The sequence below is a fragment of the Chiroxiphia lanceolata genome, chromosome 18 (assembly GCF_009829145.1).
Source record: "Chiroxiphia lanceolata isolate bChiLan1 chromosome 18, bChiLan1.pri, whole genome shotgun sequence".
In the NCBI taxonomy this organism is placed as follows: Eukaryota; Metazoa; Chordata; class Aves; order Passeriformes; family Pipridae; genus Chiroxiphia; species Chiroxiphia lanceolata.
The window spans coordinates 4,422,371-4,634,882 of NC_045654.1; the positions used below are offsets into that span (position 1 = coordinate 4,422,371).

At 46.9% G+C, this 212,512-nt stretch overlaps 9 protein-coding genes and 2 long non-coding RNA genes across 30 annotated transcripts; 6 read left to right on the forward strand and 5 right to left on the reverse strand.

Annotated features, from left to right (window-relative positions):
• Window positions 1–3,571: 3,571 nt before the first annotated feature.
• CABP1 (calcium binding protein 1) lies at window positions 3,572–30,346 on the forward strand. Of its 6 annotated transcripts, none has more exons than XM_032706108.1 (8): window positions 4,102–4,402; window positions 16,561–16,809; window positions 21,455–21,631; window positions 25,202–25,232; window positions 25,911–26,054; window positions 27,304–27,413; window positions 27,822–27,969; window positions 29,723–30,346. In XM_032706108.1, exons 2-8 carry the CDS (start codon window positions 16,765–16,767, stop codon window positions 29,746–29,748), a joined length of 681 nt encoding a protein of 226 aa, XP_032561999.1. In that variant the 5' UTR covers window positions 4,102–4,402; window positions 16,561–16,764; the 3' UTR covers window positions 29,749–30,346. The 6 variants fall into 6 exon arrangements, with proteins under 6 accessions (XP_032561998.1, XP_032561997.1, XP_032561999.1 ...); XM_032706111.1 differs by having other exon boundaries at window positions 4,357–4,402; window positions 16,565–16,809; XM_032706110.1 differs by lacking the exon at window positions 4,102–4,402 and adding an exon at window positions 7,333–7,760.
• A 4,921-nt stretch (window positions 30,347–35,267) lies between these two features.
• MLEC (malectin) lies at window positions 35,268–47,735 on the forward strand. Of its 2 annotated transcripts, XM_032705838.1 has the most exons (5): window positions 35,268–35,483; window positions 38,699–38,877; window positions 40,213–40,389; window positions 40,563–40,620; window positions 41,801–47,735. In XM_032705838.1, the coding sequence occupies exons 1-5, from the start codon at window positions 35,285–35,287 to the stop codon at window positions 42,028–42,030; spliced, it is 843 nt and encodes a 280-aa protein (XP_032561729.1). In that variant the 5' UTR covers window positions 35,268–35,284; the 3' UTR covers window positions 42,031–47,735. The 2 variants fall into 2 exon arrangements, with proteins under 2 accessions (XP_032561729.1, XP_032561730.1); XM_032705839.1 differs by lacking the exons at window positions 40,213–40,389; window positions 40,563–40,620 and having other exon boundaries at window positions 35,323–35,483.
• Window positions 36,388–41,974, reverse strand: LOC116795817. Its single transcript, XR_004360167.1, has 2 exons — window positions 41,001–41,974; window positions 36,388–40,854 (listed from the first exon to the last, which is right to left on the reverse strand). It is a non-coding gene; the product is annotated as an uncharacterized LOC116795817 (long non-coding RNA).
• Window positions 47,736–49,046: 1,311 nt separating the features above from the next.
• Window positions 49,047–63,448, forward strand: ACADS (acyl-CoA dehydrogenase short chain). 4 transcript variants are annotated; one of them, XM_032705832.1, is made up of 13 exons: window positions 49,047–49,276; window positions 49,731–49,844; window positions 50,341–50,452; window positions 50,690–50,862; window positions 56,279–56,439; window positions 58,132–58,281; window positions 58,466–58,577; window positions 58,930–59,081; window positions 59,351–59,521; window positions 60,717–60,854; window positions 61,106–61,201; window positions 61,438–61,494; window positions 62,125–63,448. In XM_032705832.1, exons 1-13 carry the CDS (start codon window positions 49,066–49,068, stop codon window positions 62,275–62,277), a joined length of 1,800 nt encoding a protein of 599 aa, XP_032561723.1. In that variant the 5' UTR covers window positions 49,047–49,065; the 3' UTR covers window positions 62,278–63,448. The 4 variants fall into 4 exon arrangements, 3 of the variants coding, with proteins under 3 accessions (XP_032561723.1, XP_032561726.1, XP_032561725.1); XM_032705834.1 differs by lacking the exons at window positions 49,047–49,276; window positions 49,731–49,844; window positions 50,341–50,452; window positions 50,690–50,862 and adding an exon at window positions 55,893–55,985; XR_004360166.1 differs by lacking the exons at window positions 56,279–56,439; window positions 58,132–58,281; window positions 58,466–58,577; ... (4 more) ...; window positions 61,438–61,494; window positions 62,125–63,448 and adding exons at window positions 51,696–52,154; window positions 55,385–55,792.
• Window positions 63,449–68,143: 4,695 nt separating this feature from the next.
• SPPL3 (signal peptide peptidase like 3) lies at window positions 68,144–122,779 on the reverse strand. Of its 2 annotated transcripts, none has more exons than XM_032705836.1 (11): window positions 122,549–122,779; window positions 90,374–90,451; window positions 84,730–84,824; window positions 81,875–81,994; window positions 79,225–79,303; window positions 78,403–78,515; window positions 73,595–73,701; window positions 72,454–72,617; window positions 71,268–71,467; window positions 70,115–70,224; window positions 68,144–69,427 (listed from the first exon to the last, which is right to left on the reverse strand). In XM_032705836.1, exons 1-11 carry the CDS (start codon window positions 122,569–122,571, stop codon window positions 69,356–69,358), a joined length of 1,161 nt encoding a protein of 386 aa, XP_032561727.1. In that variant the 5' UTR covers window positions 122,572–122,779; the 3' UTR covers window positions 68,144–69,355. The 2 variants fall into 2 exon arrangements, with proteins under 2 accessions (XP_032561727.1, XP_032561728.1); XM_032705837.1 differs by having other exon boundaries at window positions 84,736–84,824; window positions 122,549–122,778.
• Window positions 122,780–128,033: 5,254 nt separating this feature from the next.
• C18H12orf43 (chromosome 18 C12orf43 homolog) lies at window positions 128,034–154,440 on the reverse strand. The gene is made up of 11 exons (XM_032706135.1): window positions 153,767–154,440; window positions 152,025–152,284; window positions 151,580–151,628; window positions 151,064–151,162; window positions 150,378–150,451; window positions 149,971–150,061; window positions 148,848–149,585; window positions 142,220–142,376; window positions 135,467–135,643; window positions 129,847–129,976; window positions 128,034–129,237 (listed from the first exon to the last, which is right to left on the reverse strand). Exons 1-7 carry the CDS (start codon window positions 154,438–154,440, stop codon window positions 149,231–149,233), a joined length of 1,602 nt encoding a protein of 533 aa, XP_032562026.1. The 3' UTR covers window positions 128,034–129,237; window positions 129,847–129,976; window positions 135,467–135,643; window positions 142,220–142,376; window positions 148,848–149,230.
• HNF1A (HNF1 homeobox A) lies at window positions 131,258–147,158 on the forward strand. Its single transcript, XM_032705769.1, has 10 exons — window positions 131,258–131,904; window positions 138,770–138,969; window positions 139,836–140,022; window positions 140,320–140,558; window positions 141,333–141,490; window positions 143,216–143,417; window positions 144,659–144,850; window positions 145,127–145,248; window positions 145,537–145,678; window positions 146,242–147,158. The coding sequence occupies exons 1-10, from the start codon at window positions 131,570–131,572 to the stop codon at window positions 146,367–146,369; spliced, it is 1,905 nt and encodes a 634-aa protein (XP_032561660.1). The 5' UTR covers window positions 131,258–131,569; the 3' UTR covers window positions 146,370–147,158.
• On the forward strand, window positions 153,840–167,986 carry RNF185 (ring finger protein 185). 4 transcript variants are annotated; one of them, XM_032705781.1, is made up of 8 exons: window positions 153,840–153,900; window positions 157,748–157,913; window positions 158,979–159,207; window positions 160,808–160,826; window positions 161,434–161,546; window positions 162,084–162,138; window positions 164,071–164,188; window positions 165,401–167,986. In XM_032705781.1, exons 3-8 carry the CDS (start codon window positions 159,029–159,031, stop codon window positions 165,496–165,498), a joined length of 582 nt encoding a protein of 193 aa, XP_032561672.1. In that variant the 5' UTR covers window positions 153,840–153,900; window positions 157,748–157,913; window positions 158,979–159,028; the 3' UTR covers window positions 165,499–167,986. The 4 variants fall into 4 exon arrangements, with proteins under 4 accessions (XP_032561672.1, XP_032561671.1, XP_032561674.1 ...); XM_032705780.1 differs by lacking the exon at window positions 153,840–153,900 and adding an exon at window positions 154,007–154,115; XM_032705782.1 differs by lacking the exon at window positions 153,840–153,900 and adding an exon at window positions 154,521–154,672.
• Window positions 164,040–184,039, reverse strand: LOC116795783. Of its 2 annotated transcripts, XR_004360157.1 has the most exons (5): window positions 182,565–184,039; window positions 182,109–182,317; window positions 176,184–181,179; window positions 175,429–175,520; window positions 164,040–164,217 (listed from the first exon to the last, which is right to left on the reverse strand). It is a non-coding gene; the product is annotated as an uncharacterized LOC116795783 (long non-coding RNA). The 2 variants fall into 2 exon arrangements; XR_004360158.1 differs by lacking the exon at window positions 176,184–181,179.
• On the forward strand, window positions 168,265–199,688 carry LIMK2 (LIM domain kinase 2). Of its 6 annotated transcripts, XM_032705762.1 has the most exons (16): window positions 168,265–168,331; window positions 170,820–170,919; window positions 184,333–184,468; window positions 185,721–185,830; window positions 186,037–186,225; window positions 186,638–186,743; window positions 187,975–188,171; window positions 188,881–189,067; window positions 191,482–191,568; window positions 192,309–192,440; window positions 192,681–192,737; window positions 192,925–192,990; window positions 193,816–193,990; window positions 195,383–195,438; window positions 196,964–197,121; window positions 197,669–199,688. In XM_032705762.1, exons 1-16 carry the CDS (start codon window positions 168,316–168,318, stop codon window positions 197,823–197,825), a joined length of 1,929 nt encoding a protein of 642 aa, XP_032561653.1. In that variant the 5' UTR covers window positions 168,265–168,315; the 3' UTR covers window positions 197,826–199,688. The 6 variants fall into 6 exon arrangements, with proteins under 6 accessions (XP_032561653.1, XP_032561659.1, XP_032561657.1 ...); XM_032705768.1 differs by lacking the exons at window positions 168,265–168,331; window positions 170,820–170,919 and adding an exon at window positions 173,973–173,991; XM_032705766.1 differs by lacking the exons at window positions 168,265–168,331; window positions 170,820–170,919 and adding an exon at window positions 177,641–177,814.
• Window positions 199,689–200,391: 703 nt separating this feature from the next.
• PIK3IP1 (phosphoinositide-3-kinase interacting protein 1) lies at window positions 200,392–206,880 on the reverse strand. Its single transcript, XM_032705784.1, has 6 exons — window positions 206,787–206,880; window positions 206,537–206,644; window positions 206,338–206,454; window positions 204,186–204,371; window positions 203,995–204,073; window positions 200,392–202,015 (listed from the first exon to the last, which is right to left on the reverse strand). The coding sequence occupies exons 1-6, from the start codon at window positions 206,878–206,880 to the stop codon at window positions 201,814–201,816; spliced, it is 786 nt and encodes a 261-aa protein (XP_032561675.1). The 3' UTR covers window positions 200,392–201,813.
• Window positions 206,881–212,512: the final 5,632 nt, after the last annotated feature.

Sequence of the window (212,512 nt, forward strand, 5' to 3'; positions counted from 1 at the left end):
TTCCCATTCCTGCAGGCTTATTACAGGATCACACTGCAGTCTTTCCACCTTCAGTGCTATTTGACCATTGAAAAGAGTGACTTCCAATCCATCTGCCACATCCTGACAAATACAAAGGGAAGTTCTCTGTTTGCAATCAGGATGGAAGTAACCAGGGTGGATTTGAGCACAGGGATTACAGCTGGAACAATAATGCCTTTGTAATACTGTCAGGATTATTCCTCTCCTGTGGAGTAAAACTTGAAGAGCAATACCAAGTCTTCAAATAAACAGAATTTCCAGCTGTCAGTGCTTTTGCTTCCTCTGGAGGAGACACACGCCTGTCCAAATACAATATGCTAGAAGACCAACACTTGGCATCTATATGACTATTGAAACATGATGTGTTTCTGAAACCCTTTAAAAGCAATGGAGAAATAGTACAGGAAAAGACCATAAATGAGGGCTAGGCAGTCCATCTTGTGCTACAGGACAGATTCCTGATTGGTATCCTGATTCTCAGCCCAGTCCAGCTTTGACTTTCATTTGCTTTGGCAAATTGTTTGTATGGTATTATACCTACCCAAGATGATTATGTCCTTGCAAATGCAGGTGAGAGAAATAATAAAGACTAAGAAACTAGTACCAAGAGAACTGCTGCAAAACATCAGAGACACTTTGTGCCTCCCTATCAACAGCTTACTGGAGACTTTTTATTTTATGAGCATTTCACTCTCAAACTCCTTTTCAAGGCCTTTAAACTGAAATGGAAATACAGTCTCCTGAGTTCAGTGCAGGCAATTCAGCCTCTGTTTGTTTGAACAGTGTTCCCATTTTTGTCAAAAATTTCCTCTACACAAGTGAAGCCAAAAAGAATTGACCAAACCCTTCCCCCAAAAACGCTCATGCATTTGCTCATGGGCATGCTTTTTGATAAGCACTCTTACGGAAAGCCACAATTTTACACTTGCAGGCAGTGCCGTGTTTGTCATTGCACGCTGGAATTGGATCTACCTTCCCCCGCCAGCCTCAGGCTACTCACTTGCTCCAGAATCCCCCAGGTTCAGGGAGGGAAATGCAGCTCCCCTCTGGCTTGGCCTCGGACTGAATCACACGGGTAGTTTAACTCAGCTCTGTCTCAGGAAGCAGCGAGCGTGCACGTTACATAATATAATCTTCGCGTCTTGAGGATTCAGGCCTGTCCTCTTTTGTGCTGCCAGATGGAAGAGGAGCCACGTTCTCTCTGGAGAGATGTCCCTGCACATCTCGCTGCTCAGCCGTGCTGGAATTGTGTGCTTCTCTCTGCAGCCGGGCACTGTTGTTCCCTGGCATTTGGCTCCAGAATAGCTCTTTAGTATGCAGTGGATGCCACGCAGCCACTGTGATCCCAAGACTAATTTGTCTAGAAAAAGACATACACGAAGAACTTCCAAAAGGAATTTGTGAGAAGGATATAATCCAGATTCTCTGAACAGCATGAGTTTGTTCCCAGCTGAAACCCAGATACAGGTGTTGTGGACAGCCAGGTTTCTGCTTTGTGCTCTCACTCTGTCCCACTACACAGTTCTTTCAGCTGCTGCTGCTGTTTTGTTGCTCGGTTCTGTAACATGGCCCTGCCTGCCCTGTCATTACCTCTGTTAGTCAAGCCGTTTCGTGCCCTGATCCCTGACGTGCTCTCCAAAGTGATGAATCACACCTGCACTAGTGAGTCCCTTCTCACTAATGAGGCATATGCTCCAAATTCTGCAGCGCTCAGTTGATTGAGGCATGGAGCTACAACCCACCTGTAGACAGCAGTGTCACTACAGTCCTCAGGAATAGCTCAAAAGACCCCAAGGAGGGTGAGGGCAGTGTTAGTCAGACTAGACAAGAATCTTATCTGTGTGGACTTCCTCACAGCAATGCCTCGTCAGCACCAGCTGCAACTCCAAAATCGGCAGCTCCTCTGCAAGCGATGTTACATCCTGATGGAATTAACTTCCCAAGACAGAGAGCTATTGGGAACTGTTCATTTCAGCCTCCTGCTACCTCTGAGCTTCCTGGCAGAAGGACCAATGTAGGAGCCACGGCTCCAGCAAGCAGGTGCAGTAGGGAAAGCCAGGGCTTGTGTTCATCCAGCCATGAGTAGTGATTCTGCATTGCTAATATCAAACAGGAGCAGCCTGTTCTAAAGTAAAAAGCAGCCCACAACAAACCCCCAAAAGGTACCTTGGCTATAATTAGGAGCTGAAATGACACTGCAGGTTTGAATGGAAAATTAGTGCTTGACAAACATCCCTGCCATGAACCCCTTCAACAGCCCATTTAGCCACCATGACAGCTGCTGCCAAGCTCCAAAGCAGGGAAGGGGCAGAGGGGCCAGCCCCTTCTCCTCTCTGCCATCCTGAGGGTGGATGGAGGGCACCTTGTGCAGGAATTGCTGCGCATCTGGTGCTGATAGCACAGGTGAGGGGACAGAGCACATCGAGCCAGGGCCGCAGTATAACTCTCTTTCCATGGCAGCTTTGCCCTGACCGGCACACGTGACTGTAGTGGTGGGGGCACAGCAGCACTGGCTGCAACGGGACCCCAGGCTGAAGAGAAGTTGCACTTGGGTTGTTGCAGAGAAGACTGTCATTGCATAGTAACTGCTGTGCATGTGCCAGCAAGAGCAGAGCGAGCATGAGTAAGCTTATTATGCGATAATCACACCTTCATCTTTCTGGGTAGATAAACTGCTGAGGTATCCAAGTCTGGCAGTGAGGCACAATAACTGTCTGAGGATGAGCAAGAAGCAACCGGGTCCTTTCCTCATTGGAAACATATGTCTGATTTGATGCCATTATCTTTTTCTGGTTTTAAACAGAACATTGTTATTGAACCACCTGGTGCCACTTAATTACCTGTGTTTGATTACAAAGATGTTAAGTAACCAGCTTTTTAGGTACAAGCTTCTTCAATTTTATATCCTTGTATGATATGCCCTAACAAAGCCTCTGTGTCCATTTCAAAGGCTGGATCAAAACTTCCCCTGTCGGCTATGTCAGGCAGGCAGTGGCCGAGTGCCCAACCTCCTCTTCTGAACTTTGGGAAATCTGCATCGAGTTTGAATCCTTTCAGTAATAGTGATAAGACCTACAAGTGCTGACCTATAGGGCCAGTGTCACCGCGGTCCCGTGTCGGTAGGCTGACCACCCAGGTGGAGCAGTCGGGTGGGCCACGACCCCCACAGCGTGCTGGCCACCGGTGCCGGCGCAGAGGAACCACCCGAGGGGCACACCTGGGGCAGGTGGGGCACCCCGCGGGGCAGGTGCTCCCCTCCCGGCTCTGCCCTGGGAGCTGCGGGAGCCTCGGGGGTCAGGCCTCCCCCACCGTCGCCCCCGGGACGCCGCCCCCAACCTCCCCGTCCGCGCCGCCGCCGGGGGCGATGGTCCCGCGGCTCCCGCCCGCCGCCGCTCCCCCTCCCCGCCGTGCCCGGGGCCGCCGGGCCCTGCCCGCCCGCCCGCCGCGCTGCGGGAGCGCCGCCCGCCGCCGCCCGCACCCCTCGGCAGCGCCGCTTCGCCTGCGGCGCGCCCCGGCCCGAGCCGGCCCCGGCGGGGGGAGGCCCCGGCTCACCTGGAGAGGCGGTGGCGGCGCGGGGGGAGCCCCGGCGGAGGGGGGGACGGTGCCCGCCAGCCCCCGCCGGAGCGCCCCTGCCGCGGCCTTTGTCTGCGCTGTCACATGGGCCGCGGTGCGGGATTTAAGCGGGTCTCCGCAGGACATGCCGTGAGCGGCGCGCCGCAGCCGTGCCCGCAGCGGCAGCGCTCCGCCCGGCCGGGGATGCGGCTCTAGCGGCCCCGCGATGAGCGGCTCCTCCATGGCGAAGAGCGAGTCCCGCACTTCGCTGCTGAAGGCGGCGGGGAGCCGGCGGGCGGCGGGCGGCCAACCCCAGCCCCGCGGCAGCCGCGTCCGGGACGGCAAAGGACAAGGCGGGCAGACGGGGAGGGAGCCGAGCCAGGAGCCGCTCCCCGGGGAGCCCAGTGCCCGCAGGCCGCTCTGCCACCCGGGCGCCCGGGAGGACGGAGCGAGGGGCGCGGGGAAGCTGTCACATGGACGGGGGGAGAGCCAGCCCGAGCCGGCGGAAGGAGGTCCAAGGAGAGGCAGTGGCAAGGAACCGGTGCGGACACCCAGGCAGCACCACCACCTCCCGCCGCACACCAGCCACGGTCACCCCCAGGACCAGCATCAGCTCTCAGACAGGGATGGGGAGGAGGCAGAGGAGGACTTTTTCTTCAGTCACAAGCAGAGGTCCAGCAGAGAGTCCCTGAAGCTCTCGGAAGGCGCTTCACCTCTGTCCAAATCCAGCAGCAAGTGCTCCACCAAGTCCAGCGGCAGCGATCGGTCGGAGGAAGCAGATCCCCTCATCCAGCAGCTGCACCCCATGCTCAGCTCGGTCTTTGGCCAGGTAAGGGGCAAAGAGCCCCTCGCCCCCCACTCCTCCCTCTCTCTCCCCCACTGCCTTCCCTCCGCGCCCCCCTCCTCCTGCGGCTCACGGACCTTCGGCTCCTCGCCCCGGAGCCCTGCGCACCCCCGGGCGCAGCCCGCAGCTGTAAATGCACTGCTTCCTGGCCGCCCCTGCCGAACTTGTCCCGGCGCTGCGGCACGGCCGGGGCGCTGCGGGGCCGGCCCCGAGGAGGGCTCCGCGCCGGGGACGGGGCGCGGGTCGGAGCCCCCGGCGCCCGCCCGCCCCGCCGGGCGCTGCGGAGGGCGCTCTCGGTGGTGCTGACGGGGGAAGTGCCGGTGCTTTGCCGGTCGCCGGGGGAAGTTGTGGCTCTGCCTGCCGAGGGTGAGAGTCAGAGAAGCGGATTTTTAAAATCTATTTACTTATTAGATTCCATCTCTCTGGCTCCCCGCCTTGCTTTGCTGTATTTGTTTACATCTCCTTATGGTACATTTCTGTACAATCAGCATATGAATCATTTCTGATGGCAGAAGCTGTCAGGAGAAGGTAGTGGGGAGAACGACAAAAAAAAAAAAAAAATCCTGACCCAATTCTGAAGCCTTCCCAGTCACTATGTTAGGATGGAACAGATGCTTTCGGTGTTTGCAAGCTCTTTTGGTATAAAGCTGTTGCTTTTAGCTGCTTTTGGTAGTGAAATTACCCAACAGGGTTACCCTCTAAAAATGAAAAGGCAGAGGGAGACTGGCTTGAAATTTTCTTTTAGAGACATTTAGGGATGCTACTGGGAGATGTAATCTCCAGGAAGATTAATGTAACTGCAATCTCCCAGAAGCACAATTATGGGCATAAGCCAGTAGCCTGGGCGGGTAAGTTCCAGCCCTGGAAGTGATCAAATAAACCAGAATTATGATTTCTGGGGTCTATTATCGTTGGGCCCTTTTTTTTTTTTCCTAATGTAGGTTTGGGAGGCTTTGCAGGGAGTCCATTCAAACTGAGATTATGGAGAGAACTAGAAAATTTTTTATGTTTGGTTGGAAGGAGATGATACACCCGTATGTTTAATCTGGGAGTGTTGTCTTCTTCTGTTCATCTTGACTTCTCTAGATAAAAATCAAAGCACATCTGTTCTCCTCAACAGTTTTCCATCCTCACTGACAGTCTGCTGTTTATGAATGTTATGTTTGTGTTTAACTCAGAACGAGTATTACCCTCCCTGTGCCAACGGTGCACCAGAAGTCTCGATTAAAATCTTGTAGTAGCAATAAGGAAGAGCCTGCTCAGCAGATTGGTGTTCAACCAGGTTACACAAAGCAGTGTTGCAGCATCAGGCTTTGAAATCGGTGGACTTGGTTCTGACTTGTGCTGTGTCTGTAGTTCTGAGGGAAGTGAAGATGTATCTGAGAACAGATTTTAAGTCTATGGAGCTGTATGTCCTCAAAGTGTTGGACATACAAACAAATCCATGCCAGGGCTTCCACTCACAGAAACCTCTCTGATTCTGGACTCAACCCTTACCTGAACGGTATCTTTATTTTACCTGTTCTGCTGCTTGCATTCCAGTGTCAGAAGACATTTCTGTAAACTTAGCAAAATTTAACTGTGGTGTTGAACAATCCCCTTTACAGAAGTGAGACAGACACAATTCTAGTTTTCATTTTTGTGCTGGGTACCTTGCACCAGTGCTTACACACACCAGCACCTTTCTTTTAGAGTGTAATGTTATTTATTCCCATTTCTCTCTGTATTAATCTCTCACTTGCTTTCTTTGAAGTAACTATGAGTGAATGACCATTTAATGGAGATTTTAGGACTGACTTTTGGGAGTAGGATCTAGTAGATCCCCCTTTACAGAGGACTTGTGGATACAAGCTGGGGAACTATAATTTAGGATGCACAAAGAGCTGGTTACAGGAAGAGGTATGTGAAGCTTTTTTTTTTTTCCTGCAGTGATATCAAAATCCTGGGGTGAATAAAGGCCCAAGGAGATGATGTATGGAAATTCTGTCATGGAGTGGAATTATATAAATTTTGTTTCTGTGAATGAAGAAACAAATGTGTAAAAATATGCATGAAGCTTTGAGACAGGCAAGGGCTTACACCTTCAGGAGCCCAAGCTGCAGCCTGGGCTGAGGCAGGATCACAGGCACAGAAGTGTCCAGGGTTGCAGTCTGAGGCTGCAGGTACTGTAAGACCAGTCTGCTCCACGCTGGAATTAGAAGACAGCAACAGCTCGGCAGATAATTTATTTAATACAAGAACTTCTCTCCAGCCCACACAGCCCACTGTGAAACAGTTAAAACAGCAATTTTGCAGCACATAGGAGAGGAGCACAGTGATGCATATTTGCAGCAGCAGAGCACTGTGGTCCAGCAGCACCAGTATTATCTCGTCCCAGCTCTACAGACGTGGAACATCATCCCCCTGTTCCACAGTGGTGCAGGGATGTGGTCACGGATGCAAACACTACAGTGGTACAGTCAGATACGCGGAAAAGATTGCAGCGATGGCTTCACGGAGATGTCATTGTTGCAGTAACAGCAAAAAGGAGCAGTTTGGGACTACAGGGTTGTGTCTGAGGGAGACAGATTTGTAGCTGTGCAGAAAAAAAGACGGAGTGAAGGCAGAAGCGCCGTGTTTATATAACCAGCACAGCAATATAGTGCACTGTGGGTGTGTACTCCGGGAGAATGCTAAGATACTGCCAGGATACAGGATGCAGAGATATTTTATTAATTAGGCTTATGCTATATTGGTGCAGTGATGCTCTAATGTAATTAAGCAATAATACTCTTTCAGGATATTTTACCATTTTGCAAATGAGTGGTACATGAATTAACCAAAGCAGGGTAGTGTAATGATGTATTAAGTATAAGCCAGGATGTTATCTCACTGTAATGACATGTTTGCACGCTGGCTCGGGCGGCAGTTGCAGGAAAGCACTGTGCTGTGGAGTTTATAACCGGGTTAACATGCAGTGCGTGCAGCTCCCAGTGCCTGAGAACACGGCACCGACGATGCGGTGGTGTGGTAACGCAATCCCGGGGCAGAGCAGAGATGTGATATTGGTGCCGTGCGGTAGGAGTTTGGCAGTGCACGGGTGTGATAACTGTGTAGTGCTGTACCCTGACAGAAGAGTTGAGCAGTCTACTGATGTAGTAATACAATATTGCAGACGGGAGCCATTCTATACAGCAGTGATTGCTTCTGGTGTGATATTAGCAAAGGGCTGCGCGGATCTGACAGCACCATCCCGCTGTACCAGAAGGCAGCGAGTGAGGTGTTACCACTATGCCGCAGTTTTGGAAGCACGGCTGTGACTTAGCACGAGAACAACGCCACGCACCTGGTGACAGAGTGCACTGTGAGTATGGGCTGGCTGTATGTGGGACAGTGGGACAGCAGTGTTTTAAAGTAGCCCTGCAGTGACAGGAGCTCAGTGCAGTGCGAGAGCGGTGCAGTGACTCACGGGTGTAGTTGGCAAGGGATGTGTGTGTGATAATGCAGCAAAGTGGGAAAGTGGTGAGGAAGGGGAGCGTGGGGAGGATGTTTCATATAATTTTGGCCTGACAGCAGGATAGTGTTGGATTGGCCAAGTGATAAAGGAGTGTTGTGGAGCACAAAGGAGCGTGCTATCACCCCTGCAGAGCAGAACATCTTGAGGGTCCTGTAGTGTCTGTAGCATGGCTATGGATCACAGTTTAGCAACAGTGCAGTATCAAGCAGTCGCTGTCCATAAGAGCAGAGGAGCAGTGATCCCTCGCAGCTGGGGTGGCAGTGAGGTGGCAGCCTGGCAGCAGAACAGTTTGTTATTGTACGACCCTAGCAACAGCAGCACAGAGAACGGGACAGCAGGGACCGCAGTGCAAGTTTTGTGGCATTCCCGGGGCAGCAGTGATGTGGCCGCAGCGCCCACGGTGCAGCAGCAGCCTGGCCCCGGGCTCACCACACGGCGCTGTGCGGGGACTGCGGCACAGAGACCCGCCGGTTCTCCTCGCCTCATCCCTCCTGTGCCACACCACTGGCTTAGCTGGCACCTTTAAGAAGAGCTTTCTCCGGGCCTTTGCTATGCAATATTAATTTGTAAGTGATCCTGCTGTGTGAGACCTGAACATTTTCAGAGCCGTTTAACTTTCACACCCTGCCTGACTGTTAAATTTTTCAGTGAAGTGATTCCCCAACAGTTTTCTGTCAATTGCCTCTGTACCATGCCTGGTAGCATGGGGATCAAAGGGGTCAAACAATGGCGTAGAGAATAATGAAATATTTACAGAGTTCTGCTGTTAGCACTATGGCCAAAGGGGCTTTTGTATTTCTATTTGTACAGGGAGTTTAAAGCCTCTCCTGTGTGCACCATCTCCCATTCCTGCTTTAATGTCAGCGTCCACATTACCATTAAAATAGGGGAAGAATCTTTCTGCGTTTCCTGTAAAATTTTCCTTTTCTTGTCCTGCTGCATCTTCCTTTACTCTTGAGCTTTAGTTCTTCCTAACTGGCTGTAACCGGGATGACAGAAGCGTCCCCGTTTTGGGGCAGGAGGTGTCCCCAAGCTGCCTGTGTGGAAAGCAGGTGTCAAGAACATTCTCCTCTAACCAGCCAGGAGCAGGTAGGGGAAAAGTGCCTTGTCCAGCCTCTCACCCTTCTGGTCTCCTCATCTGCAGGATGACCTTGTTCCCTCCCATGGCTTCGGCTTCAGCTGATTCTAACGAGAGTTTTGCCCAAGAGCAGTCACTGCATCAGGACTTCTCTTGGAGCTCCACCCATGGAAAGCCAGGGAGTCCCGGCCAGCTCCGGCAAGGGAGAGTGGCTCCATGGCTCAGTAATGGAAGTTTTCAGCTGCCCCTGTGTATTAGCGAGGGAGGCTGCAGCGTGTTGGGCAGCGCTGGAGCGGTGACACCAGCGATGGAAACTCTCGTGTGGAGATGGCAAGGTGAAGGTGAAAGGTCTGAATTTGCAGGTGCTCGTGTGCTGTTTTATACCTGTAAAGCAGGTGAAGCAGTGGCGTGTCAGGGCTCGTGGCAAACTGAGACAACCTCTAACAGCTGCTCATTTACACTGTTAAATCAGTACAGTAATGTGGGGTGAACAGATTTCTGGCTCAGCATGACCGACCGCCGTAGTGATGCTGGTCCCGTGGCGCAGTCTTGGCTCGCTGGTATGGAGCGTGGGTGCACGGGTTAGGAGGCAAAAAAATCCCGGAGAAATGCCCTATCCTGCCCCGACTTTCCCCCGCGTTTCATGGCACCTCTGAAGGCTTGTACCGGCCGCAAAAGGGTCCCTGAAGGGAGAGGGAAGGGTGTCCCCGGGGCCGCAGGGGACACTCCCGTGTCCGGCTGCTGCCGGTCCCGCCGGTGTCCCCGGTCGCGCCGCTCTCTGCCGCGGGGCTCCGGGGCAGCGGCGGCCCCGGCCCGGGCTCCGGCGGCCCCGGGGCGCCCCCGCGCGGCCCGTCCGGCCCGTCCCGGGCCCGCTCCCCGGGCCGCCCGGTGCGTGTCAGAGCCGGGAGGGTCCCGTGCTTGCCGTGATGTAGGTGCCAGGTGCGTGTCACAGGAGTCCGGGTACCTGCGCGGGGCTCGTGCGGCCTCCGTGCCTCCATCCCTGCATGAGCTGCCACAACCCATGTCCGTGCATGTAGCCTGACATAAAAAGCCTTCGTATACGTGTCTTGTCTATGTACACACAGCCTACTCGTGCAGCCTCTGCTAAATCTCCTGTGTGGCTACACAACCACCTCTGTACACGCTTATGCACCCCTGTGCTTAAAGCATCGACCGGCGTATGCGCACACCCCCGCTGCTGACACCCGCCACACCTTCCAAGGTACGTCTCATGTTTTCTGTATGTAACAAACTCGGACACAGAGAAACATTGTTCCACTCGAGCACATCCACTCGGCTCCTCCCGTTCGCAGTTTGGAGGAAAATTTATCACATTTATTGCTTGTAAAGAGCTTGAGGGATGTGAGCCAGACGTACAGAATCACTGAGGGGCAGTGGATAAGCCTCCTGCCTGCAGCGGGTCTGCCAGCAAACATTAATCTTTGTCAGTGATTTACTTTTTAAACAAATCTGGTTTACAAGGCTATAGAAAGACATCAAAATAAAACCAAGCTAAGAGAACATTCATTAAATATTCCGTTCATGAAATATACAGCAGCATGATCTAATGCACTGAAATACACAAACCTTCTGGTTAGATTCAGCTTGTCTTTGGAGAGGAAAGAAGCTTTCAATGATAAATTAATCATCATGTAAATCAGTTCACTGTCCATTCCATCAACCTTTGTCACTTTGATTTTTGTTTTGTGCAATACTGGGTGTCATCACAGTGTCAGGGAAGTGTAGCTTTAGCTTTAGTGGCTGGGCTGCAGGTTTGAATTGCAGGCTGAATTAGCTGTGGTTCTTTGTAGCATTCCAGCTTCAGTAACTGTTTTCCCCTGATGAGTCCATGAGTGGTATTGATTTCCAATAACAAGCAGCTATATGGTGTGCATCCAGTAAAAGACGCCTAGCTAACTTTGGGCTCCCTTTCAATAATCCTCTGACATTCCTCTGACCTTAGAGAGCAACAGCAGTGCCAGTGAACTTGAGTAATCCTCCAATTTCAATCAAATGCCTTGCTTAAGGATAAAGACAAAAGCCTGTCCTAGCTTGTATGGTCATATTTACTTTTCTAGTACCTTCTGCATCAGTGTAAGGCCATGAACTCAACATTCTCCATGAATGAAATCATTAGCAATATTCTAATATTTCTTCCACCCATTCCTCCCCTAATGTACTTTGCATCTTGCAACCATCTTTGGAAAGAATACACAGCATTGCTTCATCCCACACAGACAAAAGACATTCTCTGTTCTTGGAAGGAAACAGGCAACCGTGTAACATTGTGAAGCATCATGTCACAACAGTTGAAGGTAGGAAGTAGAAAACCTCCAGCAACCCCCTGTGTTCTGCTGAAATAATACACAAAGGGTTTAGGTAGTTTGGGACCAGCTGTGTTGAGATATAACCAGAGACCTTGTCCTGGGATGTGGAGTTTGGTCCCTCTAAAGATGCTGTCAGATCCTTACTCAAACTAGAAGTGAGGTGGATCTCGCTTTCACAGTGGTGTACCTCACGTAATGCTGCAGGGTTGGTTTGGAGTATTGGTTGGTTGGTATTGGTTCCCAGATCTCTGCTCATCTGATGGTCATCCACATTTTCAATAGCACCTCAGTGTGCCAGCCCAACACTGACCCTGTCCCTCTTATCTTGAAAGAGGTGAGAAAGCCAGGTAGAATTACCAACTTTTGCAGTAGTCCCAGATAGACAGAGTGGCACACAGTTCTCATATTCTGGAACAAAGAAAAGGACCATGTAAGGTTTGCTTTAAACAACCTCAGTACTGCATATATGAGACAAATTCTCTCAGCAGCTTCTGAGCTGTCAAGCTTGTCTTTTTGTAGCCCATTGATGATCTTTAGGATCATCAGCAGAAAATATCCACAGCACATCGTGTTCTGGCCAACACATCTCCTGTGTAGGGACTTGGAAGTTGGGCTAATGCAAAATATATGGACCAGATCTGCAGAGAAGGTGTCAGGAGAAGGCACGTTCCCATCTATTTTCATCTAATGTAGAATGAAGCCAGCTATTTACAAACAGAGCTGTTCCAAACAGAAGTTGACAGACAGTCCAGGCTTTGTTACCTTGAAAGGGATGGAAAATATCCTTGGTCTTTTTAATAACCTTTCTGTTGTTTCTGATTGAATATGATCCAATTGCTCTAATGGAGGAGAATATTATGCACAGCATGAGTCAGCAACACTTTCTTCTTGGAACAGCTGACAGCAAAGAAAGTTCCCAAACTCTCTGCAGAACTATTCCTCCCCCTAGATGAGAATCTGGACTGCATCCACCAATACCTGCTGGTGCCTCCCCTTGAGATGGACCTGTACGTGTCTGGCTGGAATATGGAACCATCCGAAGTTCATTCGAGGTCAGAAGACACAACTCGATGTGCAACAAAAGCACTTGGGAGCTGATGCAGAAGAAGAGAGGGCAGTCAGTCACGGAAGTTTGGAGTGCCAGGGCATGTTCCAGTGATCAGGAGCTTTGAAATGAGGTCCTCGACAGCACTGGCAGCGGGAGGATGTTACCTATTCCAAATGCTTAGTCTCATCTGAGGTCAGCCAGTAATCAAGATTGGGTTGTTTCCTGTAAAATACAAATCTACAGCTACAAGCTAAAGGGTGATTGGGAGCAGATTTGAAAGCTACTAATTAGTATATGCATTCTCCACTCTGGGATAGGAAAAAATAGACCAAAAATTCCCCCATTAGAATAAATTAAATAAGGTGGCATATTTTAAAATGCTAAATGTTTGAAGCATGCAACGGGCTCTTAGTAGAGTTATGGACTTCAGTGAAAAGATGCTAGGAATGAGTTTTCCCTGCTCTACTACATACTCCCCACTACCTATCACCCTGTTGCACTGTTTGTGTTGTGCTGAGAACAGCCATCTGAGGTAATGGTCCAGCAAGTGAAGGATTGTGCACTGAAACGGGCCTGGCATCAGAACAGTCTCACTGTACAAATCCATACTTCCACTGGAAATTTTTGCCAAGAAAAGCTATAGTTTGATAAGCAATCCCAAGCTTCATATTGACTTTTATTCTTTCTGTTGTGTCTGTTGGATATTCGCTGCCACTGGATAAAGTTCCTGGCAACTGCCAAGTGATTAGCTATGGTGGGATCCAACATTTTCCTATGAAATGAGCATTTCTGCCAAAGGTGCCAGCCCAAAGCACAGCACTGCTGCTTTTTAAAGAATCCAGACATATTAAACCACCTAAATCATTCCTTGTTCAATGCCAAGTTGCCCAGCCTTCTTCCTCCCCTGTGCTCAGGTCAGTCACTGTGCCAAGTGCTTCTTTCCCGTGAGCCAAGCCCTCACTCTGTGCCAAGCTGCATCCCCTGAGGTCTCTGCTCTCCACCTGGGACCTCAGGGGAGAGGAAGGGGTGCACAAACATCAGCAAGACTCGCATTTCACAAAGTTCCTACCAATTTTTAGAAAGTTTACGACAGAGCCCCAGACCTTAAAAGAACAGTGTGATTGCCACAAAGAACAGTGTGGGAAAACCAGTATACATGCATGTGCAGCCCTCCCACACGCATACTGACTACCCCAGATATAGGCATACCCACAGATCAGCACCTACACACAAATGTTTTTGACACACTTATTCTCAGCATCCTGTTCTCTTACAGCAGCCTCAGTTGGAGGAAGGGAGAAAATATGTTCCTTCCAACCTAATCTTCTAATGACCTTTCTGCCAGCTCCACTTTCCTGCCTATCTCTAAGCTGCCCGTGCTGGTGATGGGAAGAAGATCCCATTGTAGAGAGTGATTTTCCTCCTCGGAGCTCAGCAGGGTCTGTTTGCTAGATTAAGGTGTCCTGACCAATTGCTCTTAAGAGATTCCAGGTAAATAAGGAGATAAGAAAATTGTTTAGGATCCCATCTCTTGGGCCCCCTTGCAGCTCCACTAGAATTCCTGCGGAGTTGAAGAGTTGTGCTGCAAACCTCGTACAAGTGGGCTCCCATTGCCTCTTCCCTTCCTGGATTGCGAAATCCCTGCCAAGCCTGGCAGCACGTCTCAGCCCTCACTCTGCCCTGCAGCTGCCTGTAACTGCAGGGAGGAGAAGCTGGAGAGCAGGCACACGCAGCAGCGTGCCATGGTGGCTGGATCTGAGTGCTCTGGTACAAGCTCATATTTGGAGGGAGACCATCTCAGCTTTTGTTGAGAGGCTTTTAGAGCTCTGTGAGACACACTCCACAGCTGTCTTCCAAAGCTGTCCCACAGCAGCCTGGGGGCTGTGATGGATTCTTCTGGCAGGAGATGTCTGACTCCCTTGCTCCACTCCCTCTCTCTGGGAGAATGGGGGAGATGGGCACTTCTCAATTGCAGGGCGTTCCTGGCCTCCGTGCTGCCTGTCAGGGGGAGATTCATTAGCAGCAGGAAGGCAATTCTCTCTCCTCTGTGCTCTGGAATTGAAGTCGTTTGTCTCGGGAAGGAGCCCAGGCGCCTCACTCGCTGTGTGGCAGCTTCTGCTCAAGGGAGACAAGCACTTCGTCAATAAACAAGGAGCCTGGGGAATGGCTGCAGCTGACAGGGGACATTATTAATGACTGGCACTTCTTAGGAGGGTAGATCAGCCTCCCATTAGCTGCTTTAAGAGGGGAAGGAGAAACAGAGCTAAAGATGGCAGCCTTAGAGGAGCTGGGAGTTTCGGCATCCTGCAAAGTTCCCTGCTGTGAGGCCCCCCGGGCTGGCACAGCCCCCCGAGGAGTGACCGTGTATTTCCCCAGCATTGGGAGTCTTCAAACTGTGACAGCAGGAGACAGGCCCAGCTCAGGAACAGTTTCACTTCCCAGTGTACTATGGGTGGGCTCTGCTATGGAGATCTTCCAGAGCAGAGCTTCCCCATCCTCTTTGTCCCTCTCTCAGTCTGCCCTGGATTGAAGGAGTGTCTTCCAGCATCTCCTGCTGCAGCTTCTTGTTTAGGAGCTTCTTTGTGTAGCTCTTACCCAGGCCATGCAATGGAAAAAGCATTGAAGGGATCTGAGAGGAGGTTGTTCCACTGCCTTCACTCTTGGAAAGTGGTTAGTACAAGGAAGAGCAAGAAACACCATCCCCTATGGCCATGCACTTCTATCTGTGACTGGAACTGGAGAAGCTGTTGACTTTTGTCATAGTTGGACTCCTAATATCATCTCCTTAGGTGGAAGAAGCTTCTAAGCTCTAGAGCAACTGTTGATTCACCTCACAACCGTACTTAATTTGCCACAGCACCATCAGGGTGGAAGGAGAAATTCCTGCTTTGTTGTGACACTGACAGTTCATCCTTCTCTGTCCTACAGCCCCAGAGCTGCCAGGAGAGTGAGTCTTTGGCTCCTACACAAAAGCACATGGTACAAGTACTCAGCCTGTGGCTTAGGTCTTTGTTGAAGCTTTTGTTTGGAACCACAGTCACAAAGAAAGTTGTGAAAGTTCTCAGCTGAACACCTGAGTGTCCAACCAGCCTGCTGCACGACAAGTGTCATCTTGGTCTTCACAGTTCTTGAAAGAGGTAGCTTTTCATGCCACGGCTTCTTATTACTGTGGAGCTGCGTTTGTGGTGGCTCCATAGCTTAGGGTGCATTCACTATCCTGTTCAGAGCCAGTTGCCTGAGTGTGATGATGAGTTTCTGTGCAATTTAAATCTCTTTTCAGACTGGATGCTCTTATGCTCAGCCTGAGAGTAGAGGAAAATGTACTGGGGACTCATCCCTTTTCTTTTGGAGATTATTCTGTTACCACAACAGGCATAAAGTCTAAAGTTTAGACTTGGCTCTAGGTTCAGGTGCTTCTTATTTATTCCAGGACTTGAGTGCTTGGAAATGGAATGGATGGATCTGACGTCCAAATTCTTTGCTTCACATTATCTAACTTGAGGCTGTTCAGATTTAGGTGTGAGCCCATCTTTGGCAGACTTATGCAGGTTAAACTGCCTATTGATTTTTACTTGCAGAAAGCTGGAAAAACTTTACCACGAGACTGGCTCAAGGTCTCTCCCTTGTGGTTAAAAATTACTGTCCTGGGGCTGAGCATTGTAGGGTCCTGGGACTGCTGTCTCCATGCTTGCTTCCACCATGGAGGAAAAAAAATCAGTCACTTCTAGGTCTGCTGGATTTATAAGCTGAAACAGGTCCCACCCAGATAAATGGTCCATTTCTGTTCCGAAACGAGCTCTGGACTCTGCTCCAAGCCCATAAGTGGATTGCCTTCTGGCCAGCCTAGTGCTCTGGTGATTGAAAAGCCAAGAGGAGTTAGGAGGGGGGTGGGTAGGGATGCGATGTTCAGAGGCTGTGTGGACCCAAACTAGCTGGATTCACTGAACTCATCACTGAAATCACTTCTTGCCTTGCCTCTGTTTTAATTCTCTCTGAAACAGCCCTCTCCTATGAGTGAAACAATCTTGCCTGCAGATTGAGGGGGGTGGGAGGGATTTGAACATTAATCTGATGTAGATTATACATCCGCCTCCCTCTCTCTCCCCTTCTCACTCACTCTCTCTCTCCCTCTCTCTCCCTCTCTTTCTGTCTGTTTCTCTCCCCTCCCTCTCTTTCCTGCTTCATCTCTTCAAGAAAGTGAACATAGAGTAAAATACGGAGAGAGAGAGGCAGAGAGAGAAAAAGCTCCCTGAAGAGGGAAAGCCCCAGCAGCCAGTAGCTGTTTGGATTTGCCTGGCGCTGCCTTTCTTGCTTTGCTCCCAAGGAATACCTTTAATGGGATCAATTGCTTCAGTTCCTTTATAACCAAGTCCAACGGAAAGGCAGCCTCAACATATTATGGGCAACTGTGTGAAGTCTCCACTGAGAAACCTCTCTAAAAAGGTATGTTCCCTGAATCAAAGTGCGCTGTGCATTTCCAGCCCTGCTTCTTGGGATGGGTGACATTGTGGGCAGATGGGAATGGGAGGTGGGAGAAACACAGAGATGTGTACAAAGGGTTCAGCTCCATTCACCAGACTTTTTGTGTAAGAGCTGCTCTTGCAAGTGCAGCCATTAGAGCCCAGGACACTGAGAGCCATAACGTGTGTAAATAAAGATGTGTGTGGGCTTGTGTCCTGCTCAGTGTGTGTGCACAGCTGTCCTCTGGGTAGGTGCAAGCATGTGCTTGTTGATGTGCACAGTGTGCCTGGCACACTTCTGTACAGGCATCTTGATGTGTGTGTGCACGTGTGTGAGTTTGTGCTTCAGCTGAGAGGCACCTGCATGAGCAATCACGTGTGTCATGGGCGCAGGGACGTGTATCCATGTACGTGTGAAGGGGCACATGTCTGCACATGTTCTCGTTGGTGTGGAAGAGTGTGCACACCTCTGAGCCCATCTGAAGTGTGTGTCCTCAGCTCTTCACGTCTCCACATACACATCCTGAGGGCCGTGAGCAGACGTGCAGTGTGTGTTGTGAGTGCATAAGGGGGGAATTTGTGTGTATCGCAGTCGTGCCCCTGCTCGTACGGTGCTGTGTGTGTGTGGACACACCTACCTGCTAGTGGGTGTCCTCACAGGAGCCTGTGTGGAGTCATGCATGTGTTTTTCTGTCTATCCATCCTCGTGCATGCACACATCTAGTTTTGTTGGTGTGTGTTTGGGCACAGAAGCATGGTTTTCTCTGTGCTCTCTTGGTCCATGCGTCTGTTTGTCCGTGGATACACTGGCCCTGGCTGCGTGTTCGTGCATCGTGTTGCACGTCAGCGTGGCCCCTGTGTCTCCATGCTTGGGCCCAGCTGGACTTCATCTGTGAGCTGCCACGTGTATCTGTTAGGCTTCAGCCCACAGTCTGCTCTGTGCTGAGGTTTTACAGCGATCCCAGGATGAATTTGATTCAGGAATGATTCTGCTGGTAGGGACAGGGTTGAAATGGGAATGACGTGCCCCAGAAAACTTTCTTGTTTGACTGAGGAAGATCTTACAGCACCGTGTACCTGTCAGTCACATGGTTCTTAGCTGGCATTGCTGCAAATCTAACAGCTCAGCAAAAAGCTACACAGTTCACCCCTCATAAATTAAAAAGTTATGCTGAGCATCCAGAGTACTGCAATGAGGAGCTGCCTCTGTGGAGACCTTGGCGACAGTGAAATCGCACTGCCATCAAGATCCCATCCTGCCACCCAGATCTTGCCACCCGGGAAAGCTCCTCTGGGAGGGAGAGGACCTCCCTAGCAGAGAGTTTCTTCTGACTGTATATTTGCCTCTTCTGTGTAGAAACACAATTTGCTTGTTATCTCAACTTCTGTAAACAAAGCCAGTAATGACACAGTGCTGCTGCGAGGGAGCTGGGATACATGAGGAGGGAATTCATCACCAAGCAGTCCGGCAGTGCTGAGACCAGTCCCTAGGTCAGGGTGACCTTCAAGAGAGGCAAAGGTAGTTTAGGTTCACCTAAATGTTGTGCATGTGAAAAACCAACTTGATTGCTTGTGGGTCACCTCCAACTTGGAATGAAAGGAGTTGGCTGCAGCTATGCTCAGCATGATCAAGGCAATTGCAATTAAAGTCTGACATGTGGCCAGGCTCTTGAATCAAAATGGATTCAAGAACTTATAAGCTCTGTGTCATCAGTCTTTTAGGTAATTTATGCTTTTTTTCCTAAAAGATGCTTCGAATAATGCAGTTTGTGCTTAGTTACAAGACCTGGGATGTCAGGACTGAAGAGAGAAAGTTGCAAACTGAATTAGAGAATTTCTCAGACATTACTCTAGTGAGCCATGATTTAAGGCCTCGGGCACTCATCCTGACAGGTCATGGGACTCTGATGTTCTTTTGATCACGACACACATGATTATAGTGGAGACTTTGCAAATCAGTCTTTAACATTGCACAATTTCACTTGGCTGTTTTATGATCCCAGTCATTTTTCTCAGATTCTTGGGCAAACTCATTTTGCTGAAATGTTAAAGAGGAAGGACTGTAGACAACATGTGGGAAAGCTGCTCTTGGGTGACGGTCTGAACTCCTGAACGCATGATTTCAACCCAAATTTTGGGATTCACTCCCAGGCACCAGCTGGCTTGGTCTGGGCCTGGCTGACACCAGAGTACCTTGCTTGTTCAGGTGGCAATGATCAGGCTTTGACTCCATGTTTCTGGTTGTCAGGTTCAGTTTCCCACTGTCAGTGTCCCTACAGTGATCTCAACAGCCATCCTGGCTGCCTTCCCTCTGAGGAAACTGCAGTTGGGACAGAGGCCTCTCGTGACTTGCTGCTCTGCAACGTACCTCTGACATGCAGGCAGGAAAATGAAGTGAATCCTGTTGTGCTTCTGCTATGCAGAAATTAAAAGCTTTGGCATCCAGGTCCCTTGCTTTGCCACCCTTCTCTACCACTTTGGCCATCTCTAAATCAGCCTGGTCCCTTCCTGCTCCACAATCTGCTTGTCTGACACAGCCAAGGGCCTGACTCAGCCAGGAAGGGTCCTTCACTCAGGGAAGGGACAGAGAAAGCCTGATCTCCCCAGTCTTGTTCTTGCATCCTCCTTGTCATCACACTGCTGTTTCCCCTGTAACGGGCAGATGACATTGTTTTGTCCCATACTCATTCCACAGCTCCCTTCCCCACTCTGCTGGGATGTAGGAGGAACAATGGTGGAGGGAACTTGTGGGATACTTGCAGGAGAACCTGTGAGACTGCTGGCAGAGGGAACATCAGATGCCATAAATACTGCCTGCAGTGGCAGAGCAGGGCAGGGAGCCCTTGTTGGGATCTTGCTGAGCTGTGCATCTCAGTGTCCTGGCACTGTGGCAGGTTGTCTGGTCACGATCCTGAGTGGCTCTTGGCAACTGTTTTGTCAAACTAGCAGTCTCTATCTAGACAGAAAAATAATGGGATGACTATTACGAGGTACCACTCTGTGGCTTGGTAATAACCTCTACTGACTGGAAGGGTCAGCAAACAGGGATTTGGGGCTGTGGAGCTTTGCATCTTTTGCGTGGCTTCACTGGAATTAAACACAGAACTGATGTGGGCTACTTAAGTGATTCATATTATTTGGTATATTAAACTGAGAAATGTGTCAGGAAATAAAGCTGATAATTTTGAAAATACATTGCACTGATATCACAAAGCTGTGCAGTTCCACACAGATGCCTTGACATTTAGCTGAGCTAGTAATATGCCATTTGTGGATGGATGCTCATCTTTCATTTTTTTAAGGACAAGTGTCCTATGTGTCAGGTTTAATCAGAGACATATTCCTTCCTCAACCATGACTGCAACAAAAAATTCTTTTCTGCTTCATCATTTTCTTTCTCCATGGCTTGCTTTTTGAGTTGTTTTTGTTTTGATGCTTGATATTCACATGACATTTTACATGAGCAGATTGGTGTAAGACTGTGTACAAAAAGGCAAACTACAAACCATGCCTGCAATGTAATAGCACATGGCAGACACAGCAAGTAGACAGAATAGTCTCAGACAAGTGTGAATGGGGTGTGTGTGTGTGTGTATCTGGCCTTTTAGCCTAAAAGAGCACCTCAGGCTTTAAAGAAAAGGGTTAATAGAGACAATGACAATCGACAGAGCTTCTCTGATCACCCCTGGGAACACCGGCTGTAAAAGTAGAATCATTCCTGAAGAGGAATCTGGTGTATGATTAATGTTTATTCTGTAAAACTGAGGGTCCTGTGGGTTGTGTTGGCTTTTTATAGCTGCATGGGAATATCAGGATAAGAGGTTTTTTGCAGAGCCAGGGAAATGCATTTCTATAAAAGGAAAGCAGTGCCTCCTTATAAAATCCAGTGCTGGATTCTGTTCTGGAGCCCTAGCTTAGCAGGACGTGTGCACTCAGGAAAATGCGCAAATGCAAACACACAAAACTGTTGTGCCCGTGTCTAATCTCCACCTCGGGAGTGTCAGTGATTAGAAGAGGCCAGGGCAGTAACTGCCTGAGACCCTGAGGATGTAACTAATTAGTAGCAAAGAGAGTGTGAGCCTGCAGTTGGCAGAGCCACCTGACGCTGTAAACGGTCCTCTGATGGTGTGATAAAGCGGGTGATACTGTGTTGCTGAAGTGTAAGGTGGAGCCTCCCGCAGTGGCTTTGTGCGGGCTCTGCCTGGTCTCCTGGGGATGCCCCGGCCGGCAGCTCCGCCCTGGGCACGGGCTGGCACACGTACTGTTGCGCTGGGCTCCGCTCGTCCTTGGCAGCTCATTCGAGGGATCGTTAACTCTGGAGCTGATGCGGGAGCGCGGCGCTTGGGGCTGTGTCTGGGTAAATGTGAGCGGTGCTGAGAGTCTGGTGTCATTTCAAAGAGAAATTCTCCCAGTTGGCTGTACTTCTATCAGCTTTTGAAAGTGAACTCCCGGACTTACTGCTTCTGTTCAAATCCTAATAGCCCGGTGGGGGGGATGCAGTGTGGACCAGAGGAAGGAAATTTAGCAGTAATGTCTCTGCGAGGCGGTTCAGTAAAGCTTCAGAGGAACGAGATGGGGAGGTAACATCCTCTGTTGTGTTGTTTGCTTGCTGCTGGTTGGCTGGGAAGATCCGCCATGACGAGAAGACGAGCTATAAGGCTGTCCAGACGAGCGAAGAGGGGTCGTCGGCTTGCGAGTACCAGGGTCCGCTCATGGTGCTGGCCCAGAACTGCGCCGTCATGCACAACCTGCTGGGGCCAGCATGCATCTTCCTGAGGAAGGGCTTCGCAGAAAACAGGCTGCCTGTACGTAAGTTACACCCAGCCGGGTGAGACACGCACAAAGCCACGTGGACGTGAGCCGGGGATGCGGATCCGTCCCCACGCTCCGTCTGCGTGGAGCTCTGAAACCCCCAGCCCTGGGTCTCGAGCGTCCCGGCTCCAGCTCCAAGTGCAAATACAGTCACAGGCAAATGTCTAACCTGAAGGATGTGCAGATAGACCTGTGCCTAAACACCAGGAAAGGAGGATCTAAAAATGCAGCTATGGAAGATAGATCCAAGCCTGCACTCAAGTAGTAGGAAGAGGACTCAGGAAGAGCCCAGTGCTCAAAGCAAGACATCCACCTCTCACTCCCAGAGGCTCAGATTAGCATTTAAGGCCTAAATAGCCACTTAAATGCAAATCAGGGCATCCATATTGGGAACAAGCTGTCCATATTTGATAGTATCCTATCAGTTTACAGTGAGCACCCTAGTACCAGCAGAAATAAGCAGACATCTTCCTCCTCACAGATACCCAAACACAATCTCTGGTGCACTGTCATATCCAGCCTGACACTGCAGCAATCCCAGCCAATTAACTGAGGAACATCAGGCTGTCCTCATATTTGCAAATAGTGCCAGGCTACCAAATGCTATTACCCTCCCACACACATACACAGATAAATAGCAAAACCACGTCTATCTATTCAGTCACACCTATAGTAACTATGTGTTCATATGCATCTAATGTGTGCATTTATATACAGACAATAAAAATATGTGCTTGTATGTAAATTAAAGTGTATGCACCTGGACATGTGAAAGATACATAAATACACACCCCAGTATTGTGTCTTTAAAAGAACTAAAACATATTTTTGCATCCAAACATTCTACTCCTGCAGTAACATGAATTTAAAGACATACAGAAACATATGATTAACATGTCTTTTATAGATATGTAAGAGTGAATATGTGCATTGTCAGATATTCACAGGGCCTTCCATGTTCCTATACTAAAACAAAGCTCACCCCAATTACCTGAGAACCAGAGTTTTCTTGCCTCTGTAAGAAACCTCTGTCTTACTGTGTGTTGATGTGGTCATTTACAGCTGTAGGAGACACCTAGGTCTTTATTTCTGAAACCTCTTCTTCAACCAAAAACCCAAAAAAGAGTATGTGTCATTATGGATCAAGGGGATTTTGTTCTTCCTAACCTTTACCCACTAAGTGATCACAGAGTCCCTGTGCCAGGTCACTAAAACACAACACATATTCTCACACAGGCAAACTTGCTGGCATGCACAGAGCTACCTGTCACAGGAGATAGATCCTGCTTCCTAGTGGAAGGCTCACAGCTGGACAGGTATCCATCTTCCTTAGGCCATGGAGGCTCATTGTACCCTAAGAAGTCCCCTAAGTAGGATTAGTGATGTCTCTAAGTACCCTGATGTAGAAAAAGTGCATCTGATAAACAGCTTTACTTTTATTGACTCTCTAGATGAACAGGATTTATTGTACATAGAACAGAAATAAATGAGGGTAAGACCATTACGAATAATGAACTCTCTGGGGGTCACCTCTGCTCATATCTAGGATCTAAACTCTTGGAACAGTTTCATTCCTCTTCCCATATGCTCTCCAAAAGCTTTAGAGTGATTCAGCCCATTTCATCCCAAGCAATTTTACTCCTTTATCGTTTTAGGGGATCTTCTTTCACATTTAAAACAGAAAACCTCTTCATGATGTTAGTTATCGCTTGAGTCAGATTTTTGGAGGGACATAAACCCTCCCCCTCCTTCTGCGTTCGCAGTCTGTGGCTCTCTGGTGGCACAGTCTGCATGTGCAAAGATACGCTCAGAGCCCTGCCAACGCAAATGCCTTGGTGTGCAAAATTGGAGCCGGTGCCGAAGCCCCCACTTCTGACATGTGTCAGTCATGTCGGTTGCAACGTGGTCTTCGGTGGGTGAGGAGGAGGATGGTCTTGTGACGACTGTGCTGGAGGAAGGCCTGGGCCCCACCCCAGCCACTCTCACAAGAGAGGCGGCACCGCGGGTGAGTCACGGCACCCTTTGCACCGCGGCGCGGGCGATCACAGCCCTGCACCTGCTGCGTGCCCAGCCACGATCTCCAGGGATTCATGGCTGCCATCTCTGGAATAAAGTGCACAAGGTGTTGGAACAAATAATGGGTGGTTTCCATGTGCTGTTTTATCTAAGGCAGGAGGGCAATTATGCCTCCTGCATCCGGTCCAAGGAGTTTGAATTGTTTTATTACTTGGTGTTGATGAAAGCAGAACAAATGGGATGACATGTTTGAAAATACCAGGTCTGTGAAGGATGAAACAGCAGAGCCAGCGTGCTCCAACAGTTCCATCCAGCACAGAGATGCCTCTGGGAAGGTTATGAGTGGCAATCTGGTCATTCTCTGGCACGGCCCCCTTTGCACAGACGTAAACCAGTGTGTGTCCTAGTTTGCTCTGCATGCTGAGCAGCTGCCATTAGAGTTTCCAGGGGGGCCTGTGGTTAAATAGCAAAGGATCATCCTTCTCAAACTGATCAAAGGCACTGTCTCCAGGGACGTATGGTGAGGCTGGAGGACACCTGGAAGGCAAGGAGAAACTCCCCACGGTTGAGGGGGAAAGCCGAGAGTGAGACGACATAAGAAATTGCGTTTCTGTGTTTCCAAATCCTCAGATGTTTTGGATTTGCCTGGGAGCCATGAGAGGAATTAGAAAGGGCATTTAAACCAGAAAGCAGTGCATTTCCATGCTCATCTTTTCTTCCTGGTGCAGTGTTGGAATTTTCCTATACTCTTTTATATCCTCCCCCTTCTTCCAAGAAAATCAAATTGGATGTTTGAAGTTGCAGTGTTTCCTGAACATGGTGAATCCTTGTCCTGTTTTGTTTGTAGATAACCTTGCCGATGTATATGTTGTGTGTCTGCTTTCATGCCTGGTTTCAAAATGCTTGAATATGGAGTTGAGGCTGGGAGGAAGGGGGGAGTTCCTACCTTTTTGTGGGGACAGACTGTAGGACATGTCGCTGGGACATTGGCTGTGAGAGCTCATGGCTGTCGCTGTCCTGCCAGAAGGACAGAGATCAAGCAGTGATTTGAGCAGATGATGGTATAGACCTGCTGGTCACAGAGACCGCTTCCAGCTGTTTTGATTTGGCTGTGTCAGCAGGAGCTGCAGTAGAAATACAATCAGAGCTCTAGAGGAGATCATAACTGCTGCAGGGACAGTCTCTGCTCCAGAACCTGGTGCTGGGGAACAATGTAGGAGCTTCAAGGAGGTGCCAATAGTACCATCAGATGGGGAGGCCACACATATTGCTGTGTTGGCCCAGGTCTCTTCTGTTTTGAGGGAGCACCTGCCATCCCCCTGTCCAGCAGAAGAGAGGGAGAGGGGCTTCCACAGGTTAACAACCCTCCCATGTGGGAGGAGAACTGGGAAGCCTTCCTAGGTAGATGGTATTAAACATGTCATCACCTTCTTGTTTCTTCTCTCACTTTATGGCTTGTCCTAGAACTGTTTGTACCAACAAACAGCTATTTTGAAACTATGTTTGTGACAAACAAATGGCTTTAACATAATGTTTTCTTTTTGCAGGATAGAGAACTGCGTCCGGAAGAAATTGAAGGTAAAATTTTTTGCTTCTTCTCTGTCCCCTTTCTCCCTGCCCAGTGAAAACCTACTGCCCTTCCAGGTTGGCTCCATGGGGTAAAATAATTTGGGGCAAACCAAGGGAGATGTTTACTGGAACAATTCCTGAAAACCCCAGCAAAAGAAATAATATATAAAACTAGAAGAGTGCTGACTGTAAAGGAATTTGCATCTATTGCAGCTTCTTCAGGGTGGGAGGAAAAGTAAATAATGGGATATTGGCTATCAGGGAACTGCTGTCTCCCCCAGCTCCCACACAAACTGTTGTAGAACATGGCATGACTGTCTGGCTCCAGGGAAGCTGTTTTACTTGCTAATCCCTACAGTGAGAGATTTATAATACAGTACAGGTGTAAAAGTTGGAAAAACTTAAGAATTTCAGTTTCTTTATGAAGAACAGTTTAGCAATGAACCATTTATGACACTTATTGTCCAATCAAGCTTTTCTGTAAGGAATGGGTCAGCAGTGCTGCTGATAGAAGAACTTAACATTGCTCCAGTGATTGCCTCTTTCCAGGGAGATGTGCTGGGAAAATACAGAGTATCTTAGGGAGTCCTGGCCTCATAAAGTGCTGCTGATTCTGGGGAGGTTTCTTGGAAAAGGTATTTCAAGCTGTCTCTGACAATATTGTTCTTTTTGGATCCATTCCCACAGAGTTAAGAGAAGCCTTTAAGGAGTTTGATAAAGACAAGGATGGGTTTATTAACTGCAGGGACCTGGGGAACTGCATGCGGACCATGGGCTACATGCCCACTGAGATGGAGCTAATAGAGCTCTCCCAGCAGATCAACATGAACCGTGAGTAATTCCCACCTGGCTGTACCTGCCTGTTGCTGCTGTGCCCTACATCATTGCCTCAGGCTCTCTCAGTTCCCTGCTGCCTCTTTTCCTTTGGATTTTGCCCCCCCTGTTCTTTTGGTTCTCAGTTTCACTCCCTATCATCTCCCCTGTTTGTTTGTGGTCCCAAGAAGCCGATGCCTTTGTTTTTGCTTATCAAAGGGACTGTGTGGACTGTGCTGTATATGGAAACAGTGAATGGAAGGGTTGTCCTTCATGCTTATGCTGTCAGGTATAAAACTGCCCCTGATGCAGGCAGTCAGACACCGGTGCACAGGTTCTGTGTGCTGTCATATTGAAGCTGTTGTCAGGTGGTGTCAGAATGAAGGAAGAGCATGGGAAGATGGAGATGGTTTGGTCAGATGGGTGGTGGATGGCTGTTCACTCTGCAGCAGTTGTTTGTGGATCTGCTGTGTGCCTGGGGATGGGCTGTGAGTGAGCTGAGCTGGCAGGGTCAGATGGGAGCATCTGCTGCAGTCACGGAAAGATGTGACAAACGCATCCAATTTGCTGTAACTGTGTTTGTGCCCCTTGTCTTTCACCGGCATTTTTGTCACCTCTCATCTGTGGCAGTGCAGGGTCTCACCCTCAGCAAGGTGGGGAAAAGGATATTTAGTGCATGTTATTTCTGACACAGGAGGATGTTAAAAGGACAAGTTACTTGGTCAAGGGAAGGAAAACAGCTGTGACATATGCACCCAGTCACACGCAAACGCATCTGATAACCCTGGCACACAAGTGCTTGGGAATTTGAGAGTGTTACTGACAGCTTTCAGACAGGGCACCGACGAGTAAAAGAACTAATGCAATGATTAAGCAGTTGGACGTGCATTAGCTGCTGTAATGGAGCAGGACTCCACTGCTGCAGGGCACTGCCCGGGCCACGCGGGCACATCGTGCTGTGCCCTTGCCGTGCCCTTTGGCACAGGCGCAGCACAGCGTTGCTGTGAGCGTTGGAATGATCAAGCCTCTAATACGTAGTATGTGATGCCACAAGGATGTGACAGTCCATGGCTGCCTAATATGGGATAGCTGGGGCTCATTCTGCCTAGCCCACAATCCAGAAAATACAGTGCAAAACTACCTCTGCTTTTCCTTCCACTGTCCCACACCCTCTGTGCTTTGCTTCCTGGAGAGCCGAGCGCTCTCTGGGGCACAGAGAAGTGCTGGGCATGGAGTTCTTACACACAATCTTTCATCTTGTCTCAAGTGGGTGGCCATGTGGATTTTGAAGATTTTGTTGAGCTGATGGGACCAAAGCTGCTGGCAGAGACTGCAGACATGATTGGTGTAAAAGAGCTCCGTGATGCCTTCAGAGAGGTGAGTGCTCCCTCCCACCTGCCCCCAGAGAGTGAGCAACAGGAGACAGGAAAGAGAGAACACCCACTGGGGAAAGGAAGAGGAGAAGGAGAGAGCAGCACAGTGGAAAGACAGAGAAAGAGCCAAGCCAGGCATGGAATAATGGAGGAGCGGAGAAAGTCACTAAGATAAGGGAACCCTTGAGGCAAAGAAGAGGAAAGATGGTGCAGACACAACAGTGAGGGGTTTCTGAGGAGAAAAGACAGACTGAATCCAAAAGGCACCCAAAGGAGGAAAAGGAAAAGGGACACAGAAGGAATGAAGAAAACATAGGGCACTCAGGAGTAGGACAATACAAAATCCAAACCAGAGCAAGATCCATTTCCATTAACTGTATTTCCCTCGCTGGTGTTTTTCATGTGCTTGCAGTTTGACACCAATGGTGATGGGGAGATCAGCACCAGTGAGCTGCGAGAAGCCATGAAGAAGCTTCTAGGGCAGCAGGTGGGCCACCGGGATATCGAGGAGATCATCCGAGACGTGGATCTGAATGGAGACGGGCGTGTTGATTTTGAAGGTGAGAAGGGATCAGCGCTCACTGCCCATCTGCTCTGCTGTGAGTCAGAGTTTCAGCTCAGAGGCTGAAGCGGAAGGGAAGATATGCATGCTCGGGGCCCAGGTATCTGAAGTGTGGAGAAAAAAATCAAGCAGGATTTTTTTTTTTTCTGGCCAGCTGAATTGTTCATTTGTGCATCATCTCTTGCTGCATCTTGGTTTCAGTTGGGTCTCCATAATTCTAGGATGTTAAGAGATAGAACTTGTCACAGAGAAGCAGATTCTGGTGCACACAGGCTGTGCCAGCCTTCCTTTTATGGGGCATTTTCCTTTCTGTTAAATCTACTGCAAGAGCTGTGAGGTGGCTGGATTGCTTTGGAGAATGAACTGCACCTTCCTTTTCGTCTGGCTCACCTTGTTATCTTGGTTTATAGAGAATTTGTTTCTGTGCCTTTGTGCCATAAGATGGTCATGTGCCAGGTGTGCTCACTGAGTGCAGATATCTGATCTAGAGGTGTCATGTTAAATTCTAGAGATAATTCATTTCTTCTCACACTTTTCATGCCAGAAAGACTTGGGAAAATAAGAGTGGTTAGGCTACTCTCATAGCCATTAGCTGTGGCAGGAGCAATATTAATAGTGCTCGGGGTTTCTGGCAAGGAAGCAGTTGATATCAGACAGCTAAGAAGATATAAGAGCTGGAAGGTGTGAGAGCATGGCAGGGTGCTTGTTTCCCTGGTGCAAATCCAGATATCCCTTTGCAGTAAGGGTGAAGCACAGGAAATACAGAATTAAAGTGAAATTGATGTAATTTTTTTGGTTCAGAGGCATTCATGGGTCTCCTACATGACAAGGTGTCTCAGTCCTCAAGATTACTGAAGCCTCTGAGGGCTTTGAAAATGCTAAAAAACTGGAAGTGTCTCCCTAGAAAGTGTCTGGTAGCTGCAGTTGTTCTAATGCACTGGCTGATTACATGACAGTAGCTCTCCTTGTTTCCCACAGCTAAATTATGTTAGACAGCTAAAATACATGAAATGCTATCCCAGTATCATTTTCTCTGTGAGTTACTGCTTTAGTTGTCAAAGGAAAGCTCCATCAATGGAAAAGGAGAAGTCAAGGGGGTAATTTCCACTGCCCTCCTCTTTGCAGAGTCATTAGTTCCTCGTCAATTCAAGTGCGGAATGAAAACACATTTATATTTGATGGCATTTACACTCAATTTGAGCAATTGTAATTGACTTCACAAGCTGCAGGGTGGTCAAGAAATAGATCCAGGGCATCCTTACAGTTAACTTGTATCTTTAAAAGAACAAGAAGTCCATCAGAGTAAACTTTCCTCTACAAAAACGCTGGTACTCACCAGAACCCTTGTGCTTTCCCACACTGGTGTCTCTGAAGTGGCAAGCTTATTAAGAATTCATACCCTGTTCCCAAGACTGTAAATCAGGGTTCCCTGAAGCTCCAGTGAAGGGAGACAACGCTTGCCATAGTGTGTCACAAAGAGTCGCTTGTGCAAACAAGACTGTACGTGGCTGGGAAGGAGTCCAAGGCAATGAATTGACCTGATAGAGGGATCTTATCACCATGTCTAGTGCAGGGATTAAAGCACATTTTGTGTGTGAGCTCTCAGGGCCGGTCACGGAGCGCACAGACCTGCTGGAAGCGTGGGGACTCCTGCTTTCACCCTGGCTGCCTGCTGTCTCCGGGGAACGAGAGCTGGGTTGGGGATGGTGGGTGCCTTCTGCTTCAGGGCTGTCTTGTGTTGTTGGTTGCAGAGTTTGTTCGCATGATGTCCCGTTGAAGATTATTCTCAGCCTAAAGAAGAATCAGCACCTTAGAGAGGGCAGAAGAGGACCTAGATGGAGCATCTAGCCCCGATGTTCCTACCTGAAGGTTTATCGGCTGGCTGCAATTAGGACATTGCAAGATGACCTGCTGCTCCTCCCTCATGGTGGTCCCCATGCCCCTCCACCCTTTCACACTGTGAAAGACTTGCAACTTCCTACAACTGGAACTATTCCTTGGAGATGATTGCAGGAAACTGCAGAGCCAGGACTTGCCATGATGCTTTCATGGGATATTTGCAACTTTAGACTCCTCCTCCCCAGCTTTATTCTCCCACCAGCTGCTGCAAAGCAAAACCAGGAGAAATCCTCTTGGCTTGGTGGATGAGGGCAAAGCCATTGGGACCGGTGGCAGCCTCAGGGCGTGCTCTGCACTTCTTGGTTTCCCTTGGTGAACCGTGTCTGTGTTTGCTGTCTCTGTGTGTGTGTCTATCTGTGTGGAGTTATTTATGCTTCCCCAGCTCTTATTTGCATCTCCTATGGTTATGTTTACTAAGAGTAAATTAAATACATGTCTTGCGGGGGGAAAGCGATAAAGATGCACGTTGAAATGATGTGGAGCCTGGATGTCCCTGTGAGAGGTGGTGGCTGGGCTGGGGGAGAAGGGCTTGGGCACGTGCACGTGCTGGTGTCTGCACTGGGGTCTGGAGGCCGGTCCTTCCCACAGGAAGGGGAGTCACTGCCGGCCACTAAGCCTGTCTCAGGACTGTGCCCTCTTTCCTGCTGTCTCCGTGGTCAAGGGGCCTGGAGGTGCTTCACAGTGAGGGCAGTGTGGAGGGCCCCCATCCCTGCGTCCCCTCCACTGGCACGGGGGCAGGTGAGAGCCCCTGTGGTACCGTGGCAAAGGAGCAATGGGAGAGAGGGCTCAGAGGGGAGCTGGGTGGGAGTGGGATAGGCAGCAATAGCCACCCCATTACACTTTCAGACCATTTCAAACACAACTGTGAGCACATGTACAGTGGGGCTGTGCTGCCCGTGTCTGCAGCGGTGACTACAACAGCAGCCTCCAGGCCCTACCAGCTGCTTCCAGACACATCAGGTGCTTATCCTCCTTCCCCTTTCCCCAAGATGCTCCCAACCTACCGCTCCCTTCCCCTACTCCACCAGACTTATAGTTGTTCCCTTTCTCTATGCAGAGGCTCTCTCACGAGTTTCCAGCACTGATTTCTGCTTGGCTTCAAAGGGCATCATCATTGCTCTGTTTTCCTCAGTGTGACTGGGAGCTGTTTTCCTCTCTGTCTCTTTAATCCAACTGGAAGGTTAAGGACCAATATCTTCTGGCTTTCTCCATCTCCAATCTTTCACTTCCCAGGTTCTCTTCCAAATTCTTGGGGTCCACAAATCCATATCCCAAAGGAGGATTTTCTCTTCTGTCTTTCTGTTGCTGTGCCAACCAGCATAGCTGCAGAGATGGCTGATATCCCAGTAATGGCAAAACTGTGTTTCCTCTTATATTTGTGTGTGTGTGTGTGTATACTTGTGTTTGCACAGCTGTGTGCACTGGGAAAAGTTTGTGTGTGTGCAGGTAAAAGCCAGGAGTGCAGATGGGCACCTGGGGGTGCAGCAGCAGAAGAGTTTGTGTGCAAGTGGGTGTATGCAAACTATGTGTGTGTATCTATGGAGCTGGTCCCATCTTAGAAATGTGTGTGTGAGCCAAGAAATTGGAAAATGGATATTTACAGATCTCTACATTTACTGGCACAGCAGCTGTATTGTGATTAGGAGGTGAGGGTGATAAATGGAACAGAGTCCAGAGTCCTGGGTAGTTATAAATGTGCTTAGGGTCACATTTATAGGGGAGAGAGAGACCTGTGCAGGCTGGTGTCTGCCAAAAGGAGTGCTGGTCCGCAGCTGTGCTTCACTTACAGTGGAGCCTGTTGAGGAAGAAGCTGCTTGTCCATGCAGAGCAGGACAGCTGTGCTGCAGAGCTGTGCCTGCCTCTGGGGACCAGTGACAGCTCAGGGCACATGCTTTGTGCCACAGCCAGTGTGCACAAGCAGTGGGCAATCAGAGGCCACAAATGTGGTGGCTGCCTCTGCCTGCTCCTTCCCAGACTCTGTTCTGACCAGACACGTCTTTTGCCCACAGAGTCAGATGGCAGGACACAGTCTTAATTTATTTAAAATGGTAACCCCATTTCTAGAGGCTGCACTCATCCACAGTGCAGCATCACAGTAGGTGAGGATGTTCTCTGCAAACTACAGCCATTTTCACTTAGGCAGGTCCCTGTGTCTGCACCGTGGCAGAGCTGTTCTTGTTTTCCAGACACCAGTACCAGGGGAAGGGTGGCTGCAGGACACCTTTGTGTCATTGCAGAGGCAGTCCTGGAGCCACAGCTACTTCCGAGGAAAGCCGAGTCTGCCAAATCATCTGCAGCTTTGTTCTGCCAGGTCTCACCATGATACAGTGAACAAGTCAGACAGGGCAAGTCTCAAAAGCCTTCATATTTTTTTTCCCCCAGCAGAAGCTCTTGCTGCCAGTCTGATTTTACTTTCACAACAAACCCCAAATAATCCCAGGGAGTTTTACTATTTTCTTGTGCAGACAGGGGCAGAGATTAAAGCTCCAATCTAAGTAATCTAATTCCAGAGATAATCCTTTCACTCTCATCTCCAATTTGGTACCAGAGAGGCTTCCAGAGGGTTCCACATGGCAGGGCACCTGAGCCCTGTAGCCCCATGCTGTTCAGGAGGTGGTCCAAGCAGTGGGGCTGGCTCACGTTGACTTCTTAGATGTCTCATTAGCCATGAGGTCTGCTTCTGACACACACGTCTCTGTTGCTCCTTTTGGACATTCCAAATCCTGGTCCCATTTTACAGCAGGAAATGGCTGATACCCAAAACCTATGCCCCACATCATTTGTGAATGATCAGGGCTGTAGGTAGACCAGGCAGGACTGATCCAAGACTGAGTCATTTTGGCTGCCAGGGGACAGGGAGAGATCAAGGGATTGAGAAGACGACCCTGAGCCTTTCACTTGTAGGTTACTGGTATAAATCCAGCCTGCATCAAGGGACTGACTGATGGCTCAGTGGATTAGTAACAGGATAGAGCCTTTGACATCTGGGGCACAAGCTGGCATCAAGTTGCTGGTGACTGCAAGTATTGATTCAGGGCAGCAATGTAGGACACCATGGGCACAGGCCACACAGCATATCTGCTGTCCTCTGCCAGAGGCTGTGGCCAGCCCATGATCCAAGGCTCCTGCCCCTAGATGAGCATAGACACTGTCCCTCCTCACTGACTGCTGCCCAGTTAATCCCTCTTGCTTCATGATAGGCTGCTGATTCTTGGGAAATGATCACCCCGACAGTTATTAGAAGAAGCTCTTCCCGGAGAGGCAGAGGAGGTATTGCAATGCTCCATGCCTTGCCCTCTAAAAAGGCTGAGTCCTCAGATGGAGGAGAAAGAGAAGGGTTTTCCCCTCTGTTCAAAGCCCTGCTGAACCGGGGGGCAATGTGGCACCTGCCTCAGCCCACCGGGGCCACGCACAGCCCTCACTAGGACCTCTGCTGCCCTGGAGGGTTTCAGGACTGGAAATACAAGGATTCACACCCTTTGCTGTCTGTAACCTCTGCCCCAGCCATCCCTCTGCCTGCTGATGATTTACTCCATCCCTCTTCCCACTTCACTTTCATAGCTCGTGGCAGTCACCTGGTGACACACTAAGTGTGTATGTGCTTTGAAGTTGTGCTCCTGACCTGAGCGCATCGCAGTTTAAGCTGAGAGATTAGAGAGGATCGTCTGTAATCAGTACAAATGAGCTCTAACGAGGCCTCCCTCGGCCTCGCCAACTGGACAGCATTGTCCTGGCCACGGCTGCCTGCACTCCTTTGGTAACGGAACTTGGGGGACACCCAACAGGTCACAAACGCAGCAGGGATATGGCAGATTAGCCTGGATTTTATCAGATGCTGCCAGGGCTGGGGTCTGTAGCGCTGAGATGATTTGCCAGGAACCAGCATGAGGTGGCTGAATCTGGAGAGGTGTTAAGCGTGCGCATTTCACGCTACTCCTCTGGATGCGGTTTCCTAAGGCACCTTGTAGCTTCAGGAAGCCCTTCCTGGCTGCAGTGCTGGCATGGGAGCACAGCAGTGCCATGTTTGCCCTGGTCTAGTTATATCACAAGCCCAAGAGCCGATGTGACAGCAGCAGGAACATGCTCTGGGGCACACTCTGGCATGGGGAGAGCAGGCTGGGGAGCAGGGGGTGGGTGGTAACGCATCCCCCCAAAACAGTTCACTTCTCCAAGGCTGTGGCTGGTTAAGAGGCCCCCAAGTGCATTACAAAAGCAACAAACCCGTTTAATTCTCAATCTGCAGCACCAAAAGTCTTTATTTCTAAAAGTAAACGCTTTGTAGCAGACTCAAATTAATAAAACATCGCTGGGACTCAGGAGCAGCCGCTGCTAATGCAGACGGTGCCTGGAGCACAGCCCCGAGGCCTGACCGGTGTCTGACGCCTCGAGGAGCACCGCGATCAGACAGGAGGGCAAACACAGAGGCGAACATTGAGTTATTTGCTCCCCCCGCCGTGTAGGGACTGAGTTTCGTTCAACCTCCATCTGGGATGTCTCACTCCAGCCCTCCCAAGACCTTGCCAAGGTCCTCCAGAAAAAACCATGATGTTACATTCTCCTATAAAGCGCAGCCCTGGGAGCAGCCCCGCTGGCCGTGTCACGGTCACCTCCCGCCTCCCCCTTCAGTGCCCGCTTTGCTTCTCATGCAGGTTACTGCGCTCCAAGGTGCCTTCACGCCACTGGCCGCCTCGCTCCTTACCGGGCGGGCGGCAGCTGCCTTCCCCCATCCTCCACGGCGGGGCCGAACAGGAGAATCGGCGCGTTCTACCGGGGCCGCGAACCAGGCCCGAGGGCTGCTGTTCAGAGCGTAGCGGGCACGGAGCTGCCGGGACGCGGCGGCGGGGCTCCCGCTGCCCCGCTCCCCTCCCGGCCCCTTCCCCGAGCGCTCCGGGCCCGCTCCTCCGCCGCGCCACTCGTTGCCCCGGCAACCCGCCGGCCGCGCTTCCCGCCGCCGCCCCGCGCTCCGCCGCGCTGGAGCCCCGCGATTGGCGGCGCGGAGGGGCGGGCTCTGCCCAGGCGGCCGGCGCTCGGGGCAGCTCGCCGGGCTGTCCCCGCTGCGGACACCGCTGGGAAGCCCCGTCTGTCTCTCCCGCTCCTTTCTGCAGAGCCGGTTCCCCCTCGTTCCCTTCCCGCACGGGCGGTCCCGGTCCCGGCCCCACGCCCCGGCCCGCAGGGACCCGCTCCAGCCACCGGCTCCGCGCCGCTCAGCCCGCCTGCCCACCGCCACCTCCCATTGGCCCGCCGCCGTATGAATATGCAAATACACATCCGTGGCCACCCAATAGCAGACGGGCAGTTATTTAATATTCGCGGTGCGGCGCGCGGATTGGTCGGTGCGCGCCCCGCCCCGGCAGCAGGGCAGGCCGCCCCCTGTCGGCGGCAGGAAGGGGCGGGCGCGGCGCCGGGAGCGCGACATGGTGGGCGCCGGTGCGCGCGGGGCGCCGCTGCTGCCGCCCGTGCTGCTGCTGCTGCCACCGCTGCTGCTGCTGCGGGGCGCGGCGGGCGGCATCGCCGACAGCGTCGTCTGGGCCGTCAACGCGGGCGGCGATGCCCACGTGGACGTGAACGGCATCCACTTCCGCAAGGACCCGCTCGAGGGCCGCGTGGGCCGAGGTGAGGGCGGGGGGACGCACCGGGGGCGCGGGGGGGTTGTCGGCGGGGCTCCTCGCGGGATCCCGCTCCGCTGGCGCGGTGGGGTCCCGCCGTGCCAGCGGGGTGCGAGATCCGCGTGCTGCCGGCCCGCGGCGGAGCGGGGGGTGTTCCCGCAGCGCGGCGGGGGCTCCGCTCCCGCAACCGCCCGGGGACGGCGGGGCCCGCGGGGAGCGCCCGCACTTGTCACCCGCGGGACCACGGCCACCCCCGTCCTCTCGCCGGGCCCAGCAGGGACCGCATCCCCCGCCCCCGCGGACCCAGGGCCCCGGAGGCGGCGGGGTGAGCCCTGCGGGATGTGCCCTGCGGGATGGTGTCCTCAGGCTCCGGTGTTGTGTAATGCCGGGGGGGAAGTGGCTCCGCGCGGGCTTGGAGCGGGATTTCGGCTGGAAAGGCTGCCAGCCTGGCCGCGTGCGGCCGCCGGGATCCTTCTTTCTCCTGTTTTCCACTGAACAACCCGGCTTCCACAGCAGGACCTGCCGGTTCGCAGCCAGCCCGCAGCACGCACCTTGCAGTCAGAACACGCATTGCCCGCCCTCCGCAGCCAGGTCCGGATCGCTGGCGGTGCGGGCTGGTGGTTGCAGCGTTCTGGTCCTGTTGGGCCCGAACAGAGGGAAAGTGCAGCTGGCTGGTCTGCTCCATGCCCCAGTCCTGGCAGGGTGTTCAAGGGCAGAGACACAAGCAGAAGTAGAGGCAGATGGGATATCATCAGCTGCTCTAGCTACTGATCAGTAAAATCTTCACTCTACTAGTTAGAACAGAATGTAGAACTAATACTGCACTTGGGTTACCTTTTCTTACTTCCTTTGAAACCACTCCAGTTGTATGAATTGTGCATGTTTCTGATAATTAGTGCACCAAAACTTAGTTGATTCACAGTTGTATAAAACGTTAGCTGTGCTGAGCTGCTCTGCAGTCATTTCCAGGTGGAGTGTGGAGAAAGTCTGTTGACTTTTGAGTCTAACCTTTGCTGTTTCCGTGTAGGATGGTAAGGATTTTCCTGTGCTATACAGCTGGAACTGCCATTGCTTACCCTGCATGAGTGCTATCCCAAATGGAGAACCTTTTGGGCACAGTGGATGCAGGGGAGGTTACTTTTAAGTTCTAATATGGTTTGTTTTTTGCACCCATGGAAGCTGGCATCCCAGTTGCCCAAGGTGCCTTGGCTGCTGTAGGTCAGCTTCCCTTCATAGACCTCTCACATGTGTCACTTGAATGTCCTTGTGGACTGGAACAATTTATTTCTGAGTTGAGGAGAAAAAAGGGTCTTTCTCAAGCACATTGTGACATGTTCTTCCTTTGGGGAAAGCCTGTGGTGTCTCCTCTGCACAGCAGGCCATTGCAGTAATTCTGCTTCAGCCAGTGGTGCCAGGCACAGTGGAGACTTTACCCCTTTGAGCTCTCAGCTGCATTTCCCTCAATGGCTTTTTATTGCACCATTGTTCGTTTTCTCTGGGTTCCTCTGTGTTGATAGGCATGTAATGGCTTCAGCAGAAATATATGGCTGACTGGGAGGAAATGACCTAGGGATAGTAATTCTGGGCTGTCCTGCCTCTGGGCAAATTAAAACCTTTTTTTTCAAGCCTCAGTTCAGCCGCTGTACCCTGAAGGACTGAATGTGCTGATGGCAATTACAGAATTAGGCAGGTGCCAGGCATAGTTGAGTTACAGTTTGATGGGCACTGCTTGCTCCCAGTGAGCACCCAGCCTGCTGTAAAACCCAGCTCGCCTCCACAGCTCTGTCAGCAGGGCTCTGACACGCAGGTGACAGGTCTTCCTCTCCAGTTACCTTCTTGGCTATTAAAGGACTTGCTTCCTGTGCAGGCTTTCCTCTAATAGAAACGTACTTCTGTGGAGCCCTTGGTTCGCTGTCACTGTAATCTGTAGCTGGCCAGAAATACCTGTGTGGGAGGACAGGTTAAACTTTTCACCCTCTGTGTTTCTGGTGATTAGAGTGTTCAGTCCTTGCGCCCAGGTTCGGGTGGTAAAGAGAAGCGGACGATCGCCTGAACAGCTCTGTGTGAAACAGGAGACTAAGAACTGGCATTAATTTCCTCTCACTCGTTTGCATTGGCTCTGTCTTTGGCAACGTGCTCTGGGTTAGTAGTTCTTGCTTTGTCTTGGCTGATGCAGTGTCTGTTCCCATGGAAATGGGGTTGGAAGTGGTAAGTGTCAGCAGAGAACTTCGTCTGGATCAACTTCTCCTGCCTCAAGTGCCAGTGGGCAGATGGTGTCCACAGTCTTCCCTCCTGCCCCTACTTCGCTGGGGAGTCACTGGATTTGCAGCTCTGGAGGCATTGCATCAGTTTGCATTTGTACAGTAACCCTGGCACAATAAAATGCCAAGTCGAGTTAAAGTCTTTTGGGGGCTGCTTGAGATGTGGTGAAACAATGAGTGAGAGGAGGCAAATTTTATGATTTCTCTTATTTTGTCAGTTATTGTGCTGTTTAGGAATGTTGTTTGGGCCCTTCTCAGGGGGCTGTTCAGATGGCTCCAGACAGCACCCACTTCAGCTGGGTGGCTGTGAGAACAGCAGCTGATGGAGCTGTTGGTGCTCTTGAAACCCTTGTGTATCTTGCTTCCTTCTTCCTGTCTTCAGGCTGACAGTATTGCAGGGCTGCGATGAGAAGAAAGGGTGTTGTAAGATGCCTAATGCTTTTCACACTTCTACCATCCCCTAGGTTTTCACTTGAGGGGGATGAGTCTCTAAAACCTGATGCCATCAACTGCTACCTTCAAATCTGTTGTATCAACGAGTCAAGTCAGTCCTGTGCCCACTGGTTTTGTTTTCTACTCAGAGTTTGAGATTTGAAAATACCGTAAAAATATTCTAGGTGTTTTTCCTCTTAGGAACAAGAGCCACTGGCCAAGTCTTTCGGCTTTGTGCACTGTTTGTGAAACAAGCTCTTCTTTCTGAAATGGTGCAAGTGAATTTACTTTGTCTGGACTGCAGCAGGTCCAGAGCTATTTTCCTACAGGGCTGGGGTTCCAGGGCTTTGGTTCCCTCTGCTTCTGCTCCAGTAGTGCCGCCACCTGGTCAGAGCAAGGAGGGGAGACGGGTCTGACAAGGATGCAAGTGCCACTTGTGGAGTTAAGCACTATAAGAGTATATAAAGTGTTTCTTGCATGTGCCTCAGAAATTAACCCCTCCTCTCACTCTTTTGTGCTTGAAACCCAGCTTCTGACTACGGGATGAAGCTGCCGATCCTGCGGTCCAACGCAGAAGACCAGATTCTGTACCAGACCGAGCGCTACAATGAGGAAACCTTTGGCTATGAAGTTCCCATCAAAGAGGAGGGTGACTATGTGCTGGTGTTGAAGTTTGCAGAGGTCTATTTTGCACAGTCTCAACAGAAGGTAAGCAACAGCTCCTGTGTGTCTTTGATGTGAGTTCCTGGCTATGACTGTGTGTGCTCAGGTTGCCTCTGCTGCTTTGCATGCTGGAGGAAGGAGTGAAGTAAGGCACTGATGGTTAACTTTGATCCTAGAGCCCTCACGGGCTCTGAAACTTTAGAGCTCTCTCCCACGTTCCAGCTATACAGTCAGACTGGAAAACTGCATTTCAAAGCATTCAAAAACCATGTTCAACTAAACATAACTAGCAATAGAGTTTTATGACCTGTTTAGGCTGTGCTGGTTTTGAAGAGTTTTTTTACGTTTTTCCTGAACAGTTGTTCCTGCCGTGACAGCACAGTTGTGTTGGAGGAAGTATTGCACAGATTGAAGCAGGGAGGTGATCTGGAACCTACTCAAAACAATTTTTACAAATGAAATAAGACTTGATACTGGTTCAGTCTGGTCCTGAAAGCACAGAATTAAATTCGCCCTCTTTATTGCTCTTGTCCACTTTTGAAATACCTTGTGTGCAGAGGTGGAAACAGAAGCACAAAGAACTCAAAGCCCTGTGATAAATCGGGGTAGGAGTGGTTTGTGTAATAGCCTGTCTTTCCCTTGACTCCATCAGCTTCTTTAGAGCTGATCTCCTTAAGCACTGTGCTGCCTTCCTGCCAGAGAGGTATTTCAGGGAACAGAACTGGTGGGGCTGGCTTACAGAACGGATGCAAAAAGCAGCTTCAGATTAAACTGAAGGGCTGAGGCATCTTTGGTTCCTCTTCCTTGATGTGGTTCTGCTGGGATTCCCCAGGTGCTGAGTGAAGTTTGAGTCATTGCAGCCCTGAGGAGGACTTTCACTATGAATTCACAGATGTGGTTAGCAGTTAAACATTTTACCTCCTTCAAACCCTGTGTTCTTCACCAGCTTGTTTCCTCCTCTCTGTTCTGCTGCAGGCTGTTAGTTAGAAATGGCTTCATTCCCTAGGGTGTGGTGTGCCACAGCCACCCCGGGGTGGTAGGAGCAGGTCCTCAGACAGGAGGTGGAAAGAAAGTTGTGGAAAAAAAAGCATGAATAAACCAGAATAAAATTCTTCTGTCCTCAGTTCAGAACAGCAGATGTAGGGGGTATTTTAAAAGGAGGAGGCAGGTTCCAGGGTATTTGAAAGCAAGGTTAATGCTTCAGTATCTCTACCTGGCTGCTTTGGGCTCTGAATCCTTCCCAAGGGAGTGGGGCAGTGCATGTTACAATGCTTTCAGGTCCTGGGTGCATAACAAGCAGAGACCTTTCCTGTTCTGTTCCCATTTCAGCTGTCACGTGCCTGAATCTGTTCTGACTCTGTCATTTCTTTCACCCTGAAGGTATTTGATGTTCGCTTGAATGGCCACGTGGTGGTGAAAGACTTGGACATTTTTGACAGAGTTGGACACAGCACAGCTCACGATGAGATCATTCCCATGAGTATCAAAAAGGGGAAACTGAGTGTCCAGGGGGAGGTTTCCACGTTCACGGGGAAGCTCCACATTGAGTTTGTAAAGGTAATAAGCTTTCCAGGGCAGAGCCCTGATCTTCCCTTTCTCCTTGTTCCCCAGCTGTGCAGTGCAGCTCTGTGCTGAAGGAGAGGGGATGGGACGTGGGGAGACCATTCCTTGCCTCAGAACTGCAGCTGAGGCAAGGAATGTGGACTGACTGCTGCCTTTGCTTTCTCTAGGGCTACTATGACAATCCAAAAATCTGTGCCCTATACATTCTGCAAGGAACAGTGGAAGGTAAGCACAGGTTTTGAGCCAGAAGGCTCTTCCCCCTTGGAGAGCAGCCTGTTGCTTCTCAGACTATGAGATCATAGCTCTTGCTGACCCACATCTGCCAAAATTGTTTCTCTCTCAGTGAGTTCCCACAGAGTGCAGTTGCGGAGTGAAGTAGGTGTGTAATGTCCTCGTTCTCCTCCAAGTCACAAATCCTGTCATTTTGGAACGAGAAAAATCAGTTTGTTTTGGAACTTCCTGTATATGGAGGAGAAAAGGGAACACATCTGGTCAGTCTCAGCTTATAGCTACAGATGCATTCCCTCTGGCCTGGGATGTCAGCAGCAGCCCTGCAGACAAGTAATTTACAGAGTTCTTTTAGCTAGTAGTTAAGTGTTTCTTACCTGGAGCTTTGTTTTGCCTTCTCAGCTTGAGGACAAGGCAGTGTTTTCTTACTGGGTATCAGATCATCTGGGTAGCAGTGGGGAGTGCTAGAAAAGTTCTTGTACTTCCATCACACTCTTTGTAAGTGTGCTGGACTGGAAGCCCCTCTGGCTCCCAAACAGGGGGTGTTTAGGACCCCTCTCACCAAACCATCACTTTGCTTTACTGTTAGTCAGATTTCCAAGTGATGCTGAAGATTTGGTGAGAACCTTGTGGCCAGGTGGCACTTTGCTGTGTGGGGGACCTGCAGTTCAGGCCCCAAGCTCAGAGGGCTGGGTTTGAGTGGGGTAGGACCATGTTGCTCTCTGGTAGCTGTGGGGTTGGGGGGTGCAGTGATGTGGGGTAGGGCTGTTCATGGAAAGGGTTTTCCATTTCCTGTTTGCACCTGTATCTGCTGGTCCTGCAGGCAGCAGGTGCTTGTTCTTGCTTAGATCTCCCTGAGCAGCTGCAGTATCTGACTGTGTGCTCTGTGCATTAACTTCTCTGTGTGACACCTGGATGGGGTGGAAGGATGTAGGTTTTTTTGCAGACTGGATTTTTGGATGCTCTTACCTCATGGAGGAAAGAAACAGTGGTGTGATCCTCTGTGAGGGAGGATGTTCCTGTCTTCTGGGGTGTTCTGGCTGTGGTTTCAGTGTGGTGTCAGGTGCCCTCTTGCCTGTGTTCCTGTTGGATCAGGGAGAGGGGAAGGAAGGGAGTGTCTCCAGTGATCTCCCAATTCACATCCTGCCTCATTGCAACCTTTTATCTTGTCCAACAGATGTCCCAAAGCTGCAACCGCACCCTGGTCTGGAGAAAAAAGAGGAAGATGATGATGAAGATGAGTATGACGATGGCTCCAGTGTCAAAAAACAGGCAAATAAGAACCGGGTTCAGTCAGGCCCACGCACACCAAACCCCTATGCCTCGGACAACAGCAGCCTCATGTTTCCTATACTGGTGGCCTTTGGTGTCTTCATTCCTACCCTCTTCTGTCTCTGCCGGTTGTGAGAGCAAGCCCCACAGTGCATCAGCCCAGGGGCTGGGAGGGAAGGAGTTGGACCAAACACGGTTGCTTTCAATTTCTCCATATTGTTCATAATTTAAGGAAAAAAAAAAAGAAAAAAAAGATGATTCATTTGGAATGAATAGCAATGAATAGCAGGTCCAGGTAAGAGGGAGCTTACCTTCCCCCTGCCAGCAAGCAGCAAGGCCCTCGCCTTCCCCTTTGCACCACGTGCAGGCTCCAATTCTCCCTGGGGCATCCGAGAATGAACTGAGTCCTGGCTGGCTGTGTTCTGGGCTGTTGAAAGCTGATGCTACCAGTCCTGGGCCACTTCCCACACTGAGGGATAGCAATGTGCTGCGAGATCTCTGCCTTCACTGGGTGGAATATGGTTCCTTAATCAGGGAAGCAGCTCTTAAAACAAGGCCTGGGTACACGTCCAGGAGCGTGGAAGCGTTGTGGTGCTGTTGGGTGTCAAATGACTATGGAGGACAGAGCCTGGCTCGGCATCTCCCTGAGTGTGTGCGGCACGATGTATGGTACTCGCCTGCCTGAAGATCCCAAGACTCCAACTCTCCACCCAGCCTTCGTGGAGACAGTCCCCTCCTAGGACTGTGAGCTGCACCGGGAGCAGAGGGATTTATCCGGCCTGATTTGCTGCACCAGTTGGGAGAGACTTTCCTAGTTTGGCAGTTGCAGTGTCTGTTCCATCGCAGAGGGATTCTGCTGTAGCCTGCGAGAGGCTGACGTTGTTGGCGTCTGATCAGATGCACTTGTTTTCTGTATTGATTATTGATTATGGCTTTTGTTTCCTTTAATATCCTTTTATTTTCGAAGGTTTTGTTTCAAGCCCAGTTCCTTGTTTTGCCCTTTCTAGCAAGTGACCTCTCCTTTGGAAGAAGCTGAGAATCAGGTGACCTAGAGAGGAACCTGGTCAAGGACTTGTTCCTTGACCTTCCTAAGAGTTGGCTCCCTTCTCCATGACTCTGAACAACCTGCGCTGTAGGACAGAGCAGAGCAACCTGGTGGATGCTCCCTGTGAGCTCTCATTCCCTGTGTAGGGATCAGGCCTCCCTGCAGCAGTGAGAAGTGGAGCTGGTCAATGTTTACAGTGAGCTCGGCCTTTTGCATATCCAGGCAGCGTAGCAAAGGGGCAGATGTCCAACATTTCAGTCCTGGAGAGCAAGGTGGTTTGTTGCCATCCAGAGATCTGAAAGTGAGCAGAACGCTGGAGAAAAGGTCACCTGCTTTCCCCAGGGATGTTTCTGCAAGAGGCTTTTGTTTCCACATGCAGAACCTGTGCCTGCCTGACAGAGGCTGAACAGAGTGAAAGCTGCTGCTGCTCCTGCTGATCCAGAGCTGCAGGCCCCGAGGAGCTGCCTTTCCATGGTTTTGGCCTCCAACATGTTGAGCATTTCTGGCTGGCGGGAGGGAGATATTCTTAGCTGGAGCAGGATCTATCCCAGGCAGGATTGGGTCCCTGTGGGTCAGCTTCGATGCCGCTGAGCTCTGGGCTCACAGAACGCTTTACCTCAAGCTCTCTTCATTGTCCTCAGAAGTGTTCTGTCTTTCCCCAGAGCAGTGGCACTGAGCAGTGACCTCCGTGCTGCTCTGCCTCTCTGGGCCTGTGTTTTCCCAGCAGTTGTTCCTGGGTTTGATCCCCTGCAGTGGCTCAGCCTTTCTTTGAGCTGAGCAGGGTCAGCAGAATTGTATTGTTTCTGGAGAGGGACCTGGAGGAGCAGCCTTTTCTCTTCTGCTGGGCCCAGGCAGCTGAAGCCTTCGCTCCCTCCTTACCCTCAAGCTGTGATAGGAGCTGTCAGCTCAGGGGCTTCAGGCTGGGAGCTGGGGAGGTGACAAAGTGCTGCTCTCTGCAGCAGTGCCACTGAACCTTTTCTGATCACACACATCACTGCTATAGGCCTGACCCTAATTCTGTCTCTGTGAGCTGAAAAGCAAGCAGGATCCTAATTATCTTCTCTCCAACTGCATAAATGGCAACAGCCAGTTTGGGAGAAGCAAGAGTCCCTGCCCTAGTTAAAGGGGAGGACAGGCTTTAAGGAGAGCAAATTCTAAAGAACAAACCTTAGGATGAAAAGGTGGTAAGCTTGAAGTGTTCTGCTTCATCTTCTAGCTGCTGTTAAAATCCTAATACTTATAAAACTCATAAAATACGAGCTCTGTTTTGTTCGGTGACAGCGCCTGCAGGGATTCTCCAGCGTTTTTGGGATTGCTCTAACTGGAGCACAGAGACATTTAGATCTTTATCTGTTTTGAGAAGCATGAACTGCACTGATTTGTTAAGCAAAGAACCCGGGGTTGAAAACAGGCGTCTCTGTAAGGAGCTGCTCTCCTCCAGGCCTTTTAGGTTGCATTTTATTTGAGCATCCTTGAAGCAAGGAATCACTCGGCTTCTTGTGGCTCACCCAGTAATCTCTGCACCTTGCCTGCAATGGGAAAAGGGGTGTGCATTTAGATGTGCAAAAGTCAGAGACAGGTCTTCTAGGGTAGTTTATCCCAGCCTGTCCTGGCAGCCAGGGCATCCATTTGGTGCCATCAGCTGCCCCAAGGCAGAGCTGTACAGTGTGATGTTGTGTTCCAGTTGCTCAGTTTAAATGAATCTGTCTTATTTGAATAAGAATAGGGAGGAGGAATAGTTCATGGCTTCAATTTAGTTGTTTTGACTCTGGTTTTATGCATCTTTGTCACTACAAAGCTGGTGTCTGGGTGGTTCCTGACCCTTTAAGGTGCTATGAGCAGTTTCCTTGTTGATCCATCCCCTCCTGACAGGTTTGCCTTGAAGGAGCCTTCAAACAGAGCATGTGGGAGCACAGAGGGTGGTAGAGAGTGGCCAGTCAGCACCTTACTGGGAATGGTGTACTCTGGCTCCCCTTGCCATCTCTGTCTAGTATCTGCAAGCCAGATAAATGGGTCCTGAGCAGGGAAAGAAAAAGTTTGGGCTGTCTGTAGCTTTCCAGAATGGGTGTTTGAGGGAATATCCAAGACACTGTTTAAGTGAGGCAGGTTAGAGACAAGCCTGTTTGTGCTGATTCCTCCCACCAGCAGCAGGCACATGGAGCACAGCAGTGTGAGGAGCTGGGTCAGAACAGACCTGGCTTGATTCATGTTATGTAGAGAGGGGCAGATAAGGCAACTTTAATAAAGCTTCCACTTAATAAAGGGCAAATGACACCTTTGATCATGTTTCAGGCCTGGATGCAGTCTCAGCATGATGGTTTCAAAGCCTATTTTAATTGCCCCATCAGCCCCTCCTTTAAGCCAGGCCCTTTTCCTCTTCTGTGTGTGTAACTAAACATCTCTGACCCCTTTGAGTGTCCCAGGTGGCAGTGAGCAGAAACCCAAATGAATTCCCTTCTCTTTTTGGTGCCTTTGTCTCAGGCTTTGAATAAAAGTCTATTTGAAGGAGCTTCTTTTTTTTTTTTAAGGAGCTTCTGAGTTTTTTCTTTTTCCCCAAGGGACAGACATTCCGTTCCCTTGAGATCAGCTGGGGACTGTCTCCCTGTCCCTGGATGCCACCTCTGGAGGTCACAGCTGAAGCAGAGAACTGTGAGCAAATATCTTTGTTTCCAGCCCTTGAGATCAATGGAAGAAAAGCCTAACAGGGGATGGAAGAACTGGAAGAGCTCCTTCAGGTCCCAGAAATCTCCTGAAGGCAGGATGGAGAACTTCCAGACAGTCTGGTGCCTGTGTGTCTGTGCAGTTCAGAGCTGAGTGAGTCATGGCTGGGTCCTGGTGCTTACAGCTTCTGGGTGCAGAGGGGGGCTTGGGGGGCCCTGTGCCCCAAATTTACTTGCTGAGGTCTTGCCCTGTCTGAACAGGGAGCAGGAACCTGTGCATTGTCCCTTGGCCTTCCCTAAGTTGAAATGGGATTGCAACAGCCAGGGAAGTGTCTTGATATGGGAACTCTGGGCTGGACAGGCCTGTTGCTGATGGAAAACAGCAGGAGGAGGGAGAGGACCATCAGAGCAGGTTCAGCCCTTGCTGTGAGACAGATACCGAGCAGCTGCAAAGTACCAAATGTTTCAGACTCTGTTTGGTGCTCAAATGTGGGAGAGATCCGTCTGCTTCTTGCACTTATGGTGAGGAGGGAAATACCCTCGCTGAGAATCCAAGGGAAATGGGAGCTGGGCCAGCACTGAACTAATTTACCTACTGGCACTTCTGCATCTCCCCAACAAATGCCAAAGCCTAATACAATTCAAGGATGCCATTTTACCGTCGGCCTGGTTCCACCAGTCTGTCCTCACCGGCTGGTCCCAAGTAGGCTCACACAAGTGTTCTCAAATGGCACAAACACACCAGGCTGGAGCTGGGAAGGCTCAGAAACGTGATCACACGAGTGGGCCTCCTGTGCTGCACCTCTGCTTCGCGCTGCCCAGCAGGTCTGGGGCACGTGCACTCATCTTGGATCCAAAGGATTTGTCCCAGGAGTATAAGTAGCATTGAAAGGTGCTGGGCTGGATGGGAGAGGCGAAAGCAGGTCCATGTCTTCCGGGACTCTGGCTTGCTCAGAGTTTATTGCTGTATTTTAAATACTATTTTTGAAGATTGAGGGGAAGATGAGGGAGGGGGAGGGATGTGACGATGCTGTCCCCAGTCTGATCAATGGGATGCTACTGCAGGTTATTGATAGGTTTTGATTTTTTTGTTTGTTTGTTTCTCAAAAAGTGCTTTATATAAAAAAAAAAAATTTTCAACAAAACACATGCTTTCCTCCCTCCTAGAAACAGTGCTGGCTGATTAGAACATGTGAATAATCTTTTGCAAACATCAAAGGTCTCTGCTAAAGAGTTTGTGTGATGGAGATTTGAAGGCGAGGGGCAAAGTACAGCTTGAACCAGTTTTTAACTGGGGAGAGTGTGAATCCAGGAAATGCAGGATCTCTGCCCTGGAGTTATTCCCAGTCACAAGTAAGGGGGATATGTTTTTCCTGTGCTACCATGGCTGTTCTGTCACACTGTGGCAGTTCCTGTGCTGGGGTGCTGGAGCAAAACAGTGGCTGGAAACTTTCTGGCAAGTGAGGGCTTGAATATTTTGTGGTTTCCTCTGGGGCTTCGTGTCTTCAGAGCTTTTGGTAAAGCAGCCCTGGAGCCTGTGAGAGCAGAGGCAGCATTTGTGCTCGTGGCAGGAGGCAGTAGCCAGGACTGTGAGAGGTGACAGTGGTGTTTGGGTCCCATCAGTGCAGCACTTTTAGCATTGGCAGATGGTCCCACCACTCCATAGTGCCTGGCTGGGGATGTGTGGAAGTAACCCATACCCTTGGCATTAAGGACACATCACAAACTAGGTAAAGCTGCAGGTCTAAGAGTTACCTGTAAAGACTAAAGCAGATGGGAGAGATCCCCATCTGTGTCTGTCACTAGTACAAAGGGGTTTAAAGGAGGATTTTTTTTATTTTATTGTCCGTTGCTTTGTGTTCTAACAACTTGCAGTGACGTTTTTTTAGTTTGTTTTGCAGTGAGCTTGGCCCCTGGGTGAAAAGCACAGATATCTATTTCTGATTGCATTGGCTTTGCAGGGACTAGTTTGGGGGGAAAGATGGGTGTGGGGGTGGGCTATTTTATTTTTGGTACACGGTAGCAGTTTTATTTTTTAATTTCCCCAGGATGTTTGGTTGAGGGAATGTTCTGAAATCTGTCTGGCAGTTTGACCAGCAGTGTGCTAAAGGAAAATAAACAAAATTATATTGTCACTTGGATGAGATGGTCCCTCTTTTCTGGTGGTAGGGGCAGAGGAGCCCCCTCTGGCTTTTACACCCAGAGCCTCTCCCTGACACTGCCTCCGGCACAGCCCTGGTGTTGGCACAGCCCTGGTGTTCTCTTGCCAGTCATTTTGGGCTATTAAGTGCAAGTTGAATGGTACAACATCCTGTTAAAAGTGCTGATGCAGACCTTGTTGCTTCCTGCTCAGATAAGGAGCGCCAGAGATGTAATCTTGCCTTCTGGGGTTTTGCAAGCTGCCCCCATTTCAGCTTGAAGCTGCATCGGAGGTGGGCAGGCGGGGCTGGAGCTGGAGCAGAGAGAAGGCAGCACCTTTGTGTTCTAGGTGCCTGATCTGGGGGTACAAGGGGCTCTAGCCCCATACAGAGCAGCTGCTCTTCCAGACAGCCTGGCTGTGTCCTTCCCAGGGCACAGGATGGAGGGACCGACCCCATGCAGTGAGGAGGGTTTAGGAGCCTTGGCTGGACAGGCTTTTGTGAAATAGCTTTTGGTTGGCAGTAGGAGGTGTGTTCTGCTCACAAGCAGCAGCAAACATCACTAACCACTGCTCTAAATGTGCTTCTGCTCATGGGGAGCATGTTCGGTGTTGGTTGGAGACCGAAAAGAGGATGCAGATGTTTCTTGTTCTTACCCCAGTTCCCCAAAGGGCTGGAGGTGGGCTGGTGGGCTGCCCCTCTTTGGGAGGAAATGCATCCTTTCCTCCATCTGATGCTCCTGTGAGTCACTCCAGGTGGGACCTCCCCAGTCCCTCCCACCAGGCTCAGGACGCTCGTCCGGGGTCTGCTGCTGTCACCTCCGGTGTGCCCGGGGTGTCCCCAGGCCCGGGCAGCAGGGGGGTGTCGCTCCATGGCATCCCCTTGCTGACACCGTACTGGCTCCCCGAAAAGTGCCCTAAACAGACCGTCCCATGACCACACCGGGGCTCTCGGGGGACACCCGCTCTGTGATCGCCGGCCGTGCTTTCGTCACCGGGGTGATGCCAGCGAGGGGTGATGCCCGGCTCCCCAGGCAGGAACGGGGCGGGGGCTGGCCGCCGGCAGCGGGGCAGCGGGAGGAGGGCTGGTTTTGCCTGTTTCTTGTGTTTTTTTTTTCCCCTCAGGTAATTCCCCTTCCCCCCCGTCCCGTCCCGCTGCGCACCCGGGGGTCCCGATGCCGTGGCTCTGGGGTCACCCATCCGGGCGCGGCCGCGCCGGACCCTGCTGAGCTTCGGGCGCGGCGTTGCCGGGCAACGGCCCCCTTGCCCCGCCCCGCCCCGCGCTCCCATAGCTACCGAGGCGGGCGGCGGCCATCTTGGCGGCGGCCATGAGCGGCTCCAGGGCGCGGGCGGCGGCGGCGGCGGCGGCGGGGCCGGACAAGAAGCCGCCGCCGGGATCCGCGGGGCCGCTGAGCCGCCTGCGGGGCCGACGCGGATCGGCCGACGCGGCGCCGCGGCCGCCCTGGACCGAGTCCGAATTGCTGGCGCTGGAGACCGTCCGGCCCGAGCACGTCCTGGGGCTGTGCCGGGTGACGGAGAGTGAGTGAGGGCCGGGCCCGGCGCGGGCTCCGCGGGGCTCTGCGGGACGGGCCCCCGGGGCGGGAGCGGCGGGTCCCGGGGGAAGCGGCGGGGACGGAGCACTCGGGCGGCGGTGGCCGCAGCAGAGCGGGGTGTGCCCACCGGCAGCTTCCTTACAACTTCCAGAAAGTTTGGGGTGTTCGGTTTTTTTTTTGTGGGGGTTTTTCGTTTTGTCTTTGTTTTCTGCTGGGATGCTGATCTCTGCTTTTCTGCCCCGATCCTTTCCCTTTCTCCCTCCGCTACCTGGCACCTACCGTGCCTTTGTTTCTTCTATCCTTAACTTTGCCCTGCTTTCATGAAGCTTCTGTAAAACAATGAGCCCCTTAACGGGCTGGCGGTAGCAAAAAAGGAAATTAATTTGATAAGTGATCAGGGGTATTTTGAAATGTTACTATGTGTTTTTTCTCTCTTCTAGATTATTTATGCAAACCTGAGGACAACATTTACAACATTGACTTCACCAGGTTTAAGATCCGGGACCTTGAAACTGGAACAGTGCTGTTTGAAATTGCAAAGCCGTCTGCCTCAGGTACATCACACTAACATTGCAGGGACAGTAGAGACTCAGAGAGCTGAGAAGTTGCAATGCAGGACCCACGCAGACCAAACAGAAAGGTCCTTTGATATGTCCTGGTGACTGAATTCCTTGCCTTTAAGCATAGGACTGCATAGGTCTGCTGAGAAACTTGTCATAAAAATGTGATTTTCGTGAGATGGGGGAGTCCTATCAGCTGCAAATCTTTCCTTTTTGGGCTTGTTATGGTACAGAGTTGCTTTCATGTGCTTTCGTGTGATGGGGTGTATCCTGTGAGATCAGCTCTGAAGCCACCAAATACCAACTGTCACTGCAAATCTTTTAGATTTTTACTTAGTGCCAGTATAAGAATCAGACCAATTATTAAATGTATTTACATTCAGTACCTAAGCAATAGCCAACCTGTACTGATGCACTGGTTGGCCAGTATCACCTTACATGGACACACAGTATCAGCAGAGTAACTCTGAGCACGATGTGTGTTTTCCAGAGCACGAGGAGGAGGATGAGGAGGACAGCAGTGAACTGGACGCGAGTGCAGGTCGCTTCGTTCGGTACCAGTTCACCCCAGCGTTCCTCCGGCTTCGGACCGTCGGTGCAACGTGAGTAGGGATTCATGGAATGAGGGGAGAGTCGGGTGTTTACAAAGTGTCACTTGACAGTTTATAACAAAACTGTGTCAAAGACTGGAGAGGGCCCATCTTACACTACAAATATCGATGTCTCTCTCTGGAATGATCTGTTGCACACTTGTGTAGCCTCAGGTCCAAGGCTCTGTTCTTTCCAATAGGAAGAGAGGAATATCATCTTAGCTGCTTTTTCCTACTTTCTGTGTGCAGAGTGGAATTCACAGTGGGAGAAAAGCCGGTGTCAAACTTCCGAATGATTGAGAGGCATTACTTCCGAGATCGTTTGCTGAAGAACTTTGACTTTGATTTTGGCTTCTGCATCCCCAGTAGCAGGAACACATGTGAACACATCTATGAATTCCCTCAGCTCTCAGAAGACCTTAGTAAGTACCTCCTTTGCCACACTGAGTGGTGTTTTGTTTGTGTGCATCTGCTCATTTTCTCCCTATCTCTGCTTGTAAAAGAAGTTGTGACTGGGATGGAGGCGACAGGAACAAACAGATACAGGTTCCTGGTTTGAGCAGTGTGTAATCTTGTCTGAATTACACATTTGTGCTGCAAAGCCTCCTCCTTTGAAAATGAAAGCCTAAGACAACCTGTGCTAAGTCACAGGCTGCGAGAACTGATCAGAGTCAGAGGGCTGACACACCTAATGCCTCCTAGTGTAGCCTAGAAGAAAACAAAATCCTGAAAAGGGGTTCTTTTGGTAGCCACCCATCTGTTTTTAGCGCTTACTTTGTTAGGGCTTGAGCCTCCTGCTTTGGAACAGAACTGAGGGGGTGTGTTTGAGCCTGCCTAGATCTCTGCAAATACACATTGAGTGGGGTATGTTTGACCTCAGGGGGTGGATAGAGCAGGAGCACGTGAGCCCTCCTGGGGCTGCCTGGATGCAGGAGGAGACACAGGGTTTCTACCCTGCCTGTGTACGTGTGGGGAGTGCTCCTGCTTACAGATGTGATCACTGCTCTGCTCCAGTCAGTTGCCAAGGTCCTTTTGAGTAAAATTGCTTGATCCCCCTTTGTTTGCTTTTAACAGCACTTGTCTTGTGAATAGGAAGAAAGGGCAGGCCGGAGCCTTTGAAGTGCGCTCAGCAGCAGTTGGCTTCTCTCCCTTGGGTAGGGCAGAGCATCAGCCTGGTAAATGCAGTGGAGTGGCAGAGCCCTTTTTATCCTGACAGTGGCAGGCTGTTGAATGTAATGAAGCTTTCTCTTTACAGTCCGTCTGATGGTTGAAAACCCGTACGAGACGCGCTCGGACAGCTTTTACTTTGTGGACAACAAGTTGATAATGCACAACAAGGCCGACTATGCTTACAATGGGGGACAGTAGCCATCCTGTCTGCTGGATGCTGTGATGCCATTAACCATTCCAGATGTGCAGGAGCAGACTGGAGTTGCTGTCTCGTGCAACAAGGCTTCTTGCCAAACCTTTTCTCCGTGCATGAGGCTGAGGACATGAAGCAAAGGCGAAGGCTCCTGAAGGAAATCTCCCTGCAACACTTCTCTATCCGACACTCAGCATATCCTGCCTCTCCTTCTGTGTTCCTGGCTACCTTCTGACACCTTGGTTAGGTTGTGGATAAGAGGCACAATTCTTGCTCTTAGTCTTTATAGTTAGGTTGCACTTTTAGTGCTTCTGATGCTTCACCTCTTGGGTGACTGCTCTCTTTGAAGAGGTCAGATTGTTTGTGTTAAGCTTTTTCTTAGCTGGAAAAATCTTACCCCTTCAAGTAACCAGTGATGCCTGAAGAGCAGATCTCTTCTCTGGTTGGATAAATCCTCTCTTTAGTGCACAGTGGTTTAGTTTGTAGCATGGCTGACATTGCTTTTTAGGGTGCATCCCAGTATTCTGCAGCGAGAAAGATAAACTAAGAGACTAATTCCGCTTCTAAACAGTGCAGGAATCTTCCATCTGCCTCTGGGGGCTGGAGCTGCCCCTGAGAATAGTTTAATCTGTGTTTTGCAAGAGATTTCACTAGAGATACGAGATAGGGAAAAAAGGTTTTGTTGCTCTGATAGCATTTCTCTTTGAGCTCTTGTCAGCAAATTGTTGCATGTTAGAGCTCAGGGGTCAACCTTAGAGCTGAAGTTAATCTCACTATGTTTACCATTTCTCCTGCTTCCCTTTGTGTAGGAATTTTGGCTCTTGCTACAGAATGTGTTGCTTTTTAGATGGACAGCACATTGTCAGCCTGGCTGGGGTGTAGGGGAGTGGGGCTTAGAGGAAAAAGGGAGAATGTGGAGAATCACTTGAAAAATGTGTAGGAAGCAGAGTTTCCCAGGCTTCAGTCTATACTTCTAAACTCAAATGATCTGTCAGAGGTGCTATGAGGAGCACCAGCTCATTTGCTTTGTTTCAGTGGAGGTATTTAGTACTAAAAGCTTCCTGGGTCAGTTCGCTCAGTGTTACGGAGTGGGATCCTTGGAAAGTGAGAATGTACATGATTTTCTTTTTAGCTGCTGGGGTTCCCATCGCTGCTTTGCCTACTCAGCTGCTTATTTATGGTTTAGGAAGTTCTGTCAAGGTAGATACCACCAGACCAGAGGGAGTGTTTCACAGCTGTGTTTGGGATCTGGTGATGGGAGATAGCACCATGCAGTGGGAAGAGGGGACCTGTGTGTTGCCAGTAGCCATACTGGGGCCTGGCTCCTGACCATGCAAAATCTCATCTATGAAAACCCTTTTCTGCCAGTTTTGCTGGCTCTTGAGACTGGCACTTTTCCTGTCTCCACACTGGGCTGATCAGCTGTGTCTCTTGTACGTGGGAGTTAGGTTGTGTCTAGACTAGAGACCTTCTCTAACATTAGTTCCATTTGTTCTTGAGACAGATGAAACCTGTCTCCTTGGTGGATATGGCTGGTTACCTGTTGTGTTAAGTAAGACTCAGCGTAGTTTGTTTAAGCAGGATTGAGTGGGGCATCACAAACCAGAGCTTATTAATGTGTAGACAGCAACAGGAAACCACTGCCTTTACCTCCAGATTAATGGAAGTAACTTTGGCATGGAACATCAGCTGGCACCAGGGTGAGCAGGGAAAGTGTGTGGGGTGGCAGCCATGAAAGAATCTCCAGCTCTTGGGAAGATACTTAATTATGATTAACCACAACAAATGACCTGTTCTGGGTGGAGCATTAATCATGAGCAACCACAACAAATGTCTTGGGAATGCGGAGGGGCAAGGTCTGCGTGGTTGAAAGATGAAGAACCATTCTGCTACCATGGATCCCCTCCAGCATCTCCACAGGCACTTAGGCAATCTTGTTTGGTTATTTCAGGATTAGTTAAAGCTGCTGGGAAGGTGGAGCTCGAGAAGCCTCTTGCAGTGAGTGTCTTCAGCAGGCCTCCTGTGGTGCCAGTGAGGTGGGAAGCGTTTGTCTTGCTGTGAGTTACATGCAATAAGGCAGAACTGCCTGGAAGTGTGGTTTTCACCCTGAAGTGCTCAGAAGCAGTGTCTGAAGAGCCTGCTAGTTATTCCCTGGGAAGCTTTAGCATGTTGAGCTGAATTTTGTAAGTAGTATAGATCCAGGTGCCTTCAAATATTACTTTTATCACACTTCCTATTACGAAGCAACCGCTTGCGTTTCTTGTGAAGTGTGGTGATGCCCGTCTGTTTTCTGTGTCAGTGTGTAAAGGTTCCTCAAAGGCAGAAGGGCCCGTGGCCGGCGCGGGCGGGCACCGGCGGGGGCGCGCACGGGGAGCGCGCCCCATCTAGCGGCTGCTGGCGGCGGAGCGCGCTGCCGGTGTGCGGTGCCGGCAGGGAAAGGGAATAACTCCTGCTGTCCTTTGCCTTCGGCAGAGACCAGGAAACAGCACCGGCGCGGTGGCTTTCGCGCTGGTGAATGTATCAGCCATTCAGCAATAAGGAAAAGGAAAACTGGAGGAAAACCGGGAGACTCGCAGGCAGCAGTAGCACCCCGTGGTTTGTAGCTGAATTTGTCTGCTTTACCAAATCAGGTGGTCTTTGCCCAAAGTGCATGCTGCAGGGAAAAAAAAGAGTCCCTACAAGAGGGCAAGCCAGCACTGAAAAAGTTGATTGTAATCCAGAAAGTCAGGGATTTCCAAACTCCTCTCCCTACTTTAGTCGCTTCCCTAGGATTCCTTTTCGCTTATATACTTTTTATAAAGCCTCTTTTCTTTGTGGCAGGGATGATGTCTTTGGTAAATACGGTTTAACAGACCAGTTTCCTTCCAGAGTGTGTGCTCTGATGCTTTAATGATGGGTCAAAGCTACATATGCCAGTGAGTTAAGAAGAAATTCCAATGGGATCACATCCTTGTCATGGTCAGTCCTAGCCAGGTGCTGCAGGCAGGGGAGATGCTCTCAGAGTCAGCTGGAGTTTGAGCAAGGGAAAAGGTATCTGTGCAGACAGCTTCTCTCAGGTTGTATGCTGAATTGGAAAGAAAAAACAGTTGGGATCATACTGAGTTCTGCTCTAACGAAAAAAGGGACCAAACCCATAAACTCATGCTAAGTTTTTCCAGTATTTGCCCTATTAGTGCAAGGACCTCTTTTTCACATCTTTGAGGCAAGTGCTTTGGATCCATGCCAGCAAGCTTTCTGGAGAACTATTTTCATGACCTGAGTGTGGAATACATATTGCACCTTGTGAAAGAAGATTATCTCTTATTGTATGGACTGGATACTGCTGTCCCTGTCCTCTGTTTTTGGTAGGAAGTGTCTTCCTTTATGTGTTTTCCTGAGGATTTTCAATGTTTCTTGCTGCAGAGGAGCAGCAGGCTTCTCTTTGGTGCTTGGGGATGTTTGTTCCACTTATCTGAGGGTTCAGGAAGAATGAAACAGATGTTCAGCAGACAGAAATGAACGAGGAAGGTAGTGGTGAAGCAGTAAGGTCCAAATGTAGCAACTCTACATCTCAGTTCTGTGTTTCATCACCTCCTCTTCAGCTGTTTCCCCGCATTCTGCCCTGCTGTCCCATCCCACGGAGCTCCTTCGCGCTGCCCAGAGCCCGCCTGGCTGTCAGTGAGACCCACGGACTCTCCTGGAGCTTTATGCTGAGGACAAGGCTAAGGGAAGGCAGCCTGATGGAGGCAGCACCTCTTCCTCTGCAGCAACGGGACGATCACCAGCACCCCCCTCTCCTGCCCGGATCCCAGTGCTGTCACAGGACATTTATTTATATCTCTCACAGTGTGGCCTTGGGCTGCTGGCGCGTGGACTCCTCCGTGCTGTCCCCTCCGTGCCCTGGTGCCCGCGGGGGTGCCGGGGTGTCCGTGCGGCCCCCGGTGCCGCTGTATTTGTACAGCCCCTGATTTTGTCACCAGCAAGAGGAATAAAGGACCTTCCTCCTTGTGCGGGGCCGCGCTGAGGGCCGGGGGCGGGGCCGGGGGCGGGGCCGGGAGGGGAGGGGCGGGGCCGGGGGCTGAAGGGAGGGGCTGGTCCTGCGCCGCCAGGGGGCGCTGCTGCGGCGCATGCGCGGAGCGTGCGCTCCGTGAGGCGGTGCGATGGCGATGGCGGCGATCGTGGCCCTCGGCGGAGCCCCCCGGGGTGAGGGGGGGAGGCCGAGAGGAGCCTCGTAGCGCCGCGGCTGCTCAAGGGGGACTGCGGGGCACGCGGGAGGGGCGGGAAGGGGCCGCGGCCTGCGCGGGAGGCGGCGCCCCGGTGCCCTTCAGGCCCTGCCTGAGGCGGGTCCCCTCAGGCGCGCGGGCGGCGCCGCCCTTGAGGGGAGCCACGGCTGTGGTCCCGGGGAGGGGGGCCCGTGGGTCCTTCAGGAAAAGTCCCTTCTCCTCCTCCCACTCGTACCCCAGCGGCACCGGCGCTGAGCCCCGTCCCCGTTGCAGCGCTGTCCCTGCGGTGCCGCCGCCTGCACACCGTGTACCAGAGCGCGGAGCTGCCCGAGACGCACCAGATGCTGCGGGAGACCGTGCGGGACTTCGCTGAAAAGGAGCTGATGCCACTGGCGGCGCAGCTGGACAAGGAGCACCGCTTCCCGGCCGAGCAGGTGGGCATAAGGAGCGGGAATGGCACAGCCGGAGCCCCCCCGGCCGCTGCTCTGGGGCGGGACCGTCCGGGCTGAGGCAAAATGTGCGTCCAGCTCCAGAGCAGCGGAAAACTGAAGTTCAGGCCAACTTGTGGGAGAGTTCTGTGAGTATGGAGGTCTTAAAGCCCACAGGACGTTTTGAGCTCTTCACCTTTACTTGTGTCTCTCTGTATCTGGCTTTAGTACTGCTGAATTTTCAGTTCTCTTACCGACATACCTATGGGCTATAAAACAATTGAGTTATAAAATAAATTTATTATAAAATCAATTTATTTTAAAATCAATTTATTATAAAATAAAATATTATTATAAAATCAGTGTATTATAAAATACTTTTAAAGGTTGCACATTACCATAAAAACAGTTTATAGTGAGGAGGCAGAGATGACCTGAGTGCATTTCAGATGGTGGAAAGAAGTGATTAGGAGATAAGAGATGCCTGTTGGTCATCCTCTGGGACTGTGAACAAATTGAGATGCCAGCCAAACCTGTGATTTCTGTTGTGGAAAAACACAGCAGTGTAGTAGTCTCTGTGTGGCTTCAGAAAAACAGATTCTGTTGTGTTACCCAAGAGGCTCCAAACAAGCACAGTTGGAGGCATGTGAGTTTTGTCACACTCCTCTTTCTATTAAGGAGTAAGGAAGGTAGCCAGGAAAGTCACACTTACTCAAAGGAAGAAAACAACTCTTTTCCTTACTGTTCTCATCTGTGAATTTTACATTTGATTTTGAGTCTTTTCACTTGAATGTGTAGGGAAAAACTGAAAATGTAAACAGCGATTATAAAGCAACATAGAAGGAGTTTCTGTCCTGTTCATCCTCTGGATTGGATGTCAAGGACTGGTGTGTTGGGTATCCTTACAGGAGGGAAATTATTTGTTTAAAAATTCCCCCAGGTTTCTCTTAAAGCAAACGGGCTGGTAACACCTTATTTTTGCAGCACCAGAAACTTGACATGTTAAATATGAAAACAAAGCAAAGCTTGTTTTTTCTCTTCTATGTTGCAAAACATTAACAAGAGACTTATAGTGAGACTGTGAAGAGTTTATGGTTGCAGAGCCAGGGGTCCAGCTGAGGAATTTGGGGTGGAACAGTGTGGAATGTAACCAGCTTAAATTCTGTGGGAAGCAAAATCTGGCTTTAATGGGAATGAAAAAACAATCACCTTCTTGCAATGTGTTCTGTGGGTCATTCATTCTATAAAATTCTTCCCCTGTGCAGTCCTAGGCTGAAGCTCAGCAGACTCAGAGGTAAAGTTCTGATGATTTTTATCAGTTAGATGTCCCATTGAAATCTTCCTACTGACAGGAGACATGCAAGGGGAGAAGCTTTGGTGCGAGGCTGAGGAAGTGCTGGTGAGGTTCTGTCTCCTGATTTCACCTTCTCAAGGCTCCCCCTTTCCTGGTGCTGAAGAGACCTTTTTACACTAGCAAGAGCCTAAGTAACAATGACCAAGTACAGCTCCTGCTGAATTCACCAGGCCCTGGGGACACTGAGCAGTCTGTACAGTCAGATTCCCATTTCGTGGGAGTCGTGGCGTCTTTTCCTCTGGGTGCAACCCTCCCACAACCCTTCCTTATCTCCCTGTGTTTGTGTGTATGTTGTGGGACACTGGTGGTGCAGAGGATCTGACCTCTCCATTCCCTGTGTGCAGGTGAAGAAGATGGGTAGCCTGGGGCTGCTGGCTATGGATGTGCCAGAGAAGTACAAAGGAGCAGGCCTGGACTACCTGGCCTATTCCATTGCCGTGGAGGAGATCAGCAGGGGCTGCGCCTCCACAGGCGTCATCGTCAGCGTCAACAACGTGAGTGTGAGGGACAGGGGTGCAGCCTGGCTGGCACTGGGGGGTTACTGATGGGGAGGGGTACCTGGGAGAAGTGGGTCTGTTCCTGTGGTGGGTTCTGGTGTGTTGGAGAGCACGTAGGCATGAGGGAGTTACTGGATTGGCTGTACCTTTAAGAGGCACTAACAACACTCAATTATTAAAGTCCCTGTATTTAGGGCCAATACTTAAGTTTGGCTCCGAAGAGCAGAAGCACAAGTGGATTGCTCCCTTCACCAGTGGAGAGAAAATTGGATGTTTTGCCCTCAGTGAACCAGGTGATGTGACTGTTACCATCCCTGTTGCTTCTTTCCTTGGTTGGGTTTAGGGTGGGTTTCGGGTCTGTGAAATTTTAACAGTTTGCAGAAAGGTGGTTTGTAGCAGTTCTAAGTGCAGTCCCAGTGCCCAAGGTGTGAACTTGGTCCCAGCTGAAAATGCTCATCCCCTCAGTGAGCGGAGCTCTGGACACATTGGCCTTTCTGCTCCCTGTCTGGGTCCCGTGGGAGGGACAGTGGTGACACTGCCACAGTGGAGGAGGTGCCGTGAGCTGAGGGGGTGTGGGCAGGGGGTGGGTTTGTCCCCCAGGCTGGCACAGGGGGCCTGAGGCTGGTTTGGTGGTGCCTTGCCCAGGGAACGGCAGCGACGCGGGCGCGGCCTCCACGGTGGCGCGGCTGGACGGGGACGAGTGGGTTCTGAACGGCACCAAGGCCTGGATCACCAACGCCTGGGACGCCTCGGCCACTGTGGTGTTTGCCACGACAGACAAATCCCTGAAGCACAAGGTAAGTTCCTTTGGATCAGACAGGAAAAAGGCGGGAGTGAAGGAGTTGTGTGGGAGAAACACTTTGCAAAGGTCTGGATATTCTGCTTTTAGGGTCATGCAGGCATCGAGCAGAGGAGGGGCTGATGTGCACTGGCTTTGTGCTGTCTCAGCTCTCCCCTCCCTTCTCCTGGTTACCTGGACATGTGACTAATATGAAAAAGGAAGCTTGTGGACAGCCAGGTTAGTGGGAAGGTGGCACCATTCTTAGGAGTTTGGGTCTTTTTGCAGGGCATCAGTGCATTCCTGGTTCCCATGCCAACACCTGGGCTGTCACTGGGGAAGAAAGAGGACAAGCTGGGAATCCGAGCCTCTTCCACTGCCAACCTGATATTTGAGGACTGCAGGATACCCAAGGCCAACCTCCTGGGGCAGCCAGGAATGGGCTTCAAAATCGCCATGGTAAGAGAGGGATCAGGACACAGCTGTAACTCCCAAGTTTTACCCTTTTGTAAATCACTTCCCTGAGAATCATTCCCATAAGGTGTTCTATATCATGTTAAGCTGTTGACCCCTCTTGCCACCATGGGAGAAATCATTTCCACAGCTTGATGAATGGTTAATTTACCACAGATCCTTGGCAGCACTTTTATCATGGCAGTTCTCAGCTAAAGCAATGCTGATGCCACTGAGGTGCTGTCAGCAGGAGTGGTGTATTTTAAGTGTTCTCCTTTCCCAGCCCTCTATTTCTCCAGTTTGTACCCACAAATAAAGAAAAAACATGGTATGTTGCTTAAATACTGTGGCAGAGGGAAGTTGTCCTGGAGGCCCAGGAAAACCTCTGGATAGTGTCTCAAGGTGGATGACAGCTGAGTTATGGCATGTGTGTGACTTCTGAGGAGGAGCCAGGCAGCTGGAACAGCGTGTTCCCTGCAGTGAGGCACTGCCCCTTGGAAGTGGTCACTGCTCTCTCTGTAGGGGCAAAACACCCTTTGTTGTTTTTTGAAATGGCCAAGCTCCCTGGAGCACAGCCCATTCCATTATGTCCTAAACTAAAAGAACCTGCCAGTCACCAATCACTTTTGAAGACCCTCAGCCCTGGACTGAGAAGATGAAGCCTTTTCTCCCTGTGCTGCAATTTCTTCCTGTGCACAATGAGGCAGGTCACCACTTAAAAGCCTAATGGGCAGGTGTTTAAGCTAAGTCAGGTTATTGACTGGATTCACTTCTTAGTTTGAAAAATGCTTCAGTGTGTGTCCTAATGATGAAAGTAAAAGAGGAAAATTTATCAGATTTCCAGTATTTTTCAGTTAAAGTAAACTGAGCTGCACAGTGAGCCAGGGGTCTGGCCAAAGGATTCTTTCCAGCTCGTTCCAGAGCAGATGCTTCTTGTTGTGCTGTTTCCCTTATTTTGCACTGGGCTTTTTTTCTTCTCAGCTAATAAGAAGCAACACCTCTCCTTTCTGCTCCCCTTCTCTCCACAGTGCCCAGTACTTGTTATAGCTCTCTATTCCTACATAACTGGGGCTATTCTGAATCAAGGAGGTGTCTGACCAGAGGATTCTGAGGCTACAGAACTTCACAGCAACAGAAATATGAATCTACTATTTTTGATAAAGTATGACTTGACTTAACAGGTATTTTGTGTCTTTCTCAGCAAACTCTGGATGGAGGAAGGATTGGAATTGCCTCACAGGCTCTTGGAATAGCACAGGCAGCTCTGGACTGTGCTGTGGATTATGCTGAGAAGAGAATGGCCTTTGGGTCACCCATCACAAAGCTCCAGGCAGTGCAGGTACGAGCTGGGCACACGGGGCAGCTGGGGCTGGTGGAAAGTCCATGTGTGCTCTGAGGCATGGTGTCAGCAACACAGTGCACTTTGCACTACCTGGGATAAACAGGGTAATAATTTCCATTTCCGAACACTGTTAAAACGGGTTGTTTGGATGGAGGCTCCTCTCCCAGTGGCCCCAGGGGTGGGAGAATTCAGCTGTGTGTCCTTGTGCAGCAGAGGCCCTGGGCCAAAGGCAGTGTTTGTCGTTGCAGTTTAAGCTGGCAGACATGGCTGTGGCCTTGGAGGGCGCCCGCCTGCTGACCTGGAGAGCTGCTATGCTGAAGGACAACGGGAAGCCCTTCACTAAGGTATTGCCAGCCCTGCATTTGTCCAGCGGTGACAGCAGGGCACAGGCTCAGGGAGCCACGCTCTGAGCAGGTCCCTGCGCTCAGCACTGGTTGTAGCCGAGGAGAGAGGGGTGGCTGCTCCCAGCTGGCACCAACGTCAGTCCCATCTCTGCACAGCTGGGCTGTGAGTGTTCAAGCAAGTGAGGGATTCCTTTTTGCCACAGCTGCACCCTCAGTGATGTTTTCCTTCCCCAAAGGAAGCGGCGATGGCCAAACTGGCTGCATCAGAAGCTGCAACGGCCATTGCTCATCAGGTAACTGCTTCCATTGACACCTCTGATATCCAGCACGTGGAGAGGGATGTTTGGTTGTCACACAACACAAGTGCTTTGGGAAGGTGGGATGGAATTTACTAATTTATTTTTTAAACAAACCAGCCAACCAACTACTCAACCCCTGTGGCCAAAGCTGGTTAGCACAGCCTTCTTCTGGGTTGTGGGGGAGCAGGATGGGGGCAGGGATTTATACTGGCCTGTGGTAGCTGTATTACTAAAGTGATCTGTGCCTGCTGCTGTCCAGGGTAGTGGCAGTTTTGAGTAGGATCAGCAGTGTGGGAGACAGCACCACTGCACCTGGAACAGGCCCTGTGTATCTCCATTTAGTGTCCCCTGTCCTTAATAAAAGCATCTTAGCTGAACATGGATCACTAACAGATATCTCTGAAACAATTAATTCTCTGTCTGGGACATCAGTACTGCTCTTACCCAGCTCAAATGCTGTTTATTCTTTTGATTGCAAACAAGCTGCAGTCACCCCCCTGGGTCCCACCCCTCCCAGTTACACCTGCAGTGGGCTCAGTTCCCGTTAAAGTGGCTGTACTTGTGTTGTGTAGACAACAAATTCCTTGACCCTGCTCCCTGTCTAACTTGCTGCTCTTACTTCAGGCCATCCAGATCCTGGGTGGGATGGGCTATGTGACAGAGATGCCGGCGGAGCGGCACTACCGGGACGCCCGGATCACCGAGATCTACGAGGGGACCAGTGAGATCCAGAGACTGGTGATTGCAGGCCAACTGCTCAAGGCCTACCGAGGCTGAGGCAGCCAGGAGAGCCACACACTGCCCAAGTGCCTCGTAATGGTGCTCAACAGTGATCAAGTTTGACCCTCTTGGATGAGGCCAATGATGGAGGTTTTCCTCACCAATGAGTAACTGACCCTCAATGTACAATGTACTGACTCTTCCTTGGACAGTGGCTGGACTGAGGTTTGTAAGCTGTGAGTGCAGGAGGGAGGAGACAACCTGTGCTGGTAGGGCAGTGTGGGGCTTTTCCTGGAGCGCTGGATGGGTTTGGTAGTGCCAAAATGGCTTTGGCTGTTCAGTGAAGTCAGCAGCTCTCTTTGTGCACTTCCCAGCCAGTGCCTGTTTTGGAAAATTTGTCACTACCAGGCACTGGATAAACAGTGCCAGAGTTAGAGGTGCTGAGAGCTGTGACCCCTTCACCCCAATCCAGGCTGCAGGTCACAGTGCCTTGAATTTCAGGTGTGGAATGCAGCTGTGTGGGAGCTCCTAATTGGACACAGGCTGTGTGGAGGTAATCCTGCAGCAGGGCACTTCTTCCCTCTACCAGCAGGAGAGGAGCCAGACAGGACATGCAGGAATTACGTACACACAGAGGGGCTGAGAACAGGCTGTGGTTACTCTCTGTGGACATGTGAAAACATAGATCAGAAAGAATCCCTTGAACTGGCCAGCAAAGCCCAGCACCTCCTCACTCTGCTGCTCTGGGATGCAGGGACAGAAGCAAAGGGCAAAAAAGCTGCAGTGCCTGAGACTTTTTTTGTAAAAAAAAGGCCAAAGAAACCTCTGCTCCCAAATCTGCTTCTACAATATGAATAAGAAAGGAAGTGCATGAAGGGGCAGTAACAGCCTTTAAATCCCTTCTGGGCAACAAGAAGGAAAACAGATGACACACAAACCTTACCAGGAAGCTTTAGCAGTAGCACATGTCCTCAGTCAATGATCTTTGTCAAGACATTGCCTTTTAGAAGATTCAACAGCCATAGGAAAAGCTCTAAACTCAGGAAAAGATGGAGAGGATTAAGACCTGGACTGTCTGGTCCAGCCCCTTGTCCAGAGGAGTACACTAGAGGTAAATGGTTATTTTCCTGTGGTGCCATTTATTTAGACTTGTGTGGAGAGAGGAAGAGCAGGATTCTGCCATACGTGAGAGAGCAGAGAAGACAAATAAAACCAGACTTTGAAGGACCACCAGTCCCTCCCTCTTTTTTTTTAATGCACATGTGAATTAATTTAGATTATTTTCTTCCAGTCACAAGACACAGAAGCAGAAAGCAGCAGGGCCCGTGTGTACCAGTGAGACCAGTTCTCAGTGATGTCACCCATCCATCCCTCTGCAGGGCGCTGGAGGGCAACAGCGTGTTGGGGCAAGGTCCTCAGGTGCTGAGCTTCTGCTGCTGCTCTCCCAGACATAAGGATTGACAGAAACAGAGCCAGGCAATGCATTCAACAGGAATAGTCCTATTGGAAAACCATTCCCATGACTGTGACTGTGATTCTGTTGTACATTATGGAGAGCTTGTAGGAGAGAGACGCTTTTGTAGCTTGATTTCAGCCTATGTCACCATTTTGACTGTTGAAGGCTCACTTCTATGACTCTGTGGGAGGAAGTGTGATATTATTTTGCACTAATTTCTCCTTGCAGCCACGCAGCTAGAACAGGAGCTGCAGGGATGTGAGGACTCTTAAGAATGCAGAGTTCCTGCTCGGTGCTCATCTGCACTGACCTCATGTGCTGAGCTCCAGTGGAATCCCGGTGACCCAGTGCAGTCAGTCACACTCCTGCCACCCGGCTGCCCTGTTCCTCTCTCATCCAGCTGCTTCTCTCAGATCCCCTTTGCTGGCTGTAAGCAGTTGCCTCCCTCATTACCAGCTCTAATTGGCTGCAGCTTCTCTCCAGAGTGGAAGGAAACCGCCCCTGTACACACCCCATGGTGACAGTGACCACCTCGGCTGACAGAGAACACCTGGAGAACCTACAACCCTGAGGGACCAAATCCCTTGTGGGCAGACAATATTGGGTGGGGAGCATCAAGTAATGGCCTGTTGTTGGGAGAGCCCTGCTGCTGTGCCTGTGGGCAGAACCTGCTTTTGGGAATGCCTGGATGCAATATCTTCCCTCCTACCACAGGGTCAGAGAGAGCTCAGTGACCTGTGACACTGCACTGGTCACAGCAGTGCTCTGGGGTAAACAGCACACTTACACAAAAAGGCCCAGAGCTCCCAGAGCAAAGCCATGGTTCTTCTCAGAGCAAGATACTACAAGCTTACTCCTCACTGCTGCTGGCTGAGAGAACTCTGTGCTGCCTGTGCCTCTGCTCCTCAGGGCTGCTGCAAAGGAACTGCTGAAATTGCAAAACACAAACGAGTTCTGCAGCATTAAACGAGGAGCTCTTACCCAGCCACCCCCAGACAGCACCATCCCAGCCAGGTGTGGGCAGGGCCGGGCTCTCCTTGGGAAGAAGGGGCTGTTGCAGGGGAAGCTGTAACTCTTTATCACTTTACAAACTCGGCCAACATGGCAGAGTTGGGGCACCGAGATGGGAAAATCAGGTCATACATAAATTAGAAACAATTAAGGGGAAGGAGCTAAGCCACTTCTCCAGGACAAAAAGCAACACTTCTCAAGGACATTGTGGTTTTTGCCCCCCAGTGCTCTAAGTGTACATGAAACTGGTTACGAGGCAGATTGCTGGGGATGAAATGGGGAGCCCAAACTAGAATCCTTTCTTAGGAAACAGTTACAGTAACAAGGACCTTAAAATTGATAGATGTTTTTATCACACATAAAGCTCACAGATTCTTCATTTGAGTTCCCAGCAGACTAAAGGAAGAGGAGAGCTGTTCTGGGCTGCTACAATTAAATACACACAGGTGAGAAATACTTAACTCCTGGGGAGCACAGACATGAACACATCCTTTCTGTCCCATCCCTCATCAGGAATGACGAGCTGCACCTGGAGTCTGGCTCCCCCTTGGAAGCATTGGCCTCACAGCACAGCAGGACAGGGCTCATCACTCCATTTCACACAATTCCAAAAAAAAACAACCTCAAAGTGCCATTTCAGCCTTCCATGTTTAAGCAAGCAAGTTGTACAGGACTCAGCTGAACCTGCTGCGGTACTGCTTTCACAGCACAACAGTCTGCTCCACCAGTCTCTTCTGACAGTGTTGGCTGTTAGAAAAAAAGGACAAATACATTTTGATTTTAAATTAAAACTTTGTTTTGCCCAAGTTGAGAGCCCTCAACAGAGACCACACATTCAGGTTATGTTGGGAAGTTGGAAAGCAGGGAAAACACCAAATCTGAAAGACATCCTGAGGTAAAAAACCCAACTGCTTGTAAGAATAACAGGAAGAAGACATGGAATAGAGGTAAGAAAATGTGACAGGGCTGTAACTTGAATGAAAAATGGAGTTCATTACCATTTACTTAAAAAATTAATTTCAAATTCTACTCACTCACTACTTGTATAAAAAGAAAAATACTTGGGAGCCTTCCCTCCACTTCCCCCTCCTAAGAGGTCATTCTAAGCAGGGAAGCCACCCAACCCTCAGTATGTGTTTCCTGATTCCCTGAGTGCTTCCCCTTCTCTCACGGATCACACTGTGCTCCCAGGCAGTGCCCTGTGCCCTCACACCAGCTGGGTGAGGCTGTGACGACTGCCCTGGGTGCCCAACAGGCCAATACTGACCCAGGCTGACCTGCTTCCACTTGTCACACTTTCTGCCCACACAGACTGGCCACACACCCCAGGCCATTTTGGCACTCCTCGTGTTTGCAAGGTTAAGTGTGACCTTAGGGAAATTTCACAATACAAACAAATGCCATTTCTAAGCTGACTATTCCCAAAGTCACAGCAGAAAACTGACTCCAGACTGTCAGCAGATTTGTACGGTACAATTCTGGTCCGTATTCTGACAGCTCTGCTATAAATATGCTCCAGTCTATCACTTCTGCCAGCCTCATTTTGCATTCCTGCAAGAAAGCTTAAGTGAGTGAAAAAGTTATTAAGATAATTCTGACAGGTAGGTAGTTTGGCCATTTCACCTGCAGGACTTTGTGTCAAATAGTTTATTAAGGAATTCAACAGACTGTTAAGTGATGGTGACATCAGCAACCATACCAGACCCCACAGGGACAGGAACCCGGGCCCTGCATGGCCTCCCAAAATCCAGGGGACCCAAAGCAGCCTGTATAGTTTGATCCTCGGGCAGAGACTGGGGAGCCAAGGACAGAAGGTCCATCTGTGCAGGGAGGGCCCAGAGCCAGGGAGGATCCACTTGTGATCTCCCTGAATGCTGAGGTGGGTCTGGGTGGGAGAGCTGTGGGACAAAGCTTTGCAGCTGTAACTTACTCAAAGCCCTGGGAAAGTGCTTTTCCTTAGGACAGTTATGCTTCAGTGAACCCCTGCAAAGCACCAAAACCCTCTTCCTGCCAGCTGAGGGGGCAGCAGACACCTTTCAGTCCAGTGTGTGCTCACCTGGGCAGTGCCAGTGGAACCTGTGGGGCAGAGACAGAGGGTTCAGTTACAACACTCTGCTCTCCTGGGGCAGGAGGGCAATACAGCTGAACAAGGGAGGCCAGGGACTTTCTGGAAAGCTGAACTAATTGTCATTAAGCATTTATCAATTAGCATTTATCAATTAGCATTTCTAGAGCTTTTTCCAGAATACTTCTAAGTGTAGAAATTGTTCACAGGGATCCTTTCCAGGCATGGCCTAAAAATGCCACTGCAAGACAAAGGAAGACCTTGTATTTTAATTCCAAAGGCTAGAGGGAACTGCTGTGAAGCTGATGGCACCCGAGCTGTGCATGACTGTCAGGTGGGTGCAAGGGCTGGGCAGATAAAGCAGCAGCAAATTGGATCTGAAGTTGTTATTCCACTGCTTGGAACCTCTGGGCAAAAAAAAGCAACCAAAAACATGCCTTTTTTTTCTTTCTGTGAATACCCTCCTGAATATTTTATTCACCTTTGGTTTGAGGTGTGTAGCTGGAAACTCGCCTTTCTGTTGTCCCTAGCAAGTCTGGGATCTAAGAACTGCTATGGACAGAAAAAAACAGGTTTTTAGTTAAAAACTAATTCCTTTAAAAGTGACAGGTACCTGACAATGCACACTGCAGGCACATGCTGGAGGGAATGGTTTCAGCTAAGAGAGAACTGAGGAGTGGTGGTGGTGTGATAATAAATAACTAAATAACTAAATAAAAAAATAAAGTCACAGCATCTCCCCTGACTCACACCCACACTTGCTAAATCTTAGGGCCTCCCCAGATGGCTGAGCTGTTTCTTACCGTTTCCTGGGATGTTCCAGCTGTCTTGGAGGTGTGTCCCAGCCCACTCAGACACATCAGCCCCGTCAGCTCCTCTGCCATCAGTGCCAGAGCTGCCTGAGAACAGAGGAGGGCGTTAATTAATGACATTAACTAATGACAGTGCACACACATGGCTGGATGAAATTTCCTGCCATGCCCAACATGCTCCTGCTGTACCCCCAGCTGGGCAGAGCATCAGGTGTTTCACCAAACCCTCCTCACCTACCAGAACAAAACCAGACCCAAACTGTGTCCCTGCTCAGTCAGAGTCACTCTTGAACATTCCTCCTTCCCCACCCACCAACAATTCTCAGCTTCTGTCAATGAGCTACCAGCTTTTGGGAAGAGCTCCCCACACCCAGCTTGGCACACTGCTTTAAAGAAAAAAAGTTTAGTTACCTCAGGAAAGCCTTTCAGTCAATAAAATAACAACTGGAACTGCTGGTTTAAAGAAAAAAGAATAAAATCCACATTTTAACAAGCTACAGGTACAAAGCAGTCAACACACAAACTCCAACCAGTCACAACAGTAAAGGACAGTTTTTCTTTTTTCCTTTTTTTTTTTTCTTGTTTTCTTTAAGGGGCAGGGGCATGGAAAAATACAGCACACTAATGAAACAAAATGCAAAAAATACAAAAAAATAGAAAATAGAAAAAATGTATTTACAAGTGATACATTACTATGATCAGAAAGCACAAAGACAATTGCTGCTATAATACATGCACTGGGTCAAGAAGGAACTACTAAAAACCTGCAAGGGAGCTGTTTGTAAAAAAAGAAAATAAAAAAAGGGAGGAAAAAAAAAAGAAAAAAGACACCCCCACCTCCTCCCCCCTCAGACACACAGGGCTGGGTTTGAACTTTTTTCTTCCCTAGTTTGCTACATTGATCAAACCAAATATCCCCTAAAGTCCATGGTACAACCAGTACAAATACTACACTGGGTTTTAAACTGCAGGTTCAGTTGTAGGAGGGGGAAAAAAAACAGCAGCTCATTGTAGATCCATATACATAAAGCCAGAGTAACTGTGCTACATGCTAAAAATTACAGCAAGCCCCTGTCTGCTACACAGCATGATCTTAGCAGGTTTTCCTTTTTATTTATTCATATATATATCTATATGTGTGTATATATATATGTATAAAAATCGTGCCCTTTTTCACTGCAACATGACATCTGGGTGGAAATGTAACTTGTTACAACAAATTTTTATATGTATACTGCAAGAAGTCACTCAATGTCTGTGGATTTAATAAGTAACCTCACACCACAGGAAATATTTAATAAATCAAAAAAACCCAATATTGTGACAGAAGACCTTCTGTCTCAGTTCTTTTCAAAACCGAAGTCCCGCAGGAGACTGGTCCCAATGTCCACGAGGGTTCTCTGAAGAAGCTTCAGTTTCTTAACTGTTTTTGCATTTAGTGTTCACGAGTTTTTGAACGACTTCAAGCCGTTTTCAGTTTCAAGTCTGTCTCTTCCTCTCTCACAAAGGTAATAGTCTGGTACTAATCCATCCGAGTGAGGAAAAGAGGAAAGTGGCTGCAGTTGCACAAAGGGTCCCCAATTCCACATCTGCAGGAGATCCGGAGTCACGCGGAGCTCCGGGATCTTCGCTTTTGTTCCTTTCCCTCCTTTAATACAAAGTCCTTTCATACAAGTCCCGTCATTGGTACCTTCCCAAGTACCAGCCAGTCCAGCTTTAGGAGACAACAAAGCCACAAGTTAAAGTGAAAAGGACCAAGGCAGAAGTTCAGGTCACTTCCTGTCCGTTCCATCATACTTCCAGGAAACGGGAGCTGCTGGACTTGGAGTGGAAAGGCTCAGACCACATGCGACGTAGATCGCCCTGGGCAGGGAAACAGCACAAGGACCGTGTCCTCAGAAACTCTGAACTCTGCTTAGAATCAGATTTTAAATGCACACAGAATTGCAAGTGTGTCTTAGAGCAAACCTATTCTTCACCTGTTTTGCAAGTTACAACAAAGACAAAAAAGAAAAAACCTTTCCCTATCAGTCCAGAACGACTTATTTTGGCAGCAGATCTACCCAAAAGGGGTTTCTGATGGGAAGGAAATAATGATGCAGGTGGAAAATCCTGCCCTTTCCTATGTTCTGCTCTGCACAGTGCCAGATGTGTGCTTCAACAGGAACTGTACACTCTAAAATTTCTGTTCAGAACAGGTGACTGGGAACAGGCAAACAAGGCTCTGCCTCTCTGATTGCTGCTCAGCCTTTGTCCATGTGGTATTTCATGACAAGCTGGACAAGGACAAACTCACTTATTTAATTAAAACAGCATTTAACACTTTATAATTTAGTTAGTTTGTAATTACTGGTACTTTATGTACCTAAATTATCTTCTATTTCAGGAACTCCTCTCAGTAAGAAATGATGAGCAGTGGTCTCTCAGCTCTGGGCCAGAGCTCTCAGGGACACTCATCATCCTCCTGAGAGCTGCTGCCACTGCAAGGACACTGACTCTGCTGCCAGCTGGCCCAGGGCTTCCTGCTGCCCACGTGCCATCCCCTCTTACCTTTAAATAGGCCATGGTGAGGAGCGGCAATAAAGTGAACGGTACCAAATAGAGCAGGGCAGGCTGGGCTGCCCGGTGAATACGAGAAGCTACTGTTGCAGTTAATAGACCTGCAAGAGAAAAAAGGGACTATAAATATCTCCAGGTTGCATGTGGATGTTCTCAGCATTTCATCCACCATTTTAAATAGGAGGGGAAAAGTCACTTCTCTCTGCTTTGCTCTTCCTGAATGCAACTGAAACAAACCAAGCAGTGACAAATTATTCTGTTTGAATATTAGGCTGCGTGGGGCTCTGGTTTTGACTCTCAAGACTAACCCAAGAAGAACTCAAACAAAATGCAACAGAAGGTGAAGGGGGAATTGCACCACACTGAAGTGCTGCTCCAGGGCTGGCACCTCTGGAGACCGTCAGTGTGAGGCCCCGGCCTGAGCAGTGGGGGCTCAGAGGAAGGGCTGCACACACCAGGAATGACTCTCCTGGATACTTGGCCAAAGGGAACACTGGGGGAATGATGGGTGAGAGGAAGGCTACGGGTAGGAAATGAATCTTTCCTTTTCATCCTCAGAAGGACTGCAGGAGGTCAGGATATGCACACACATGTCCTGACCTGAGGGAAAAGCCTGTTTTATGTTAGGGAGCAGAGGGCTGGCTACAGCAAATTATAACCAGCATTCCATTTGTGACTACTGATGATTTTCTGTATGTACTACAACGTATAGAATCTAACTAAGAGATCATTAACAGCAGAATACAAAAATGTAGAAATTATTTAGAGAATTACCTAGATGTAGTACGTACTTTTGAACAGCATAATTAATCTGGAAACTCCCATATTTTTACCATAACCCAGGTATGAGCTACGACACTTAGATAGTGAAGCAAAGAGTAAGTGCTAACAAAAACACACTGATAATCTGTTTCATCCTCTGAATAAAATACAACAACAACAAAAAAATCTTAAAAGGAATATTGTTGAAGGGTTTTTCTCCCTAGACCATGCCAATAAACCCAAAGAGAAGAGGATTAAAAAAGAACATAACCAAACATCCTCTTAAAGCCTCTTTACACTTGCTTTCATCTTCTTTTAACCCTACTACAATAATCCCACATCTGCCCACTGGGCAGCTCTCCATATTACACTAATTACTCACCTACAAAATAGCCAATAAGTGTGCAGTGAAAGTAAGAGACCTTCTGCATCCGCCCAGAGATGTTCCCTGGTCCTGGGGCACCGCAGGAGTCACTGTTGGCTTGTTTTTTGTAGTTATCGTAACGCAGGACGAAGCAGAGCAGGAGCCCTGGCATCACAATATCTCCAATCCCCAGCATGGAGAAGTGGCTGCCTGTGGAACTGGAGAGCAACTGGAACTGGGTTCACGCCCAAAACAAAAAGTGACAAGCTCTAGACTCCTCACTTTGGCTCTGAGCTTCGTTTGGCACATCCCTTCTTTCCCTGGCAAACTTGGATGTTTAGCAGGAGCTAAATGCTGGCTACTGAAGTTTTCCAAAGTGATTTCTCCACCACCTCAGCTCAGCTTTACACAAACCCATTTTGGCAGGGATGACGTGTTACTCCACACCAGTTTCCTTCTCCCAGTAGTGTTTAAGCTGCTTTTGCCCTTACTCAGTGAGACAGATCCATCAGTGCAGTATTTCAGCCCTCTCTCTCCTCAGTGCTGATGGGAGGGACCAGCTGGCCCTTTTATCTGACTGATTAACACTGACAGACACTGCACCTCCAGCCCCGTGCACACAGATCTAACACAGGGCAGTACTCTCATTTTTGACTTCTCAGACCTTTGGCCTCACTCAGACAAAACAGAAAACTATAGTCTTGCCAGATTCCCAGAAAAGAGCCAATTGGGAGGTAGACTAAGAAATAAAATTGTCCATTATCGTAAATCCAAGGTATTTTTCAAGAAAATAAAGGCAAACTGAGTTATCACAAAGTTGACAAAGTGAACAATGTTGGTTTTATCACTGCTGACAATGAACTTCTCATCTCTATAATTTCAGCATCCCAACATCTAAAGAAACAGGAGTAAATACACCAACAGAACCCACTGCCTGCTGCTGCTGCACTGAGCTGCCTGCACGTGTCTGGTTACAGACTCGAGCCAGCAAGGAACCCCTGGAACAGGGAGGTGTGGAATCATCTCCCCCCAGCACAGCTCTTGCCCAGTAAGGTGCCCTTGTTTAGAGCAGTTTCTAATCCTTCCCAATTGCCTGCAATTATTCAGGGAACTAAGATGATAATTTCCAACAGAATTAGTTCTAATAAGTACAGGGAAGGAAAATGTTTCTCATATAATGTAGTACAAGATCCACTGATTTTACCTTGGGAATACAAGTTTACCAGGCAGCGACAGACGGGGAACATCCCTGCCCACGTTTGGTCCCAGGTGAAGTTTCCGGGATAACACGTCCAGGGGATTATCAGCTGGTTGTGTGGCCACTTTCACCATAACATTGCTGTTAAAGATGTAGGCAGAGAAAAAGACCTATGGAACAAGGAAATCAGAAATTACAAACTGCAATTCCACAGCAACTCAAAGCTGCATCTATTTTTGCTTTGCTTATTCAAGAAAAGAAAGGTTATTGTCCAAATTTTCCATGCACATATGTTGTATATGATGTTAAAAGGCAAAAGCATTTCAAAAACTCAGATGGAGCTTTTTATGCTATTAATCCTCAAGGATAACTGGAATATACTTCCTGATATCAAGGCATTGATTAGTATCCTGAGATCCTTTGCAAAGGATCTGTCTTGACTACAAACAGAGGGTGCTGGATGACAGAGGTGGGGAACAGGATGCTAAAAACAGGGGAAAGCTGGAGAGCAGAGAAGAGGTGAGCACAGTGCTCACTCCTAAATGGGATGAGGCAGCCCTGGTCTCCAACAGGCTCTTACACTACAGCTCATCCCCCTGGAAAGTGCCTGGCTGCCAGAGCTGTCAGCGGGTGCTGCCCTGGATCAGCGCTCGCTGTTATGCAAAGGTGAAACAAAACCCTTTTGCTGTTACAAAGTACATTCTGTCATGTTTCTTGTTGAAGTGTGCTAAGATTCTATGCCAACCTTCCTGGCTACAGATCAATTTGCATTCTTGTTTTGCAGATTTCTCTGCTAATCAGAAGCTGGCACATTTTTGTCCTGGGTAAGGCTTTGTGTGGACTTGGAAATGCTTGTTCTGATCTTCAGCAGCTTCCAAAATTCCAGGTCCAACTTCTTTTTTTAAATAATACGTGAAAGTTGAAATATTCTAATCATATTTCTGCTTTTGTCAACTAATTAGCAAGGAAATAATTCCGTATCCTGCTGTAGAATTCAACATCTCAGAACGGAGCACTGAGGCCGGTGATCTGGCTTTGCCAGATTTCATCAACTTCATACCAGCACAGCTGATGTAAAACTGGCCCAAGGCCGATTACAAATCCAAAGGATAAAAACAGTTTTAGTGAAACCAAACCAAACACTTACCCAAAAGACATCATAAATTAGTAACCCAGAGAGCAGCAAGCAGGAAACCTTCAGGCTCGGCAGCCGAACAAAGGCTATCATTGCAACACACAGGCCCATAGCCAGAGCTACAAAATGCAAGACATCATTAGTTCATTACAAACAGCAAAACAAACAAAAAACCACCAACCCCAAGCCAGTATCTCCCCCCCCAAAACCCCGAGGAAGCCTCTGTTTGCACCTGTGCAGCTCTGCATGCACTAGATGACAGTCTGCTATTTCCAGCCAGTGAAATTCTTGTTACCAAGGTTAAGAAAAGTCAAAATACATTCAGTAGCCAACTGCAAACGTGTCCCCATGGAAGCAGAGATCCCTCTGCAGGCACAACCACTCATTCCACTTGGCTTCCACCACCCACCACAAAGAAATGTTCCATGTCCTGTGTCCCAGAGACTCCATCTCCCCTCTACAACCCTGACTTAAAACCCACTTAAAAACAGAAGCAACAAAACAACTTTGGATTTTTTGTGCCCCAAACATAAACCTCTACTTTTACATTATTAGGAAGTTTTCTAGTAAATGCCCCAAATAAATAAAATCCTTGACTCTTAATCCAGAAATAGCACAGTGATGTGACATGTTAGAACTTGGTCTGACAAAACCCCCTTGAACCAACCTTCTGCTTGGGCAAGAATGGGCAAGAACACCACAAAACATCATCATTTAGATATCCAGGGATTTCCTAAGAACCTGTGTGAAAGCCTAACTACTGACAAGGAAAAAAATATGGGTCTTTTCCTAACCCCTCTCCCAAGGGTGAGTTTTCAGCCAGATCAACGAGCTGAATGACACGAGGCAGCTCAGATGTTCATTTTGTTCCCAGGGGAATTCTGTCAGGGTAGAAAGGCAAGATGTTAAACTAAAACAAAAATCCCAGTCTTCACTTCTGTGTCATTTTCTGCTTCTTAAAGCCCAGCCTCAGCTACCAAAGATACTCCACAGCTGGTTACAAGTAAATCCCTACAGAGATACTTACAATAAAAAAATATTTTAAAAAAACCCTTAAAAAGCAAATCAGCTTTTATCTGTGATATCAGTCGATTTACAAGGAATAATGGAGCTCAGCTGGGACCCGATTACACTCAATCATGCAGACATTTGTCAACAAAATGTCTTTGTCTAACATGACACAGAATTTGTAAGAAGTTACAATCCCATTTTGGCCAAGTGGAACTGCAGGGAAAGCTGATCCATGACATACATGCCCACCAGTGGGACAGCTGGACTTGGCCAAAATGTACAAGTTAACCTTTGGATTCTCACACTGTAATTATGGACTGTGAAACCACCTCACACTTGCATTTCACCTGAGAGCTGGGGAGTCCTTCCATAAAAACCACTAAGGAAACATCCATATGGATTCAAGGGAAAAACGTGCCCCCAGTCCCCTGCCATCCCGGCTGCCTGCAGTGCCAGGGGCTGCACCCCAGCACCTCTGCCAAACCCACCTGATCTGAGAGCTGACACAACACCCACTGTCAGAGCTGCCAAGTTTTAATGGAGGAGTGGGATTGATTATTCAGATAAAAACACCCTAAATCACACTGCACAACTGAAACCAGCTACAAAATGTAAGCAAGTTACCGAGGTTTAAAGAATTTGACACAGCAAAGTAGCAAGAAAAAGAACTGCATTCAGGAATTCAATATAGCCCTCAGTTACAGACTTCCTCTGGCAGAAGAGCAAATACAAGGGTACAGTCTGTCTTAAATCAAAGAGGTTTCTCTAAAGCCAATGTTAATAATAGCTCAAGCAAGCCTGTATTTAGGAGAGGATTTCCAGGTTATAATTAACCAGAAGTTGAAATATTTTAACCAGTGAGGAGTTTTATCTATTGTTCACACACTCCATTTCTCTGTCACTGAAATGAACACAAGCATAAGGCACTTTCATCAAACTACGCAAATACTGGGTAGAAAAGGAGAAGGAAAAAATCCTTCAGCTGACAGTGAAATACACATTGTAATAATTACACAGTTTTGCAACAGCTTTAGGAAATACTGGTAAGGCTAAAAAACAAGGGAAGCAAGAATGCCTGGGAGCAAGTGCGAGGAATATGGGCCAAAGAGCAGTCAAACCACCGACAGGCTTCTCTAAATGGAGGCCAGCTCCCTTTGCCAATGGAAGAGTCCAGAAATCATGAGAGAAACAAAGTCCTGTCCAAGCTGGTGTTAACAAACAAATAAGGCAGATCTTCATTGAAATATATTCCAAATCATAAAAAAAAAAAAAAAATAGAAACAAAGAGGAGAGAAAGAAGAGAAAAAGAGGTAGAGTGGCCACACAAATGGCAGCCCTGGTTTGGAAGTGCTGGGCATTGGCTTAAGAAAGCTGAGTAAGAAAGAAATAACTGGAAGAGTTAACATTCAATTAACAAAACTAATTAAATCCAGAGTCCCTGCAAGCACACTCCTTATGGAACAGGGATATTCTGAGGATTAAGAATATTCCTGCATATGTGATTAGACTCTGGCAGCTCCCCTGCCCTCCTGCACCCAGAGCAATGACAGCCCCAGATGCTGCTGGTGTGGGGTCTGGTTTACAAAGCACAGTGTGAGCTGGGAGGATTTAACTTCCCCCACAGGCCACAGCTGACCTTTGAAAGATGCAGGTACTGAGGTTCTGATCTGACCAAAGTGTATTTTAAAGGGAGGGAATAAGAACACAGGCCATGGATCTGTCCATTGATGCAGCAGTTCCCGGGGTATCTGTGCCTGTGCAGTTCACTCTGTAACTGCAGACATTCCATCCATCCACAGCATTCCCACTGTGCATCTCCAGCTCTGTCCACTACTTAGGAAAGCCTTTACCCAGGCCTTACCAGGGGTCAGTGACCATCCTTGGGGATTCTGTCATCAAACAATCTGCTCTGAGAAACGAGCATTTCAAGCCCTATAAATGTGCATCATCACATTTGTGCCAGAACAACCTCCGAGACAACATCTGCTCACTCTACCCTGTAACACATCCCTGCCCCAGAAGCCATTCAACCAACGGCCCTGCACACCCAGCAGCTGCAGGCACTGCCTTAGGGACAGGAGTGCTGCACTTGGACACGTGTGCTGACTGCCCACAGGGACAGGAGTCACTGGGGTCTGCATTACTGGGTCACAGCAGTAAAGGCAAAGGTGACAGGATCCCACAGCCCAAGGAGTAAAGCTGCAGACTCTGTTTCCCTGACAAAGGCCAATAAATGCTGTTCCCTGTTCAATGTCACTGGTAAACACTGATTTAATTGGATTTGAACAAATGACAGGAGGATCACCTATATAGTTCAAGCTGCCTTCATACAAATTACATAAAATACTTCAAAGCGAGACAGCAGCAACACAATTCAGTAAATCATAATCAACCTCCAAGAGAAATAAAAGCCAGGAATCACTGCACCAGCAGCTCAGAGCTCTGCAGATGAATTACCTCGAAGCCCACGATGTCAGACTGAAACACTCACAAAAATAACTATTTTTAACTAAATGCTTCTGGTGATATCTCAGTGTAGACAACTCTTCAGACTCTGCCAAAATCCACACTTGACATTCCATTTGGCTTTGCAGCTACTGCAGATCAAAAGTCACCCTTGATTTCATGGTGGCCCACTCTGCTTATCACAAAACAAACTTGGTCTGCATTTTTCTCATTTAGTATCTGGTACTTTAAAAGGTATTTCCCTTCCATACAACCGGTGGGACTTTTAAAGCAGCAAAAAGCATGAATGAAGCACAGTGCCTTTGTACAAAAGAAAGAATGAAGGTGCAAGGAGAGGCTTCCGTGCTAAGGACTTGCCTCTGCTGCTGCCTGGTTTAGGAGGAGCTGGAAGCTGATGGGATGAATGTTTTCTATTGTGATGAACAATTTCAAGGGCAGGTGATGTTGTTCCAGCAATTTTTCTTCAAGCAATCACAACCTCGGGGTGCCATTACAGGATGTCCTAAGCCAGTTTCGCCGACACTGCTGAGCAGCAGAGGTGCTGCTCCTGCTGACCCCTCCCTGCCTTTGCCATCATATCCACACCATCCCCTCAGATCCCATCATGCTGCCACGTACCTTTTGCCAAATTTAGCACATACCTGACTGCACAATAATCCAATTCATCTCACTCAGCAGCAGAAAAACAGCCTGGCAAAACCCGAGCACGCTGCCATTGTAGTGAGCTCAATCAGCTCACCATGTGATGGAGTGAGTGCCAGAGCCAGCACAAGAGATTTGGAAGGCAGGAGGGAAGGAGGAAAGCTCCTTTTTGGAACAGTAAGCTGGGAATTCAGTTGAACCAGCATGAAAAAACCCCAATAACTCACACCTCCAAGCCAACTGGCCGCCTGCCACCTGCACCATCTCACCACCCATGGCAAGCAGCACAAAGATCAAAGACAAGCAGCTCCTGTGAGCTGCCTCACAACAAATTATTTGATCATCTGAACCAATAAACAACAAGATGCACAGCAAAAATGAACCAGATTGCTAAGATTAAGCCATGAACCACAAACAACCACTGTCTCCACACTTCTTTAACTCAATCTGGCGATTCATCCCACACCACACAGGGGTGGAATATGTTTCATGAGTGTTCTGGCACTTCCTTGGAAGCTTTTACAAACCAGAAAAACAGGTGTCCCAAGCACTCCCCTGGCATGTTCCTGGCTGTTTTCAGGGACTCTGCTCCACAACTCAGCAAGCCACTAATATCAGCAAATTTCATCCATCATCACCAGTGACTGATGTGTCAGAACAGGCACAAACCAGCAGTAAAGCCCCTTAATTCCCATACTCACCATCCATAAGGAGCCAGTGGCCAGTCAGGACCCAGATAAGGACAAGCATCACAGACAGAGAAAACGAGAGCAACTCAGCAGCAGTGAAACGCCCACAGCAGCCAAAGGAAATCCTGGGAACAACACAAACATCAGCCAGAGGACTTTGTGTTTCCATTTAAAGAGCAGAAAATGGACACTTGGAACAAGGCTCAACTGCTGATGAAAGATGCCAAGAACAACTGAAGGGAAGTTCCTTTGCCACAAGTAGGTACCAAAACAGCAACAAAATAAAAGCTTTCCTCACATTCAAACAGTGTGTATAAAGCATGAACTGCAGAGATGGAAAAAGCCCTGTAAATCTTGGCACCTCTCTTGAAATTGTAACCATGCTATTTTCCTAGCACCACCTAAGATAGTGCTTTTAGCAACATGAACTCCAGTCACAAGGTTAAAAAATAAAATTAGTTTCAAAACAACTGTAATTTTCACTGATGTAACTACAGTCCCCAGAAGAGGCAGCATTAAAATCCAGAGCCTGGTGTTAACGAACATTAAAATCCAATACCCAAATCCCAGATTCTGAAATCTCAGCCAAAATAAGCCAAACTTATTAAAAACCACTGTTGGGAAATTGAGTCCCCTGCAATGGTATCACATTTCCCAGGCTGGCAAGGGCCAGTGACTTGCAGAAATTGTGCTTCCTACTTTCAAAGTGGAAGCACGGTGTTGGCACAAAAACCAGGCACAAACAACAGCCCTGAAGTTAATGCTCATTAGACAATTCTCTTTAAAAGGAAGAAATACATAAGAGGAGGAGCAAAGGATTGCTCAGGTCCTTACTTGTTCTGAGGTGAGCAAGGCCGTGTTAAGTACTGGCACATCGGGAGCAGAAGGAAAGCAAAAGCTATTGTTGCAAGGACTACAAAAAGAAGAAGAGGTAATGTTAGGACATTCAGCTCTGATTTCTACAGTACACAAACAGCCTTCTCCAAGTGGAAAAAGCTCTTGCAACAATGTCCTATTATCATATGCTCAGTGTTATTACAGCAAGAGCAGCTCAAGGCTCCGAGGTTTTCTGCAGAACAGTGCCTTTCAGACTTCAATGAAATGAAAGCTCTCAAAGGAATTCAATGCCCCATCCCCAAACCTTAAAAAAAGTCTTGAATCTATTCATGATCATGTCAGCAAGAAAAACAGTTTTCACATATTCTGGGAGTCGGAAAAAATCTTACTACAAACTGTTGTGAGACTCTTTGAAAATTCTTCAACATCCAACACAGACTAAGAGCATAATAAAGGATTTTTTTCCCACTTTTTAACTCAGATAGTAATTTTTTCCCCCATCTCACTCAAACCTTTTTATTCATTACTGAAACACAGTACAACTTCAAATAAGTTATAGCCAGTAGCTGGCAACTTCACTTTTTTAAAACACAAAGTGCTTTAAGGTTTTGAAACCGGGACGATAAAAAGACATAAATATCCAAACAGACTATTTCCATAAACATTTTCTTTTTCAGGCAGCATACTTATCCCACCCACACATTTGTGAAAGCGTTTAGTAACTGCTGGTATTTATAATCATTTTTCCTTCCATTTTTTTTTTAAAGGGCTGTTTAAAAGGCTGGAGCTCGAGGGCATGGAGACACAGACATGTCAGCAGCACATCCCAAACTGCTGCAGCAAGAACACACTGACATGAAAATGGAAGGCACTTGAAACCTTCTGCATCCTTCAGATCAGATCTTTGTGCCGTCCTCTACTTATTCCTTTAAAAACTGGGATGGCTGCTGCTGGTTTTTAAAGGGGATTTTTTTTCCTCTTCTCAATGAAGATGAGGAGTCAAATACTCTCTTTAGAACACAGTTTCAGGCAACTGGAAAAAGGAATTGGTTTGGTCAAACCACATCTTTCGGGTGGGAGGAAGGTTAAAAACAAAACAAAACAAAAAAAGGGAGAGATCAAATAATCTAAAAAGAAAATTTAAGAACTGTCTGCATGCAAACAGCACCAGGAAAACTCAGAGTTCTGTCAGTATTTCCGAGAGGGGGATAAAAAGCAGAATGGGCAGGACAAGAATGAAGAGTGTGGCAATGCTGCACACGCTGCCACAGCACAACCTCAGCTTCAGGGGACAGGGGGACCGAGTCCAAGACCAGTCCCAGGTTCCCAACTCCAGCAGGGTCCCCATCCTGCTGAACAGCCTCTAAGGACACTCTGCATTTCAGAGCTTCTGGGCTTAACAACACTCTCTGATGCAAGCCCAGGGAAAAGCACATAAGTACCATAAAACCAGGTTCAAGAACAAAGTTACCCAGGAGCACTGATCCCCAACCCTCTGAACCTGCAACAAGCCCCAACTGATCCTGCAGTTACACACACAAATGTTACAAATGTCAAGGTCATTCGGGAAATAAATGGACCAAGAACCCTGACCACATTTATCTTTTGACATAGATCTTCTTCCCTTATAATATCTTGTATACTTGTGTGTAAATTCCCCTAATATCTAGCATGTAGTAGAATTAATCTGAACTATTTTTTTTAATAGGAAAGATGATGTGTGTCATAGGTCAAAGTTATAAAAGCAGAATTCAACAGGCCTCTACAGGGGGTACAATTAGTCTCAAGACTAGAGATTCAGATTTCACCCATTAACATCAGCCCTGTTTAGGAGGCTGGAGAGGATGCACAGCTCAGGAGTTCAATCATGAGGGAAAAGCCTGCAACGAAAATATGTGAAGTGGGAGAGGATGAAAGGTATTTGGGGGTTTAAAAAGCTTCACGGGCTCAGTATGTGGACTGAGTACAACTTTTAGAAGCTGCTGCATCTCTGGGGCAGTAGGAAGAATCTTGCTACTATCAACAGTAGCTGGTCTCTCGAAAAATTGCAAAAAGATCAAAAGGCCAAAATTTTCCAGAAAGCGAAGCCCTGGTATTTATTTAAATGACAAAATGTAACCAGTAAACACGAGGGGAGGATTTGCAATTTTTTCGCAGATAACAGTTTCAATTTTGTTCTAAATTCAAGCAGTGCAAAAGACTAACACTCAAATGCTCATGAGACCACAAGTACTCTTGAAACAGAAAAATTGCACGAAAGCAAAATTAAACTAGGAAAAGAAGTCTCTGGGCAGGATCCCCAGAGTTATTTCCCATAAAGTACCTGAATTATGAAATACCACATACAGTTCTGAGCACCAATTTATAAACAAGTGAACTTCATGCAAAATAATACATCTGGCATCTTTAAAGCTCTGGCAATTTATAGTTCAGAAGGTTTAGCAAATCTCTAAGTGGAAAATACTTCTCAAATAATACTTACCACTTTATTTATAGCTACAGAGACATGGAAATAAAACTGTGAAATCTGATGATTCTTTTTTTAATGTACTGTGGCAAGTATTACAATTCTTATCAACAAAATTTAATGACATCAGTACTTTCTGTTATATTCCAATTCTTAGAGAGAAAAAAAAACCTTAGTCACCTGCTGTGCATATTGTAAAGACAACTTGAACTGAGTCAAAGAAGAAGAACATAACTAGGAGAGACACGGACGCTCCGATGGGCAGGAACAGCGCCTGGGTGGAATCGATGGTTTGAATACCTGCAGGAGAGAGAAGGGACACTTAACTCTCACACACACTCACAGCTGTCCCTCAGCAGCACGAGGGAGGGCTCTGACAGCACCTTCCACTGCACCCCGAGATCCTGGAGCTCTGTCACAGCCCAGGTGTCTGTGCAGACACGCCCCAGCTGCTCTGCAGAACCCAAGGACTGGAAGCTGGAAGAAAATGTAGGAATTTTCACTTGTGCCACAGAGAGAATGAATAACAACTTATGAAAATTAACATTACTTAGGGATTAGGACGTAGCAGTTATATGTTTGCTTCACTTTACATTGAGACACAGAAATGTGTAGGGCAGAGCACAGGAGAGGTTTATTGAACCCCTCAGCAGGAGGGGAAGAGCCTGACCAGTGTCAGGCTGTCCCAGCTCATGCAAAGGGTGTCACAGCTTCAAATTCCACCTGGGTGAAGGCCACCAGGCACTTAAATTGCATCACAGGCTGCAGTCACCAGATAACATCATGCCTCACAATAACAGGTAGTTTCCAAAAATCACATTTACCTGCTTGTGAAACCCCCAGCTCAGAGCAGAGCTCTACAATCCTTTTCTGCTAAAAACCACCATGAACTCAGGCTCACATTTTATAGCTGGCAGCAATTTTAAACAGTGCACAGATACTGAACTATTTTATTATTTCCCCCACCTCAAGCCTGCAGTGCAACCACTGGGGATGTTAATAATGGGACAGGACATTTTTTACTGCATTTTACCATGAGTTTTTAAAATTACTAACAAAATTGAGAAGCCCACACAGTCCAACAATTAACCAGTCTCTGTAGCTGTATTTATATTTGATCCCTGGAGGGGACAGAAGCTGTAAGCAATAACCCAATTAAAACTATAAGACACAGTTCTTCTTGTAAAACACTAAAATCAGGTAACATCTGAAGTAGTCACTTGATAAGTGACCAGTGAAAAATAATACAATACTCAGAGCTAGAAGAGATATAAAACCAGCTGAATATCACTGTGTTATCCCAAAATAATTAGACACGGCTGTATGAAAGGGCTTTTAAGGATCTTAAGGATAAGTTTTTAGATTGTCAAGCAGAATATAGCAATATAACCACACAGGAAAATATACACACATATTGCTTACGTGTGTGTGTTTCTGTGTAAGGATGTGTCTTTAAATAACAGGTTACCTGCACAACTCAGTTACTGATGTATCTGATTATGCTGAAAACCTCACACTCCCATGAAACATGCTCACAACAACCCATCAGTCATAAATATCCAACCATTTTCATAAAAGAGAAGCTAAACAACAAGCAGGGAAGTCATGACACCTGCACTGTACACTCATTTATTAGTTCATGCCGCGATCTATTATTCTTAAACATAAGCAGCACAGTAAATTTTAAAAATAAAAAGCAGAGGAACTCCGTCCCTTGGGATTTCTGCATTGCTGAGGTCTGGTACAAAAAGGTACAGTGCAATACAGACAGTGCAGTGATGACAGTGTGAGGACACAGAAATCCTAATCTGTGACTTAGATCTCCTGCTCTGAGAAAGCACATTTATTCACATGCCCTTCAACTTCCCAAAGGAAAAACCAAACACAACAAAACCCCAGAAATGACACACTACACACCACCTTGGCATCTGGGAATTAGTGCCTGCAGCATTAAATGTCAGGGCTCTTCGTTTCATTTCTGATCATTCTGACAGCTAATCCCCTTAATGTGCTTATTTCCCAGCCCCAGACTGTCTTCCCTCACTGCCCAGATGCCAAAAGCCTCAACTGTTCATTGCTGAATCACCAAGCACAGCAACCTCTTTGCTCTGTGCTGCCAACAGAAGCAGTGTCTGACAACTATGTAAATTCCAAGAGTCTATTTTAAAAAAGGCAAAAAAAGCAAGAGACACATACAACACATGTTATTTAATTTATAATTTTAAAGCTATATTTCTTACTTTAAACAAAACAAGCTTGGCATTCAGGGTTTCATGCACAGGGCTTCTCACTTATCTCACTCCTGCCTTCTATATTTGAGGAAAATATTTCATTCTAGAGCCTATTCTCAGAAGATGGCCACATAAATTGTTATAAGGTAAAATCAGGTGTGAATTTACAGCACATTGTGCACAGTGTGTTCCACTCTAACTGTTCACTTCCATATTTTTACCTGTAAAACAGTGCATCTCCAGTGGCCAAGCTGCCTGGAACCTATTTATAGCCCACAGAGGGGACAGTCACCCCGCAGGAGCTGACATGTTAATCCCACTCTGAATAGACAGTGCAGACACATATTTTTTGTCCATTATAAATGAGTTGCCCAAAGCCCTGTGAACTCTCTTCTTCAGTTTCTGCACTGACAAGGCTGAATCATCCTCGGGGGGCTGTCAGAGCACCCCACGGCCTCTCCCTGCCCCTGGACTGGCCAACACATCACAGCCAGACAGAAAGGAATTACATTCCCTTCTCATTCTGGGGTGGCTTTTTCAAAGTAAAGCTGTTTCCATTTCCAGCAGAACATGATGAATTGTGCACATGCAATTTTTATGCATTATGGAAATGCTGATGTTTAAAAAGAGGCTTCCACAGGCACAGACCAGACACAGAGAGCAGTGAGAGGGCACAGCGAGGTGGGAAGTGCCCAGGGATCCCTTGGATCAGGGGAATCTGCAATGCAGCAGCTGGAACCAGCCCAGGGGAAGCAGAAGGTGCAGGACACAAGTGAGGGAAGGAAGACAAGGAGTAAAGCTGACCCTTACTGTTATTGGTGCTGTTGCCATTGAAGGACCCAGCGGTGCTGCTGTTGTCTTTCTCTTTGTCTTGATTCTCAAAGTCCATGTTCAGAGACCTGCAGGAGCAAAGCAAACGGAACAGAGAAGATTTAAACTCCTGTTTAGGCTCATTCCCACTGGTCTCATTCCCATTCTGCCACCCCTCTCCCTGCAAAAGCCCTGCAATGCTGGTTATTGGAAACAACACCAAACACTCTGGCAAATTAGGATAAATGAAATGCTCAGTTACAGATAAGGCACAAATCACAGGTTCTGACAGTGAGACCTTTCACCAGTGCCTGCACTGGGGAGCGTTAAATATCTTTGCTGTGCTTTGTTGTTAGCTGCATTTCTGGGAAGTGTAGAACATGATGGAAGCACAGTAAACATTTCAATTCTCTGGTGAATTTGAATTCTTTCCAAGTTCTCATTTGGTTCCTTTTCATTCAAATTTAACTACTGGTTTCATTTTTAGGACAATATTATTGCCTCCCTCTAAATGTTGCTATGAATGATGACCCAAACTAGCTTACAAGTAAATTGTCTGCTGAATGTAAGGCCTTACTTCATTGAAAAAACTTCAGCAAAGCCTAGATTTTACATACACCCAGAGCAGATACCTAGAGGAAGCTTTGAATAAACAGCACAAATTGACATAATTTAATTAATCCACAGGAGCTGACAACACTCTCCTGTGTAGCCAGCTCAGCTGTTATTGACTCATCTTTTCGTTTTGATATACACACTTCTAAAAAGTTCCAAAAGAACACAGTACTCTACTCCTTTTGCCACAGTCCTTCACTTTGATATAACTTGTAAATTATATTCTAACAGATTTGGTATGAGTTTCTGAAACGAGGGAATTTCACTTAAGGTCTCTTTTGACCAGCAATACTTTCTACCACTAAATTCTACACACTTTTTAATAAAAATACCAGCAATCAAGTTTACCATGAGAATTTCTCATTCAGATGAACATATGTTATCCATGATTTAGCTGCATATTTATTTATTAAAATAAGCTACAGAGAAGCACCAGAAGCACTGGTCTTGTCTTAAGTCTGCAGCAGCATCCAAGTATTTCAATAAAACTTCCAGGTTAATGGGCATTAACTCCTTTTCAAGTTTAGCTGTAACTGTGCTATGCTAAGTAAACAAATTCGATTAATTTATCAGACAAGTAATAAATACACTGCAACCTTCTAAACAATTCCAGGGGCATCAGAGTTATTTCCTTTCAGTGCATTGATCACCCACTGCAATGCCCAGGTGAGCGAGTCCGTGCTGCAGTCCCAGAGCCAAAATCAAGCACATCCAGGTCTGCAGGACCAAGACAGGTGGGGTGTATTAAGGACAGAGGGGTTGAGCAGCTTCACTGCATAACACAAAACCAAGGAAAAGGCTCTTCCAGTATAGAACTGCTTTGTTTCCTTTGCTTCTATTAAGCAAGTGCTCCCCAACAGTGATATGAGATTTAAGCAGCTTTTGGGCTCAGGCTGAATACAAGGAAGCTTCCACTTCAGACATACAGTACTTGTACACAGATGATGGATCATCACCCAAAGAGTTATCAAACATACAAAGAGGCAATGGAGAACACTAAAATTCTAACCTATTAATCTGTTGTTCTGAGCTTGTTCTTCTAAAGATCTCTCTGCTCTGCCTCTCGTTTGGAGTGCCTCCATCCCTCATCCACGCTCCCTTTTCCCCCATTATCCATTGTAGCTTCGTAATTTTCCTCTCAAGCTATAAAAATCTGGGAGGAGGCTGACAGCCCTCCAGGCCTTGCTCCAAGATTCAGGCAAACAACATCATTCTTTTCTCAGTGCAGCGTCCTGTTCCCCCCTGAATTAGCACAGTTTAGCAAGAACTTCACACCATCATTCTCCCAGTGGCATCAGGCAACTCATAATTTAAGGGATTGCTATCAGCAGAGAAAACTGGAAATAAAAACTATTAGATCTACTGCTCATAAACAACCTCAGCCCCTCTCCTTTCACTGCAATGGTGTCAGCAATTATTATTACCTAAAACATCCCTGCCTCAAAAGTAAGCATAAATTAGGAAATTACTTTCACTTAGCAACACAGCTGCCGATCCAAGCCAACTCCTGAATAATCTCCAACTGTTTTATGATTTGGCTCTTCCCTCTGCTACAAATTATCACTAATATAATAAAAAAAATTGAGAAGTGATCACCCAAACACCCTCCAAGAAAGCTAAAAATTATATTGTAAAAAAAGATTCTCCAAACTACTCGACTGAAGAGAAATGGCAAGTTGGGAAACATTCGCTGTTTTGTTCAAGTTTCTCCTGAGCTTCCAAAGGGAATGTTGGGCCAGCACCTCCCATGGGGCACTGAACTGCTCTGTTGTTCCTCCTGTGGGTCCCCACAGCCCCATCTGGGAGGATTTCCAGTGCAGTGTTTCAAAGCAGGCAGGAGTCCCTCCCGCAGGGAGCCGCTCCGGAGGGTCACGCCGAGGCCACAGGAATGAGTAAAGCTGCTGGCACGTCACTATCATGGAAGTTCAGATTCAGCTATGGATCACTTCCACTGCAGAGATGCCTCAGGGAACCCCGCAGGACGTGTTGGTATGGAACAATGGAGGGAACAGGAAAGCAAGGATGTATCTACAGAGGCGCCTGCAGACACAACACACGAAGAAATTCCTTCTTGCTCTGCTCGTGAGGACAGTCACCATCTGACAGCACTGGGACTGTGGGAACGCCAAGCTGTAAATCCAACCAGAAGCACTCCATGTTCACATGAACTCTAAGTTCACCATGTGAGCTACTTTCTATTTACAAATGCTTTGGATACCCAAAGCCTGGAGATGGAAAACTCCAGTTCATCCCATGCTCTGGTTTGGTTTAAAAGCAGGTACTTGGACAGGTACATTCCGGGTTTAATCTGGCTTTACGTAAGCTGAGACACCAAGTCTGGGGAAGTGATAGGATAGAAAAAGATTTAGCTGCTACCTGCCTGCAAAGTAACCCCAACATTTAAGTCCCAGAGAAGCATTTGGACAAGAATAGGTGTCTGCCCTGCCCTAGGAAACAACCTGTTTCAAGCTGAGCTCACCTCTTTAAAAATCCATAACTAACACAGATACTTGCACGCTCCCGTTTACAGCTTGCAAGGGTTTAAAGGATTAGCCTTGCCCCTCTGGCAGTCAGTAATGAAAGTATGTCAAGTTCCAGGACTGAGAGACAGTCAGAGTGTACAGGGCAGAGACATTCCAAAGGGCTGGAAGCTAAAACTCCTGACCCGGAACAAACGTTGGAAGGCAATGCTCGTTCATCCACGGTCAGAGAAGGGGAACTCAACCCTACCAGCTGCACTTCATTCTAGATGTGGGCTTTACCCAGGATTTATTAGACACTCTTCTGGCTATACTGAGGGTTTGGGATACTTTGGTTTGTTTTGGTTTTGGACAAATGCTGCCTGTGTGAACTAGAACACTGGACCAAAGCTTTCCTTCATTCCCCCGAAACTTCCTGCATTAGATTAGATCCGCCAGGCACGTGGATTTTATCCTAATGACTCACCCACCCAATTCTTTCTGATCCTATTACTGCACTTCTGTTTCAGTCACTTGCCAGCAACACCACAATAACTCTACCTGCTTCTTTCCAACTGAAAATCAGAAACCAAACCCACTTTCTGCCACACAGAAGTTAACTAAGGAGTGCTATTTTCTTTTGTCTTGTGACAGCTCCTTTAAAGACAAAGCACTCAAGTCTAGGTGACATCACTGCTGTCATACGAGAACAAGCACCCTAAGCTGTAACTTTCATCTTTCCAGGAAGACACTTTCCTAAGAAAATTCAACCCCTTCAACAGAAATTTTTGTTTTACTTCTTTAGGAATTTCCAATATAATTTTGTAACTTACTACCACTCTTTAATTTCTTAAATAATGTAATTGTGTCTTTGTCAGCACCACTGTAAAATTTTCTGTATAAAACTGCTTTTGACCTCATCCCTGACCGAGCAGAATTGGAGCTTGTCCAAGTCTCCATCAGAACTCTGGGGTTTAGCTCAGACAACTGCTAAAGAAACTGATACAGGAAATTAATTAGGAAAGTAATTTTAAACATATGGGACCCCATCTTGATCTACAACAGGTTGCATCTTGGGGTTTTCAGGATACATGCAAACAAGTGGCCTAGAACAGGACATTTCCTCGAGGGATTTGTATCCATCACCACTGGGTAAGTTGGACTGCTCTGAAGTTCACAGTCCTTGCTACGTGGGTAGTTTTAAATGTAAAGCATAGGACAAGATGGTAAAAGAGCATGTGCAGATATAAATAAGATGGCAAACAGCAGGGGAAAATTTTTAAGAGCAAGGAGCTCCAGGAAGGACAAGCAATTGAAGTTCAAGCTCTCCTACTGTTTTATATTGCATTATGTCCTCATAATTGAATTTTAATAAATGCTACAGCTTCTTGCAGCCAGATGCACAGTTCCTTTTCACACAACTGCATAAATTCCAATAGTTAATAATTTAATTAGTCCCACAACTAAATGTTAATTAACTCAAAACGTGAAGAAAAAACTAAACAAATACAACCTTTTATTACTTTTTTGTTCTGATCACCTCTAGATTTTGTTTTTCTAAGGCCTTCTATTTTAATTCCAGCAGCAGTGCTGTTACCTAATGCTTGCTATCAACAGCAGACAGCTCTGGCAAAAAATTGGCTCTTTCATTATATGACTTTATTAACTTATGATGGTGATATAAAACCTCTTATCCTGACAGCTGCAACTCTCATCATGTGTATGACCACAGCTATCATTGACTTCAGGAGCACTCACAGCAGTTCAGAGACTCTGCATTGACTGGATGGCCTTTTATCACAGACTTGTGAAATGAAGCCCTGCTCTTCAAGGAGCAGAAAGAAAAACATGCTGTATCTAAGTTTTAAAAAAATAATACTTTCATGTTGAGATTATTTTTTTTTTTAATATGTCAGGATGAGCCTCATTCCTCAGGTGCCACTACAGTACAACAAGCTGGATAATACCACATGCAAGTCTAAAGGGACAACTGTGTTTTCTCTAAACTATACTCAAGTCTCCTAAAATGAGGCAAATTTGATTTTTGAAGATTCAAACTCATCCTGCAGCAGTTCTCAGATGCTCTGCTGGAATTCAGCACTGCAGTTTCCCCACTCCTGTATTAAGCTGTTCCCCAGGCTGGAGCAAACAGCAGTGGGACCTGTGTGACAGGCCTTGTTTGCCATCCCATGAGGACACGCTCCATCAACCAACACTGAACACAGATAAAATTCTGCTATCCATACCATTCCCTTCTATCTCTCTCAACAATCCTTTAATACCCTCTAGAATACAATTTTACAGAGCTGTCTTCAGAGACTGACTTTTCAGTTATCTCATACGTGTTTGTACCCTGACATGCAGTCACATCTTTCAGAAGCCCCAGCTCGCTACTGTTTCTTCCTTTTCCATTTCCTTTCCAGAAGCAAAACCATTTCATTTACATCACAGCCATCAGTGTGACAAAAGTACTATGAACTAAAAGGCATAAACTGTATTCAGTCACTTGCAATATTTTTATTTGAAAAATAAAAATTTCACAGAACCTTAAGGAAAAATCTTACCTGAAACTGCCGTAGACTATGAGGAGAATAGAAATCAGGAAGGTAGACACTTGACTGGAATCCACAAGGGAATACGCCCTGGAATCAGGAAAAAGAAGGCAGGTGTGTCATCATGAGTGTCCATTTCTCCAGTGCCATTTGCTAATTCTTTTTCTAATCATACTACAAATAGAGAACTGGATGACAAATCTTTATGGTAGTTCTCTCTGAAGTTCTCATTTTATCTTGGAACATAAAACCTGTACCTTGTAAATTAATTTTTATATTCCAGACTGCAGCATGCAAACCCTGTACAACCACCAAAGGGCAGCTCAAAAGCCTTGTGGTAATTTATTCTGAACTCACCAGATTCAGATTTTTTCCCTGAAACTCATTAAAATTGCTTCAATTACAACTACTGCAGCCCTGCACATCGGTGACAGTTACCTGTTTTCCACAAGACTTCTTACATCTCAGCTGACAATGGTTAAGTGACAATACAGCAGCTGAGGCTCATTTAGGCAGGGAGAAAAAAAAAAACCAAAAAAAAGGAGCTCCCCAAAAGCAAAGCCCAAATGTCACAACAGGCTGCAATATTCCTTTATTAAACCACAGACAATTCCTTCCCTATTGCGTCTTGCAGACCACTTGATACAGGATTACTGAGGGACATCTCGGCAGGAGGCTTAAAAAGCAGCTTTATCTGGGTTGATTTCCTGCTCTAACACACTGTGGGTAAAGCATGGAAACAGGAATACTAATATAGCAGAGGGTCACTGTGCTGGGAGGGCACAGTGGGCAGGGAGAGGCTCTGGAGCCACTCCACAAATCCCAACAGGTTATCCACAACTTGTGCTGAAGTAATGGAAAAGAGCAAGACCAATCCCCAATGGTAAGTGCATTATATCCTACAAAAAGGATAACTAAACATTTCTGAAAACCAACCAAAAGGCCTAATTTCAACAAGACTACGGATATGGAACAAAGATAATTGAATTACGTGATTGTTCCAAATTAAGTATCACTGAGCAAATAAAAACTGAAGATACCAGACAGTTACAGAATCACTCATCCCATCCCCAATTTAAAAGCAATTTAGAGAAAATTTCCAAACCACTAGACACACAGTTTAAAATACTTTCTTTTAATACATAAACACAAATGTGAATCTTCTACTGCAGAAATTCAATATTAAACATCACTGACAAACAGCCTCTTTTAGATGAAATTATATACTTGTGAATTAAGCTTTTAAGAAATTAGAAACTACTTTGGCTAATTACCATAAATAACTTCAACATAACCCCACACTATAAGTGAAAAACAGAGATCTTATTTGCTCATAATGTTGGCCAACACATAAAAACAATCTTGAGCTTTATATATTTAATTTTTTTGGTCATGTTTAACCTTTAGTTCCCAGGCTGTGGGATAGAGGTCTTAAAAGGATCCATGAAGATCAAGACACTGAATTGCAAATACATGCAACATGGAACTCAGCACTTAGAACCAGTGTACATATAAAAGTTCAGGTTCTGCACAATAGTTCACAGCATATTATTTTTATCCAGTGGTTAGAGCTAAGCTCACACCAAAAAAGAACAGCTTAAGGATAATTACACTGGTTTTATGTCCCTCACCCAGCCCTGTGCAAAGGGAAAGTGAAGCTTTGTATTCTGTTAGGATTTGAGAATAAATAGTGGAATTCCACTATTAAAAGAATATTCAGAAAATCCACATTTATGAGGAAAACAAAATGACTGAGAGGAATTTCAACTGGTATCAAACATGTCCAGGGTTGTGCACTGAACGTCATAAAATTGCATCTTCACAAATTGGCAAATACTTTTGAGATGAACAGTGTTTTCCATGTAATTCATCATTCAGTGACAATTTTAGAGGCTAGGATAATTAATATGCCATTTCATCATAATTACTAAACATTAGTCAAAACAAGGCTGTAAATGTTAAAAAGATTCATAAAACAGATGAAATATGGGTGATACCCAGATCAGGCCTGTGCATAATCCATTCAGTTTTGTACCAGAGACTGAGGGCCCTTTGGCACAATGAAAGAAGCTGAATAAATGCAACCCCATCTCGAGCACTGATCCAACACACCCCAATCTGCTGCCAGGCTGCAGTGGGGAGCAGGATTCTGTGCAAGGGGGAAATGGGAATGACAGTCCAGCCATCCTGCCCAGGAGAAGTGCAATGGTGCAATTAAAAACTCATCACAGACCAGTGCCTTCTCCTGCCTTCTCCCCACAGAGATCTCTACAGCAGGACATCCTAAAAACTCGGGGTTGCTGTCACTGCTGTGGGCTGGGAAAATTCATCCTCGCTGATATTCCAGCAAATAGGGCCAGGGAGGTACAGTCACACTTTCCTTCTTCCTGAGGCAATTGGAAAAAGAACAAGGCAAAACACACACTGTATGACAGGCTGGGCCAAGGGAGCAGCTCGGGCACGTCCAGATTCCAGCCAAAGTTTCCAACACAAGTAACCCACAAACAAACTCCAGGAATAATTTTACAGTGCGGAAGTGAAGCTCATTGTAATAAAATCCTGCAACTTTTTAACATCTACTTTCCCTACATTATATAAGGTATTGCACAAAACCTGAAACCAGAACTGCTTCCTAAAATCCTAACCACTGACTGGATAGACAGTTCATTAAGTGACTGAAAATCCTGGATCCCAAATAAACACTTCCTAACACATTAATCTAGGCTAGAGGTAATAACTATCACACAAAATAATCAAAAAGTAAGACTACTTCCAAGTTTTTAATATTATTCAAAATGACAGTGATCTGTAAACCCATTCGTAATTTTTACTGAAATTTAAATTACCTTCTGCAAGTCCAACAGATTCCATATGCATATAACTGGATTCTCCTATAGGCATATTTCAAATACTCAAGTTCATATACTCTCACAGACAAACATGGCATCAGGGCCACGTTCTTCTCAAGCAGGATCAGCCAAAACCAAAACAAAACCCCACACTACTGACGCTTTTTCAGAAGTTGCAGCAGACTTTGTGTAGCCACATTTAACCAGCCTTCCACTGCACATATAGAAACGAAATCAGCTTCCTTCTAACAAGGTATTTTTGTAAAACTGTTTAATCTTGGAACAAGTCATGGAAACTTGTGCACATAAAACGCCTGTAGCAAGCCTGTGCATAGTTGTCCCTTGACTTAAATACTGATTTTAAATGCAATTCTTAGTAATTGCTACATGACAATCCACAAAGAAAAGATCATTATTCTTCATTCTCAATCTGAAAATTAATACTGGGTAAGGCCATGCTAAAGGTTCCTTTGAAGACTGACTTCAGTCAGTTCAGATGTGTGCCATGCTACAAGAACAACTACCAGCCTGGTTCTGCACTCCAGTACATACCCAGAGCACTGCTCAAAATGCAAAGTCAACATTGGTTTTCCCAAGGAAGCACGTTTTTTAGGATTCTTACGCTGAAATTCAACATCCATGTAAGGCAGTTGGTTTAGAAGTTATTTAATCAGGCTATCAGATTCTTGCTCAGTCAAGTAACAAATAACTAATTACTAGACCCAAGTATTTTATAAAACCAAGCACTCTGCTGCCTTAAGTCCCTTTTCTCAGCCAGCCACTGAGAGGTGACTTCCCAAACACTTCTTCTGGTTAAGATCTCACTCTGAACCTGCATTTTTACGAGGCAGAGATCAATTTTCACAAATTCTCTGCCATGAGGCATCTATTTCTGGCAGCTCCAGGGGCAAGTGCTCCGAGCCCAGCGCCTGCGAAGGGCAGGCATGCCAGGGCAGAGACACAGCGAGCACTGTTCCATAACATATTCTGTGAGTCTGCCCTACAGCCATACAGTGCAAGTATTGTCTGGACAACAATCCAAGCAGCGAGCTCTCCAGCCTGGCACAGACTGCTCCATAGACCTTTACCTACAGAACAATTCCAGGGATGCCCGGCCATTGGGACACACCACCACTTCCAAAGAGCAGCCATGCAAAACACACCACGCCAGTTACAGCTGGCGTTCCAAGCAGGACTCTCCCCTCTTCTGGGAAAACATGAATAACTTCTGTATTCCCAAGGGAACAGAGACCCACTTCATTCCCAGCTAGAGAAGATGGGAACCAGCTAATGGAAGTTGCCACAACAACAGTAATAGTGCCACATGAGAGACACTTGCAAGCTCTTTTCTCTGCATCAGCAGCTGCAGGTCCAGCTCTTTTCCCCTGTCCCCCCAGGTCCAGGCTCACCTGTCTTTGGGAACATTCACCCCACAAGGTCTGTGCCATCTGCCCACTGTTTTCCTAGTCTGTAATTACTTTTTAATTTCTTTGGCTTTGTTTTTAGTTTTGCACTTCCACTAAAGAAAATCGCTCAGTCAATGCAAGCCCCAGTTTTCACATTTCAGATGAGCAGTTTCTGGGTAACAGTCCTTCCAAACCAGCAGAACCACCTTCAGGCAGAGCCTGGTACTTCTTGTTGCCCTCCCTGTCGAGCAACAAATATCTGCAACTTGCTTTGTTCAGCGAAGACCCAGAGAAAGGCAGAACTAGGAACAAAAGGTGTCTCTAGCTGACAGTGCAGAGCATTACCCTCAACACAACCCACTTGTCACGGGCCAGGATGAACTGACCACAAGCCAAAACACTGCCATTACAAAAGCAACTTCTCATCTTTTCCAGACACCTGTTCTTCTTCATACCTGCATAACCATCTGCAAAACCACACACAAAACCAGACTGAGGAACCTGTCTGCCTGAATAATGATGAAGAGTGAATGGGAAACTTTCTCAAGAGATTCAGATTCCTGATATGGCCCGTTTCTGAACAGTGGCAGCATTGGCTTAAGCACCCCCAAGTTATTGCCCAAGACATCAGGGAAGTTTTATGTAACTAGAATGAAAACCTCTTTCTGTTTGCACAAGACATCTACTAAATGTATGATCAAAGAAATTCAGCCCCTCGATGTTTCAGGAGCAAATATCACTCCCCTGACTTCCAGGTACAAGATTGTGAGGAACTCTGCTGAGGGGGGAATGGGAAGCCTGTGCCCTGAAGTTTCCATAGCAATGCAAGCTAAAGGCCTTGGACATGGATCATGGTCATACAAAAGCTGCTGTAACAGCAACAAGAGAAACTTTCCCTGCCTTTACTGTACATATGTAAGAATGCAAACAATGGAGCAACAAATAAATCACATCAACTTTAAAAGTGCAGCAGATGAACTATGTTCACTAAAGTTCACATGAAGAGAGAAGACTGCATTTCATCACGTATTTTCCTTTATCAGTGATCATAATATCCAAGAGTTTACAAGATTAAGGAAAATAAGACCATAAAAGGAAGGTGAGCATACCAAATAGGCTGGAATAAGGATGGATTAAAATAGAAGAGCTTTTGCTTTGTTTAACGGGACCAAATCTACAACTTCCCAACATCTATCAGAGAATCACAGAAATTCACCCTGATGGGAACATAAGGAGATCATTTAACTCACTGATCTTACTCTGGGGAGTGACAATCAATCAGTCACGACAGGTGTTTATCTCATCTGTTGTTTTAAAACACTCACTGGTGAAATTAGAAGACTTTCTTGACATACAATGTAAGTCTTTGTGACTGCAATTTTAGTCCACAATGTTTCTCCTATACAAAAAGTCCTTCAAAACTCATGGGGAGCTTGTCATAACCAGCCTCATGTGGGGTAAAATGGATCCATACATGAATTCACTTGCATACTTCAGTTTCTGAAAGATGTGGCTGCTTGAGAAGTGACCACACAAAACTTCAAACACTCTCTAGCCCACATTAAAAGCCAGGGCTATTTACTCACCCAGTCTGGTGCTCTTCACCTGCACTGCAAATATCACTCTTATTTTTAAATGTCCACTGGCTCCTCCCAAGGTGAGTATAATCCATGCCCATCAAAACATGCATCCCAATTCTCCTTGAAAGAAAACTCATAGGTAGTAGCAGCATTGGAAGGGTGATGATGGAGCTTCTCCCTGCCCTGTTACCACTGACTTTCAGAACTCTCTGAATGCACACCTTCAGTGTGAGGGTCCCCTCTCAGCAGACAGTCAATTCTTACAGAGGGAAAACAGAAAGAAAAAACAACAACAAAACAAAAAACCCACCAACGAAACCCAAACAATCAACTTCTGCTGGAATTCTGGTGTTAAATGTCAAACTCGAGGATGGACACTTCCCCCTCCTCCAAGTGTTTTAGGTATTTTATAACCCTCCTCCAAGCATTTTATGTATTTCAAAAGCTTTGTTGTGTGTTTATTACATCAGTGATTGCTATAGCAATAGAAAAAACAAAGTCAAGAAATACCAGTTGGTAAATTCAAGGCAAGTTGAAGAGTATTTTGCACTTCCCCTGTTCCACCCCAGGTTTTTGAGCGATCAACTCTGTAGAAAACAACATTCACCTTCACACAGCTGCAGTGACCCCAGGCAGGTGTTTTCTTTCCCTCACAAGAGTGTGCTGCTCAGGAGGAAAACACTGTCCTGAATCTGTGTGTCTTGTACATTTTCAAAACATTCTGCTAACTGTTTTATTCCTCCAAAGAAGTGGGAGGTAACTCAAGCGATCAGGCCAACGTACTGCTAAGAGCAGTTCATGTCTCTGCTACGTTGTCTGTGAGCCACCAGCGCAGAATTAGTTATGAAGACGAACAAATCAAAGCCAGGGACTCCAGAGCACGGCCCTGGGGCACGTGGAAGAAGAGCACTCCATGGACATGGAGATCAATCACTGCTAATTGCACAAATATTCATTTTGGTTGGAGGGTGGACTCCCTCCATAGGTGAAACCAATATCACTTTTTTCCTTCAGTGGACTCCAGGTCAAGGGTATCACTAAAAAGCCTCTTTCAATGCCCTGAGCGTGCACGATATACACATATTTAAGAGCTTCCATTAGGCTTGCTGCCAAACCAAAGTTAAATCTGAGTGGAACATTTAAAGGTATAATTTGAAGCGTGAAGTCATGGTACCCACAGCTGTAAACATATCTCAACACTATTCCATTCTTTAGGGTGATTCATAGGAAAAACAAGCAAATTGCTATGGCTTCCCCTACATTACAGGAATAGCTTGTTTTCTAAAGAAAGTTTACAATTTCATCTCATTGTCACGTGAAGATAAGGTCTGGTAAGTCTGAGTAACTTATGGAAACATGGATCATGGTAGGAAAAAAAAACTTTAAACAAGTTTAAAGTGAAACAAAACAAAAAGAGAGAAATAGGAGTAATTTGAGATGTTCCACTAAAAACAGACTTTCCTACAGACTTTGTTAGGGCTCAGGCAGGCATTTCAATTGGTAACCAGAGAACAAGTCTGCTGTTTATCAGGCAGAGAACTCAGAACAACATTTTCACGCTATTCCATACCATATATATATATATATTTACATATACAATCTTAAACCCCAATTCCCTCTTCTACCCTTTCCAGAAAGCTGCTTTCCTAAAATTCTCCCTGCAAAACCAAAGCTCCCAACGAAACTGCTAAGAGCAAACCCTCCTCTGAGCTCACTTTGTGATGAAACTGGAGTGTGTGTCCAGGGAGGCATCAGGAGACACAGTCTTGGAAAAAAAAAGTATTTTCTGTTAAAAACATTATCAGAGCTACTCTCTTGGTTTACCCCACTGTTTGCCAGCACAACAAAGAATTACATGTTTCACAGTGTTTCAGAATTACAGCCACCGGAAGATTTCCAGATTTCATGCTCAGCTTGGAGCACTCGTTTCCTCACAGGAATGGGGGCACAACTTCCAGTCCCTGCATGGAAGCATAAGAGTACTTTGCTTCCTCAAAGGAGCATTATTCCAAACCATTATTCCAAATCGTGTCCATATACCTTGAAGGTATTTTCAGCTCCTGACCTCCCCGCTGCTCCAGTGGAACCACACTAAACAGGGTATTTGGGAGCAAAATTTGCAATCAGTGGTTCATGGAAAAAAATTACATCTTCACGTAAGTTGTACTGGACACACATATCTGAGTATTAAGTAGCCTGAACCAAAATAAATATCCAAAACCCTATTGATTATCTTTGGCATTGCTGTCCCAGAAAATACTGCCTTTATTATTTTGTACTCAGTGGGAGTCTGGATACATAATTTTCATCTCTTACCTACACACAGAAGAAATTACTCTTTTGAGGTTTATTGAGCTGTTGAGAAGGGTTGTTTGGTTGATTTGGGTTGGGAGTTTTGCTCTAAACCACACAAATGAAAAAAGACGTGGGAACCGCCCTTTCTTTTTTTCTTTCTCAAAGAAAGAAACAACAAGATGTCATGAAAAGCAGGACATGCTTTTACTGCCAAATATATGTCACCACCAGCCAAGAATCCTCTCCAGAAGCCGATTTTGAAACTGTATCACAAGTATTTGTGACTGCAAACATTTTTTTTCTTTTGGAAAATGTGAACAAAACATCCATGCAATGATGTCTGCAATAGGGGATCCCTGTGGAAGAAGACATCATTTCAACGAGTTAAGCCAACAAGAACATGTGGAAAAACACATTTGATATCAAAACACAGACTAAGCGAACATTTCCTCAATTTTTGTATTTTACTGTGTCATGTTTATTTTAACTGAGCTGTTTCAGTTCTGTTCTTCCAGAACACTGGCATCCTACTACAGACCAGCCCCGGCAAACTGCTGAACCAAGGCACAGGCCTGGTTTTATTTTTTAAAAACAATTATTACTTTTATCCTTTCTTGACAATTAAATCTGAAGGACTCCAGCCTATGACAGGATTTGCCTGTGTTGGTTTGAAAATCGAAAGCTTGAGGCAAGAAAGTCCAACACTGTAAATTGTATCCCCCTTCAGTCAGCTCACCTCTGACTTCAGCAGCATTAACAGAGCTCTGCCAATAAAACCTTCTTTTCCAAACACTTGCCATTACAATTAGCTTGGGTTTTGCTTGTAAAACTTATTTTATTCATAGGCAGGAAAAGAAGAAAGAAGTGGAAAAATGCGCCCAGCCCCGTTTTCGTGCGGGGAGGTTCATCCCGGCCAGCAGCTGCACCATCAGCAGGTGTCAAAATGGACAGAGGGAGTCAACATGTGGCCAGGGACAAGGTGGGACTAAAACCCTCCCAGGAGCAGCTTACACTTGGATCTGGTTAAGCACACTGTAATACACACACCTGAAATCCAAGCTTTGCAGGAGTTCATGGAGATTAAACAAAACTAACCTTCCTGTTTTCCTGTAACCAACCCTGCACGCAGAAGGAAGTGCTGCTTTAATGAAGTTCATTTTCAAAACAGACCACAGGTACTGTAGTTGCTGCAACAGATGACAACATTTTATAATATTTTGTGCTGTTTCAGTCCTTTCAGATTTGTTTTCACAGTAAATTCTACAGCTGCAGCATGCAGTAGTATCCACTGAAAACTAACCAAGTTCTGTGTTCCCACAAGCCCTTTGAGCACCTGCACTTTATAACCCACAGTTCTGCAACACCTTTGCTCCCACCACAGAACAACACCTTGAGGCACAGGCCACCCATTAAAAAAACTGTTCCTTCAGAATGAGAAAAAGACATAAAACTCATTTGCTGAACTAATTAAAGAAACTGTATTGCCTGTAACTGCCTTCATAGTTTGTCAAAGCCTTCAGTGCACTGCAGGGGACACGTTCAAGTTCTGCTGTAGTACCACAAAAACTGGCCAACAAAATATGAACACAATGCTTTTGTGGAAGAACTCAAATCAGCAAATGTCAGAACAAGACATAAATATGTAATTACGAAAATGTACATAAATATATGTCTGAGCCATCTGACTGAGCAAGGCTGCAGCTCGGCCACAGGAACGAACTGACCACACGGGAAGACTCTCCTCGTGTAGAAAACTGTTTCCACGTTCCACAGATAATCAAAAGGACAACTGGAAGGAGGGAGAAGAAAGGAGGTCAAATCAAGATCTGTTACGCACAATCCTCTCTCCCCAGAGCCACAAGTACATTTCTTTGGGTCAATTCTCAGATTCCAACAGGCCAGTGAACTCTGCAAAGGTCAGGCCATATTAGCCTACCCCAAAGACTTGCTGAAACAGCTCTTCTATCTAAATTACCACTTTCAACTGTATGGATTTTCAAAAAATAGCCCGTTTTACATCAGAAAAAAGGCAAATCAAGGGTGTGGTTACTGTAATTTAAGTCTACAAAGTACCACTGTGCAAACTGCCTACAGTTCTGTGCTCAAGAGTCTCATCATGATCCAAATAACACTGTGCTCTCGGAAGGGCCCTTTGGAAATGCCAGTGGTTATCCCTGGTGCAGGAAAGCTTTCTGCAATTTTGATGGCTAAGACCCTTTTGGATTATTAAGGTATCAATTTATACCCCAGTTATTTGTGCAACCCAGAGTTTTCAATCCCCTGGCAGTACAGCTCTGCATTAGACACAAGGCTGCTCAGTGCTGGCTTTTTGTTTTATGAAGTTACAGGAAAAAGACAAAAACTTCCCCAAAATCTTCACCTTCGGCTCCCACCTACGTTTTCATCTCTGTAAATCTTTTTATACGTCACAGAAAAGCTCATTAACCACGACTATAATCATGTAAAACAGGAGGACAATCTGTGTTTTGTAACACTCTCTTACATACACACATTAAATTACATTTTCACTAAAAGGAAAAAAAATCAAACTATTCCAAATAAAAGAAATCAAACAAAACACTCAAACTCAATCTTCTCTACCAGATATTCCCAGACCACCAAAATAAGCTCATAAAACTGGACATACTGGACTAGCCTTACTTTTGAGTACTTTAAAAATGTGACACTCTGACTTCAACTTTTTCTAGGAAAGTGGGGGATAGGAAGACTTCAGCTCTACACTTGTTCACCTCAGGAACTACAAAAAGCTTCTCAGGTCTATAGTAGACCAAAAGCTCTACAGTAGTATCTAATGCAATAGTATTAGATTACTTTGGCACACACACGAAGTCAAACACCTAAACTGAACCAATCTATTCTCTAAACATACAAATATGATCAGAAGGCATATTGATATAAGCAGAATTATCCATCATTATTCCTGATAATACAAGAAAAAAGTGCTGGTGGGGGAAAAAATGAGCTTCAAGTGAATGAAGGAACTGAATCCAGAAAATGTAAGGTGTGTTTAATTTCTTCATTGAAGCAGAAGCAATGACTGAAAAAGCCACCCCTTCTACTTTGCTATGTAAGTGAAAAGCAAGGAGCTTAGAAAGAAGTAAAACCTAACAAAACCAAAAAAACCAAACCTTCCATGCAGTTAAAAAGAAAAGCTTGAAGTAAAATCTCACACCTGTAATATTGTAATGATAATATTCCATAGTTCCAGCACTTCATTTGTAGGAATAATGCACTGCTGTTCACTAAACCAGAAATACAATTCGAAAATAAAAAAAAAAAAAAATCAAACAGCAACATAATTTACTGTTTGAAAAGCAAATGCAAGGCAACTTCTTTACAAAGAATAAACTCCTTTAAACAGGCAAAAAAAATCCAAGCATCACTGGGATCTACATTACCAGTGTGTCAAACAGCAGCTTTTCACTCCTGAATGGATCCCACCCAGAGAGAAGGCACAAAGCTGTATTTGAGCACACCACGATTCCCATGATTAGCTCCGTTAAAACCGAGGCAGTAGAGGGGGGAAATTAAGTTTAAAACCAGGATTTTCTTTCTGTTCTCATGCAACTCACACCCACAAGCACAGGACACACTCCACAAAGTCTCTTAATCAACGGGAAGGGAAGGTTATTTTACCCGGCGTAGAAAGCAAACCCAAACAAGTAAATCACAGAGTGAGGTGTATTTATTACAGGAGGAGAAGTCCTGAGCATAAAAGCATAAAGCACCAAAATGACACACTCCACACGAACAGAGCCAAGCAATGCAGCCTGTTCCCAGGGTACCTGTGCCAAAGGCTTGGTGACTCAGGGTAGCACAAAGCTTGGCAACACAGCTCCAGCTTCAATTGTTAGCATGGCACTAAATGCATATAAACAGACTCTAATGCAATTATCTTGTTAAAATTGCATATGATTTAGTACAGAAGTCAATTAAGGTTTCACATTATGAGCATTATGATTTCCCCACAGTACTGAGCCTACTAATACCAGTATTTTGGAGACACTTCTGTAGTCACATTTGTTTTCCTGAGGTGTTCTCCTCATTTCTCTTCCTTTTAGTCATCCTGAGTAAGAGCACACAATGCATCCGGCACAGGAAGGAGAGTGGAGCCTGTCACTGGGATGAGTGCAGAGAACAGTTTCTAAGATGAGTAGGAGAGATAAGAACTGAGTTTATTTAGCCTAGAAATATACACAGTAAGGGGAGAAGCCAGCTCACAGGCAAAATGAAACACCACATGAGGGAACTCTGAGATTAAAATGACTAAAATCGTGTTGCTAACAATAGGGGAATTCACACTCTTTCCAACACCAAATAAACTAATCCAGTTGAACAATTTTTTTCCCTCTCAAATCCAATTTCATTTTAAGATTAACATCTCCACAGTCACGAAAAAAACCTATTGATAACACAAGAGGTGGCAGTTCTTCCTTTTTCATGCACTGTGCTTTTGGGGGCAACCAAAACCCAAAGAACACAAAGCCCAAAAGGGACCAGGTGCAAATGTATTATCCAGTATGCTTTATTTTATTCCTGAAAAACAAGAAAAAGAAGGAGAACATGTCCTACTGCTCCTTTGTACTCACTTATTCTAAACTGTTGAGGTTTAATGAAATGATAATGTTCAGATAGATTATTAGAGGTATCTCACATGCTGAGCTGAGCCTCCAAATGTTGAAATCCTTATTAACAGCAAATTTTCTTAACAGCAGTTGTGATGCCTTCAATATTGCATCACATAAACCTTCTGGACAAACTAAAGTATACGAGTCTTCATGTAAAAGACCGAGTGAAATTTATAGTTGACCAGCATCAAATTACAGCCACTTCAAAATTCAACTACTTTTATCTGGAGAAATTGTCGTTTCACTCTGTACCATTCTACTTCTACAAACACAGAATTGAAACCTACCCCCCAAATCCACCATCAGACAACACAGAGGGTGAGTCTGTAATATTTCTGCAAGCCCAGGGGTAACCAGCTTCAAAAGCTACTAGAGATCCCAAACAAAATTGAAAGATTATTTTTACTGGACAAAATATTTGCCTTTTAAAAAGCCAATTTCTATGGAAAGGCATTAAGATAAAATCACACAGGAAAGCAAGTTCTCTCCTGCTTCAGTTCATCCACTAACTTGCACTAATCATTCTAAACATACAACTGACCCTCCAAGGCTAAAGGACCCAAGTTGTTCCGTTCTTTTCCCATCCCCCTTACTGTAACATGCCTTTTATTCATTAATTCAAGCTGTACTCATTTAATGGGTGTCCCAGGCCAGACAAACTGCAGCACAGCAGGGCAGAGATTCACTTCTAAAGGAAGTTTTTACTTCAGTATTCATGAAATGCTACGGCAGAGTCAGATCAGATCTCCACCAGCACAGCCCTAACCCAGACAGAAAGCCAGGCCAGCCTGCAGGAGCAGCCACATCAGATTTTTCAGGTGTTACTGAAAATCCTGACAATTCCAGCCACGTGAACAGAAAGGAAAGCCACATAAATGCAAGGCAGGCTAACTTCTGTTCTTCCCGTCTTTAACAGAACTGGTTTGAGAAGTGCAAACTGACACCTCTGCATGAGCCCTTAAGCCCACTGAAACAAGGGTCTCCAATTTTTACATTAACTTAAAATAGCTTCCCTATGGATTAGGGAATTAATAGCTCAATGCTTTTAGGAAAAGCACAGAACTGGGGGGCTCCCCAGGGATGCCCAAGTAGGAGCAGGCTCAGCACCACTCAATGCACGCCTGGCATCCAGGAGCTACTCTAAGGCAAACACGGTGTGGTTTTGAGGACAGGCTGCTGATGCCACAGCACAGGACTCAGCTTTCCAGGAAATTCTACATGCTGGAAGCATAAATGCTGATCCTTCACCATCTGCTCTTCCATTCACATTTCATGTAATGTATGTAGTAATAACGAAATACAGATCAAAGTGAGTGACCAGATTTAAGCACTGCAGGTAAACAAAACAGCCTTTTCAAACTCAGCAACAGCCTCCTGCCACCACCACGCAACAAGTGAAATAAAACTGTATCTGTGGGGAGGAGCAATCCCTCATCACACCAGCAAACACACAGCTGGGGAGGCAGGAGCTTTTCAGTACATAAACACAAGAGGTTTTGATATCCTCCGGGGGACATAAACACCCACACATCGTTAGTGACAAAATTGCCTCTCACCAGAAGTGTATTTACCATCATATCAGCGATATTAGAAAACTGGGATAGTAACAAAATAACATTTGAAAACCTCAAGTTTTCCTGCTTAAGGAAAAAAAGCAATGTATAGAGCTAAAGATACTCAAAATGTATTAAGAAAATGAAAAGGGGATGTCACAGTTCTCTAAGCAGCACTGGAAACGGCGAAGGGGGAAAATTCCCCTGAGCTGCAAATGTAATGTTTCAGCAATCAGTGTTGCTGAAATTTGGATTTTCATAATACATTAGCATATTTGCATAAGACTTTTAATCTAGTCATTCAAGTGAGGCAGCCAGGATACATTTTAAAAGCTCTATTCTGTATAATTAAGGGTGTAAGACAACTCATAAAACAGAAATCTGCCTCTCTATGAAGTTATCAGGTTAAATACATTTAATTCACTTAAGTTCACGCTTTCATTGATTTTTCCCCGTACACATACAATGTATATGGGAATGCCTTAGAACCACACATACAACCCTTTCTATCCCAAATCCTATATTGCACCTGGAACACTTCTTATTTCTGAACCCAGAAAACTCTTTAACAGTGATAGAGAGCAATTTTTTCCAACCAACCAACCTCAATCAAAATCTTTTTTTTTTTCCCAGCCAGAATGCAAACACCTGGAGTCTTAGAAACAATGTATTCCTCGTGTCCCCCACAACAATTCCCTTGCTCAGTTCCATCCCTGTTCTGGATTTGAAGTCTCAAAGCCACCTACAAAAAACTACCGAGCTAAATCCTCCCAATATCCTCCTGTAATCCCCAGAGGGACCTTAAGCACCAGACCAGTCTGAAAATACCAGAGTGCCCTGGGAAGGCAGAGATGACACACTGTGGGCTGCATTTATATTTCTGCTGATATTTCTTGCTCAGGAAAAAAAAAAACCAAACAAAACAAACCTTCCTGGAAAAGATTTTGTAGTGAACATCCAGATGTTTACCTTCCTAAAATAACTGAGTTCACCCTTGGAACGCTCTTGTATTCCAGAGCACCCTTCAGGCAAAAGCACTCACATCAGAACCAGAAGGCATAAACTCAACTCCAGCAGAAGTTAAACTCAGGAAAATGCAGCAGCAAGATGACAAAGTTGACTCAAACATTAGAATTTTTGGTTGATTGTTAGTTTAAGTCACCTACTAAATTTAGACACAATTCACATTGAGTTTGTCACTTTGCTTTGATTCCTGTACCTAAAAAATATATGCTATTTTGAGTCCATAACATTAAAATGCTCTTTAACTTTCACAACATTATTTGGATTTGAATGCACAGAATGATGAATAAAGTAAGCCCAGTAATTTAAAAATATCACTTAATTATCCTTACTATTTTATTTGAAAACTATTTTGTGTAAGAAGTAAAGCACCACGAGGATGTAGCTGACATAAAGCTGTTTTTAAAACACTATGTGATGACTGTTTGGCATTTGGGGGACATTTAAAGTTAAGATTTTATTCATGAGAAACTGCAACTTGTGTTGCACAGGATTAAGCACAACAACAATAAAAACAAAATCACAACAGCACAAAGTTCAGATATTTTTCCTGCCTGTTTTGTTTCCTGTATTTTAATTTTCTGAGACTTCTAAAGCAAATGTATCTGAAATGCAGGAAAAGGCAAATATTATGTAAAATGGACGAAGCTGGGTAACATCTTCATGCGAGAAAGAGAAAAAAAATGTAACAAGAAAGTGACAGATAGGATTTTGGATGAAAAAATGGAGAGAACTTCTCTTCAAAGTGATTTTTTTTTTTTTAACTCAGAACTTCTGGTTTGTCCAAACGTCTTCCTCTAATCTCTCCTGAAATTACTGTAACAGTACAACTCTTGGAAAGCACATTTTCAACCCCAAAGTAGTTCTAAAAATACTGAGCACACCGAGCCAGGTTCACACACACTGAAGGTGAGGGCTCTGGGCTGTGTGATGCTGCAGGAGATGCCGAGGTCGCACCCGGGCGAGTCAGAGCCAAGGTCTCAGGCAGCAAACCAGGACCTGCTGGAACCTCAGCAGGGCAATGGGAAACCTTTCCCTGCTTTTTGAGCTGCTGTGCTCTCTACCAAAGTGTGTGGGATGTTCAGTGAAATGGTTGCATCAATGGATACAGAGGTTAGTTTTGTCCCCTCAGCCCAGGGCACTGCACTTCCCAGACCCTGCTCCCTGCAGGGAGGGAGAGGGGCACATTTTCTACCAAGGGTTTGCAGGTGTCCCTGCTCTCTCCATTCACTTTAGGTATTTATGCAGTCCTAAATCTGAACTTTAAAACTAAGTTGATGTGAATAGTCACCCCATAACTTCTGAAGCGTATACAAGTAAGAATTCAATTAATATATAAGTTTTGTAGATTATTTCTTTCTCTGATTAATAAACTACTGTGAAAGCAAGAAAGGTGGAGATTCCCACTAGTATGATTTTAGAAAACTACCTACAACACATGCAAGCAATCCACAAGAGTTTTCACTCAATTTAGCCCATGATGAAGTCTTCATTCTTTTCTCTTTCAGCAGCTCTCACTTATTATGTTCACCTAAGCAACCCCCATGGGAAGTCAGAGACGTTACTGAATATTAGAAACTCTGTGGAAGGCAAACGCTGGATTTGACCAGGAATGTGATGACAAAGAGTCTGCTCTAGGCTTCTTTCATGTTTTAGAAAGCCAGTTTGCTTTCAGTTCCTTTTAGGGGAGAATGACATAGATTCCAGAGGTGTAGTCAGCTATATGAAATCGTTTCACAAAACAAAATATGAACCACAATGTCCACTCTCCTGGGAATGAAGGAGGATAAATAACTAATCACAAAGGAAAACATTATATTTTATTAAGAAGGTAGACCAGAAAAACATTCTCTTTTAACATCAGGCATTTCATTTGCTGCAGTAAGTGTGCAATGGCAGCACTGCCCAGTTCCAGACAGAGTGCAGCATGAACTAACCACCACGTCACTGGTAAGGCTGATGATTTTCATCTTTCTGTATTAAGCAAGATTTACTAATAACTTTCTCTGAAGATGAAAGAGAACATACAAATTATCCACCAGAATTTAGATGACACAGAATTTAATTCATATCACTTATAACAGCAGGAAAAGAGGCAGAAGTAGCATATCTGGCTTGGGATGAGCAGTCACAACGTACCACAGAATTATTAGTTCTGGAGTCTCCACTATTACATGTGGACAACAAAGACACCATCAGTTTGCTTCAGTGTTGATATTTCTCTGGTGTTTAACACATACTTGAAGTAGTTCTCCTAATTTCTCTTTGAACTCCAACTGACACCAAAACAGTCTGCTGCATTTATTACCCACTTCCCAGATTTTGCAATGGCTTCCCCACTTTTCAGACTGTCTCCTTTTGGTTTGAGAAAAAACTCTGCCCAGTGTGAAACTGCCAGTCATCGGTTATTTAGGGAACTCTTGGCCTTCCTGGTTTCAGGCCTCAGTACTTAAAAGGTCTCTCTGAATGCATTTCTCTCCAGTGGAACACAAATCTAGTTCAGGGCACAATGTTGCTCCCAACCATGTGTCTCCATATGCACCAGACAAAACACGGCTCTGAAATGTCTCTCTTTCCTTCTACCTGCAGTAGATACACCTGAATCACAGGTCATACATTTTCATTTGTAAACTGTGAGCTACCTCAGCAGTAACTGTTCTATAAATTTATAAGACAAATAAATTGTCAGCATGAGATGGCTGTATTCCTTCCCTGCCCATCTTCTGTGCAATTCTAACAGTGTCTTAATTAGCAGCATGAATTATTTGCCATGGTAATAGGGAGATATTCAAAGCACAGAATGATGATTTCCCTGAAAGTTCAAACAAGACACTGGCTGGAGATGCACCTCCTGAGACATTATTAGCAAAAGACAAATAATATATAAGCATCTCTACTACATCCAAGCCCAGACTATTGCACAAGTGAAATATTTCTTTACAAAACCCAATACAGCTGCATGAGCAAGGTGATGATCCTCACGGTGAGCTGTGAGAAATGTGAGCAACTCAGCCTGGAATGTCCAAGGAGATCCGTGTTAGTCCCTACCAACGTTCAGATGATCGTCACGGGCAAGATGGAGCAAAACAACAGCGACTGTAGCACTCGATGACTGAGTTCTGATGCCACAGCATAAGCCATCAGTAGAAATTATTTTCTTTCCAGAGGTTAAACAATTATGAATTCCTAAAACAAACAGCCCAAGCAAATGCCCCAAGTATAGCAGCTCTTCTGCTGCAGCACATGCAGCTCACAACTCCCACGTGGGCTGCAGAGATGGAACATGTCTCATGTGGAAACCACACCTGGTACAGAACCCAGCCCTTGTTAATAAGCAAAGCAGGTGACTGATGACCCTGGCACTGAACTCTGCTGAGATTCTGGACTTCCAGTTCTCTCTTGATGTCATGAAAACAACATGGATCTTAAATCCAACTGACACAGCTACATAAAGGGTTTCTCAGCTGTTCTCTTCACATTTTCTACTTAGGAGAGTGTCTGTAACTGTCCAGCAGGGAAAGTAGAGTTTGGCTGGCAGCAGGGAGGGTCTGCTGCTGATCTAAACCACAGCAGCACCTGAAGAGGAACTGAGAACAACCTCAATACCACACAGGAAACAGAAACATAACACACTCCTTGAACCTTACCCAGCACATCTTCATGTTTATGGGTTCTTTCCTCTTGGAAAAAGAACCCAGCTCAGCTTAGTAAATTCCTTATTGCAAAATCATAAGCAAGTTCTGGTACATTTATATCATAAAACAACTGGAAGGAAAATGACTTTAGTGATGAAAATTGCAAATGGCATTACAGAGTTGTGCAGGATTTTTATTACCATTTGGCCTTATGTTCCACATTTGTATCAAAAATGTGTGCGTGGGGTCTCTCTAAGTTTAAAAGTACCAGATCTAAAAAAAAAAAGTCTAGTTACAACATGCTAAAAATTTAACTGAGGACCTCCTCATGATGAAGAAAACATCCACTCGATGTTGATTTCTAAAAATATCTCAACATATTATATGTCCAAGACGCTTTTAGTTACAAAATAGATACAACTCAAAGAAACTTTTGTTTCCAAAATAAGAGCACTGTGAATTTCTATTCCTTGGGCATTTTGCAAAGTTACTGTCCTTAGGTGTCCACAACTTTAAGAAAATCTAAATACTTACTTGCTTTTACAGTGTTGAAAAGCTAGCATGGAAAAGCTACAGGACATCCCACCCCTGATAAGGCACCACACTTGCTAAGATCTGTGAATTCACATCATTTCTACAACTATTTTTAAATTATTTCCTTTGTTCCTCTCTCTGTGTAAATTCCCAATAAAAGAATTAACAGCCACAGAAATGGAGGATAAGTTCATCTCTTTAGATGACTTGGGGCATTATTCAGTGTCTAGAGGGGTCAGGAGATTTTGTTATCTCGCTTCAACAAATTTTGAAATATTATGGCGCTGCAGCCATTCCAAATTAATATAGATTCTATTAATAGATTGTCATGGAGTCCTAGAATCCAGCTCTTCCAAAGCTATCCATTTCCTCTGCACTATCAAGATACAGGATATTCAACAGCAAGTTTCCTAACAGCACTGAAAAATTCCCTTAGGAAAACCTCTCAACAGTTTAACTACAAACAGTGAATTAGAGGCCATTATTAGTAACAAAGGATAACAAATTTTCACACTTTACCATAACAAAAAGAAACTATATTAGTGTTTTCCAGAACTGAAGCAATAATGCACGTGAACAAGGTTCCAGACAATTGAGTCTTTAATGTAAGAAAACACAGCCTTGTCTTCTAGTAATGCAATTCAGCCTCATCCCAGACACTGTCAGTCATCCAAGTCAAGAAAAGGCATTTTTCTGAATAAGGTCGTTGGAGATAAATACTCTATACAATGAATTGCTCAACTCCACCTTCCTCCTCTTGCTCCTCTTACAACCACATTCCCCAAGAGTCAGAATCCGCTGCAGATCCAGGGCTAAAAGTTCATCTAAAGTGCAGCTGAGCCAAGACCCATCATCCTGGGCATATTTATCATCAACATTCCATCACAGGCAGAATATTAGGGTTGTCATGGTGCCAGCAAGCAGTCAAAAAAGGACAATGACAAAAGAAACACATTAATTATGTGGCAGAAAGAGACGACTCTCAGGATATGCAGGGAAATTCCTGAATGTCTTTTGGCCTGAGCATTCCTGCACAGCACTCAGACCGTCCCTCGGGCCAGCACAGATTTTTCACAGCCACGGTGGTCAGACAGTGTGTCCGTCTGACACCTGGTAAGGTGTCTGAGCTGTGGGAGCTGCAGTCACTGCTCTGTTTGCTGTACCAAGAGCTGACCAGGCAGCTGAGACACACCAATAATCCAGCGTGAGAGACAGGACAAGCTGTGACGCCTCTGAGGACCCAATGAACGACTTCACCTTGAACATCTTATTGTAAAGCACTGGAAGACAAATGTGTCATCATTCTGGCAGCTTTGCCTGGACAGGAAACAATACACTGTGCAAAACAACTACTTAAATATTTAAGACAACAAATCTTAACAAACCTGGAATCTTATGGGATGCAGAGAGGACAGCAACAGACTAAATCAAAAAAATTCAGACCGAAGTCCATATCTCCATCTGAAGCAACACAGAGAGGAACACACAAAAAATACAGCAGGTTTCCTAACAAGCACACAGAGGATACCACTGCTTGATGCTATATTTGATCTCATCCAGAACCAAAACCAGAAGTAGTTGATCCTCTCCCAGGTATAGAGTTTCACTCAAGACACATATACTGGAGAGTTCATCTTGAGTGCCTAACCTCCTCTCAGAGTATCACCTAAAAACATTCTGTGCATATTCCTGCTTAAGTTCTTTCCCTTGTGGCCAGCTCCATCCTTTATCCCCAGGCTCTCACTGCAGCCCTGCTCCTTGTCTTGCAGGGTCATCCCAAGGTTCTAATCAAAGCTTCACCCCAGGAGAGCAAACTGCCCCTGACCACCACAAAATCTGTGCCCAGTTCTGGACTTGGTCACTGCCAACACACCTACATCCCCAGCAACAGAGACATTCTTCCACTAACCCTGTTGTAACTATCTGGAGTACAATACTCACTGTAGTGAAGGACTAATAGAAGAAGGGTTTATTCACATTCATAAGGTTTCTTTCTGTAAGTGAAAGAGCTGCTCACGCAGAGCAGAACTCTGATAGCAGAACACGCTGCAAATCCCACCTCCTTGGTAAGTCACTGTCTCCTTATAAAGGAAATGTAACAATTGAAGCAAAACCAGTGGTTCAGAGTGAGAAAGTGCAAGAGTACTTGTACTAGAACCGTACAACTGGTTTAGCTGGGAGATACAGGTGTTTTTGGCAATGAGTGCTACAGAAAAGCTTAATATGCAGGCACTACTGGGAAGAATGAATTAAATTAAATGCTAGAATAGGTCCCAGGAAGACACCCTAGCAAAGACCCAGGGCTGTATCTCCCCAGCAGCCAGGGATCATCACTTTGCAGTTTACACAGATTCAAAAATGCAGCTGCCCAAACCTATGGATGAACACTCACCCAAGACTTAATGTATAAAGACACTCTGGGGCCCTCTCAGGTGTGGAGGATATTGATCTCAATGCTGCATTGATTCCTAGACAAAACACAGTTTTCCATCCCAATATAAAAATGTTTTTTCATATTTTGAGGTTTAACTTCCACAGCAATTCCTGTACTTAACTTACAAATACACGGAATACCTTGATATTCTCAAACAATTTTTTAAAGATATCACAATATAGTGAGCTCTCTAATAAGAAAAAGGTTGTTCAATTTTATTACAGAAGTCAGGAAAGAGGACGTTATCTCACCTATATTGACTCTACTGTTGACTTAAAAAACCAAAACAAAACCACACCTCGTACCTCTGACACTTAAGCTGGTATTTATTGATTACATGCTTAGAAATCCAAACTCTTTTTAGCAATGCATTCAGAGGTCAGATCAAAAAATAAAACTCACAACTAATAGTTTAATCAAAGCATTTAACCATCAGGCCTTACAATCAACAAGCCAGAACCAAAGTCAAATTGGCCACTATGACCTTGTCATACAGAGAGAGCAGCTCTGGGTGCTATTGATGAGTTGATTCACCCACACAGTACAGGATCATAAACCCCACCACGATGTGCCTGGGTAGAATTAAACACTATTCTGTAAAAATTCCATAAAAGAACGATTAAACACCATCAGCAGCAACTATGAATCTTCAGTGACAGCACTGAAAGTGCATTCCTGGATGAGTCAAAGCTATGGAGCAGCCAGTCTGTCTGGCCAGATTTAAGCAGCTTTCATCGTGCCGGGCCTGTATTAAGACAAATTAATGTTGTCAGATGATGGCTGGTGAGATCCTGACATGGACACGACTACTCACAACTGCACCACGTGAACAGGGATTCAGCTGGCACAAAAACACATACAGACCATCCAAACAGGCCTCCTGCTTTTGCCACCTCCAAGTAAGAGAGGCAAACTCAGGAAAAAAAAATGTCTTGACAGCACCAAACGTGGTCACTTCCCAGACAAACAAAGCCTGTGCAGAGATCAGACTGGCAGGGCCTGATCTCTGCCTTACAACCTGTGTGCAAGGGAAACACAGACCTTTAACACACCTGAGCATCACCCTCAGGGCAGCTGGGCCAGGTCCGGAGCAAAAAACAGGCAGCAGAACAGATGGCAACTGTTTTCAACAAACTCTTGCCCAAACAGCTAAAAACTTTGTGCACAAGAAGTAGGAACATTCTTTAGAGAGGGCGCTTTGGGAATTTTAAGAAACTTTTTCCAGTAAAGTCCCCCTGCAGAGAAGTATTTCTGGTTTATGACAGATTTTTTTCATCTTTTGATTTAGCTTTAAGGTAGCTCTTTTTTATGTTCCATCTGCAAAAACATAAAAAATAAAGAGAAAGGTAGCGAGCTGGAAAACTAACATTGGGGTTCTTCTAAGGCACTTAAGTATGATAGGTTCTTTCTGTTCTGTACCATCTGTAAATGCTTACAGCTGCATCTGCTTTAGAAGCAGTCAAGTTAGCAGAAAATTAAAAAAAAAAAAAAAAAGCCCAGCTCTTTGCTATTTAGCTTTAAAGTTTCCTTTTCATGAGGAATAAAAAAGCACTCTTTAAACTATTTTCAACATAAAGCTTATTAGATTCTACTCTTCATCTTCAAAACCCTGCAGAGATCATAATGTTCCCCATGAGAGCTTTTAGCCCTTTGTGTAACTTCTGGAGCAGCTATTCCAGTGAAGGTACAGGATCAGCCACCTCAAGGAGAGTTCAGAGAGCAGATAATCAGAGAGTTCCTCCAGCACACAGACTATCAATCTGAACTTCTAAAACAGACCAGAATGACCTTGTGCCATCAAACCTAGAAAGCAAGACACAGACACATCTCACCTCCCCAGTGTGCAGTCCAGGCACAGAAATCCATATCACCCAGCTCTGTTTGCTCCCTTTGCCACCTGCTATTTCACCAACCTCACCTTTAGCTAACACTCCCCTGGAAAAGGGACTTCCCATTGACTAAATAGTCAAAGTGTCTGACACAGACTGATGGTGAGATAAATCACAACTGTAACCTTGAAAGTAGTACATTTACACCAGTAAAAACGTGCCTTTGTACAACTTATCACTGAGCCTTGGTCTTATACATTCAATGTATCTGTACCAACAGCTGGTTGATCCTATTACAGTGATTCCAGAATTCATTGTTGAATTTCTACCCACTGCAAAACTTCCAACTAAATTTAAATCAAGTTTTAAACCTATCCAACAGAAGAAGGATGTCAGATGGCCCAAGAGTCACAGACACCAAAGTAACACTGGCAGAGCTGTAATTCAGCTGTTGGGTTCACCTCTGCCCTGCAGAGCTCAAACATTTTGCAATTCTGGTTCTTGTTCAAGCTGTGTATCACAAGTGGAGTAAGCTGAACTTATTATTCCAAGTGATTACTGAAATTAAAATAAATCCTGTAGATATACATTTGCTACTCGCTTAACCCATGCAGAGAACCCCCTGCAAACTGTCAGTGCATCACTGCTGTACAGAAAGGTGCACCAATCTACATGCTGAGATCACCTGATTTTTTTGTACCACCCGAACCCACTGCCCCATGAATCCATGTCTGCAGTGGTTTTGCTCTATTGCATTGTAGTACTGACATGAGAAAAATGCTGTAAGCAGAGTTCCCAGCTCTACGATTCAGTGAAACATTCCCAACTCGTAACATTGTTATTGATCTCTGTAAACTTCTGAAAGACTTGAAATATACTTAAAATTGTATCATTGCAAATTTACTAGAAGTTATCTTCTGTCTAGTTATGAGATGAACAAAAGGACTTTTTGGAGACACTTCTGTCCAAACCCAGCAGCGTTCACAGGAACAAAGCAGTTGGACTCTTGAGACAGAAAGTGGACAGAAGCACAGTCTGGGTAGAACTAAGAGGACTGGAGGGTGCTGGGCTTTAAAAGTCAGTAGTTAATGCTGCACAGAACTCTTTTTTTTTTTCTTTTAGCAGATGAACTGAAGGTTAATCTGGATTTGAGCCTATTCCTGCAGGTGAGCTTGCCAGCTCACGCCTAAAGTTAAAGATTGTGTGTGTGAACAGAGGGTGGAACTCCCTGCGACTCCTCCTGCTTCCCCCACACGACCTCTGCTGTGGAGGCTCCTGTAGGAACGAGGCTGTGCCATAAAAATGGAAGGGAATCATTTCACAGCCTTCAGCTACAGCCCCACTGCATGGGAAAAGACTTTCCTGGGTCAAAAGTCTATGAACCAGCTACAGGAAGTAAAGGGAAAGCAGCCAGACCTGAGAGACATGGAAGGAGAGAAGAAATGAGAGTCAAACAGGGTCATTTTCCTTTCAGATTCCACTGGGCAGGGAAAATGCTGCCATATATAAACTGAGAGATACGACTTTATCTCTCCAGCTTCTACATGGGCAACTTCAGTAAAAAGGGAGGCATCTTAAACACAACATTGTGCAGTAGAGAATAATTTTCTGAGTGCGTTCTCCTCTACTTCAGGATACTGGCTGGGATGATTTTAAAGAACCTCCTTTCTGACACTCTGAAAGAAAAAAAAACCACTTAATCCTTGCACCCAACACAAGTGAGTGCAAGGACACTCTCATTTCAAGGATTTATTATTCTGAATCCTTGTTGCTGTAGGATATTAACAACGTTCTGGTTTAATTGGTTAGTTATCAGTTACACAGTATCCTTCCGAAAATCCAGAACATTCTTTCTGACTGCCCTGTCTATATGATACCACTTAATGTGACACACAGATATGGAGGCTCTCCAAGGGAATCTGGGACCTGAGGCTCAGATCTGGCCCTGAGAAGAAATACTCAACAGAATCTAATACTGAAGATGACAGCACCACAGCCACACAATTAATGAGCTCTGGGACAATGTCATCATGGGGGATCCAGGGGACAGAGAGACACTTAATGTATCCTGAGAGCCGAGTTCCTGTTGGGATGGAAAAGAGGGGAGAACCCTGGTCTGGCAGAGCAGAGTATTTCAGGCACAGACACCAAAAGAAGGAGCAATCATCACCATTAGCATCCTTGGAAGAATCAGAGAAAAAGGGGATCAGCAAGTGTTGCAATGACACATATGCTCCATTAATCTTATTAAATCATCACCTTTCACAGTGGGTCTGATTGCCTGGATCCTGCCAGCTCGTGCTTCATTCCACTCAACACCCATCACCGGCTGAACTGTTTCAAATTATAATTCTAATCAGTGACACTAAAGCAATGCAGCACCAAAAAGAAAATGTGCATGATTAGTTTTTTCTACCAATTTCAGCCTTGGTTCTTCCTGCAAATCATGTCACCAGAATTCAATCACACTGTTTGACTAAATTACTTTTGTCAACTATTTGCTTTTAGAGTGTATTACAGTGCTTAGAGTCATCATAAAATGTCAAAGGGCAAGACAGTGGTCCCTATGCCACAGGTGTTGAGACATCACAATATCCAAATAATGAAATAAAATAGCTGAGATACTAAAAAAGACCAGAGTCTGTTCTGCTCTTCTTTCAAATTTTAGGAAATCAAAATCACTGCATTTTAAAAAGCATGACACATATTTCAAAGTACTTCTTGTAGGAAGGTTTCATAAATATCCATTTTTTGGCATTGTGCTTCAGAGACAAATGATTATTGACAGAGCTTTCAACAACTGAATCTAGAGTCAAAAATTGTGGTATTCACCAAAACAGAACTTATCTCAGAAGAACTTCATATCCTCAATTAATTTGTCTGGTGGTCCCCACACAACCCCTCAAATTCCAACAGCATCAGGTTGTTTAACTCATACCAAAATCCCAAAGTGCACAAAATTGCCATTTCTTTATTGGATCTTACCCTCCAGGAGAAGAAGGAGGTACTCTCAGGTCCATCAAACCTCACACAAACACAAGAACAATGGCAGATCCACACACCTAACAGCTCAATTACCTGTGACACAAGAAATCACACACTGATCATCTTCTGTTTGTGGAAATTCAACCTTCCATCTCCAGAAAAGCAGCCTGAACTACCCCCACAGAATACACAGACTCACAGACCCCTCAGGCTCCCACAGTTTTTATGGAGGCAGGAAGTGGAGTCCAGGTCCCTGCCAATCCTGGGCACAAAGGCTCGCCTGCTTCCTGGCCCAGCAAATATTTACAGTATCCTATATGAAATAAAACAGATTGAAATGGACACACAAAGCTCACCCTCTGAACAACACATAGTTTGGTGATGAGAACACTCCCTCGGAAGGTGAGAGATGCAAGGCCGGAAACCCTGGGGGATGGAACTGATCTCCTACATCCTGACCAAGTGCTCCAATCACTGGGTAAAAAGCAAGGAACCATTAACTTCTGCTGCCACAATACCCCGAAAAGGCCGAAGGTAGAACTGACACAAATCTTAATCAAAACAGGTACTGCACACCAGCACCAAGAGAACGCTGATTTTGTTCTTCGCTTTAACATTTTTCTTAAAGAATTATTAATGTGTTAGTAAATACAGGCTTTGCACTGAAGAGAGATTTTTTTCCCTTCTGTTAATCAGAGTCATTATACACATGTACATTCAAGTAACTGTAAACTCCACCTAATCCCACGCTCTTTGCTTTATTTGTCTTCCAGCCCAGTGCTGCAGACAGTGCCCCGTCTGCACGACACACAGCCTGAGACAGCAAAAGCTCCAGGGAGGATAACAAACAACTCAAGTGAGACCGGTACCGAAAGACAAACATGAACCACAAACGTGATGCTCGCAAATTTACCCAGGTTTAAGTCACTCTTCTGATGCCAGACACTCACCCACATTCATACAATGACATCCTTGTTCTCAGGAGGCTCCTAACAATCGTTAAAATGGAATGTGGCCGTAATTTCAGTTCCTGAAAAACGGGAGATTAAAGGCCAAACCCCACGTTTGTATGCCAAGATTTCATGACAGATTTTTGACAGCAGCATAACAGAATCTCATCTGTGTGCTTTGCAATCTGTTGCCTATGAAGTGCAGTATTTTAAAAGCCAGGTGAATGATTTGTTTTCTGTTGTAAACTGCCTCCCATCCTCAAAACACCTTCAGTAGTCAGTAAAAGTGGCCCAACCTAAACTGAACAAACAAGTAAAAAATCTTGAATGCAAAAAATTATTTCACTACTGCTTGACAAGTTCTGTCAACAAGCTGTAGCTCCTCTTACTCCCTGCCCTCCCACATACACATCTAATCCAGCCAACTAAGACTTAAAAGCACCACCTCGGTCTTCTGGAAGAGACTGCATTTTAATTCATGGCAGCAGCATGTTAAATGCCTAATTGCAATAAAAGCAAGTTCTCAGACCTCTGAATCCAGCAAGACTTCTAACAGCAACTGATTTGAATTCTCCCAGGAGCAAAGAAAGCATTGTACATTTACACTTATTCCAAAACCCAGTAGCTTTATTGATTACTCTGACACATCATTAGATTTAATTTCCACGCCCTTTGCATTACGTAGAGGAGCTTCTAAATATATCACCATTTCACTCATGAAAATTTGATGGGTAATACAAGAATCATTGTACTGATTATAACATTGTAATGAGGGAGTTCAGGTTGTTTTTAAGATCCATGACTCAATACAGTGCCTTCCTTTTTTCTCTTAGCTCACCTCCCAGTCCGTCTCCTAATCATCACCCTGACAGGACACGCACACACTGCAATCCATATTGCTCTTAGACAACACTCTGGAAAAGGAAATAATAAAAATGCATTCGGTTTTGGTGTAGAAATCTCCTTCTCCTTCCCTCTTCACAAACGAAGGAAGCTGTGAAAATCTTTTGTGCATTCAAAGGGCAAAAAAAGAACAAAGCAATCTCTATTGCCAGACTGGGCAACAGTAAAAAGGGAGGGGGTGTTACATCAGGCCTTGAAAAACACTGAACACCTACTAACTGAAGATAAACAAGATATGACACTGCTGTGCCCTCTCAATAGGCTCCAGCACAAAAATTTCACCACAAAGTGCTAGAAATTGAGGAAAGACCAAGTATTGCACGAAGTAAGATCCAGGTCCTGCTGCTCATCTGCTGTAATACTTCCAAAAGCCCAGTGCCTGAAGATAAATTTCTTGGTATTTATTAATCTCTTACACACATCAGACACATTGGTGATGGGCAAACAGCTCTTCCCATATTTATTCCCCCCCTCTGCTGCCGCAGGAACTTTGTCACTACCCAGTCCCACTTCCTTGCTGAATACAGACAGGAAGCGAGGGGAAAATGGGTATTCCACAACCTCTTTCCTCCCACAGTCCATTCCACTGGTAGGGAATTAATTCAGCTCCTATTTAATGCAGAAAAATCACGAACACCTTTCTGATGCAGCAGCGCTTGTGGATTTGAGTAACGGGCGGGCATCAGAGACAGCTCTTCCCTTCCCGCCCGTTACTGCAGGAACTTGACAAAGAAAGTTTCTCTGCTCAGTACTGACAAGCATTTAAAAAAAAAAAAAAGTGCATACCCTCTGAAGAGCATTTCCATCTGGCACTTATCCCACACTCACATTAAAATTAGTTTTTCCAGGATGACAGTATTCATTTTCCTCCCGCAAATTCTCAGTAGAGACTCCTTTCAAAGATAACACACCTCTATCTGAAACACTGGCTCAGCAAGACTATTTAAGACATTCAAAAAGAACTAAAATAAAACGACATGTGGTTATAGGTTGTGGTAGTACCTGAGAAAAAAAAAGAAGTTGTTGGAGAAATAACTTACAAGAACAGTGACAAAACATAATTCATGTATTTCAAACTGTGAAAGAGATGGAAAAAAGTTGTAGGTTTCCTTCTTAAAATACCTTAATAAAAGAAAGTAATTGCAATCATTTCCACTTGGTAATTAAAAAGAAAAATATAAACCTACCTTAAAATCTCAGATTTATATTTAACGAAACAATAAATACAGAAAAATGAGAATTAGTTCTCATCTCTTCAAAACAACATAATTAACGAGTTGTCAGTCACCGAGAAAAGCCCTGTTTTGTGTGTTTGCCAATGCCCAGTAATTACAGCTGGCAAGTCCACATTTTGTAGGTATTTCTAACACAACTGAGACAATTGTTTTAAAAACAGTCAAACCCACATAAAGTCTTATCATTTATGAAGCTCCAGTGATTCAACAACGCATGCTGAGAGTTATGCACAGAAAGGAGTAATCAAGCCTTACATGCCTGGACAAAAGGGAAGCACTACTGTGGCCAGGAACCAATTTACATCCAGGCAAAGACAGAGGTGTGAAAGGATTTTTCTTCATGCCAAATTCTGTATTTTCAGATATGAAATGAGGTGTGTGCACAGCAGCTGGACACTGCACCACGAACACACCTGTGCTTGGAAAAGCCACCTTCGCAACACAGAGAAAGGCCCAGGTCTGGCACACGGACAGGACGGGATCGGTCCAACTTCCAAACTGGACACCTGCTCACTCCTGGGCACAACTCTGCTGCACCACTCTCCTCGGGTCACCAAAAGGCACATTTTTCCTAAAAGCACTAAAGCACTGGCCAATTTATGCAGAGCTGCATTACCGTAATTAAAAATAAACCACGGTGAGACTGTTGCTCGAAGTGTAAGTAATGAAAATCCACAGGGAAGAGAGCAGCACTCCTGAGTCTGGAACTGGATTTTCGCTCTGTCCATAGCTCCCAATGCAAAGTGACAGAAACCTCAAATACATGAGGACATAGTGAATAGAGACACAAAATTACTGTGTTTTGAGCCTCACGTCCTTGTTCTGTTACAACCTCAGTACTGTAAGAAAGAACTTCCGCTCTTGAGACTCACCTGGGAAACGGTGAGGAATAACTTAAATCCCAACTTCATTCCCCTAAATATGCAACCTAAAGAAGAGCAATCCTCCCCCCAGCCTCTGTTAAAAAACCCTCCCTTTAGACTACTGCCATGGCAAAGACTCTCATTCAGAAAAGCAAAGGAGTTCATGATCAAAATAACGTACAACTGACATTTCCTTCTTTAAAGAAAGCTGACAAATCCCAGGGTAGTTATGCATTATAATTTCATTCTGCAATTAAACACACTAAGACAACAGTTCACTAGACATATTTAATTGAAACCACATTAAACTGCCTAAATCTGTAACCACATTCATTTACCATAACAACACTTAGTCAATCCTGTAAGTCAGAAGAGTTATCTTTTTGCTGTTGTTTAAAGCAGAGCACACCACTGCCTGAATTGGGCTTGTGACACAAAATAACAACATCTAAAAGGCAGAAGACCAGTGCAAATATTGGTTCTTGACAGAGAAGTGACAGAAGAGAGAAGAAGGGGTTTTGCCAAAGTCTCAACATGTGGCAGAACAGAAATCTCCATTGGGTTCGAAGTTCTGAGAAGTAATGGGAAAGATTTCCAGGACCATTCAGATAGGAGTATTACTTCTCTACATACAGCACACACCAAGGTCAAAGCTGTGATTTAACTCCTTTTTTTTCCAACAAATCTAAGAAACAACTCTGGATGATATCACTAGATTTAAAATGCAGGGTGAGTATCACAAATTGCTGCAGTGGTCAGGTCAATAGAGCTGATACACACGTAAATTATTTGAGATATTCTGGTCGTTATCCATGACAGCACAAAAAACCAAGAATTATACGAAGAAGCTGCACCCCGTCTCCTCTGATCCAGTGCCAGCTAGGCCCAAAGACAGTGTCAGGACATCGAAAAAAAAATGCCCTCTCATTGCTACACTTCATGTCTTCCCACAGGAACTGGTCTCTTCCTCCTCGTTCTATTTCCTGTACACAGCCCGAGCCCATTGTCACCAGGTGCAAACACACACACACACACACACTCTCACTCCCCGACTCACCAGCCTGCGCTGGCCCCGATCTCGCCGTGGGCAGAGGTGACCTGCAGCCTCTCAGCCTCACCGAGGTGCTGCCCCCTGCCCGGGCCCGGCGGATCGCAGAGCTCGGCTCACACGGAGCCCCCCGGGACAGCGGTGTCAGACCCGCCGGGGCTCCAGCGCTGCCGTCCCGCTGCCGGCGGGGGGATCCGCGCAGCGCGGCCGCCCCGTCCCTCCTCCCTCGCCCCTAATCCCTCCTCCTCCGCCGCGCTGAGCCCTCAGCCCGCAGCCCCTCCGCCGCTGGGTGCTCGATGCCCGGCCCCCCCCGCAGCCTCCGCCGCCGGCGCCCCCCGCCCCGCCCGGGACCCCCTCCCCGCCCGGCCCCGTTCGGCCGCCCCGGTCCCCCGCCGCGGCCTCGGTCCCGCGATCACCAGGAGTAGGTCTGCTCCGCCATGGCTGCGGCCGGCTCTGGGCTCTGCGGGGGCGGCCGGGCCGGTGCTCCTCCTCCGCCTCCTCCTCCGCCTCCTCCTCGCAGGCTCCGGGTCTACAGTGGCGGCCCCGCTGCGGCTCCCGGCCCAACATGGCGGCGGCTGTGAGGAGGGGAGGGGAGCGAGGGGGGGTCCCCGCGCGGTGCGGTAGATGGCGATTGGTGGCGGCTGGGCGTGCGGGGGCTCAGCAGCCGCGACGCGGGGCCGCGCTGGGCGCCGGCGGGGGCCTCATGGCCGTCGGGGCGGCGGCGGCGGCGGCGGCGGCGCGGAGCGGGCGGGCGGGGCGGGAGGCGGCGGCACCGGCGGCCGGGCCAGGCCGCGCCGCGTGCCCGCGCTCGCGCACGGCGGGGGCGGAGCCGCGCCGGGGTGGGAGGGGCAACGAGGGGCGGGGCCCGGGCCGCGCGCGGGGGATCACGTGCCCACAACACCCTCACGTGCCGCCGCCGGCCGCGCGCAGGCGCCGTGGGACGGGACAGAGGAGCAGAGGGAGGCGGCGGGGCGGGAGGGGCGCGTTGGTTGTCGGGCCCGCCCGCGCCGCTGCCGTTTCTCGGGGTGAGCCCCGCGGGCGGGCGCGTTCGCTGCGGGCACCGGGACCCGCGGGGGCAGCGGGTGGGAGCGACGGAGCTCCCTCCGGCAGAAAGGCAGCGCGGAAAGCGGGTGGGTTTTGAGGCTGGGGGCTTCCCCGGGCTTGCGGCGGGAAGCCGCGATTGCCCGAGGTGATGCCCGCGGTTACTCCCGAGCCGGCGTCTCCTTTTCCCGCGGCGGGCACCGGAGAAGCTGCTCCCCGCGACCCCCGGCCCAGGGTCAGCTCCCCCGGGCTGGCGGGGCTGTCTCGGCTCCTCCCGGTGGCCGGGGGTGACCCCGCTCCGCTCGGGGTACCGGGCTCCTCCCGCCCGATTCCCGCATCCCGCAGGAGCCCGTGACCTTCCAAAGGGGTTTGTGGGGTTCCTCTGAAGGAGGGTGAGGTTCTAAATGCACCATTCAGGTAAGGTAGTTCATACACGCCGGTGGTTTTATTAAATTCACAGGTATTTCTGGAGATTACCGTGTTTTTGAATTTGTGATCTTGGAAACCAAGTAAAATCGGTAGGATGAGATGCTCCAAGTGGGTTTTTAAGGAAGGAAAATAACGTTCCATGTGCTTTGACCAAATAAAAATTACATGCTCTGTGTTATCACCAGCCCTGTATCAAACCTGCACAGGTCCCAGGCAGGGGAACTGCTGCATTTACACTGATCTTGTCTCTCCCCTCCCCGGTTTCTGCTGCCGAACCCTCCGTCCTTCCTTGTTTCTGCCAAATGCAGAAGTGGTGTGTTCTGCTCCCACCTCCTGGGAGTTCACTTGCAGCAGTTTGTGCAAGTGGGGCTTTGTGGAGTTTGGATCAGTTGTCCCAGTCCAGCTGTGCATTCCCATTCATTGTTCCTTCCAGCGTGGGAGGGACAAGAGCCAGTTTGAACATACGGTTGGACATGACGTAACTGCATGGAATATAAATAGAAGAACAATGCCTGGGTCTGGTAAAAATAGGCATTTGGTTTTTTTAAAAAAAAAGGATGGAGAAATTCTATCCTTTAAGAGAATTTTCCTACAATCTTCAGAAAATTAATGGGACATTGGGACATTCTCATTGCACCTTCAGGGATCTCAGATGCAATTTGGAGCCCACTCTAGTTTATTTCTGTTAGTGGATTGAATAAATTAATTTCATCCTGTCCATCCATCTCATTTATTCTCTTAAATGGAAAAATCTTAGCAGGGTGTGTGGTCATGACAGAGGATTAAAAATAAAGAATATCTCATTTCACCTCTGTTCTGTCAGCAGCTGCTGTGTAGTCCTGGGTGGATCCCTTCATCCTTGCTAGCTCAGCTCCTGCATCAATACAGAGGAAACTGCAACATGTTCCAGCCACCTGAAGTTTTGGGATGCAGCAGCAGGAGGATGCTGCATGTGCAACACAGGTTCTCTTGGTCTGGGTGGAGGTGACACCTGGGATTCTTCTGTCCTAGTTAAACAGTGCTTTCATTAAGATGGTGCTGGGCTCTGAGGGCTTCTCCCCCTCTATTTTGTGCCTTCGAAACAAGTGATTTGGGTTGTGTCACTTCATCCAAATCCTCTGATTTTCATGGCCCTTTGGCCTTGTGGACAGGGACGACCTTAGCGCTCCTGACATAATCAGCACTTTACCCACTTACCAACAGCTGTTTGAGAATCGGATTTATCAGCTGCGAGGTGGAAACACTCCAAGTGCTGTGACTGGCCAGCTCATGGACTCCCTGCTGGGGTCAGTCCTGGCAGCTGGGTGTGCTGGAAGGACGGGAGGGTGAGGAATGCTAACATTCCCTCTCATCCAGCTCAGGCTGGACTACCTTGCAAAACTTCCTCCCTTATTTGATCTTTGCCCCTCCTCTTACACCCCACACACAGTCCCTGTGCCCAGCTCAGTGGACACAGAGCTTTGGTGGATGTGGTGCAAGGAGAGAGGAGGAGCCACGCTCAGAACCTGGAGCTCTGGGTACACAGACAAGTCGGTCCATTTTGGAGAAATTCTGGAGTTCCCACATACACACAAAAGGTAAAAGATACTCAGGCTCTGGGAAGGACTTGCACAACAGAGAACTTCCCTGCTTTTGTTCTCCCTCAGCACAGCAGAAAAATCTACAGGAACACTTAGATAATGACCAAATAATTTGGAATCCTCCCTGCTGTGGTGGAAACCCAAGTGTCTGGAATGTCTGTGCTACCCTTTTCATTGATTATAGCACAGTAAATGTAAGAGGAAAAAAAGAACCTCTCTGTCCTTTTAAATCACTGCAGGGAAAGATAAATCAGGGCTTCAGCCTTGTCTTGGCACTAAAGAGCCATCCTTAATTTTTTTTTTTCCCTGAGAATTGGATGTTAAACTGATATTGGTATCTATGAAACAATATCCCTGCTTTGTGTCCTTATTGAAGTAGCTTCCAGTTTCTCAGTCTTGCAAAATTTCCAGCACATTAATTTGGCACAAATGATTTATAGCTGATGAGCAATTAAAGTACAATTTCTTTCAGCATCTCAGGCTTTGTGACTAGACTACTAAATGACTTTTCAAGCTTGCTTTATCATTACAGGATAGCAGTGGGATGAATTCACGGGAGAAATTTATTCCTCCTTGCAGACCCAGCATCTGCTCTTACTGCAAATTGGAGCACTGCTTGCATTCCCCAGATAATTTCCTCAGCATATCTTTTGTACAGTCTTTCTTTGGACCTACAAGAGAGCTTTACTCTGAATTTCAGTGACAGTTTACTCTGACATTACAAAGTCCTTCCAAAACACCTGTTCTGTCTGGAACCTTTGATGTAGGCTGATGCTCTCCTTAGACCTGTCAGGTATTTCAAAACTAGGAGCAAACAAAACCTTTTTTTTTTTTTTTTTAATTTTTATATTTGGAAAGTTAGCTCCCAGAGGCAAGTGTGGTGGAGAAAAATCAGATGAAAGTACTGGCTACAAAGAGTCCTCACCTCCAAGTTGTTTAAATGTCAGAGGATGACATTTAGCTAACCATGTCTTGATTCTGCTCTAATGGAGGTGGAAAGAACCAGAGTAGCTTCATGTAGACACTTCACCTTTCAGGAAAGGACATGACAGGTAGAGTTGTCAACCCTGCTTGGTTTTGGGAGGAACAAATAACATGGAAATGAGCAGAAAGGAAAGGCAAAAAAAAAAAAAAATCAAGAGATCCAGTTCTGACTGTACAGCTGGGAGCTACGCTGGGCTATTTGCCTGTAGGACCCTTGCTAAACACAATTAAAACTGTAGTGACCATATGTGTGACAGGATTCTCTTCACTACCACCTAGTGGGAAACTCCTTCATAACCCAACTCCAGAGCTGCTCCTGCTCTCCAGCCTCATCCTGATGGTAAAACAGGGAATAAATGTGGGGAGGAACCAGCTGGGTGACTTGGGAAGGAAGGACAGTCCTGCTTCCCCATTACAGGTGGAGGAATATTGTAGAGAGAGCCTGTAATTTAAACCCATTATCTCACTATGACTCCAAGCTCTGCGTCCAGCCCAGTTGCTAATGGTTGTTACACCTTCCTTAGTTTCAGTGAGACTCCCAAAGTTTAACAAATGTAAAGAGTAAAATATTTGTCCTTCTAAATGCAACTGAAACCTGCAAATGGTGGCAATCAGAACCCTGAGGAGTTACTCCAGTGTGTCTCAGTCAAAAGGCAGCCTTGCACCTTCTTGGCTCTGGAAGCTTTGGTCACACTATTAAAAGTATGGAAGGAGGCACCAATGAAAAAAAACCCAGCTTCCTTCTGTGTAAAAATCACATTTTTCAATTACAATCACATATTTACAAACAAAACTACTAAATTAGAATGTAAATGGTATATACTTGAAACATTAAAACCGTGTATTTGAGCGAGTCCTTCCCTGCTGGGACACTCAGGGTTTGCACAAATCGCTGAAATCCAACCCCACAAAAACAACATATAAATGACAATTATCTCAGATTTTTCACACTCCTGTTTGCCTTTTGGGACTGAGCTCCCAAAGCACAAATAATCACCAGTTTTGGTACTTGGGTAGCTTTCTTCCCCCCCAATAACAGAAGTGAGGGTGAACATTATCATAATAGCTCTCACATTTCAAGGAGGGGATTATGTTAATGTCATTCAGGCCGGTAAAGCATTTAGCAGTCTCAGCAGGAAGAACATTAAAATGGTAAAGAATTATTAATAGAACAATTTCTCTGTGTTTCTTTTGCCAATGGCAATTTTACCACCCTATTCAGGGAACTACACGGGCTCCCTCTGGAAGCACTTCTATCATAAATACATTTAGGTTTTTTTCCCTTCTCTGTATTCTCCTTGAAGCCACATTACACTGGCTTTATCCCAGCAAATTACTGTATTTTTCATCATGTACACTTAATAGTAGATATTATTCAGTAAATTAAAACATCAGAGGTAAAAATGGTGTTGATACAAGAAGCCAGGCATTGGGAGCCTGTTCTGCCTTCCATGCTGTTCACAGCACTCTCCTGTCCCTTACTGGGGCTTTGCCCAAGTGCAATAAGCAGAATACAGACCAGTAAGAGTAAAATATAGGAGTAATGTTCCTATTGGTACCCATTTTACTTTCATGCAGTTGTTTTCAGTGTTAGTAAGTATCTATTTAATTAGTAATTCAGTATTACATGTAAGGCAGAAGGGATTAATTGGAACACTTAATCAGGCAGACTATTATTACCAATAAAATAGAATTTCATTAGAGGAGCTCATGCACATCCTTGCCTAGAAGGAAGTGGAGAATGCTGGAAGGTAGTTTTGTAAAATAGCTATCACTGTATTCACACTGTCTGCTACTTCAGAGAGAAGAAAATAATTTTTAAAAATGCATTGGGTTATATTCAAATGTAGTAGGAGAAAACAAAGTGTTGAACATGTTTAATATCTTTATTAAAACTTGCCATTAAAATAAAATAGAAATCAGACTTCTTGTGATTACTGATATATTTTGTCCAATCTGCATCCAAACTGATTTGTTAATGTACAATTGTTTGTGAGCTTGCTATTAAACTGACCAGATTAGTGCTGTAACGCTGCTTATGTCTTGTCAAGAAACACTGAATTTGAGGGGTCTCAACCACCAGATTAATTACACCTAGAGAAAACATTCTGCAGGGGAAAAAATACAGAACCAATACTGCAAACATGAGGAAAACAAGCAGGTCTCACTCGGTGCTCTGAATTTTAAAAGTCTCCACTTGCACATTACCAAGATCACATTAATCAGAGTGACTTGAGGATCAAGCCATGGCCTGGGAAATTGCTACAATTCAGGACATCAACACATACTAAGCACTGGTAACAGATGAGATGGGTTAGCAAACCCAAGACCTCCTTATTTCAAATATTCATTCTCAAGGTACAACCCTTGAGCACAATTCAGTTACAGGAGAGCATTGGATTATGGCCAGACTCTGCAACTGAGCTCTTGCTCTACTATTAGAACTAGAATCTAACTGGTAAAAGCTCTGCAGCTTCCACCCTGGCCTCTACTGTCTCATCACCTCACAACTGCACGTCACGGCACTGGGAAATAGGATATTGCAATCCTTAGTGCCAGGCTGTAAAATAGGGATACTGGCTAATTTGCAGCAGGAATCCCCTCCATTCCTTAAATCTGTAACATTTAAGAAACACTGAAAAGCTCACTGGTTTTCCTGCACTGAAGAATCTGAAATACTTTAATGGAGTGCTGAACCATTCAGTGGCACAGCCTGGCAGGTCCCAGTCAATGGCAAGATCAAGTGGGTAAGTTTGCTGGGTTCTTTTGCTAATTCTCCAGGGTCCTGCAGTTTAAAATGGACAATTCTAACAGACCAAGGGAAAAAGACCTTCAGGATAAGGTGACAGGGAATATTTACCTCCTCCTTAGTATTTGAAAGGTTTCCATATTCAGTTCTCCACATGGCATCCAGTTGTAGCGTTCAGTGAGGTCCCAGCATAAAAACAGATGTTCACTTCTGGGTTTATAGACTTCAGAGTTCACTGGTTTCAAAAAAAAGCCTCTGCAGCTGAAGGTCTCCAAGGCAAGCAGAAGCTGCATCATCAGGACTTCTGTGTGTATAAGGAATCCTTGAAACCACACAAAATAGACAGATAATTTGTTGCTGTGCTTTTTTCTCTTTACAACTTCCACTGACAAATATTGCTGTCCTTTGTTTAAACTTAATGGTCTGTGTCCCCATTTCCCCTCAAGCATTCAACAGGTTTATATACTTACAGAATATAGATTGGGCAATCTTTTAAACAGAACACTGCTAATATTTTCCATCTTAGTTTAGGTAAAAGAAATCACCATGCCAAAGAGAGGCAGAAATAAGTAACACAGTGTGACAGTGTCTCCTCTGTCACATATTGCAAGAGCTCCACAATCTGTTGTCTCTGTTTGCAAAGTCATTGAATTATAAGGACATATCATGCAGAAACTATAATGTCACAGTAGGACACGGTAATTAGAATTGACAATTACTGTTATCAGCCAGTAATTGTTGGCATGTCTAGTAGGGGCAGAGGGGGAGGAATAAAGGAAACGTGATAGCAAATGAAATGCATGTCAGAACATTGATAGGACAATGCCAAGCTCACCATTCATTTCTTCTCTATTGAGAGCATGACCAAAAATAAAATATTTAGAAGCTAAACATGTCTTTTTACATTAATGCTCATATGAAAATTTCTTACATTACATGTTTTTACGTGGACTCCGAATTGTTACTTCTTTTTAGCCGCGCAAAGAAAGTCTTCTGTGTCCATCTGAGCTTTGTTAACGCCCTGCAGGGAGGCCACATGGTGCTCTGGGTGCAGACCATGTCTGAAATAAAAGCCAACAGTTACACCAGTCCCACCCCAGCGGGCTGTGCCCTGAGGGAGGAGGATCCTGTCCTGCTCCTGCTGACTCAGGAGCCTGGAGAGCACGGCTGACGGTGCCCACAAAGGGAAAACAGGGGACAAGGTCCTCTGTGGCATTGTCTTGGGCCATTACCCAGTTTGGGGACAGCTGTACCAGGCTCCTGTAAGCTTAGGTTTGATGGGAGTGTGTAGACACAGGCAGCTGCCCCCAGGAAGCCTCCATTGAGACAACACCTTTAAATCCTCCAAGGAATCACTCGCATGAGACACTCGTGCATCGAGGCCACGTGTGCACAACCAGTTATTCCCTAATTTAGCCACTCAAAGTAGATAGATTCATTCATATCATTTCAGACCAGAAAAGACAATGTAGTCATAAGAAGAGAGCTGCAGAACTGGAGAACTGCATTAAGTGACTCCAGCCGAGCCAGGGATCGTGTTTTAGGAAGTCACCCAATAGGTGGGAGCAGAACCTCAGAGCAGGACTGGTATCAAGAAGGGATGGAGGAAGACGATAAATGGGAACCACAAGCCTGCCCAGAGCACTCATCGGAAGCAAAGGGCAGTTGATGATAGGACAGGGATTTTGAGCATGAACCAACACCCAAGGCTATTCCTTATCACATCCTTCAGTCACGGGCTCAGAGGGGCAAGGCCTGCAATCCCCTGAATTATGTGGGAACACTCCTCTTGCTCATCAATTAAGCAATAAACATAGCAAGTTAAAATGAAGGTACTAGTGTTTGCATATCAAGGTACCCAGCAAGCCAAAATCACAGTGAAAAAGTCACTTAAGACTCTATGCTCTGCCACAGAATTCAGCCGGAGCTCCAGAACGTCCTGTGAGTCTTGGGAACGTTCACATAGACCCCGTGGTCACACTCCTCTGCTGGGGGGTGGCACAAAGGCCAGGGAAGCTGCCAGTGTGGCTTTCTCTCAGCCCAAAGGGCTCAGACTGGCTGAACTTCACCACTGCCAGAGCTCCGAGCGGGCTCTGCGATATTCCAACAGCAGCACCTTCTCCTGACCCACGCGCAGCCCAACGCGGCTCTTCCTTCTGGGCGCTCCACCTTCTTCCTTCTCCAAAACTATTGGGGCCAGAAGAAAGCCATGCCTCTCCATCTTCCTGGTTTTCTTTCCATAGCTCACTTTTCCATGCTGCAGACCTCCTATCCTTCATTTTCCTCGCCTGTTTCCCTCCCTTTCCCCCTCCCCCTGCTTTCTCTCCCTCTGCACTTTGTGAACTGCTGCGGCGGGTGCTGAAGTCCAAAGTTCAGTAACTTGCTAAGCACACAGATAAATATGAACCTTGGAGAATTTACATTGCTCCAATGTAAACAGATAGCCAAGGGTCCCTTTATCAGCACTGGCTCAGGACAGTCGTGGGGGGTCTGAAGTGGCTCAATTTTGTATTTTGTTTTTTTTGGGGGGGCGCAAAGGCGGGAGGCTGCGCTGTGCCCACTCTCCTGACAGTCGGGCGTGTTACCTCAGGAACATGGTGTAGGGAAGCTGGAAGCAGGATAACCAAAAGCCAAGAGGCACCAGGCTGAAGACCATGGTGTCGAAGCTGAGCCATCTCCAAGTGGAGCTGCTGGGAGCACTGCTGGAGTCGGGGCTGACCAAGGAGACCCTGATCAAGGCGCTGAGCGAGGTGGAACCCTATGGGCTCCAGAGTGAAAGTCAGCGCGCCATCAATGCCCTGCAGACAGAGAAAGGGGAGCCCTGTCCCGACATCCCCAACCTCCCCAACGGCATCGGGGAGTCCAGGTTATCGGAAGATGAAACCTCCGATGACGGGGAGGAATTTACCCCTCCAATAATGAAGGAGCTGGAAAACTTGAGCCCTGAGGAGGCTGCTCACCAGAAGGCTGTGGTGGAAAGACTATTACAGTAAGGACAGATTTACTGCTCCTCTTTGCTGCTTTCTTGCACTCTCCCTCTAAATCTCTTCTCTTTTCCCCTTCTGCTCAGTTCCCTAGTATTCAAAGTTGATCTACCTGCACAGAGACAGCCTTCATCCATGGTAGGACTAGCAGCCCCCTAACACCCTCAGATTCTTTATAAATGCTCAAATTTTCCTTTCATCTCACTTAAATGCATGAAGGAAGCCATGGAGCTTGATTCAACGTGCTTATAGCATCAGGCTCCAGTATAGTCCAAGGCCTGTAAAACCTGCATCTCTCTGACTGAATGTCAGGGTTTAGAATTTAATTTTTTTGTAGGATTCACAATTTCAGTCATCAGGAAAAAAAAAATAATTTGGTCACTCTGAGCTGGTGCTACATTTGCCTGAGGATGTACAGTAAGGTGAATTTGTAATGTTTCCCTGCTGTATTTAAGGAGATTAATACTGTTAATTTCACTGGGGTTTGATGTAGATTATTGGGCAAAGACAAAGCAAGAGAACTCGTTCTGAGTGCAAAGTTCCCTGACTTCAGTGGGGATTTTTCTTGTAAAAAGAGTAGACACCAAATACATGCAAAGGTTAAAACCTGGACAGAACACTCTGCTTCTACCGTCCACTGCTTGCCACAGCTACAAAGGACATACACAGCAACAACTACAGCTTTCACTGCCACACAAATCTGCCTTTGCAAAAAGCATTTTTGAGATCAAAAGACAGAAAAAGTTCCCTGAACCAATAAGCCTCACAATAGATTCAAATATTCTCCAGGTTTCCCATTTGGGATTCTCACTGAGATTACAATTCCTATGGGTGACCCAAGAGGGTTGTCCAAGCAAGGATCAGGTCCATCCTACCATCTATCACAGCAGATTCTTGCCTGTTTTGGGGGTATTTTGAAATGACAAGGTGATAGAAAACAAAGAGATGCAGCAACATCCTGCACTTAAAATCTTCACTGAAAATCCATCTAGAGAATTTCTCAGGCTTTCTGATCACTCTCTTTCACGTGCAGAGGAAATCAACAGAAAATGTAACAGCATAAGAAAACATCAAATCCCACCAGGAAAGGCCAGAGCTAGAAAAACAGCATGACAAGAGGCAGCATTTGCTGTAAATACCTTAAAAAAACCCTCCCTGGCAGACTGGGAGTTGATGATTTCGCAGTACCCAAGAGAGGAAAATTCACTGGATCAGCTCTTACCTGGGTGGGGAAAGCATTCCCAATAATTCAGTCTTCTTTCTGGCCCAGTATGTCTCTCATTTCTTTCCTACTTCCAGCTCTGTCCCATTTTTTAGTCTCCTCTGTTCCCTTTATCTCTTTCAAACCCTTTTTACCTATTTCCCTTCTCTCCTCACTTTTGTCTCTGCTGTTGTTCCTCCCATTTTGTTGTCTCCTTGGCTGATTCTCTCTCTGTCTCCCACTCTTTTTCTTCCCTTCATCCTTGTCTCCTTCTCATCTTCCTGAGTCTGCGTACAGGTCTTGGGGTAGTTTGAGCCCAGTGGCACCGGGCGGGCCCTGGCTAGTTACTAATTATCCAATGGCTTTATTATTTCTCTTTTGTCTTATAAATTTATAGATGAAAAGACCCTGATAAGCTTTTTGATCATTAACTTCTGATGGTTTATCAAGTATCTCTCCACAAAGGAAGCCATGGAAGCTGCAGAAGCCCCCCTGGCTTTGTCCCTTTTCCTGTAGGGAATGGGTGAAGCAGGACTGAAGTGCCATCTGCTGTGATCCGAGAACAGACACGGGGGGAGGGAATCCCTTCCTGCCACCCTCACTTCAGCACCAGTTCTGGCTTCTGATCCTCCCTGCCTTTCTAGGATCTTGCTGCCAGTTTGTCCTGTGCTTACTTTCAGCCTCACCACAAGTCTTACCTCTCTTGCAACCCCGTGATATTATTTATTAATACTTTCTGATGAACAGTCTCACAGTTGCCTCCAGACAGTCCATTGAACAGCATTCCCATTTCAAAAATGGGAACACAGGTACCTACCTAAACCCCTGAGACAGCATGCAGAGGACTGAGCAAGGACAGGGATCTCCTAGGCCTCACACTGGGTCTTAATTCCAAAAGCTTTACCCTGAAACATCTGAGCTCTCTGTCATCAGTCCCCCCATCACAGGATAGAGCAATTCCCTTCTGCTGTTAAGGGCAGCACGAAGGCACCAAAAAATTATAGCAAAAAATTACAAGTATACTTATGGAGGAATATAATAGGTCTAAATTAATCAAGGTGAAATGAAAACAGCAGGAAGTCTGCACTGGCATGTTTCAAATTCCTCATCAAAGTGACATCGTGTCTGAGAACTCATTCAAGCAGCTGAACCAGTATCAGGGGGTGAGAATATCTAAGAAATTGTTACTTACAAATAAACTTTTTTTAGTTTTAAGATGCCTAAAAGCAATGTCCTTAAAGTAGTGTTAAAGAACCTTAAGGCAGGGCAGAACAGTCCATAATAGAAATTAGTCCCATCAATAGATAAAAGAGAAGAAGGCAAGGTCCCTCCATGACCAGGGAATCCCAATAAAAGGTCAATGCTTGCAAAGCTATTTCAGCATCTACACAAGGATTTCAAATACAAAAAACTGATGGAGGCACTTCTGCTTTTAGGCAGAAGCCTCTTTGGGCATTATTAATTCCTGGTCTAGTACTGTAGGCCAGATTTTAAGAGAGACTGACTTGTGACAGCTATTGCTGATACAAGAAATTCTTCCTGGTAACTTCAGCCATTGCTTATAAAGTAGAATCAGGAAAGTGTCCATTGTTAGGCTTTCCAGGAATTGGAAAGGGGAAAAATGACAGTACCAAGAGACTAAGTACGTCCTCACAGGACCACTGACATTGAGAGCACAGTTTGGAAAGCTCTAGTCAAAGCTGAGTAAAACAGGATGTAGAGAAGATACACCCTGGTACACTGGGTGCACCTATGGGTCTTGATTAGATCTTACCCCCACAGACAAAACATGCTAAAGGCAGTTCAGATATTAACAGGTGAATTAACATATTTTCATTTTGTCCCTTCCTATGTTTCACTGATCTTCTACAAATTTACAGTTTGAATAAAAACATTCTTCTCATATCAATCCACACAGAAAACTAATTGCATCTGTGATAAGAAATAAATGACTCAGTAGGGAGTTTGAGCTGTGTGGAGAAACTCCCAGGTATTCCCAGAGCAGAAAGCAAGAGAGAGGCTATCCTGGGGGAAGGGACAGATCATATAACTGCAGGTAAAGCAAATGGAGAGATGAATAGCAACAATCCACCTGTAGGGCAAGGGGTGAATTCCATTAGGAAAGAAAGAAATTGAGATAAGCTACAGATTTCCTCTGGAGGCAGGGATAAAAGTGTGTTTTCCAGGAGGAAAAAAGAAAACAAAAACATACAATGATAAAGGTCTTTCCTCCCACCTTAGAGTGGCTCTAGCTGGGGAATGTGGAGATGAAGCTGCCACACCCCTTTCATTTCCACATATAAACCAAGATGAGGCAAACCAGGCCAAGTTCAACAGAAAGGAACTGCTGGGATGGATGGTCTTACCTTCCCTCTGTGCCCAGCCCGGCTCCAGGCTGTGCAGGGCTTGCAGCTCCTGAGGAAAGGGTCAGAGGATGGTCCTGAGCACTTCACAGCTCTGAACCTCTGTCTGAGCAGGGTCTGGTCCAAGGCAGCAATTCAGAACCCACCTCGGGGAAATGAAGGCTTCTCTCACCTGAGAATCTGAGAACAGGAAAGAAGGAGAGACAGAGAGAATGGGGAAAAGGAGGGGAAAGAAAGGAACAAAGGAGAAAGAAAAAGTCAGGAAGAGCGAAGGAGGGAGAAGGTCCCCTGAATGTTACATCTCCAGCTCTCTGGAATGGGTTTTCTTTAATGCTAACAACTTGATATTTACTTTCCATTTAAATTTGAGATGTTGCTATAAATTATCAACCAGCCTCTTGTTCCCTTTGAGTTTATAACTAACTACCTGGGTTACTTATTGTTCAGGTAACAAAAGGGAGGTGAAAACGCCCTTAAAAAGTGACCTCAGAAGTAAGAAAATGGGAAGCTGACATGGAGAGAGGACCCAGGCCCCTGTGGTGGGGATGAGTCACAGAGAGGGGCTGTGCTCAGATGGCAACAAGCAACTGAGAGCAGGAGAGTAAGACCTCAGGAGAAGTCAAAAGTAACTGCGTGAGAAGAATTTGGAGACAGAGATTAGACCCTGGAGAACAAGAGATGGAGAGACTGCATCTGGGGAGAAAGGGAAGCTAAAAGACAGAAAACAGGCTTGGAGATAGGGAAGGAGAGCTTAAGTAAGGCAGACCCATTTCTGCAGTTCTGACTCACTGAAGCAATTGAGAGTTTAGTGTAACTACAACCAGGAGAACCAGGTTTAGAGTGAAATCTTCCCCTCTGACAGTCCATGACAATCTTATGGCCAGTGAAAGAGCAAAGGTTTCAACTTATGATGTCTTAGCCAATGGTGGAGGCTTTGCAGGTGGAACTGCGTGTTTGGGCAATGGTTCACAAGAGGGTTCAGCTGACCAGACTGTCATCACTTGTACTCTAGTGTAGCCTTGGCCTGAAGGATTGCTGCACTGACATCACAGACTGTGCTTTGACAACATACAGAGTAGCCAGGATTTCATACAACTGTCCCAGGAAATCACACTGTTCTAAGATTCCCTGCACTGCTTTGCCTCACAAAGCTCCCTGCTTTGTCCAAAAGTAGACAAAAACCACAGGGCTTTAACCACTGAGAGAAGAGACTCACAGACGCTTCCTGCTTTATTCCTACCACAGGGAAGTGAGGATCTCAACAGGGGAGACAAAAGTCTCATGATTGGGGTGCAGAAAGGAACCAACATGTAACAGAGGCTTCCATCAGTGGCAACACAGTCTTTCCTCTTCCCATCCAAGCCAGAACTCAAATCTAAGAGACCAGGTTCCCAGTCAGTCTTTTCTCCTCTATATAGGGACTTATACAAGGAGTGCAAGGTGCAGGTGCTGGCTAGACTATCACAGGGGGAGGAGATTGATTTAGGCAGCAGAAGTGAAAAAGAAAACACACTGAGGAAAGAAAAGCTTTCATAACTTCAGCCAAATGTGAGGCTTTTGAAAGACAAAGATGGTTAAGGGAAGAAGCTGAAAAACAGAAGCCTCTATGGCAAGTGTTCCATTGTAAAAGAGAAACAAATGTTCCATTTTAAGCAGGTTCTTCAAAAAGCTGGAGCTGGCACTGTTTCTGTCATACTTTAACTGCTGTGGAGCTGCTCCTTGGACTATCAGCCATTGGGAGGCTGCAGGAGAACAGATAAGGCTGTTTGTACTGAGAGAACAGGTGTGGACTTTGTCCTCCTTATCACTTTGCAGCCTCCGGCAACCTCCTGAGTCAACAGAGCAATGAGCAGCACAGTTGGTGCCTGTTGCTCAGACATGTGTGTTCTTGTGACAGTTTCTGCAGGATCCCAGGTATCTTTTTTCTCCCCACTGCTCCTTTGATGCTGGTGTTGAATGTGACATCACTGTCTTTCCACAGCAAGCAAACCAGTTCCTCCAGACCTTTCACACAGAAGGCACAGAAAGATGCTCTTGTTGAAGTGAGCCAGGGGCTTTTCTGCAGGGAGGCTCCTGCACTGTTTGGACTCACACTGCCTGCTTTCACATCTTTATTGCTGCTGTGACTTTCAGCTCTGGTGAAATCAATACACACAACGAAGTCACAGTCCTGTTTTCTCTGTTTTCCTTAGGAACCTCCATGGATGTTCTAATTAATTAATTGGAGATCATAAAACCCAGAGATTCACAATAATTGTAAAATCCCAAATCAGGTTAGCCTCTCAAGTTTTGTGTGCAGGTCTAAAGCAGGTCTATTCCCTCAGCTGTTACTCCAAAGGAGCGTGGCAATAGGAGGAATTGGTGGTTTGCCTGTTGTTCTTTATTGCATTTAGAAGCTCCAAGTGGCTCTAGGTGTGAATCACTGTGTTTGAATAACACATAGCAGATGTGTAAGAACATAATCCTGGATGACTTGTCACATACATATGCATACAGAGCTGTCACATCACAGGATAATGACAGCCCGTTTCCATTTCCTGAATTATTGCAAGGCAACCCAACCTGGACCAGAATGAGGGCATGAGCTGGGTTCAGCCTAATATCACAATCAATCTGTCTTAGAAGATTTAGTACATCCACCCCAAGCATCTATGCCTTAAAGAGAGGGGGATAGAGAAGAAAAGTTATGTAGGGAAAGGGAAGAGAAAGGTTGCCTCTGGAAAGAGATCTGTAGTCACAGAACATCTGTGTGAATACTGAAATGCAACATCACTTCCCTCCTCGTACCATTCCTCATTAGCAGAAAAAGTGCTTTAAATCCACAGTACTTGCCAGCAGAAAGGTCCATTCCTTGCTCACATCACTGGTCAGCACTTTCTATCATCACAGATGACAATTGCCTAGAGAGAACAGCCCAAAACTGTGCATGAAAATGAGCCCAGACAGCAAAGATCGTGGCCATGTACTGGGAAAATCCCTTGGTAACTGGAGAGCCTCCTCCTAAGGGGAGATCAAAGTACCTACAAAGAGCAGTTCAAAGGATGTCAGTGTTACATCTTCTGCACTTTATTTCCAGTGCCCTGCAGTTCTTACCCTGAATGCAGAGTTCAAACTGAACGAGGCACCCCACTGAGGAACTGAGCTTTCCCTCCTGCAGCCAGTGAACACTCTGGCCTCAGCAAACGTGCTGGTGATGACAGGCAAGGTGCCCCTCAGGAGGTACCAGTGCACTTCCTTGGAATCCAGGTCTGCTGAGAGCAGGTGTTTGATCTCTCTCCCCTGAGAAGTGTTTTCTGCTCCTTGCAGAGAGGATCCCTGGCGAGTAGCAAAGATGGTGAAATCCTACCTCCAGCAGCACAACATCCCTCAGCGTGAGGTGGTGGACACGACTGGTCTGAACCAGTCCCACCTCTCACAGCACCTCAACAAGGGCACTCCCATGAAGACCCAAAAACGGGCAGCCCTGTACACCTGGTACGTCCGGAAGCAGCGGGAGGTGGCCCAGCGTAAGTATGGCACCAACTGTTCTCCTCTCTCCACCTCATAAAGGCCTCTGCTCTCCCTGGATCACCCTAACTCCCTGTTCTTTTCAAGGAAAAATGGAAGCAAAAGCCACTTTCAGCAGGTAGCTTAGAGAAGTCTAGATCAGTATTCAATGGTGAGGTGAACGAAACAGGACATGGGAAATCACTCCCCTCATACAGCAGTGACCCACCTCCCCTCTGGCTGGCCAAGGAGCAGCCATCTAATGCTCCCTGTTTGCAGTCAGAGTTCTACATCCATCCTCAGACTAAAGCAGGGTAGTGGGCAGATGAGAGAGACAGAATTCCTGCCCGAGAGGGAACAGCCTCAAGTTGCACCAGGGGAGGTTCAGATGGGATATTAGGAAAAAATTCTTCACCAAAAGGATTATTAAGCACTGGCACAGGCTGCCCAGGGAAGTGGTAGGGTCATCATCCCTGGAGAGATTTAGAAGACATGCAGATGTGGCACTTGGGGCCTTGGCTTAGTGGTGGATTTGGCAGTGCTGGGTTAATGATTGGACTCGATGATCCTAAAGATCTTTTCCAACCAAAATCATTCTATGATTCTATGCCTTCTCTAAACTCAGCTGCATTTGCTTTCACTACTCCAAGGTGGGAGCAGAGATGCAATGCATGTGAGAGAACCATCAGGTAAAGATGGTCCTGCTAGAAACACCAGTTTTAGCAGATTATGGCACTTTATTTCCACTTTATTTAGATTCAACCCTCTGTCTTGTACAAGATATTCTCCAAGGGTAAGCTGCATTGGGCCTGCTAGGCACCCAAATAGACAGAACTATTGGAAATGCTTCCAAAAAGCCAACACCCTTGCCCTTCTGTGCCTGCAGAATTTACACACGCTGGCCAGGGTATCCTGACAGAGGAGCCCATGGGAGATGACCTGCCCACCAAGAAGGGAAGAAGAAACCGCTTCAAGTGGGGTCCTGCCTCTCAACAGATCCTGTTCCAAGCCTACGAAAGGCAGAAAAACCCCAGCAAAGAGGAGAGGGAGGCCCTGGTGGAAGAGTGCAACAGGTAAGGGTGGCTGTGTGGCTTTGAGGAAGGAGGCACAGCAGGGCCTCTCTGTGCCCTGGTGAGAGGCAGGGCAAGGGCACAGCAGTGGGTGTCACCACTGACACCAGCCACCTTGGAGTGCAATGCCACAGCTGAGCATTCCCTGGGCACAGAGGACAAGGAACATCTCCTGTCTTGCTGTATCAGGATCACACAGCACAGTGTGCCAGACTCCAGCCCCTTTGGGGCTGTGCACTTACTCTGTGTCTCCAGCTAAGCCCAGCTCAGCAAGGCTGTCCTTGTGCTTTCCCCCAACAGGGCAGAGTGTATCCAGAGGGGTGTTTCCCCATCTCAGGCCCAGGGACTGGGCTCGAACCTGGTGACAGAGGTCAGAGTTTACAACTGGTTTGCCAACCGCAGGAAGGAGGAAGCTTTCCGGCACAAGTTGGCCATGGACACCTTCAGTGGACCCCAACCCACCTCTGGCCCCCCCCTCACTCCTCACAACTCCTCTTCCCTCCAGCCACCAGCTGCTCTCTCACCCACCAAAGTTCACGGTAAGAAGCAACCAGAGGGAGATCCGAAAGAGGGGGTGAACCTCCCCAAAGTCAGTCACCAAAACTGTCTCCCACATCCACCCCTTCGGGAGGTGAATGTACAGACAGAAAAAGCAGACTTGCTACAAGGGAAGAGCACAGGTGGCAAAGAGCCCATGTCTGTGAGTGAGGAGAGTGGCTAGAATGGCAAGGGTGACAAAGTTCAGTAACAAAGCTCACAGCCAAAGCTGTCACTCACTGTGACATCCTGCTCTCCCTCCCAACCAGCAGGCAGCAATCCTCTTTGGAGGAGTCATCCCTGTCTGCTGTCAGAAATCAGCTCCATATCCTTTCACTTGTGTGCCCCTTTCTCCTTCCAATACCAGCTCCATCAAATTTTTTAGGATCAGGAAAGGTCATTCTCCATCCAAAAAGAGCAGAGCTTTTTCAGCTTCACAGGCCAGAGCTGGGAGTTGCTCTTGCTCTGGGAAGAGATGATCTCACCACGACTCTCCTCTTTACAACCACATCCAGCAGGGTGGTTTCCAGTGAACCCTGCTTGCTCCCTGCAGCACTCACAGCCAGTTAGTATTTGAGGAAGCAGCTGCACCAAGTTACAGAGGAAAGCCAGGGCAGGGTGTGAGAAGTCCTGTTCATCTGGTTCCCCTACTACCCATTAAGTCCCCGCCCAAACATCTGGAGGCAAGTGCCTGCAAAGGAAACTCAATTTAGCACCTGCCAAAGTTTCTCAGTTTCTCATTTTTGACAACCAGTTTCCCTCCTGTTGTGATGCAGGAGTGAGGTACAACCAGCAGCCAGCCAGTGAGGCAGAGTCCTCCAGCAGCAACCCCCACGGGAACAGCTCCATGGTGACCACCCAAACCATCCTGCACCAGGTTTCTCCCCCGGGACTGGAGCCCAGCCAGAACCTACTGAGCACAGACACTAAGCTGGTAAGTGAGGGGTGCTTCAATTCTGCTGACTGGAGGACATCAGCTCTGCTGACTGTGGTCACAATGTGGACTATTCAGAAGTAGTTTTTCCCAGGATGTTCTTAAACCCACCTTTTTGTAGAGATATTACAAAGTCACTTTGCACTGACCACATAAGATCAACAGTCCTGAGACACAAGTGCCCTCTAAACTGCAGTGAGGGTAGGAATTAGAGCATGAAAGCAAGAAGCCATTTCCTTATGAGCAATCAAAACAGCCTATTCTGAAAACACAGCACTCAAGGTATGACATGGTTTCCTTCTTCCCAGAAAACCCTGTTCTCTCCTCCTTTCCACAGTGAGGTTCTCACCTCATCTCCAACTCTCATCTGAACTCGACAAATCTCAAGATAGTTGATCAGACCAGTGGGATTAACAGAACACAGAACCACACCTACATCTACCTTACCTGTAAAAATTAAGCCCAACAGCCTGTATGCAGACAGCACTGCATATGTAGATTGCAGCAATCCACCTTCTCAAAGCCAATTTCCTTTTGAGGTCTGATTACACCTTTTCCCACATAATTAGCACTGAAGCACTAGAACTATATGACTGATCATTTCAGATTGCACATGTTCCCTTGCTTACACAGAAACAGTTGGCAGAAGTTTGCATTAGTGCAAGTTGGCCTGAGGCAAAGTTAAGGTCACTAAAAATGAGTATGATTTAAATCCCATCAGTCACTCACTTTGCTGCTTTCTGGTCTCTTGCTGAAGAAAATAAGTCTTTTATGAGGTCCTGGAAATCTTCTATGTCTGTCTTCTAAAACTCATATCAAGGTGGTCTGTCCCATTGTTTAACCTCGTGGTGCTTACTCTTACTAAAGGTTCCTTACAGCTTTTTGTCTGAGGGGAGAGAAAAAAAAGTATAATATAAAGTGTTGAACTTTCTCTATCAGCCAAATTATTAGAATGCCTTTTTGCTCTTCCACAGTACTTTGATTACAGGTCTCTAAAGGGCCTTGCAAACTCAAAACCCCCCTGGAGCATAGACACAGGTTATGTGGTTCATTTTAGAGGCTGAGAAAACAGTCAAGTTATTAAATTTCTCAAAGACAGACTGAATCAGCAAGACACACAAACACAGAACAGTCCTGTTCTAACAGGTACTTCTCCTCTCTATCAGCAGGGAACTGCCATGTAACACAGCCTGAAAAATACACTGTGTGACAAAAATAGTCTAACGGGACTTCTCAGCAAGTCCTTTAAAATCGCAATCACTGGCCACTAACAGACACTTGAAGGGAGAAAGGGAAATTACAGGCACTTCTTGGGGGAAAAGGTGAACAAGAGAAGAGAAACTCCTGCATTCTGTGCTGAACTCTGCATCTAGAACTACTGTGTACCCAAGCCTCTTAATTTCTCTGACCATCACCTTCTACCCCCAGCTGTGAAAGATATTCTTTCTCTAAAAAGAATGCACCGGGCCTAATCTCATTCCTGTTTGAAAAATCCTGATGATTTCTTAAATTTGAACAAACTAAACTCTCAGTTTACTCTCAGTATGTCAACAGCTGACTTGTGCTAGTTAATTGAGCACAGGGAAACTGCAGACAAGCAAATATGAAGCCTTCCTAGTTATCAAGGGGTCAGAGCAGGCAGGAAGAAAGGGAGGATGTTTCTCACAGCCTTGGGACTCCCCAGCCTGCTGCAGGTGGCATGTTTAGGGTTCTCCTTTCCCACAGGTGTCAGCTCCTGGAGGAACCCTCCCCCCTGTCAGCACCCTGACTGCCCTGCACAGCCTGGAGCAGAGCCCACACGCCCTGAGCCAGCAAACCCAGAACCTGATCATGGCATCCCTGCCGGGCGTCATGGCCATCGGGGCGGGCGAGACCCCGTCCCTGGCACCCGCCTTCACCAACACCGGAGCCTCCACCCTGGTCATCGGTGAGTTAAACCCTGCCAGGAGTCACACAAAGAGCTGCCTGTCACTCCTACAGCCACCTGCCCCACTTCCAGAGGCAAAGGCACTAAGCTGGCAGTGACACACGAGAGGAAATTGTCACTAAGGATCTTCAGCAGCACTTGGTCTTTGCAGGTTCCAGTGGGATTAAGGGACAGATGTTCCTCATGTTAGAATTATGTTACACACAAACCCACATTTTAAGAGTAAAGGGACTTCTGCAATCTATTCCTATGCCAATGTTTTGGTTTGCTGCTCTTCGTCTTCCCAAATATAAACGTAATACTTCCTTAGAACTATGAAAATTGAAGCATGTTCATGGTGCTTGAAAGACAAAACATACTGTTCCACTTCCTGCAAAGAGCAGCATATGCCTTTGGAATCCACAGTAATTACTATTTTTTTATGTTTTTCACTTTAACAGCTTTTCTGGACTTGTATGAGATTTCTTTTCATTCCAAGACTAGTCTACTGCCAAAGCACAACTCATTAGATACCGGAAAATAAAATGTATACTCTCCTCTTATGCTTTCTTCCCAGGAAGAAAGAGGCCTTATTTTGTTCCATGGTGACAGCTCTGAATTAATTTCCATTTCCATTTATACCTCAGATTATGATACAGATTCAAATTCTGTGCAAACAAAAACCATAAAATTGGAGCGCTGGAGAGACTTGTTGATTTACAGGAATAGGGTTTGAACAGTTGTGGGAAAAGGGCAGTAATGTGTGAAACCTTCTACCTGACACAAATTCCATAATTTGGCAGCCCTAGCAAAAAGAGGTTAAACTCTACTCCATGTGGCTGGACAGCTACAGTCTAATTCTGGTGCCAAGAGCTTCATAAAAAAAAAAGAGTAAAATTAACTGGGCACTGAAATGATGCTCTGAGTTTACTTCTGAGCAAGGCCTCCCAGGGGACCTCTGTGTCAGGTCATCACTAAACTGGAAAATGGGCTACACTGGTACACAGGGATGTAGACAGGAACAAGCACTGGAAACCAGAGGTGGGGTTCTGCAGTGCACATTTTGCACATTGCCACTTCCCTCTCACAGGCATGAAATCTATTCTTCATCACAGATAACTAATGAAACTCCTGAAAAGCAGGATCTGCAATCACCCTGCAACAACAGGGCTGCCACAATGACTGTGTGACACCCCCACTACAGAGCAGCCACACTCCTCCCACAGTGTGTGACACCCCTGTCATCAGTCCTTGTTTTCCAGGCCTGGCCTCAACCCAGCCCCAGAGTGTACCTGTGATAAACAGCATGGGGAGCAGCCTCACTACCCTGCAGCCTGTCCAGTTCTCCCAGCAACTGCACCCATCCTACCAGCAGCCCCTCATGCAGCAAGTCCAGAGCCACATCAACCAGAGCCCCTTCATGGCTACCATGGCCCAGATACAGAACCCTCACGGTAAGAGCACGAACTCGTTTGCTCAAGCAAACAAAAATAAAGCCTCTGTTCTAGGGCATTTGCTGGGAATTGGGCTTGCAGCACTCTGGTTTCCTCTTCTGCTGTTGTTGCTCTAATTATGAAATTATTTTTCTATTGCATTCATCTCCCTGTCCCTCCACTCCCAGCCTTTCAGAGACAGACAGCAGGTCCCCTCGCACGAGGAGAACAACTCAGCCAAACCAGCCTCATGCAAAGCTCCAGCATCCACATGACCTTGTTTTCTTTCCTGCACAGCTCTCTACGGCCCCAAGTCTGAAGTGGCCCAGTACACACACACAGGTCTCTTACCACAAACCATGGTGATAACAGACACAGCCAACCTCAGCGCCCTGACCAACCTGACACCAACTAAACAGGTAACAGCACATGCCTTTGTTCCCCACCTTAGAACTGCACCAGTCTGCAGGCAGCTCCTTGCTTGTCAAAGAGGTTTTGGGTGTGTGGTGTCTGTGTCATCCCAGCAGGACCATCTCTTTTATCTCCTCACTGGTGCCAGCTGCAGTACTGGAGGCACTAGAGAAAGCTCCTCACTGCATCATCAAGGGGGATTTAATTGTCCTTAGAAACAGCACCTGCTGAACTCTCCTCTCACACCTGTTAGAAGGGATGAAGAAGCCAGGCACTGTTAACTCTCTTTTCTCTAGGCATTCACCCCTGACTCAGAGACTCACACCGAGTCTGGGATGCACACACCAGTGTCACAGGCACCAACAATCCACCTACAGAACCAGGACACCACCATCCAGCACCTTCAGCCAGGCCCACGCCTCTCCTCGAGCCCTGCGGGTAAGAGCAGCAGCCACTATTGTCTCAAACCACATATTGCCCAGTTTCTCTTCCCAACTCTGCAAAATCCAGTTAGGAAATGGTAACTGGGGCTCACAATTCCCTAAGAGGGCCATACCAGTGTCCTGAAGGGGTCAAAAAGCTGGTACAAGGAAAAAATCCAGAGTACTTTCTGTGTAAGGCCAGACTGTGGGAATGGGCTCCTTCAGAAACTAGAGAGGAAAATAACCTTAAAAATATTGGCAAAATCAGTGTCAACGAGTATCCAGTCCTGTGGGCAGTTTTCAGGGCTGAAAAGTCCAAGGGTCCCTCATGAAGAGACTCCAGCTGGATCTTCCCATTTCTAAGAGAACTAGGAGATCAACTAGAATCCTCAAAACTGAATTCTCTGCTGCCCTCAGTGTTTTCAGGACCAATGTAACAGCACACAAAACAGACAGACAAAAGGAATTAAGCCCCTGTGCCAGGGGAGTGCAGCCATGGTGGAAATGTGAGGGTGTACACACAGGGTAAGGGGCCTGCAGTGGGAATCTGTACTGACCTTGTGCCTGTGCCTTTGGCAGTGTCCTCCAGCAGCCTGGTGCTGTACCAGAGCTCTGACCCCACCAACAGCCACAGCCAGCTGCTGCCATCCACCCACAACGTCATCGAGACCTTCATCTCCACACAGATGGCCTCCTCCACCCAGTGATCACCACAGCTGCCCCCAGGGTGACTCAGGTGCAACTCCAACCCTGTTTGCCATCATTGTCACCTCTGTCACCACGGGAAGGAAGGGCTGCTGCACTGAGCCAGCCCCCACTGCCTCACACAGACCCCTGCTCAGCTGCCTCCAGGAGAGAAAATGTCTCAGGCTCCAGACAGAAGCCATGGGAAGATGATGCTGGCACTGCTAAAATCCACTGTGTCCCCCCCAGAAACAGCAAACCCAAACCCCACAGGCCACCACAGAATGACCAGACATCCTTTTGTGGCTGCCCAAGAGGGAATCCCACCAAGTCAGGGACCTGACTGAAATATGGCAGCAGTGCCAGGGCCTGGATGGGGCTTTCATTCAGCTCAGCGTTCATCAAGCTGGGCCTGTACAAACCTGCCAACACCAGACTACGCCATGAAGGAAAAAGCAAAGCTGAGCTGCCAAAGAAGGGACACCATCTTTAAAACACTGTCCTCCTGTGCTGAAGGAGCACCAATAATAACAATAAAAGCACCTTGGAGGCAAGAGAGAGAACTTGGTTCCTGACTTTGCAAAGAAAATCACCAAGAAACACATTTGGGAACGGCTTGGCACAAACCTGTCAGCATGGGATCACTGACTACAAGCTACAAATCCTTAATTAACAACCAAAGTACCAAACATTCTCAGTTACAAATGACCTGCTCTAAAATCATGCTATCCCAGTGGAAATGGCTTGGTTATTTTTGATATAGCTCTGCTTTGTTTTAAATGCAGAAATTAAAGTTTAACAGCAGCAAGGAGATTCCAGTTCTCTGCATTAACCCTGTGGATTCTTATCTCATGTGACTTGCTGAATGATCTGGAGGATGGCATTCCCCACTGGTCCCTGACACTGCACAACAACTGGGAGGTTCCCAAGCTCCACAGAGAGTAGAGATTCCTTCATCTTTCTCTATAAACATGTCAGCTTGGATTCATTTTACAGAACATGGCTCATTCTTGGCTTCCCTGTAGGCTCGATTCTGTAGCTCTTGATATGCAAATAATCACCCCGGGGTCTAAGAGTCTGCACTAAGTGTAGGTTTTTAGTCCCAAGGACCTACTCATATAATTCCTCTTCTAATTATCCCTCTCTATTTACTCTCAACATTCACATCACTGATATGTCATTAGCCAGACATGAAGAAAGCCCCAGTTAACAGGTTTTTGTGACTGAAACTGAGCTACTCTTTCTACTGTGAAATGGATAAAAAACCTTGAGACTAGAACATGCTCAAGACTCTTATAAGGTTAAGATACAAGAGAAAATTAAAAAAAGGAAAAGCCCAACAATGAACTTTTCAGTTATATCTGGAAATTACAAAATTGCAGATGTCCATTACAGGTTTCAATGATAGGAGCTTCCTCTAGACACCACCAACAATTTCAGGCACTAGATTCTCTGAGGAGTTTTATCCTAGAATTGTTTCCTAATTTCCCATGTGCATCAGTTGCAAATATACACATAACTTCCAACTAGCACAAAAATAATCTTAGATCAAATCAAAAGGTAATGTTTAGGCCACTATGCATTTGAAAGCCCAGGCCCAAGCTGCAGTGCACTGCAGTTTTAACTGCCCCATAAGACAAGTAACTTGTGCTGGCACATTCAGTTAGATTACAAGCCAATTTTCTACTTGGCTTTTCCATTTTTGGATGCCAACTGTGTTTTCTTGACTGAAAACCAGCAGGGATCTTACAGCAGGTTTCCCATGCTCAAAGAGCAACAGTTCACTCTTTTGGTTTTTCTAATCTGGCTTTCTGGTCTCCTGATTAGGGCAAATAAGTTGGATCTACTGAAACCCAACAATCTTAAAAGAGAAGAAAAATATTTATTAGTAACAGGTAATTTCCTGAAAGACTGGAACTGAAGCATAAACAGACTAAGAGTCATACCAAAACCCACCAAACCTCACAGTATTTCAGAGACAAAAGTCATAATCAACCCAATCAAGGACTGAAACACGGTAATTTTTAAATTAGGCTTAAGTCCTTCCTGTAGCAATTTCATAGCAACTAAAGAGCCACCCTCAACCATCTCTCTCTCTGCTGGGGAGAATCCAAATACAGCAAGAAAGCCACTGTTGTACAAAACCTACCAAGTTAAATAAGCCCAACAGCGTAACAGAATTTAATAACAACAGATGCCGTAAAAAACTATACATGAAAAAAAATGTCAGTGGACACAACTGAACAGCAGGACCCATTTATACCAACCCTGAAATCAGCTCACTGCACACTGGTTATGTGCTGGGGCCCTGGAGAGCTGCAGACTGCAGAGGGATTAGTAACACTGCAGGTTTCAACAACAGATTGTTATGATGATCACAGGAAAAAAAATAAGGGGGCCCTGGTATCTGAAAGGGTGCTTTTGGTAAATGAGTCTCCCACGGGCTGGAGTTATTCTTAGTAGGCGCCTACAAGAGGCAAAGAGAAAAGGGAGTTGATCACCTGTTGCCATGTAAACCAAATTCAATTCATCATGTACTTTCTCCAGGACACCAGATTTGGTTTCATGATGTGAAGACAGAGCAGGAGGGATGCAGCTGTGATTACACCCCTCTGTCAAACAAGTCTGGCACAGGATTTCGTCCTTTTAGGGTTGGCCTGCACAAGCAGCAGCACAGACAACTGCCATGTGAGGAGAACAATGTTCCCTTCCACAGGGGTGCCAACAGCACAGGAAGGCACTTAATTAGTCTCTCAGGCCACTGAGCTTTTAGAACAGAAGCTCTGCCAATTAATTTTCCCTCCTCTGCAGCAACTCTTGTTGTTAAGTTTTCTTTCATTTCCTTCATCCATCACAACTGCCTGCTGTTTGCAGAGTAAAACCATCATTCTAATTTTTTCTTCTTCCTTTTCTTCTTCACAGCTCCTGGCAGCACTGAGTTGTCTCCATGATTGCTGTTCTGTCTCTCCTGCTGTCCATTTGCAGACACCAACCGAGGCAAATCTTTGCAGATCTGGTCACACTCTACTGGGTCTATTCTTTTCTCTTGAATATTTTTCTCTCCCTTAATTTTCTTCTTCTTCTTCTTCTTTTTTTTCTGGTTGTGCTCTACACAACCCTGACTCTGATCCTGGCTGGAATCCTGGGATAGTGCAGGAAAAGCACTTTGCTTCAGAATATCTGCAGCTGACACAGCAGCCTCCTGGAACCTTTGCCATTCCTGGTCACTGTCCGTGTCGCTGGGAAGGGAACAAGAGGGAAGGAGGTTGTGTTACACTTTTGCCTTCCATTCACCCAAAACTCGGCCAGCAGAGTAATCTGAGATGAGAACACGTGATAAACACCCAGTGGCTCTGGGACTTCCACACCACAGTTTGTATTTAACCAGATGGAAGGCCAGGATGCTCTTTACACACACAAGGAGGGGAAAGAAAATCTCCCACCAACATTTCTGGTTCCCCCAGCACTAAAATAAGAAACAAAATTCTGGTCTAGTCCAATGTCAGTCATGAATACACACTTTTCCAGCTTTTCAGCTTCCTGTTCCCTCGTGGGATTTCCAGCTGCCTTTGAAATGTGGGATGCAACAGTCCTTGAGGAGTAAAGCAGCTGCCAACACCTCACCTGGAGCTCACTGGGCGCCTCCTCCTTGCTGCAGGGCAAGGCTCTGGTTTCCCACAGTCTCCAGGGACAGAGGAGGAGAAGAGGCGAAAACCTGAGGTATGGGAAGAGGAATTTTAGACATGATATAAAACAGAGGTGAAAGCAATCAACAGCCATCTCCCTGGAAGCCTCACTACTGTTACTGTATTGCTACAGAGCTTGACAGCAATTATTTGGGACTGTGTGGGAGGACTTGGGGCACAAAGGTCACGGCTGCAAAGCAACAGCCCTCACAGGCACTAAGAAAAACCTTTTATTGAAAATGTTTATTAGTTGGGTGTACAACCAATTAGTTGGTGATGGACAGGTTCCATCCCACTTGTCATCACTTAACCAACACAGTCACAATGGCTGAGACTGGAACTCACCATCATCTGCAGAGTCAGACTGTGGCACAGAGGTCTGAGAAGGTCCTGATGAGTCCTTCAAAACAGTGATGAAACTAAACAGAAAACTCCAGTCAGAACTTAGGTTTGTGCAAACCCAGCTCAAGCTGGATATTTCTGGGAAACAAGACTAGAGGGAGATGTTACACTTTTTTGTTAGTGAGGCTGCCTCAGGTCCCTGCTTTCAGGGCAGACCAGGCCTTCTCCCCTCAGCAACACATGCCACAGGAATGATTTAAAAGCAGCCTTTCTAAAGCCAGCTCCAAACACCAGGAATTCTAGTTCTCCAGGGCCATATTTACACACTGAACAGCCCAGTCAGAGGCACACTGCCAGCACAACCCTGAACTGGGCACTGCTTTAGATGTAAGAACAAATGGAAGATTTCCATGCCACCCTTTAAATGACCAAAGGCACCCAAATCCGACATTTTTCCGTCCCCACAGCACATTCACCACAGAGGCAAATGGTCACAGGCAGTGCTGCACAGGATCTTTACTAGAGGGGCACAGCACATCAACAAGGTTAGATCAGGGAACATCGGAAGCTTGCACTAAATACAGGAATGAAGGAGACAAGATGATGTTGAACTTCCTGAGTTTAGCACACAAAAAGCATCAGTGTAGCTGATCCATAGAACAAACCTTTTCAGCCTTGCCTGCCCATACCTGTCCAGCATTGCTCCCAGTTTCTTGGCCACGTGTGCTCTGAACTCTGCAGTTGTGTGGAGCTCGTTGTCACCCTCCTGGCAGCCGTTCACCTCCCGCCCGTTTAGAACAAGAACAAGGATTATTCTCTTTCAAGGCCAGAAACACCTGGTGCCCTCACCCAAACAGGAGACAAGAGACTGTAATATATGTAATTGCACTAATTCCTTCACGGGACACTTACAGAGTTGGGCAGTTTCTGACAATGGAACTAAGGCTGTTAATGACAGCAGTAGTAAGTTTTCAACTTTTATATTTCCTTGCTGGTAGAGGAATGACAAATGTACTTATAAAAAAACTTACTATCTTTTTCAGATCTAACCATAATTTCAGATTATGGTTGGGCTAATTCCCAAAACAGAGCAGGCCCTTCCAGTGAGAATTACACAAGGTATTAACTGTAAACAGCCCAAATACAACATATATTAATTTTTTCTTCAGTGAAACATGAAAGTCTGAAACCAGGAGAAAAAATACCTCAGGCTTGGCTGATCTTTGGGCTGTAACAGATCCTTCCTAAAGCCACCTGAAAAGGAAGAAGCAAAAGTACGTTCAAAAGACCTGCTCCAGGACCTCTTTAACGACTTCTTTAACCCCCTTCGGCCACATGTTATAGCATAAAGAATCGTGCCCGAAAGACAACTCTCGCCCACCTTTGGGGGGGGAAACAGTTATGAGGGGAAAAGGAAACTTGGCTTCCGCCAGTCCTGCCGGGAAGGGGCTCTAGGCCGGGCTGGAGGCCGGGCATGACCTGGGCAGGGCCCCGCCCGGCTCCCATACCGGTACCGCGGCACAGAGGAGCCCCTGGGGCAGGAGGCGCTGCGGAGGGACCCGGAGAGGAGAGGAGAGCGAAAAGAGAGAGGGGAGGAAGGGCAGAGCAGAACACGAGGAGAGCAGAGCGCGGCTGTTCTCGGCCCCTCACCGCCGCGCGGCTCCGCCCGTGGTGCAGCCGCCGCCGCTTGCGCCGCACAGTCCCAGGCGGCCTCCCGGAACCGCGCCGCGGCCTCGCCGCCGCCGTCCGAGTCCGAGCTGCTGCCGGTGTCGGTGTCTGGGCCCGAGCCGCCCCTGGGCGCCGCCATGTTGCAGGCGCGTGGCACGCCGGGAGCTGCAGTCCAACAGCGGGGCATGCCGGGAGCTGCAGTCCAACAGCGGGGCATGCCGGGAGCTGTAGTCCGCCCGCGTCTGCCGAGACCCTCCCACCCGAGACCCCCCGAGGGGCAGCGGGGGCACCCCCACGGACAGACCCGGCCCGGGTTTGTGCCGCTGGGACCAGCGGTGCCCGCGCGTGGGAAACTGCTGGGGGTGAACACTGCTGGTTTCAATGTCCATCTCTGGCTGAGCAGCCTCCCTTCCCACGAGCCCCACAGGAAAATATCTCGGTGTTCCTCAGCATCAACAGCTCACACAGAGCAGGAGTGTTAAACACACCAACCACACCAGAAAACCCTTAGTTAGATAGCAGTATCACTTTGGTATTTGTGGAGAAAGAGGGAATACCTGGCACTAAAGGATGTGGAAGGAGTCAGTGACCATAATAAGATCCTCAGCACTTTACCACTGTTACCAGACCATTACTTATTCCCATTATAACACCAAAATCAACCATTTTTCGCTTTTCATGCTGTAATTCTCTTGACATACACAGTGACTAGTCCGAGCTGACCTGAATTTCATAAGTTCATCCCTGTTTTAATCAGCATCAGGAGGATATAGCTCCTACCTTTGGGGTCTCGTTAAATTCTTCCTAATCAGCTACTACACTGAGATGCCAAATTTTTGTTTGAATGCAGAAGCTGTACCAAATCCTGCTGCTTTCCTGACTGGTTGAAAATGAAGAGTGCTTTGTTAGAGAGATTTTCACAGACAGCAAATACACTGCTCCTGAGGGTGGAACTGCCTTGTGTGCTCCCCATGGCACCACCACTGCCATGTTCACACACCACATCTTCACCTCAACTAGAAATTTTCCAGTGTGATACATCAACACATTTGGCAACTCCAGGTGGTCTTCTGGGAGACCCCTTTTCCATGGGTTTTGCCAGGGCTCTGTGCTGTTGAGAGCAGCAGGAAGGCTCAGTAGAGCTGTGTTTTTATACTGCTGGACACTCCCGGCTTGTACGTTCCACCCTTCACACTAGAGATGTGTAGTCTCAGCCCACGTGTGAGACAGGCCTCTGACAATATCCTTGGGCTCTTTCCAATGGTCTCCCTAGGCACTAACCCCCCTTAATTTCTTAACTATTCCTTCGTAAGGCTCACCTTCAGCTGGTTTAAGATTAACCCATTCTCCACTGCGTAAAACAAGCAATTTTGGGCTGTTTCGTATCTTGGAGTCCTCAGGACTGTGAGGTGCCCTCAGAGCTGGGACAGAGCCTTCAGAGGTGCCTTCTCAGGTATCTCTCAGTTCTGACCCGTTCCTTCAGACCCCAGGTCACCTCCTCACCCTGCCTTTGGTCCCTCTGACCCTGGGCTTTTTCACAGCCCTACAGATACCTTTATCAAGCTCTAAATACCTTTCTCAGGCTCTCTGTTCCCATCGTGGAGATGCTCCCGTGCTCCAATCCTAATGCTCTGCTCACATTTGTTTGTTCACATCTGAACAATTTGTTTCCCTCAAAGCTCCTTCCTTTTCCTTCCCTCCCTCCCTCCGCATTCACTAAGAACTTTGTGCTCTCCCCAGAGGCCGCCGTTTGGACACCTCCCCCGGCAGCCAAACCGGGGCAGCCGCAGCGCTCAGGGGCGCGGGGGGGGGGGCTCGGAACGGGCCGAGTAGCCCCGGCCGTTCTACCGGAGCGCAGGTAACGCCCGTGTGCGGGGTCTGGGGGGGAGCACAGGAGGGGCCGCCGGGGCAGCGCCTCCGGTGCCGGGTGCGGGGGAGCCGCGGGCGGTGCCGGGCGGGCGGAACGGCCCCAGCCCCGGCCCGGTCCCTTCCGCCGGCCGCGCTTCCGGGCCGTCAGGTGACGGGCGCGGGCGGAGCGGCTGCTCGAGCGGGGCTGCGGGGCCCGCACCGCCGGTGAGCAGGGCCGGGCCGGGCCGGGGGGCACTGGGGGGAGCCGGGGCCGCCGTGAGGCTCCGAACGAGCGGGGCGGGGGCGCGGCGGGACCCCCGTGGTCGCCCGGTGGCTCCGGTGCCCCGGCAGGCCCGGCCCGTGTCCGGCCCCGGCCCGGGCCCGGCGCTGCCGGCCGGGGTTTGCCCCGAAACCCCGGGTTGGGGCCCGCAGGGGCCCCGTGTTCGCGCTGCGGCCGGGCCGGACCCGCTGTCGCGACAGATGGGTCCGGCTCTGGGTATGTAGAGGGGTCTGGCCCTGGCGATGTCGCGGGCATCAGTTTCTGGTACATGGCATTACTAACATTTCGAGAATTACTTATATGTTAAGAGTCGCCTATTGCTTCTCAAACCACGTCATTGCTGTCGTATTTGGTGTTATTTTCACGTTTTCTGCTAACCCGGTCAGCCCGGCACGTCCCTGTCACAGCGCTGCAGCCCGGCTCGGGCAGCATTACCCGAGTGCTTATAGCAGTGCTCTTTGTTTGGTTTGGTTTTTTTCTTTTTCCCTTTGGACTTTGTGAGGTAAGAGGATAATATCTTTGTCAAAAGGTTTTTCTTAGGGTCTATATTAAACCTTTATGGAATGGATAAAAAAGTAATTACTTTAATCACTTGAGGTTTTTCACTGTTTGCGTTCGTGAGGTGCCTCGAATCCTTGGGGTTCCCAAAACAGCCCCTCAGCTGGGCCCTCACCCCGGGAACAGGGGCTGTAACACAGAAGTACGTTGCAGAATCCCAATTAAAGAAACGAGGCCAAGCAAGGGCACGTTGGGCTGGAAGGCAAATGGCTGGTTTTGCAAGAGCAAGTGATCACATGAGTTTTGAGACCACTTCTTGCTAATACTGAAAAGCTGGTGCCCGATGCTGTGCAGGTTGCAGGAAGTGAAAAGATGAACTCGGGAAATGTTCCCAAGGAGTTAAAATGTAACATGCTTGGGAGACAGAAAAGAGTAAAAAGGTATCGAGAGATAAATGGATATTTAATGATTAACAGAAGGACAGTCGTGTTTGCTAAGAATATCTAAAAATTACTGTCAAGAAGTCAGTGTACTTTCTTCGAGGCCCTGTCAGCAATTATCAGCTGAGGTTACCTGGTTGTTGTACTTGAAGCCCAGGCAATTGTAATAGGTTAGGTATTAGATTTTTGTTTGACTTTTGAGTGGGTGTATTTATACTACTCTGAGTATTAGTTTTAGGTTGAGATAGAATTTCTGATGTTAATATTCCTTTTATAAAATTTGTCACACGTGTCAGAAAATGTCACTGTAGTGATAAGAAAAATAATCCAACAAGTTTTCTTTTTGATTTAAACTGCAAAAGGTTCAGGAACTAAATCCGAGCTTGTTTCGCAAACAAACTAGCTTTGGCTTATTTCAATTTCAGTAATCCTAGATAAAGTAAGATTTTTTTTTTTTCTGCATGCTTTAACTTGTAGTGGAAACTCTGCCAGTCTGGCTTGAAGTGTTTTTCCTATGGTTTTAGGGTTGGGTCAGTGTACCTTGGCAAATGCAGTCATTCTCATTTGCTGGGTTCAGAAACGTGACCTGTGACAGCAGCCATTCAGCTCCCGTTTTCCTGCTGTGCAGTTGTCCCCAGTACATTTACAGATTTAGTTTTTAAAGCGTTTGAGTAAAAGGTCTTTCTTGCTGCCAGTTGGTGAGATCTGTACCCAGTGCTTACACAATACATTTAAAATACTAAAAGAGGCCTTCCCCTGCACTTACCCCCATCGTGGACCTCCCGAGCTCCCGGCTGTCCCAGTGTCCCGTGTGCCTCCCGGAGGACCAGTTCCACCATCTCATGTATCTTCACCTCCGTGTCTTCTTCAGCTCCACCAGACTTTTTCATTTAGGAAGCTGACTTGCAGTAGAGCTCCTTGTTCATCTGCTTCATTCTTGGGTGTAGTAAATGTCAGAACGGTCTGTTGGGATATCATAGGGATCATGATTTAAAGGAAATAAACAGATAATATAGGTGGCTTTTAAGTAACAAAGATGCTGTTTTCTTGTCATTACCTAAAGACCAAAAAAGTAAGGAGAAAAGACAAGATCTCTGAATGCCCCCAGTTAGATATCAGCTGATTTTTATATCCTTTCACTTGTTTGCTACTTATCATGCTTCTAGGCTTGATTTGGAGACCAGGGTTTGGCAAACCTCCACTGGCAACTCTAAACTCTGTTTACTTAACCCCAAAAGTCATCTTCTGTACCAGTGTACTCACAATCTTCCTTCTGAACTCTAAATCAAAATGAAAATGGGGTTGGTTTGGCCTGTTGTCTTGATTGTTGGGTTTTTTAGCGTGTGGTTTGCTTATGGTTTGTTGGTTTGGGTTTTTTTTTCCCCTAAAGAGTTTTGTCTCAGAGTTGAGGTTCAAGTGACAGTTCAACAATTTTGAGCTCGTTCTACACTGAGAGCAGGTGAATTTGCAGTTGAACATTGACTTCAGGATCCACAGGGCACACTCACAAGTGACACAGTATATGATTAACAAATGGAAATGAGCCACTGGATACTGTTTCATGTTTGCTTCTTTGCACATGTGCAGCCGGACTGGCAGATGAACAGACCCAGCAGCGCTTGTTACAGACCTGGGTGTGCTAAATGATATCCCAGGGACAGGAGCAGATGTGTGAGAAGGCTTTTCAGGATGAGATTGATCATTTTTACTGTTGTGTTTTGATATATTTTTGATATTTTAAATTGGTTATATCCTAATAAATCATTGGGCCCAATCAGCCAGTGGACAAATAATTAGGAGGGGATCCCCAGTACAGACTAAGGAATGACCCTCTCTGTGACAGGGGATCCAGTACCTCTTGTGTTGTATCATTTCAATCCTTCTTCTTCTTCTTAGCCATTTTATTTCATTTCATTTCATACTGATATTTCACTAACTTGATGATTTATTAATTTTTCATAGTTACTGAAAGCTAAGGGGTTTTTTAGTAGGTGTTGGTGAAGATACAGATTCTATCTTTTTGATGAGTTTCCAGATTTGTGGTGTTAAATTTATGGGATTTAATTTGTAGAAAATTACCTTTTTTCCCACATTGTTTTAAGGAACACAGAAATTAATTTATTTGTCTCTTCTACATCCTTTCCTTGTGTTATATGTGAAGATATAAGACCCAGACATTTCTTGTGTCCATTCCATAAAGTAATGCTGTGTTTTTCACAGTGTGTTGAACTCCTTAGTTTTAATGAGGTTTTCTAAATTTTGATATTTATATATATGGGTCCAGGTTGGTGAGTTTTCACGTAAACTACTGAGCAAGACAGGCTGAAGATTCTGGTAGTGAGGATGTGTGAAAAATCCAAGTGTCTTTAGCATATAGTTTATTTGCTGGCAGCATTTCCATCTGCCTTGAACCGACAGGAATTTGGATTCTGTACAATGCACTGAGTGTAAATGAAGTCATGGTGTGAAATGCTGGGAGTCAGCAGTGCTGAAAGCAGCGTATGTTGAAGTGCAGCATCTGTGAATACAAAGCTGCCCTTCTGGGACACTGTGCAAAATGATGTAACTGTGTGAAAAAGCTCTGCAGAAATACATTCCACCTGCTGGAACTGAGTGTCTCTGCTGCAATACTTCACCAGGCTTGAGTGTGAGGCTTCCTTGACCGTGCTGTGGGATTGTATGTTATGAAAAAAGCTGCTGGCAGCAACAGCCAGAGATCCTGAGGTTTTCTTTTGCTGCCCTGCACCTGTTCTGCAGCTCTGCTACAAAGAGGTGACACCAAGGAAAGCCTTTAATGCCCGTGGGGTGAGTTTGCAAAAAAATTCTTCTGAAAAATTCAAGTTGCCCTTTGAAAGTGCTTCACTGTTTGTACACTTGCAAAAAGGTCAGATAATCACCTGTTTTTTTCTCATAACCTTAACTAAGTATTCCTGTTCCTGCAGTAGCCATGTAATGTCAGAGTTTCATGGAAAGCACAGTGGAATATTTTAAACATTTTTGTTTTAGTGAATTAATATATATCTAACTGCTGAAACTCTCTTAGTTCTTAGATTAAAAATATTACACTGCTAAGAGTGTTTGTTTCTGGAAATGTAAATGCCTTATACTGAGTCTCAAAGATTTAGGTACTGTGGAATTTACATATCAAGGATGAGACTGTGGAGGTTGTTGCTACTGAAATAAAATAAATGGTGTTCTCTGATAAATATGATGATGTTAATGAGTAGTGGGTAAAATTAAAGCGCATTAAGGTACCATTTTTAGTACTTCTGCATTACTACTGCATTAGAAATGCTTGATAGTTTGAAAGTACTAGAAATGTTTGATAGTTGTATCAACACATTGCTGTGATAGCAGCAATATACGGCTCAGGAGACAAATCAAGTTCTAAGCTGCCTTTGCTTATCATTATTATCATTAATATTCCAAACTAATGAACACTGAACTCTGCATTGTCAGTCTGTCCAAACTGAGACTGGCTTCATGATTAAATCCTATTTCAGACTGCACTTGCAGTTCTAACTTGTCTTGAATTTTGGAAGAGCGTGTGTGACTAGGTGAGCTCATTCCTCTTACAGCAAATGGCATTTCTGAGAAAATACAGGGGGTTTGTTTTGGCTGTGGATCTCAGTTGCTTATCAGTAACAGTAAAATACAGGTCACACACCAGCCAGGTCATACTACAGGACTGTAAAGTAGCTTAGTTGCTAAAAAAAGATCCCTCTTGGCTATGTTAGACTAAAACCATCAACAACAGGATTCAAGAGCTTCTTAGATAAATCACTACCAGTTTGGAATAGGACCAGAATGCAGTGTTATAATATCAAGAAGTTGGGTTTGTTTGGTTTTTTCCCCCTTTCTCACTGCTAGGATTCCAACAGGAAAATTTTCTTGACCTTGTGTCTGGGTAGTTCTTGAGGATGGCAAGCAAAGGACCCACAGCTCCTACATCAACCAAGAGCTCCAGCACTGGGGGGACCAGTGGCAGCAGCAGTAACGGTCCCGGGGACAACACTAATCAGGACAACACTTTTGAATGTAACATCTGCTTGGACACTGCCAAGGATGCAGTGATCAGCTTGTGTGGGCACCTCTTCTGGTAAGTGCTCTCACCCTCACAGCTCAGCCCAGAGATCAGCACCATCCAGCTGATCCCATAGAATCCTGTGCTTTTTATAATTTCAGATGTCAAATGTCCTGTATAAAATGAGTAAGGACCGTGGGTTTGGTTTAGGAGAAGCTTCTCAGCTGTTGTTCTTTGCTCATGGTCCAGGAGTGGGTTTCTTGCATCTTAAACTTCCTGTTCTTCTGGCCATTCCTGTAAGAGTTGGACTCGATGAGCCTTGTGGGTCCCTTCCAACTCAGAATATTGTGATTATTCTGTACAAGCAAACAAGCAGCCCCACACAGACAGTTCAGAGCTCATTGATACTGCTTGGTTTTGTGTGTTATTTTATTTGTGCTGTCTGGCCTAGCACAGACATCTTCTTTACCTAAACCTGCCTTTGAATCCAGGTTATGGAGGCCAAACTGTAGTTTTTCCCACAGGCTTGGCTGTTTTTTCCTTTGAAACCATAAAAAAATTAAAAAAAATAGGCAATAAGCTTTTCCATGTGGGATATTTCTCTTTTTCCATGGTATTGCAGTTGTAATAGGAACTTTTCAGTTCTTTGATCTGACATGGAAGTAATGTACAGCACAGATATAATACATGTGCAGCATTTCTAATTTGGGTAACTTGGTTTGAATATACTCTTTCTTGAATGTTAGGAAGTTATGAAGGATTGACATGGCCAAATGTGGGGGTTTGGGGGGTTATTTTACACAGGAGGCTAAATCTTTAATAAAAAGAGGTCTAAAAGAGCATTTCTTTTCTGTGTAAATGTATGTAACATCTGAAAATCCAGATTTTTATTTGAGGAGATGGAAAATCACTGGCTAATGGCTTGTTAAGATAAAATTAGATTGAATTATTGCACAAAGGGATCTGGAAGAATGGAACCTTAAAAATAGCATGTGTCTTGTCTGAATAGGGTTGTCGAGACCATTTTGAGAGCAGATGGCTGTTTGCAGTTTTGTCTTGTAGCCTTGTTTTCTTTGACCTTTTTTTAATTTGCCATATTAATTTACTCTGTATAATGGGAATTTTTCTACCCTGAGCAACTGGGTCAGATCTCAATAGCTGACCCTGCTCTGAGCATCAGGTTGGACTACAGGCTACCTGAGGTACTGTCCAGCCTGAGTTATTCCATGATTCTATGAATGTGGCTGATGTTTCAGCTAAATCTTTTAAGATCCTGAAGTCTCAGTACTGACATCTTGCTCATTTGCATCTTAGCTCAGAGATATCTTTCCATGGTATCAGAACAGCCAGTTTGCACAGTGATCCCCAGGATTGATGCAGCCTCTGTGTGGGCCTTTGGTGTGGAAGAGGATGAGGAATCGAAGGGGATATGCACAGAACCACCTTTGCAACTTAGATTGTGTAACCTGGAAGAACCAGTGGAGATCAGACTTGGGCTGTACTTTCAAAAATTACTTTAATGGGAGGTTACAGAACTGGCCCAGCTGGATTCCAGGGTTCTGCTGTGGCCAAGCCGTGCTGTCCGTGTACGTTTGTCAGATCGAGTTGTCAGTAACTAATTCTGTTTTCCCCCTTTTTCTGCTCTGCGAACAAATTGTCCTGGGAATGCTCACAGTTGGCCTTGTTTACATCAGGTAAGACAGGTTTCCTTTTACTTTGTCTTTCATCAGCTCCTGTTGCTCAATAAAGCCCTTGGTTCTCTGGAGTATCCCCCTCTTTTTAAATGTGCTTTTCTCTCCAGGGCAATCACAACCTGCTAATGCAACTGCATGTGCAACACCTTGCAAACTGCTCTTTCAGCATGAAAACTTAATTCTGTTCCACCTGAGTATTTCCAGTTTTGGTAGAATTACTGTAGGGGGTTCCTCTGCAGGTTTAAGTGCTGGGTGTACTTCTCTCTGCCTTTGTAATGTTTTACATTGTGGTACCTTATGGAAAAGCTGGGTGAAAGGAGGGTGTCTACACTTAGCCCTGGGCCTATGCAGGACTCTTGGCACTGTTTATTTCTTCATATTTTACTCCAGGGCAGGTCTGAATGTGTGCACATCAGTAAGTGGATCATACCAGAGCAACAGCCAAAGTGCCAGCTCCATTTTGGAGAGCACTTGGCACTTATTAAAATGGTTTGCTCTGGGGCTTTCTGAGGAATTGCTAAAGTCTCTCTGCCTGGCTGCAAATGAGGTTTGGATATTGTTGTTTTATGGTCTTTTACTAGTTTCCTTATCATGTCCTTTCTTTTAGTGGCTAGAGACCAGGCCAAACAGGCAAGTGTGTCCTGTGTGTAAAGCAGGAATCAGTCGAGATAAAGTTATTCCTCTGTATGGAAGAGGTAGCACTGGGCAGCAGGACCCCAGGTAAGAAACCTAAATACAACTATTTTTGTTTGAAAGCTAAAGATGAAACTTTAGTTAGCTGTCTTAAGATTAAACTGTCAAAGTGCTGGATTCATAATTTGTAATACTTTGTCAAAAGATAGATAGAACTGACATTTCTGCCAAATATTTCTGGCTTTTTCAGGGCCTGGGTTTACACACCTCATTTCATGTTCAACTGGCAATTCATTTGAATTTTAACTGGGTGTTAATTATCAGTTACAAGTGCCAGGTTGCAATGATTGTTATCTGGCTGGATAAGCTCCTATAAAATGTTCATGTCCTGAGTTTTTAGCCTGTGCAATGGGACTTCTGTTATTCAAAAGCACAGCAATAATTCAGGGATGTGCTGCTGAAGGTAAAGAAGCTGGGGGTTGGCTCTCACACACTGCTCCAGCTCTGCTGCAGCCTGGCCCTGTGGGACCAAGCTTTATGGTTGCTCTGCCTTATTAGCCAGGCTATTGCAGACACTGCTGTCATGTGTCCTTGCACTTGAGCTAATTTCATAACTTCCTGCAGAGAGAAAACTCCACCACGACCCCAAGGACAGAGACCTGAACCAGAGAACAGAGGGGTAAGTGAAGAAACAAGCTCAGGCCGATGAGTTGTTTTTGTTGATGGTGGTATTTATTCCTCCTGGAGGATATAGTGTGTGCTTGAGATCCTGTGTGAGGATCCTGCAGCTTACACATCTTGCTCATCCCCAGTTGGCTGGTCATGAATCATTCATAGCTGTGGTGTGGCAGAAAACTCCATTCCTACAGTACTCTTTAGCATCCCAAAGAACGGGCTAACTTGGATTGTGCTTTGTGAAAATGGCCCAGTGTGGTATCACTGGAAATGCTCTTCATGCTCAATTGTTTTCCATGTAAATACAAGGAACACTTTGCTTTGAAAATCCTTTGTGGAAATGTGTTTCCATCAAAATATACCTGTCATGGAAATACATAATTCATGTATGAACTGGGATTTTTGGCACTGAAACCTGCTTCTATAATTTCTGTGGGATGTTACTGTACCATGGCATTGCAAGCAAAAGAAAGTAGGTATCTGTTGGATACATGTTCATGTAGAGAGGGATCTCTGGTGTTGTTGAGGAGATGACACGGAGTGCATGTAAACAGCAGCTGGCACAGGCTGAGCAGACGTGGGAGAAGGCAGTAGGACAGTTCTTCAGCAGGACCTGATGAAACAATGGCACATTTCCATGTAACACAGCCTGGGGTCCTCAGAGAGGATTTATCTGCCTCGTGCTGTAGGCAAACAACTCTGCTGGGTGTGATTAAGGCACATTTCTGTATTGAATATGTTGGGAGCTCAGCTGTTAAGGGAATTGCTGCCTTATTAAATCAGCTTCTGCACCTTGTTTGAACCTTTGAGCTGGTGCTGCTGGAAGTCAGAGGAGTCTGGTACGAAGACCAGCAGCGATGTTCCTACAAGCTGTTCCCTACAAGCCCTGTACCTGCACACAGAGAGCTTTGCTGTCCCTCCTAGTTTATGGCAAAGTCCTTGAGAAGAGTCACAGTCAAAAGACCAACTCCTCAAATCAAGGCTCGATCCAGAAATGTTTGGCTTTTATTATATGAGTGAAATCATCTTTGTCCTCCCACTGTTGGGAGGTGACAGACCAGAGGGTCTTTCAGAATTGGTACCACTGTTTCAGTTCTGAGATGAGAGGGCAGGTGGCTGGATTACAGAAGTGTGGGCTCTCAGCAGTTTCTAAACATGACACAACTCTCTAGATCCACACACAGCTGGTTCTCCAGTAGCACAGTGCTTCTCCACAGCAGGATTCATCTCCATTCACAAGACTTGTCTTTTGACTTGATGTGGTGTTTTAGTCTGGATCCCATGGGGTCAGTGTTGCATTGTAACTCTTCCTTTTTTCCTCCTTTCTTTATGTCTTGCATTCCTGCCCCAGGTGACTTTATCTGACACCTTAATTAGAGTCCCCCTGGTAAATTTTTTTTTGTACTATTCCTTATAATGCTCTTTGCATCCCACTGGCAATTTATCACTTCACTGAGTGTTTGAATGACACACATGTATCAAGACAATCAATGTAGATTATTTTTTTAAAATGCCTTTCTTATAGTTATGTGGCTAATAGCTATTAACACACAATACATTGTTTAGATATTCTAAATAGGATCGGTAATGTTGATTTTGATACATTGGCAAATATCTACTACTTTAAGCTGGGAAATGTTACAGATACACTTTTGTGAACTTGTGGCTTTCGAGCAAAAACTGTGGTTCCTAGTTTTCATTTTCTCAGAGTTTTGGGTTGCTCTGAGAAGTTTGCTACTGTGTGAAACATTTTAAAACCAGAACTAAGGAAATGTTTACAATAGTGTGTCAGAGGGAAAGTTGTCAGACAGCATGGCCTCCCTTCAGGTGGAGGAGAGCCAGAGGGAGGGAATGTCTGCACTTCTACACAATATTCTGAAATAGGCTTTAAATGATTGTTACCTTTTTTTGTCTCCTGCTGCTTTGTTCTCTGCAGGGATTCCAGGGCTTTGGCTTTGGTGATGGTGGCTTCCAGATGTCCTTTGGAATTGGGGCGTTTCCCTTTGGTATATTTGCAACAGCCTTCAACATAAACGACGGGCGACCTCCTCCAGGTACCACGGATCCACCTCCTCCAAGGGTCCTGTCACAAACATGTGTTACAAACTGCCTTGTAACTCTTAAACAAATAACCTGCTAAATGACAGAATGTTCTCAGCAATAACAAGTGCTGTGAATAGAAACACAACATGAGGGCAAACTCCCAGCCCAGAACATGGTTTATGGCTGACACATTTTGTACATGGGCTCATAAAGAAGCAAGTTTGTCCCTTCCATATCATTTAAAGGCCCTCCTGGGAGAACAGTGGCACTGGAAACTTCTCCCTTTTCATTCAGATGTCTCCTCTGGTACTCAGCAGACTCCCTCTGAAAAATGAGACAAATTGGACTAGAGTTTCTAATAATAAAAAGGAGTCACTAGGGGTGTATGAAGGAGACCTAGATTTTGAAAACAGCAGGAAAGGACCATTTCCTGAAAGATGAGAAGGAAAAATTTAAACGTGCTCTGTACCACGAAATAATGAATGCAAAGATTGTTCCTTTTTCAGAAATTTATCTCTGAGACAGTCATCTCTATTCCACAAGAAGTAACTTTCCAGTGAAATTGTTTTGCTGGTTTTGATTAACAAAAACCAGTTGGGTTACTTCAAGTGGTGACCTTGCTCTCTAAAAATTAAGTAATCCCTAGAAAACCTCTTCCCCATCTGCACTGGAGACAATCTGAGTCTGTCTGTTTTGAACAAGAAAACTTACTGCCCAGGATTTTCTGGATTTCCTCTGTGAATGGTAGTGCCTGGCAAATCTTCCACCATGTCATATGGCACAGGAATTACGAGGAAGAAACTCATTCTTCATGTCACAGCTGTGTTGCCACAGTCCTGTGCTATCCTTGGGTCCAGTTACCTTCCCTATTAACCATAGTTAAGTGTCCCCTAAAAATCTGTGTGTGTGGTGGCTGAGGTAGGAGTGTGTAAATATGTGCAGTTCCAGAAAGGCACAGCTTGAGTTTTAGAGCTCATGTGCTTTTCATTAGTTCTCTTGGCCAGGGCTGCACAGGCAGCTCTGACCCTTTTACCATTTCCTTGTTCAGAGGTTTCACCTTGGTGGGAAGGAACAGAGGCAGCTCAGGTAGAGGTAGTGAAGTTCCTTGGGAACAGTGAACTTGGCTCAGCACTGTCTACTGTGTTCAGAGTATGCATGATCCTGGAGAAGAGGAAGGAGCTGAACTGTTTTTTGTTTCTTTTTTTTCACTTCCTGTTTTCCAGCTGTTCCAGGGACTCCTCAATATGTGGATGAGCAGTTCCTTTCCCGCCTCTTCCTGTTTGTGGCACTGGTGATAATGTTCTGGCTGTTGATTGCATAAATCTTTTCCATTATTCTATATATTCATGACCAACAAGGCCACTGAAAGTTACAAACTGCATCCCCATCCCACTTTAAACCTCTTGGTCTGGTTCCGTAGCTAACTATGGGCTTCAGGAATTGGTGGTACCACAGCACAATGAGGAATCTCGCATTTTGCACCAGAGTTGGAAATTAAACATTGGTTAAAAAGCGTATTTCAGCTCAGATATCTTGTACAACAGGTTCCTGCCACAAACCACGGGCCTAGCGTTGAGCTGTGCTCCCAAGGGAGTGCTGCTCTGAAATCCTGTGCCAATCAGTGACACCAGGTCTGTGGGACAGACAGGGACCCCCAGGTCCTGGGGGTTTCCTGGGCAGGTCAGGAAACTTCTCCAGTGTGACCAGTATCTCATGCTTTGCAACCACGATGGATCTGCCAGAGCTGCAGATGTTATTTAATGTCTCCATCGACATCCAGCCTTCTCCAGGAAATCACCTGCAGCACTGCTGACACTCTTTGGGCACAGCACGTGGTGCAAATGGAACCAGGTCCGGAGACTGGTTCCTTTTCCTGCTGTTGTTTCCCGGCGTGATGGAAACCCCTTCCTGACGCGGTTCTGACGGCTGCTGGAAGAAGGGATACAAATTTATGCTGCAATTTTTTAAAGCCTGAACATGCTGGAGCCAGACACTGGAAGGATTCTCTGGCTGTGGAGCCAGGTGGGGCTGGACACAGCCGCTGCCTCACCCAGCCCAGTTCCTCACTGACCAGCAGTGTTTCTCCCCTGGCTCTGCACAGCCCCGGGGCTGCACTCGTGGATAATCCCCTCACCCCTCACAACCTCGTCACGGTAGCGACAGTTATCCCCTCCCAAGGCTTTGAGACTTTCTACACAAGGTCACGTCCTCCAAATAAAATCCTATTACAGATCCGAGATCAGCTCGTTCGGGGAGAGGAACAAAAGGCATCTTTACGTGAGGTTTGAGGTTAAACCTGTCATACTGTAAAATTGCACAGGAGGAAAAATGAGATCCTGCCTTTGCCAGCACATGCACGGTAGGGAACACTTGGAAGACCTTCTCTCTGCAGGTGCACACAGCTTCTCCGAGCCACAGCAGAACGGCCACAGCACAAGAGTCTCTGCAGTATCTACCAAAGAGTTTAATTTGAAGTGCTGGAGGAGACCACAACCATTAATGTGCTGAGGGGATATTTCAGAAGGTGAGCACTCTGTAGCCATTTTGGAATCCTGCTGGGTATTCAGCTTTAAAGAGTACTCCTGATGTATTTGTGTAGATTCCTTCACAACAGCAGATACGAGAGATTCCCTAGCAAGATTAACAGTTTTCATATTTCTCTGACTAGGCAATTCCATTTTTTTTTCTCTTATTGTTTTTAGATTGTTTCGATTCAGGTGGCTGATAGTCTCATTGATTTCCTGCAAGATGAATATTGTGACTTCTCTGACAATAGACAGAAAACTGACAAAACAAATCAACAAATAGAAACTTTGTTTCAATAGCTTGGGGTTTTTCTAGTGTATAAGGAAGAGGTTCCTGGGCAGGACACCTTAATTGTTGTAGAAGCTTATTTATGTGATTATAAACTGTTCACTTCTAGTGTCAAGACAGAGGATGACTGAAGTTTAACTTGCCTACCTCCAAAACTCCATCTGGCAAGTAGAATGTTGCAAAGCTTCTGCAGTGTTTTGCCACATGTGGTCAAATTTATACCTGACTGGATGATAGTCTGGCACAGTATATTGCTCAACTATTTATAGTTGAAGTGGTGCTTCAGCTTTTGTTGTGTGGCACTTTTGGGAAGCTGAACTTCTGCACAGGGTTCTTCCCAAGTGCATAACATGTAACTGGGGCCCTTTCCAGGAGAAAGGCTGTTTGTGTGGCTGTCCTGCAATGTCGCAGCTTCGGGCTCCTCTCCTGCTCCTCTCCTGCTCAGCCAGCACCACCTGCTGATGGGAAGGGAGGGCCCATGTGATGGGAAGGGGTGGATTCCTTCTCCTTTTTGAGTGGAGAAACTCGCTGCTGGGAGCAGAGGTCGTCCAGGGAGGAGCAGGGTATCCCTTGGAAGCCTTTTTCCCATAAAGAGGAGAGAGAACTGACTGCAATAGGTTCAAGAGGTATTGAAACATATTTAACTAGGACTTATGTTTTAAAATACGGAATTTTAATGCATTGGGGGGGCTTTCCATCTATGGGTGAGAGATATAATGGATTTAGAGGAGGCTGCAGAAACATGACTGAGAGCTCTTATTTTCGGGCAATTCCAAGATGAAATAGTCTAAAAGTGTTAACGCTTGGTTCCCCCCTTTCCCCGGTGTGCTTTTGTATGTACCCCTGCCCCGCACCCGCCCGCACACGGCCCGGACGGCTCGGTTAGTGCGTTACCGTTCTTCCTTCTCCTCCTCCTTCTCCTCCTCCTCCTCCTCACTAATTTTCACTGTTGTGAAAGTGATTTAGAATTAAAAAAAAAAAAATGGTTTTACATTGACCGGAGTGCGCCGCCGTTCCTTCGGGGGGCCGGGAGCGGCGGGGACGCGCCTCCCTCAGGGGGCCGGGGGGGCGGGGCCCGCCCAGCGCCGCGCCCGCCACGGCACGTGCGGGGCGGGGCCGTGGGGCAGCACGCGCTGTCATTGGCTGCCAGCGCGGAAGGGGCGGGGCGGCTGGGGCGGGGCGGCGCGGGGATTGGCGGGCGCGGCGGGCGGGCGGTGCCGATTGGCCCGCGGGGAGGAGGAGGGCGGGGCGCGGGGCCGCGGGAGGCGGGTCCAGGTGCGGCGGGACCCACTGGCGACGGGCGGGAGCGGGCGGAGGGCGCGGGATGGAGGCGCTGCCAGGTGAGCTCGGGCCGGGCCGGGCCGGGCTGGGCCGCACCCCCGCGGGAGGGGCCGCCCTCCGCCACCACGGGCGCGGGGCGCGGTCACGAGGCCACGGCTCCCCCCCGGTCCGTTATGCGGGCGCCGGTGCGTCGTTTGTGCCGCGGGGAGGCACCTGCGGGGCTCGGCAGAGCCGCTGCCTTCGGAGCCCGCGCCTTGGCCGGGTGTCAGCCCGTGTCCGGGTAGCGGGCTGCAGCCGGCCCGTGGTTCCCTCCGCCGGTCCGCGGCTCCACGCGCGGCGCGGGGGGTTCCCGGAGGTCCTGGTGCAGCGAACCCCGCGGGGAAGTGATGGAGGTGCGGCCGCAGCCCGCACGGGATTCCGCAGCGCGGGTGCCGCCGGCCCGGCTGCCCTCGGCCCCGTGTCCCTCTCGGGGTCCCGCGGTGCTCCCGGGGCTCGGCCGGTGCCCGCCGGGGCCGCTCCTCGCTGACCGCCCCTCAAACATTCCTGCCGTCCTGGGGGACTCGGCAGGACCTGCTACATTGATTATGTCCGTTTGCTTTTCCTTCGCGCCGTTTCCTGCTCTGTTTTGTTCATTTCCGTCGTTTCTCCTGGATACTGAACAGTTTCAGTCGGATTTAGGACTGTTCGTTTCCGTTCTGAGCTAATCAGCCTTCCCAGGGACGCTCAAACAGATGTAGCACCGCAGCAGCGTCAGGCGGCTGCTGCCGGGGCTTGGGAGCTCGTGGGTCAAGTCCTGTGTGATGGTTGTGGAGGAATCTGTTGCTTTTAGTCAGCTGTGGCGCAGTCCTCGGTCTTTACATGGCTCTAACGGGATCCGCTGACCAGCCTGACATGTGTTCCTTGTGCTGGTGGCACTGAAGGGTGGGCACGGAGCTGCAAACTGTTTTGCAGGTGTTTTTGGCCTGCAGCGATTCCACAAGTTTAGCTGACTTCCAGGGCTTGCCCTGCTTGGAGAGGAGAGTCTCTGCTGCCTGTACATGCAGGTACAGGCACGTGTGGCTTTGCCTTTTATTCTCAAGCCCATTTGGTGGGCTGAAAAGCAATTTGCTTTATAGAAGAACATGGGTAGTGTCAGCTTTTTCCAAGTTTCTCCTAACCCTTACTCTGCTGTGCAGGTCTGAGCTTAGGTGCAGTTCTTGGTGTTCTGGAGAGCAGGAGGGCACAGGGGCAGGTGCTCCCAGGTGTGGAGCCGATGCCCAGTTGGGAACTGAAGTGGCAACTTACACCACATGTCCCCTTTGAATGAATCCTCTGAGCCCTGCAGTCTGCAGGGAGACGTTTCTGGGTGCTGCCAGTCTGCTGGAGAGAGTGGTGTCTGTGGCTGAGCGACAAGTGGTTTTCCTCCTAAATCACTACTTGTGTAAAACGTGCAAGATCTTCACCTTGGTTAATTTTAAACATTGTCGCTGACCTACACGGTGGGGTCAAAGTGCATGGAAGGCTGATGGCTTCTGTTTTGTGTAGCTTCAAGGAACTTAACCATGGTATTGACTTGCCTGAGCAACTACCCAGTTGTAACGTTCTTTGGAAAATGGAAGTTCGTGGTTTGTGGTTTTCCTTCTCTAAGTGCACTTTTTTTCCTTATGCAGCCCTTAATGCAAGCAAACTGTTGGTAGCAGGAAGAAACAGGTTTGAGATCTGCTCAGCACATGCTGGTTGTGCCCTCCTGTGCTCATCCGGATCCCTGACTCTTTAGTATGCCCGCACTGCTGTTGGGATTTGGGATAGCATTTATTTGTGTGCCAAATGCTCTTTGTACACAGGCTTTCATTCTGTTTTCCTAGCTTGCCTGCATCTAAGGAACCAGCTCTGAGGCTTTCTGGCAGTTCTAGCAGAAACTATTATAACTCTATTATAACTATTTAAAATATTTTCTGAAAGGGCAATAGGCCAGTAGCATCACTCTCTCTTCCTAAGTCTGACAGTAGCCTGGTGTTGGCTGTACAGCCTCTACAGGAATATTCATTCAAGTGGGTAATTCCTTCCCGGTAGTCAAGTTGTTCTCTACTGAATAAAGTTTGCCTTTCCTTTCTTTCAGTTCTGGGAAATCCATTTAATTATACAAATGAGAACAAATGCTGTGTGCTGAGTCAGTGGTGTGGGGAAAGCAGTAGCGTGGCTTCCTGGCCTAGTGTCGTTCTCTATGGGAATTGTACTGGAGCAGTCAGCCTTCCTGAAGTCTCTGCTCTGGCAGAGCTATAACTGAGCTGGTTTATGTGGAAAGTCATATTGCTTCCTCCTCCAGAATGTGAAGGAGCAGATGTCATGTCCGAAGGAAAAAAAAAAGTAATATCTAAGATGTCAGAGTTTGATTTGGGAGCTTCACTCTCATGAGTTACAGACTGCCTGGTGTTGTTTTAACTTTCCAAGTGTGAAGACTTTCCTGCCTGTTAATTAATTTAGGGTTATTCTTTAAGAGGGAGGCAGCAATCCTTGTTTTCTCTGATGTAAACTGGTTGCTGTTTGTCATGTTATCCCTGCATGCAGGTGAAGAAGTCTGGAGATGTCTGGGATGTGGGGACAGCATCGCTGCGGGGCAGCGCCTCTACAAGACTGTCAACGAAGCCTGGCACATCTCCTGCTTTCGGTAGGTAGAGCTTTGGCCTGTTAAACCCTCCTCAGGCTGTTCTACTGGCTTGGGACCTGGTGCTGAAGTACCTGAGTGAAGTACCAACATAAACCAGGAGCTGTCCCTGTGATCTCTGTGCCTGAGCTGTTCTGAGCGTCCGGTCCCAGCATCAGTCAGACACTGCCTGGCAGAGGGTGGCCGTGCTGACGCACACGGGATAAAGTGCAAATAAAAGCTCTGATTTACTGGTGGCAGCAGAAGCCATGGGCTGCACGCTTGCCTTCAGCTGCATTCCAAAGTAGTGCCCAGGCAATTTGCATAGCCTGTTGCTTTGTCCATGTGTGGCAGGTGCAAGGTGTTATCAGGGTGCTGATACAGGGGAGGGAGGGCAGGGAGATCTTGCCTTTTGCTTTCTCTCCTTTTCAGACACTTAAGACAGACAAACTTATGAAATCTGTTGGATAATGTTGCTATCAGCAAGGAAAAAAAGGGATATCTGCATGGGTTTTTCTGGTGGTAGGAGTAATGCCCCTTGTCAGTGTTTCATGAACATTCAGTCCAGTTTTCATGCTCCAGAACCACATTTCTGAAGGGGCCTGTACTTTTGAGAGGGGTTGAGAACCTGCAGCTTCTACTGGCTTCTGTGTTGGCTTGGGTCTGGAGAGGCTAATGTTTTGGATACTGTCAAAGAAAATGGGGGGAAAGGAAGCCAAAGTGTGGCTTTGGAGGAATGTTTGCTGTGCCAAGATAAGCATCTACTGTCCTCGTTTAAAGAACAAAATACCCCAACTTTGCTGAAGTGAGGATTATGGTTATTGGTGTATTTAAAAGAAAGAAAACATCTCATGCTGCCAAAGCAGTGCTGGCTCTGTTGATTTGGAAAATGCTGTGAGTTACAATGTCACATTAATAATCACAATTACAGCTTGATATCTTGACAAATCCCAGTATTTTGGGTTTGAGTGTTCATGTTTAGCTGTACTGAGGCAGCTTGTCTTACTCCTGGTTTTCTCTTCTCCCTAAAGAACTAGTATTCTGTTGTTGAACTTCCCTAGGTTCTGCTAGTAGCCAAACCCAAAGCTGTGTGTGCTGGAAGTCTGTCTTTCTTGGGTGTATTTCTCTTGTGGGTCTTGACTTGCAAATGTCTTGGTGCTTCTTGCTCTTGGGGCTGTCAAGGTGGGGAACAGCTGAGCTGGAGGCAAATCCTGCCCTTGGGGAACTTCACAGAGTTTGATATCAGAGATTATATTGTAGAGTGGAAGTTTGGTGGTTGGTTCTGGGTTGGTTTGTTTTCTACAAGTGAAGACACCAATTTTCCTCCTGAGCTGTGTAATAACCGTTTGCATTTTCTGAGGCACCTCTTGTGCTCGGTGCTTTTGCCGAGCTCTGGCACCCGGCTCGGCTGCTGTGCTGAAAGAACAGCTGGAATCTGCAGCAAAGGAAGCTGCCCTTCCCTTTTTCCTACTTCCAGGAGAGGACTCTGCACAAAAACAAAGTTTCCAGTTTGCCCTGGGTTCCTCCTTTTCTTCTGTTGTCCCCAGACCATGCTGAGCAGCAGTCTCGTGCTTGATATCCCAAAGCCAAACTTTAGAAAGGCTCTGAGGGAAGGAGCCTTTGGCAGCTGGGAGCTGTGAGTTCCGGCAGCCCTTGTGGAGTGTTTTTTACAGTCTTCCTGTGGATTAGCTGACTCCCTGGCCTGGCACATAATTTCTCTAATGCTGATTGGCACCGCTCCAGGCTCGTTAGCTCTGTTTATTCTTGGTCAGGCTTGGCTCTGGCAGGAGCTGACGTACATCCATGTCTCTGAGGATTTAAGTTTTTGTCACTTCCCTCCTTCCTCCCACTGCCTGTGCAGGAGCTTTGTCTCTGGAACCTGCGTTTTCTCTGCTGTGGCTTGAGGGACGAGCAAATCCCTGTCCGTGTATCTGGGATATTTTAAACTGTTCCTTGGCCAGCTGGTCCTTAGGCTTGAATCCGCTGGGTTGGATCTGGCTGAGGACGTTTCTTAGACGTTTGTGTCACGATGTCTGTTGTGAATTAACTCTGAATGTACTTTTGTGCCTCTGAACTCTGTTGAGACAGCGCACACTTTCAGAGGTCACTGCTTTTCACGGTTCAACTGGATTTGGAAATTGCATTGCACAGAACTTCAAACATTACACCAAGAAAGGGAAGGAGAGAAGTGGCAAAGTACCTTTTTCCTAGGGCTGGATCACTTTTACCTCAGGGGATTATTGGAAGAACTTTTTTTGGCCCACAGCTTGCTGGTTTTATTGTTTTCAGTCCCAACTTTTTTCCATATTACGAAATAGAAGGTAATACCCTGAATTATACCTTTGAATAAAGTGTTATTACCAGGTTTTATTTTTGGTGGTTTGTGTTGTTTTTGTTTTCCCACTGTTAATGACAAATGAAATTAAAGACAATTCCCACTTTCTGTAAAGATATTGCATATTTGAATTGGAGTAGGATGGGATGAGAAGACCCAGATGTAGCTGCATGGCTTTATCTTAAGGACACAGTATTTGTTAAAAAGCCAGTTTTGATTGTTTGGAAACCATTAATTCAGATCCAGCTTGTAGACTACATGCAGATGGAAAATGCTTTTGGATACATAGGAAGAAAATAATTGGAAATGGTGGTTGGAATTCCTACTGTAGCAGGGTGCTTAAGAACTTTTTTAGGAAGGAAGAGAGCTGAGGTTCAGTTCCTTCCTAACCATGAAATAACAGAGGATGTATATTACCGTGGTCTATAAAATCAATCTAATTTAAGTAGCCAAGCAACACAGACTTGCAGCAGAAATCTCAACCAAAAACCAAACCCTGAAAAACTGTTCACAGTATATCTTCAACAAAAGTAACAGAAGGTGATGAATTAATGATGATTTTACAGTTACAGATTTAAAAATATACCAGTTAGTTTGTACCAAAACCAGCTAATTAAAAGCTGAAACATCATCAGGAGTTTGAAGAGTAGAAAAGCTCATCTTCCTTTTTTTTTTTTTCCCCAGAAGAGGAAAGGGAAGCAGAAAAAATTTGTATGAATCCAAAATTTTTCAGTACTAGGTCTAAAGCACTGGAGATGATGGTGAGCAGAAACTATTAATCCAGTTTGAACAAATATTTCCTTTTTACTTAATACATCAGATTTTTATGGATATGCAATGCAATGTGACCTCAGGAAAAATTCTCATGGCTTTCTGTTTCCTTATGACATAATTTGTGACTACCTTAAAAGTATAAACAACTGTGTGGCCAAAAGGTGTAAACTTTTGGTATCTGACTAAATATGTATTAAGTATTTTTATACTGGTCACATTTAAGTGATTGTAAGCAGTAAATTGACTTTGCTGTAGAAGATTTTGGCTGATATTAAATAGCCTTGAAATAGTTAAGAAATTGTTTAAAGTTTAAATTAAACTGTTTAAATGAAATCTAAAGTAATAAACCAAAATTTAAGTCACAGTAAAAACTGCCTTATTACCTGGAGTTAAATTAGTTCCCTGACAGGCTGTTTAGGGTTGCTTGCACTGTTTTTGGATGTGTTGCTCCATTTCAGTCCCTGTTAACCTTTACTGGGGCAGGAACTAAAACACAAGGACTGTTGTAACCACCAGAGGGTTGTTCTCTCTGAATGGATACTTTGAAAAAATGGAACAGTGTTGGCAGAGTGCAGGAGAACTCCTGGCTCTGTCTCCTGCTGGTATTCTTTAGTGAATTTGAAACCAATCCTCCTTCTGACCATTTCTCGGTAGTGGAACAAGGTTAAAAGTAGATTCTTCCCAGAATCCCTCGTCTCTGCAGTGTGACAATTGTCCATGGGTGGAAAACAGCCCTGGATTAGCTCCCTGTGCATCCAGGGGATGCCCTAAACTCCAGGCTGCTGAGCAGAAAGAGAATCACTGTTCATTTACCAGCTCTAGTGATTTGATTTGATTTGATTGTCTTACACAGATGCAGTTCTCCTATACTGAATGCCATTTTTTTCCTATACTAAATACTATATTTTGTGTGTTATAGAAATATTTGTTTGCTCAGCAAAATTTAGTAAATCACTTTGATTCTTTTTACATTTGGGGGCAGGGGAAGGTAAGCCAGGCAAACTTGTGTTAAGACTGTATATAGTTAAACCTGGTTTAGGGGTACAGGATAAACTAGGTGACTTCTGAGGGTATTTTTCTAAATCTGTATTCTGTTTTAGTATATCCTCTAACCATCAACTTACATTTGAAGCAAGTAATTTCTGTGGCTTAAGAATGATCAAGAAATTGGTCACTTAATCTCCAGTCACTGTAGGGTTTGGTCTCCCATACTGTTTACTAGCACTTAATTATCCTCAGTATTAAAACCTTTGGCACAATCTTCAGAAATCCCCTGTGTTGCAATTTAAATCGATTTTTTTTTTAGACATGGTCACAGAAAACAAGCTTTTCCCCCTGCTTCTGTAATCCATATAACCTTTTCCAGAAAGCAGCAATCGTGTCTCCCATCAGTCCCTCCCAGACAGAAGAAACCCTGGACTTACTTTTTTCTCCAGACTGTATTTTCTGGACTTTAGATCACTTCTGTTGGTTCAAACTGGCACAGGCCTTCATTTTCCAAAAGCAGCTTCCTGCCCTAAAAACAAATGGATGTATATGAAGCACAAATGTAGAAATGTGGACACGTGAAGATGTAAGCAAAGGTATATATTAAATTAATTTAAATTGTGGGAATGTTTGGTGCTTTGAATCTTCCTTTAGCTTTTCAGCTGCAAGCACAGGGCAGGTTTGTACACAGAGCAGCTGAATTTGAGAGCAGGGCAAAGATCAGTAGTAACAAAAGGCAGCTGAATTAAGGTAGAAGCAGGAAGAAAAGAATCTCCTCCTCTTCCCTGTCTTCTCCAGTTTCTGGCAGTTACAGAAAGCTAATGACAGGGCCTCAGAGGTGAGAGCTCTCCACTAATCCTGCAGACCCCTGGGAATGCTGCTTTGGTGGTGTCTTCATCAGCATTGAAATTTGCCAGCTCACTATCAGATTCAGGGAGAAATAGTTGCCTCTTAGTGCACAAATCACCAGGACTGTTGAAGAGTTCACAGATTCAAAAGAACAATGAAGCACTTTGCAGGTGGCCACATTCCTCAGGGAATCTATCAGCTGCAGGACCTCGATGACCACCCTTTGTGTTTAAGGAGGAATGGGGCATTCCAATCCAAACTTTCTTTTAGTTGTCTCGGCAGCTTGTCCTTTAGGGCGCTGTTATCAGAGCATTATCACATCAAGGTAACTGGAATTACTCACACAGCCCAGACTGTGGTAGGCTTTCCACTGGAGTGAGAGGGGATCCTTCCCCAAGGAGTTCAGCATTCTGCACAGACCGAGGAGTGAGGGTGCAGTGGTGGAAGTGCCAGTGTTACTGCTGTTTGTGCAGAAGTCACTGCTCCCCAAGCCATATATAACCTATGAGGTACCAGTAGGTTGAATTTCTTTGGTTTGCTTCTCAGCCCACACACATTCAGGAGATCTGCAGCCACTGGGTGAGTGTGGTGCAGGTAAAAATCCTGTCTCCACCCTAATGTGTTTAGTGATGTGAGGCACCGAGAAGCCTCCTCGCTGTGTTGTTCTGAAGTTGTGCTGGTGCTTAGAAGTAATGCAGCGATGGAGGTGGGCTTTGCTTCGCTGTTTGTTTAATTTACTCAGGATCCCTGGGCAGGAGCTCTGGGAGGTACGTGCAGATCCAAACGAGATTGGTTTCAGGAGCTGACTCTGGCTTTCAACAGCAGCAAGGCACGTGTTATATGTAAGTGCCTTGGAATTGCAGTGAGGTGTTGGGATTGTACTGAAGTATTTGGAATGCCTCCAAACTGCGCCCATGCTGAGAGAAAGGCTGGCTGCAGACTCCTCTTCCCCCGGTCCCACATGTATCCAAGTGCCTGTCTGTGCCAGGATAAATCTGTGTGTCTTAGGGCTGGTGGATGTGCTGAGCAATACATCTGTCTGCAGACATGCAGGAGCTGTGTGGTAAAGAGGGTGTTGAGAGCTTCAGCCCAACCCCAGCTCGGTTAAGATATACCTGCTGTATCACAGTAGCTGTGTGATGCACTTCTGTGGGGGTAAATCTAATGCCTGCGACTCAGTTGATGATAAACATCGTGTAAGTCATTGTCGAGGTTTTTCGTGTGTTCCTTTTTATTTATTACAGCCCTTCTGGCAAAAGTTACTGCACAGTTCTAAACCATAATGAGGAAGACAACTCCCTCCCGTGATTGCAACCTGTTTGTAGTGGAAATGCTGTCAGCGTTTGCAAGAGAGAAAATGCTGATATCTGACTTCACCTGGCGAAAAAGAAATTTGCTTCGGTGCATTGTGGCCCCCCAGAAATGACATAGAAAAAGTCCCCCCTCCCCACCACCTGTTTATCAGCATTTTTGAAGTACAGTCATTCTGGCAGGAATTCAGATCTAGAATGTAGGAACACATTAACACCTTTTCCAGAGCCCTTTTATCAGAGACATTGTGTTCTCAAATAGGTCATAGAGACAACAGAAAAGGCAAGAAGTAACAAGAGAATTCTGTGTAGCCAAAAGTAACTTACTGGCTGCTGCTGCTGGGGCTTGCTGCAAAAGTAAAATCATTTTGATAAGATGTTTCCTGTTTAAATAGACATTTGACTATGTGTCCTTTGGCTTTAAGGAAGTCTTAAACAAAATCCTTTCCTAGTTGCTTAGCTGTCTGGGTGGTTTTTATTACTTTGAAGTTGGGCTTTATCTGCTGGCTTCATTCACAGACTAGCTGGCTGCTTATCACATCTGTGGATCAAATCTTCAAAGGTTTTGTCTGAAGAGTTGGGATTTATGAGGTCACGTGGAATCCCCCTTGGAGGGCGTTCAGCCCCTGGCAGCAGAATTGCGGGGCAAAGCTTTTGTCTGTAGGTGAGGCAGGCGGGGAGGGCTCGGCAGGCGCTGGGGGTCTGTGCGCGGTGGGGAGGTGCCGGTGGCCGGGGAAGCGCTGGATTGCGAGCGCTGGCCCCTTTTCAGCACGCAACATATAGAGAATGTGGGAGACCAGAGCGCATTCCTAGACACAGACTCACCGTGTTGCCGCTTCCAGTCGAGCTGTGTGAAATGTCAGAAGGAATTAGACCCGTGCTGGAACTGCCGAGCACATCGGGCTCTGCAGCACTGGGCTTCACTGCGCTTTTACAGCCGGGCTTACAAACTGCACTCAGAGGGGGGAATGGGGATGCTTTTTTCCCTTCCGAAAGGTGCCTGCTTATTAAAAGTTAAAAAAAAGGGGGGAGGAGGGGGGAATAAAAAAAAAAAAAAAAACAACCCAAAAAGCTGCCTGGCTTTCTGCTTACTTCAACAGCGAGCAGCAGCTGTCAAATCTGCAGCCAAGCCTGCCTTGTTCCAGCCCCAAGCGTCCCTGGAACAGTGTGCCAGCTGAGACGAGCATCTCCAGGAAAAGCACATTGGAGTGCTGGAGCTGAGCACGGTTTGCAGGCTGTGTTCAGGCATGCCAGGCTTTGCTGACTGTACAGAAAGGGGTAGGCTCGGTGCAGCAGCACATGTTTGGTGCATTTCTGAGTGTCTTGCGAGCAGCTTTAGCTGATTAGGTCACTAGAGATCATGCTTGGCTTCAGACGAGCACAATGATACAACTGTATGTGCTGCGAGCGGGAGAGAGTGCTCTGTGCTGATTTATACCTCAGCTTCCAGTCAGGAGACGAAGATTAGGTTAAAGGATTGTAATGATCTCTGTTAAAACAGTGTTGGAAAGGAAGCTATTTTTCCTTGGCTGCAGCACACTGTGAGTTACCTCCTGCAGGAGGGTGAAGGGATTGTAGGTGCTGTGAGGGCGGTACAACCCCACTCACTGTGCGGGGTTTAGGAATGTTTATAGTAAACGTTAATTTGATGTGTTTGGAGATGCGGCTTGTTGTCTTCCTTGACTTCTCCGTCAGAGTGTGCCGCTGCTGCAAAGAGAAGCTTCACGTGTTTGTGCTTGTATCCTGTGGCCAAAGCCGCTCTCTTTCAGCACTGAATACGCAGCCCCTCTTTGGGTCAGAGCTCCACCCCTGTGAAGGAGCAGAGCCTGTTGAGGCTCTGGAGCCGCCGCTGTCCGCCTGCCATGGCTCCTCCTCCCCTCCCACCCTTGGGTGGAACCAGGGAAGGGAAAACTTGACAATAGTTAGCAGGCAGCAGAGCTCGCAGGAACCACTGCAGCAGCATGTCCAACTAGCCCGGTTAGCAGGGATTCTGTCCTTCCCGAGGTGCTGCTGCTGCGGAGTGCGGGAGGAGATGGTTATAGCCATGGGAGCCAGGAAAAGTCTGAAAAGGAATGAGCAGCCGAGAGACCTGGCATTCCTTGGGCAGCTTCAAAGAGAGGTGAAGTATCTGAATCAGCGCAAGAGTAAATGAGCCCTGGCTGCTGCCATGTTGGCAGAACAGGGCTGTTCAGAGGCAGTTGGACGAGTTTGTGGCTGAGCCGGTTTATCCAGTGTTGAAGATGGGAAGTTACTTGTCTGCCCCAGCTTACTTCGCTCCCAAGGATCCCTTTCGGTAAGTGTTGCCCAGGATTAGCACTGGACCTCCAGAGTGTTGTTTTCCCTCCTGTGATGGAATCCTAAAGCGTCAGTGTGTGAAGAACGAGGTCAGTGCTTGTGTGCCGGGAACAGCCGGCCTCAAACTGGGATCCTGTGTGGCTCTGAGGAGGCAACAGGGGAGATTCTTGCTGCCAACCCCATCCCAGCTCTCGGCTGTAAGGAGCGGCTCCAGAGTGTGCACAGCCCAGGCAGGCTCCCCCTCAGGGAGCACGAGATGTGCCACTGTGCCCAGTGCCCCGTGCTTTGCTCACTGGCACACGAATGAGATTACTGTGGCTGCTGCTGCTTCTCTTCCAAAGCTCCTTGTGCCTGGGCACAGCGCAGGGTGAGCTGAGGTGCTGCTGTGGGAGTGCAGGAAGGTGATGTAACCTGCAGCGAGGCAGCACATAATCCTGTTTGAGAAAAGAAATCAGGTACTTCTCGGGTAACTAGGGATGAGCAGCACACTTCCCTTACGTGGAAAGGGTTCTTCTGGGATATTTTGGTTTATTCAATTTTTATTTGTTCTAGGTCCAGTTGAACAAATGAGGCTCGAGAAAGGTGATAGCTCCAGAATAAGGCTTTGATTGCGTTGCATCTCCGTGGTGAGAACAGTTAGTGGGGCTGAACACAGCCGGGCTGGTGACTGATGTGCTGATGAGGTGGATGGATGAGGAAAAGCACAGCTTGCACTTTCATTGTCTCCCTCCTATCCCTTCTGCTCGGATTTGCTTGTTATTGATCCTGTTCTGCAAACACTTTTGTGCTGATTTGGGAGTAAGGAGCCTTTTGTTGAAACCGTCTAGGACAGGAGTAAATATTGGTGTGCATTTGCTGAGCTTCTTTAGGCAACTTTCTGAAACAGCATCTGCTTTCAGAAGAGGGAAAGTGAGCAGACATTCGTTATTTGTAATATGTATAGGGTATTACACTAAGCCATAGATACACCTTCTCCTAAGTGTGTAGAAATGGTTTTGCATAGTCAGAGCTTAAACACTCTGTCTTCTAGTATTCTGTTTTCTAATATCCGTTCTTCCCTGTCTGGTGTCTCTTACGTGGGCAGTGCACACACTCCTGCTGAGCCCGAGTGAGCCTTTGGGTCAGCTGCAGGCTGGGGCTGTGCTTTATCCTGCAGCTTTCTGTCTGTGTGGCTGTGCTCCCCCAGCTCTGCCGGCAGGATTGGAACCAGGGCTCTCCCGAGCCTGTGTAGCGTTAACTGATCCGGCCTGACAGTGAGTGTGAGGGGGGCATTTTGTTAATGAGCCCTTCTCAAAGGGATCTGTCTCTTCAGTGCCAGGGAAGTCTTTGCTTCCATGAGGGTATTGGCTTTCATCTAGCTGTAAAAGAGATGCCACATCAGTTGAAACCGGGCCGGTTACCTGTTGTGACCTGATCCTCCTGCCACCCCCCCCCAAAACCGAGAGTCCGTCCAGCAGCGATTTGTGAACTCTTTCTGCACCTGCTGTGCTGCAGATCACCACGACTCAGCACTGCACCCAAATGCTGCCTGGGGTTCCTGGGGGATGGCTGTGGGAGGCAGATTAATTTATTTTGTATAGCCAAGGCTGGGAAGTGAAGAATCATAATGTCTGGTCTGTATAATGAGAGCAGGGTTCTGTGGCTCTGAAAATGGTGGCTGGGCAGCCAGAGGAAACACGTCAGGTATGGCTGTTACCAGTCCTCCATGAAACTTGATTGCCATGGTTTGTTACTCTGTAATGAGAATAGCAAATCATCGAGGAAAAGATTAGTGGTTTCTAATCTATAAAAGATTAGCATGGAGGAGCATGAAATCTTCCTTTCTTTTGGTCATGGTGACTGGCAAAGGGTAGCTTGCTAAATACTTGCAGCAGTAGTTGTGTTCCTGTCTCAGCTGATGTGAGAGCCCTGCTGCAATGCCACAGCTCTAGTGAGGAGGGAAAGGAAGAAGTTGTATCTCCTGTGATAAAATTCTGACATGATAACATTCAACAATCTCTTCAGTGAGAGCTATGTGGAACAACCATGTGATGCTTTTATCATTTGGGCTGAGGCACTGAAACCATACCTGTGCTGTCAGCCAGTGTCCCACACCTGTCAAACCTAAAGCCTGTCCTAGGTTCCAGAATGCATGGTAAGTAACAAAGGTGCTGCTTGGCATTGGGGGCTGCAGCCTTGTCCTGTTGCTGGCAGAGATTAAGGAAGCAGCCAGTTAGGCCCATTCCCAGCATCCAGCCTCTCTGGGACTCTGTTCCTCTTGCCTCATTGCCCAGGGTGGGGTTCTGAGCCTTAAGCTGCAAACTTGTCCTGCCCAGATTTGTTTAATTACATAGCAAAGGACTGACTGCTTGCTGGCTCCACCTCCTCACCTTCGGTTTGCTATGGGTGTGTTTCACATTAGATACCAGTGCTTATTTCCGGATGGAAGCAAAAAAAACCAAGTGCTGTGAGGTTGAATCAAACCATGGAGAAGTAGAAAAGAGGCAAAGGAAAGACAAATGCACATAATCCCCTGGAGCCCACCTAAGCAGAGTTGAAGTTGTGTTGCTTTTGCAGAAATTTTAGATTTTCTTAGGGAGAAAAAGGGGTGGTTGAAGGTGAAATTGAAGAGGGGCGAGGAAGGGAAGGTGTTGTGCCTAAAAACAAATAAATAACTAACCCACCTGGTTGGAGAGAACTTAGACAGAAAGCCAGGTGTTGAAGTCCTGGTGGAGCAGTCTCCAGCATTGCTGTCTGCATCCCAAGTGCAGGTCTGGTCACAGCTCCCTGTTGGAAGATGTAATCACTGGTGGAGCACACACTGGTACAGGCATGCATGCAGAAGTTGGATAAGTCTGAGGGATCCGATTTGCCCGTGCTGAGCCAGATGTTCCTGCCACAAGACGATAGAAATCTTTGCTGTTAGTCTCCACTTGCTCTTTTCTCCCTCCCACTCACCCCCTTGCTCATTCAGTGAGGGGTATTTACTGCAGATGAAGCCAAAGGCCGGTGGTTGGAGGCAGAATGCACTGCCATGCCCTCGGGGTCTCCTGCATACCATGAGCAGGGTGTAACCACAGCAGTGCCCCCAGGCTGGGGCTGCAGTGATGGATGTACCACCTACAGCAGCCTTGACTTACTGCTCCCTCTGCTCCAGACAAAATTGGCAGGGCCTGTTGCACGTGCTGGAGTTCTTTCCCATCACTTGGAGGGGGGTCAGGATTTGATGCTCCTCAGCTGGGAGAACAAACACTGTATAAGCCAAATATGTTAGAAGGAGCAATCTTCCTGAGGGTAGGGTACGGCACTAAGTACTTCATGAGGTGTTTTCCCCTAAAACCAAAGGCTGCTTACAAGCAGCCTTACCCGGTTGCTTTGCAGTCTCTTGAGATGGAGCAAATAACTCTCTCAGTGTTGGAGCACAACCAGCTTCACATATCATCACGCTCATTACAACTGGTGGAGTTTACAAGGAATGTCTTTGGCACAAATAAGCTTTTGGGAAGCTTGTGAGAGGTGAAGTCAACAGTAGCTCTCATCTTAGCCTGGGAGCATGTAAAAAGTGCACCTCCAGTGCCACCAGTGACTCGAGTGCACTGAGTGCTGAGGGAGGATCCCCACCGACCTAAACCCCCACTCCAGGGTAGTAACTGGGACAGGTGTTGGGGTAAGAGGCAAAAGAAACTCTTCCACCTTTGGGGAAATGACAACATTGATCCTCGAGGTGTTTCTCCAAACTGGTTATTGGTGACTAACCCGCCTGGGATCCGGCTCAGGAATGGCCAACACCAGACTTATTTTCCTTTTAAAGTCTGAGAACGTGCTGCCCAGGGCTAATGAATAATCTTTAGTGATGCAACTGCTGTCTGTGCCTTATCTCTGCATTGTGTCACACCTCTGTGCTGCTGAAGAGGCAGGATTACTGTGTGTTCAGGAAGCCTGAACATCTGAGTTCTGCTTGTGATTGCTAAAAGGTATCTGCAGTAGAATTGCTGCATCTTTTTCCTTGTTTCTTTTTTTCTTTTTTTTTGGGGGGGGAGAATTTTTTGTTTGTTGAGGAGATGTAGATAGAGGATTAATAATGGTTGCTTGGAAATAGGAGCTGACACTGATATGTGAAGGATTTTGAGACTCCGTGAAATTAGAGAAACAGTTTTGTTTAGGATTTTTTTCCATTGATTGCCTGTGGTGTTTATTTTCCTCATGCACTATGATCAGAAGGGAGCAGTTGGTGGGGAGAGGTGGAGGACTTTTCTCAAGAGTTAACTGTGGGTGCAGTGAGTGTGTGGAGCTCAAGGGACAAACTGCTTTGAAAACTCTCCCTCAAATGCAAAGTGCTGCAGTTTACCTTTTGGGAGAGGTCTGCTTACAGAAGAATGGAAAAGCTTTCCAGAAAGGTTGGTGCAAAACTGGCTTTGTGTTGCACAGGGAAGTGGATCCTGCCTCTCTGTGCCCCTTCCTAAACTGACTGAGGAGACAAGTGCTCTGGCACAAGATTGTTGATGCTACAGAAACACCAAGTAGGAACACAGCAAAACTGTCTCTGTGCTGGGCAACTCTGTGGCTGGAAACTTGCATCCAGAAAGAGAGAGAGAGATCAGAGGAGCAAAATATAAAGCAGAATTTATAAACCTACTGGTGTGTTTTAATGTGTGGGATTTGTTTTACACTTTGGAAGCTTCTTTTCCTTTGTACTGGTTGATTCCACCTCTCCTTACAAACCTCAGCTTTGGGTGTAATTTTCAGCTGAAAAAGCATTGAGAAACAGTAGAGTTTAGTGCATCCATAGCTAGAAGAGCTGCTGGTGAGCTGCTGCTGAATGTCTGTGTTCTCCACGCAGGACAGGACCTCTTTTGTTGATTTGTGACTCGTTGCCAAGTGGAACTTTGTTCCTTTGTTTTCTTCAAGGTGCTCTGAATGTCAGGATCCCCTCACTAACTGGTACTATGAGAAGGATGGGAAGCTGTACTGTCACAAAGACTACTGGGGGAAGTTTGGGGAATCTTGCCATGGCTGCTCTCTGCTGATGACTGGACCTGTGATGGTAAGGACAGAAGGATTCCTGCCTGAACTCTTCAAACTTAGTTAGGTGTTGTCCTAGGTATAAAGATAACCAAATAAACTGAAGGTAACAGTCTCCTTGCTCCCTAATCAAAGAATAGGAATGGAGCCTGTGTGTACATCTTCTAATAAAGATTAATTTTGAATGGGGGAGCTGTGAGGATCTGAAGCATATGAACAAAGAAAGTAAAGTGCTGAAATGCACAGGCCTGAGAAGCAGAAAAGTGATTTGGGGGACATGTGTTCAGTTGCTGTAGTACAGTGAGTGCCTCAGTGTTTGCACAGGGTGATTTTCCACTGCACTGTGGAATCAAACCTCTCAGCTCAGGATAAGCAGCAGGTTCTGGCTTTGGGGAATGTTGCCATCCAAGTCTCACCTGGGCTGCAGCCAGAGTGGTTTTTCAGGCTGATGGTGTCTTGAAATAGTGTTAGCCCCAATTACTTTGGGGCTTGAAATTGCTTTTGAAGCATTGAACTCTGCCTGCACAATATGGGGCTCACCTATATGTTCCCCTCCTGCCACAACCTTGCAAATATTTAACCTATAAAACTGTCAAGAATAAAACATGACCGTTATTTTTCTAGGGCCTAAATAAAAGCAGTGTGGTACTTAGTGATACCATTGCTACCTCAAAGGGAAGCACTGAGGAATGTGCAGACAATTTCTCATTGCCTGCAGAAGTCTTTGCAGAATACTGTCAATAAGGGAACTTCTCATAAGGAAAACAGAAAAACAGATCAATGAGTAAAAAGATTCTTTAAAGGTATTTTTTGTCTCAGTCTCAGTTTGCTCTTTCTCTATCAGCTGGCTGGTAAAGCATCTGAATTTGTGCATTGCCTGTCTGCCAAAAAAAAAAGCCCTTTCAGCTTTATTAATTCAGGCGTAACATTAGTTATCTTGCCAAGAGCAACTGAACAGGAAGGTTTAATACCTTGTTTACTAGTCTCCAGCAGACTATCAACTATTTTTGATAGCTGAGCAGCTGCCAAATATAGCAGAGGTCCCTGGGACACAAGCTTTGCTCTGCATGCTGACATGTTTGTTTTGGAGTTCTGCAAACAAGGTGCCAAGGATGGGGTTCAGGAAAGACAGAATGGACTAATAAAACTCTCCAGTAAAAACCTGCTACTTGACTTTGAGCTGTGAATGATCTCGTTAATTAGAGAGGAAAGCAGGAGCTGCATCTGCTGATGGATTTTGGCCCTGCTTAAGTTACTCCCTTTTCTGTCTGTAGGTGGCTGGCGAATACAAGTATCACCCCGAGTGCTTCGCTTGTATGAGCTGCAAAGTGATCATCGAGGATGGGGACACTTATGCACTGGTGCAACATTCCACTCTCTACTGGTAAGAGGAGCTGCTCCCCGCTGTGTGTAAGCCCTGTTCAGCCAAATGCTACTCTAAGGAATGCCAGGAAGCTGCCTTTTGAGGGAGGGAAGAAGGAATGGTGTAAGCACTCAAAGCTGTGGCTTGTGGTCAGTGAGAGGACTTAGGTGTGAGTTTGGCAGGGAGGGACAGGACACTGCCATGATGACTTCCTTTGCTTCTTTCAGTGGGAAATGCCATAACCAGATCGTGCTGACACCCATGATAGAAAAGCACTCCACGGAGTCCCTGCGGGAGCAGCTGCCCTACACACTGACCCTCATCTCCATGCCCGCGGCCACGGATGGCAAGAGGGGCTTCTCCGTGTCTGTGGAGGGGGGCTGCTCCAGCTATGCCACTGGTGTCCAGGTGAAAGAGTGAGTATGCCCAGGCTGTGTGCAATGTACGTGTCTGTGCAGGGGGAGCTGGTACAGGTCCTGCAGCACTGCTGTCCTGAGGGGATCTCGGCATCGCAGGGACGTCTGTCACCTGTGTTTGGTCTCCATTTCAGTCTCTTTCATCCACCATAACTGATAATTTTATCTCTCAGTGCTGTCTCCTTCACTGGACACAAGACATTTGGAGGATTGTAATGGACTAACAATTTTGCCACTGGTCATGGAGACCTCTCTTCAAACCAGCTCAGACCTAAGCACTCGGTCTAGTGGGAGCTCCCTGTGCTGGTAGATTGGTATTGTTTTATTGCAAAACACCAATATGAAGGGAAGCTTTTTTTTTATAATTTTGCCTAAACTGAGTTCTCACACACACTGTAATTCCCATGTTTAGAGTTAACAGGATGCACATCAGCCCAGATGTCCGAAACGCCATCCACCCTGCGGATCGGATCCTGGAGATCAACGGAGCTCCCATTCGTACCTTACAGGTGGAGGAGGTGGGTGGAGTTCTGTCCTGAAGCCTCCTTCTCCTCTGCCTTCCTACACCTTCTCTGCTTCCTGACACTGTTCTCCTGCCCTACACACAGTGTGTACAGCCCTAGTACTCATGCTGACAGTAGGAATAAACATGAGGACAAGCTTTGCCTTCCAGCTGGAGAGGAAAATGTAACAGATGGAAATGCAATTAGGATGCAGGAATGATTTTGTGGCATTCCAATGTAAAGGGAGGCAAAAAGAAAAGTCCAGGGCTGTGAGAGAGGACAGAGAGGCTGTGAAGACTTTCCCATGTACTGCTAGTGTAGTGCACACTTCTGAGCCTTTGAGAGGCAACTGCTAATTCACAAGGGCCCAGCTGATCATAGGGGGAAGTTTTTGTTGGTACTGAAGAGAACACAAGGAGCACAAAACATCTCACAGATAAAGATAAAGATCTGTGTAGCTTTTTCAAAGCTGTTTTTTGCAGCACTGTTCAAAGTGGAAACCTGTGTAGTTTTTGAACACTTATCAGAAAAAGAAAACCATTTGATAGTCATAGAATACGAGGTTGGAAGGGACCTCAAGGATCATCTGGTCCAATCTTTCTTGGCAAAAGGACATTCTAGAGAGGATGGCTCAGCACCCTGTCCAGCTGAAACATAAAAGTGTCCAATGTTGTGGAATTCGCCACTTCCCTGGGGAGATTATTCCAAGGGCTGATTGTTCTCTTTGTGAAAAACTGTCCTTTTGTGTCTAATTGGAATCTCCCCAGGATTAACTTGTACCAGTTACCCCTTGTATTTTCCACATAACTCCTTTTAAAAAGGGAGTCTCCATCTTCTTTGTAGCCACTCTTTAAACACTGGAACATGATGATAAGGTCTCCCCTCAGCCTTCTTTTCTCAAGGCTGAACAAACCCCATTCTCTCTGCCTTTTCTCACGTGGCAGCGTCACAGCCCTTTGATTATCTTTGTGGCCCCTCTTTGGACCCTTTCCAGCCTGTCCACATCTTTTCTGTGTAGGTTACTTGGAGCTGACCAGAAAGAGCTGGGCAGCATAAGGAGCTTCTGTGCTGCTGGTCTGATTTGTCTGGCAGACAGCTGTGGTGCACACAACTAAACCACAACTATGGAGTGACCTCACTGAACTCGCTCCTCTGATTCCTGAGGGGCACTCTCTGTGTCTCCTCTGTCTCCTGTTGTTTGTGTTCCTCCTGTCTGCTGCAGTGCTGTCCTTTGGTTTGACTTCAGGTGGAGGAATTGATTCGCAAGACCAGCCAGACCCTTCAGCTGCTGATCGAGCACGACCCCGTCTCGCAGCGCCTGGACAGGCTTCGCCTGGACTCCCGCCTGCCCACCCACATAAAGCCACCCATCTCCCCACGCTCCCTCTCTCCACTGGACATCAAGGAGAACCTGGAAGGAACGCTCCGACGGCGCTCCCTCAGGTGAAGACTTGGAAGCACTGCCTCTGGCCTGGCTTGGATTTGCCCTGTGCTCCCTGGCTGGGCAGCTCTGTGCCCAGGCCCTGGGACTGCCATGACTGTGGGGATATGGCTTATCTCTGTTGTGGGCAGTGGGAGAAATCATTGGAGAAGCCACGGACAGCTTTGGGGTCTGCTGTTGATGTGTACTCTCTCCATTCCCTTTCAGGATGACAAACTTTCCTTCATAGAATTAAGGAGCTCTACTGTTAACAGAGAAAAGCTACTAAGTTTCACAGTTAGAAAACGTGCAGTTCAGATTTTTACCAGCCTTAAATGGCTGGGGAAGGATGTGTCCTTTAGGGGGAATCTGACTGAGACCTTGTCTTCCTAGAGTAGGGCACTCAGGTGCTCATTTAGTCATTTACCAGTTTTTTAATCTTTGTTTGGAGATAGCAAGTGCTGTGTCTTCACAGCTTCCCCCCCCCTTTTCCCAGAGCTCCATCTCTGACTGCCAGTGCAGGAGGTGTGTTGTTATCAGGCAGCTCTGACTCAGAATCTGCTCTGGGTTCATAAAGAGCTTCCACAGTGCTGGGAGAGCATCTGGCTTTGGGGATATTAAAAGCACTGAAGGACACACAGAAACTGGTCCCTTAGGAGCGAATGATGGGATGTGTTGGACCAGATGTTCCCCAGCAGCTTCCCTGACCTTCCTGTCTTCTTTGTTTTCTAGGCGAAGTAACAGCATCTCCAAGTCTCCTGGCCCCAGCTCTCCGAAGGAGCCGCTCCTGCTGAGCCGTGACATCAGTCGTTCTGAATCCCTGCGCTCCTCTTCCAGCTGCTCCCAGCAAATCTTCCGGCCCTGTGACCTGATTCATGGTGAAGTTCTAGGAAAAGGATTTTTTGGACAGGCTATCAAGGTGAGGAGGTCCCCAGACATTCATCATTTACTTTGATTACAGCAGTGCCTGCCTGTCTCAGGATCCTTCACCACTGCCTCAGTGGTGTTTGCCTTGCTGAGAGTGATTGGTCTTGGATCTTCCCTGGTTTGCTCTGAGATCCATTTCTGTTTCATTCCCTGAGTGTCTCTGGCTGCAGATGGTTTTGACTTCATCTCCTCTGAGTGTCAATCTTGGCCACACATGCTCATCTCCTGAGTTAGATTTAGTTCTACAGAGTGCCTGTGTCACAGCAGCTGTGACAGCTGTGCCTGGATGAGGGGGACAGAATGGGTGACAGGCTACACCTCTTTTTACAAGCATCTTCCTTATGCAGAGGTGCATTCAGCTCCCCTGAGTATTTCTCACCCACCCTCAGTGTGGCAGGCTTGGGCTTTGCCAGGCTGATGTTGTGACCATCTCTGAACTCACAGCAGAGCCTACATATCTTGTCAGTGTGAGGGTAGTGGTCAGGTCTTGCATGACTCTCACAGCTAAAATCTCCATCAGTAGCAGTTCTCTTGCATTTAAGCTCTGGGGTCTTGACAGGGGGTGCTCCAGCAATTCCTGTCCCAACATGCCTGACACCAGGGGGCAGCTTCCTCTGCCTTGTTAAGGTGCTGTGAGCTCCTCAGGACTGAGATTGCACACACCATGATATGGGACTTCTCTCCTTACATGCACAAGGGTATAACCTTGAGGTGTCCAGCCACCATGTGCATCTCATGCTTCCACGGGAGGTGATGTGCCAGTTCTACAATCCCACTGCTTTTGATCCATACTAATGAGCATATTTCTCTTCTCCTCTGCTCATAGAGAAATAACAGGTGCAGGTAAGTGGAACCTTTGCTCTGTCGCATGTTTTTGTCACCTGTGTCCCCACAGTTACTGGCACAAAGGCATTTCTTTTCTGCTCAAATTGCCCCATGGCCACCCTGTTCAGGTGCATGCTCTGGGAGTTAAAACTGCCCCCCTGGAGGTTCATGATGATACTTGTTTCAGTTTTGCTGGTATGTCAGCTTAAGAATTCCACTTAGCCTTGTCTTTGTCTCTTCACTGCCCTTTTTCTTTGGATTTTAGATGTCTCTGGCTTTCATGTCCCTGGCTGAAATGTGTGGTGTTCCCTGGCTCACTGCCTGTGTATGGATGCTTGATTTCAGATGGGAGCAGAAGAATATTGTACTCTTGCTTCTGTTGTGTTATTCCATGTTATTCCACACTCACATTCCACCTATACCAGCCTTGTTATGTCCCATGGTTCCAAACAGAATTAGTGTTTGCAAGAGCTCATAAGCTTCCTAAATGCTGCAACAGGGTCTTGTGTTCTGGATTGCAGTTCTGGAGGTTTTCTGAAAAGCTTTTTATTTTAAAGGGTAGGAGGCAAAAAAAGTGATGCTTTTCTTAAGCTTCAGATTGACTGGGTTTGATGCAGCAAGTACTGTAGCTGGTCAAATAGATCCCTCCTGTTCCTAGAGACAAGGTGGTTGTTTAGTTCCCTGGAGATCTTAGGGAGACAGAGCTGTCCAAGTTAAGCAACTGAAGGGGAGAGGATGTCCAGGAGAATGTGCTCGTTGGAATTGGGACCCTTTCTACTCACTCAGGCACCTCATGCAATCAAGGCTGAGCTGGTTAAAAGCCCTCTAGAACACAGCAAAATGCCAGGAACTAACTGGAGACAGGCAAACAGTTCTTGAGGAACTGGAAATGCTTTCCATGTCAAGAGCCAGGAAACTTTTTACCTTATTATTATGGTGGATCTTCTTGTGTTTGCCACCATCTGGGGACATTCCTTGTAGGCAGCAGGACACTGCTCCAGAGGAGCAAGGTAAAATAACTGCTTCCTGCCTGAACAGCCTGTGCATCCCAGTTCTGCTTGCACGTGGATGAGTATGAGATTCCCCATAAAACCAAAGCATATGTAAGGTAGTTTTGGGTTCTTTGGTTTGGTTTCTGATGCAAGTGAACGTTGATTCCTGTGCTGATACAGAGTGGAGTTGTTGGGGGTCTGTGTACAAGATGTGAGCACCACGCTGGGTAAATGCTTCCCAAAGGGAACTTGAGGATTGCACCAGTGCCAAAGCCTCTGGAGGCACCAGTTCCACAGCCTGTGTGTATGCTCAGCACTGTGCTGTCCAGAAGAGGCTTCAGCTCTGGTTCTTGGCCTGATCCTCTGTCAGCTTTAGGTAGTTTCTCTTTCACAAGCAGAATCTGCTGAATTCCAAAAGGAGAAATTTCATGCAGGTTTGAGCAGATCCCTGGCCTCTGAATTTTCTCCCACCTCTGTTCCTCCTCTCTGGCCGAGAGGAATGTTACCTTCTCTTTCAGAAGAGTTGCAGGAGCATTGGAATTGTGTATTCTTGAACCTTGCCTGTAGTTGTGGGTTTTCTTTCCACCAGGTGACTCACAAAGCAACGGGAAAGGTGATGGTGATGAAGGAGCTGATTCGCTGTGATGAGGAAACACAGAAGACTTTCTTGACAGAGGTAGGAGCAAGACTTCAAAAAGGCTTCTGAGCCTGTAGTGTGGTGGAACTCTCTTCCATCTTCTTCAGAGAGAGATCCTGCCAGCAACCTGGCAGGAATCAAGGTGCTGAGGTGGGAGACATTGCAGGGGGAAAAGCTGCCATGAGCTGAATGTTTGCTGCAGTGAATTGTGACTCACACTGAGCAATAGACGTGGCTTCAGCTCCCAGTTCATTAATTTTTCAGTGATAAAAAGCAGCCCAAGTCTGAGAGAAATTGAGCTGTGCAGTACATAAAGGATTTATCCCTTGAGCCTTGTGCATAAATACAAAGGATGAGGACCAATATCTATAAGATATTTGAGACTCCCACTGTATTTAAGCTAAACTATCTTCTTGGTGGTACCTACGATGTTTTTCAAAGTCAGATTTAGCTTAAAGGCAGCTCCCTAAGCACCTGACACTGCTGTTCCAGCCCTGACACCTGCAGTACAGAGCTGAGAGCTGCCCTGGAGAGCTCCTGGCTCTAAAAAGTTGAGAGTACCCAACTCAAGGGGGGTTTTCCTTAATGACTTAAGATCAGGTTGAATGCACAGTGTGAAAATGAAGAGGCAACACTTAACTGACTGCCTTGAGGTTGGGGTTTGAGTGTTCTCTGTGATCTCTGGAGGGGACCTTCAGCACTGGAGAGCTTGTCACCACAGAGCAACCTGTTGGGACGTGTTCCATTCGCTCTTTGGGGTGGGATGACTCTGTCTCCAGGTGAAAGTGATGCGCAGCCTGGACCACCCCAACGTGCTCAAGTTCATTGGGGTGCTGTACAAGGACAAGAAGCTGAACCTGCTCACTGAGTACATCGAGGGGGGCACGCTGAAGGACTTCCTCCGCAGTGCAGTGAGTTGGGATTCCTGGGAGAGCTGTACTCCATGAGCCTGACTGGGGGGGTTGGTTGTACCAGGCTGATCTGCTTGTGGTAAAGCTGCTTCTTAGCTGTGGGTGGGCCTGAGGCAGGAAACCTGTTCTTTCCGGGGCTGTATGGTGTCTGTGACTGCTGTAAGAGCCCCTGCTGTGGAGGCATTGCTGTCACCAGCTGGCTGGTAAGATAGTACTGACCACAGAGGACTTATCTTTCAGGACCCATTTCCCTGGCAGCAGAAGGTCAGCTTTGCCAAAGGGATTGCCTCTGGAATGGTGAGTTGGGCTGTTCCTTTGTCACAGAGCAAACCCCCGGGGTCAGGGTGAGCAGCTTCAGCAGGGTTGGTGTATGAGGGGCTGTGGACTTTGCCTGACCACTGGCATCAGGTTCTCGAGTCTGTAAAGGTGAGAGGATGTGCCAACCTGGGAACCCCTAACACCAGCTTTTCTCCCTCTGTTCCAGGCTTACTTGCACTCCATGTGCATCATTCACAGAGACCTGAATTCACACAATTGCCTGATCAAGTTGGTGAGCTACACCTCTGTTCCCACAGCTTGCTGCTCCTCTCCTTGGCATCTTCCTCCCTTGGTTTTCTCTGCTTGATGCTTCCTCTTTTGTCAGGGTGGAACTGATTTCAGAGAGGCTTCTAGTGCCCTAAACAAGGGAGCTTCATCTTGACACAGGGTTTTCCAGGCTGATCTGGCTTTCACTGTTTCTGTGTTCTGTTGTCTTGCCCCCTTTCCCCTGGTAGCAGCTCCTGTAACAGTCATCAGAGTTAGTACAGCTCTGTTCCTTATCTCCACTATGAGATGTTCTCTACAGCTGCTTCTGTTCTTTTAACCACTTGATGACTTTTTTATTGGCACTCAGGATTCAGACAAGTGTGTGGGGTGTGCACATGTGTGTGTTCTCTCTTTTTGAAATGCTGGGTCACAGGAGTTTTATGTGGCTTCATTCCCTCAAACCTTGCCCTTGTTCACTTGGCTGGGATAGGAGATTAGCATGTGGGTGAAAAAAATAACCAGGGGTGAAAGCCCAAGTTAATTCTTGGCCAGGTAGAAGAGGAAGCTCTGAAAGGAAAGGTCCAGGTTTGCCCTGGCAAGTGTAGCCAAATTGAAGGGATAAGTGTTAATGACTACATGGGAAATAAAGCAATGAAGGGAGGAAATGATGGGTTGGGATCGTGAATTGGGTATCTTACACCTGTCTACACATCTTGTATGTTCATCTGGCTGCAGGAGAGCTGGAATAGCTGCCCTTACAGTGTAGTTGGAAGCGAACAGGAATTGCAGCCTCTTTGCTCCTGAGAGGAGCTGAGTGTAATCAGTGGGCTGTACTCAATCCCTCGTGCAGGATAAGACGGTGGTGGTGGCCGACTTCGGTCTGTCTCGGCTGATTGTGGAGGAAAGGAAAAAGCCCACTCTGGAGAAACCCTCGGCCAAGAAGAGAACCCTGCGCAAGAGTGACAGGAAGAAGCGCTACACAGTGGTGGGGAACCCGTACTGGATGGCCCCAGAGATGCTCAATGGTAAGATCCCAGAACAGGAGCAGGTGAGGAGACAGCTGTGACAGGGTACAGGGATGACAGGATTACTGAAAGCTTCCGGCCCCAGTAACAATCAAACCTATTAGAGCCTGTGATTTTAGACCTGCTAATGTGGAAGCTTATTTATACACAGAGGTGCTGTAGCTGCAGTACCTGACCTGGTAAACCTTTGTGCCAGCCCAGGTAATGTTTCTGGCTTGACAACAGGATTCTTCAGGAGGGCAATGGATGTAAGCTTCCTATAATCCAGATAACAAAGAAAACAAAAGAGGCCTGAGATAAGACTGAACCTGAGATCAATTACTGTTACAGCCTCATGTTTTGGAACTGCCCTGGAAACAGGGCATCGTTAAACTCCAGGATGAGGCTGTTGTGTAGATCCAGGGAGAAGCCATCTGCTGCCAGGTTTGCAGAAGCCTCAGGATTGAGGTGGGAGTTGTCCAAGTGCAGGGAAATCAGGGTTTTGGCACACAGCCCTCAGCTGCATTAAGGTTGAGCAGTGACCCCTTAGGAAAAGCTGCTCCTGCAGGAGTGGAGGTGAGGGAATGCAATGGACACAATTTCCTCCTGACGAGCAGGTCTGTCTGATCAGGCTGGGCAGTTTGGCTGCCTGGGGTATCAGCACTGTCCAGCATAGTCCAGCAGGGAAGGGACGACTGGGCTCTTCTCCCTCAGCTCAGTTCTTCTCCCTGTTGCTTTCTTGTGCGCTGTTCTGTTCACCTTCTCTCAAGTCCTGAGAGCCTTGGAGAGCCCGGGAGTCTGGGGCTGTTTCTCAGAGCCTGTTTCAGTCCTGGCATTTGTCAGGAGAACAGCAAGAGCATAGTCTGACATCACCTCTGTTTACCAGATACTGGCTTGGGAGGGGTGTGTCTGTAAGCAGAGCATGGCAGGCTGGAGCCTGCCTGCTTTCCCGGGATCAAAGTGCTGCCGGTGTGTAATTTATTATCCCTGCAGTCACTGCAGAGAGACTCGGCACTCGCTGCCTGCTGCGGAAGCTGAGCACTGACTGTGCACTGTGGAGATGCATTAGAACAGCAGTCAAGGGGAATGGACAAAAGCTTCCCACAGTTATCCTTAGCTTTTGCTCAGAGCTGATACACAGGTCTGTACAACACACTTCCCCCTGTTGTCCTGTGATTCCCCAGGATAAGAAAGAAGCAGGGTTAAAATCTGCGATGGCAGTGTATGGGAAGGTGCAGTTGGTATGTACATATCTTGGGGTGACTCACCCTGCTCAGAGTTAAGCCTTTGTTTTGTCACCTATTTTAGGGCCCTCCAGGGAATAGGCTTAGATAAACTTTGAACTGGCAGCTCCTGGAATAGCTGGGTGGGCAACTGTCTCTTACAGAGCTGACTGTCTTATGTTTCCTGCAGGACAGAGCTACGATGAGATGGTGGACATCTTTTCATTTGGGATTGTTCTCTGTGAGGTAAGACAAGGATGTGACATGGCATTTTTCATGGCCCTTTTCCCCACTGCCATCTCCTTGCACACATGGTATCAGCGAGGTCTCTGTGTTCTGAGTGTGCAGTCTGTGACATAACAGTACATTATCAGTGAATTAGACTGGGAGAACAAGTGTACCCTGCCTCTGGTTCCTCAAGGGAGAGAACTGTCTTGTAGTTTTTTGGTCCCAATTTCTTCCTGGACTGAAAGAAGTGCAGAGGTTCCTCCTGGACTGAGAGAAGCTGTAAAAAAGTCATCAAGTTCTGACTGAGCCCTGGTATCCATTTGAAAGTATTCCCCAGAACTGTGATACTTTTTTTCTTTTTCTACTGCCTCATTGAAAGAACAATCATCTGCATAATCTCAGCAAATTCAGGGCCTCCACTGGGGATGGCACTTCACTTCAAAGGAAGGGAAGCAGAAACCTCTTTGCAGGTCGATTAATGAAGCTGCCCCCTGAAGCCTGTGGGCTTAGTTTATCTCTGAGCCAATGCATGTTCTGACTGTTCCATCAGGTTTTCTGTCTGCAGAACAATAAGCACCACTTGAAAGCCACAAAGTATTTTCAATTTAAAAGGTGTGTATGGCAGTGGAAATACAGATGAAAGGCAGGGTGTTATGTGTGACACAGCAGTTACAGGAACACCAGGGGATGCCAGCACAGTTTCATCTTCAACGTTTGGATGAAGGGGACAAAGCAAATGTCTGTGCATAAATCTCTGTGGCCTCATCTGGAGCTCTGTTTACACTGGGCCCTCCTCTCAGAGAATGTTGTGGTTGTGAGTGATAGATTTAGGAACTTGAAAAATCTGTATGTGGGATTAAAACAATTGTTTCATTCAGGAAAAAAAAAAGACAAAGGGGTAGGAGCACATGAACGTTTTCTTTGTCCCCAAAACAACAATGCTAAAAAAAAAAAAGCCCTACACTCAGATAAGGAAATAACCCTGCCAAAACACATACTGGGTGTGCCACTGTCTTGTTACAGGATGTGGTTGCCCTGCTGTGAGTTATTGGCATAGAAAAGCCTGAGTGAGTATAAATAACACCCTTTTTGTGATAGCGGATGAGGCTTTAAACCTAATACTCTGTCCATGTGAAAGTTTGTATTGACACTGACCTTGTGACTCCAGATCACCCCAGAGCTCTGCTTTGGGCTCCTTCCCTCTAGTACACTGTGAGTGCCCTCGTGGTGGAGGTGGTGAGTTCTGGGGGGTGGAATGGTGGTGCAGGTTCTGTTGATCACCTGCAGTCATGAGGGGCTGCATCATCCCCAGCAGTGAGACTCCCTGGAGGGGCACATCATCCTGTGTCTTCTGGCAGAGAGACCCTGGGCAGAAGGAGAAGGGGTCTGGGCCTCCAGTGGCTCCATTGGAAAGGAGGAACAATGTTTCTGTTCTTTCCCTTCCACCATAATAGTTTGAAGGAGCCCCTGCTTGATGCTGAAGTTCTCTGTTAACACTCTGGACTTGTTGCAGTACTGAAGTGCTTCTCTCATTTTTCCCTAGATCATAGGCCAGGTTTATGCTGACCCAGACTGTCTCCCACGCACACTGGATTTTGGCCTTAATGTCAAGCTGTTCTGGGAGAAGTTTGTTCCTGCTGACTGTCCTCCAGCCTTTTTCCCTCTGGCTGCTATTTGCTGCAGACTGGAGCCAGAGAGCAGGTAGGTTTGGGGTCTGGAAGGCTCCTCCTCCTTGTAAGCCTGCAGGATTGTGTCTGTATCCCCATGGTGGAAAGATTGCTCTGCACAGAGGGCAGTTCCAACCTTCTGTGGGAATGCTCAAAGGCGTCTGTGTGTGGAGAGAATTAAGACTCATCAGTTTGGCAGACAGGCCACTGTATGTGGTGGAGATCTCAAACAATTCCAAGACAGAGAGCACAGAGGAGGAGCAGTGATTGTTTGGGGCTCCTCAGGTATCAAAAGTAGGGGCAGGCCTTGGCAGCAAGGTGAATACTTCAATTGATTTCAGTTGTGAAACTTGTAGATTCAGAACAGTGTTGATGCCAAGTGGGTTCCAAAGAGCCAGAGCCTGATCACTGGCTGTAAAAATGGGGCTTTGCATGGAAGCTGAATGGGGAGGGAATCATTTCCCTGCACACAGCTTAGTACATGGCAGAGTACTAAGGTCTGGAAGGACAATGGGCTCAGCCTTTCCAGATGCTGTTATTCTTCCTCTTCCCCACTCACATTTCCTCACTGCTGCTTCTAGGCCCCCTTTTTCCAAGCTGGAAGATTCCTTTGAAGCTCTCTCTCTCTACCTTGGAGAACTTGCCATCCCCCTTCCCTCTGAGCTGGAGGAGCTGGACCACAATGTGAGTGTGCAGTATGGACTGAACCGGGACAAGCTACCTGAGAACACCACCTAGTCCGCTCTTCCTGCTGCCTGCATCACTTCCATTGAGCTGGGATGAGTGTCAGGGAGGGAGATGCACTTCAGCCACTTCCAGGGCATTAACGGGGCACCACGCTGTGCATTTGCTGCATTGCCTCTCTCTCCCCACCCAGTGCCCCTCCTCTTGGACATCCTGATTCACTGTGGATTTCTGGCGTGTTTCAGAAGCAAAAAGGGCTGTTTCCTGCCAACTGCACCTAGGAAAGCTGCTCAACACTATTTTTCTGGCTTGAGAAATGTTTCTCTGGCCTTTTCAGGCTTCTTTACTGTGGTGCCTTAGAACTTGGCTGCAAGCTGTGAAGCCACCCTGGCCTGTCTGCCAGGGGTGGAATTGCTATAGGAGACTCTCCTGGGTAAGGACCAGCACTTCTGGAACTGCTTCTCCCACTGATTGCCCTGCTCAGAAAGCTGGGAAAATTGGACATCCAGCAAAATGCCCCACCAGGACAGCACATGTGTATGTTTGTGCATGTGTTTCCCAGAATAACTCACTGAGATGCTGACCTCCCACGTGCATCGGGGAGAGTGTGAAAAGCCCCAGGAACTGGGCAGCTCTCCTGAAATACCTTGTCTCTGGGGAAGCATGTATGAATTTTTGTTTTGGTTTTGTGGTTTTCTTCCCTGTCTCAGAATACCTCCAAAAGCCTGCCTAGAAACACTAAGACTGAGCTCTGCTTGCCCCTCCTGATGGTGAATGAGGCTGGCAGCAAATGAGCCACTGGGGCATCTTCAGACCCCACGCCTGCAGTGATTTTGCCCGCCCCAAACTTTAACCCAGGTGAAAGTGTTTGAACCTGAACATGTAGAACTGCACTAGGCACTGGCTGGGGACATTCCTGGAGTGCTGAAGCTGCTTGAGCTCCCGGCCTGTGGACGTGACAGAAAGGGCGGCAGAAGGTGCTCGTCCAAAAGCCAAAGGTTTGAAGTGGCTCAGACCTTGTGCATGGACAACAGCAAAGGGGGACTTGCCCAAGGTTACTTAAAGGATGGACTTGTCATGAACAGAGAAGTGCTGGAGAATGTCCCATCCTCCCTGGAGTGGCAGCTGGAGAACAAGTAATTCAGTTGCCATTACCTCATCCTTTCCTGCAGACTGTGCAAGTTGCTCCCTTTGAAGGTCCTCCTTGCAGCTGCTGCTGCAGCACCTGAACTGATTCTCCAAGCAGAAACTTTCCTCAGGGTCATTCCCTGCTTTGGGGGAGAAAAAAGGGCTTGGAGTCATTGGGAGGTAGGTGGGGGTGTATTTTCTTCCAGTACTTCTCTTCCTCCCTTAGTGGGAGAGGAAATAAAGCTACTGCTGCAGTAGCTCATATGGTTGGCAGAACTGAACCAAAAGCTGGATCAAGTCCTGCTCTTAACTGGATTTCTAGTGTGCTCCTTTTTCTCCCCTCCTTCCTTCAGCATTGAATGGTGGGGAATGGGTGTTAGTCTTTGCTGTTACTTTGATTTCCTCCCCCTACCCATGAGTTTAAAGTATTATGTAAAAAAACATGGGACCAGCCATCACATGACAACAGGTGTGCAAGGGGGGATTGTTTTTAGTCTATGTAGTGGTGTTTTAGAAACACTGGGGACTCCCTGTGCTGTGAGTCAGTGGAGGAGCCTCACTAAACTGGGTCCAGTGGATTCAGCATTATTAATAGGATTTGCCCTTTCATTCCCCCTCCCAGGCTGGTTTGTGAGGGGACTCCTGAAGGGGAGAGTCCTGGGTGATGTGTGGGTGGGGTTTATGAACTGTGATTTGCACAGCTCCACGCTCTAAATTAAAAAGCAGTAAGTGAATGCTGTAAGAACGAGATTTTGTGGTCTCTGTGTTCAATAAAGCCGGAAGCTGTAACTTTCTCAGGTTTCATTTGTAGTCACAACATGGCAACATCAAAACCGCCCAGGTGAGGTACCATCTCAAACACCCAAGAACTGCAGAGTCACAGTGCAAGGGCTCTGTAGGACTATTTACCTGGAGAAGTTGTTCAGTTCTGTTCATTGGTTGGTTGGTTTTTAAGGGTGGACAGGAGTCAGCAGAACATGGAGCCTCCTTATGTTTTCCTTTTCTAGTGCAGGGATAAAAATACAGCCTGTTCTTGGAAACCTCTTATTCTGAAATATGTAGTCCAAGGGGCATTTGTTAAAACAACAACTGAACAAAAATGCTCTGTCAGTGCCTCCTGGAACGCGCTGTGCTCCGTCTCCATCGTGCTTCCCAAGGGAAGGAGCTGCTGCTGAGCAGCACCAAAGCAGAACTGACCCGTGTCAGTCAGGAAGGGGCTGTAACCACGAGTGTCTTCCCACGGGCCAGGCTGCTGAGTCACCAGCTGCTTTTCAGGAACAGTGTCCCAGTCCAAGACCAGCTGCTGGCAGCAAGGGAGACAAGCTCCATGCCCCGTGTCTGCTGGTGAGGGAAGGCACTGCTTGTAGGGATTTACTTTTGGGCCTGGCAAACTGAAGTGGCATCTTCCTTTCTCCTCAGCTCCATCTGCAACAAGCCGAAGGGTGCTGCTCTGGCAGGGGAATGCACAGATGAGCCACAGTCCACACAGGTCTACAGAGCATTTTTCTTTTAAGCTTTAATACAAGGTAGCACAGTCTGCACCTTCTCATAATGAGGTATTTAAAACATTTTACAAAGAAATGGTATTCAAAGGCATTTAAAAATAAAACATTTCCCTTTTCTGAATCAAACGTTAACACTAAAACCCCTGCTGCCAAGTGCTGCTCCCTGTTAGGCCCACAGCTATAAAGCAGATGGCTAGAAAACTTACTTGAATGGCTTGAATCCCCTGAGGTGGGGATGGGTGTTTCCCTGAACTGGCCTTGCCTTGGTGCCACTTGGGAGACACTGCAGCAACCATCCCTTCCAAACCCCCAAAATGCTAATAAAAGTTGTTACAAAACCTCTCTAATAGGGCCACGCTCTGTAAGTAGTCTTGCTGCACAAGCTGAGTGTGTGTGGCAGAGGCTGGGCCAGGAGCCACGCCATGACTTCAGGATCTTACAAAACAACTGCCCTGTCCTGCCCTTGGAGCCAGAGCTGCTGCATTGTGATCTGGGTGACCACAGCTTGGCCACTCTGTCCAGCACTGGCTCTGTAGGAAGCCAAGGGAATTCCAGAGAGGATGTTATCCATCCTCAGTGTTTAACCTGTTTTAAGTAACTGAAGGGCAGTTTGTTTTCTTCACAACTATCTACTGCTGGCCCTTGGTCTCCTGATCTGTATAAGTGAGCAGGAGGCACATACAGACCACCTGGACACCTACAACTGTGGCTGTGCATGTAGCACCACAGGGGAATGGAGATGTGGCCTCAGCCCTGGAAGACCTGGATTTGTCAAGAGCTAGAGGAGAGCTTTTCCAAACTGACACTGGGGCTAAACACACTGCTCCTGGCCAAAGACATCCCTCAAATAAACTCTTCCTTGGAAAAAAAACAAACCTGATCCAGTAGCAGGATTCTGGACAGTGTTTCCAGCTCTCAGCTACTAAAGCAAAAAGGCAGGAACTATAATCACTGATTAGAGTGTAATTATGTAGCTAAGTCTGACCTGAAGCTCCCCTCAGTCCCTGCAGTACTGCTCCCTCCTGGGGTTCCAGGCTGAAACTTAAGAAACAGTGCACACCATTAAATAGGAAAGGAACAGAAAAAGAGGAAGCCAAGACCACACTCTGGGCTATGGGATCTGTGGCCAGTCGTGAGCCTGGCTCATCATCCCCCCCAGCTCCTTGGCACACCATGGAGATAGGTGGGAGGAAGCAGCAGGGTCCACCACACCAATCCCTAGGCAGTCCTGCACTGAATGGTGCCCCTCCAACAGATGGTGATGAATAGCCCATTGCTCTGCTCCTCTGCGTCACCCTCAGCCGGCGTTCATCGAAAAGAAAACAAAACAGAAATGAACACACGCACCCCCTGCACTCACAGTGGGAAGCTGGAGGCTTTGCTCAGCCTGCATGTCCTGCCCGAGCCACTCAGGCACCAGGAGTCCCCGCCTGCCCCATGAGGGGGCCGCTGCCCGTGTCCTCCCCGGGGGTCTGGGTGGTGTGCACCACGATGGTGTTCTCCTCCACCAGCTCGCACGCGGGGTTGCTGAAGGCAGACAGGGGCAGCGTGATGCGCTGCATCTCCCGCTCGTAAACCTTCTGCTCGTGCTTCTCCTTCAGGTCTTTCCCCCTACATTAAAATAGAAAAAAAAAAACGTGCATGGGGTGAGTGCCACTGCCTGGAAGCAGAGTCTCAGTAAAGGTGATAAAGAGCAGAGTCCCCTCCTCTCTACTGTAAGATAAACAGCACTTTCAGCTACTTAAAAAGGGCCAAATATATTCCCTACTGTAAGCAGAGGACCCCAGCTGAGCATCTTTAAAAATCAAGCAGCCAAGTGAAGTCTGTCCCTCCCTCCAGCTGGCTTATTCGCTGACATTGCTGCTGCTAAATGATGACTGTAAAGCCAGACCTCCCCTCCAAACCACAGAGCTGCCATATGTTTCCTTATCCCTTACAGTCCTCCAGCACTGCCTGGTGCAGGCCCAGGGGAGCAGTGAGACAGTGCAGAGCCCACTGCTGTGGAGAAGGGCTTCTGTAACCTGCTTCATCTGAAACAAATACTGGAGGTGGTGACAGCTTCTGCTTTTTGTTGCAGCAAATTAAGCTGTCCCTGAAAGTATTAAAGCTGACTTCAGAGCTGGCCCTGCCTTCTGCTGCTGCAGCTAAAGCCTAACTCCACAACCAGCTCTCAAACCTACCTCAGCCTCCTGCCTGTTGCTAAGGGAAGGAACACCTCTGTAATTTGTGCTGAGGAAGAGCAGCTTTACTTTAAAAATGGATTTGGCATTAATAGCATGTTGTCTCCAGAAAAGCTCTGTATACCCAAAGCTACTAAACCCATTAAAGGTTTCTCACCACACCTACCCAAACCTGCCAGCTTGCACATGCAATTTTGAGATCAAGGCAAGGAGGGAGACAGTAAACCTGCACTGCAGCCCTGCTGTGAGCAATCTGTGGCTGGAGAAGCAAAACTGCATTTGGACAAAGTCCAACATCGGTCTCCTGCTTCTTCCCGCCAAGGAGAGCGGCGAGGTGGGACAGGCACAGAGCTCCTCCCGGGGCTCGTGATCCCAGCCAGGCAGAGCTGCTGGGGTTTCCTGTCAGCATTTTGGCTGCTTTTCAAAGCTGCCTACGAGCGTGCAGCAGCAGCTGCCGTCCCTGCCAGCACACAAGACAGCATTCTCTGACGTGACACCTCAAATCAGATTCCTCGACAAGCAGCGCTCTGTGTTTTGCCCCTTATGTAACACTCCTCCCTCTGTTTTTTTTCTGTCGGCATTTATTATAAACACTTACATAAGGACATGTCCCAGCTTGGGAAAGGGCTCCTTCTGCTTGGTTGTGTCAGACTACTGTCAAACAGCCAAAAGACAGAACCAACCCTCCCAGAGGAGGGAGCCTGGGCACTCGCTTGCTGCAGCGACAATCACTGCTATTTGTTAATCCTGCCCTCTCTCTTACAACTAAGCTGCTGCTGCCACTTCCCTCAAAGGCTGCTGAGCTACAAAAACATTTCCATCCAACACAGTGGATGAACAAATAGTAACTGAAGTGTGAATGAAAACTGACCTTAAAGTACACAGGAGCTTTGGTAAAATGAACTTTGACCAAAAAGAAGTGCTAGTTGGTATTCAGCTTCATAGGATACAATGCACGAGTGGCAAAAAAAATTGCCAATTGTTTTTCTTCTAAAGCTAAAACAGAGAAAGCAGGGAAACAGGTGGCCTGCTAGAAGGATTGTTCTTTTTCTGATCACAGAGGGCACCTGGGATCTGCTCTCTCCAGCTCTTGCATAAATTCCAGCTCCCCACAACACATCTGAGGAAGCCACATCAAGGCACATATGCACACACAAAAAAGCAAAGAATATAGAGGGCAATTTGAAACTTTAAATAGGACAGAACACCACACTGATGGGTGAAATGGAGAATGGGATTAACTCTTCAATAGTTCTTTCTTCAGTGGCACAAACAAAACTCTTGCTCAATGTTCCACAACCAAACATATGCTTCTGTCTCTTTTCCTTGGGATCTGATTAGGTCTGCAGGTGCTCAGACACTCCTGCTCTATACACACCAGCTTCTGGACAAATAAGAACAGCCACTCACCTCTTATAGATGTATCCCAGGACAATCCCAGCTCCGATGGCAATGATGATCACCATCATGATCAGCCCCAGCACATACCCTGTGAAAAGAAAAAGAGACAAAATTAGAGGCAGTACCTTTTAGAGCTTCAAAACAAATCCATCCTGCCAGAATTACAAGAATGGATCCAGCACATGATCCCGGGCTTGTACCTAGTGTCCCTAAGTCCTTCTTTTCTTTGGAGCTCATCTGCACTCTCTGACTGATCCCAATGACGGGCTGCACTGCGGCTGCCTCGCTCCGGGAGGGCAACGTATCAGCTGGTTCAAACACCTGCTCATCCTCCTGAGAAGCACCAACCTCTGCTGTAGGGACTGGGGCTGTGGCAGCTGTAGCATCTGTTGAGAGGAAAAAAATATATATACAACATACCAAGCATTGATAAGTACTTCAAAACAACATGTGTTTGTTCCCTCTTAAGCTATTGCCAGAAATTCTCCCAAAGTAGACAAGAAATGTACTCTCCTCCCCCCACTTTCCTTTGACATGAAACCATTTAACTAAGAGTCCAAGGCACCACCACAGATGAGAGAGAAGTCAGACAGCAGAACGAAACCCAGGTTCAGGGCATGAGTCCAGAGGATGCACAATGACTTTATTTAATGTATAGATCGATACACAGGCTGCAGTTTCAATCATGCTGAACAGACGTGAACAAGATTATGAGAATCTCCGTCCCAGATCTCCCAGGAGCCTATTTATCTCTCTTCTGCCTCAGTCTTCCTGACACAGGAAAGTCTGAGAGAAGGAGACTCCAGATGGTGTGAAAACAACGTGGGGATATTCTTCTCCCCCAGCCCCTCTTTGCAGTGGAGTAGCAAACTCCTTTAGTATGTTGGACAGCCTAAGTCGGAGCAGCCCTCCAGGCAGCACAGCCACTGATGAGTGTAAGGACAGCAAGTTCCTGCTCAGCCAGAGCCCAAAGGCACCCAAGGATGGACACTCAGAGCACAGGACCCTTCCCAGCCCTGTTTTTTATCACTGATGGTTTTTATCAACGGCATTGAAACATTTTCAAGGTAGCACCTTCTTTCATGATACAGTTCAAATGGAAGCTGTAGCACATCAGAAGCTGTGATAGTGTAGAGTAGGTATCTATTACCTGCTCTACAGGAAAACCCCTACTTTTTGGAAATGCTATGCACAGTATACATCCACACCTGAAAATCTCTCCACCAGGATCTTGCCCCACAGCTGGCAATAACTCCCTGTGGATTTTCTCTCTGCAGCCATTTTGAGGCCTCAGTGGAATGTGAAATGGAAGTACAGAAGGGGGATTAGAGACAGGAAATCAGAGTCTCCTGCACTGCACAGTAACTTCAGGTACGGTCAGCCAGGGAAGCTGAACTAAAGGGAGCTGTTGGGACACAGAAAGGTGCCCATTCTGAGGCACAAAAATAGTCAAACCCATTAGACACGCAAATTGCCAAAAGGGCAGGTAACTCTCCTGATCCCAAAGCTGCAGGACTGTTTTGAGTAAGGCTCTTTGCAGCAGAACATTTGTTTTGCTCCATCTTTAGGGAAAAGCATGCAAAAAAAGAACAAAGTGAAGAAAAGGGGAGGGTGTTCATGTGTGGGAAAAGTATCTACACACGAGGACAGCAATCTCAAGGGACAGTGAGTGCGTAAATCTTGCAGGACTCAGAAATTAGTAAACAGTTCAAAAAGCCCCAAGTGGCTGCTCTGGCGTCAGTCAACACTGACATCTCCTCTCCCTGAATCAGGCTTCAGCTACAGTTCTTTTGGTAAACTGTTCCTACTGTGACTATCCAGGAGGAATCCAGTGTTTGGGGTTTTCCATTTCTTCGTGTCCTCCCTTAAAATTCTTATTTTTTCCAAGTTCTTTCCCCCACCTGTATTCAAATTCCCACCAGGAATCGTTTAGCAGCAGGAAGCTTCTTTAGTCAGCGGTAACATGCCCCAGAGTAAGACTCTCCCAACACCTCTGCAATTCTTAGATGCCCAGACCTCGGCCCTTTTGCAACACAGCTAAAGAGCCCTATGGTGACTAGTGAAATATGGAGGAGTGGGGGCTTTCCACAGGCCTTTTCTGGCACAAATGGAAAAGCTGTAGGGGCGGAGCAAGGCACAGCTGGGAGGCAGATGTGCACACGCGGGGGAAGGCTGGAGGGGAGCCCCGGGTACGCCGCGTTCCCGAGGGAGGTGCTGGCGTAGCCCGGGGTTGTTTGTGCGCAGGGGGACCCCACCCTAGCGACGAACCCAGCCCCCCGCGGCAGGGGCTGCCCGGGCAGGGCAGGGCAGGGCGGGGCAGGGCAGGGGGGGCCCGGAGGGAGCTGCTCTTACCTGAGCACGGGGCGATGTCGCAGGGTCGCCGCTCGGGGTCTCCGGCAGCGTTTCGGACGAAGCACCAGGGCGCGGCGGCGCCGTCCGGGTTCCTGCAGCTGTTGTGGTCCTCGCTGACTGCTGGGGGGCAGCGGGGCCGTCAGCGCGGCCGCCTCACCCCCGGGACCCCCCTGTCCGCCTCCCCTGGACCCGGACCCACCTGCCGGCAGCGCGGGGCTCGGCACGCTCAGCCAGTTGAGGCACGGGGCGCCGCCGGAGGCCACTCGGCGGGTGCCGCGGTAGGACGCGCCGTTTCCGCGGAGGCACTCTGCGGAGAGACCAGCCGAGCCGAGCCGTGCGGGGGGCCGGCCACCGCCGCCCCCAGCCCGGCCCCCGCCTCCCCCACGGGGGTCTTCCCCCTTCCCCAGCCCGGCCTTTGTCCCCCACAAAGGGCCGCCGCTCACACTCACCCTCGGCGCCGCGGGCGGCCGGCGGCAGCGGCAGCAGCAGCGAGCCCAGCAGCAGCACAGCGCCCAGCGCCCGCCGCGGGGCCCCGGGCAGCATCCTCGGAGCCGCCGCCAGCCCGGCCGCGCAGCTCGGCGAGCCCTGCCCCGGCGCTCCCCAGTAAACAACCGCCGGGCTGCGCTTCCCCCCCCGCCCCGCAGCCGCCGCCGGGTCCTAACGCTGCCGCCGCCGCCGCCCGCCCCCGGGAGGGGAAGGGGCGGCCGCCGCGGGGCAGGGCTGGGGCCGGCCGGCAACCTGCCGCCGCTCCCCCGCGGCCGCACAGGGTCCCCGCCCGGCACCGAGCGCTGCGGTGGGTGCTCGGCACCGCGGGGCTGCTGGGCTCGGCAGGGACGCGGGGAAGCGCTGCCGAGGCGCAGCTCCGCGTCCCTCGGCTCGTCTCTGACAGTCGCAGGAAAGTCTTGGGCCAGAAGAGACTTCCCACACGGAACTACGCTTGAACCGCTGCCTGTGGCAGGGAAAGTGTTTGTCTTAAGGCACTTAAAACTCGCCTCTACCCTACACACTGCACCTCCACCTTAAAGGTTTACATTCTCACCTCTGCTAATCCATTGCTTTCCTTTGACTCCACATCCCCTAAGAGCTGTGCTTGCTTATAGAAAAAGCAAGGTAAACAGCATTAAAATGCCTCAAAGCAGTTCTACTGCAGGCAACCAGCCACTGTGATAAAGCCTCTCTGCAGACGTTTCAAATGGGTTACAATAGATACTTCTGTTCCTGAACACATCAGTGACTGTACACAAGCATCTGGAGTCCTCAGCAATGCTTCTATTTTACACCAGTGAAAAACAAGCCACTGAATACTTGGTCCTGTTTGACAATGAGCTTGCAAAGGCAGCCTGGGCCAACTGATGGGTTTGTAGCCAAGGCACAGGCCTGCAGCACAAGGTGCTATTTCTGGCTTTCCCACAGAGTTTCTCCTGACCTTGGCCAATCTGCCTGCCTGCCTCACTTCTTTGAGCTTTCCCTTCCTTTCTGTTACATGAGGTACAATCAAACCTCCCTTCTCAGAAGAGGACAGGGAAGTTCCTTTCTTTTAAAGTGCTTTGAAATCATATGGAAAACACTGAACACATAAAAAGTATTTCTATGCCAGGAAGGTGCATGTTGTATTCAGTGTTTTATGAATCACTCTTTGGAGCAGTGGCCTTTCCCTTCCACTCCCAGATGTTTCCATCCTGGCAGGGCTCTCAGGCTGCTACAGGTACCTGTGTGACGGGCTGGCTCAAGGTGCTGATCCAACCCAACTTTTTCCCCCTTTTTCACCAGGTGACAATCACTTTAACCTCTTTACAACCAGGTTATCTGCTGCATCCAGTCCCCAATGAAGCCACAAAAACACATACATACCAGCATGACAGATGGGTAGATGAGGAAAACTACACTGAGTATGAGACCATAGGCCTCAGCACACACTCATGTGTGATTCATGCTTTAACAATATGACTTATCACTACAGAAAATTTAGTTTAATAATGTCAGATTAAAAAAACTGCAGCCAGGTTGTAAAATACTAAACCAATAAACCAAAACCCAACTGTGTGTGTCAGTCCTGACTGCCATCCCCAGCTAAGATTCCTCCTTTGTGGCATTATGCTCATTGTCTGCACAGACACCCCGTTATTGCATTCCTGGTGCTCTCCAGTTACTCTCTGTGAAGGCAAGGCTAATGGAGTCAGCAAGAATTGTTAATAGGGGCTATTGAATCAAGCCTTCTGTTTGTAATAGCTCTTCATCACAGATTTTACGGGACAGATTCCATTCAGCAGAAACTGCAGGGCCACAAGTGCATCCAGAGGCACTGCCTGTCCCAAACAGTTTGCAGAGGGCTGCCAACCTGCACAATTAATTTCTTTTTGCTCACTTCATGAGACTAACTAATGCTTCCATTCCATCTAGCACAGAAAGCACCTCCTCCTGTACATACTGATCCAGGAACTGCACTAATCTCTGTGGAAACAAATCTCAGACCTTCCCTGCTCTCCTGCTATGTAACAAGATAAATTTGCACTTCTCATTACACCCAGCCAAGTTCCAGAAAACAATTTGAGTTTCTAGTCCACAGAAGGACAATGGGGAATCTGGGAGAAATGCAAAAACCTTCACATTAATGGTAAAGATCAAAGTCTTTTCCACGACTGACTTCTAAGCATAATTTTTTCTTTCATCTCTAGCTTTCTCCAGGATGAGGGAAGATTTATGCCTGGCAGTTTCATAGAGTTAAGTTTAATAGGATGCCAGGTGGCAGCTGTCAAAGGCAGACTCAATTGCTCTTTCTGCTGCTGGGAATGGGTTTACTCTTCTTGCTATGCTTTTAGAGATTAAATGTGACATTATTTCCCAGGACTTGATTTTAAACTACTCAAACTACAAGTAATCTAATAGCTGTGCAGCTACATTCTCACACAGTTTACATGTAGAATTCTGTAGGTGTATACACATACATGTATCACAGCACATGCCCACATCCACAAACATCCATCCTCCCTAAACTCAGTGTGAACCAGTTTCAGCTGTGAGCTGGTACCTTTTTGCTGTTTACTTTATACAGGTTCCAGAATGAACAATGTCTGCTTTCTCTCTCTCCTGTCTGTCAGCTGCTCTTTCTTGTTTGTTTGTTCTACTTTTTCACCTGTGGAAAAATTCAAAGTGTATTGAGACTTTTCTTAAAGAAAAAAAAAAAAAGAAAAATAAAATGAATCTCACATATAGCCCAATGTGCTGTGCCAAGGGAGGCAGCCACAGAGGTACAGCTCTGGAATGACTCTGCAAGAACCCATCAAACCCACCTCCTTCTCTGGCCATAGCCAAGTGCTTTCAGATCTTCCTGGGCAAAAGTTCATCTAACCTCCTATGCAAGAACTAACATGCTTTATTACTTAATCTCACCAAATAAGACACTGGGGAGAGTAAATAAAATGAGTTTTCTAATCTGAGTAATCTTTCCTAGCCAAATTAACAAGGAATGCTTAAAATGGAAAAAGTTGACCACTGCCCTCCTTGTAACAGAACATATGTCATGTTCCCATAAGCTCCCCTTTCTTATTCCTAGGCAACCAAAATAATTGTTCCAATTTTCCCTCAAAACTTGTTTTTCTAAACCATTTTCTGCTTCCTTCATAAATTGCAATGCTCAAGAATAAAGTACATCCTGAGTCCTCGTCTACTGTGAAGAGATTATGAGAGCAATTTGTGCTTAAAGCATCGATTGTCACTAAACACTATTCCAACTCCAACAAAATCAGGGGTTTTATTCCTTTGTTGCCTCTGTCTTGGTCATGAAAATGACAGTGGGTCTCACCTGTAAAAAGCCTTCTGTAAGCAATGATGTAGGGGTTGTAAACAAATATGTTTTATTTCTAACCTAGAAACAATTTGAATGTAAGAAGAAAGCATCAGGGCTGCAACAAAAGGATCAGATGTTGAGTTTATGAAACTGAGCCGAGTATAACCAAAAATCAAGACAGAGACAGTGACTACAAAGGAGTCGGCGTGGAGGGGCAGGAATATCCAATGGCACTGTTGCATGGCCCTGCTGACACACTCAAGGAGAGGCTTTCCCTCCCCCTTCAGTCTGACAGCATGAGCTATTGCTCAGTAAATGCCAGCCACAGCCTCCAAGGACTAACAAGGAAGTCTTCAGAAGCAAAACAACCCTATGCGATATTTGAACTGGTTCAGACTGGTTCAGGGTTTGCTCCACTAACTCCGAGTGCTTTCTCAGATGCACTTTCTGTGTGGGCTGTCCTAAAAGGACAGAGGCCTCGGCAGGGCAATGTGGGGCCTATTGTTTACTGGGGAGAAGCACCGAAGCTCCTCTTTGCCATCATTAAGGGATTAGCACTAAACACTCGCTCAGAAATTCACACACACTCCTCTCCAACTGCAACACTTCTTTGTCCTTTTTGTCACAAACTGCCCAGTGCCTTTCCACAGCTCTTCTCAGTGGGTTTGAAGGGCCCAAGTGCCCACAGACATTGTGTTCACACTGGCCCACTGTGGCAGTTGTGAAGGGCTCCCTTCACAAGGGAGCTCAAAAGAGCCCTCAGCTCTTTTCCTGGCTGCAGTGTCCCGATCCCGGTGCCTGGATCACAGACAGAGCTCTACCTGCCATCCAACGGGGGTGTCTCCTAGCAGGATACCATAAAACTGTAGCAATGATTTTAGGAATTAGGTACAGCTGTCTAACCGTGTCTCAGTCCCCAGTTGCACTGGTTTTTGCTGGGTTTTGTTTGTTTGATTGTTTGGTTTTTCTCCCAGATGCAGGCTGTTATTGACAAAAAACAGAGCCCGCATTTTTAAGGGTGGAGGAAGGGAAGCTATTTTGAAAGATACTGTGATCTACTCAGAGAACACATAGGTCTGAGCCAAGAACAGGAGCCTTGGTTTAAATTCTTTAACTGATCTTTGCTTGACCTTAGGCAAGCTTCTGCTTTGGTTTCCCATGTTAATACTACTTATGTCACAGAGGCAGAAATGATTAAATGTCTGCAAAGTGCTTGAAAGCCTCAGACACGCAATACCTACCTTATGAAATGGTATTCTAGGGGAAGGAATCCAGAAGATGGATATGCATGCAAGGACTTGAGATGTTTTCAAGTTCTACATGTGTAGTGCTGACTTAGATGAAAAGTACAAACAAGCATTAATGCAGGAAGAAAAATGTGTTGTTTAGTTGTTTTTTAAGGTATAAAAGTAACTTTGTAGCTTTCTTGTTTCTCAATCCACTGCTGTGCCCAGCAGTACCTGGCAAAGCTAAGCAGTCTGATAAACCAACATTCACTCTTGTTAGAAAATGCCTTTCTGAAAACAATGGGTTTATCTTGCACATGAGAAACATGAAAACACAGCACCAAAACATCTGGAGATTTGAGTCAAAAGGAATAAAGATTTCTGTTCTGATATCTGTTCAAATTAACCTCCAGTGAATTGGATTATTAAATATCTTTATACCAACGCTTCCCTTACCATGGAATCCGATTCCACAGTCAAACAGAGGTGATAGCTCAAAAATCTGCTGTTTAAACTTCAATAATAATGGAATATTATCAAAGTAGGAGTTAGATTCCATTGTGGAAAGCATGAGGTTAGAGTTGCACTTAAATATGCAAAACTCCCAGTTCCTGTGGAAAATACACCATGTCCAAACAGCACAGGCACTCATAAGCAAGTGCTCCATATTCCAAGCCAACAGAAAGGCAGTATGATTATAAACTTGCACACATAAAAACCCATGTTTTCATATCTCTCTGGGGTTTAGGAATGAGGACTGGAGACATTAGTCATGAGGACTGGAAGAGCAGAAGCAAAGACTCATTTTGTAATGGTTCTCCTTTGTAACTCAACATGTGAGCAGAGAAGCAGAGACCAAACCTTGCAGCAAAGCTACTATTGCTTCCTCATAAAGAGCAGGATTCACAGACATTTACAATGCAGAGCTCTCACCTCTGGATTTTGTTTTCTTAGGTGACCTGAAAGCAGATAAAACCATTGGCACACAGGTACTGTGAGACCTCCCTCCACAGGTGTTTGCCTGAAGGCTGCTGGAGGAGTTATTTTGGGAAGTTGCCCTTTCTTTCCTCTGTGCAAAGGCAAACTCTGTATTTTCTCTGGGTCACACACATGCCATAGGCATGCAGAGATAGACTTTTTCATGACTGACATATGCACGTGG

Bases quoted from the DNA above. Each gene is read 5' to 3' on its own strand.
- CABP1 (XM_032706106.1), top strand. From the start codon at position 3,800: ATGAGCGGCTCCTCCATGGCGAAGAGCGAGTCCCGCACTTCGCTGCTG. The intron at 4,403-21,454 runs GTAAGGGGCAAA...TTGGCTGGGAAG, and splicing joins TCAGCTCGGTCTTTGGCCAG to ATCCGCCATGACGAGAAGAC. The intron at 27,414-27,821 runs GTGAGTGCTCCC...ATGTGCTTGCAG, and splicing joins TCCGTGATGCCTTCAGAGAG to TTTGACACCAATGGTGATGG.
- MLEC (XM_032705838.1), top strand. From the start codon at position 35,285: ATGGTGGGCGCCGGTGCGCGCGGGGCGCCGCTGCTGCCGCCCGTGCTG. The intron at 40,390-40,562 runs GTAATAAGCTTT...TGCTTTCTCTAG, and splicing joins TCCACATTGAGTTTGTAAAG to GGCTACTATGACAATCCAAA. The intron at 40,621-41,800 runs GTAAGCACAGGT...CTTGTCCAACAG, and splicing joins TCTGCAAGGAACAGTGGAAG to ATGTCCCAAAGCTGCAACCG.
- ACADS (XM_032705832.1), top strand. From the start codon at position 49,066: ATGAGCGGCTCCAGGGCGCGGGCGGCGGCGGCGGCGGCGGCGGGGCCG. The intron at 59,082-59,350 runs GTAAGTTCCTTT...GTCTTTTTGCAG, and splicing joins ACAAATCCCTGAAGCACAAG to GGCATCAGTGCATTCCTGGT. The intron at 61,495-62,124 runs GTAACTGCTTCC...CTCTTACTTCAG, and splicing joins CAACGGCCATTGCTCATCAG to GCCATCCAGATCCTGGGTGG.
- SPPL3 (XM_032705836.1), bottom strand. From the start codon at position 122,571: ATGGCGGAGCAGACCTACTCCTG. The intron at 70,225-71,267 runs GTGAGTAATTAG...TTTCTCTTGCAG, and splicing joins ACTTATTGGCTATTTTGTAG to GTCTATTAACTGCAACAGTA. The intron at 69,428-70,114 runs GTAAGAGGGGAT...TTCCCTGCCCAG, and splicing joins TCACCATGGCCTATTTAAAG to GGCGATCTACGTCGCATGTG.
- HNF1A (XM_032705769.1), top strand. From the start codon at position 131,570: ATGGTGTCGAAGCTGAGCCATCTCCAAGTGGAGCTGCTGGGAGCACTG. The intron at 138,970-139,835 runs GTAAGTATGGCA...CTGTGCCTGCAG, and splicing joins GCAGCGGGAGGTGGCCCAGC to AATTTACACACGCTGGCCAG. The intron at 145,679-146,241 runs GTAAGAGCAGCA...TGCCTTTGGCAG, and splicing joins CCTCTCCTCGAGCCCTGCGG to TGTCCTCCAGCAGCCTGGTG.
- C18H12orf43 (XM_032706135.1), bottom strand. From the start codon at position 154,440: ATGTACCAGAAACTGATGCCCGCGACATCGCCAGGGCCAGACCCCTCT. The intron at 152,285-153,766 runs GTTCTTAGTGAA...GGGTCTCGGCAG, and splicing joins GCCTCTGGGGAGAGCACAAA to ACGCGGGCGGACTACAGCTC. The intron at 150,062-150,377 runs GTGAGTTCCAGT...CCCATACCTCAG, and splicing joins GTCTGACTCTGCAGATGATG to GTTTTCGCCTCTTCTCCTCC.
- RNF185 (XM_032705781.1), top strand. From the start codon at position 159,029: ATGGCAAGCAAAGGACCCACAGCTCCTACATCAACCAAGAGCTCCAGC. The intron at 161,547-162,083 runs GTAAGAAACCTA...AACTTCCTGCAG, and splicing joins ACTGGGCAGCAGGACCCCAG to AGAGAAAACTCCACCACGAC. The intron at 162,139-164,070 runs GTAAGTGAAGAA...TGTTCTCTGCAG, and splicing joins CTGAACCAGAGAACAGAGGG to GGATTCCAGGGCTTTGGCTT.
- LIMK2 (XM_032705762.1), top strand. The intron at 185,831-186,036 runs GTAAGAGGAGCT...TGCTTCTTTCAG, and splicing joins CAACATTCCACTCTCTACTG to TGGGAAATGCCATAACCAGA. The intron at 189,068-191,481 runs GTGAGGAGGTCC...TCTTTCCACCAG, and splicing joins TTTTTGGACAGGCTATCAAG to GTGACTCACAAAGCAACGGG.
- PIK3IP1 (XM_032705784.1), bottom strand. From the start codon at position 206,880: ATGCTGCCCGGGGCCCCGCGGCGGGCGCTGGGCGCTGTGCTGCTGCTG. The intron at 204,074-204,185 runs GTACAAGCCCGG...TTCTTTTCACAG, and splicing joins GAAGGACTTAGGGACACTAG to GGTATGTGCTGGGGCTGATC. The intron at 202,016-203,994 runs GTGAGTGGCTGT...ATTTTAATGTAG, and splicing joins CTGGGATACATCTATAAGAG to GGGGAAAGACCTGAAGGAGA.